A 260917-nucleotide genomic window follows, 5' to 3' on the forward strand; every position below is an offset into this window, starting at 1 on the left:
ATAGTAAAGATGAACATAAAATTTAAAATTAATGTCTGAAGCACTAGACCATTTAAAATTAAACGAAATATAATTAAATTTGCTTTAAGGTTTTTCCATTCGTGATGAGACTACAAGGGAATATTTTGCAACGGAAGACTGAAGCTAAAGAAAAAAAGGACAAAGAGTTGTAAGATGCTGGGTTTACTAAGAAACGAGGTTTTGGTTGAAGGAAAAAAAAACCAAAAGAAAACTTGAAGCTCATTCGAAGTCACTCTGTAAAATTGAAAGCAGCCAATTCTTCAACTCTGAGGGAGTAGGGTAACTTTTTTTACGGAGAGGGAAAATTGGGAGTACTTGGCCTGTAGCCTAAATTTGGGAATCCATATATGCCTTCATGACCAAAACAGATATTGATCCAAATAAATTTTCCAAACGGAATTTTAGCAATTCTTCCAGTCGCGGATTATTCCAAGCCTTAAAATATCGAGGGATAATATGAGTTATCTCGTGCCAAAGTTCATTAATAATCAAACACTTCAAAACCAAAGCGGAAAAATTATTGAAATTAAAGATTTTTTAATAGATTAAGAATGTTTTATATTCTTTATTATTATTATTATTATTATTATTGTTATTATTATTATTATTATAATAATGGTGATGTTTTACTTTGGTAATAATTTTATATAAATAATACAAAAGTAATACGAAATATTTTAATGAAAATTTTATTAATATGGTAAACTAAATTCAAATTAGTTAATCAACTATACTCGAAATGAATTTTAACTGAAACAGCTAAAGAGGTTGGCATTTATCATTAATAAACATACGTGTAATTTCATTATCTGATTCAGTGGTTTTCAGACTGTGTACCTAGATGGCTCCAGTGGCTCCGCGGAAACATTTAAATAAATATATAAAAAGGTTAAAAACCCAAATAACCAACAATCTAGCCTATTCTGCTTCTTATTGGTGTTGTTTTGATTAATAAATAGATAATTCTGCAGTTTTGTTTAAAAATATATATAAATATTATTATTATTATTATTATTATTATTATTATTATTATTATTATTATTATTATTATTATTATTATTATTATTATTATTATTATTATTATTATTATTATTATTATTATTATTATTATTATTATTATTATTATTATTATTATTATTATTATTATTATTATTATTATTATTATTATTATTATTATTATTATTATTATTATTATTATTATTATTATTATTATTATTATTATTATTATAAATAATAATTTATTTATTTTTATAAATAAAGAAATCATATATTTGAAATCTGAGGTGTTTTGGTTTTCAAAAACTGGTTTGTCAAACGCTGGGTGCTTTGCCCATTGACCCCCAAGATATTCATAAATTGATAATTCTGCAGATTTGTTGATAAATATTTAAAGGTTAAAGGTAATCATTAGTGTAGGGAGGTGTTGGCTCGCGTGGAATTCAGGGCTTGCCACCACCCTCCTATGCATTGTAACCCGGCCACCTGAACTAATGGCTTTAAAAGTCGCTCGATAACTTAGGCCTAAGGTGGTGCCAAGGGTATTAGCCTAGCTGATTATTATTATTAATAATTTATTTTTTTATAAATAAAGAAGTCACATATTTGAAATCTGAGGTGTTTCGGTTTTCATAAATTGGTTTTCCAAACGCTGGGTGCTTTGCTGACTGACCCCCCGGATATTAATAAATTGATAATTCTGCAGATTTGTTGATAAATATTTATGAATATTATTATTATAAATAATAATTTATTTTTTATAAATAAAGAAATCACATATTTGAAATCTGAGGTGTTTTGGTTTTCATAAATTGGTTTTCCAAACGCTGGGTGCTTAGCCAACTGACCCCAGGATATTATTTAATTCCTAAAATTTCAAGGATTTAGTTAGTGATAGCAAGGGGTTCCGTGAAAAATGAAGGTTAAAATCTTCATTCTGATCAATAGATGGTCTAAGTCCTCTTCCGTTTTTTAAAGGCGCAATTTTCTAATAAGAGCATCCACTGAAAAATAATATCTCGGTGGTTGAGGTACTTAATTAAATTTTTAAGTGGGAAAATATTTTTATGAAAATATTATTTTCTTACAACCTCTTTCAAGTTCTTACTTTATATTAATGGCAGACATAAAATTTCACATAATTCTAACCTAATCATATTTATCACAGATCACTTAATTTAGCGGACTTTATTTCCGTCGAAGGTAGCAATGACTTCGAGAATACATAAAATATTTTATTCTGTGCCTATTTTGGAATTTTTAAAAAATATTTGACCAAAGCTCACTAAATAAGGAACGAAATTTCTGTATTTATAATGTTTTATTATATTACGTAGTATAATAATAATGGTTAACTTTTAACTACCTTTTAAAAGAAAAAAAATTAAAATAACAAAAAATTATTGATTAATTATACTCTTATTAATATAGAAAACTAACTTATAAATATAAGTAACTTATATGCTAATCAACTAATTATTTTATAAAAACACTGAAGAAGAAACGATTTCTACTGCAGACGCCTGTAAAAGTCCTCCTCACGCTGAGCACTGGTGTTAAAGGATAAGCTAATTTAAAGGGTTGCGGTTACTATCGCCATCTATACGAGGAATCCGGCAGTACAGCGTCAATCTCCGAAATTCTAAAATATAACAGCCTAGGTCATTGGAACCGCATGCCAAGCGCTAGGATCTTTCAATAATATTAAGATCATCCGAAACACGTATTTTAGCTATTTATAAAGCGTTTAACTTATGACCTAGGATAATAGTATTTTTCAAATAGGTGTGTCAGTTTCATATCTTCCGCGTGTTAATATTTTACTTTTACTGAGAGCCATTTGAAAAATTACCACAAATTTTGAATGGACTTCAAAAAGGTAATAGGCCTAATAAGAGCACTTTGCTTCGTCGTTATAGTGGGCAACGTCACACGCCATGATCTGGTTCGGGCTCACCTCATACCTTAAGGGAACCTTCTTTTTGGGCTGGCCTCGGGCTCACCTCATACATTTAGGGAAACTTCTATTGGGGCTTGCCTCGGGCTCACCTCATACCTTTAGGGAAACTTCTATTGGGACTTGCCTCGGGCTCACCTTATACCTTTAGGGAAACTTCTATTGGGGCTAAGCTCGAGATCACCTCATACCTTTAGAGAAACTCCTATTGGGGCTTGGCTCGGGCTCACGTCATACCTTTAGCGAAACTTCTATTGGGGCTGGGCTCGAGTTCATCTCATACCTTTAGGGAAACTTCTATTGGGGCTTGGCTCGGGCTCACCTCATACCTTTAGAGAAATTTCTATTGGGGCTTGGCTTGGGCTAACCTCATACCTTTAGGGAAACTTCTATTGGGGCTTGGCGTGGGCTCACCTCATACCTTTAAGGAAACTTCTATTTTGGCTTGGCTCGGGCTCACCTCATACCTTTAGAGAAATTTCTATTGGGGCTTGGCTTGGGCTCACCTCATACCTTTAGGGAAACTTCTATTGGGGCTTGGCGCGGGCTCACCTCATACCTTTAGGGAAACTTCTATTGGGGCTTGCCTCGGGCTCACCTCATACCTTTAGGGAAACTTCTATTGGCGCTTGCCTCGGGCTCACCTCATACCTTTAAGGAAACTTCTATTGGGGCTTGGCTCGGGCTCACCTCATACCTTTAGCGAAACTTCTATTGGGGCTTGGCTCGGGTTCATCTCATACCTTTAGGGAAACTTCTATTGGGGCTTGGCTCGGGCTCAAGTCATACCTTTAGAGAAACTTCTATTGGGGTTTGGCTTGGGCTCACCTCAAACCTTTAGGGAAACTTCTATTGGGGCTTGGCGCGGGCTCACCTCATACCTTAAGGGAAACTTCTATTGGGGCTAGGCTCGGGCTCACCCATACCTTTAGAGAAACTTCTATTGGGGCTTGGCTTGGGCTCACCTCATACCTTTAGGGAAACTTTTATTGGGGCTTGGCTCGGGCTCACCTCATACCTTTAAGGAAACTTCTATTGGGGCTTGGCTCGGACTCACCTCATACCTTTAGAGAAACTTCTATTGGGGCTTGGCTTGGGCTCACCTCATATCTTTAGGGAAACGTCTATTGGGGCTAAGCTCGAGCTCACCTCATACCTTTAGAGAAACTTCTATTGGGGCTTGGCTCGGGCTCACCTCATACCTTTAGGGAAACTTTTATTGGGGCTTGCCTCGGGCTCACCTCATACCTTTAGGGAAACTTCTATTGGGGCTTGCCTCGGGCTCACCTCATACCTTTAAGGAAACTTCTGTTGGGGCTTGGCTCGGGCTCACCTCATACCTTTAGCGAAACTTCTATTGGGGCTTGGCTCGGGTTCATCTCATACCTTTAGGGAAACTTCTATTGGGGCTTGGCTCGGGCTCACCTCATACCTTAAGGGAAACTTCTATTGGGGCTTGGCTCGGGCTCACCTCATACCTTTAGGGAGACTTCTATTGGAGCTTGGCTCGGACTCACCTCATATCTTTAGGGAAACTTCTATTGGGGCTTGGCTCGGGCTCACCTCATACTTTTAACGAAACTTCTTTTTTGGCTTGCCTCGGGCACACCTCATACTTTTAAGTTTAATTTTTTTGCGCTTGGCTCGGGCTCACCTTCACAAACAAAATTTTGGGGATTCGTAATAGACTCAGCTAAAGAAAAAATTATTTAAAAGCGGCTCTTCTCACTCTCTAAATTGATTACATTTCTAAGACGCTCTCAGTTCAGATTTGAATGTTTTCGTATTTTTCGAGTGTCTGGTCTCGGGCTCATGTCTTTGGTAATATATTTTAAGGCTCATCTATAACTAAATAATTTCAAATTGTACTAGTCTCACCCTTGGTTTCACTATAATAGGTAGTTCACCAGAACACAATGGGCAATCTTTCTACTCATTTATCACCACACAATTGGGAACAATTTTGTCTCATACACCGAAAATATTTAATTCTATGAATAAATTTCGGTAGGGAGCCAAAGAATAGGCTCGTATCAGTGGCCGAAATATCTAACTAAACTCGGAATGCTCATAAAATAAGGAAAACTGAGCTTAGACTCTGATTCTGCTCAGCAAATTTAGAGGCTCTTATATAAGAAAAATATTTCTTGGTCTCAGCTTTGGAACAATAGCTTTTACCAATTTTTGGTAGACTCACCTCAAGCTCATTGTTTAAGGAAAAATAAGAGCATCTCGTCTCGGGCTCAAATTCACATTTTGGCTCTAATTTGAGGCGAGTCCATGCAGCTATGAAAGTGAGCGCGTGCAAAGCGTCGTGTCGTGGTGTAGGACTGGCGCAATAATTTGTTCTGTCAGTCACCACACACAGCTATCAGTAATTTATTCGACTTAGTGACTCACTTACGGAATTTTATATCTCTTCAAATAGTCCTTTTAAGAATTCATAAAGGTAGCTTTGATCCCCTTCCGTCGTTTTATGGAAAAGAAGTTTTTCTGATACATTTTTAAGACATATCGTAAAAATACAGACGGCGTTGGGTTCTGGGATGATCACTACCCGAATAAGGTTATAAATATGGTACCATCCAAAATGTAAGGCCAAGTAGCACGCCCCAGGGTATAAACAGTTGGCCAAACAACTATTTTTATTAATATTTCACGAAGATCTTAAGCAGGTTTGGTTGTTAATCATTCACGCCATAAGACCGTAACAAACTGTTCTTTCGCGATGGAGAATTTTTTAAAGATTCCAATGTTTTCATCAGCCCTAACATTTGAAAAAACTGAATTCGTTCAGGTTTTAATGTTACATTTTTTATCAGTGACCTAAGAATTTTCGTCCTACATGTAAATCAATATGTTAATTTACTTTAAAAGTTTTCGTCGTTCCAATTTTGCCGAATGAGCTAGGAATGGTTTTGCCTTCAATGCAAAATAAAGTTTAATATTAAGATTGGTATTTTCAGTGTTTTTAGAGATTTTTTTAACGCCTTCGATTAATTCCAACTCTCTATTTCACTGTAATACGTAAACGTAGTAAAACATTCATAAGGACTACAAAGCTAATAAATTTATGTAATCTATATTATGGAAAAAAACGGTCAACCATCTCTCTAAAAGCTACTAATTTTTCATATTTAACTTTAGTTTTTTCCCTACCCCCCCCCCGAAATAAATCCTAGGTGCGAAACTGCATCAATGTTCCCTAAATTTGTCTTTTGGTCGTCAAAAGGACCTTCTAGGATGACGCTGTTCGGAACTACAGCCCGAAACCACAGCCGTTGTTCACCATTTTGGAAAATGGCCGAAACCTATAAAAAGTTTTATTTTTATTAAATTTAAAAAGTTAATTAGGAGTTTAGTTGTGAGGTGCTTTCGCATTTAAAGTCTTAGGTGCAAAGACAATCGCATTATTTTGTTGTAGCATTCCCTTTAATCTTTAATACATATCAAAATCGAATTGCGTATCCTTAATTGGAACAAGTAACCATAATCTATGGCTACAAGAATCTGAAGTGGAGGCAGTTACTTATGATACGTTTTTGAGTGCAAAACGTAATTTTACGATAATTACCTATGGCTACAAGAATCTGAAATGGAGGCAGTTACTTATGATACGTTTTTGAGTGCAAAACGTAATTTTACGATAATTACCTATGGCTACAAGAATCTGAAATGGAGGCAGTTACTTATGATACGTTTTTGAGTGCAAAACGTAATTTTACGATAATTACCTATGGCTACAAGAATCTGAAATGGAGGCAGTTACTAATGATACGTTTTTGAGTGCAAAACGTAATTTTACGATAATTACCTATGGCTACAAGAATCTGAAATGGAGGCAGTTACTTATGATACGTTTTTGAGTGCAAAACGTAATTTTACGATAATTACCTATGGCTACCAGAATCTGAAATGGAGGCAGTTACTAATGATACGTTTTTGAGTGCAAAACGTAATTTTACGATAATTACCTATGGCTACAAGAATCTGAAATGGAGGCAGTTACTTATGATACGTTTTTGAGTGCAAAACGTAATTTTACGATAATTACCTATGGCTACAGAGAATCTGAAATGGATGCAGCTACTAATGATACGTTTTTGAGTGCAAAACGTAATTTTACGATAATTACCTATGGCTACAAGAATCTGAAATGGAGGCAGCTACTAATGATACGTTTTTGAGTGCAAAACGTAATTTTACGATAATTACCTATGGCTACAGAGAATCTGAAATGGATGCAGCTACTAATGATACGTTTTTGAGTGCAAAACGTAATTTTACGATAATTACCTATGGCTACAAGAATCTGAAATGGAGGCAGTTACTAATGATACGTTTTTGAGTGCAAAACGTAATTTTACGATAATTACCTATGGCTACAGAGAATCTGAAATGGATGCAGCTACTAATGATACGTTTTTGAGTGCAAAACGTAATTTTACGATAATTACCTATGGCTACAAGAATCTGAAATGGAGGCAGTTACTTATGATACGTTTTTGAGTGCAAAACGTAATTTTACGATAATTACCTATGGCTACAAGAATCTGAAATGGAGGCAGTTACTTATGATACGTTTTTGAGTGCAAAACGTAATTTTACGATAATTACCTATGGCTACAAGAATCTGAAATGGATGCAGCTACTAATGATACGTTTTTGAGTGCAAAACGTAATTTTACGATAATTACCTATGGCTACAAGAATCTGAAATGGAGGCAGTTACTTATGATACGTTTTTGAGTGCAAAACGTAATTTTACGATAATTACCTATGGCTACAAGAATCGGAAATGGAGGCAGTTACTTATGATACGTTTTTGAGTGCAAAACGTAATTTTACGATAATTACCTATGGCTACAAGAATCTGAAATGGAGGCAGTTACTTATGATACGTTTTTGAGTGCAAAACGTAATTTTACGATAATTACCTATGGCTACAAGAATCTGAAATGGAGGCAGTTACTTATGATACGTTTTTGAGTGCAAAACGTAATTTTACGATAATTACCTATGGCTACAAGAATCTGAAATGGAGGCAGTTACTAATGATACGTTTTTGAGTGCAAAACGTAATTTTACGATAATTACCTATGGCTACAAGAATCTGAAATGGAGGCAGTTACTAATGATACGTTTTTGAGTGCAAAACGTAATTTTACGATAATTACCTATGGCTACAAGAATCTGAAATGGAGGCAGTTACTTATGATACGTTTTTGAGTGCAAAACGTAATTTTACGATAATTACCTATGGCTACAAGAATCTGAAATGGAGGCAGTCACTAATGATACGTTTTTGAGTGCAAAACGTAATTTTACGATAATTACCTATGGCTACAGAGAATCTGAAATGGATGCAGCTACTAATGATACGTTTTTGAGTGCAAAACGTAATTTTACGATAATTACCTATGGCTACAAGAATCTGAAATGGAGGCAGCTACTAATGATACGTTTTTGAGTGCAAAACGTAATTTTACGATAATTACCTATGGCTACAGAGAATCTGAAATGGATGCAGCTACTAATGATACGTTTTTGAGTGCAAAACGTAATTTTACGATAATTACCTATGGCTACAAGAATCTGAAATGGAGGCAGTTACTAATGATACGTTTTTGAGTGCAAAACGTAATTTTACGATAATTACCTATGGCTACAGAGAATCTGAAATGGATGCAGCTACTAATGATACGTTTTTGAGTGCAAAACGTAATTTTACGATAATTACCTATGGCTACAAGAATCTGAAATGGAGGCAGTTACTTATGATACGTTTTTGAGTGCAAAACGTAATTTTACGATAATTACCTATGGCTACAAGAATCTGAAATGGAGGCAGTTACTTATGATACGTTTTTGAGTGCAAAACGTAATTTTACGATAATTACCTATGGCTACAAGAATCTGAAATGGATGCAGCTACTAATGATACGTTTTTGAGTGCAAAACGTAATTTTACGATAATTACCTATGGCTACAAGAATCTGAAATGGAGGCAGTTACTTATGATACGTTTTTGAGTGCAAAACGTAATTTTACGATAATTACCTATGGCTACAAGAATCGGAAATGGAGGCAGTTACTTATGATACGTTTTTGAGTGCAAAACGTAATTTTACGATAATTACCTATGGCTACAAGAATCTGAAATGGAGGCAGTTACTTATGATACGTTTTTGAGTGCAAAACGTAATTTTACGATAATTACCTATGGCTACAAGAATCTGAAATGGAGGCAGTTACTTATGATACGTTTTTGAGTGCAAAACGTAATTTTACGATAATTACCTATGGCTACAAGAATCTGAAATGGAGGCAGTTACTAATGATACGTTTTTGAGTGCAAAACGTAATTTTACGATAATTACCTATGGCTACAAGAATCTGAAATGGAGGCAGTTACTAATGATACGTTTTTGAGTGCAAAACGTAATTTTACGATAATTACCTATGGCTACAAGAATCTGAAATGGAGGCAGTTACTTATGATACGTTTTTGAGTGCAAAACGTAATTTTACGATAATTACCTATGGCTACAAGAATCTGAAATGGAGGCAGTCACTAATGATACGTTTTTGAGTGCAAAACGTAATTTTACGATAATTACCTATGGCTACAAGAATCTGAAATGGAGGCAGTTACTAATGATACGTTTTTGAGTGCAAAACGTAATTTTACGATAATTACCTATGGCTACAAGAATCTGAAATGGAGGAAGTTACTTATGATACGTTTTTGAGTGCAAAACGTAATTTTACGATAATTACCTATGGCTACCAGAATCTGAAATGGAGGCAGTTACTAATGATACGTTTTTGAGTGCAAAACGTAATTTTACGATAATTACCTATGGCTACAAGAATCTGAAATGGAGGCAGTTACTTATGATACGTTTTTGAGTGCAAAACGTAATTTTACGATAATTACCTATGGCTACAGAGAATCTGAAATGGATGCAGCTACTAATGATACGTTTTTGAGTGCAAAACGTAATTTTACGATAATTACCTATGGCTACAAGAATCTGAAATGGAGGCAGCTACTAATGATACGTTTTTGAGTGCAAAACGTAATTTTACGATAATTACCTATGGCTACAGAGAATCTGAAATGGATGCAGCTACTAATGATACGTTTTTGAGTGCAAAACGTAATTTTACGATAATTACCTATGGCTACAAGAATCTGAAATGGAGGCAGTTACTAATGATACGTTTTTGAGTGCAAAACGTAATTTTACGATAATTACCTATGGCTACAGAGAATCTGAAATGGATGCAGCTACTAATGATACGTTTTTGAGTGCAAAACGTAATTTTACGATAATTACCTATGGCTACAAGAATCTGAAATGGAGGCAGTTACTTATGATACGTTTTTGAGTGCAAAACGTAATTTTACGATAATTACCTATGGCTACAAGAATCTGAAATGGAGGCAGTTACTTATGATACGTTTTTGAGTGCAAAACGTAATTTTACGATAATTACCTATGGCTACAAGAATCTGAAATGGATGCAGCTACTAATGATACGTTTTTGAGTGCAAAACGTAATTTTACGATAATTACCTATGGCTACAAGAATCTGAAATGGAGGCAGTTACTTATGATACGTTTTTGAGTGCAAAACGTAATTTTACGATAATTACCTATGGCTACAAGAATCGGAAATGGAGGCAGTTACTTATGATACGTTTTTGAGTGCAAAACGTAATTTTACGATAATTACCTATGGCTACAAGAATCTGAAATGGAGGCAGTTACTTATGATACGTTTTTGAGTGCAAAACGTAATTTTACGATAATTACCTATGGCTACAAGAATCTGAAATGGAGGCAGTTACTTATGATACGTTTTTGAGTGCAAAACGTAATTTTACGATAATTACCTATGGCTACAAGAATCTGAAATGGAGGCAGTTACTAATGATACGTTTTTGAGTGCAAAACGTAATTTTACGATAATTACCTATGGCTACAAGAATCTGAAATGGAGGCAGTTACTAATGATACGTTTTTGAGTGCAAAACGTAATTTTACGATAATTACCTATGGCTACAAGAATCTGAAATGGAGGCAGTTACTTATGATACGTTTTTGAGTGCAAAACGTAATTTTACGATAATTACCTATGGCTACAAGAATCTGAAATGGAGGCAGTCACTAATGATACGTTTTTGAGTGCAAAACGTAATTTTACGATAATTACCTATGGCTACAAGAATCTGAAATGGAGGCAGTTACTAATGATACGTTTTTGAGTGCAAAACGTAATTTTACGATAATTACCTATGGCTACAAGAATCTGAAATTGAGGCAGTTACTTATGATACGTTTTTGAGTGCAAAACGTAATTTTACGATAATTACCTATGGCTACAAGAATCTGAAATGGAGGCAGTTACTTATGATACGTTTTTGAGTGCAAAACGTAATTTTACGATAATTACCTATGGCTACAAGAATCTGAAATGGAGGCAGTTACTTATGATACGTTTTTGAGTGCAAAACGTAATTTTACGATAATTACCTATGGCTACAAGAATCTGAAATGGAGGCAGTTACTAATGATACGTTTTTGAGTGCAAAACGTAATTTTACGATAATTACCTATGGCTACAAGAATCTGAAATGGAGGCAGTTACTTATGATACGTTTTTGAGTGCAAAACGTAATTTTACGATAATTACCTATGGCTACAAGAATCTGAAATGGAGGCATTTACTAATGATACGTTTTTGAGTGCAAAACGTAATTTTACGATAATTACCTATGGCTACAAGAATCTGAAATGGAGGCAGTTACTAATGATACGTTTTTGAGTGCAAAACGTAATTTTACGATAATTACCTATGGCTACAAGAATCTGAAATGGAGGCAGTTACTTATGATACGTTTTTGAGTGCAAAACGTAATTTTACGATAATTACCTATGGCTACAAGAATCTGAAATGGAGGCAGTCACTAATGATACGTTTTTGAGTGCAAAACGTAATTTTACGATAATTACCTATGGCTACAAGAATCTGAAATGGAGGCAGTTACTAATGATACGTTTTTGAGTGCAAAACGTAATTTTACGATAATTACCTATGGCTACAAGAATCTGAAATTGAGGCAGTTACTTATGATACGTTTTTGAGTGCAAAACGTAATTTTGCGATAATTACCTATGGCTACAAGAATCTGAAATGGAGGCAGTTACTTATGATACGTTTTTGAGTGCAAAACGTAATTTTACGATAATTACCTATGGCTTCAAGAATCTGAAATGGAGGCAGTTACTTATGATACGTTTTTGAGTGCAAAACGTAATTTTACGATAATTACCTATGGCTACAAGAATCTGAAATGGAGGCAGTTACTTATGATACGTTTTTGAGTGCAAAACGTAATTTTACGATAATTACCTATGGCTACAAGAATCTGAAATGGAGGCATTTACTAATGATACGTTTTTGAGTGCAAAACGTAATTTTACGATAATTACCTATGGCTACAAGAATCTGAAATGGAGGCAGTTACTAATGATACGTTTTTGAGTGCAAAACGTAATTTTACGATAATTACCTATGGCTACAAGAATCTGAAATGGAGGCAGTTACTTATGATACGTTTTTGAGTGCAAAACGTAATTTTACGATAATTACCTATGGCTACAAGAATCTGAAATGGAGGCAGTCACTAATGATACGTTTTTGAGTGCAAAACGTAATTTTACGATAATTACCTATGGCTACAAGAATCTGAAATGGAGGCAGTTACTAATGATACGTTTTTGAGTGCAAAACGTAATTTTACGATAATTACCTATGGCTACAAGAATCTGAAATTGAGGCAGTTACTTATGATACGTTTTTGAGTGCAAAACGTAATTTTACGATAATTACCTATGGCTACAAGAATCTGAAATGGAGGCAGTTACTTATGATACGTTTTTGAGTGCAAAACGTAATTTTACGATAATTACCTATGGCTTCAAGAATCTGAAATGGAGGCAGTTACTTATGATACGTTTTTGAGTGCAAAACGTAATTTTACGATAATTACCTATGGCTACAAGAATCTGAAATTGAGGCAGTTACTTATGATACGTTTTTGAGTGCAAAACGTAATTTTACGATAATTACCTATGGCTACAAGAATCTGAAATGGAGGCAGTTACTTATGATACGTTTTTGAGTGCAAAACGTAATTTTACGATAATTACCTATGGCTACAAGAATCTGAAATGGAGGCAGTTACTTATGATACGTTTTTGAGTGCAAAACGTAATTTTACGATAATTACCTATGGCTACAAGAATCTGAAATGGAGGCAGTTACTAATGATACGTTTTTGAGTGCAAAACGTAATTTTACGATAATTACCTATGGCTACAAGAATCTGAAATGGAGGCAGTTACTTATGATACGTTTTTGAGTGCAAAACGTAATTTTACGATAATTACCTATGGCTACAAGAATCTGAAATGGAGGCATTTACTAATGATACGTTTTTGAGTGCAAAACGTAATTTTACGATAATTACCTATGGCTACAAGAATCTGAAATTGAGGCAGTCACTAATGATACGTTTTTGAGTGCAAAACGTAATTTTACGATAATTACCTATGGCTACAAGAATCTGAAATGGAGGCAGTTACTTATGATACGTTTTTGAGTGCAAAACGTAATTTTACGATAATTACCTATGGCTACAAGAATCTGAAATGGAGGCAGTTACTTATGATACGTTTTTGAGTGCAAAACGTAATTTTACGATAATTACCTATGGCTACAAGAATCTGAAATGGAGGCAGTTACTAATGATACGTTTTTGAGTGCAAAACGTAATTTTACGATAATTACCTATGGCTACAAGAATCTGAAATGGAGGCAGTTACTTATGATACGTTTTTGAGTGCAAAACGTAATTTTACGATAATTACCTATGGCTACAAGAATCTGAAATGGAGGCATTTACTAATGATACGTTTTTGAGTGCAAAACGTAATTTTACGATAATTACCTATGGCTACAAGAATCTGAAATGGAGGCAGTTACTAATGATACGTTTTTGAGTGCAAAACGTAATTTTACGATAATTACCTATGGCTACAAGAATCTGAAATGGAGGCAGTTACTTATGATACGTTTTTGAGTGCAAAACGTAATTTTACGATAATTACCTATGGCTACAAGAATCTGAAATGGAGGCAGTCACTAATGATACGTTTTTGAGTGCAAAACGTAATTTTACGATAATTACCTATGGCTACAAGAATCTGAAATGGAGGCAGTTACTAATGATACGTTTTTGAGTGCAAAACGTAATTTTACGATAATTACCTATGGCTACAAGAATCTGAAATTGAGGCAGTTACTTATGATACGTTTTTGAGTGCAAAACGTAATTTTACGATAATTACCTATGGCTACAAGAATCTGAAATGGAGGCAGTTACTTATGATACGTTTTTGAGTGCAAAACGTAATTTTACGATAATTACCTATGGCTTCAAGAATCTGAAATGGAGGCAGTTACTTATGATACGTTTTTGAGTGCAAAACGTAATTTTACGATAATTACCTATGGCTACAAGAATCTGAAATGGAGGCAGTTACTTATGATACGTTTTTGAGTGCAAAACGTAATTTTACGATAATTACCTATGGCTACAAGAATCTGAAATGGAGGCATTTACTAATGATACGTTTTTGAGTGCAAAACGTAATTTTACGATAATTACCTATGGCTACAAGAATCTGAAATGGAGGCAGTTACTAATGATACGTTTTTGAGTGCAAAACGTAATTTTACGATAATTACCTATGGCTACAAGAATCTGAAATGGAGGCAGTTACTTATGATACGTTTTTGAGTGCAAAACGTAATTTTACGATAATTACCTATGGCTACAAGAATCTGAAATGGAGGCAGTCACTAATGATACGTTTTTGAGTGCAAAACGTAATTTTACGATAATTACCTATGGCTACAAGAATCTGAAATGGAGGCAGTTACTAATGATACGTTTTTGAGTGCAAAACGTAATTTTACGATAATTACCTATGGCTACAAGAATCTGAAATTGAGGCAGTTACTTATGATACGTTTTTGAGTGCAAAACGTAATTTTACGATAATTACCTATGGCTACAAGAATCTGAAATGGAGGCAGTTACTTATGATACGTTTTTGAGTGCAAAACGTAATTTTACGATAATTACCTATGGCTTCAAGAATCTGAAATGGAGGCAGTTACTTATGATACGTTTTTGAGTGCAAAACGTAATTTTACGATAATTACCTATGGCTACAAGAATCTGAAATTGAGGCAGTTACTTATGATACGTTTTTGAGTGCAAAACGTAATTTTACGATAATTACCTATGGCTACAAGAATCTGAAATGGAGGCAGTTACTTATGATACGTTTTTGAGTGCAAAACGTAATTTTACGATAATTACCTATGGCTACAAGAATCTGAAATGGAGGCAGTTACTTATGATACGTTTTTGAGTGCAAAACGTAATTTTACGATAATTACCTATGGCTACAAGAATCTGAAATGGAGGCAGTTACTAATGATACGTTTTTGAGTGCAAAACGTAATTTTACGATAATTACCTATGGCTACAAGAATCTGAAATGGAGGCAGTTACTTATGATACGTTTTTGAGTGCAAAACGTAATTTTACGATAATTACCTATGGCTACAAGAATCTGAAATGGAGGCATTTACTAATGATACGTTTTTGAGTGCAAAACGTAATTTTACGATAATTACCTATGGCTACAAGAATCTGAAATGGAGGCAGTTACTAATGATACGTTTTTGAGTGCAAAACGTAATTTTACGATAATTACCCATGGCTACAAGAATCTGAAATGGAGGCAGTTACTTATGATACGTTTTTGAGTGCAAAACGTAATTTTACGATAATTACCTATGGCTACAAGAATCTGAAATTGAGGCAGTCACTAATGATACGTTTTTGAGTGCAAAACGTAATTTTACGATAATTACCTATGGCTACAAGAATCTGAAATGGAGGCAGTTACTAATGATACGTTTTTGAGTGCAAAACGTAATTTTACGATAATTACCTATGGCTACAAGAATCTGAAATTGAGGCAGTTACTTATGATACGTTTTTGAGTGCAAAACGTAATTTTACGATAATTACCTATGGCTACAAGAATCTGAAATGGAGGCAGTTACTTATGATACGTTTTTGAGTGCAAAACGTAATTTTACGATAATTACCTATGGCTTCAAGAATCTGAAATGGAGGCAGTTACTTATGATACGTTTTTGAGTGCAAAACGTAATTTTACGATAATTACCTATGGCTACAAGAATCTGAAATTGAGGCAGTTACTTATGATACGTTTTTGAGTGCAAAACGTAATTTTACGATAATTACCTATGGCTACAAGAATCTGAAATGGAGGCAGTTACTTATGATACGTTTTTGAGTGCAAAACGTAATTTTACGATAATTACCTATGGCTACAAGAATCTGAAATGGAGGCAGTTACTTATGATACGTTTTTGAGTGCAAAACGTAATTTTACGATAATTACCTATGGCTACAAGAATCTGAAATGGAGGCAGTTACTTATGATACGTTTTTGAGTGCAAAACGTTATTTTACGATAATTACCTATGGCTACAAGAATCTGAAATGGAGGCAGTTACTTATGATACGTTTTTGAGTGCAAAACGTAATTTTACGATAATTACCTATGGCTACAAGAATCTGAAATGGAGGCAGTTACTTATGATACGTTTTTGAGTGCAAAACGTAATTTTACGATAATTACCTATGGCTACAAGAATCTGAAATGGAGGCAGTTACTAATGATACGTTTTTGAGTGCAAAACGTAATTTTACGATAATTACCTATGGCTTCAAGAATCTGAAATGGAGGCAGTTACTAATGATACGTTTTTGAGTGCAAAACGTAATTTTACGATAATTACCTATAGCTACAAGAATCTGAAATGGAGGCAGTTACTTATGATACGTTTTTGAGTGCAAAACGTAATTTTACGATAATTACCTATGGCTACAAGAATCTGAAATGGAGGCAGTCACTAATGATACGTTTTTGAGTGCAAAACGTAATTTTACGATAATTACCTATGGCTACAAGAATCTGAAATGGAGGCAGTTACTAATGATACGTTTTTGAGTGCAAAACGTAATTTTACGATAATTACCTATGGCTACAAGAATCTGAAATGGAGGCAGTTACTTATGATACGTTTTTGAGTGCAAAACGTAATTTTACGATAATTACCTATGGCTTCAAGAATCTGAAATGGAGGCAGTTACTTATGATACGTTTTTGAGTGCAAAACGTAATTTTACGATAATTACCTATGGCTACAAGAATCTGAAATGGAGGCAGTTACTTATGATACGTTTTTGAGTGCAAAACGTAATTTTACGATAATTACCTATGGCTACAAGAATCTGAAATGGAGGCAGTTACTAATGATACGTTTTTGAGTGCAAAACGTAATTTTACGATAATTACCTATGGCTACAAGAATCTGAAATGGAGGCAGTTACTTATGATACGTTTTTGAGTGCAAAACGTAATTTTACGATAATTACCTATGGCTACAAGAATCTGAAATGGAGGCAGTTACTTATGATACGTTTTTGAGTGCAAAACGTAATTTTACGATAATTACCTATGGCTACAAGAATCTGAAATGGAGGCAGTTACTTATGATACGTTTTTGAGTGCAAAACGTAATTTTACGATAATTACCTATGGCTACAAGAATCTGAAATGGAGGCAGTTACTTATGATACGTTTTTGAGTGCAAAACGTAATTTTACGATAATTACCTATGGCTACAAGAATCTGAAATGCGAAACATAATTTTACGATACGCTCCAGAAATGGAAATCGACAATCATTACAATATCTTTTAACCGAGAGGGTTTTACAGTATGTTTAATATAATTTTTACCTACAGAATCCTTGGTTAGACAAAGCTAAACGTAATTTCTATAGGTGGCCGTCATTTTCGGATATGTTGGTTTGTGTAAATTCACATAGATTTAGTTTATTTTTAGGATGCTGGTAAATAAACTTAAAAATTTAGTAGAAAGGAATTAGGGCTTTTCAAATGTTAAGGGTGATGAGAAACATTAAAATTCCGAAAAGTTTGCCAGAAACGTCCAGAAGGGATTTTTACGATTCAGGTCAATATATTTCTTCTCTAGAGCATACGAGATTTTTTCGAATATGGGACCCCTCGTCCAGAAAGGTCCCTATGGACGACCCTTATGAGACACTTTTGGGGACACCAAAGTGACAACAGAACCTTACCTCATAGACTAACAATTGTAATTCGTCGTTGCAAGATGTAGAAGGAAAATTAGTAATCCTGTTCCCCAGTAATAACCGGTATATGTTGAGCTTGAGCTATTAAGTACCTAAATATGCCAATAAACATAAAGAATGGCAAAAGTTGCGATTCGGACCAAATAGATAAAATAACCTGAATTCCCAACGAAGGACCGGTTTCGCCTTATTTGGGGATCATCGGTACCGGTCTATCATTTGAAATTCTGGCTATTTTATTTAATTTTTAATTCGTTTTTGACTCGAAGATCTATTTGGTCCCATTTTTTTAGTTTTTTAATTTATTTTTTTACGCAGTCCATAGGTGGTTCTTATTAACTTAAAGCAAGTGTCGGCTCAACGAGAAGTAACTTTTTTTCAATAGATGTCGCTAGCTTCGAAATGAAAACAAGATGCTTAAGCTACATTTTGACCCAAAGGCGGGACATAAAAGTACCCCTCGCGTTGATTGGCTCGTTTGTAAATTTTACGATAATTTACATTATAGTTATTTTTAACAACATATTTTATATTGGATATATAATTTAGGTTAAAGTCCACTAAATAGAGTATAAGTTGTCAAAATATAATACTCTACAATGGTTCTCTGACGACGTTATCGTTTCGCTATTTTGAATTTTAACTTCCTTTTCTATTAATAGATGGCACCACGATCTCCAGTAAAGTCGTTAGATAGATATATTCATTGCCATATACAGGGTGTTACGGATAAGAGTACCGAAACTTTCTATATGCATTCTATGGGTCTATATGAGTAAAAAATGTCCAATAAACATGGGTCCTAAAGTGCTTCGTTTTAGAGATATGGGCTCCCAAAAAACTACCCCAAAATCCGGGCACAGCCTTAAATCTGGCAAACAATATTCGTCCTTGAACCAAATTGTTTTCATTTCATGAATAGCAAGTGGCAAAAGTTCATTAATGTACTTTTAGAAGTAAAATGAGTTTGAAGACAAATACGAGCCATTTTAATTTATTGATGCAATTTTAATTATTAAATTTAAAGATACAAATTTCTTGTACTTTTCTTAGCCGTATAGACTCAAACGCCAGTCGATCTGACACTAGTCTTTTAGGAATCTACTGGTGGTTGAATCTTTGATCTTCTAAAGCATTTTTCTTGTGCTCGTCCGTGCAATAAGCGTTCCTGGACCAATGTGCCATATTAGCAACAATATTAGACAATTTTAAAACCATTCCTTAAGAATTTTTATGACATTTGTATCATTAGATTAGATAATTAAAATCGTATCAATAAATGAAAATGGCTTGTATTTGTCTTCAAACTTATTTTACTTCTAAAAGGACATTAATGAACTTTTGCCACTTGTTATTAAAGTTTCTATCCCCACGGATAAAAAACAATTGATAGTTTAATGAAAACAATTTGGTTCAAGGAAGAATATTGTTTGCCAGATTTAGGGCTGTGCCCGGCTTTTTGGGGTAGTTTTTTGGGAGACCATATCTCTAAAACTAAGCACTTTAGGACCCATGTTTATTAGACATTTTTCACTCATATAGACCCATAAAATGCATATAAAAAGTTTCGGTACTCTTATCCGTAACACCCTGTATAACAAGGGCCTTATCGTAGTACAGGTGGCAATGATAGAGCCGGCTGTTGCTTTAAGCTTTCAATAAAGGACTATTGCGGGTGAAAGTCCACAAAATAGGTTAAAAATAAGACGGAAAAGTGGTGCATTTAACTAATTAGAAAATGTCTCAGAAAGGCAAATGATAAGGGGAAAATTCTCAAAATTATTTGAAACAATTTAACCTTAAACGTTTCCGAATTGGAAGTAACGAAGAACTTGATGAAAAAGCGACTCCGTTCTAATATGTACGTAAGAAAAAGCTTGGTTTTACATAAAGATATCTCCTGAGAATTCCAAATATTCCTTTTGCCTAAAAGAAAAAAAACTAAAGATACGCGTTACTTTTTCCTTTATCTGAAAATACATTTTTATCCCTCTAGAATTCAAGATGAAGTTGGAAAGCGGCGAAACTGGATTTTAAATGGTTTTCATCCCTTTGTTTTTTTATCGTCTTACGGTGGAAGATATATTTTTTCAATAAAAGATAAAGATGTAAAAATAGACTCCCAGATTTACTTAAGTGCGAGAAGATAGCGTAATATAATACTAATAATGCAATTAAACTTAACTTTCTTATCATCTAAGCTGTAAAAAAGCATGAAGGTAATAAATAAATAAAGTAATAAAATTGTTTTCAAATGGCTGTTATTTTAATTTTCTTACGGGTTATCGATAAGGTTATTACTTTATTTATTTCACTAATAAATGTTTTATAAAACGTAAAACTAAAATAAGGCTAACCAACAATTTTTTACTTCAAAAGCACTTAAAAGTGCTTCTAAATATTTACTGGAAATTCATAAATAAAAAATAAAGTTATTTATCAGGATCTGATATCTAATCGACAATGTTTTTGTCTTAGTCAAATGAAATAGGATAAATCAATTATTGAGCCTACGAACGTGCTCAATTACTTTAAAGTTCCAAAAACAGCGGAAGACTTGGTTTTGGTAATATAATTGTACCAACCGATTCTTTCTTGTTTAATGCCTATCTCTTTTAAGTTCGTAAGAAACTTTTGGAAAACCCGTCATAAGGCTCAGAGCAGAGAGTCATCTCTCGTGAATCAGAAGAGAAAATGAAACCAACGCGTCGTCAACAATGTAGGCTTTAGTTGGGAGACCTTATTTGCGACCGAAAACTATCGCTACGCCCCCTTGTGTTCGCCATTGAAACCTAGAGAGGTAACGGCTATAGCTATTAGTTTTTCCTCGTCGTTATTCGTAATTTCGTAAATTTGACTTTATAAATAATTATACTTGCATTTTAGTATAATTTTTGCATCGCTTGCTTATATTTTGGTAAGTTTATTTAAGAAAAAACGTTATGACTTTTTAATATGTATGTAGCAGCCGCTAGATCACGGATAAGCTATTACCGTTACGCCATCTATAGACTCGTTTCGGTCTTGAATAATAACGAAGTCAACGATTTCAGTCTGTAATAGGTTGTAGTAGCTCTTGTACGTTCTCAGTAAACTTAAATCCGTTCTTCACCAAACAAAATCTTCCGTCAATAAGAATAAGAAGCAACAAACCGTGGACTAACAAGAAATGAAGAAAGCGGCCTGGGGCTATGAGGGACTGAGAAACCAATTTTAAGGGGCTTTGTCTCAATAAATTACCATTCAAATTAATCTTCCTCTCGCGTCGCATCAACTCTGCTCCGAGCGCGAGCGAAGCAGCCCCCTTTCCAATAATCTCCTTGAAAAATGATTCGAAGCGGCGAGAAAACAAAATTGCAATGCCTGCAGTATGGTTTCGGGGCCGTCCGCCCAAGGAATTCCATTTATCCAGAGTTTATGGCAGTGTTACGGAACGGCCGAGTCTCACTGATCAACGCCCTCTAGCGGAAAAATCAATAATGATAATAATTTTGCTCGCCTCGAAAATTGCTACAAAGCATGACGGGCTCGAGACAAATGTTCGAGGTACGCGCCCAGCGGTAACTAGAAATAGTCAATTAAGAAAAGAATAGAGCCAAAAAAATTCGACAGGCGTCGCTTTCATTTCGCGTCAACTTTTTTGCGCGCACGAGGGAAGACGCGAAACGCGTTCGGACTCTTGACAGGAAACGCGCGCGCGCCCTGGCGTTGGCGGGATTTGAAAAGACTTCGAAATCGCCTTTAAGATGACACATGAATTATTTATTAAGCCAAAACTGAGGACTCCTTTTTATTTTAACGGTGTAGCCTGTTGCGCGTTCTAAAAATGTGCCAGTCAGAAATAGTACGGAGCGTTAAGGCTTAAGAGTCGCTGCCTGACGTCTATTGGGAATTCTATCGTCTAGGCTGCGTACGAATTTATATCGTTTAGGCTGCGTCCGATTTACGGTCCGATTATGCTAATGAAGAAATTTATGCCGGGATGCCTCCGGCCTATTAAAATTAATCGTTTAAAATTATACGTAAGAAAGGGCCAAGTTTTAAAGTTTATAACAACAATTCTGAGGATATTTTATGGATGAAACCGTAACGGATAATGCGAGAGTTTTGCTTTTAGCGTCCCAACCGTGATCAATTTTAATTTTAGGATTAACGGTTTTGAGTACAGGGTGTTTGATTTTTCTGACCTTTTACACTGCACCGTGTAGAGGTAAGGGGGGGAAATTCTTACACCTCTTACGTTGTAGACTGAATTCGTTAAGTTTGAAAAAACGTTAAGTCTGTAGATTTATTGTTGTAGTTTCAAAGAGGCACTGAAGCATAATATTCAATTTTAATGCGTAGATAAAAACGTTAAATAAGCGCTCCAATAAACCCTTTCGCGATCACTATATACATAAGTAACATAATATCAATAAGTATGACAAATATGAAAAATTATCACCGAACAGATTTTTAGAGAAATTGCGCAATCGACGTTTAGTTCTCTGCACAGAGCCCCCTAGTGTCTAAATATTCCTAAATCGAAATAAACTACTGCCAAGGTCGATAAGCTGCTACTCGTTTCTAGTGCAGGTCCAAGTGATTCAGTGTAGAATAAAGATTCAGTCAGGAAATTAGCTATAAGTGTCGTACTACTGGTTATTTTGTTACTTATGCTACAGACGAAATATTTTCGCTTGGTTTCTTAACAGATTATCCTGGATAGTCAAGAAGGCAATTACCACCCATACCAAGTCAATTAGGTTCAATATTCACTTTATAGACGCAAATTTGTCCTTCAAGGAATATAACCCTAGATGGTCACGCCATGAGTGAGAATTGGCAGAAGCTTGACCTTCCCTACTAGGGCTATACTCCCTTTAAGTGCCCATTTGTCAATAGGACAAAAATGCAATTACGGCCAGAATCGACGCAAAAATCACTATTAGGCTTAAAGTTTAGTTTCCACAAGCGAGCGTAATAATGTATGAGTTTTTTCCCTTTAAAAACCAGTGCCCTATTTCTAGCACTGGTGTAAGTCTACGTGGCAAGAACCATTTGAGGGGTCAGGTTGCGGAGGGGTTAGCCCATTCGCCTCGCAGCAAAGATAATATAGAACTCGTCGCCTAGATTTGGTCAATAACGTTTATCCACTTCCTGCTGGAACTCCGAAAAATTTTGCTCCATAGTTACTATGATAACCAACTATACAGGGTGTTTCAAAAGGTTATGCAAAATATTTAACGCGTTGTAGGGGGTGAGTTGATAAATATGCCTGTTTTTCCCCATTTTCCTACGATGAATTAAAAGAGCGCCAGAGAGCTTCAAACAAATCGAGGTGGCTAGCGTAAAAAAGTAAATTTAAACAGTATTTAAAGTCCTTGCTGCCTGGTTTTACGCTTGTTGCGGCCTACTTCCAGGGGCTAGTAGGTCACACTTTGAAGCTCTCTGGCGCTCTTTTAACTCATCGTAGGAAAATGAAAAAAAAAAAACCAAACAAACAGGCCTTAAAATTTTTGCGTAACTTTTTGAAACACCCTGTAGATAGCGTCCTAAAGCAACAGATTGAGGTTAATTTTTCATAGGTCTTTTCAAAATCGTCAATTGGATAGTACGGAGTTCTATAATATATTTCTCGCAGCAAGAGGAACCGGGTACTGGGGAAAATCTTGTAACTAACTAATTTTGCGTCGTGTTTGCCAGTTCTCTCTCCACTTGCAAAAGGGACTTTCCACCCAAGATCTTCGATTTCGTATTAATATTTCATTTCGAATAAAAGTACCGATTACCAGCTGTAATTTTTACACGTTGCCGTACTTAAACTCTTCAAAGGCTTATTTGAAAAATAGTATAAGAAAGGCAATTGCAAACCGCAATCTAAAATTATAAAGGAGGAGTTTTAGTAATAAATTCGAATGATCAATTCCACTCCGATAATGAGACAAAAGGAGCTGATTGTGATTGAGACGCGCAACGAAGTCAAGCATCTTACGCTGTCTACTTTCGTTCCTTTAGTAGCAAAAATGCCGAATAACAACCTATAACAGCGTACGTCCCACAGTGCCTTAGTTGATAGCGAACGACAAACACGAGCTACCTTCGGGCGAAGCGGAAATGCACGGGCATCCGGAAGCAAAGGTTAAGGCCTGACACGTTTACTCAAGCGCGACCTCCCATCGGGTACCAAGGAAAGAGGACACCGATCGAAAGACAAGGTAACAGCGAAAGTCCCAGTTTACCAACTACAATAACCTTTCCCGAAAACCGGTGCATAGTTACGGCGTGTTAAAATTAAGGCATTAGAGCAAATCGGACGCGAAAGTGAGTTGGTGGTGAAGAGGGGGACGAGAAGGGGGCGGCGAGAGATGAGTTGGGACCATCGACGATAGATGTCGACACGTACGGGGTACGTGAACGAGAGAGAGAGAGAATCGAGGGAAAGCGCGCTAGCAGCTGCGAGTTTTAAACCTCAAAAGAGGCATCAGAGAGGAAGGGAGGTTTCGGCGGCACCGCTCTCGTGTTCCGATAAACGTGGCTTAAGCCAACCTAAGCCGACTACCTCTTAAAACCGGTAAAAACGAGGTTTAAAACAACCTATCATCGACCTAAACCGCGTACAACATTTGGCAGCCAATCGTAAAACGCAGCCTTCGGACATTTCTCAAACAAAGTAATCGCGTGGGCGATGGCCCGATTGAGATTCCTTACGCGTCCCTACACCTTGGAAACGACGCGGTAATTGAGACACTTTTAAATCGTTCTAATAATGGGAATGGGCTGTCCTTTCAAATGCGCCGGACCGACACCCAACACCCAAGCCGTGGGACCCTTGTCTCTGGCGGTGGAACGCAACGGAGAGGCTAAAAGCAAAAGTTGCCCCGCGAGAAGTTTCCTAAATCGAGACCTGTCCAACCGTTCATCGGGAAGCCCCACGACTCAGCACCAGCAGCAGCAGCGATCCGGAGCGGCGCCGGAGAAGAGTCGAGGGCTGCTCTCCCGCAGATCGGACCATCAGAGCGGTTCCGAGTCCCCCGCGATGACTAGCGAGCAGCGTCGGCATTCGGCGGCTTCGTCGGCCCTCGCGCCTTCTCCGCCAGACCCCGGAGGACAATCCAAGGGACGAATCTCGCCGACGGGCCCGACCCAAGAGAGGCCCGAGACGCCCGAAACGGAGAGACTCAACCTGAGGGGCTTAAGCCAGGCCATCAGATCTTTGCTATTTCCATCGGTAAGTTTCGTTAGTTTCTCTCTGTGTTTATCTCTCTAGCTCGAGCTCTCTCTCGAGAAAGTTGTCCGAAACTTTCACGTCTCTAGATCCATCCCCAAAGTTTCTCCCGGATAGATTAATCTTGTTTAGAGGAGTATAGGGTGACGGTTTTATTTTTATTGACTTTATTTGGAGTAGCGATTTAAGACTGAATTTACTTTGGAAAATAACAATTTTTTGGTTTGGAATTTAACGTAAAAGCATTTGTAACATAACCACTCATAAGTATGCCATAAAAGAATTTGTAACATAATCCCCATAAGTATGCCATAAAAGCATTTGTAACATAATCCCCATAAGTATGCCATAAAAGCATATGTAACATAATCACTAATAAGTATGCCATAAAAGCATTTGTAACATAATCCCCATAAGTATGCCATAAAAGCATATGTAACATAATCACTAATAAGTATGCTATAAAAGCATTTGTAACATAATCCCCATAAGTATGCCATAAAAGCATATGTAACATAATCACTCATAAGTATGCCATAAAAGCATTTGTAACATAATCCCTCATAAGTATGCCATAAAAGCATATGTAATATAATCAGTCATAAGTATGCCATAAAAGCATTTGTAACATAATCACTCATAAGTATGCCATAAAAGCATATGTAACATAATCACTCATAAGTATGCCATAAAAGCATTTTCTTTAATGAAACCTTGTTTACGGGATAAGATGCTAATCACGTCATTTCCGACTATGTGACGAAAAACACGTCATCAGCTTTAGCGCTGGGAAAAGAAAATTAGTTAAGTATTTCTCGCGCGTTTCTAACTTTAACAATCCATAGTTTAGCTCGTGACACGCGATCACGTGATTTTGTTGCCATGGTAACCTTTTCAATAACGCAATGATTATAAGAATTTTTGCATTTGTGGGTCCACTTATTGTATGTTCCGTGTGAAACAAAGTCTCATTGAAGTTTTTTATACGGAAATGTTGTACAGAGGCATACTTATGAGTAATTACGTTACATTTGGTAAAAGTGAGGGGCTGAACACTTCCCTGAAATCTGTACACGCGCGAGAAACTAAGTACAACCTTTGGTAAAACCATAAGACTATAATATTGTTCCATAAGTTTGTCACTTTGGGGAATATTTTACTGAGAGCGAGGCACTGTCAAAGGCTACGTGTGACGCGTTAGTAAGCGGACGCAAAACAGCGAAGAAGCCCGTAATGCAATCTGTCTTGTGAATAGCTCTAAGTAAAAATGTTGCATGTGAAGAATAGGAAGTGTCACACTTATGTAACAATACTTTTATGGTAAAACTAAATCTGTATTCAGCTTCGTTATCACTTTAGTGCAGTCAAAGGTTTTTATTCTTGAAATCCGGGATCAATTATTATCTCAAATGTATAGTTAATTAGTTAGTTAAGCTTGTTCTATAGGAAACCTTTTGGAAAGCTATCGTTCTGATTTGAATTATAAAAAAACAAATTTGTATGAAATATTTTCATATCTCTTACCAATGGCACAAATTTCTATAGAACCATATAGATTATTCTATTATAATTCTATAAAAAAGGGATAGACTTTCGTACAGATTTGTTAAAGACAATGACGCAATTAACTAAAATTCTATAGAAAAATATAGTTATTCTATTACGGTTCTATAATAAAAAATATACACTTTCGTTCGATTTGTAATGGCTATAAGTAATGGCGTGTTCTCAAATTCTATAAAAAAAATACAGATTATTTATATTTTTGCAAAAGGAAATTTAACAAAACGAATAAGTATTTTCGAAGCAAGCTAAAATATTTGGAACGCATTTCTTAGAACAAGAAGTAGTTAGGCTTACGAAATGCCCTTTAAAAGTATAATATTGTGGACATTTCCTCTAGGCGTACTTTGGCGATACTACACCTTGTTCGAAAGTCGTTTATTTGGGGGATTCAAGTACGCGTAACCTTTTTGTTTTCGAACCGGAAATCGTGAAAAAGCGAACTCGAAGGAAAAATACCGTACCTGAAATTCCTGCATGTCTGACACAAACAGTTACCCTGGATTTATTTATAGGCAAAGGATTGTCAGAAAATGTGGGCCCACTTTGCAGACATTGAATTCGCTGTTTGTGCCCCATTTCTATACCTTTACCAAACCCACTAGAACTCTTCGGTTTTTCCTTCCATAAAAACTTGTTTAGGTTAACGGTAATAGTTAGTGTAGGGAGCTGTTGGCTCGCGTGGCATACAGGGCTGACCACCACCCTCCTATGCATTGTAAGCCGGCCACCTGAATTAATGGCTTTAAAAGTCGCTTGATGACTTAGGCCTAAGGTGGTGCCTTGGGTATTAGCCTAGCTGATTATATTTACCTTATGAAATAAAAAGTTCTGTTACTTTGAAAAATTTATCTTCGTATTAAATAAAATCCCACAAGGATAGATTTAAATTTATTTATACTCTTGTTTTCAAATTGGAAGACAGACTTTTATAATATTTACCCTTGTTTAAAAGGGCATTTAGAGTATTTACTCTTGTTTTAAAAGGCCATTAGAATATTTCGTTTTGTTTAAAATGGCATTTAGAATATTATTCTTGTTGTAAAATTGGAAGACAGATATTTAGAACATTTACACTTGTTTTAAATCCCAATTTAGAATATTTACTTTGGTGTAAAAAGACATTTGTACACTCACTAAAGTAAGGCTTTATCTTGTTTAATAAAGTAAGACACACATTAAGTATATTTGCTCTTGTTTGAAAAAGTAAAACAGGCAATTAGGATATTTACTAAAAATAAATATAAGTACACTTACTTTTATTACAAGGAATTTAGTACACTTGTTACAATAAATTTAGTACACTTGTTACAGTAAATTTAGTACACTTGTTACCGTAAATTTAGTACACTTGTTACCATAAATTTAGTACACTTGTTAGAATAAATTTAGTACACTTTTTACAAGGAATTTGGTACACTTATTCTTATTACAAGGAATTTAGTACACTTACTCTTATTACAAGGAATTTAGTACACTTACTCTTATTACAAGGAATTTAGTACACTTACTCTTGTATAAAGAAATTTAGTAAACTTCCTCTTATTTAAAGAAATTTAGTAGACTTACTCTTATTACAAGGAATTTAGTACACTTACTCTTATATAAAGAAATTTAGTACACCTACTCTTATTAAAAAGGCATTTAGTATATTTTCTTTTGTTTAAATGCATTTAGTATATTTTCTTTTGTTTAAATGCATTTAGTATATTTTCTTTTGTTTAAATGCATTTAGTATATTTTCTTTTGTTTAAAAACCTTTATTATACATGTACCCTTTTTTGAAAACATTTAGTATATTTACTCTTGTTTATAAGACATTTAGTATATTTACTCTTGTTTATAAGACATTTAGTATATTTACTCTTGTTTATAAGACATTTAGTATATTTACCCTTTTTTTTAAACATTTAGTAAATTATCTCTTGTTTAAAAGACATTTAGTATATTTACCCTTTTTTTTAAACATTTAGTAAATTATCTCTTGTTTAAAAGACATTTAGTATAGTTACCCTTTTTTAAAGAAATTTAGGGCACATACTCTTGTTAAAAAATAGTATATTTACTTTTGTTTAAAATATTCAGAGATAAAATAATTTAGGAAAAACCAATCTAACAAAGTTTATTTAATGCAGTTGCTAATTGCTATAACGTACAATTTATCCCAACGATAAGGCTAGAACAATCCCACAGCATCGTTTGCTAGAAAAAATTTTGGCTAAATTAAAAAGAGTGGCTTTTAAAACGAAGAGGACTGCTTATAATCGCAATTTAATAGGGATTTGGCGATCGCCCGCGTATATCGCCAAGTAGACTTTCAAAGACAAGAACAGAACCGAAAGAAAAAATCTGAGTAAATCTTGTTAGGCGGCAAAACTGTAGGGTAGAAGATCCTAAGGCGGGGCGGGGTGGGCAGGGGGTAGCGGGGATTGCAGACGAAAAAATCTGCCTGGCGGAAAAGAGCCTATCTAGGGGCGATCTCTTCAGTTCAAACCGTAAACCCTTAAGAAGAAGAAGAACTTTCGCGTTACTACGGTTTCCCAATTCCCGGATGGAATCCTTCGGGTTAGGAGCGTTTGATCCAAGATTGCGACGTACTAGGGGTTCGCGTCACCCCCTTTCGACCCCCTGTTCCCCCGTTCATCACGTACAAAAAAGGGCCCCCAAAAAATTCTTAAGTCTACAAAACTGTATCGATGAATTCCCCGTATTCCGAAGAGGGTATACTGCTATGTAACTATACGCCCTTCTAGATTGCCTTCTTCCCTCTTCTCCGCTACCACCCTCTGGCGGTAAAGAATAAAAATCCCGGACAGAAGAAGAAAGTTTGAGGAAATCCGTCGATTTAGCACGCTGGTAGGGGCCATACTCCACCCCTTCGCGCTATAGCTTGATTTTTTTTTACGCCGCGTTTTTGATGGAGGGGGGGGGGGGATTTATTAACCGCAAAACAACAATCGAAATAAAGGTGGTTCCACGAGTTTTTAGAAAGTATCAAAATGATATATAAGGTACGGTATTTCACAGACTGCTATAGTCGAAAGTGCTTCAAATGCCATTATCGAAATTGATATTCGAGTTCTGGCCATTTCAGACTTCTGAGTGTTTTTATTTTTATTTTAAAGACTGGCTGAAATCATAAGTAAAGTGATAGTTATAAGCAGGAAACTAAACGGTTTTGGTTTATGACAGGCGTTTCAGGAATGATTTGCTAAATCGCCACAAGGGGGCACGTGCACACTGCGAAACGTATGTTTGAACGCACATTTGTTTTTTTGGGAAATTGTGTGTCCATCTGGGCTATGCCCTATTTTTACCTAATATTGCGTTAGTAAAATTACTGTCAAGTTAGTTTAGTGGCGATAGATACGAACTACAACTCTTCTAAGTCTCAAGTTTTTCAAATAATTACTTCTAAAATCGAAATAAACGTTCAATTTTGTGTTTGAATTCAATAAATTATCATTATTTGTCCAAAACAAAAGCGCATCAAATTTTCAAATAGATCCTTCAAATAGACTATACGCATAAGATTCTTCAAATATGCTGTAGGCATAAGATCCTTCAAATAGGCTGTAGGCATAAGATCCTTCAAATAGGCTGCAGGCATAATATCCTTCAAAAAGACTGCTGGCATAAAGTACGCATAAGATCCTTCAAATAGGCTGCAGGCATAAGATCCTTCAAAAAGACTGCAGGCATAAAGTACGTATAAGATTCTTCAAATAGGCTGTAGGCATAAGAACCTTCAAATAGGCTGCAGGCATAAGATCCTTCAAATAGGATGCAGGCATAAGATCCTTCTTATAGAATGCAGACATATAGTACGCATAAGATCCTTCAAATATACTGTAGACTCGGGCACTCTTACCTGACATTTTCAAAGACCAGTAAGCACTAGAGCCGAGTTCGCAGTCCTTATCCATGTTATGATTTATGGTCATTGGCGAAACAGACAATCAATTATGAAACTGATTTGGGGGTGGCGGAGTGGTTAGCCTTTTAGCCTCGCAAGCAAAGGAACCGGGTTCGATCCAAGCTTTTAGCACTTGATGAAAACTCGGAGTTACTACTTCCGCGTTGAGTTTACCTGTGAGCTTATCGGGAAGTTCGGTTTCGCATTTCCATAAAAACTTGTCGAGGTTAATGGTGATATTAAGTTTAGGGAACTGTTAGCTCACGTGGCATGAGCCCCTGCAGTACAAATAAACCTAGAAATTAATGAATTACTATTTCCCTGTAAAGCCTATCGCAAGTATTTAGCTTAATATCTATTTTAAAAATTGCAGACTTTTTGAGTCGGCGATTGGTCGTCGACTGAAAACGGACTTCTCGACCATGAACCCACTCAAATACGCGGCAGGAGAAAGGCTGGTCACCGACCTCCTACGCAGTATATAACCCGGTCACCTGAATTAGCGGCATTAATAGTGGCCAGATGACTTGGGCCCTAAGGCGAGGTGCTAGGTGGTGCCTTGGGAATTAGCTTAGCTGGTTATGGAAATAAGCGTCTGTAAATTTGGAAAGTGTCTTACTTACCTTTTTATTTTACTTATGGTAAAATGTAAACTAATTTGAAAAAGTTCAATGCTTCGACGAAAATGTATATACATATTCAATTAGCGTAAACGCTAATCTTTCTCCGTAGAATCGAAAATTTAATAGGAGCCACGAGCTTAAGAATTCAAAGGGCTTAAAAATTTCATCTGAAAGTTGAAGGTGGAACTTTGAAGAACATAAGCCACTTGCAAAGCTGTGCCATCTTCTCAGATAAAATATACACTTCAAAAGAATGAATAGTAGAATAAATTAAGATCTAGTTCTAATTAGAAAGTAACCAAGGCCCGGGCTAGGGTGGAGCTAATAATAATAATAATAATAATCAGCTAGGCTAATACTCAAGGCACCACCTTAGGCCCAAGTCATCTAGCGACTTTTAATGCCTTAAACAGGTGGCCGGGTTACAATGCTTAGAAAGGGCACCTGCATCCGGGCGCCAACCAAATGAAAAGGCCTAAACATTCTGAATATCCTCTTTAGGGATGGTAAAATTTTAAATTCTGGCTGTTTTAATAAATTACTTGTGGGAACCCTCTAGAATTACTGTCACTCTGGAAGACAATTAAATTAGGACGACCCTGGAATTAAGCAGATTACGCTCGGACCACCTACATCCAACGGGACTTGTAACGCTACACTAAAAATCGTCGCCACCTTTCGACCGAGGCACCCTCATTTTACCGTTAATGTAAAATTTTGGGGTACCTTTTAAATATTTTTATTCGTAATAATTCATATAATATTTCATATTTTAACTAAATATTGTATATCCTTATTTGTTTTAATTCGTAAAATATACAATGTTTTAACTAAAGATTTCATAAGAATCTTGAACACTGTTATTTGTTTTAATTCGTAAAATATTTAATCTTTTAACTAAATATAAAATAAAAATAATAATAATCAGCTAATCATAAGAATCTTGAACACTGTTATTCGTTATAATTCGTAAAACAGTTTAACTTCATATTAATTTAAGAAGCACATTATAAGTTTATAGAAACTGATAACAGTTGAAACGAGAGTAATTTCATTATCTAAGAACATTATGTTAATGGTCTTAGGTTTATACTTTTCCTACACTGTTTTAATCCATTAAGCGTTACCACGGCTTAGTTTCGCTGTAGCGTCTAATTTTATTTCGGTTTCTAGACCCAAGAAAACTTCAGGAAAAACTGCTAAGATAACGAGCTCGATGTAATTAGAGGTTTTTCATAAAAGCTCTTTAAAAAGCTTAGGAGGGGGTCTTCACTGGGTTCTCGGTGATTTCCTATCGAAAAATAATCTTAGCAAAGCTCTCTAATTACGCTTACTTAATGAGATTTGTCATTCAAGCAAAAAAAAACACACAAATTAAGAGTTGTATACGTCTAAAGAATAAGGCAATTTTCCTAGTCTGAAAACAATTAGATTGCTTTTGTTTCGCTAAGGATATATTAATTTCGAAGTTATTGGCTGTCCCTAAATATTAAAGGAGCTTTGTAACAAAATGGATAATGATAATAGGCTTAACGTCTATGGAAATTTCCATAAATTAATAGGTAAAGCATTGAATTGACCTTTTATTGGGTTTAAAGAGCAACTTTACTCATTTATCACACTGTAAATTTACGCTTAACTTGTTTCCACGTAAAATAGAATATAATAGTATATTAACTTTGTCACACAATATTAAATATTAAAAATCAAAAATTGTCAGAAAAATACAAAAAGTATTTGTCATCACACGTTAAACTATAAAAATAAGAAAAAAAAATAAACTAAAATGCAATTTGGCGTGTTAAAATACTTGAACTTCGTGTTATACTTAATTATGTTCAATATATTTGGTGTACTAGGACTTGGATTGGGAACTACAATTAAGTGTCCAACACTACATGAACTAGAGACATTTATGTCTTGATACCATTTACAAATTTGTTTGTAAAAATACTAATTCATGTTTTATTGTTTTATCATTGTTGGTTGTTGTTTTATCGACACCAATGGAAAACAGTCAGAAATAAAAAATTGTGGAATTAATGAAGATATTTGACTGTTAGTTTCGCCAAAGATTTTATCAAAGTTCTCGAGATAGTTTTTGACCAAACGAAGTAAACATCCGGCAAAGAAACAATGTCGGGGTGGTAGCAAGGGTCAAAGGTCATAGCTAGATTAATATAAATAATGTGAACCCACAAAATTGGATAATCACATGACACGAAACCACTTGGCGATTATTGTTAAAAAAATTTAAACCACCCACAGATGAGTTTATCAATTAAGCAGTCAAAATCTAAGCTGATCGTCTACAAAACTTATCGGAAATATGCCACTGAATAATAATAAATAATAATAATCAGCTATAAGGCTAATACCCACGGCCTAAGTCATCGTGCGACTTTTGAAGCCTTTAATTCAGGTGGCCGGGTTACAACGCGTAGGAGGGTGGTGGCAAGCCATGCATGCCACGCGATCGAGCCAACAGCTCCCTACACTAACTATTACCGTTAACCTTAATAAGTTTTTATGGAAGGGGAAACGAAGAGCTCGGGGGAAAACCCCTTAGAATTACCACTTGTCGAGAAAATCAAACAGCTTAGATTAGTAAACTAAAAAATTTGCATAATTTAAAATTACATAAAACGTCTTTTGCAAATAATATATATTTCAAATAAAACGAAGTGTTTAGTGCACATTCTTGGTTAGGTCAATATATATTTGGTGTTTGCTCGTAGCGTCATAAACGCACTAACCAAATTAAATCCCGCCTTGAAACGTGGCCGCCATGACATTATTCTACGTCACAGATCACGAGGTCAAACACCACACAATCCTACTAAATAATCAAGTGAACGCGTTACCATGGCAACGAATATAAGCCACACCCATGACTGAGCTACGAATAGCTATATGAAATGAACATAAAATCGGGGATACTAACCCTACGTATTAAAACTAGTAATCATAAAAATTAATAAGTTGGCAAGCCAAAATATACCTCTCTTCGGAAGAGTTTTTAATTTTCATTGCAGCGTAACTGTATCCGTGGTTCTGCGGTAGGACGCTCACCTGTCGTTCAAGAGGGCTCGGATTCGAATCCCAGGCGATTAAAATTATACTACACCCAATGACAAACAGAGGGCGCTTTTGGAAAAACCTTTTCCCTGATTCTAAGAAACTGGGTACGCAGTGATTACGCTTTGCCCCGAAAATGCGAACGCGTTCGCAGGCCTGACAGACAGACGCACAGACAGACCCACAGACCGACAGACAGACACGGTGGTTGTATAACCTCTCCGAGGGTACAAAGTCCCCTCGGAGAGGTAAAAACCACTGAAGTATTTTAAATAAAATGCATAATTTTTATGATTTCTTTAAGAAATGAAGCCCGGTATTTCAAGAAATCTATACACATTTTTGATTAATGCTTTAACCACAACACTTCCGATAAAGTTTTTCTAGAGATTAATAAAAATGACGTGGACCAAATTCGAGGAAAATAAGCTTCTGCTCTTTGCGAAGGGATGGCTGGCTAATGAAAGTGTTGACGTAATATATACACCCCAAAAATATTCTTCTTCCCTCTATGTGGGCATGGATTCTGCGAGTGACAGGTTTGACGGTGACATCCTCGCTCCCGCGATAAATGGCCTCCGATCAACGATAGATGGCGCTGTTCCCCCGTTTTACCATCAAACGCTCATTAATCTTTTAAGCTAAATTTTGCAAATTTCCTTCATCCTCTCGGCGTGAAGTATCTATAAAAATAAACATCCTTTAAATTTTTGGTACGAAAACTTCCCCCAACTTCTAAAACCATCAAACGGACCGCCAAATTAATAAATGGCCCTCACGGTGTCATTAATTTTAGGTTTATTAATCGCTTTCAGTTAATTGGAATTTATTTGACCGATAAAATTAACATATCATTAATATTTATGAGTTGTATAACGATTTTCACTAAACTTTTTCTGTTTCATTTAATTTATCGCTAGACCTCTTATATTACTGAGTTAGTATCCGTCTGTCTCTTGTAATTTACATCTAGGCCACTAGGTGACGCTGATTCAATAAAAAAGTTTACTTTCATTTAACAAAAAGGCTACTTTCATTTAAATATATATTTCAACATCGTATTATTTTGGAAATTTCCGCCCATATTCCTATCGCGCAGCTTTCGGTGCCCCTTTTGAGAATGAAGGGCCCATGACTTGGCTAGATTTTAAATAAGTAGATATAAATGCGATATCGCACTCATTTACCGGTTAAATTTTTAAACAAACCATTGAATACGGTGCCAAAGCGATATCTCACTGATTGTGGCCATTATATTTTGAAAAATACTCTATTCACGTTGGTTACCTTGGCTTTATACTAAAAATTGAATTTCTGACATGTTATATAGAAAATTCAAATTAAAAGGACAACATAATTTATTACTGTAACTTACAAGGAAAATAGCTGAGGTGTTTATTGCCGATTTTGTTCAAAGTCGGGTGTAATTTTGACTTATATGAGATATGACATTTCCAAAAGGAGACGTTGCACTACCCATTCGATTTGCCATAAAAACCGAAAATGTTTTTGACCACTTAAAACAAAAATTAGATTTTGTCCTTATTTTACCCAAAAATGTTCCAATTTATCCAAACTTGATGAAATTTACCTAAATGTGGTCCAATTACCCGTTTCGTGATTTTAAAATTAAAAAAAAAAATCCCTGTGAAACCTAGAAAATCCCATGCTTTTTTAAATGGAGATTTTTGGTTTTAAGTGGTCAAAAACATTTTCGCTTGCCATGGCAAAACGAATAGGTAGAGCAACGTCTTCTTTTGGGAAATTTCATATCTCATATAGGTCTACATTACGCCCGACTTTGAACAAAATCGGCAATAAACACCTCGGGTACTCTCCTTGTTAGTGTCAAGAAAACATACAGCCTACTTATAAACAACCACGATAACAGTGTTGCCGGTCGATAGTTGATTTGAAACAAAATCTGTAGAATTAAGTATGGATTGAGTCATAGGTAGAAGAGGTTTTTTCCCCGGCAAAGGCCGTTATTAGTTTGTCTAGAAAACAGCTGAGAGCGGTCCAAGATAAATACAGCAATATATAAGCGGAAGGTAGCCTTCCTCGACTATATTATGGGGCATATGGAAAATAAAACTATCTCCCGCGCTTTCTAAACTATCTACAAGCATTCGCCGATAAAATAAAGGAAATAAGAGGGCCATAGTGGTATGATTTATGTTTCACCATGGGTGAAGAATATGTTCTGAAATATTAGTAAGAAATAGGAAAACACTGCGCGTGTTATTCGTATGATGTCCCTGCTATTATGAACTGTCACGTACAAAACTCTTCTAGGACAAGAACTAGGGCTGTGCGAGTAGTGGATTTAGGCAATCGAGTAGGTTATCGAGTATCAAATATTTTTTCATCGAGTATTCGAGTCGAGTAATATTGAAATCGAGTCGGGTAATCGAGTACTTGATTCAGGGGAAACTTTCTCTTATTCGAGTCGAGTAACTAAAAAAACCTCGAGTAATATTTTTAACGAGTCGGGTTATCGAGTACTTGATTAGGAGCTGGTTTTATTCAAGTAATTATGAAATTAAATTTAAATGGAGTATAAAGTAACTTTCAATGCTGAAAAATATTCCTTTCATTTAAATGAACCACAGCTTCCACAACTTTGTAGGTACGTTTTGCCCCCCAAAAAGTTGTAAAAACCCCTCTTTGAACTTTGAAGCAACGAGGATAGAAAAAACCAATACTCGACGACTTTAGAGAACAGCTTATTCGAGTAATCGGGCACCCGAATATGCAATTATTTTTGGTACCCGGTAATCGACGAGTATTCTCCAATTTCTTATTCGAGGTCGAGTTCGAGTACTCGACCTCAAAAAAGGCCGAGTACTCGATGATGTTCGAGTACTCGCACAGCCTTAACAAGAACCCTATAAAATAACATGGATCATTTTTGGGCAACTATATTCTTAAGTTAGAAGTTTCATTTAAATCAAGGAATACCTCTGCGTATTGTTCCATACCAGAGTGACTGAGAAAAATCATATCACCTCGGGTAGGAATCGAACCTACGACCTTTGGGTTACCGTCCCTACGCCACTACCATTGGACTACCGAGGCCACGAATAAACAAGCCTCGGACATCCAATTTAAGAATGACTCGATCTGGTTCACATTATTGACGGGATACATTTAACCTGCGTAATTATAAAAAATAAATTATCAATATTCTTAAGTATTATCTATTGAACCATTTAGAAATGTATATAGAGTACTCTTGAGGCTATAATGCTCCATATGGAAAATAGTTTTTTACTTTATAGGTATTTGGATAATTCTAAAAACTAAATCTATAGAGTAACTATGAAATACCTTTGGCATGGGCAATTCTTAATTAATATATTCTTTAAAATATTTAAGGCATTATTTATAGAAATCCTTTATCTGCTAAGGATTCTCTTTAAATAATCCTCTATAAATGTTTATCAAAAAGTATTATTCATAGACGATTCTATATAAAGGATGCTTTATAAATGGTTTTCTATAAAATGGTAAAATTTTGTCTATAAAGAATACCGTATAAAGTATAATCTACAAAGGGTTTCTATTAAGGATTATCTTTAAAGAATGAGTTTCTAAAATGTATTATCTGTAGAGGAATCTCTACAATATGAATTATTATCTGTAAAGGATCCTTTAGAGGGTCCATTATAAATGATTTACTATACTCTTCTCCGTAAAGATTCTCTATACTGTTCTCCATAAAGATTCTCTATACTGTTCTCCATAAAGATTCTCTATACTGTTCTCCATAAAGATTCTCTATACTGTTCTCCATAAAGATTCTCTATAAAGTGTTCTCCATAAAGATTCTCTATAAAGTGTTCTCCATAAAGGATTCTCTATAAAGTGTTCTCCATAAAGGATTCTCTATAAAGTGTTCTCCATAAATGATCCTCTATAAAGATTCTCTATAAAATGTTCTCCATAAAGTATTATCTATAAAGTGTTCTCCATAAATGATCCTCAATAAAAGATTCTCTATAAATGATTATCTATTAAAACAATTCTCTATAAATGATTCTCTATTAAAACAATTCTCTATAAATGGTTCTCTATTAAAACAATTATCTATAAATGATTATCTATTAAAACAATTATCTATAAATGATTCTCTATTAAAACAATTCTCTATAAATGATTCTCTATTAAAACCATTCTCCATTAAATCAATTCTCTATTTAAACAATTCTCTAGAAATGATTCTCTATTAAAACCATTCTCCATTAAATCAATTCTCTATTAAAACCATTCTCCATTAAATCAATTCTCTATTAAAACCATTCTCCATTAAATCAATTCTCTATTAAAACAATTCTCTATAAATGATTCTCTATAAATGATTCTCTATAAAATAAACTATGAAATAAAAGATTTTCTTTAAATGACACTATATAAAGTATTCTTTAGAAGTTCCATAGAAAATATTTCCTAGTTGAATTATATGAGTGTTCGCGTAACCCAATGCCAGGTCGGTATAAAAGTGGAGACAGTACGTGCAAATCTAGATCGAGGAGTCCTCCCTCAGGATATTCGAGTAAGGATAACCGAAAAGACAAACAATTTGAATAGACTAGGATACTGTTATTTTTTCCTGTATAGAAGATTCTGATTTCCTACAACCGGGTTGAATAGTCTACGGATAAAAGTCAGCTTTAACCTTCCAGGGAAAAGAATTGATAAATTCCGAATGATTTCAAAAACTCGGAAACTCCACCAGGTGGAAGGAGATTGGCCCAAATCGAGATTAGAAGTTTGGAAGCGTGAGCAGGCTGCTCGCGAGACTCTGGGATTTACCCCAATCTCACCGAAAGCAGTTTGCCATAGTCGAGAAAGGGAAATGAAAAAATATATATATAAAGAAGTGCTTGAATTTGAGGAAATGCAAAAAGTCCAAGAATACCGTGCGTGACCTACTCGCCTTATTTGTAGTTTATTCGTGAGATTGGGAATATATAATCTCTTTCTCTATTTTATTTTCAATTGACACACAAGCAATTCATTAGGTTTTGATATTTTTAGATGTAAACCAAACTAAAATTTCGTGCTGACTGAAGCAACGTTGAAGAGCCCTTTGTGAAAATCTTAAATTACAGTTGATTTACAATTGGGCAGATGCATATTCGACTTTGATGTATTTGATTACAATGCGTAAAATTCATCTTTATTCCGATTTGATCAAATTTATTGAACCCAAATAGAATTGATTCCAGGTGGATAAAATCAGAATTTGACGCGTCTTGATTCCAGTTGGATAAAATCAGAATTGGATGCGTCTTGATTCCAGTTGGATAAAATCAGAATTGGACGCCTCTTGATTCCAGTTGGATCCAATCAGAAGACCAGAATTGGATGCGTCTTGATTCTACCACGAAGTGTCGTACTTCTGCCACGAAGTGTCAAACTTTCACCATGGCATTACCAATATAGTAGACCGAAATTGACATGTCATTAAAATAAAGATATAAACATTTTGAATAATGTAAATTTCTAATTTATCGTAATGTTACATCTTAAACCATTTCAATAGAATGTGCTTGGTAAAAAAAGGCCCAGCATTTCAATCGACGTACGAGCGATGTCTACAAAAAGAGGCGTGCAAGCCTACTTATTATTCAAGCAGACACCATCGTGTATCTGTTCTTTATTCCATCCGGCCTCCATCCCCCAAAAAACATCACCATCCAAAGTAAACAGACACAAGGAAAAATAACCGTTTGTGGAAATTTCAGTCGGGATGGAAAATTCAATCCAGAAGAGCCCATCGCGGCAACTGCGCGCGTTGGCTGACCTCTTTTCCGGTGAGAGTTTTAATGTGAAAAGGGAAATTGGTTGGAAGCTTGTAATGGGAGATATATTTCTGTTTGGGCTTTTCGGAATAAAGTGGCAGAGCGATCGAAATCTGGGAGCTTTCATTGGCAAAACTTGTTTATCATCTTTGCACCTTTATAGGTTGTTCGGGATGGGATGCGTGGAATACAAATACCTTACATCGTCTAATACCTTTATTGCATTTTTGCCGAAAGGAAACCGGAAAAGGCCGAGTGTTTACGCACGGCCAAGATCGTGATTCAAATGGGGAATACGCGATCTTTCTCGCCCTTCAGGTATTCTGAGAAACGTATTTTCGCGATAAGGTATAAATTGAATAGAATATATTTTGGGTATAATTCGATTAAGTAGAAAAGTTATATAGGTATAATTTAATTATTGGCAAACTTTCACCAAATTAAATAGAAAAGTATTCCACCCGATTTAAATATTCAATTAAAAATAGAGTATGACCCAAATTGTACATTTAGATGTTAAATTGATAAGTTAAAAGATGATAATTAACTTCATTTTATCTACAATAAACAAATACCTCTCGTCATAAGTTAATCATTACGTTTCAAATAAGTGTGTCACTACCTTATCTTCGCCGTGGTAAACTTTAACTGAGAACGACCTCTGGTGTATTTCAGACTAGGTCATTAAGTCAAATACGGTAGCTTTGCCTCATCGACATTAAGTTGGCTGAATCAGCTAGGCACAACATTAGTCCCAAGTTTAATGCCATTAATTCAGGTGGCCGGGTTACAATGCGTAGGAGGTTGGTGGAAACACCTTCATGCCACTCGAGCCAACAGCTTTCTACACTTACTATTGCAGTTAACCTCTACAAATTGTTATGGAAAAGGGGAAACCAAAGAACTTGGCAGAAAATTATGGGGGAGAGAACTTACAACCTCAACGCCGAAGGAGTCATTTCAAGTTTTTACCCAGTGCCCCACAAGCTGGGATCGAACCCGGCTCTTTTCGTTGCAAGGTGAAAGTGCTAACCAGTGGCATAGACAAGAGGAGGGTTTCCGTGTCCAAAATACCCCTTGGGCGTAGCTTTCGTTGTACTAAAATTTAAACCCCCTCTCGACCCCTCCCAGGTACTTCACATAGTTTGAACCCCTCCCTACGCTACTGGTGCTAACCTCTCAGACAACCCACTTATTTGACGGCATTTCTACGTCACTCCAAACATAGTTACCAGTATTTTTCGACTAACGTACACTCTTATGAGAAGGTAATAATAGACTTATGGTCAAACCTTGTAGAATTGGTTCGTACGAATCCAGTGTGGAATTATGCACATTTCGAGCAATCTTCGGGAAAGATCAGTAAAGAATAACCCCTTTTCCGGAGCTCGCTTAAAGGATCGTTATCAGTCGTCCATCACAACTCTGGCTCTCCAATCATAGTCTCCCCGAAATATCGAGCTGCAAAACATCGTTGGGAGCCCCGCGGAAAAGACCCCAAACAAGTACGCACGGAGAGAGAGCAGGGAAATAAAGATAGTCATTTGAAGAACTTTCGGGGGATTGTTTCCCAGTTCAAAAACGATAAAGGGTTTCGGCGCGGATCACGGCCAGACCCATAAAGAGAGAACGCTAGCTTCTACACCGAGACCCCCCCCCCCCCCCGAGAAATATCAGTTGGCCTTTTCAGCTTTAACCCTCCAAATTTAGTAGAGTGAGAAGCTATCGAAATGGTGACACGTAGTCGCCGTTGTAGTTTCATCAAGGAGGATTAAGGGAAGGGGAGTTGTATTGAGGCTCCTCTTATGGCTGCATCCGTAGTCAGCGAGCGTGAGACGCCCAGTGGGTGGGAGTGGGAGGAAAACGTATGTAAAATACCGGCTCGCGTTCCTGTTTTGAGCGCCCTCTAGTTTAAAACAATTGTTGAAGGTTATTTCGGTTTTTATTTTTAGAATTTTGCTGCTTCGGTGTTTCGTCGTGAATACGCTAAAAATGTATGTCGACTAGATTTACTTAGTAAATAAAATTCGAATTTTTTTATCACGCGAAGATTAATATCATATAACTAAAGTAAGAGCATTTTCCATATAAAAAAATATTTTGAGTTTTTCAAATTGTTTAGTAATTTACGGCATTAGAAAAACAAACACCAAAGCAGCCGAATTCTCAAAATAAAAACCGAAATAACTTTCAACAGTTTTTTTTAACTAGAGGGCGCTCAAAACAGGAACGCGAGCCGGTATTTTACATACATTTTCCTCCCGCTCCCACCCACTGGTCGTCTCACGCTCTCTGACTACGGATGCAGCCATAAGAGGCGCCTCAATACAACTCCCCTTCCCTTAATCCTCCTTGGTTTCATCACGCTCCATCGTCGAAGTTATGTGGGAACAAACAAATATTACCAAGCCTGATTTCGACTAGAGGTTATAAGATACCACACAAGTAATAATAATTATTATTATCATAATAATAATTATGTAAAGAAAAATTGGTAACACGCGCGACACATGGATATGAAAGGAAAAAGTGTTATGAGTCAAACCTTATAGACGATCTATTATCTTCAAAGATTGTGAAGGTCGAAAATGGCAAACTTGCTCTAGGATTTGTGGTTTTTAATGGATGGATAGCGTAGTGGTAGGTAGAAGTGTAAATACACATTGTAAATAACATTTTTTAAGTGGATTTGTATGTAAATTTTATCATTTTTAAATAAATTCCTATCTGATAGATTTAAAATAATAATAATAATAATAATAATAATAATAATAATAATACTAATTATTAAAAGAACAAGTTGGCTAGCCAAAATATACCTCTCCTCGGAAGAATTGTCCCTAGTGGTATTAATTTCTCGAGATAACCCTTAAAGATATATCTCCGCAATTTAGAGTTATTTGTTAAAAATATTAACCCATTTCTATCCCGACCGGTATAAAATTTTAATTATAATTAAAATAATTGAGACGAAACGACCAATTTTAATTTATTCAGAATATCATAAGTTAAGTAGTTACAACAGTAAGTTAGACGCACTATAACAATGCACAATTGAATTAAACCCTTTTACAGAACAAGTTTATCAGTTAAATATAATACGAAGCAAATTTTAATGAAAGAAATATCTACAGAGGCTTTTTGGAATTACTCGCTTACGAAATACTTGCCGCATCTTTAACGCTCATTTTATTTCAACACTCGCCCTTGATGAAGATACCGTAGATATCTGGTAGTGGACGACTCGTTCACTTCCTGTTGACGTTGTGACGCATACCACTTTGTCCCCTCGGAGAGGTAAAAATTGGTAACATGAATATGAAATTATAAGGTGTTATGAGTCAACCCTGATAAACGCTCTATTTTCGTAAAAGATTGTAAAGGTTGAAAATGACAAACTTAATCTAGTATTGGATGATTTTTAATGGATGTATCGCGTAGTGGTAGGTAGAAGTGTAAATACTTAATGTAAATATAATTTTTTTAAAGTTAATTTGTATGTACATTTTATCATTTTTAAATCAGATAGGTTTAAGAAAAAAATAATTATAATAAGTATGACAATTATTCAAAATTATTACGAAAATACGAGCGTGCAGGACTGCGGTGCGAACAGCCCCCAAGTATATCGGCTCCTCAAAAGATTCTGGGGAAAATAGTACCTAGGCAAAGAATAGCCTTTAATACTTCTCGCAGACGTGCCTTAGGTATCTTAGTTACGACACTGTTGAGAGTATTTGCGCCATTAAGGTTTAGTTCCAGACAGAGATCCCTTTTGTCTAAATATTCCCAAGGATAAATATACTAATACCAAAAGTGACATAATTACCAAAAGTGTGACAATCGTACCTATTTCTGAATGAATGTTACGAGCGAAATACAAGTCGGGAGGGGAGAAGGGAAAGTATGCCTTGGGGAGGGAAGGAAGTTAAAACCCACAAATAACGCCTCGTAATGAGGAACGGAGGAACTAAGTAGCACTGGTCAAAGTTAGTGTATTTTTTTATTTTTCGTCGTTCTGTGGAGATGCTATCGCCATCTACCTACGATGTAATACCATAGACTAAAAAAAGATCCAGAAAGACGACAATAAATAGTCTTTTATGTGGTCGATCTCGAGTCGAGCATTCATTAAACCTTTGGCATACGAAAGTACAGGGATTGTCACACTTTTGGTAATTATGTCACTTTTGCTAATACAAAGGATAACAATATACTACTCAGTTTGGTTGCAGGTCCAAGTAGGATCTGGGCGATAGTGTTAGTGCCGAAAAATAGAAAATGTCATACTTATTGCGAATATGTCACTTATGGCTTCAGCCACACGACATTTCAAAATTAACAACTTACTAGTGAAATCAAAAAAGGTGGTTAACTAGCCATCTTCAAGTATGTTATTTGTTTTATCAGGCACGTTCGATCTGCTTTGAATAAATGAACATTGAAATCGTATTTCAATAGATTGATGTAATTATGGTATTTAATCGTTTTGGCCCTTGTATAAACATAGCAACAGTGACATAGCCGTGGCTTTGACAAATGATTAGTCTGTATTCCTTGAGCAAGATTCGAAATCTGCTTCGAAGGATCATCAAATCATATCTCAGCATCTAAATCCCTCTTCGAAGTCAGCTCAGCTTTAGTCGATTCTGAGTTAAACTTAATCTTTCATAGAGCTGATTATGATTAAAGGGGAACGGTCAAGCTTTAACCAGTTAAATAGCAATATAGCACATTAAAAACTAAAATTTATAGCGAAAACCACACCAAAAAATATTAAGTGGTTAATTTTTAATAAAATAAAGAAATTTCGAGAAATCGAAAAGCGCGCGTCTGCCACGACACCTGGTGAGAAGCCGGTGAGACACTCCCGGATCCATTAAAGTTGATAAAAAACAGCGCGCGCTGCTGTAGATGCGATAGATTTTTTTAATTTTCACGCGCGGCGCTTTCCAGTTATAAGAGACCTAAACCTAAATTGAGCGATTACAAAAGTTACGCTATTTCGCAAATCGCTCATACGGGGTTAGGGGCGCTGGCGGCAGCCCCTAAGATGGCGGCGAAAATTAAAACCCAAACACTTGGCGTTATTTTGCGTTTCAACTTTTTGGGCCAAAAGCTATTTTTTCAAGACAAAAAAAGGTACGTGTTAGTATATTGAACGTCTTGTTGATCTTTTGATACGGAAATAATGCAATATTTGGAAAAACCTGGCCGTTCCCCTTTAAGTAATTTAAATATAAAGAACTATTTAATGAACTTATAAAACATAAGCTTAAACCAAAATAGTCTCAATTGACTATGTTAACATAATAATTTTCCCTTAGTATGAAAAAATACATTTTTGCTCAAATTTTTTAAATTAACGTCTATAATATTTCAGAAACTTATTTCTTTGAATACTTGAAAATATATATTTGTTTATCATCACGCCGTTGACCATAACTCTTATTAACCTTTTAAGTTTTATTTATAGTTTCAAAATATTTAATCATACCGTCGTTACTTTAAAATAATAAAATTAATTAAAAATAGGACCTTTTATGGTAAAACACTTATGTTTATACGTTAATAATTAATATTATAATTATTAACAACTGAAAGAATATTTCGTATTTTTAAGTATTAAATGAAGTGCATTTATTCTTTTTATTAAAATTGATAAGTGATTTAGATGTAGTAATAGAATCTAGTAATCTAAGCTATATAAATTAAGGGGGAAGACTACATTGGCCAGTGTCTACTTTCGCGCTATTTCAAGCTGAACTCTTTTAATTTTGTATTTTAACTTATAAAATTATTATTTCAGTGTAAAACAGCCTCTTGTTTAGTTACTTAAATAATTTTGACAATTTTAAATTTAAAAGTAATTAAGTTATTACGTTTCAATTCGGACCCCCGAAGCTAAGCAAGCTGGGCAAGCGCCCAAACTACCCTTTAGTTAGGAGCTTATATCTCGTTAACTATTAATATTAGAATTATCAAAATTATTTTAAGCACTAGAAGAAGGTTCAGCCTAATAAGAAAAATATAATTCAATTATGTAATCGCTAAAACAGAAACGTTCAGCTTGAACGAAAAAGAGGCTTTTACTGTATTCTTCCCCCTTAACATTTACCACCAGTATTACCCAGCAGAATTACCCAGACTATAGAGGAAAAATGAATAAATTAATCTGCTGGGAGATATTTACTTATTTATGAACCATATTTAAATGATCAAATAGTTTTCGTAAGTCACTATATAATGTATTTCGCGTCACACGATGCATACAGTTTTAGAAAGTTAGTATATTATCAGAAGTTCATAATAAACCCCTTCTCAACTTCTGATATTATGTATTTCGGTCTGCAATGTTTTGCTTTCGAATCGTATTGTGAATAAGGTACATACATTGTTTTAAACGAATAACAATATTATTAGTGAGAAAGACATTTATTTAAATAAGATAAACTACCTACTTCTGGTAGTAATAATACGAGTAATAATTAGCTAAATTCTGGGTATATTATTAATATCAGTATCCTTATAACTATAAATTTGACACTTCCTATTGCTTTAATACCAATTTTCGTAGCGAATCTTATTTCGACAATGACATTCTCAAACAGCTCCAATTTGTACTAGCAACTGATTTGAGCGGTATATTACCCTTCTTGGTATTAGTAGTGTATTTCGCCGTGGACATATTTATACGCTAGGGGATTCTGTTATAGTTTTTTACTAAGCAGACGATAAATCACAAAGCGTTTGAATATCAGAAGAAAATCCCGCAGTTATTTGCTTATGTAAACTGAAAAGACTAATTGTCATACTTATTCGTACTATGTTACTTATGTTTATATCCCAGGCAACCAATGAATTTTTTACATTTCGCGGTGGAAGTTGGTAAGAACGTTAAAACCCCTTTTCACTGCACTTCTTGTTTACAAAATATAAACTTTTTATTCGTGAAGCGGTGTAACACTATCGGTATTTGATTCTCGAAGTAGAACGCTTTTAACTACAATAAAGCGTATTCGAGGGCGGGGGAATAGTGAAGTCTGCGTCGCGTAATGACGCCCCTCTTTATCTATACTCTGGAGTGTCATAAAAATATAGAAAGCGAAAAAAAAACACGCTAGAAGGTAATTTCGTAAAAGCGATACAATTTTGATGAAAGTCTATCTCGAGCCTATATTCCTTTTGCCGTTTACGGCAAAATCGATGCACTCCAAAATCTGATAACACAAAAATATAAAACGCTAGAGTTTGGCGACTCTACAACGCTGAATTGCTTTCGTAAATCCATAATAACACCATTTCATTCTTTACAATATTTTTGGCTTAAGGAACTCATTTAATAGTAATCGGAATTTGATATGATTTTGAGATATTTAATTACTTTGAAATTTATCAGAAACGTAATTCATTATCTAATTATCAGATAATCCAATTTATTATTAAATTATCTCAAATTTATTTTTATTCAGACAACGTTATTTATTATTAAATTATCAGAAATCAATTTTTAATCAGAAAACGCTTTTATTATTAAATTATCAGAAAACAATTTTTTATTCAGAAAACGTTAAGTATTATTAAATTATCAGAAATCTATTTTTAATTGAGAAAATTTTATTTATTATTAAATTTTCAGAAAAAGGAATTTTTTATTAAATGATCATAAATAATTTTTAAACGTTATTTATTATTATAAAAAATGTAATTATATCTGGAAAATTTTATTTATTATCCATTTATGGGAAAAAATTATTCGGAGAACGTTATTTATTATCCAATTATACAAAAACCAAATTTAGAAACCAATTATCAAAAAAGGGTAATTTATAATCAGCAAATTCAGCATTATAAGAAACATAATTTAATTTAATTTAATTATTCACTCGAAGATCTATTTGGTCCGAGTTTCGCGTTTTGGTTTGCTCGAAGACCTATCGGTACGAGCTATTAGTAAGTTTTTAAATTTCTTCAAATTTGTTTAGGGTTTAGCTTTATTATCCCTTTTCATTATGGACTTATCTACTTATTCGCCAATTTTATCATCCTTTACAATGCAGTCCATAGGTGGTTCCTTTTAACTTAACATTATAAGAAACATAATTTATTATAAAATTATCAAAAACATAACTTATTATAAAATTATCAAAAACATAACTTATTATAAAATTATCAAAAACATAACTTATTATAAAATTATCAAAAACATAACTTATTATAAAATTATCAAAATCGTAACTTATAATAATATTATCAAAAATAGTGTTGTAAGTCGGAAAATTTTCCGAAATAAATTAAAAATGATTTCATTTCATTATTAGTCTAGTACATTGTTTGCAAATTTAAATAAAGCGGATTTTCGCCTAATTTTTTCGAATCTGAAACTAAAATTAAACATCTAAACTAGTTTAAGCGGATTAACAATGTAACACTATTAATGTTTTGTAGTATGTTTACTAATATTAGACATTTTATATCGATAAAAAGTTAAAATAATTAAAAATCCTTAAAAAGTAATTTTTGTTTCAATTTTTATTTTTCCGATTTGCGGAAAATTTTCTGGAAATTTTTTCGCATTTTATTTTTCTGGAAATTTAACAACACTAATCAAAAACGAAAATTATTATAAAATTTTCAAAAACATAACTTAATAAATTACCAAAAACATAACTTAATAAATTACCAAAAACATAACTTAATAAATTACCAAAAACATAACTTAATAAATTACCAAAAACATAACTTATTATAAAATTATCAAAAACCTAACTTATTATAAAATTACCAAAAACATAACTTATTATAAAATTATGAAAAACATAACTTAATAAATTACCAAAAACATAACTTATTATAAAATTATGAAAAACATAACTTAATAAATTACCAAAAACATCTCTTTTTATAAAATTATCAAAAACATAACTTATTAGGCAACTATCCGAAAAAAATAATTTATTATCCAATTATTTCAATAAATTTACGTAATTAACCGTACAAATATTATACAAATTTAATATTCCCACAAATCGAAATACAATAAGTTAAAACTGATATATTAAAGAGATCCAATCGCAAAAAATCAGACTAAGAACTCAAGTAATATCAGATACTCATTTACATAAAAAAAACCTCGCTACGAATAAAACCATTAAGTTGGAAGGAAAAAAATAAAAAAGGAACTAGAAATTTGCATATCGTAATAAGCGGCCAGAAAAAAAAGCATTTATGTCCCCTCTTCAGATGGAGAAAAAAATATCTTTCGTTACATAATATTCATTTGGTAGATCCAACATCTCAATGAAAGTACCGACCGTCCATCCCTCAACGAAAGGGCTGCGAGAAAAACGTTGGAATGGTAATGTCTTGTCAGACATAAGGCTTTGTAAGATCCTGGACTTAAATTCCAGGCGTGGCGTCTGACAACGGATGAAACGTTTACGCCAATGATTCCTCTTGCCCGTCTCTCTCGAGAACTAACTTTTCTTTTGCCGGTTCGTCAATTTCATAAATATTTAAATAGGGTTTCCCATTTTATATAAATAAATATATATGTATATATATATATATTCACTGTGTACACTGACGGGTTTATATACGCTTCATTTTGTAACGAAACTTTACTTGAGGTTTTACCATTTATTTTCTTATTTAGTACGGCGCATCTTAGATGGCGCCGGAATGATACTTTGATCAATAAAGTATTTATTTCTACTCCAATTCAATAAGTCCGATATCTCATTGGCTCCCTGTAGCTTACGTCTTTGCAAGCCATTGAAGCACGCCCCGGTGCCATGTTTCCTCCCCCCCCCCTTTCGTGGCCATGGTAAAACTAGAACATGATGCCCGTCGATCGTCTCAGCATAGTCTTTATCCCTAAAGGCAGTGTTTTACTGGTTTTGTCTATTTTCCCGTTGTTCTGATGTACATGAAAACGACTGTACACACGGACATCATTTGCCGGGTTTTATCGCCGCGAGCGCTGCCGGTAAACGAGAAAACGGAATAAAAATTGTTGAAATATCTCTACTTCATTTTCGTGGCTTTTTAAAGAACTTTGAGCTCGACCAATCAGGAGCGAATTTGAAAATCTTTAAAAGTAGGCTTACGAATTTTTGCGTCTATCACGTGACGGCATAATGCTCGCTGGAACTAACATTGGGAATGAAATTTCTACGAAATTAACATTGGGAATGAATTAAATTACAATTAGATTAAATTTATGTTAAATTATAATTAGATTAAATGTATATTAAATTACAATTAGATTAAATGTATATTAAATTATAATTATATTAAATGTTTATTAAATTACAATTAGATTAAATTTATATTAAATTATAATTACACTAAATGTATATTAAATTATAATTAGATTAAATATATATTAAACTATAATTAGATTAAATGAATATTAAATTATAATTAGATTAAATGTATATTAAACTATAATTAGATTAAATGAATATTAAATTATAATTAGATTAAATTAATATAAAATCTTAATTAGATTAAATGTATATTAAATTATAATTAAATTAAAATAATATAAAATTTTATTAAGATTAAATTAATATTAAATTAAAATTAGAATATATTAATATTAAATTAAAATTAGATTAAATTAAAATTAGGAATTAAATTTATACTAAATTAAAATTAGGAATTAAATTTATACCAAATTAAAATTAGGAATTAAATTTATACTCAATTAAAATTAGGAATTAAATTTATACAAAATTAAAATTAGGAATTAAATTTATACTCAATTAAAATTAGGAATTAAATTTATACTAAATTAAAATTAGTAATTAAATTTATACTAAATTAAAATTAGGAATTAAATTTATACTAAATTAAAATTAGGAATTAAATTTATACTAAATTAAAATAAGATTAAATTAAATTAAAATAAGATTAAATTAAATTAAAATAAGATTAAATTAAATTAAAATACGATTAAATTAAATCAAAATTGGATTAAATTAAATTAAAATTAGATTAATATAAAATTAGGAATTAAATTTATACTAAATTAAAATAAGATTAAATTAAATTAATTTTAAATTAAAATTAGGTTAAATTAAATGAAAATTAAAAATAAGATTAAGTTAAATTAATTTTAAATTAAAATTAGGTTAAATTAAATGAAAATTAAAAATAAGATTAAATTAAATTAATTTTAAATTAAAATTAGGTTAAATTAAATGAAAATTCAAATTAAGTTTAATTAAATTATTTAAAATTAAAATTAAGTTTAATTAAATTAATTAAAATTAAAATTAGGTTAAATCAAATTAATTTTACATTAAAATTAGGTTTAATTAAATTAATATTAAATTAGATTAAATTAATATGAAATTAATGAAATTTGGTTAAAGCAATATTTAATTAATAAATTTAGATTAAAATAATATTTAATTAATGAAATAAATGAAATTAATATTTAAATAATGAATTTAGATTAAATTAATATTTAAATAAGGAATTTAGATTAAATTAATATTTAAATAATGAAATTAAATTAAATTAACATTTAAATAATGAAATTATATTAAATTAATATTTAAATAATGAAATTAGATTAAATTAATATTTAAATAATGAAATTAGATTAAATTAATATTTAAATAATGAAATTAGATTAAATTAATATTTAAATAATGAAATTAGATCAAATTAATAATAAATTATTATTACTGCGCTTTCTGTTCGACTTCCTGAATATAGATAGCGACTGAAGCGCAGGACTGTATTTGACCTTTTGAGCACTTGTTTTGCTGTATGTTTGGGACGAGATTCCTGAAGCGTATACCTTTTCCTTGATTTTAGCGCCATGTTCTTCTCGTTAGTTTAGAGCAAACAAAGGTTTGGCGCTCGTTCTTTCATTTTCTAAAGAATGTAAGGAATTTTACCGTTTTTTTTCCGTTTGTTTGTCAGGTAGTAAATATTTCTGTTCCAATCATGTTTTTTTTACCGACAGAAATCATTCACAGAACAGTATAAACTTCATCTTGAATCCATATTTGCCGACATATTTCCCAATAAATTTCGAGTTTTTTTAGTTTTACATGAGTTTAGTGTAGGCTAGAATAAAACTCTATGGTCCCCTCCGTAGCGTTACAAGGTCCAAAAACTTAAATTATTAGGGCTGGCGAGTATTCGAACATCATCGAGTACTCGGCCTTTTTGAGGACTGTTACAGACAAATTAAAAAGTCATAACAACGTTTTATTTTAAACTTATAAAAATTATATTAAAATGCAAGTAACATTATTTATAAAGTCAAACTTACGAATAACGACGAGGAAAAACTAATAGTGTCTGCTTTAGCAGCCACCTATCTAGATTTCAATGGTGAACCAAAGGGGGCGTAGCGATAGTTTTCGGTCGCGGATAAAATTTTCCACTCAATTTCGTAAATATTTTAATGGTATAGAACTTGGGCTATATTTTTCGAAAAAAACATTTTTGACAGTGGGTGGTTTTTTCGCTAGTTTAATTTCCGTTTGGGCTGCGGTACGTCACTATACCTGGTAACTCTGCCTCAGACGTGTTACATGGTGACCAGATAGTCTACCAATTTCCCGTTGGGACTCATTTATTGTTATAAAATATTTTAATAAATATTAAATAAAAATAATCAATTTTGGCACCCTGATTTTTACAAATATGCGGTCATTCTACACTGAGATAAAAAATCCCTGTTCGAATTACATGAAAGTGTTGGAAGCAATTGATGCCAAGACGTTTCTGTAAATATAACAGCTTATTCCGTATTAAAATATTACAAGTATTTTTATGTGAATTTAACATGATGAAATAGCTGTAAATAACACAGTAATAAAGTCTGTCAAATCAACATGAATAACAGTCTGGAGTACGTGAACCTTATACGTAATTTTATTGGCATATTAAAGTTGGTTTTACACATCCGTCGGTAGAAAATACTTTTTACATCTCAGTAAATTCAATAAGTAGCAAATAATTAATTCAACAAACAATATTGTAGAAAATACACTAACACGTTGGGTCAAATTTACAAATATTAAACTGAATTTTTGACTTGGTAGCTAGGGAAAAAACAGCTAATATGCAGGGCCGATCTCACATTTTCCAATAAAATATAATTAAGAGGTGATCCGAAAAGACAATTCGATAAAATCCGGGGCTAAAAGGGTAAAATCTCTCAGAGAGACCCAATAATGCACAGCTAGTTCTTTGGTTTTTAAGAATTAGGCTATGTTTAATCCGTTTGGTTAGAAGTTTTACAAGTTTCACGCGTAAGGTTGATTTGTAGTACATAGCTTAGGTAGCCTACGTAAAGAGACTATATTCCAAAATATAGCACGTTAATAATTTACACGTTTAAGAAATTACTGATACACAGCTATTTCACTAGTAAAAATGATTTTGTTTAAAAAATTACAATAAAATCCGAAGATTTTTGAACAAAAATTTATATGTTTTACGAGGCAACTGGGTTTTCAGGTTTGCCAGATAGATACAAATATAATTGTGAGCTTCTCTGGTTCAAGAGAAATAGGGCCAAGCCTTTTGCCTCTCTATAATCCAAAGTAAATAATCACGTAAGTAGTATTTTACGGAATTGTTTATTGCTGTAAATCAATTCGGCAAACGACTAAATATTAAAACGTTCGCTCTTTTCCGAAAGAAACGCTCGCCTAGGTTGTAAAAAATACCTCACGGTTTTTATATTGATTCATTTTTCTTATTTATTTCGTTCAATTTGTATAACGTTTTAATTAATATTTAATTAAAACCATTTGAGGCCGATAATGGATGGCTATAACCACAAAACATCACGACTCTATCATTAATAGATTTCAAAATATAAAGTCAAAGTTTAGTGAATCCCTGCCTTGGGCAGTGCACCCAAAAATATAATTTTGGACAATGTCGGATTCGAAAACATTTCCATTTCACTTCTTGGTCTGTAGGGTGAAGGATTATCAAAGAAATTACCATGCATTATGCATAATGCAATTTACGTGGTTCAGGTGCCATAAACTAAGTAGATTAAGGGTGGTCATACGCCCCCAAAGCATTAAAACAATAAATAAAACTGTTTAAAACATTTGTGTGCTGAAATAACCAGTTTTTCAAAAAATATTGGCTCTCCGATGAATTATACGTTTGAAGTTTGTAAATTGGAATTAATGGATTCCAGTATACAGTGTCAGATATGCTAAGTGTTTTTAAAGAACTTCAATGTTAATCTTACTGAAGCTAGCCATTTAAGTACATATCTGTTACTCAAGTTAACTTTACATAATGAACTGTTAATTTTACACTCTCGATGTGTGTAATAAATGCAGCTGCAAATATTCCTGAACATTTTTACAATGTCCTTCTGTACATTTTACAAGACCAACCCATTTTTATAGAATACAGGCCATTTATGTTCTTATGTTCCTGTATAAAATAAAGGATACGTGTAATTTGTACCGGATCATTCTGTACGAGTTGTACACACACGTTTCATGTAAATATCTTCTGTTAAATTAAAGGATAACAGTAATTATCACAGGAATAATCTGTGCAAGTCATATACAGACGGTTCCTGTAAAACTATCTTGTTAAAACTAGGGTTTTTTCTCTCAGCGTAGATATAAGTTTCAAAAAAAATTAACGTGCGACAGTTATGGGACTGACTCAGTGGCGTAGACAAGAGGAGGGTTTCCGCGTCTAACCCCCCCTTAAGTGTAGCTTTGGCTGTACTAAAATCTAACCCCCTTCCCTACCCCTCTCAGGTATTTTACATAGTTTGAATCCCTCCCTTGAAGGATTTCTGGCTACGCCACTGGACTGACTTATTTATTGTTTTCTACGGATGTCACATAGTTCGCCAGGTAATCTCGTGTGAAACTATTAATCGGGGCACGGCGTGGTTATAAGGTAGTTTTAACCATAGCTGCGCACAGTGACCTCGGGCTCAGTCTCACCAAACGTTTTGTTTGACCTTACAAGGAGACATCCCGAAGTGTAACCCACCGATTTTGTTCAAACTCGGGGGATTGGTAGACCTTCATGCATCATGAAAAATCCTAAAGGGAATTTATTCAATGGGCAACCGTTTTGCCATGGCAACGAAAAATGTTTTTGACAACACAAAATATTACATTTTCCCATTGATCAAAAGTTGATCAATTTTGATGTTTTTTTTGTCAGTTTTTAACTATTTTTTCTATTTTTGGCAATTTCGAAATTTTGAAATTTGTTCAAATTTTTCACAGGAATCAGTCAGAATCCCATGTTATTTACAATTGGAAAATTTCCAATTGTTGTTGTCAAAAACATTTTTCGTTGCCATGGCAAAACGGTTGCCCATTGAATAATTTCCCTTTTGGATTTTTCAAGTTACACGAAGGTCTACCAATCCCCCGGTGGGTTACACTTCGGGAAGTCTCCTTGTTAGTCTAGTCTCGGCCTCACAATAGTTTCCCCAAAAACACAAGAGCTCGTCTCGAACTCACAAAAATTATATATCTTCTTTTTAAATCGGATGTTTTTCTTTCCTATCCACTATCAATTTCAATCCAATCCAATTTCACTTCGGTTAGGCCTAGCTACTAGCTCTAGGAGTAGGAGCCAAGGATAGGCTACCTTATACACGCGGGTGACGCAGCCCAGTATGATACAAAAGTCAAACGAAATAGCCAGGCCACCAGGCCTGATACTCTCTTCACCACAGCAATCTTCGAAAATTCTAGAAGGTAGTTTACTTGGGACCAATGAGAAAACGACTGGGTTAAATCACGTTATCCGAAATAGCCAATTACTTAAATTCCGTATTAACCCAGTAGGTGAGAGATCTCTTCAAGGGCGACACGGCCAACTGTGATCACACGCTGTTCGCGCTTTAGCTATAGCTTTAGTAAAATGGTCTCATCTCGACACATAAAAAACGCTATATTAAAATGGTCTCATCTCGAGCACACAAAAAACGCTTCATTAAAATGGTCTCATCTCGAGCACACAAAAAAACGCTTTATTAAAATGGTCTCCTCTCGAGCACACAAAAAACTCTTTATTAAAATGGTCTCATCTCGAGCACACAAAAAACGCTTTATTAAAATGGTCTCCTCTCGAGCACACAAAAAACGCTTCATTAAAATGGTCTCATCTCGAGCACACAAAAAACGCTTCATTAAAATGGTCTCATCTCGAGCACACAAAAAACGCTTCATTAAAATGGTCTCATCTCGAGCACACAAAAAACGCTTCATTAAATTGGTCTCATCTCGAGCACACAAAAAACGCTTCATTAAAATGGTCTCATCTCGAGCACACAAAAAACGCTTTATTAAAATGGTCTCATCTCGAGCACACAAAAAACGCTTTATTAAAATGGTTTCATCTCGAGCACACAAAAAACGCTTCATTAAAATGGTCTCATCTCGAGCACACAAAAAACGCTTCATTAAAATGGTCTCATCTCAAGCACACAAAAAACGCTTTATTAAAATGGTCTCATCTCGAGCACACAAAAAACGCTTCATTAAAATGGTCTCATCTCGAGCACACAAAAAACGCTTCATTAAAATGGTCTCATCTCGAGCACACAAAAAACGCTTTATTAAAATGGTCTCATCTCGAGCACACAAAAAAACGCTTTATTAAAATGGTCTCATCTCGAGCACACAAAAAACGCTATATTAAAATGTTCTCATCTCGAGCACACAAAAAACGCTTCATTAAAATGGTCTCATCTCGAGCACACAAAAAACGCTTTATTAAAATGGTCTCTACTCGAGCACACAAAAAACGCTTTATTAAAATGGTCTCATCTCGAGCACACAAAAAAACGCTTTATTAAAATGGTCACATCTCGAGCACACAAAAAACGCTATATTAAAATGTTCTCATCTCGAGCACACAAAAAACGCTTCATTAAAATGGTCTCATCTCGAGCACACAAAAAACGCTTTATTAAAATGGTCTCTACTCGAGCACACAAAAAACGCTATATTAAAATGGTCTCATCTCGAGCACACAAAAAACGCTTCATTAAAATTGTCTCATCTCGAGCACACAAAAAAAACGCTTTATTAAAATGTTCTCATCTCGAGCACACAAAAAACGCTTCATTAAAATGGTCTCATCTCGAGCACACACAAAAACGCTTTATTAAAATGGTCTCATCTCGAGCACACAAAAAACGCTATATTAAAATGGTCTCATCTCGAGCACACAAAAAACGCTTCATTAAAATGTTCTCATGTCGAGCACACAAAAAACGCTTAATTAAAATGGTCTCATCTCGAGCACACAAAAAACGCTTCATTAAAATGGTCTCATCTCGAGCACACAAAAAACGCTTCATTAAAATTGTCTCATCTCGAGCACACAAAAAACGCTTTATTAAAATGGTCTCATCTCGAGCACTCAAAAAACGCTTCATTAAAATGGTCTCATCTCGAGCACACAAAAAACGCTTTATTAAAATGGTCTCATCTCGAGCACACAAAAAACGCTTTATTAAAATGGTCTCATCTCGAGCACTCAAAAAACGCTTTATTAAAATGGTCTCATCTCGAGCACAAAAAAAACGCTTTATTAAAATGGTCTCATCTCGAGCACACAAAAAACGCTTCATTAAAATGGTCTCATCTCGAGCACACAAAAAACGCTATATTAAAATGGTCTCATCTCGAGCACACAAAAAACGCTTCATTAAAATGTTCTCATCTCGAGCACACAAAAAACGCTTCATTAAAATGGTCTCATCTCGAGCACACAAAAAAACGCTTCATTAAAATGGTCTCATCTCGAGCACAGAAAAAACGCTTTATTAAAATGGTCTCATCTCGAGCACACAAAATTGCGCTTTATTAAAATGGTCTCATCTCGACCACACAAAAATATGCTTTATTAAAATGGTCTCATCTCGACCACACAAAAATATGCTTTATTAAAATGGTCTCATCTCGAGCACACAAAAATACGCTATTAAGAATGGCCGGTTTTCCTATGGCTAAAATTAATACAGCCAAGCGCAGGAGAATCAATAGTCCGGTCGCTAAAAAATTTTAAGACTTTATTTTAAGCGATTTTCATGCCCAAGATTCAGTATTGTGGATGCCTAGCCGAATTATTCTTACTGTCAACAATTATTGTCTCCAGTACTACAATTAATATTAATGTAACAGCGTTGGTGTACAGTACAGAGATACCCATACGGATTTGTTGCTACTGTCAACTTCAACGAGAAACGTATTAGAATACCGTTATTTAACGAAAGTTAGTCGACTGTAGATAAGAAGCTTCGTACTGTTATGAGTTAGTGTACCATTTTTGACATGGAAGGCCAACTAATCAGCTCGTAGCCAGTTTCCCGGAAAAATGCAAAAATAAAATTTTGTCCGTCTTCGAGCTAACGTTGATTTTCGCACTTTACTCAAGAAATAATAAACCATTTCGTATGGGAACTTTATTTAAATCTCATTATTTATACGTAATTAAGTATTTTTAAGTAACAATTATCATTTTCGTAATTCATTTAATTGCAATTTAATAGTAGTTAACATTTAACCGTTAAGCCTTTGCTTCGTAGGGAAAATTAGCCTGTAGAACCCGAAAAAGAAAAAGGCTGAAATGCAAAACAGTACTAACTTTTAAGGGTTGGAAATTTTCCCCGCATTTCAACGCTGTTTAGGCTTTTTTAAACCATACTATGTCATATTATATGTCTTCTGTGTGATGTTGACTTAAACAACGTCGAATTTATTCGAAGTATTGGCGCCTGACGGCGCCGCGCACTCACTTCGCTCGAGCGCTGGGGGCGCGCCGCACCTCCCCAACTCCATACTAAAAAAAGCTATGGGCCATCTATAACGCAATCTAGAGGACAGCACCAAGCCTGACGCATCAAGTATCGTCAACCCGATATAAATCCAACTAACTTAATAATATAAATAACCTAACCTTACCTAACCTATTTTCCCCGCCAAAACCCCTTAAATGCGTTGAAATACGGCGAAAATACCTAAAATAAAAAAATAAGTTAGTTTTGCAGTACCACATTTTTCTTTTTCGTCATCAGCCCCACGTTATCCAAAACGCATTAAAATCTAGGAATTTAAAGAATCGTCCTAGGGAAAATTCACTGAAAAAGGCCAATGTTGGTTTTTTATTTGAAAGCTCGGCAGAGTTGGAAAACTCTTGATACATGATTGAGATAAAAGTAAACGATTAGAACCTCTTCCCAAATCACGCTATGCTACGCATAAACACTATCTAATCAAAGGTCTGTTTTTGATTGAAAGTTTTACTAATATTAGCATATTTCACTTGCTTACTAGAACCAGTTATACACCTATTATCTTGTTATCTAAGTCTTAATGACAAATTAAACCTCAATTTGACATAACCAATTATCATCTTTATTTCCCAATGTTAAGTAAAATATTTAAAATAATATTCACTATATTAAATTACATTCAATAATATTAAAATGTCTGTACAAAATATTTTTAAAAATAAAACCTATTTATTTTCTAACTTATGGATTTTATTTTCAATTATAAATTTTAGGGCAAAATTGCACTACAGCGGCCTCATGTAATTTCGTGTTTTTTTTTTGGTGGAGAATGTAGCACTTGACGCGTAGATTACGAAACTAATTTTTTTTGGGGCCGCAAATGATAATTAAATTAATTAACTTAATGTTAAAAATGTAATAATTTTAGGGAATTACCGTGTTTTTGTATTTTTGGGTGGCGGAGAATGTAGCAGTTGACGCGTAGATTACGAAACTAATTTTTTTTGGGCCGCAAATGATAATTAAATTAATTAACTTAATGTTAAAAATGTACTAATTTTAGGGAATTACCGTGGTTTTGTATTTTTGGGTGGCGGAGAATGTAGCACTTGACGCGTAGATTACGAAACAATTTTTTTGGGCCGCAAATGATAATTAAATTAACTTAATGTTAAAAATGTACTAATTGTAGGAAATTACCGTGTTTTTGTATTTTTGGGTGGCGGAGAGTGTAGCACTTGACGCGTTGATTACGAAACTTTTGTTTTTGGGTCGAAAATGATAATTAAATTAACTAACTTAATGTTAAAAAGTTAGTAGAGTGGAAACCTAAACAAACAGTAACAAGCCGTGGTGTAGGCGACAACCCGACGAAGATAATTACTTCCAAAACACGTAAAAGACGTTACTAAACTCCCCGTATTGGCGCCTGACGGCGCCGCGCACTCGCTTCGCTCAAGCGCTGGGGGCGCGCAGCGCCTCCCCAACCCCATACTAAAAAAAGCGATGGGCCATCTATAACGCGACCTAGAGGACAGTACCAAGCCTTACGCATCAAGTATATAGTGGCCCAATAATAGAAAACACCGAGAAAATGAACAAAAACTGTAAAATATTTGATAAAGTACGGGAATATCACTTTGTGGCCCAAAAATACAAAACACCGAGAAAATGAACAAAAACTGTAACTGATTTTATACAAAAAGGGAATATCACGTGGAATTCATTAGGACACCGAAACTGTGTTGCCGGCGAACACACGACGGAAATAAGTACAACAAAACACGTGCAAATGCCCAAAAATTAGAAATTTAAAATTACATTAAAATATTAAATAATCATTTGCGGCCAAAATAAAAATTACCCTCGGCATCTACGTGACAAGGTCTATCAGGCGCAACCAAAATTAATATAAAATTCAATGAAAATGAGAAATTTTTAAAATTAAAAAAATTAAGTTAAACAATTAAATAATCATTTGCGGCCAAAATAAAAATTACCCTCGACATCTACGTGACAATGTCTATCAGGCGCAACCAAAATTAATATAAAATTCAATGAAAATGAGAAATTCTTTAAATTAAAAAAATTAAATTAAACAATTAAATACTCATTTGCGGCCAAAATAAAAAATACCCTCGACATCTACGTGACAAGGTCTATCAGGCGCAACCAAAATTAATATCAAATTCGATGAGGCCGCTGTACTACACTTCACCCAATTTTAGTCAAAATTTGCCCTGTGATGCAGAGCAAAGGGACAGCTATTATATAAAAATGCTTTTATCAAAGCAGTTGGAAGGTTGATTTAAGGGGTAGTTCGGATCTATGAAGGCACAGATATTGGAAATGTTTTAGATTAAAGAGTTATTTTTTGGAATTATTTTAAAAAGCAAAATATATTTCTAAAATAATTTCCATAAATTTTCCCTCACCTTTTATATATTTTAAAACCATTTCCTTAAATTTGAGCCTTGAAACTGTAACAGTAAACTGAGAAAATTTTAAATTGTAAAGGATTACGTGTAAAATTACAGCATTTAAATTGCTGAAACTCATTATAGAAACTAAACTAGTAAAGAAGTCATCAATAAAAGAGATTTGCAATCAATTTAATCAAGAAAGTTATTAAAGTTAACATGCCGTACATTGTAAACCCAAAGTTACCACTGAATGACTTATTTCAATTTGACTAAGTCTTTCTTGAAAGTCCCTTTAACAATTCAAACAGGCTACTGCAGTGTAACTGCACACATTTCATCAGGCCTTTCTAGAAAGAAATGTGGTCATTTTAATGTCACTCTATTGCCAATTTTTTTTACTACTACTTGACTTGGATCTTCAGTTTTTCATGATGTATGCCAAATTTAAATACTGTTGCATAGTTCTACTTTAAACCAGAAGTTTATAATAATAAGTGCAGACTTGGATAGATAGAATTTAGTACATGTCTGTTTTAGAAATTCATTATGAGAATTAGCTTACATAGAAAGTTGCAAACTCCTTTAACCGTTTAATTTCTTATGTATTTAAACAAAATTTTTATTTAACATATAAAACAGCATATTAATTAAGGTTATAATATTTTGCAAGTAGTCGTTTAGTTGGAAACACAAAACTGCAGAATCCAATTAGGACAGCATAGCAGACGTCTATACAGGGCTTCCACATTTTATATCTAAAATTTTCCTCTTGCGATAATTTCATTTTCACGTTTTCGACCTAGTAATTCCCATTTTTTATCCCTCGCTCTTAATACTAATTTATATACATATTCAGATTAATTCTTAAAATTACTGAAAATTTAAGGTTTTATTTATTACAAAATTACTTACATTTGAATAATTTTGCAAAAACATATCCTCAAAAGTTGCTTTGGATATTTAGATTGTGACTTTCATTACTTTTATAATGACCCTTTATTAAATTTCCATCGCTTTTCCCGTTTTCCCTTTTAAATTGCATTTTTCCCTTTCAGCGTTTTTAAAGGTTGAAAAATTCTGGAAAAAGGAAAAATTCCCCGCATATGGAAGCACTGCGTCTATAGCATTGAAAATCAATGCCAGAAATAAGCGTTTCAAAAATATAGTGCCTTATCAAGCAAAATAACTCGTAGTATGTCTTTTCTTTCGAATTTTTTATCCCACAGCCTTATTTTATATCCATGGCGGCCGATTTTAAAATTAATTTTAAATATTTCCATTAGAATATAAATAATTCTGAACTAAACACGCGTACTCCTTTACAATTTAAAATTTTCTCAGTTTACTGTTACAGTTTCAAGGCTCAAATTTAAGGAAATGGTTTTAAAATATATAAAAGGTGAGGGAAATTTTATGGAAATTATTTTAGAAATATATTTTGCTTTTAAAAATAATTCCAAAAAATAACTCTTTAATCTAAAACATTTCCAATATCTGTGCCTTCATAGATCCGAACTACCCCTTAAATCAACCTTCCAACTGCTTTGATAAAATCATTTTTTATTTAATATTAAAATGGTCTCATCTCAAGAACACAAAAATACGCTTTATTAAAATGGTCTCATCTCAAAAATACGCTTTATTATAAAGGTCTGATCTCTAGCACACAAAAATACGCTTTATTAAAATGGTCTCATCTCAAAAATACGCTCTATTATAAAGGTCTGATTTCGAGCACACAAAAATACGCTTAATTAAAATGGTCTCATCTCGAGCACACAAAAATACGCTTTATTAAAATGGTCTCATCTCAAAAATACGCTTTATTATAAAGGTCTGATTTCGAGCACACAAAAATACGCTTCATTAAAATGGTCTCATCTCGAGCACACAAAAATACGCTTTATTAAAATGGTCTCATCTCAAAAATACGCTTTATTATAAAGGTCTGATCTCGAGAACACAAAATACGCTTTATTAAAATGGTCTCATCTCGAGCACACAAAAATAGGCTCTATTATAAATGAAATGAAAATCTTTATTTATAGTGTACAGCAACAGTACTAAATGTACCAACAAGGCAATACACTGGATTGAATAATGTACAAAAACATGTGGTTATAGCAATAACAGTTTGGCAGAGTGAATTTAAACAAGTTTGAGAATTGATGAGTATTTACAAGAGAATATGTCGATTTGGCTATCGTACTTATTGCATGTCTTTTGCATGCGTAAAATGGGGGAAATAGGTTTGGATTTATGAAATGTTATTTTTTGACAGGTGCTATGGTTGGGTACATGAAAATATAAATATTGAGTTAGTGCAATTATATTTGATCTTTTAATTTGCTTCCATAGGAAAATAATTTCGCGTTTATCTAAGTATAACTCAATTGTTTCCAAGCTTAAGTGGTTCAGTAGATTTGTATAAATGTAATGTTTGTTGTTTAAGAAGTAGGTGTGGGCAAGTTCTATGAACTTTCGTTGCACACCCTCAATTTTGTAGAAAAGGTAGTGAGCACAACCGCCCCATGACAGTGAGTCATAAGTCAGTTTAGTGCGCACTAGGCTCAGATATAAGTTTCGAAAGGTCTCATCTCGGGCTCAAATTATAAAATATCGTTAAAATAAAAATACGACAAAAAGTATGACTTATACCGATTCGTCAAATAGACACTATGACTTATTCGGTTTCGCCAAAAATAATATGACGTATGCTGATTCACCCAAAAGACATTATAACTTTTTCGGATTTGTCAAAAAGACATTAGGACTTATTCGGATTCGTTAAAATGTTATTAGGACTTATTCAGTTTCGGCAAAAAGACATTAAGGCTTATTCGGATTCGTCAAAGAGACATTATGACTTTTTCGGATTCGTCAAAGAGATATTATGACTTATTCGGATTCGTCAAAGAGATATTATGACTTATTCGGATTCGTCAGAGAGACATTATGACTTCTTCGGGTTCATCAATGAGACATTATGACTTATTCGGATTCGTCAAAGAGACATTATGACTTATTCAGATTCGTCAAAGAGACATTATGACTTATTCGGATTCGTCAAAGAGACATTATGACTTATTCAGATTCGTCAAAGAGACATTATCACTTATTCAGATTCGTCAAAGAGACATTATGACTTATTCGGATTCGTCAGAAAGACATTATGACTTATTCGGATTCGTCAAAGAGACATTATGACTTATTCGGATTCGTCAGAAAGACATTATGACTTATTCGGATTCGTCAAAGAGACATTATGACTTATTCGGATTCGTCAGAGAGACATTATGACTTTTTCGGATTCGTCAAAGAGACATTATGACTTATTTATATTATCTGTTTTCAATATTACAGGACGTAGGAAGATACTATTTATTGAAATATAATTATTTAGCGCCCTGAAAATTCATCTACTCTTCAGATTATGGCATTTAAATAACATTTTTTAATCTCTGGAGAGTTGTATTAAAGCGAAATAACGACTTAAACCTATTATGAGCTATACACATTATGGTTGATATAAGGGCAAATAAGTCGTAATTAAATGAAAGTGAATGTTTAACGGAGTGAATATTCGTTCACTACATTTAATTTCATTGGGCGCAGAAAATGAGTTTTCAGAAGAGAAAGAGAATAATGATATTGTATCTCTCGAGGGCGGAAAAGAAGTCTCAATGAGCAGGCCAGATTTCTCTATTCAAAGATTGTATTTCGGCCATAATGGGCGTTGCGGGCCTCTGTTTATAGTCCAGAACAGTCTAATTACCCTTCCCTGAAATCCTCCTCCTCCTACTTTCCTTAATATTTTGTCCAAGAGAAAAGACATTAACAGAAAATGGACCGGGACCTCAAGGCAGCCGCGCAACTTTTACAAAGTTTCCTTCTAAAATATTTTGCAAATTCGCGTGGTTAAACCTCTGCTTAATGTGTTTGTTTCGGAATATAGTATTTATGTCTCGCAAAATGTCAGCCAGATATCAACTCCATCTGGAGTGGTTTCACAAAAATTCGTTAAACTTACATTAACTCACACCAGAAGTTTATAAATATCTCTCGCGAGAGAAGTATGAAACTTTTATTCCAACCGATTCTCAGAAAACAGTTCATAATTACGATAACCAAGTACACGAATTATTGCGTAAGTTTAAAAAAAATTATTAACATAATATTAAAACGACCATCAGGCCCGATGATGGCATTAACACTGCCGAAACTGGTCGTTTTAATATTATGTTAATAAATTTTATTAAACTTACGCAATAATTCGTGTACTTGTACTTCTTGGTTATTTAACAGCGTAAGGCTGGAACCACACCAAATGTTAATTATGGTCATAATTACGATACATTAGATATCAGATAATACGCCCAGATTTTATCAGACCAGTTGATATGGGTCAAAATGCAAACCAGTTTAAACCCGATACTAATCTGAATTCATCGTAAGCAGATAGAAGTCGAGCAGATTTCAGATGCCCGACAGTTCACGATTTTACATACCCCTCGATTATATTCGAAAGTTTAATTATTGTTTATTTTAATTTTCTTTCCTGAAAATAGGAGGTGGTTTCTTTTCACCTGTTCTCGGACTAAAAGTGTACTCCATTTACCCTAAAACGTTTTATTCGCCTGCTCCGGCCCATAAACTATTCGCTTGTTCCATAGTATTAGGGCTACTCTTTTTACTCATTCTGAAAAGGAGTTTTAAGGGAGTAAATTGTATTTTGTAATTTATCTGCTGAGAATGCCACAGGCAGCCATTTTGTATAAACGTTTTTACTCCGACTCCAACTATTCGCCACCACAGAATCGGAGTAAAATGACGTCTTACCCTACTCCGAAATCCCGGAACAAGCGAAAAGAAAACACCCATTAGAAGCCGAGAAAGTGAAGGTTAATGAATTCTGATTAGTTTTAATGAGACTAAATCAAATAAATACTGAATAGTTTACAACAGTTCAATTATGCCACCGTCGGCTACGATACATGCTTGAGCTCGTTCAACGACGGAGTTCATAGTGTTGCTCAACATTTCAAATCAAAGTTTTTTGAACTAATAACAACATTCTAATATGAACCAAATACGTAAACGGTTCTCAATATATTTTTAGAATGACCTTGAATACATGGTTCAAGGTCATTCAATTTTACACTAGTAAATGTCCCCCTGCACGATGAATGTTCCACAGGAATTATTTTTAGTTTTTAGTGGACACCTTGTATTGAAATTTTATAATAACATAAAACTTTTACAAAATAATCAATCTCTGAAAAAATGTCGAAAAAATTCAATATTCAAAGATATGTGACCGTTAATTATCACCCTAAAATTGCAAATTGTATTTATGTTAATTAACGTTGGTTAGCTGTTTTATTAATATTTAAAAAAAATACTAAGTCGCACTATAAGTCGCACTAAGACTTGGCCCTCTAACCTCTATTCATCACGCTTAAAAATAAATAAGAAAATTGAAAAAAAAAACAACTATATCTGATCAGATAAATTATAATTGATGAGTTCAGATCAGTTATTTGAGATTATGAATGCAATTCAAATTGAAATAAGATTGCTGGGTGATTGGAATATAAAATATTAACCTGATCTGACTGAAAACCTCCAGTTATCTGAATATTTCGACCTGAATTACCTGATCAAGTGCAAGTTGGAAGCACAACCACGGCAGGCTATAGGAAGCTGGGATCGAAACCGGCTCCTTTTGCTGCGAGGCAAAACGCTAGCCACACATCAGGAAAATATTATTTATTAATTAGTACATAGTCCAATGCAGTGTAATTTTAACATTTAATCGTGTACACATTCTTGGTTTGGCGGCGCTCATAATGAAATCCGAGCCAAGCAATATCGATAGATTCATACTTCCATAAGAAATAGAAGTACATTAAGAACTAATGAAATCAAAATTTACAACCTGATCACAAGAAAAGGTAAAGGTTTTCCAAGCTAATGAAATCAAAATTTACATCCTGAAAACTAACGAGGAGACTACCCGAGGTGATAATCACCGATTTTGTTGAAAGTAAATGGGTGTGTAGAACTTATGGTAATATGAAATTTAACCAAGGGAAAAGTTGCAATGGGCATTAGTTTTGCCATGGCAACCGAAAATGTTTTTAACAACACAGTATGTATATTTTCCAATTGAAAATAACATGGGAATCTGAGCACTTCTAAGGGTCCCCATTTAAAAAAAATGATAATAATTCTAATTAAAATGGTTAATTTTGATCAAATTCAAACAACTTAATTCCATTTTATTAATTTCGATAAAATTCATTTATTATCATCGATTCGGCGATTAGTTAGCAAATACAACTTTTTTATCTTCACATTTCGCTTTTCTCCATTTTTACCGATTCTGATCAATTTTTACATATTTTGACCAAATTGACTAAAATTTATCAAAATATCATAAAATTAATTTAATTTGTCAATTCTGATTTATTTTTTTGGTTTTGAAATTTTTCACAGGGGGGGAGGGACCGTTAGAAGTGCTCAGATTCCCATGTTATTTTCAATGGGAAAATATACATACTGTGTTGTCAAAAACATTTTCGGTTGCCATGGCAAAACTAATGCCAATTGCAACTTTTCCCTTGGTTAAATTTCATGTTAACATAAGGTCTACATACCCACCTAGTTTCAACCAAATCGGTGATTATCACCTCGGGTAGTCTCCTCGTAAGAGCAACAAACACAAGGAGAACGCAGTGCTGTGTTCAAATTTCCTTTGACGAGCCTTTACGCTGCACGTTTTACGGAAAGGGGGGAAGACAATTTCCGGATTTTCCCCTTCCGACTGCAGCAGGCGCTAAAGCGTCTAACCAATGAAAAATGTACGCGAGAAAATCCACGACTTTCGACGGGTTGCGTTCTCCTTGTGTGGGGTGCTGTGTTTGTTGCTCCTAACAGAGAAGAAGGTGAAGACATTTCCCCTACCCGTCTAAATGCTGTTAAAATCCACATTAGTAAATTTACCAAAATAGTAAAGCCTATGGATTTCCCGTAAACACCTTGCAGCGTATTAAATTTCAAAGAAACAGACTGGAAGAATCATTGTTTAATTAAGCCCACAAACATCCCCCAGCCCTCTAGCGGAGAGCGAAGGAAACTATTAAGATAAAAGCTTCAGGATTTGAACTCGGCAGTAGAGACACGAACACGGCCATTAGCGACTGAAAGTAAAGATCGGCCCAAATTTTCGTAAGCCGAAGAAGGCTCCGAAATCAGAGACAGCGCCAGCCGTAGCTTTTAATGGAAATAGGCAATTATCGGCACCGTAATTTCGAATAATAACCACAGAGGGAGCCACCGTCTGCCGATAGTAAAATGGCCACTCCGCGTTACGCGAGACCCATTCCGATTTGAACGCACCCTATAATTTCGACGATGGAATCCACCCCCTCATTGTTAAGACCGTTTGATCTATAGCTGTTGATAATGATGGGGGACCGGGGGGGGGGACGAACGCGGGGGGATAGTAGGCTGATTAACGCTGGCCAAATGGCTTGGGCCGTTTGTTTCCCTTATTAACATCCAGGGGGCGCCAATTTTCAATGGAAACGTTCCGGGTGCTCCAATATTAGTGTTTAAAACCATCGAACGGAATGACGTGGAAAATATCTCGGATCTTCGCGAAAGTTTAAGGGATTCGGGGAATTCTCACTTTGGAGAGATGAGCGTTGATGTTCCGCCTTAAGATGGAATGCGTCGTCGCCAATTGGAAATACGCCCGATGGTGAATGGACGCACCCAATATCTCCCCACCTCGATGAAATTTGAATTAAAGCTAGCCTTTACAAATATATAATGAGCCCACCGTTTCGCCGAACTATTCAAAAATACCTAACGATATTTTGAGCTTCTATTCGAGAAATATTTTAACAAAAGCGTTGCTTAAGATGGTGGAGTCGTTGCCTTCCAGATTTAAAGTGGAGTGGAAGCGTTTCAAGTTTCCTAAGTTGTTTTACAAAATAACATAAGGTAGACTATTAATTCGAATTTAACATCTTGATATTGAATATAGCAGTAACGTTACGCCGTAATAGCCATAATTTTGAATATATTGACACTCTGTCACACTATAGGTACCTTTATATTTAATATATCAGTACTAACGCTGGAACTGAACATATTAGTTAATAATAATTATAACCACCTTAGGCACAAGTCAATGACTTTAATGACTTTAAATTGGATGGTCTGGTTAAAATGCGGCGCAGGGCCGGTGGTGGCAAGCCCTTCATTCCACGAGAGCCAACAGCTCCCAACATTCACTGCCGGTCTGCAGCTACTTTTATATTGGACATATCAGTACTGTTACCCATTAGCACCCTTGATATTGGACATATCAGTACTGTTGGTTTAATTTTAGCTCACTTGATATTGGACATATCAGTACTGATTCCTTTTAGCTCACTTGATATAGGACATATCAGTACTGATTCCTTTTAGCTCACTTGATATTGGACATATCAGTACTGATTCCTTTTAGCTTCGTTGATATTGGACATATCAGTACTGTAACCTTTTAGTACCCTCCATATTGGACATATCAGTACGGTTTCCTTTTAGCATCCTGTATATTTGATATAACAGTACTGTTACATTTTAGTACCCTACATATTGGACATATCAGTATTGTTTCTTTTTAGCACCCTCCATATTTGACCTATCAGTACTGTTTCCTTTTAGCATCCTGGATCTGGGACATATCAGTATTGTTTCCTTTTAGCTTCCTTGATATTGAACATATCAGTACTGTTACCCTGTAGTTCCTTTGATATTGGAATATCAGTAGTGTTTCTTTTTAGCACCGTCCATATTGGACCTATCAGTACTGTTTCCTTTTAGATCCCTTGAAATTGGACATATCAGTATTGTTGCCATTACGCTAATGTTACGCTGTTGCTTCCTTGATGTTGAATATATCAGTACTGTTACCCTTTAGCTACTTTGATATTAAATATATCAGTACTATCTCTGTAGCTACTCTGATATTGAACATTTAAGTACTGTTACTATGTTGCTTCCTTGATATTGATTATATAAAACTTGTACTGTCACACTGCAGATACCTTGATATTGAATATATCAGTACCGTAAAGCTGTAGCTTCCTTGATATTGACTATATCAGTGCGGTTTCTCTTTGGCTACCTTAATATTTAATACATCAGTACTGTGACATTGTAGTTACTTTGATATCAAATATATTAATGCCATCTTACTGACTGTGTTTTTCCTTTTGATTGTAAATTTTACATTCGACATTTTCATCTTTTAAATAAATAAAGTATTTTTTTGGTATTTTTAGAAACTTAAACATTTATTTCAATATCAAGTAATCTAAGCCTTGTGAAAAAATCTAATATCAAATGGAAATTTGAGAAGAAGCCCAAAAATTTTCAATTCGATAAATCACAAACCGGGTAAGCGAATGAAACCAAAAACTACGTTTAAGTTGAAAATTCAAGCGTGAAAGAAACCTAAAACTAACGTCGTAAGTTAAAGAGGTTGAAAAACGAACAAAAATCTTAGAACTAGATGATCATCCTATCTAAATGAAAGTAGCCAGGGTTAAATAAAAAGCGTAAAATAAGGAAGTACACATCGGTTCGCTTTTTCCATTATTTCGTTTTAATTTAGTGGGAAACTAATTTAATTCACGTCCGAAACCGGAGAGGTTTTACCCGCAACGAAATAGCGGAGAAAAAACAGCCTCAAAACAATTTCGAAATGAAAAGAGTTCTTCGCTGGAAAGAAATCAAGCCACATTATTCAACAAGCCTAGAAAGGAACGTACGGCAAAGGCTTCCTACTTAATGGAAAAGGAGCACGTGTTTTTGGAAAACAAGACCTTTTACCCATTAAGATAGTCGTACGCGGAGCTCCTGATATAAGCCTCGAATTAAAAGAAAATTGGTTAAAGAGAATTTCGGTTAAATTTATACAGGGTGTCATCAAGCGACTTTTAAAGCCATTAATTCAGGTGGCCGGGTTACAATTCGTAGGAGTTGTAGAGGGTGAGTTGAGAAGTATGCCTGTTTTTTCCCCATTTTCCTACGATGAGTTAAAAGAGTGCCAAAGTGTGCAACAAGCGCAAAACCAAGCAGCAGGGACTTTAAATACTGTTAAAGTTTACTTTTTTACGCTGGCTACCTCGATTTGTTGACCAAGTCCTATTTTACCTATCACAGGAACCCAAACCTTAATGTTCGCGTTTCCTTACTGCTTGGTTTTGCGCTCGTTGCAGCCTACTTCCAGGGGCTAGTAGGCCACACTTTGAAGCTCTTTGGCGCTCTTTTAACTTATCGTAGGAAAATGGGACAAAAACAGGCATACTTCTCAACTCACCCCCTGCAACTCCCTAAAATTTTTGCATAACCTTTTGAAACACCCTGTATACGTGTACGTTTTAAGAGAACTGAATTCTGCTTACGTTATTTAAATGACTAGGCTTGTATTGACCGATTTCTCTCCTATCCCAAAATCTCTCATCTTCCGCGTATCCGTAAAAAAAGGTTGGAAGAAGATGCTTAGGATGAAGAGGATGAAGAGGAGAGGGATGATAGGAGGCAGGAAGATGTAAAACTGGAAAACACGGAAAAATCCGATTCGCCCTATCCCCCCTTCGCAACAGTCGCGGTGAGTTTTAAGGGGAACCCAAAGAAATAAAAAATAAGTGACACAGTTTCGCTACAATAAATGGGAAGAGAAATTCTGAAATCTGGGAAACGTACGGCGTATACGAGGTCGGAGCAATCGGAAGGAAGTTTCAAGTCCATCGGTCTCGTTTCCTTCGCCGTAAATAGATGGCGCTGCACGCGATTGAGAAACGAGAGAGAGAGAGTGGCCTCTAATAGATACGACCATTTCGCCATTAAACTAACGATTCCTTTTTAACCACCGCTACCCGTTCGCGTCAAGGCCGGATTGCAACTTCGTATTTCTTCCATTCTCTCGGCAGTATTTGCTCGGTTAAGAAGTTGCGAATGCCTTCGTTCAATGTCGTCCTAGTACTTAGAGGAAGAAAGATGCAGGCCATTATTCTGGGGAAAACCTTTTTATGGGTGCCGCTTTTGCTGCAACGTACGGTGTCATAAATTTTAATTAATCTATAAAATATTAAACAACGTTGATAACTGACTTTCGTACCGAGTTGATTTTTTGGTACCACGCTTCTAAATGGTGATAAGTGTTATTTGGCGGCTCTATTAAAATGTCGCGAGGTAATTACTATGTTACTAAGTGTAATTAAATTTATCGATATCATAGTGGCCTTTGGGGTTTCCGAGAGCTATTTGTCGAAGATCATTAGGGAATTTGAATATACCGCATCATCGATTATTAGTAAAAGGGATGAATCATTAATTTAAGGGATTACTTATTTTTCAAACAAAGGTTATTTTTAGTTAGGCACTGTTAAAGGGGTAGTTTTCAATATCCATAACTTGCCTGTGTATAAGGATTTGTTTTAAAAGTTATCAGGCTGGAAAGTTTAAAGAATTTTAAGGATGGAAGTTTTTAAAAGTTATCAGGCTGGAAAGTTTAAAGAATTTTAAGGATGGAAATTTTTAAAAGCGATCAAGCTGGAACATTAGCAGGATGGTTTTTTTTAAATTTAGCAGTCTGAAAATATATTTTTAAAATGATCAGGCTGGAAATGTTGAAAGATTAGCATTCTGGAAACTTTTAAAAATTATTAGGCTGGAAAATTTTATAATAATTCTGGAAATATTATACGATTAGCAGGCTGTATTTTTTTAATTATCAGGTTGGAAAATTTATAATATTAATCAGGTTGAAAAATTTTGAATTTTTATCAGATTGGAAAATTTATAATATTTATCAGGTTGAAAAAATTTTAATTTTTATCAGATTGGAAAATTTATAATATTTATCAGGTTGAAATTTTTTTAATATTTATCAATTTGGAAAATTGTAATAATTATCAAGCTGAGAAATTTTATATATAATCAAGCTGGAAAATTTCCAATATTATCCAGCTGGAAAATTTTCAATGTTATGAAGCTGGAAAATTTTATATATTAACAAGCTGGGGAAATTTCAAATACTATCCAGCTGGAAAATTTTAAATATTATCAAGCTGGGAAATTTTAAATTTTATCAAGCTGGAAAATTTTAAATATTATCAAGCTGGGAAATTTTAAATTTTATCAAGCTGGAAAATTTTAAATACTATCAAGCTGGGAAATTTTACATTTTATCAAGCTGGAAAATTTTAAATATTATCCAGCTGGAAAATTTTAAATACTATTGTTGATATTTTTTTATCTAAAAGTAAATAAGCCGCGCGTACAATTGAAAAGAATCTAAAAATATAAAATTGTAAAATATTAAAATCGAATTTATAAGTAAAAATTGTAAAAGATAAAAATCGGTATCGCAAAAAACATTATAATTTGTGTATATAAATCGTAGTCCGGTTATGAATATGTATCTTTTTTCTTGAGTTCCGCCATGTAACGTTTTATAATTGTAAATAAATATTTGTTGATTTTATACTCCTGCTGTCGTCCCTTCAAGTGACTAGAATAGTGTATTAATTAAGTGAGTAAGTTAGCCCACAGTGACCTGTCTTTACGGAGGTGTTTCAGTCCGCCTCTACTACGTTAAACCCTTGCAAGCTCTCCCATCCTACGAGTTTTTATTCGACAACTATCAAGCTGGGAAATTTTAAATTTTATCAAGCTGGAAAATGTTAAATTTTATCAAGCTGGAAAATTTCAAATATTATCCAGCCCGAAAATTTTAAATATCATCAAACTGGAAAATTTTAAATATCATTCCGCTGGGAAATTTTAAATTTTATCAAGCTGGAAAATTTTAAATACTATTAAGCTGGGAATTTTAAATATTATCAAGCTGGAAAATTTTTCGAAAATAATCAGAGTCGAAATTTTTTAAACCTAACCATTAAGTAAAGTAACTCGTAAACATACGTTAAGGAAACTTCTAGCCTAAAATGTACTTTTTGAAAGTACAAAGAAAATTAAGTGGCGAACAACGTCAATCTTCGTAAGCGATCCCTGACTCATTTTCAAAATGGCTCTCGCGAGAAACTTCCCATTTTTTGACTAAAAACTTTGATACATGTTACCCGAAACATGGACTAATTAATGTATACACAGGGACGGTCCGCATAGGAAATTTAGCGGCTAGCGATTGCTAAATGTGCCCTCGAGCGGCGATTGTGCGAACTAACGACAAACTGAGTCAAGGGGGATGGAAACGGGAGGAAAGGTTTAAGGGTACAAAAAAAAGCAGTCGCCTTGCCGGCGATGTTGTAAGCTCCACGTGCGTTTGGTAAATGAATTCATTTATATTAACAATTAAATTGATTGATATTAATTTTTCGGCCCATACATTCGAGACGTTATTCTCAATTTGTCCAGACAAAAAGAAGATTAAAAAAGTGGATTTAAGTGATTCCGATAATGGTAAATCAAAGATTTTTTTGGACAAGGCTTAGAAAAAGATGAACAGGAAAAGTATAAAGAAATCTTTCGTGTGTTCTTTATGACAATACTTCGAATCACTTTTACACGAAGGGTAAACACACAGCTTTTTACTCATAATTAATTTGTAAAACTACTTAAATAAATTAAAGCTCTTAAATCATACACCTTATTCAAATGAACGAAAAAAACCGTTTGTTTTTCAAATCATAAGCAGACGCCAACATCGATAGACTCCAAGACTTGCAGATAGAGGGCAGCATCGTTTTTCCGTTTGATGACGTTTTGACTCGGCTAACTTTGCTTAAGGGTGGAGGAAAAGAGGGAACAGCATTAACAAGACTTAGTCGCCGATTTTATGAGAGAGTGGCGTTGTGCGGACCGTCCCTGTGTATACATTAATTAGTCCATGCCCGAAATCATCGTCAAAAGCTACGACCGGTGGTACTTTGGGGGTTACGATAAAAGGGTTCTTTTTCGCCCTAAGCTTTCCCTGGTTAGAATCCTTCCCCGCAAAAAGCTCCCTCAAGGTTTAAAAACTTTAATAGACTCGCGCGGAAATATGAATGGGCTTAAAATAATGCCGCTGATAAAAACAAAGATCTTTTGTTCTATCTTAACCAACCGCCTCTGGACCCTCTCAGAGGAAGAAATATACCCCTTTTTCGGGGCTTTCATTCGGCCCCCATCATTCATCCCCTTCCTCGCTCGTCCGCCATTACCTACGTCCCTCTGCGGGGAGTCTAGACTGGGGCCTTTGAATGGAGGATACAGATAATGGAGGTTTGAGGTGGAATTTAAAAGAGCACTTTTGGAGAATCGATTATAAAAACGGTCTTTTTTGAGGTAAATATTAAAAAGCAAGTATTCATTATAGGGTGTGTGATTTATGTGTTATAGCTTTTCTTACCAATGAAATTTAAAATTATACGTTTTGTAATCATACGCTATATAATTTATATTTTTTTAATAATTATGCGTTATATAATTTATAAACTTTTAATAATTATGCGTTACATAATTTATACACTTTTAATAATTATGCGTTATATAATTTATATACTTTTTGTAATTATACGTTACATAATTTATAAACATTTTGTAATTATACGTTATATAATTTATAAACTTTTTGTAATTATACGTTATATAATTTATAAACTTTTTGTAATTATACGTTATATAATTTATAAACTTTTTGTAATTATACGTTATGTAATTTATAAAATTTTAATAATTATGCGTTATATAATTTATAAACTTTTAATAATTATGCGGTATATAATTTATAAACTTTTAATTATTATGCGGTGTATAATTTATAAACTTTTAATAATTATGCGGTATATAATTTATAAACTTTTAATAATTATGCGGTATATAATTTATAAACTTTTTGTAATTATACGTTATATAATTCATAACCTTTTTGTAATTATACGTTATATAATTTATAATTAAACAGGAATAGTGACCTTATTTTCCAAAGATAATAATGGAATTTTTATGATTAGAGAGATAATCCATGGTCATCATGGCTGAATTATCGCACTGGGGAGTGGGGAATGGTTGGACAACGTCATCAGCGTGTGCTCCAATCACGTCGTAAGACGTAAGTTTAAGGGAACCAATGAGAAAGCGATATCATTTTGTTTTGTTTCGGGAGGAAAAACTTACTCCTTGAGCTAAAAATGGTCTGAAACAGTCATTCTGCCAAAGTCAAAATAAATAAATTCTTGATAAAAGTATGAGAGCCAAAGCACGTATTATCAATTCAGGCTAATTACAAAAGTAATCAATCATAAAAGCCCATTAATTTTACTTAAAAAAAACCCTTACAACGAACGCATCAAGAAAATTTCTAAGAAAAGTCGTTAAGAAAGGCTTAACTTTAATCCCGAAAAGCAAGTTAAACCTTTAAAAGGATAGTTTTGGCGTCTGAAATCGGAAATGGGAGATATTGACTTACCGAATTTACTACTATTCGAAAACATTATTCGTAATTTTTTCCCCAGATGAAACGCTTAAGAGCCATTAGTGCCGACGGACTCGCGAATTACGTGAAAAACACAGCAAAAAAGCGTAAAACAGCCTGAATGATTCGACGAGCTTAAGCGTTTTGAAGTATTTAGAAAAGTTGCATTTCCCGCGCGACCTGACACCATCGATACAGAGACAATATTATAAGACATAGGCATTTTCTTTACTATCAAGTGTCCCACCGAGACGACGAGAAACGCGACTGAAAGCTAAACTAGTTTTTCTGGGGAAAATGGAATATTATTTTCATATATTTTCTAGCTGGTATTATATTCCCATTTATTTTTTCTGTGTTTTTTCTCTCTTTGTGGCTGCGTAGACTGGAATGCTGGTCGCAGCTGTGCGTCAACTGGTTAAATCCGTCGGTGATCCGCTATGGCAAGATTTAGTGTAAGTAACTCACTCCCAACACGCCCTCTCCCCTTTTTTATCCTTTATCCTACAATTTTATCCGTTACCGAATGTACTACATTATACCCAACGTAGTTTGAACGATGATTTAGGACTACTTTTAAAAGCGTTGGCATTCATTGATTTTTTAATCAAATCAAACAATTTTTTGTTTTATTTCTTATTTATATCGTATTTTGAATTTATTGATTTTAAGTTCTGTCTTGTGCCATAAGAGAAACATTTTTCATTTCTAAACATCTATTGGATTATTTTATAGAAACATCCATTAATTAATGGTTCATTTTTAATCTACTTGATGGATATTTTGCTTCTACTGGCTATACTATTTAAAATTAAATACAATCTTAATTAAATTTAAATATTAATTTAATTTGGTTAGATTTGCTTTGTATTTTAGTTATATTTTGTAATTTTTATTTATTCCTTGAAATACATTAAGCTTTTAAATTTAATGATTTTTTAAATCATATAACATGATTTATACCAAGTGGATTCAAATTAGTCAACTCTTGCGTTTAAAGGTCTAAAGAGAAATTGCAAAGTACAAAGTACAAAGTACCATAATTCTTACAAATAAACTAAATTAATGAAATGACGGCCGTAAAATAATTTGTGCTTTACATCTTTCAGTGTTGCAAAAATGAAACTTTTTGTCAATAAGGTAGATAATGGTAAATATCGGTATTTTGTTAAATATTGGTAAATTTTGACTTAAAAATGAAGTGAAATGGTAAATAATGGTAAATTACTGTAATTCTATAAATAATGAGTAATAACGATAAACATTGCTAAATAATGGTAAATATAACTGTAAAATATTGGTAAATAATTATAAATATAATAATCAGCTAGGCTAATACCCAAGGCACCACCTTAGGCCTAAGTCATCAAGTGACTTTTGAAGCCATTAATTCAGGTTGCCGGGTTATATAACTGTGAATATTGGTAAATAATGGCTAATAACGATAAACATTGGTAAATAATGGTAAATGTAACTGTAAATATTGGTAAAGAGCATTAAATAATGATAAATAAAGATAAGCATTAGAAAATATTGTTAAATAACAGAAAGTACTGGTAAATATCATTAAATAATGGTAAAAAAACTCTAACTAATGTTAAATAACTGTAAATATTGGTAAAAAATGGTAAATTACTGTAAATATTGGCAAATAATGGTAAATAACTGCAAATTATTTTGGTAAATATTGGGAAAATAACTGTAAATATTGGTAAATAATGGTAAATAACTGTAAATATTGGTAAATAATGATAAATAGCTGTAAATATTGGTGAATAATGGTAAATAACGGTAAATATTGGTAAATAATGGTAAATAACTGTAAATATTGGTAAATAATGGTAAATAACTGTAATTATTGGTAAATAATGGTAAATAACTGTAATTATTGGTAAATAACTGTAATTATTTTGGTAAATAATGGTATATAACTTTAATTATTTTGGTCAATAATGGTAAATAACTGTAAATATTGGCAAATAATGGTAAATAACTGTAAATATTGGTAAATAATGGTAAATAACTGTAAATATTGGTAAATAACTGTAAATATTGGTAAATAATGAGAAATAGCTGTAAATATTGGTAAATAATGGTAAATAACTGTAAATATTGGTAAATAATGGTAAATAACTGTAAATATTGGTAAATAATGGTAAATAACTGTAATTATTGGTAAATAATGGTAAATAACTGTAATTATTTTGGTAAATAATGGTAAATAACCGTAATTATTTTGGTAAATAATGGTAAAAAACTGTAAATATTGGTAGATAATAGTTATAGCAGAAACAATTCTACTGCGCGTAGCTATCTATTATCGTAAACATTCAAAACAACGAAAGAACCGTGAATTCCTTACACAAACCTCGACGGACTTGTTTTAAAAACCAAAAGTGGAGATTGTTCTCTCGGTTCTCTTTTTCCCTAAATGGAAGAGATATAAAAATAACGCGGGGGAATTCAGTTGCTCTCTTCCGCCAATTTTTCGTCCCTTCTTATGAAAGACAACGCGAGGAGAAGCTCAAAACTGGCGGGGAGAAATTGCAATTTTATTAACAAATTGCCCAAAGGCAAAATATAGTCCAGCACTTGTCTTAATTGTCAAAACCAGACATTTGGCGAGAAAACAATAACAATAATATTTAATATTATTTTAATTTAATTAATTTATATTATATTATTTAAATTTAATTAATTTATACTATATTTTTTAAATTTATTTAATTTATATTAAATTATTTAAATTTAATTAATTTATATTATATTTTTTAAATTTAACTAATTTATATTATATGATTTAAATTTAATTAATTTATATTATATTTTTTAAATTTAATTAATTTATATTATATGATTTAAATTTAATTAATTTATATTATATGATTTAAATTTAATTAATTTATATTATATAAATATTATATTATATTATATTTTATTATATTGTACAATGTGGGGTGGCGGAGTGGTTAGCACTTTCGCCTCGCAGCGAGAGGAGCCGGGTTCGATCCCAACTTGTGGCACTGGGTGAGAACTCGGAACCACTCCTTCCGCGTTGAGTTTGCAAGTTCTCTCGCCATTGGTTAAAGGGGTTTTCCCTCGAGATCTTCGGTTTCCCCTTCCATAAAAACGAGTTGTTGGCTCGCGTGGCTTGCCACCACCCTCCTACGCATTGCAACCCGGCCACCTGAGTTAAAGGCTTTACAAGTCGCTCGATGACTTAGGCCATAGGTTGTGCCTTGGGTATTAGCCTAGCTGATTATTATTATTTTTTTTATTATATTATATTATTTAATTGTAATTTAATATTAATATAATTATTTAATTGTAATTTAATATTAATATAATTATTAATTGTAATTTAATATTAATATAATTATTAATTGTAATTTAATATTAATATAATTATTAATTGTAATTTAATATTAATATAATTATTAATTGTAATTTAATATTAATATAATTATTAATTGTAATTTAATATTAATATAATTATTAATTGTAATTTAATATTAATATAATTATTAATTGTAATTTAATATTAATATAATTATTAATTGTAATTTAATATTAATATAATTATTAATTGTAATTTAATATTAATATAATTATTAATTGTAATTTAATATTAATATTATTCTTAATTTTAATTTCATATTAATATCATAGAGGGCTCCATATTCTTACAAGGACAATTACCTTGAATCCCGGCGTCGAATTAAAAACGGGGACCGTATGTAGGTCTTTCCGCTCTCATTGCCAGCACGTTCTCTCCCCCGCAGACGCAGTGTGAACAACCCGGAGCTCCTCAAGCACGCTTCATCGACTCTGAGTCTCTGCTTCCCAGACGTCTTCGACGAGAGCCTTCGCACCGACCCCGAAGAGGAGATGCTGGCCATCCTCTTCGAAGCCGCCGCCAAAGTTACAGGCGAGAGAAACAAACGAAAAAGAACCGTTATTTCTCCAGTTTCACCGACTCCACTTTTACACTTTTCCTCCTGTTTCTTCTACCCGTACCCGAGTTTTTTTTTCTCGTTTCATCCTCGTTTTCAAACGTTACTTCTAACTTTGTTTCCTCTGTCGTTTTTTCCCGCTCCTCCGCTAGTTTTCGGATAACTCCTTAGGGATGCTTACGCTAGCAGTTTTCATATTTTGCCCCCACTAACTTAGAAAAGAAATACGAGATGCCTGGTAACATTATAGCTAGCTACCCATTTGGAGATTCTCAAAAAGGGGTTAAGCGGCGTTTTCAAAGTTAAGGCGAAATCATAAATAAGGTTCAGCTCGGTTTTCAGTCGGCTTAGGAGTGAAAAAATTAGCTTCCTTTGAAAAATCAAGGTTTAACTATCCGCGGCGTCAAAATATTTTTACACTTTTCTTAATTAAATATGACAGGGATTAAACCTTAACAAAAACGTTTACTAGGTTTAATTGTGTATGGTGTACGTGTAGTACCATAAGTTAATAATTGTGGTTTTCATAAGTGTGCCAGTTCCCAATTTTTCGCGTGTTACATTTTATTAAGAACTATATTTTAGATTAAGGCATTAAATATAATAGGTAGTGTTTACCTCGTCGTCCTAATGACGTAGTGCATCGAGTCGTGCTGTGGCTTATGATTAACTGGGACCCTTATGGGGACTAATTATACATTGCTGATAGTATTTGTTTCACACAAAATGTACCTTTTTTATAAATGTTCTCAAAAATTTAAAACTATAGGGGTTTGGGTTAATTTTTAGTAATTTAGTTATGAAAGGTAGTATGCACTACTTACATAGGATTATAGTTTCTACCAACAGGTTCAACAGTAGCTAAGAGTGATTGGTGCTAATTCGGCTGTCTCATGACTAAACATTTTAACCAACACGATCGTAATTTTGAGATATTTTACTTTTTCAAAACCTAAGTTATAAGATTTTAACGTGGTTTTTTAAGTCATAAATAGTTAAATATTTACGACTTTTACCTGCAACATTTACAGTATTTTTGTACATGCCTTAGTAATACTGATTCGTAAAAATCTAATTTTTAAAAAATTTGTTGGTTATGAGGTTTTGCCATGGGGCAGCCGAATTACGTCAACAAACAGGTTGTAGGCTTGTAGCGTGATTTTTTATTTAGTTCGTACACCCGTTAAGAGGTACTCTATATATTATTTGGATTACTAAAAGGGAATAAAATCTCAACCCATTCTTTATGGAAGAGTCCTAACAATTTGAGCAAGAATTCACGAACTAGCGCTAATATTTGAACTGTTAGTGTTCCACAACAAAAACCCGCGATTCTATTTCCTTTAACTTTATTTCACCAAAAACATTTTTAACCAATTTCTCAATGAGCTACGCGTGAAATACTTTAATAGTCGTTTAAATTAAAAAATCCATTTTATCATTTTCCCCAAAGAAAATCGAAATAATGAAGCGATACCAAACGGCTGGTTGGTTAAAGAAATGAGAAAAACAGATAAATATCTCTGAGCCACCGAATAATACGGTGCCTTGGAATTCATTACTGTCAACAGCAAAATAAATAGTCCTTTTTCCAAAATAAAAGTGCTGACTTGTAATCGACCGCTCAAAGGTGATAAAAAAAGACCATTACGAAGTTTGAATTAAAAGTAACACCATTTATTGGGTTTGCCTTTCTAAAATGTGAGACTTTAGAAAATAGTTCTACGGGATCGAAGCTTTCAATGAAGGAGGAAACTAGATTAGAGTTAAGTTTAAAAAAAAAGAAAAAAAGATGGCGCCACTGAAAAATGTTCCCTTCGCCTTTTCATTCTTCGCTTTTTCTTCTCTTTAAAATTGACGAGTTAATGAAGTGTCTGATCCGTTCAAAAACGCTTAATTTAAAACCATCCTATTATTGCAAGCCTTCCCAGAATTAAGTGAGAATATAGCAGCTGCTTGTTACTAACCCTTCTTAGTGCCCTCTAGCGCTAAAAAAAAAGAAAGATTTAAGAAAAACTCAATCGAGAAGATAATTTAAGGGTATTCCCGCATAAAAGTAGTAATTTAGCCGTTTCTTGCTTTTTACTTTAGAGTATATATCGAGATTAGAAAGTATTAGACTGATACCGGCATGATAGGCGGGGTATGGCTGGTTTTGTAAAAAAAAATATTTCGACAATTTATTTTAAGCTTTAAAATATAAATTGTGTTTTACTGACAAAGGTATTTAATTTATTTAAATCCAGGAACGACCAACAAAACATTTCTGGAAACGTTGGGTAGCTATCACACTAAGAACTGTTTGATGTGTTTCCGTAAAGCGCTGATGTTTTTGGGCAGCACTTTGACGGACTTCCTAAACAGCATGGAGAACCTGAGCGACGTGCTGAAAAAGTCCGAATATGGGAGTGCCGTTTCGGACGATCACTTCTTGCGCGTGGTGACGGGGAAAGACAACACGTTGACCATCACGTACGTGGCTCCCAAGCCTTACATGGGCCACGTCCTGGTCGGCATCATCCGCGGTTTGGGCCAAGAAATCTACAAGAGCGAGATCGCGGTGAGTTACGCGGGCGCTAATCACGATACTCCCTCCACCTTCGTCTACAAAGTGAACGCGATGAACGCCGAGCGGCGCCAGTCGCTTTCCTCCAAAGTTCGGACTTACGCCCAGCGATTGTCGAGGAAACCGGAAGAACTGGGCATTTCCGTGAACCTCATTTGCCGCGCTTTTCCGTTTCACTTCATTTGCGACCGTCAGCTGGTCTTCGCTCAGGTGGGCAAAGGCTTAACGCGAATATTCGGCAAGAGAATGAAAAGCGAAGGACGCCACCTAGCGACTTATTTCGAGATCGCCGAACCGACCGTTAACTTGGCCTTCGTCGATATCGCCGCCAGGGCCAACACTCCCTTTCTTCTAGTTATCAGAAGCGGAAATATGACGAAAGAGGACAAATTCGCGGTGAGTACAGCCGCTACGCGGCGCCACGATCGTTGACGCGGAAATCCAAACTCGCCGTTCGCCTCCTTTTTCCCTACCAATTTCCAACAACCTTCGTGTTTCCTCTAGTAGTTTTAATCCAAATTATTTCTCGCTTGGCGGAGCTCCGAGCGCTAAAGGGTAACGCGTCACGAGTTAAGGCTAGATTTTAGCAATACGTAGTTATCGCGAAATGTCAAAAACCTTAATCTAGAATGTACCAATGTATTAATCTCAAACTTATCTCTGACTTAGATTGTTTTAGGGAACGGTGCCCTACGGAACCTTTACTAATCTTAGATTTAGGATTTTAATCTTAAACTTATCTATGACTTAAATTGTTTTAGGGAATGGAACGGTGCCCTGCGGAACCTTTACTAAACTAAAATTTAGGATTATAATCCTAAACTTATCTATGACTTAAATTGTTTTAGGGAATGGAACGGTGCCCTGCGGAACCTTTACTAAACTAAAATTTAGGATTATAATCCTAAACTTATCTATGACTTAAATTGTTTTAGGGAATGGAACGGCGCCCCGCGGAACCCTTTCTAAACTAAAATTTAGGACTTTAATCTTAAACTTGTCTATGACTTAAATTGTTTTAGGGAATGGAACGGTGCCCTGCGGAACCTTTTCTAAACTAAAATTTAGGATTTTAATCTTAAACTTATCTATGACTTAAATTGTTTTAGGGAATGGAATGGCGCCCTGCGGAACCTTTTCTAAACTAAAATTTAGGATTTTAATCTTAAACTTATCTGTGACTTAAATTGTTTTAGGGAATGGAATGGCACCCTGCGGAACCTTTACTAAACTAAAATTTAGGATTTTAATCTTAAACTTATCTATGACTTAAATTGTTTTAGGGAATGGAATGGCGCCCTGCGGAACCTTTACTAAACTAAAATTTAGGAGATGCAAATAGGCCAGACGTAAGATACCATCGATTCGGGAAATACTGGCGTAAGACTGGCATTCGTGCGATTGATTTGGGGCGTATCGATAGCAACGCCTCCGAGCGATAAAGGCGACAAATGCTGTTGGTTCTTAAATATCGATTGTTCAAACAATTTGCATTTGAGAGTTTCAAATCTCCGGTCTCAAAACAGTTATACCTTCCGAATCATTTGAATTGAGGAGTGAAACCAAATTACCCATTTCTTAGAAAATTGGTTAGTAAAGCTACGTGGATTTCCATCAGAACTAGGTAGTTATAGTGGGGGGCTAAAGGTCGTTTCGTGGCCTAGCAGCTGTTTAAAAATACGTTATGTTTACCTTAGCGTCAGTTTTTAATCAAGTTCTAACACCCCTCCCGCCATCTTCTCATTCTCCGCCCGTATTCTAATTAAAACGCGATCCTCTCATTTTTCGAATGCCTAACCCTACTCATTCCATCGAAACTACTACAATCGCTACGCAACGCGGTATTAATCGTAACCAACAATGAAATCTTACGCAGCGGTTTTTTCAAATGTTTTAAATATTTGAATAAGCAAGTTCAGAGACCATAGAATAAAATACATTCAGAGATTCGATACGAACAATTAGTACAGAATAATTTTCATTATTTAGTGACAAAATATTGTTACATTAGGGTATTTGAGCTAAGTCGAAATGACTTGCGAGCCCTTTAAAAATTTGAAACATTGAGTTATACAAAAGTGAAGTAATCTTTAACAAAAACAATATATTAAAAAATTAAACTAATTCAGGTAAATATAATTAAAAAAGAGTTCGAGTGGGATCCAATTTAACAGCGGTATAAAAAAGGTTATATTTTTAAAATGAATTGTTTAAGCTTTTTTTAAAGAAGGTTCATTCTCTTTAAGGTCAATAATATGTAGGGGCTCGACAGGTAAACTACTTTTTATATGGTAAATAAATAAGTAAAATTAAAAAGTAAATAAGTAAAATAAATAAGTGAATAAATAAGTAAATAAAAAAATAAGTAAAATATAAATAAGTAAAATAAATAAATAAATAAGTAAAATAAATAAATAAATAAGTAAAATAAATAAATAAATAAGTAAAATAAATAAATAAATAAGTAAAATAAATAAATAAATAAGTAAAATAAATAAATAAATAAGTAAAATAAATAAATAAATAAGTAAAATAAATAAATAAATAAATAAGTAAAATAAATAAATAAATAAGTAAAATAAATAAATAAATAAGTAAAATAAATAAATAAATAAGTAAAATAAATAAATAAATAAGTAAAATAAATAAATAAGTAAGTAAGTAAGTAAGTAAGTAAAATAAATAAATATGTAACATAAATAAATAAGCAAGTAAGTAAGTAAGTAAGCAAAATTAATAAAAAAATAGATAAGTAACGGTAATAAATAGTGTAGGTAGCTGTTGGCTCGTGTGGCATGAAGGGCTTACCACCACCCTCCTACGCATTGTAACCCGACCACCTAAGGTGGTGCCTTGGGAATTAGGCTAGCTGATTATTACTATTATTTTTATTATTATTGTCTTGTAAGGGCAAAAAACGCCGCGATGGTAAATGCGTCGACCCAAATAACTTTTGTTGGGCCTAAACGAGATTTGTGCGTCGACGCGAAAACTTGTGTTAGCGGTGGTTTGGTTTCCACTAGCGCGAAACGGCGCGTCACACAACTTTCGGACGTACAAATGTTTTGACACTCGTAAAGCAAAATGCATTAGGCCATTTTTCCATTTTGAAAAATTGAAACCAGCAATAATGAACCAATCACGACCAAAAATATCGCTACGCCCCCTTTAGTTCGCCATTGAAACCTAGATAGGTAGTGGCTAAAGCATACGCTCCTAGTTTCTCCGCATCGTTATTCGTAAATTTTGACGTATCATTTTTATAAGTTTAAGAAAAAACGATCTTTTTGACTTTTTAATTTATCTGTACGCCACTTAGACTTGTTACAGTTTCTAATAAATAAATTAGTAAATTAAGTAAATAAGTTAAATAAATTAGTAAATTAGTAAAATAAATAAGTAAAATAAATAAGTAAATTAGTAAAATAAATAAGTAAATAAATAAAATAAATAAATAAATGAAACAAATAAATAAAATAAAATAAATAAATAAAGTAAAATAAATAAGTAAATAAAATAAAATAAATAAGTAAATAAAATAAAATAAATAAATAAATAAGTAGGCCTAAATAAAATAAATAAGTAAATAAAATAAAATAAATAAATAAATAAGTAGGCCTAAATAAAATAAATAAAATAAAATAAATAAATAAGTAAATAAAATAAAATAAATAAATAAGTAAATTATTAAAATAAACAAGTGCATAAAATAAATACATAAAAATATATAAACAAATAATGAAATAAATAAATTCTTGAATTCATTAAATAGAAAAATGGAAATCGCGAAAGATGGCGCTTTAAATATGGACCTGTCGAAATTTTAAAAAGGGTGGTCCAGTTAACAATCTGAGTATTTGATTAAATGGTAGCTTTGTGCTTGGATTCAATCTAAAGAACTGTCACGAGAGGGCAATGTGAAACATATGTCCATCCCCTTAACCGGTCTTGTTTATGTTCGTTCATCAGTGCGTGGTATAGTTTCCTCTTATATCGGATATGTTAAGCAAAGCTTTCTAAAAGTTCTACCGGAAACTTCAGAAAGCTTGGATAGTACTGTAAAGTTAAACGGACGAAACGTCGCCAATGTGTTAAGGAAGCCTTGGCTTTCCCGTTAAAACTTGGGGACCAGCGGGGTCAGATTTAATATAGTCTAGCAACGCGTAACTCAGCGTAGACTTTCAGTTTATCAGCATTCCTATAGGATGGAGCAGCTGAAAGCTATAAGAACCAAAAAAAGATTCCTTGATTAAAACGAAAGTGGTTCCACTTATATCGGCGAAATCACAGTTAAGAAAGTCGACATTTTTTAAAAGCCCCTTCAAGGAAGTTTAACAATGGTATATCCAGGATTTCATTTCGGGTTGGGTTTAAATTGCATACCCCCTCTTCGACCTATAAGCACCCTTGATCCATTTTGGGGAGGGAACTTGAACCCTTAAAGTCCCCCTTAAAGCAAGTGTCAGCTTGTCGAGAAGTAGCTCTTTTTTCAACAGATGTCACTAGCGTCGAAATCAAAACAAGATGCTTAAGCTACATTTTGACCCAAAATACGACACATAAAAGTACCCCTCGTGTTGATTGGCTCGATTGTAAATTTGACGGTAACTTAAATTATAGTAATTATAAACAATATATTTTATATTGAATATATAATTTAGGGTAAAGTCCACTAAATAAGTTGTCTAATTATAATAGTCTACACTGGTTCTCTGACGACGTTATCGTTTCGCTATTTTGAATTTTAGCTTCCTTTGCCATTAATAGATGGCACCACGATCTCCAGTAAAGTCGTTAGATAGATAGATTCATTGCCATCTGTAATAACAAGGGTCTTATCGTAAAACAGGTGGCAATGAGAGAGCCGACTGTTGCTTTAAATACACCCTTGAAATATAAAGAAGGACTTTAAATAATGAGTCAACGAATTGAACATTTTCCCTGCTTAGAGAACTGTTGATGGATTTTGGTTGTTTTAGCAAACTCACCAAAATTGAAAAACACTTTTTTCTTAAATTTTGGTTGTCAAAATCTTTTATAAAAAGTCTGTCTTAAGCCTAGTTCCCACTTAGCGAAAAAAAAAACAATTTTCGCGCTGAAAATTGACGCTCGCGAATAAAATTCGCGATTTTTTTCAAATTAGCCGCTAAAATCGCGTCTCCACGGTATCTAGCAAATGTTCTATTTTTTGACGTCCACAACTTGGCGATAAAAAGCTTCAGCCAATCAGAAAACGCGTTCCCTCGATCTCTTCCGCTCCCGTCCGTCACTTATTAAGCCTTGGTCTTTAGAAAAGCGGCTCAGTTAATTTAAAATATTTCCCTAACCCAAAAACGTCTATCTTTTGGGGACATATACTTATTGTATATTGCATAAACCAAGAAGACATTAAGTACAATTAAATTAATTTTATTGAAATTATCAACAGGAACATCCATTTGGTTCATTTTGAACTGATGTTTCATGTTAGGCCTAAAACATTACTAAAAAGCCGCACGAGTTGTTTTCAGCGTTTTTAAATTTTCGCGCTGAAGTGAGAACCGCTGCCCCAGCGACCGAAAAAACGCGTCTTTTTTCGTTGCGCGAAAATTTATTCGTCTCGAAAATTCGCCAAGTGGGAACTAGCCTTTAAAGAGAGTTTTATAATCTGAATCTTATCTGAAATAGCACATCATAAATTAAAATTTTTAGCTAAGAGCAACAAACACAGCACCCCACACAAGGAGAACGCAACCCGTCGAAAGTCGTGCATTCTCCTGTGTACAGTTTTTATTGGCTAGACGCTTTAGCGCCTGCTGCCGTCGGAAGGGGAAAATTCGGAAATTGTCTTCCCCTCCGCCCGTAAAACGTTCAGCGTAAAAACTCGTTTAATGAAATTTGTACACAACACTGCGTTAGCGTGTTTAATGGCTAGCTGCGTTCTCCTTGTGTTTGTTGCCCCAAGATTTTAGAAAGGCTTACGTGATGTCATGCTTTTTAAAGAAGTCACTTGAGCCTAAAATAAAATAAAAACATTTCTCTAAATGTTATTATTGTTTGCTAATAAGATAACGTAGTATTGTTTTAAAATCTATTATTTTGATTCAGGAAATCTAACTAATTATTTCTAGAAATCGAAATTATTATTTCTCGAAATTTAAATTATTATTTATGGAAATCTAAATTATTATTTCTGGTAATCTAGAAATCCACAAAAAAAAACATAACATTTTAGAAATTTCTAGAAATCCAAAGAAAAATAAATACAAATCTTAGAAATATTAGACATTTCGGAAATATTGTAAACAAATCGTATTAAATCTTAAAAACATTGAAAAATAATAAGAATAATTATTAAAGTTTAATTTTAATATTGGTGTAGTTACATTACTTCATAAATCCAAACAAAATAACAAAGTTAACTATTAGATAATGCCATAAAATTTTATAAAGAGCATACCAATATACCACTTTCACGTTATGGATTATTTTAATCTTTACTTCTAGTACCAAATAAAACTCGATCATTCGAATATTTATATATTTCGTTGGTGATATTTGACTCCTCCAACATGGAAATTCACTTTACACGGTCGAGTTTTTGACTTGTTTAACTGAAAACTTAAGTAGACTTTCGCTATCAAAATGCAAAATGAAAACCCGCCAAAGCCTCGTATTTTATAACCCCCTAAAGATCAGTTTGCGTGGACGATAAAACGGTGTTTGGTTACGGAGCGTAGAGTAAAACAATACCGAGAGCGAGAAAATATGACAACAAGGGCCTCTAAAAGGTTCCTTTAAAGTATAACCCTCTGACATTTCGGTCAATATCTAACCCCGGAAGATCAAACCACCTCGAACTAGACGGACTTTACCTAAAAACCAGGCTCGAGATCAACAGTCAACTAATCACGTCAAGGCAGTTCTGTCAGGGAAACATCTTTATCATATTTCATATGGAGCGAGATGAGTTCGCAGACATACTTTTTTTTCGTAGAAGCGTGTATTTATGGTTCGGTGTGGGAAGATAACAACTTGACCAACTTTTGCTGTCCGCGTTATCCGTAGTCTAGTCGCTATCTTTTGAAAGGGGCGAGTTACTGACAGGTAAGCGTGTCTTCGAAAGTTCGCGCACCCTCTCGATCAGGCGAAACAATCACCCAGGGCATCCAAAACAAAGAACCGGGTTAGACGCTATTTTTTCGCCTCGGTTTTCGCTTGGATATCAAAAGAATAAACAAACTTGATTATTTCCAAAAAGCTGTGTTTATGCTAATATTAGCGTATTATATGGATTTAGAAAAACCCCAAACACTTTTCTCCATTATCTTATTTATACAGCGAAGTTAAGACTTCTTTACGTAAAAGGGATTATTGTATTTTTTTTTTGAAAAGGATGAAACTTTTATCTAGAAATAACAAGATTCCTTTGAAGAAAAAGTAGCTTTTATCCCTGCTAATAAAAATCAAGACTCCTCCGAAATAAATGATGTGCTAATTCTCGAAAGACCATAGTGGGATTTAAGATGATAACTAAATTATGTAGCATGTTTTGCGACTGACAAATTATTAAAAGAAAAAGCCTCTACAGAAATAGGGGAAGATTGAATTTCCGCCTCCAAACTAGGTCGAAGTTGTAGTAGAAACATACCGTATAGGAAATAAATTATTATCTTTGATGTTTTTAAAGAAAATACGGTTGGTATAATTATTGATATTGGTTTCATTTAGATTGGGTAATTATACTTTAATTCTAAAAAATATTTTCGCAATTTAAATACATTTTATACATGTATATCGAATTGCTTAGTCAAATCTAAGCAAATTTGAAAAATCGAAATCGTCGGGTATCCCACTGTTCGCACATTATAGCAAAATGTCTATTTTCCTTAAGGGGGAAGAATACAGTAAAAGCCTCTTTTTCGTTCAAGCTGAACGTTTCTGTTTTAACAATTAAATAATTGAATTATATTTTTCTTATTAGGCTGAACCTTCCTCTAGTGCTTAAAATAATTTTGATAATTCTAGTATTAATAGTCAACGAGATATAAGGTCCTAACTAAAGGGTAGTTTGAGCGCTTGCCCAACTTGTTTAGCTCCGGGGGTCCGAATTAAATCGTAATAACTTAATTACTTTTAAATTTAAAATTGTCAAAATTATTTCAAAAAACCTAAGAGTATGCGTTAGTAGCCTTTCTATAAAATAAGCTACGCTTGCTGAACTTGTTCGTCACGAAATACGTAGAAGTTCAGTTCAGTTTATGCTTAAAAACAGGGTTCTTCGTCGAATTTACTCTTTGTCCTGGGCTTTTCATAGTAACACGTCATAGATACGTCACCCGTGACGCAGCAGAAACATGAAAACAAGAAAGCCAATGTTACTTTATAGAAAGGTCTATTAACAATCTTAAACCGGACATTAAACAATTAAACTCGTACAAACAGTTCCGTGTACTAAAACTACTTAATTTTAAATTGCGTACCTTTTTGGGTTGTGTGTTTTAATTTAATTTTGTTTATACACAAATTATGTTTTTTTAACTTTCTCAATTTCTAACGACTCACGAATATTTAGTTCGGTTCCAAGTTTGATCTTCGCAAATAATTTGACATTTTAAAAATCGTAATTACCAGTACATTATTTTGGGTGAGAATATATGGCTTTATCCAGATCAATATACACTCTTAAAAATATTGGGTTAAATGATTTTGATTATTTCATTTTTAATTACTTTTTGAGTCAAAAATAACCCAAATGTAATTGAAAATCTTGAAACGCAAAATTCGGGTTAAACAAAATTAGGTTGTTTTTAAGCTAATATAATAGCAACCCAAAATTGGGTCATACTATCAAATTTAAAGTTCCCACGCGCCAAAGACGATATGAGCATCGAAAATGTGTCCATCGAATTTGTAGTCTTTGGAAGACTGGAAATTAAAAAAATTGCGACATTCTTGCATCGTTTCCATGAGTGCTTGAAAGGATTCTTAATTTTTGATTCTAAAGGTATAGAATATTTTTAATTTTATTTACTATTTATTATGTTGTGTTGATATTTCAGCGGAAGAACGTAATGAGCTCCCTTGTTTAAATTTATTGCAAATTGCCAAGGCCCTACGATATTCTTTCCAGTGTGATCAAATTTATAAACCAAATTAATTGTTAATTTATAACCCAAAATTGAGTCATATATTAACCATATTTTGGGTAACTTATAAATTGACCCAAAATATCGTTATTAAAATAACCCATTGTGGGTGAAAACGAAAACCACCCAATATTTTTAAGAGTGTACACTCTTAAAAATATTGGGTTGTTTTTGACCCAAAATGGGTTGTTTTCTTACCCATTGTTGGGTCAGTATTTAACCAAACAAAATAATGGGTTGTTTTAGTTTTCACCCCAAAATGGTTATTTTGCTAACGCTATTTTGGGTTAAATTTATAAGTTACCCAAATATAGGTTGACCATTAGCCCAAAATATGGTTAATATATGACTAAATTTTGGATTATAATTTAGCAAATAATTGGGTGGTTTTTTTACCCATTGTTGGGTTGACCATTAGCCCAAAATATGGTTAATATATGACTAAATTTTGGATTATAATTTAGCAAATAATTGGGTGGTTTTTTTACCCATTGTTGGGTCAGTATTTAACCAAACAAAATATTGGGTTGTTTTAGTTTTCACCCCAAAATGGTTATTTTCCTAACGCTATTTTGGGTTAAATTTATAAGTTACCCAAAATATGGTTAATATATGACTCGATTTTGGGTTATAAATTAAGAATTAATTTGGTTTATAAATTTGATCACACTGGAAAAATATCGTAGGGCTTTGATAATTTGCAATAAATTTAAATAAGTGAGCTGATTACGTTCTTCCGCTGAAATATCATCACCATATAAAAAATAAATTTAAAATATTGGGAAAATTTAAATTATAAATAGTAAATTAAATTAAAAATATTGCATACCTTTAGAATCAAAAATTAAGAATCGTTTCAAGCACTCATGGAAACGATGTAAGAATGGCGCAAAAGTTTTAATTTCCAGTCTTCCAAAGACCACAAGTTCGATGGACACATTTTCGATGCCCATATAGTCTTTGGCGCGTGGGAACTTTAAGTTCGATAGTATGACCCAATTTTGGGTCGCTATTATATTATCTTAAAAACAACCTAATTTTGTTTAACCCAAATTTTGCGTTTCAAGATTTTCAACTACATTTGGGTTATTTTTGACTCAAAAAGTAGTTAAAAATTAAATAACCAAAATCATTTAACCCAACGTTTTTAAGAGTGTACACAAGTTTAAAACGTTTTTAACTTCTAAGTTAATTTAACTTGATTTAAAACCAATTTGTTTTTGGTTTAGAAACGTTTTCGAGTGACCTCAAAATAAGTAAACCAATTTTTTATAGGACCGTTCATCTTTTACATTCTCTTATTGAAAAATATCACGCCGAATTTCTTTTCCACATTTTGTGAAAAAAAACTTCCTTTGTGAGAGGAAAATTGACTTTTTATGGTTAGAACTTCCATTATAGGATAATTTCAGAAAATTCCCCCAATATTCCACGATAATAGAAGTTAAGCTAGCTCAGGTACAAATTGTAACGGGAACTTCGCTAGACTTTGAATAGCCCTGCCAAGTTGGTACTTAGATTAACTCACACCAGAAGTGTATAAATATATCTTACGGAGAAGTATCCATCATGTAAAAATGAAACTTTACTTCCAACCGATTTTATCACATTAGTTGATATTAGTCCAAATTAAAACCAATTAGTTTGAACCAGAAACGAATCTGAATTCATCTCAAACAGTTAGATCTACAGAAATTGAGCGGATTTAATTTGCCTCATTGTTATCGACTTTAATTATCTCAAGATTAAATTCAGTACGTAATTTTAATAACTGTTAATTTTCATTTGCTTTCCGCAAGATTATATATATACTAATCATATAAGTCAGATATCTGTTCAGCTAACTGAATCTGATGAGATCAATTCTAGCAGAACAGTACAGATTGGTTACCTAATGAGATAGTGAATCAGATTAAATTTGGAATCAGATTAAATTTGGAATCGGATTAAATTTGGAATCGGATTAAATTTGGAATTGGATTAAATTTGGAATCGGATTAAATTTGGAATCGGATTAAATTTGGAATCGGATTAAATTTGGAATCGGATTAAATTTGGAATCGGATTAAATTTGGAATCGGATTAAATTTGGAATCGGATTAAATTTGGAGTTCGATTGAATTTGGAATCGGATTGAATTTGGAATCGGATTCAATTTGGAATCAGATTAAATTTGGAATCAGATTTAATTTGGAATCGGATTTAATTTGGAATCGGATTAAATTTGGAATCGGATTAAATTTGTAATCGGATTAAATTTGGAATAGGATTAAATTTGGAATCCGATTGAATTTGGAATCGGATTCAATTTGGAATCGGATTACATTTGGAATCGGATTCAATTTGGAATCAGATTAAATTTGGAATCGGATTCAATTTGGAATCAGATTAAATTTGGAATCAGATTGAATTTGGAATCGGATTTAATTTGGAATCGGATTAAATTTGGAATAGGATTTAATTTGGAATCCGATTGAATTTGGAGCCGGATTCAATTTGGAATCAGATTAAATTTGGAATCAGATAAAATTTGGAATCAGATTATATTTGGAATCCGATTAAATTTGGAATCAGATTAAATTTGGAATATGATTAAATTTGGAATCCGATTGAATTTGGAATCCGATTGAATTTGGAGTCGGATTCAATTTGGAATCAGATTAAATCTGGAATCCGATTGAATTTGGAATCCGATTGAATTTGGAGTCGGATTCAATTTGGAATCAGATTAAATTTGGAATCGGATTAAATTTGGAATCGGATTCAATTTGGAATCGGATTACATTTGGAATCGGATTCAATTTGGAATCAGATTAAATTTGGAATCAGATTGAATTTGGAATCAGATTAAATTTGGAATCAGATTGAATTTGGAATCGGATTTAATTTGGAATCGGATTAAATTTGGAATAGGATTAAATTTGTAATCCGATTGAATTTGGAATCAGATTAAATTTGGAAACAGATTAAATTTGGAATCAGATTAAATCTGGAATCAGATTAAATTTGGAATCGGATTAAATTTGGAATCGGATTAAATTTGGAATCAAATTAAATTTGGAATCAGATTGCTGTCTGAGGGAAATATAAAAGATTAATCTGATCTGAATATCTAACTACCTTCAGATATCTGAAAATCATGACATGAATGCCGTTGGAAGCACAGCCACCGTAGGCATAGTAGCCCGAATTTGAATTTGTGTTTAAAGAAATTTGAGGCACAACTTTCGCGAGATTTTATTTAAAAACTCGATAAATTAAAACTTCAAATATTTAAGTGGAAAAAGTGATTTTTTATAAGATGTGGTGCTATTCAATCTACTTTCTATAAAATAAATTCAAATTAAGTTAAATTTAGTTGTAAAGCGTTACATCCTGTGTTTGGGAATCTCTATTTGCAATGCCTCCGGTACCACCAAAACGACCCGAGATGATTGCTAGACACTTATAGTGCTGTAATTCAAAGTAAACTTAATAATAACAATCAGCTAGGCTAATTCCCAAGCCAACACCTTAGGCCCAAGTCATCTAGCGACTTTTAATGCCTTTAAGCAAGTGACCGGGTTACAATGCTTAGGAGGGTGGTGGCAAGCCCTTCATGCCACGCGAGTCAACAGCTCCCATCACTAACTATTACCATGCCACGCGAGCTAACTAACTACACGGTTGAGATTAACACTAATAAAGGTTTATGGAAACCCCTTTTAACCAGTGGGGATAAAACTTGCAGACTCAACGTGCAAGGATTGTTTTTGAGTTTACACCCAGTGCCACAAGCTGGGATCGGACCCGGTTACTCTTGCTGCGATGCTGAAGTGCTAACCACCCGGCCACCCGCGGCGCCACCTCACTTTCGATCTCCACAGCCGTATGATCATTAACAGGCGAATAATGACTATTTAACTAGTTTACTAGCACAGTTAAAAAGTTGCTTAAATGGTTTCAATCTAATAAAAACCTTTAAATATACTTGTGCTTTTTAAAATAGTGCGAGGATTAATAAATTATATACTAACTTTCTAAAACTTTATATATCGGAAAATATTACTGACAAATAATTATCCTTACGCAGTTTAGTTCCTACATTTGACAACTGTAGTCGTAGCAGCACCGCTAGTAATTGTTAAACTACTATCTAGTGTATGCTTTCGCGGTTTGGCAGGAAACTCAAGCCCATTGGAAACTGCGTCGAGCCTGGGGAGTTACATGTTTCTTTTTTACATCCAAGATGGGTATTTTATAGTAGGTTTTATACTAGGATGTATTTAAATCCGTGGTGTATTTAGATGCAGTTATTACTACAATAAACCCATAACACCAAAATTTTAAACATGTAGTCTAAGTCTTATTCGGAAATTATATTGAACATTTCCAATCATTCAGTGTAAAACTACAACATTCGTACTCTAGAGAAAAACAATTATGTTAATTATCCTCAAATCAACTTGAAAGTTCCAGAATATGGTCGAAAATCAGTTCCAGAACCCCAAAATCAGCGTAAAAATCCAAAAATCAACACGAAAATTGTACTCTTAAATTTTAAAATCACTTTCCAATTTCTGAAACTCAAAATCCCGAAGCGTATTTGAGCCCGAAATATTTTCGATCTTAATAGAGTACGCCTCTCTCGTTCATCCAATTATTTACTTCTGATACGACGGATCGACCACGTAAGACACTGAGGATGTCTAGACGTTCCTGTTGGTAACGTCAGCAGCTTAATCTCGCTAATAGCGGTGGCTCAACCCATAAAACTCACAGCCGACGCCGAAGCATTAGGGCTCTGTAGAAGGTGTCCATTGAAACACATAACGTTGGAGCAGGGCCATTTCGAAAGCGCAATGCGAGCGCAGACTTGACAAATAGCGTCGTTCGCGGAGAACGGCGAAATAGTGGAATCGGACATAGAGTGAAACCAAGAAGGTATTAAGGGAACAGAGAATATGTGAGCGCAACTATAGCCTCCGTTTTCATAATCGCGGAAAGTGTATCTCCCTTCGCAATCGTATCGGAGTTAATTCCCCTTTACCGCGAAAAAGTAGGCAACGGTTAGCCGAGGAAAGACGGAGGGGGCGTGGTTTATCTTGCGGGAATCACGTGGTGAACAGAATGCTGCCTTTTATATTCTCCTTTCATCGAATACGTTCTTGGTGAAAACTATTGAATACGGAAAACGGGGAACGTACAGAGGCATTCAATCGCCTATACATACAAAGGCCTACATTTTTCTCTTTTTATATAACTTCTTTTGGCGGCACGTGTAGCGGTGGAAAGAGCCCTAAAAGGGGCGCTAAAGAGCCGCGTGCCAAGACTCAAAATGGGCCAATAATCTCTCACCCCAATTCGCCCTTTCGCGGGCTGAGGAACCCTCGTTTTTCATTCATTGTTCGCAACAAACATATTGTCGATCCATCGCCAGAAATCGACTAGAGCTATCTCCCCGTTGTAACAATACGAAACCCCAAAACTACGAATTCGTCAGCCGTGCGCAGAAATATTACTAAAATCTACTGACCTCGAAATTGAAACGCTGAAATTTTATAGATTATCCGTTTTCTATTGCTTTTGTATAACAAATTATTGGTTCTGATAATGCGCTACCTTAGGTTCCAAACCAGGTAACTCTACTTACGTGAATTTGTGTTTGGTTGTTTTTTAAAGAGCATTTCAACCTTCGTTTAAGCCAATCATTTTTAAAAGAGCATTTCAACCTTCGTTTAAACCAATCATTTTTAAAAGAGCATTTCAACCTTCATTTAAACCAATCATATTTAAAAGAGCATTTCAACCTTCGTTTAAACCAATCATATTTAAAAGAGCATTTCAACCTTCGTTTATACCAATCATATTTAAAAGAGCATTTCAACCTTCCTTTAAACCAATCATATTTCAAAGAGAATTTCAACCTTCGTTTAAACCAATCATATTTCAAAGATAATTTCAACCTTCGTTTAAACCAATCATATTTAAAAGAGCATTTCAACCTTCCTTTAAACCAATCATATTTCAAAGAGAATTTCAACCTTCGTTTAAACCAATCATATTTAAAAGAGCATTTCAACCTTCCTTTAAACCAATCATATTTCAAAGAGAATTTCAACCTTCATTTAAACCAATCATATTTCAAAGAGAATTTCAACCTTCGTTTAAACCAATCATATTTAAAAGAGAATTTCAACCTTCGTTTAAACCAATCATTTTTAAAAGAGCATTTCAACCTTCGTTTAAACCAATCATATTTCAAAGAGAATTTCAATCTTCGTTTAAACCAATCATTTTTAAAAGAGCATTTCAACCTTCGTTTAAACCAATCATATTTCAAAGAGAATTTCAATCTTCGTTTAAACCAATCATTTTTAAAAGAGCATTTCAACCTTCGTTTAAACCAATCATATTTCAAAGATAATTTCAACCTTCGTTTAAACCAATCATATTTAAAAGAGCATTTCAACCTTCCTTTAAACCAATCATATTTCAAAGAGAATTTCAACCTTCGTTTAAACCAATCATATTTAAAAGAGCATTTCAACCTTCCTTTAAACCAATCATATTTCAAAGAGAATTTCAACCTTCATTTAAACCAATCATATTTCAAAGAGAATTTCATCCTTCGTTTAAACCAATCATATTTAAAAGAGAATTTCAACCTTCGTTTAAACCAATCATTTTTAAAAGAGCATTTCAACCTTCGTTTAAACCAATCATATTTCAAAGAGAATTTCAATCTTCGTTTAAACCAATCATGTAAATTAGGCTTATCATGGAATTAAAACTTTTTTGCCTCGGTAATTTTCCGCAAAATTTTCCGTCTTACAGCTCTATCTAAAAACATTAAATCAGCCCGGAATCTCATTGGTTCCTAAATCTGACGTATTCCAACGCGATTGAAGCATCCACCGGTGACGTTTTTCCTTCCCCCCTTTAGCCAGGAGCAACAAATACAAGGAGAACGCAGCTAGCCTTTAAACACGCTAACGCAGTGTTGTGTACAAATTTCATTGGACGAGCCTTTACGCTGCACGTTTTACGGAAAGGGGGGAAGACAGTTTCCGAATTTTTCCCTTCCGACGCACAGTGGGGTATTTAGGTCTAAAAGTTGGCCAAAATTATTTAAGTCGTTTTTTAATTAAAAAATGCATTGAATATGTATTTAATGAACTCATTTGGTAATAAAACTAGTATCGTTAAAAAAACACAATTATGATTTTTTGTTTGAAAAAAAACCCAATTTATATTCGTTTGGAAATATCCGCAATGTAGAGTTACATATGATAAAGTAGAAATTCAGCATAATTATTAGATATTCCGGGTGCTGTGCGGCCCCTTGGACCAGCCTTAGGCTTCACCGCAATGCTCACGTGTTTTTCTGTGTTCGAGCGATACGGTATACTCGCAGGGGCAAACGAGCTGCACTGCCTGACTCTCGAAAAATAGAGTCAAAATAACTGTTTGGCAGTGCTAGAGAAAAATATTAAAATAAATCAAAAGCGCAAAAAAACCCAGTCAATTATCATTTAGCTGCAAACTAGAAGCCCTACTTATCATATTGGTAAAACAAAATAAGATTGGAAGCCTTTGGAAGTTTAACATTTTCAAGTGGATATTCGTGAAATATAGCAAACAAAAACAAACAAAACAAAACCTAATTTGCACTAACATAAGTGCACATTGAAAAGTTCTAGAAACCCCAAAAATACATGAAAATTAAGTTTTTAACTTGTTCGACATCTTCCACAATGAAACAGTTGAAAAATATTTGTTGAAGTGAAAAACCCAAAAACCAAGGTTGAAAGCTTTTTTTTGAAATCCGAGAAGTACAAGTTTTAAAATCTTGCTTCATGAAATTTCGTCTGCTACTAGCAGACTAAAGTTCGTATTTGAAAAAAGATAACTGTGTCAAGTGGTAGTCTCGTATATCAACTACTTAAGGGAAAAACAACTATTTGATTTGGACAATTTTTAATATTTTGAATTTTGACCAGAAATTTTGACGAAATACTCCAGTGTGCGACGCCAGCAGGCACTAAAGCGTTTAACCAATGAAAAATGTACAAAAGAAAATGAACGACTTTTGACGGGTTGCGATCTCCTTAAGTGGGTGCTGTGTTTGTTGCTCCTAGCGTTTAGTGCCGGTCAGAAATTCGGTCATCATGGCTACGGATCCTCTCAACATAGTTATTATCTCCAAGTATAAATTAATTAATTCTTGATGTTACGGTATTAGAATAATTTATTCTAATGTTAGTTTCAAGATAGTATTTGAAGGAGGAATCTTTAGATTTCAACTTTTCCACGACTTCGATGTATGGAGATTATAAACAGGAAATGGTTTAACGCGTTCTATTGATTGAGTTTTCAACGCGTGTAGCAACAGTGTACGAAGTATCTCGAATGTCACTCGCAGAGGCGTTGAGTTTCGACTATATTCGATTCGGGTCTTGTTGCGGGACTCCTTAAACTAACCCTGGGCCATTTGAGCCCGGGCTTCAGCCAAATGGGGGAGCCTAAGAAATCTGCGCAACCTTTTCGGGTCTGGCCATTTCGCCACCTGCCTTTATTTTTTCATAATTTCCATGTACCTCAAAATTGGGTAGGTTAGGTTAGGTCGCGATTTGCTTTGAATGGCACTAACAAGGACACATCCCGAAGTGTAACCCATCGATTTTGTTCAAACTCGGGGAATTGGTAGACCTTCATGTAACTTGAAAAATCCTAAAGGGAATTTATTCAATGGGCAACCGTTTTGCCATGGCAACCAAAAATGTTTTTGGCAACAACAATTGGAAATTTTCCCATTGAAAATAACATGGGATTCTGACCGATTCCTAGGATCCCCCTGTGAAATATTTGAACAAATTTAAAAATAGAAAAAATAGATAAAAATTGACAAAAAACATCAAAATTGGTCAACATTTGATCAATTTAAGGTCAAAATCCCATGTTATTTTCAATGGGAAAATTTTATATTTTGTGTTGTCAAAAACATTTTTCGTTGCCATGGCAAAACGGTTGCCCATTGAATAAATTCCCTTTAGGATTTTTCATGATACATGAAGGTCTACCAATCCCCCGAGTTTGAACAAAATCGGTGGGTTACACTTCAGGATGTCTAATTGTAAGTACGGTAATACTAAGGGGGATGTCACTAACAAGGAGATGACCGAGGGTGATTTTCACCGATTTTGTTTAAATTCGGGGGATAAGTATACCTTTATGTAACTTCAAATTTCCCAAAGGGAAACGTTTAGACAGGCTTTAGTTTTGCCATGGCAACCAAAATTGTTTTGGATTACTTAAAATATACTTTTTCCTATGGAAATTAACATAGAGAAATCGCTGAAAAATTTCATTATGTTTAAAAAAATGTACAATCGGAAAAATTCAGGTTAATTTGGGTAAGTTTACTTGCATTTACCTAATTTACACATTTTACTAATGTTTACCGAAATGTACAAGCATATACCCATTTTTACCCATTTTAAATAATATAACCCAAATTTACTTGTATTTACCCAATTTGCTTATTTTTTTTCGAAATTTACTTGTTTGTAGCCAATTTGCTTATTTTTTGCCTAATTTTCAATTTTTTTAATATAATTTATTTTCGTAACATTTGAAAAATTTTCAAACCAATAAATCTGTGATTTCTCTATGTTAATTTACATAGATAAATGTAGGTTTTAAGTGATCCAAAACATTCTTTGTTGTCATGGCAAAACTAAAGCCCGTCGAATTTTTTACCCCTAATTTTAAGAAAATCGGTGGAAATCACTTCGTGTTGTCTCCTTGTAAGTACAATGTTAGTTAGCTTTTGAGAATGGATTTCCTTGAAAGGGGATTCGAGTGGCCAGTCACCAACAGTAAAAATAACTCTCTAAAGACAAAACCTTTTTCGTCCATTTTCCGGTCCCATTTTTCCAATTTTAATAAGTTTTATCAGCAGTTCTGTTATCAACTATTTTCTGGAAAGGTTATATGCATTCGTGATTTAGAGGCGGTGAAATCAAGGATCCTATATGTTAGAAGGATATGAGGCGAGGGACGAAAAATGGCAGCGCCGTCGGTGGGTCATGCGCGATAGAGAATCCGTCTTTAGATTCCGTCAAGGACAAAACATGGAGGAAGCACCGCCAAAATTGGTCCTTGAGGGAACAGAAACAAGACGTCCCCCGTTTAGAGGCTCTCTTAATATCGACGGCGCTGCCGGCGTTTTGAAAACACGTGCTGGCCGGAGGGCTACCTATCCTTCTAACATATAGGATCCTTGGTGAAATTAACTGGCGGCTAAATGGGACTTTCTCGAGGGCGAAGTGAAAAGTCAGGCTATGGGATTACTTTCCGGAAAATGAAATGCGGCTAAATTGGACTTTCTCGGCGGCGAAGTGAAAAGTGGGGCTAAGGGCCTTCTTCCCGGCCAAATGAAATGCGGCTAAATTGGACTTTCTCGGCGGCGAAGTGAAAAGTGGGGCTAAGGGCCTTCTTCCCGACCAAATTAAATGCGGCTAAATTGGACTTTCTCGGCGGCGAAGTGAAAAGTGGGTCTAAGGGCATTCTTCCCGGCCAAATGAAATGCGGCTAAATTGGACTTTCTCGGCGGCGAAGTGAAAAGTGGGGTTAAGGGCCTTCTTCCCGGCCAAATGAAATGCGGCTAAATTGGACTTTCTCGGCGGCGAAGTGAAAAGTGGGGCTAAGGGCCTTCTTCCCGGCCAAATGAAATGCGGCTAAATGGGACTTTTACTGCGGCGTTATAATGTAAGGAAGTCCAAAAAGACTACCTGTTGGCTAAATGAAATCTGTGTAGCACACTTTTTTGTGTTTAGAATAGACTGTTTGCCATCATAGTAAAATCAAGGCATTAAAAGTCACTAGATGACTTGGGGGAAAAACGCACCCAAAGGGTTAGGGGGTGTGGTTTTTCTTCCGGGACTCACAACGCAAACATATTCTACATTCATCTGATTGAATTGTTGCTGAAATATATCAACTACGTTAAAGAGTATTTGCTAATTCCCTTCAATTGAGGGTTAGTTGGCATACAGATCATAAAGTTACCGTTACATTTATTTTACGTCAGGTAATTAGTTTTTAAAAAGTCTACAATTTATTGAAACCTTTTTAAAAATTAATGACAACATAATTAGTTCGGTGGCGGGGTGGTTAGCGCTTTCGCCTCTCAGCAAGGAGCCCGGTTCGATCCCAGCTTGTGATTGAAAACTCGGAACAACTCCTTCTGCTTTGAGTTTGCAAGTGCTCTTCCCGCTGGTTTAAGGGGTTTTCTCCCGAGCTCTTCGGTTTCCCCTTCCATAAAAACTTGAAGAGGTTAGCGGTAATAGTTAGTGTAGGGAGCTGTTGGCTCGCGTGGCATGCAGGACTTGCCACCACTCTCCTACGCGTTGTAACCCGGCCACCTGAATTAATGGTTTTAAAGGTCGCTTGATGACTTAAGCCTAAGGTAGTGCCTAGGGTATTATGATTATGTTCATAAAATCTATAGGAAATTGTTGTTTGATTAAGCAATTTCAAAATTAAAAATTCAGATCTGATAAGATAAACAGGTTTTATCTGCTACATAATCTGTATAAAATAAAACTTTTAGAAGCAGACGACGATATTCCTTAACAATTAGAAATGGGAATAACCCAACCATCTCAAATTATCATAAACTTGATCAAATTAAATCACAAAATAACCGAAAACTTCACGTTTTTACACACAGAAAAAAAGTGATATTTTTTATCTCCGAGGAACCGTTCCCAATTTCCAGGACGCAAAAAAATGTCCAAATCAATATCTCCTAACGGTGCAGATTCGGGCGTAGGACAGAAGCATGAAGGCGATGTAAATTTCGTCTGACTATTTACCATATCATTCAATTTTCTCTATATAGGAAAAAGCTCCAATTCTCATTCAATTTACAAATTACATTCTTAAAAAAGAAACCTACCGGGAATATTATTGTAATTTTAATACATTCAAAAAAGTTAGAGCTCGAAGCTAAAGACACTTTTAAACATAATTGAAAACCAGAGAAAATACGTTTCGAGGAGCTACTGAAATATACAGTGCAGACGGAAGCAAGGTGGCCATAAGTGTAATATAGTCCGGCGCTAAAGTCTTCAACTACATTTGGCTATAGAAAGTACCATAGTAATACTAGTTAACTTTAATTAATTTCATATTAGTTTAATTTGATTAACTTCATATTAGTTTAATTTGATTAACTTCATATTAGTTTAATTTGATTAACTTCATATTAGTTTAATTTGATTAACTTCATATTAGTTTAATTTGATTAACTTCATATTAGTTTAATTTGATTAACTTCATATTAGTTTAATTTGATTAACTTCATATTAGTTTAATTTGATTAACTTCATATTAGTTTAATTTGATTAACTTCATATTAGTTTAATTTGATTAACTTCATATTAGTTTAATTTGATTAACTTCATATTAGTTTAATTTGATTAACTTCATATTAAAATAATTTAAACAGCTTCAGTGCTTCGCAATAGATTTATTTAATTAATTTCATATTAGTTTAACTAGTTTCATATTAGTTTAATTAGGTTCATATTAGTTTCATTAGTTTCATATTAGTTTAATTTAATTAGCTTCATAATAGTTTAATTTAATTAATGTCATATTAGATCACTTTAATTAATTTCATATTAGTTTAATTGAATTAATTTAATATTAGTTTAATTGAATTACTTTCACATTAGTTTAATTGAATTAATTTCATACTAGTTTAATTGAATTAATTTCATATTAGTTTAAATGAATTAATTTCATATTAGTTTAATTGAATTAAATTCATATTAGAATAATTAGTTTGATATTAGTTTAATTAGTTTGATATTAGTTTAATTAGTTTCATATTAGTTTAATTAGTTTCATATTAGTTTAATTAGTTTAATTAGTTTCATATTAATTTAATTAGTTTCCTATTAGTTTAATTAATTTCATATTAGTTCAATTAGTTTCATAATAGTTTAATTAGTTTCATATTAGTTTAATTAGAGTCATATTATTTTAATATATAGTTAGCTTCATATTTGTTCAATTTAATTAATTTCATACTAGTTCAATTTAATTAATTTCATACTAGTTCAATTTAATTAATTTCATTCTAGTTCAATTTAATTAATTTCATACTAGTTCAATTTAATTAATTTCATACTAGTTCAATTTGATTAATTTCATACTAGTTCAATTTGATTAATTTCATACTAGTTCAATTTGATTAATTTCATACTAGTTCAATTTAATTAATTTCATACTAGTTCAATTAATTAATTTCATACTAGTTCAATTTAATTAATTTCATACTAGTTCAATTTAATTAATTTCATACTAGTTCAATTTAATTAATTTCATACTAGTTCAATTTAATTAATTTCATACTAGTTCAATTTAATTAATTTCATACTAGTTCAATTTAATTAATTTCATACTAGTTCAATTTGATTAATTTCATACTAGTTCAATTTGATTAATTCCATACTAGTTCAATTTAATTAATTTCATACTAGTTCAATTAATTAATTTCATACTAGTTCAATTTAATTAATTTCATACTAGTTCAATTTAATGGTGTCAAGCAAAACAAAATTAATGTAAGTTTTCCATTTATCAGAGTATAATTGTGGCGCCATCTATGAAGACCCAGACTAAAAACGGTTTCCTTAAATAACCGCGAGATAAAAACAGAAGCCTCTGAAAAATTTAAAGTCAGAAAGAAAGCTTTTACCATAAAAAATAGTCCTTTTTATAATTTCAGGAAATGAAGGAAATGAAAACGTTTTAAGAAGTAGCGGGAAAGTAAGTTTAACTCATTCCCTATTCTAAAGAGAATACGCTGAAAATACGTAACCTCACGTCCCGGCTGTTAAATAAATTTAAAAGTTGTAAAATTTACATATTCTTCACACACTTGTAAAAGTTCAGATGGGGAAAATGAAACTGTACTAATATTAGAAACTCTTAGAATTGAGTCATAGCGGTCTGCTATTCAGCATTTTCTTTGAAAGGCACCACGAAAGGTCGTCGAGATTTTAAGCATTAACAGGTGAAGAACAATATCAATATAAATATTGGTTAAGGTGGGATGGTGGAGTGGTCAACACTTTCACCTCACAGCCAGGTTCGATCCCGCGAGAAATAGTATGTGTAGAGAGCTGTTGACTTGCGTGGCATGAGTTAAGGGCATGAACCCAGCCACCTGAATTAGATGCATTAAAAGTCGCTAGATGCCTTGGGCCTATAGTGGTGCCAAGGGTATTAGCCTAGCTGATTATTCTTATTTTCATTTAGCTTGGTTCAATCAACAATTTTTCATGAAAATTATTCAATTTAATTTTAATTACTCTTAATACTTAAAACACTTCATCCACTACTAGTCAATTTACATTAATAGATATATTTAACATTATTATTATAATTTAGTTTGGTCCAATTAAAAAATGTTTAAGAAAAATATTCGTTTGATATATTTCTGGGTAGGTTACGGTCATACAATCATGGCATGTTTTCTCCATTCTCACTTGTATTGGTCAACAAAACTTGGCTTGTGTGAATACGTGGTTAGTAATGTAATTTCAAAGAAAATTTAATTAGAAGTTGTAATTAAATTTTAGCTTATTCTAACGTGGTTTAGAAATAAATTACATCAAAAACTTACAATACGAAGTACACCAATTAAAAATATTTTCCAAAATAAAACCAATCCATAAGTAACAGAATGAAACCCGGAAAAACGGCGGCGTTGAGTTAAAGGGGTTTTCCCCTAGCTTGTTGAAGTTAACGGAAATAGTGAGTTTAGGGAGCTGTTGGCTCGTGTAGCATGAAGGACTTTCCACCACCCTTCTACGCATTGTAATCCGGCCACCTGAATTAATGGCATTAAAAATCGCTCGAGGACTTCGGCCTAAGGTGGTGCCTAGCTGAGACCAGTAATCTGAAACAGTGGCGTACCCACAAATTACTTAAAAAGGGGTGACTTGTGTAAGGCTCCGATAAAAATAATTAAAAAATATAGCACAAGCTAGGATGGATTGGAGGTAGTTACGTTAAAAAAGGTCATAGTGCCTGTTAACAGACGATATTTCGGTTCAGCTTCTATTTCCACTAAAGTCTAAAAATAAATAGTTTTTCTATGATTCACCTCAAAGTTAAAATAACAAGAACAAACATAGACGAAAGATTTGAACATCATTCAATTCTAAAGTCGCGACATTTGACCTTATCACCTTTAAAGTCACCCTGACAAGAACAAAGCGTATAGAAAGCGACCTCTATATTAAATAAAAAAATCCTTTTAAAAATAAGATATTGTCTGCCAAAACCGAAGGTTGGCTGAAAATCGTAAAGACACCATTGAAAGCGATTAACCCCGAGACGAGACAAACCTTTCAAGGAGAGATTTTATAGGGATCAATCCGCTTCATAGAAGGCGCCACCGTAACAAACCGGAAATCCTAAAACATTAAGCGGAGAGGCGTGGGTGACGAACTACGGAAGACAATCTAGCCGCGTACATTCCCCTTTTCTTTAAGCTTCCATCGACAAGAGTATCGGAGCTATATCAATCTTTATAGACCCTTTTAGAACGTCAAATACAGGAGGCGACCATTAACAGAAATTTCCCGCCTCGAGAGTGCTTATAAGTCTGCTGTGGCGACGTTCGTAAGCGAACAAAATGGCGGCGTGTGAAAGTAGCCGATGTTTGAGCAAAACAGACACACCGTAAATGCGCCTTTAAGTGTACAAGTGCAAAGCCCCTTAAGGCGCCGTTATTTTCAAAGGAAATTGAAAATAAAAAAGGGATTTCTTTATTTTGAGGCGATGGCGGAGGGGGGGGGGGGGGCGAGATAAGAGAATGAAGCAAAGTACCTTTTCTCACTATTTGTTCAGACGCCAATCGATTCCCGCCTTTTGAGTTTTTTTTCCTGAACCCCCGCCTCCCGTACAAATATATAGCTCTACCTTAGTTTCAAAACCAAATAAATCGACTTACGAGTAACTGCTATTTTGGCGTTTTTTCGAACGGAAATTTCCACCTTTAAGCGTTTGTAGATGGCCGTGTGAGGACGACTACCAATCCCCCAACGGGTGGTCGGTATACTTCCGCCACGGGTGTCCCCACCCCTGTCCCCACGTATCCCCCCGTTGGCGTGGCCGTTACACATATCTCGCCCTGATTAATCAGGTGGACGAGCGGACTGAATTTGTCCCACAATCCCGAATAATAATAAAAAATCCACCTTTATTTCTATACCCCGAACGTATTTATTTATAATTAGGTAGAGTTACTTTGTTGAGATTATTTTTAATATTGCAACTCACGGTCTGTCAATATGCACCTCCCCTTAAGAGTCAATCAAAACGGCCCGGTATCTGATTGGTTCCCCAAAACCAACGTCTTTCATCGTTAAATGGTCTCACTATAAACAAATAAATGCTTGTTAACAACAAAAATATTAAAGTCAGGCCCAACCAGAGGGGGGGGGGGGGGGAGAAGCCAGTAAAAATTACCGGGCCCGTGGAGCCTCGGGGCCCGATTTGGAACAAATGAGGTGTACTTTTCCCCTTAAATGTATATCTATCTTAAATAGTTACAGTTTTAATAGGGCCCGAAATTAATATTTTTCTGGGGCCCGGATCCGCTCTCGGTGGCCCGGATTACAGTTACTAATCAATAGACGCTAGCAATAACTCTAATAAAGCAACAGTCGGCTCTGTCATTGCCACCTGTATTATGATAAGGCCCTTGTTATTACTGGAGATCGTGGTGCCATCTATTAATAGAAAAGGAAGTTAAAATTCCAAATAGCGAAACGATAACGTCGTCAGAGAACCATTGTAGACTATTATAATTAGACAACTTATTATATATCCAATATAAAATATATTGTAAAAAATTACTATAATTTAAGTTATTGTCAAATTTACAAACGAGCCAATCAACGCGAGGGGTACTTTTATGTCCCGCCTTTTAGGTCAAAATGTAGCTTAAGCATCTTGTTTTGATTTCGATGCCAGCGAGAGATACTTCTCGTCGACACTTGCTTTAATGTCTTATTCAACTTGTTAAAAAGTTCCACGCGCGTCTTGATATGTTAGTATAAAATGCATCGAGCAATTTTGCGCGAGCTCCTTTAAATAATAAAAATTTACGCTAAATTATCAAGGAGCGCGTGGAACTTTTTAACAAGTTGAATAAGACATAAATAATTTATGCTAGCGCCTCTTTAAAGAATATTGGCCAATACAATTTTTTATGTGAAACAAATTAAGCCTGTACTAGAAAGAGTGTAGGCGAAACTTTTAAAGGTGTAGACTTAACTTGATCGTGCACAACCTACACTGCTACAACGTTTACTAGGGGTGACTTAGCCTCTCTATTACCTTTCATCCTAAATTTTCTTTTCGGAGATACCTGGTTTCGCAACTAAGGCGGCGATAAAGGAGTGTGTGGAGAACCTCCGCTTTGTTCGGCCGCAATCAAATGGACTTAAAAGCGCGCGAGGAACTCAACACTTTCTTCTTTCGGGGCAATGGGGTGGGAGAGGGTTCGAGATTGAATTGTACAGGGGCCAATCTCCCCCAAATCGCTACCCTATCAATTGGGAGTTTCGAACACAAAGCAATTGACTTTGTTTGGCGCCAAAACGTGGTTGCCGCCATTGCCAATATTGCTCCATCACTACAGTGATGGCGTAGGATAGAGGTCGGGGATGGTTAACTTATATTCAATAGATAACGCTCTCAAAATTATTAGAAAAATGTTTTGATCAAGTAATTTATATTTCAGTATTATCCGATTAATATTTTGATAAATTTGTAAAATTAGTTGGAAAAACGACGTTCTTTTCGATAAAAAGCTCAAATTTTACGAATAATACATGTTTTTTAATCATTTTCCGAAATATTAACCGGTAAATTTCTTTGTTTACATTTTTTCCCCGAAAAAAATCAATTTAAACATGGATAATGATTAACCGTCCCCAATGTAAGCCCGGTGTTGTAGGGGGGCGATAATAAAATCAAAATTTAAACCCAAAAACGGACCAGATTTAGTATTTTTTTAAATTGAAAATTTTATAGATTAATTTAAATTGATCATAAACAGACAAATAGAAGAGATTTTAGTAAGTTTAAAGTTTATAAAGAAAATAAAGGACCGTAGTTTAATATGTGCTCTATTAAGCCGTTCCTACCATTAATTCATAAATTTCAATCTTCAAACAAGCGTAAAGTTTGGGGGAGGGGGAAATTACATAAGCTGCCCCCAAGCAAATTGTTTGGTAGGGGGATTGCCCACTTGTCCCCCCTTCCGGTTCCTACGCCCCTGCCCCACTATGTCCATCATTCTCCATCACCTGGTAGTTATTGTATTTGGTTATTAAAAAATATCCTCCCCATGTTTTATTACAATCATCCAAGACGCATTCTCTAGACTGTTGTCTCTCTTTAAGGAATGAAGGGCCAAAACTTTGTCAGATTTTAAATGTGGAGGGCAAACCCGTACTCATTTATCGGTTACGTTTTTAAACAAACAGTTGTATACAGCGAAGTAACGATGTATCAATGATTATGGCAATATTCCATTTATTATGTTGTTATATTTCGAAAAATACTCTCTACATGTACATCACCTTAGCTATATACAAAAAATATATGTTTAAGCTAGCGATTTTCTAATTGTTAATAGGGACTTGGCAGCATGAAGTTTATAATAAGACGTACATTTACTTCCAATTGAAAAAGAAAGATAACCAGCGTGGGGGCCTTAACCAAAGGTACGACGTGACGTCATGCTGCCAAGTCCCTATTTTAAATGTTTATCATGAAAATATTAAAGGAAATAGAACCTCCAACACGTTCTTTATGGCAGACCCCATCAACATCCTCTATTCCCTTCACAATAAGCGATTATCAGCGCCGCAGGTGTGGAAAGCCATGGGAGGCAGCGGACAGTATTGGAACCCTCGGAGGGCGACAGAAATACCAGAGGTTATATTCCCTTTAATGTGGAAACAAAATATACTATTTACAAACAATTATGGTTGGCTCAAAATGTATTTGCGAAACATAGATCGATTCAGATATTGCTTACAGGGAAGCAAACATTTCGAGCGAAGCCATTAGAGGATGCAATGCTTCTATAAGTTCTATTTATAGTAGATGGTGCCAACTTAATCGTTTTAATGAGAAGATTGTAAAATATGAACCCATTAATTTCCTATTTTAAGTGATGTTCTATGTAAAAATACTGTAAACTGTACTTTATTGGACATTTAACACTGTTGGCGCCATCTGGTGAGATTTCAGGTATTTAAAAATCATCTCTAATGGTGTTACCCCTATACACGGACATTCTCCCTTGGCACATGTGGATTGGTCTAAACTGGGGTCAAAATAAAATCTATCCCTTTTAACATCTTGTTCACTATAAATGTCAATTGGCACGCTTCGTTGGAGCTTTGGCAACCGCGTTAGCGCAAACGGGTGTTTGCAAATAAATGACTGAAATAATGACACATCCTCTGAGTTGGCATGCCTGGTAATGTATTGATTGAGAGAGAATGAACGCTGATGAGCGGCTGCACCACGTTGACGAAGCGATTAGGATAGTTGATGTCTCTTGTACGTACGAGGTTATCGAATTTAGACACATGTCGTTGGTCATTATTAGCGTAAGTCCAAATATAGAAAATTACAGGAGGGTGAACCTAACTTGGACGCGTCGTTTGGTTTAATCAACAGTGAAATATGACCCCCAAAGTTGTGGAAAATTTGCAAAAATGGGGAGTAAAATCTTGATATACTTTAATGATATTCAAATTAGAAACTCACACAGTGAAATGTTTGACATAGTAAATATTATTCTCTTGGAATATAATTTAACATTTAAATACAGCTTAAAAGCAAGCGAGATATGTTGCTACGAAGACAGAATTTTAAAATTGGATCAAGTACTTGGTTTATTTATAGATAAACTTCAGTACCGGGAACTCTATCTGAAACCATTGATCCACCATTGAGTTGGGAATATTGATCTAGAGGTCCAATCAAAACGTCGGATTTCAGTATTTCGCGAAACAAGTTTTTAAATAAGAATACTGCCGTCTGCTCCCAAATGACGAGAAAACGTTATCATTCTACCCGTGGCGCCGTCTATCTCTCAATGGTTCGTTCAAATAAGACGCGTTTTCCGGCAAAAATATTTTTTTTTTCAAAAATAATGGATGGCGTCACGGGTCATATGATAACGTTTTCTCGTCATTTTAGAGGAGACGGCACATTCGTAATTTTCAAAAACTTGTTTCGCGGGGAGCAGATTTGATTGGATCTCTAGATTAATATTCCCAACTCAATGTTATCCACCCAGAACTCGTAAGTTATTTTTAAAAATTCTATGCGGAACGAAATGGGAAAGGTTAACAGATTTCTTCAGGCAAAGCTCACCACGATTTTTCACGTTTAAAACAAGGCATTAACGTTCAGTTATTAGTCTCTGACACAAACGACCCAATTACCAGTATTTATTTGACAGTATCCCCGCACCTAAAAGATTCTAATTCAAAACTATACACTTAGCGTGTCTACGTGCCATTGCGAACCTCAAATTGAAACGAGACCAGAATTTCAGTGACCGAATGACCGATTCAAATTAGTCACGTATGCCCGAGACAAGCGAGCCGAAGAATGGTGGCGCTAAATAGCCGAAGTCGAAACAAATCGGCATGGCCGGCTCAAGCTTCGGCGCCTTGAGGAACCTTGACAATAAGTCGCCTTCGCCGTTTCTAATAACAATATCGATCTCGGTCCACCGATGCGGATTGCGGCCTCAAAGCTCCGAGAGCACGTTCCAGCTGTCAATCAAGCGGAGGCACGTTTGTCAGTTACAAAATTTTCTTCGCTAATCTTTTTCGGCCTTTTCCCTTTACGGGTCACCGAACACTCGCGGGAATTCGACAGAACCAACTGGGGCGGACCAAAAAAACACGCCACATTTTCAAACTCGCCCCGCCATCCCCCGCTAAAATGGCAGGCAGACTTCAACGATTCTGTCATCGGACATCCCGACCGTCAAAAGCTATATATATTTTTTCTATTTCACCGAAATAAACCCCTAACCCTCCCGACGTTACTGTCTTTAGTTCTATCCTCGTTGTTTTTTACTCGTTAAACACGTAGCTGCACTTTGCTCTCTAAATTCTGTAAAGCTATTTTAGCATACGTTGGGGAAACGCGCATTTTACGAAATTGATTTGAGCCATACTAACATTTTATGGGATGGTCGACCATTAGAGTCGTTTCCTTTAAGCCATCATTTCCATCCGCACCTTTATCCCCCCTCCCCCCCCCCGAACTACAACACTGAAACGATAAACAAAAAATATATTAAAAAATTGCTCCACTCTACGCTATATGCGATTCAATAAAATTTACATATTACACTAGGGGGTGATTTAATTGAAGTGCCTATTAAATGGATGTGTAGATAAATGTCGGGCCCTGGGGCAAACTATGTCATCTGATTGAAATTTCACAAAGGGTTGGCCCAGGCTGGGCCCCTAAGAAGAACGCTTGTGGGTCCCGTAAATATGTTTTGGACAATCTGCGGTCATCAAGGTCGTGATTCCCCCCACATTAGTGGGGAGATTAAAAAGTTCACCAACGTGTAGTTTAATAACGTTGGAAGATTCCAGTTTAAAGGAACCAATGAAATATCCGGATGATTAAATATTTTTACGGGGAAGGAGTTTACTATTTGAGCATGAGTTGGTTCACCCTAAGTAGAAATAAATACTTGACTTGATGTAACGTGCACACTTTTCATTCAAAATTAAACAATTCGCTTACAGCAGCTGCAAACTCAACATTTAAGCAGACCCACCCTTATAAAAATGTTTCAAGAAATCTTAAGAAAGTTTTTAACGGTAATTTTTGGAATTTTACCTTGGGAAGTATGGGGAAAATTGGCCCCTTTTCCCAAGAACGTTCGTTTTTAAGAGTTTCTTAAAGGCCTAGGTTTTTTTCTGCCTGTCCCCCTTTAAATTAACTTACAAGGAGACGACCCGAGGTGTTACACACCGATTGTGTTCAAACTCGGGGGATTGGTAGACCTTCATGTAACTTGAAAAATCCTAAAGGGAATTTATTCAATGGGCAACGGTTTTGCCATGGCGACAAATACCCTGCTGGTAGGCCAACCGCTGAACATGTTGGCCTAATTTAAAGGGGGACAGGCAGAAGAAAACCTAGGCCTTTAAGAAATGTTTAAAATAAATTCTTAAGGAACGCTAAAGTGGTGGTTTCTTTTCGCCTGTTCTTGGACTAAAAGGGTACTCTTTTTACCCTAAAACGTTTCATTCGCCTGTTCCGGGGATGATAATTACTCTGCCCCATAAACTATTCGCTTGTTCCGGAGTATTAGTGCTACTCTTTTTACTCCTTCTGAAAAGGAGGTGTAAAGACAGTAAATCGGATTTTGTCGTCTACTAGCTAGAATTTATCTGCTTAAAAGGCCACAGGTAGCCGTTTTGGAAAAACATTTTTACTCCGACTCAAACTATTCGCCACCACAGAATAGGAGGAAAATGACGTCTTAGCGTTGCTCTTCTTACCCTACTCCGAAATCGCGGAACAAGCGAAAAGAAACCAGCTACTGTGATTTTCTAAAACATATATTACAATTCTCAAAACAAATTCTAAAGAATTTTAGACAAAAATTAATGATTATAATTTTGTGTTTCTTTTTGCGGAATGTTAAAATATTTGACAATTTATTTCAATTTGACATTTTTTAATCATGTATATTTTAGTTTTATTTTAAATATTTCAACTCAATCAACTGGTAATTGATATTTTATCAAATGTTTTTGTGTTAATTTTTGAATATATAAAATCAATATGTTTTTTTATTAGTTATATAACAAGATCTGGTTATATTTGCGCAGGTCATTTTTCCCTATATCTCGAAAAATTTCATTTTGAGCCACCACCTCTTAAATATGTCCTTGAATTTCGAAAAAATATAGACTATTCCCAATTTAACTTCCTTTTATTTATGCTAAGAGTTCTTAAGACTACTATTACAAGTAAAACCCAATTTTTCTTTTAAAATCCCTTCATTTTTCTTACGTTTTCCACAGAAAAATTTTCCCAATATTTCCCTAAAAGCTATCTCTCAAAATTTCCATTCGATTTTCTTCAGAATTCTTAAGAAATATTTTCCCAATATATTGCAAAGCAATTTCTCTAAACTTCCCTTTAACTTTCCAAAGAGTTCTTATTTAATATTTCCAAACGTTCAAACCCCCAAAGACTATTTAGAGCTCCCTAGGATTTTCTTAAGATTTCTTGAGATATTTTTGTAAGGTGGTACGACCGAACCCGGTAAAGTTAATAGTTAGGTTAAGTGAGCACCAGGAACACGTGTACGGGAACTTGTAGAAAATACAGTCTGTACACAGCAAAGGCACGTTTAGACATTTTCTGGCTCTGGCTTAACGTTCTTATAAAATATAGCACGTTAATATTGCACTTGACACCCCACTAACAAGGAGAGTACCCGAGGTGTTTGCCGATTTGGTTCAAAGTCGGGCGTAATAAAGACCTATATATGAGGTATGAAATTTGCCAACAGGAGACGTTGCACTACCCATTCGATTTGCCATCGCAATCAAAAATGGTTTTGACCACTTTAAACAAAAATAAGATTACATCTTTATTTTACCCAAAAATGTTCCAATTTACTCAAACTTGATGAAATTTACCAAAATGTGGTCCACCCATTTCGTGATTTTCAAATTTTTAAAAAATTTCGTAGGTGAAACCGAGAAAATCCATGCTTTTTTAAATGGAGATTTTTTGTTCTAAGTGGTCAAAAACATTTTCGGTTGCCATGGCAAATTGAATGGGTAGTGCAACGTCTCCTTTTGGGAAATTTCATATCTCATATAGGTCTACAGTACTACAAATTCGGAAATAAACACAAGGAGAACGCAGCTAGCCTTTAAACACGCTAAGGCAGTGTTGTGTAGAAATTTCCATGGACGAGCCTTGCTTTGAACGTTTTACGGAAAGGGGGAAGACAATTTCCGAACTCTCCCCTTCCGACGGCAGCAGGCGCTAACCAATGAAAAATGTACACAAGAAAATGCACGACTTTTAACGGGTTGCGTTCTCCTGGTGTGGGCAGTGCTGTGTTTGTTGCTCCTAGCTTAGAGCAATTTACATTTATAAACGGCCAATATTATCAGTACCAGCATATGTAACATAATCACTCATAAGTATGCCATAAAAGCATTTTCGTTAATGAAACCTTGTTCACGGGATATGACGTAAATTACGTCACTTACAACTCCGTGACGAAATACGCGTCATCAACTTTACTGACGGGAAACGGAAGTTAGTGAGAATTCCTCGCGCGTTTCTGGTTTTGCCCATGTCAAGTTTAGCTCGTGCCTCGCGATCACATGATTTCATTTCCATGGTAACCTCTTCAATAGCGCAAGGATTATAAGCATTTTTGCACTTTTGGGTCCGCTCAATGTATGTTCCGCGTGAAACAAGGTCTCATTGAATTTTTTTCAATGGAAATGTTATACAGAGGCATACTTATGAGTAATTATGTTACATATGGTACCAGTAATAAATAATTGGCGTGAATACGGCAATATCGGAGCTATAATGGCATCCTTGTAAAAGATAAGCCACTAAGAAAAGCTTAGCGTTAAGCCTTTGTATCTTCATTAGGTGCCGAAACTAGTACCCGAGCGGTTTTATCGTCGTGTTAGCGCTCTGTGCGCGGCGTCGGAGGAATAATTAAGGGGCATAATTTAATTGCAGCTCCGGATTTTCTTTCCAACCGGAAAGAAGAAGGCTGTAAAACCGGTCAGGAAGAATCTCTTCAAATTTTTAATTATCTTTCCTAATTCCTCACTGAAGAGTGGCCTCGAATGCGGGCTTAATTAGATTAACGGTTTCGGCTTGTCTTTGGGGGGGGGGGGGGTTAATGAAGTACCCCCTTGAGATAGTATTAATATATAGATTCCACTTTTTAACGACCTTTTTCCTTCGAAGAAGAATTTGTAGGGTAATTCTATGTCTAGGAATTAAATGAGATTAAAAGGAATTTAGAAAGCTCTTCTAACAAATAGATTCTGTGGTCCGATTTTTTAATTTGAAATTTTACGGAAAATTTAAACTTTTTTATTAAGAAAATTTTAAATGCTTCTAATATTTCACTTTAAACGGAATTTGCTAGTCAAAAGAGGGATTTACGAGATGTATGGTGTTTTGGATTATTCTTAGCCACCTTTTTAATCAGAAGGCTTATCAGTTTTAGCATCTCATGAAAATGTATAAATCCTAAAACACACATACGTAAAAATAGAACGGAAAGCCAAACTGAAACGTAAACCCAAAAAAATAAGTAAAATTGGGATGGACTTGTGACGGAAAAGAGAGTTGAACGATATTCAACTTTTTGCGCCGCAAACTATTGTACGTTATCAACCAGCCAATAGGCATTCGGTCTTATACACCGTCACTCTCCGTGATAAAATATGGCCGAATCAAAGAAAGCTCTGAATAGAAAAGAATTGGAACACTTTAGGGAAAAATTAAGGAACTAACCTTTCCTTATTGACAAAAAATCCTAATTATAAGGATACAATATTAAAAAAAAAACACATTTGGCAAGCCATTGGATCCACTTTTAACATAGGAAGTAAGCTTAAAGACTGCTAAATGTTTTTTGGACGCCATTCCTAAATAATTTATTCTGGTTTAAGATGGCGCACCAGTGGCCGAAAAAAAACAAAATACGTTTTCAAAAGTGTGTCAAAACTGGAAACGTAAGCAGAAACGCAATTTAATTAAATTTTGAGTTTACTTTTCAGTTTGGTTTTCCGTTCGATTTTTACGTATGTGTGTTCTAGGCTTAAGAGTGAACGTGTACGGAATTTCGTGTTTAGACATTAGTACATCAATTAAACTTCGTGTTCTCTGCTTTACCAAAATTCACTTATTTTCATAAAGAGAGTATTCAAGGTTTTTTAAGGTTGGGGTTGCAATTAATCATTTCAATTTAGATAGAGCCACGTAGCGGCAAACGCGAGACGTTCGTTTAACATAGGGTTCGGCGAAAATTATCCGAATAAAAACTTATTTGTTGCGTATTAAATTGTACAATAGTCGCGAATAATATCCATGAATTAACAATTAATCGAATTTCTTATGATTAATTGAAATTTATGTTTCCCCGAGCTCTAATTTCACACCCTGGTATATTGTGATTGGAGTTTGCCCAAAGTTTATGCAATGAGTTAAAATAGAGGTTAAGCAGGACGCCCTAGAAGTTTTAACGACAACGACGGGAGTATCTAGACGTTCGAACTCGTGAAATTAAATTCTTTACAATCGGTAGAGCATGCTTTCACTTTGACTGCTAAAGAAAGCATGTTTTAACACATTTTAGAAATATTAATTAAAACCGGATACATTACGAAAATAAAAACGTGATTTACCGTTACTTAAACGTAGTGTTGTTAATTTTCCGGAAAAATAATGTACAGAAAAATTTATAGAAAATTTTCCGCAAATCGGAGAAATAAAAAAATTAAACATAAAGTATACTTTTTCAAGTGTTTTTAATTTTATATCTTTCTATCGATATAAAATGTCTAATATCAGTAAACATACTACAAAACATTAATAGTGTTACAGTTAAAACCAGTCTAGAGGTTTAGTTTTACTTTTAGATTCGAAAAAATGAGGCGAACATCATCGAGTACTCGGCCTTTTTTGAGGTCGAGTACTCGAACTCGACCTCAAATAAGTAATTGGAGAATACTCGTCGATTACCAAGTACCAAAAAATTGCATATTCAGGTACCCGATTACTCGAATAAGCTGCTCTCTAAACTCGTCGAGTATTTGTGTTTTCTATCCTCGTTGGTTTAAAGTTCAAAGAGGGGGTTTTGCAACTTTTTGGGGGGGCAATAAACGTTACCTACAAAGTTGTGGAATCTGTGGTTCATTCAAATTAAAGGAATATTTTCAGAATTAAAAGTTACTTTAAACTCCTTTTAAATTTAATTTCATAATAAAACCAGCTCCTAATCAAGTACTCGATAACCCGACTCGTTAAAAATATTTCTCGGGGTTTTTTTTAGTTACTCGACTCGAATAAGAGAAAGTTTCCCTTTAATCAAGTACTCGATTACTCGACTCGACTTCAATATTACTCGACTCGAATGCTCGAATCTGTTCCATTGCGCCGAATTCCATTCGACCGAACCCAATCCCATTCGACCGAAAAAAACACACTTTGGCGGATTTAGGATTCGGTTTTATCCGTTTCAGCATCTGTCAGAACAGCATGCAGTGTTACCTAACCTAACCTAACCTAACCTAAAGGAGTAGAAAGAAAAACTATTTTTATTTGCGGTCGCTCAATTGTGAATATTGCGTCGGTCGTTTAGAAAAATACAAAACCCGCCTTCGGGGTAATTTCATCAAAAACATTGGCGCAATTCGGTCTAATGGGAATTCGGTTGAATGGGATTCGGCGCAATGGGAAGATACCGAATGCTCGATGAAAATAAATTTGATACTCGATAACCGACTCGATTGTCTAAAACGACTAATCGCACAGCGCTAGAAAAAAGGCCTCGGTCATTTTTCGGAAATTTTCCCGACTTACAACACTACAAAAACGTGCCTTATGAATGTCTGAGAGCATTGTCTAAAGACAAAGATTTGCTTTCGTGTACCCTACTTTACTTTAAATGTGTATCCGTTTTCAATTATAATATACGAGGCTTATGAGCATTTCAGTTTAAACGAGTATTTACGATTTCTAAAACGGACGTTGCTAGAAAAGCAACAACCTAATTATCTCTCGATTTGTTCAGCAGGAAAATTGTAATATTTAGTATTTTTATTTAAGTTGTAAAAGATTCCGACTCCGAAGAATAACCGAGAAAAGATAACCGTGGATAATGATCACGTGACTCTCGACGTTGTCGTTCAAGCTCCTAGAGCGCTCTGCTTAACCTCTCTATTGTTCAGCACTAGGCTGAGGAACGCCCGCAAGAAAGGTGTTGTGTTAAAACAGTAGTTCCTACATAGAGCCTTGCGCCGCCGATCTAACGCCGTCGCCGCCGATATTTTGTCTGGCGCTTAGCCACCGCCTTGGCAGAGTCATTTACTTTTCGGCGCGCCGCCAACGCCGCCACCGCCGAAAGATTTTATCCCGCCGCCGAATTGTTTTTGAGTTTTATTTTATTTTATTTTAATTTATTTTTTTTCCTTCAAAAACATTTTGTATTTTTTTCCCAATTTTCAAAAGGGGGGAGAAACTTATACCTCTTCGCACCGCCGACGCCGAAAACATTCAACGCCGCCGGGTGATTTTCGCCAAAAAGTGAATCAACAGCGCTCCTAGTGTCAAAAACATAAAAATTCGCTGACCCACCATCCTTACTTTTCCCCCTTTTCGAGTATTGCGCCGATAGCCCAAAAGGCCAAATTTCTAAAACATTTTGACAACCAAACTTCAAGAAACTTCTATAACGTCGCGTTTGCAAATGTTTGCGAACTGCTAAAACTGTCTTTCAAAATCAATAAGTAAAGGCCAAAATTCTAATTCGCCCTTTAAAAAGTCAAATCAAGCTTCCTTCACTCTTACAGTAACATTTCGCCAAGCTACTTAGCTACAGGTAACTCCGAAAATATGGCTGAAACAAATCCTAGAAAATGATTAGCCAGATCTGCTATCGCGAGTTGTGGCTCTTTAAACTCTCTATTATGGGTGACAGCTACTAATATCACAAAGAAAAATATTCAGGGTTGTTCAAAATGCTTGGTTTTCAAAATGCAAAATGCAATATACTTTCTCCATAATTCAAAATCCAAAATGTAAAATGCAAAATACTTTCTCCATAATTCAAAATCCAAAATGTAAAATGCAAAATACTTTCTCCATAATTCAAAATCCAAAATGTAAAATGCAAAATACTTTCTCCATTATTCAAAATCCAAAATGTAAAATACAAAATACTTTCTCCATATTTCAAAATGCAAAATACTTTCTCCATATTTCAAAATGCAAAATACTTTCTCCATAACTCAAAATGCAAAATACTTTCTCCATAACTCAAAATGCAAAATACTTTCTCGATAACTCGAAATGCAAAATACTTTCTCGATAACTCGAAATGCAAAATACTTTCTCCATAACTCGAAATGCAAAATACTTTCTCCATAACTCGAAATGCAAAATACTTTCTCCATAACTCAAAATGCAAAATACTTTCTCCATAACTCAAAATGCAAAATACTTTCTCGATAACTCGAAATGCAAAATACTTTCTCCATAACTCGAAATGCAAAATACTTTCTCCATAACTCGAAATGCAAAATGCTTTCTCCATAACTCGAAATGCAAAATACTTTCTCCATAACTCAAAATGCAAAATACTTTCTCGATAACTCGAAATGCAAAATACTTTCTCCATAACTCAAAATGCAAAATACTTTCTCGATAACTCGAAATGCAAAATACAAAATGCATTTTGAAAATGGTTTTTCAAAATGCATTCTGTTTACTTTTAATTATTTATATTTTAACTATTAATAATTAATTAATTAATTGTTATTATTAATTAGTAATTATTAATAATAACGTAGAGATTTCAAAAGCATCCTCTCAGCCAGCGTGGGAAATAAAGCGGTGGCACTGTAAGAATGTTCGTCTGCTTCTGAGTCAGTGAGTCACTGAGTATCGCCATCTATGATTACTTGGAATTAAATAGCAGACGAATATTCTCTACAAGAGCTGTGATGATGGTACCAGAGTAAAACACAAAACGCAAAATCTTAGAAACTCAAAATGTAAAATTTTAAATGCAAAACAGTTTCCTAGAAACTCAAAATGCAAAATAGATTCCTAGAAACTCAAAATGCCAAATAAATTCCTAGAAACTCAAAATGCAAAATTGTTTCCTAGAAACTCCAAATGCCAAATAGTTTCCTAGAAACTCAAAATGCAAAATGCAAAATAGTTTCCTATAGACTCAAAATGCAAAATGTAAAATGCAAATTAGTTTCCTAGAAACTCAAAATGCACAATATAATTTCCTAGAAACTCAAAAAGGAAAATGTAAAATGCAAAATAGTTTCCTAGAAACTCAAAAAGAAAAATGTAAAATGCAAAATAGTTTCCTAGAAACTCAAAAAGCAAAATGTAAAATGCAAAATATTTTCCTAGAAACTCAAAAAGCAAAATGTAAAATGCAAAATAGTTTCCTAGAAACTCAAAATGCAAAATGTAAAATGAAAAATAGTTTTTCAAACTCAAAACGAATTTTAAACCACCCAAAAAATTATCAACTTAATTTCAGTTCTGTCTAATCTTCAAACTAAACACTTACCTTAAAAGTATGAATAAATATTTTAATTACAAGCAAATAATTAATGGTAGATGCTGATCAGAAAGATTAATTACAAAGAAGGCTATATCAGAGATAAATTAACAAGACCGCATTAATTAAAATACCAAGGCATCGAATTAACGAAAAAAACATGGTCGTTACCTCTTTCCTGTTAAAAATCGTGAAAATGGTCCATTTTGGAGAACATTTTAATAATAAAGTGGCAGTGAGGCGTAAATGACGACGGAACGGGGCCATCGCTGTTTGACAGAAATTCTCTCGGCTCGTTGATAAAGGACCCTCGATTAACCCCGGTCCTCTTTTATTAAATCCAGTAAAGAATACGCCCGTATCGCCGCTAATAAGAAAGCTCTCGACGGCCGACGCCAAAACCAGCACACGCTCTTTTCAAAGTTTTTCGAGACTCCGCGTCTAAAACTTTGGCCCATTATTCGCCGGGCCTTCTAAATTCTCCGCATTCTTGACACCGAAGGAAAGTTCAGTATTCCTGCAGGCTCAAGAATACGCTGCTCTTTCCGTTTTAATTTTAATCCCGCATAAGCGACATGGGAAATTACAGATGATCTCCAAAAATATTCCAGCCTTACGAAACAAGTGTTATATTTTTTGAAAGTTAGAAGCGCGCCTTAAAAATATGTCTGTGGCCGAGAATATTATATTCTAACGAATTTAATAATAATAATAATAATAATCAGCTGGGCTAATACCCAAGGCACCACCTTAGGCCTAAGTCATCAATGGGAGCGAATATTTTGACAATATAACGCACCACGGTTCAACATGTACCGTTAATGATGTAAATTTTAAAAACCATATTTTAAAGGGAAACATCTGACTGAAAATCCACTGGCTCCTCCCTCTCATAACCTCGTTATAGCAAATGTTAACAATCATATACTGGCTTTTTTGTGTTTAATTTCTGGAGCTCGCTCGAGAAAGTTGTAAAATTCAAATATCTTTGAGGACCTTGTGGTTCGCATCGAGAGAATTTGATCTCAGCTCGTGGCACTGGGTGAAAACTCGGTACCACTCCTTCAGCGTTGAGTCCTTGCTCGTTAGAGATGTTTTCAACCGAACCTTTGGGATTCCCCTTTACATAAACACTTGCTGAGGTTAACGGTAATAGTAAGTTTATGGAGCTGAAGGGCTTGCCACCACCCTCCTACGCATTGTAACCCGGCTAACGGTAATTGTCTTAGCAACTCATTAGTTATTATTATTATTCTCATTATTAATAGCTCAGGGTTACTACAATATTTTCAGATTCAAAATATCCGTTTACCTTGACCATTTTTATAGATTTTAAAGGGGAACGGCCAAGCTTTTCCAAATATGGCCTTATTTCCGTATCAAAAGATTAAAAAACGTTCAATATACTAACAAGTACCTTTTTTGGTCTTGAAAAAATAGTTTTTGGCCTAAAAAGTCGAAACGAAAAATAACGCCAGCTGTTTGGGTTTGAATTTTCGCCGCCATCTTAGGGGCTGCCGCCAGCGCCCCTAACTCCGTATGTGCGATTTGCGAACCATCCTAACTTTTAAAATCCCGCAATTTAGGCTTAGGTCTCTTATAACTGGAACGCGCCGCACGTGCAAATCAAATTTTTTGAGTCTTCAGCAGCGCGTGCTTTTAGGTTCTGTCTCGCCGACTTCTCACCAGGTGTCGCGGCGGACGCGCGCTTTTCGATTTCCCGAAATTTCTTTATTTTATTAAAAATTAACCACTCAATATTTTTGGATGCGGCTTTCGCCATAAATTTTAGTTTTTAATGGGCTATGGGGCTATCTAACTGGTTAAAGCTTGAACGTTTCCCTTCAACTCACAATTTTCAGGCCAAAATTAGACAATTTTAAAGAATATATTTAACTTGCTTCAGAATTTAATGACTTTATTTCAACTTCTGTTTTAGTATTATGTTCTAAGTAAAATCATTTTGTGGCAACATTGAAATTACAACGATTAAAAGTTATCAGTACGTTAAAGGAACTAAATAATAATAATCACAGAATCAATAGTAAAATTACCTTAGTAATAATTTCCAGATAAATTGAAATCTCTGGCTTTATACAAATTTTTAAAATTCCCTGAGTTTTCCCTGTTTTTAGAAAGCTATAACGTAAAGTATTTCACTCAACTTTGTTTGGTTTTTCCCAAAAAGGAAGTCGGTGCGAGCCCGCGAAGATACATGTGTCAAGTAAATAACATACACTTTTGGTTTAAATTTAGCTAGTTTTCCCAAAAGCGCGTGATACGTACAGATGAGTTTTCAAAAGCCTTTTAAATCTGGGAACAATGGTTTTGTTAGGCGAAGTTTTGGATCTAAGATTATTTTTCTACCCAAATTTTATCTATTAACATTTTACTAACAAGGAGACTACCCGAGGTGGTTATCACCGATTTTGTTTTTTTTTGGGTTGCCATAGGAAAACTAAAGCCCATTGCAATTTTTTCCTTTGGCAATTTTCATACTACCATAAGGTCTACCTAACCCCCGAGTTTCAACAAAATCGGTGATAACCACCTCGGGTAGTCTCCTTGTAAGTATCTTATCAAGGGAATAAATATTGGAAAATATTAATAATAATCAGACTTATTAATAATTAACAACAATTAACTTTTGTACTAGTCATAGTGTAAGTATTCCTCTTTAGTTTTGTTCTTTGTTATTAATTCCAAATGCAATTAATATTAGGCCATATAACAATTACATTTTAAAATACTGTTACCCCTTTCCTGGATGGAGATTTACAACAATTAAATCTTTAATTTAATTTATTTCATTATTTATTTCAAATTATATTTAGCAAAATGAGTATACATATTCACTTCCTTTTAAACAGCTGTTCATTTAGAAGGTTTGAGGTTTTGAAAATACCGCTTCATGTAAGGTAAAAATAGCGGGTAAATACATTTGATAATAAAGAATTTCAAGTATAATATTTCTTGTAAAACGTTATGAAATTACGGCATTACTTTCAGCATGTTACAGAAAAGCGTTGAGTAGCTCTCGACGTAACGCTGCAAACGATATGCAATGGTTCAGATACCGCTGCAGGTCCGATTACTCTTACTGAATTTTTAAAAAGACCTATTCACGTGTTAATGACGTCAATTAATCACGCGAGTTCCATTTTTTCATTTCCCAAAGACTTTATAGTTTTGCCTATTAATCCATGCTCTGCAAAAAAACATCGAATTTTCTTTCTACGTCACAAGATGTCTTGTGGTCGCTACCACCGCTCTTTTCCTCCTGTTCCTCTCTCGGTAGCTTGTGACGTGTTTTATCCCACCCAAAAAGTTCCTTCCCCCCTTAAACCCGGAGACAGATGCGTATTCGTAAGCCAACCTCATAATGTTCTAAGCATTCTCAACAAACCTCACTTTAAACGGGCTTTTATAGGGTCTGGGGCTAAAAGGACAGATGATCTACTGCGTCGAGTCGGACATGCTGCTGTTCCTGGGCTCGCCGGTGGTGGATGGGCTGAAGGCGATGACCGGAAGGGGCCTCTACATCTCCGACATCCCGATCCATGACGCCACTCGAGACATCATCCTGATGGAGGAGCAGTCGAGGGCTCAGGACGGACTGAAACGGAGGATGGATAAACTCAAGAACAGCATCCAAGAAGCTAATTTAGCGGTCGAGGAGGAGCGCAAGAAGAACGTTGACCTCCTCGAGCTGATTTTCCCTCCTCACGTTGCTAGGAAGTTGTGGCTAGGTACGCCCATAATACTACTTACTCCCGCGTAACCTTACACCGAAAATAAATCAAGCTAAAAGTAGTGCTTCTAACCGATTTCCAGATATCAGCAATTTTTTTATCATAATTCAGATATTAGATTACCCGAATTTAGCTTAAGATATTATCAGATCAGTTGGTGTGGGTCAAAATGCAAATCAGACCGAAACTGGCCAGAAATCGGCGAAAACCGTCAGATGCTTTTGGAACCCCAAGATTATTTATCTACTAAGGCAGGAATCCATACTTCTACTAGGAATGCTTATCGCTTCAGATTTTCGTCTCGATGTGGCTGACGGTTTCTTTGACGTCACTATGTTAACTTAACAAACAACAACGTGAGAGGGGAGCGCGCGGAAAGGTGATTTCTTTCTCTCGTAGGCGGGGCCAAAGCCGTCAGAGTGATCTTACCATACGCGATACGGCTGGATAAGCATTCCAAGTAGTAATGGTATAAGTAGGAAAAGCATTCCAAGTAGAGGTATGGATTTCAGACTAATGGTATAAGTCAGATAACTGTTCGGCTAACTGAATTTAGCATGATTAATTATAAAGGAACAGTTCAGATCGATTACTTGGGATAATGAATCAGATACAATTTTATATCAGGTTGTTGGGTGCGAAAGTATAACAGATCAAACTGATCTGACTCGCTGCTTATCTTAAGATATCTGAAATTTGCAACATGAATAACCTAAACAGTTGACCGTTGGAAGCACTAGTTGAAAGTCTGGGATTGACCACCTATTTAACTTTCCACTGACATGTTTTTAAATGGTAACACGTGACCCAAAGAGCCAATAAAATTTCTCGAAACTCCCGCCCTTTTCTTAAAAACATTGTGCACCTCCAGAGGGTTCTGGTATAAGACATTTCAGATCAAACAATCTTTGATTCCACTTTGATTAGTTTCAATTAAAATTTGATTTATTTTAGCAGTTGAAAGAATAGGTAACTAAGAACCAAATTTCACCGCTAGTGGCGTAACAGAGCTAAAGCGGATGGCGCCTAGTGGTTTTATTGGTAGTCTTGACGACGTGTGTGTTTAAGAGGACCTTTAGCTCGGTTACGGCCATAGTAGCTCCTTCTATTATAACTTTCTAACTTCGTAAGAAATTGATAACATTTAGGAATCCAATTTAGCTTTTTTAAAAGCTTTAATCAAAGCGAACTACTTTTTACCGCGGCGGTGTACGTGTTTTGGTAAAATCCCTGTAAACCGGTATGGGTGGTGGAAGTCCTTACTGCCGTTTTACTTTCGCTTATATCACTCCGTCTATAAAGTCCACTTTTTCGTTTCTTTCGGTGGACAGGTCAACAAGTCGAGGCGGAACAATACGATGACGTCACGATGTTGTTCTCGGACATCGTGGGCTTCACGGCTATCTGCTCGACCTCGACGCCCCTCATGGTTATTAACATGTTGAACACTCTGTATACGCAGTTCGATCTGTACTGCGGGGAACTCGACGTCTACAAGGTCAGTATTTTTCATTCTTTATAACTAGGAAAAGTTTCGTGAATCTATCGTTAATAGTACTTTTGCAAGCAAAGATTACGAAGAAACTAAAATTATTTGTAAATTTTATCTTTCAGAATATTAAAATTTAGAAAACTCAATAGGTTGAATAGTTTTCTATAAATATCCAAACTTCTATTTCAGAAACTAACAATAAAACTGGTCTTTCTATAAAATACGGGAGGTCACGTGTAAATGTTTTCTCTTCGTCACTAGCTATAGTTATTGAAGACAGAGAGCGCGAGCTCGAGTCGATAAAGGTTTTGGAATTCGAAGTCCACGTGCGAAACGCGCGTGCCAATAAAGTACTAAAAAGCTTAAGCTCGTGACGCGGAGAAAAACATTTTATACTTTTAATTTTTTTATTGTTTTGATTTATGAAAACACCTATGTAGACGAAGATAAACATAATGAAACTTTATTAGCTTATCCCTAAATCACCATTGCTTTGTCATCTGTACTCTCATACCGATATACATATCCTTCTATCAAAATTATTTATATTGAAGACCCATATTCAGTCTCTCATCGGATAATAAAGGCTCTATTTAAGTATGATTAATGTCATTTAGTTTACTTACTTCGGTCTTCCCTCCTTTCCATGGAGACATTTAGAGAACTAATTAAATTTTATACCATTCATAGAACTTTACGTTACATAATTCTAAAGTTTAGGGTTATTATTTTAAAATACAACGCATCAACAGGTGTTATCAGACCAATTTACTTCTTTTAGATATACCTATACCGATAAAATAAAATTCGCTTGAGCCATGTACATTCGGTGGCTCCCTATGGATTTTACAATGCAATTCGGATGAAAAATAATGCCGGGTTTAAATTTAATTGTTTCCATCTAGAAACCGTTATTATTTTTTAATTTATAATTTCTCTAATTGACATTTCCTTTATAATATTAAATGTTTTCGCCTTTATAATATTAAATGTTTTCGCCTTTAAAATATTAAATGTTTTCTCCTTTATAATATTAAATGTTTTCGCCTTTATAATATTAAATGTTTTCGCCTTTATAATTTTAAATGTTTTCGCCTTTATAATATTAAATGTTTTAGCCTTTATAATATTAAATGTTTTCGCCTTTATAATATTAAATGTTTTCCTTTATAATATTAAATGATTTCGCCTTTATAATATTAAATGTTTTCCTTTATAATATTAAATGTTTCCGCCTTTATAATATTAAATGTTTTCACCTTTATCATATTAAATGTTTTCGCCTTTATAATATTAAATGTTTTCGCCTTTATAATATTAAATGTTTTCGCCTTTACAATATTAAATGTTTTCCTTTATAATATTAAATGATTTCGCCTTTATAATATTAAATGATTTCACCTTTATAATATTAAATGTTTTCGCCTTTATAATATTAAATGTTTTCGCCTTTATAATATTAAATGTTTTCGCCTTTACAATATTAAATGTTTTCCTTTATAATATTAAATGATTTCGCCTTTATAATATAAAATGATTTCACCTTTATAATATTAAATGTTTTCGCCTTTATAATATTAAATGTTTTCGCTTTATAATATTAAATGTTTTCGCCTTTACAATATTAAATGTTTTCGCCTTTATAATATTAAATGTTTTCGCCTTTACAATATTAAATGTTTTCGCCTTTATAATATTAAATGTTTTCGCCTTTACAATATTAAATGTTTTCCTTTATAATATTAAATGATTTCGCCTTTATAATATTAAATGTTTTCGCTTTATAATATTAAATGTTTTCGCCTTTACAATATTAAATGTTTCCGCCTTTATAATATTAAATGTTTTCACCTTTATAATATTAAATGTTTTCGCCTTTATAATATTAAATGTTTTCGCCTTTATAATATTAAATGTTTTCGCCTTTACAATATTAAATCTTTTCCTTTATAATATTAAATGATTTCGCCTTTATAATATTAAATGATTTCACCTTTATAATATTAAATGTTTTCGCCTTTATAATATTAAATGTTTTCGCCTTTATAATATTAAATGTTTTCACCTTTACAATATTAAATGTTTTCCTTTATAATATTAAATGATTTCGCCTTTATAATATTAAATGATTTCACCTTTATAATATTAAATGTTTTCGCCTTTATAATATTAAATGTTTTCGCTTTATAATATTAAATGTTTTCGCCTTTACAATATTAAATGTTTTCGCCTTTATAATATTAAATGTTTTCGCCTTTACAATATTAAATGTTTTCGCCTTTATAATATTAAATGTTTTCGCCTTTACAATATTAAATGTTTTCCTTTATAATATTAAATGATTTCGCCTTTATAATATTAAATGTTTTCGCCTTTATAATATTAAATGTTTTCGCCTTTATAATATTAAATGTTTTCGCCTTTATAATATTAAATGTTTTCGCCTTTACAATATTAAATGTTTTCCTTTATAATATTAAATGATTTCGCCTTTATAATATTAAATGTTTTCGCTTTATAATATTAAATGTTTTCGCCTTTACAATATTAAATGTTTCCGCCTTTATAATATTAAATGTTTTCACCTTTATAATATTAAATGTTTTCGCCTTTATAATATTAAATGTTTTCGCCTTTACAATATTAAATGTTTTCCTTTATAATATTAAATGATTTCGCCTTTATAATATTAAATGATTTCACCTTTATAATATTAAATGTTTTCGCCTTTATAATATTAAATGTTTTCGCCTTTACAATATTAAATGTTTTCCTTTATAATATTAAATGATTTCGCCTTTATAATATTAAATGATTTCACCTTTATAATATTAAATGTTTTCGCCTTTATAATATTAAATGTTTTCGCTTTATAATATTAAATGTTTTCGCCTTTACAATATTAAATGTTTTCGCCTTTATAATATTAAATGTTTTCGCCTTTACAATATTAAATGTTTTCGCCTTTATAATATTAAATGTTTTCGCCTTTACAATATTAAATGTTTTCCTTTATAATATTAAATGATTTCGCCTTTATAATATTAAATGTTTTCGCCTTTATAATATTAAATGTTTTCGCCTTTATAATATTAAATGTTTTCGCCTTTATAATATTAAATGTTTTCGCCTTTACAATATTAAATGTTTTCCTTTATAATATTAAATGATTTCGCCTTTATAATATTAAATGTTTTCGCTTTATAATATTAAATGTTTTCGCCTTTACAATATTAAATGTTTCCGCCTTTATAATATTAAATGTTTTCACCTTTATAATATTAAATGTTTTCGCCTTTATAATATTAAATGTTTTCGCCTTTACAATATTAAATGTTTTCCTTTATAATATTAAATGATTTCGCCTTTATAATATTAAATGATTTCACCTTTATAATATTAAATGTTTTCGCCTTTATAATATTAAATGTTTTCGCTTTATAATATTAAATGTTTTCGCCTTTACAATATTAAATGTTTTCCTTTATAATATTAAATGATTTCGCCTTTATAATATTAAATGATTTCACCTTTATAATATTAAATGTTTTCGCCTTTATAATATTAAATGTTTTCGCTTTATAATATTAAATGTTTTCGCCTTTACAATATTAAATGTTTTCGCCTTTATAATATTAAATGTTTTCGCCTTTACAATATTAAATGTTTTCGCCTTTATAATATTAAATGTTTTCGCCTTTACAATATTAAATGTTTTCCTTTATAATATTAAATGATTTCGCCTTTATAATATTAAATGTTTTCGCCTTTATAATATTAAATGTTTTCGCCTTTATAATATTAAATGTTTTCGCCTTTATAATATTAAATGTTTTCGCCTTTACAATATTAAATGTTTTCCTTTATAATATTAAATGATTTCGCCTTTATAATATTAAATGTTTTCGCTTTATAATATTAAATGTTTTCGCCTTTACAATATTAAATGTTTCCGCCTTTATAATATTAAATGTTTTCACCTTTATAATATTAAATGTTTTCGCCTTTATAATATTAAATGTTTTCGCCTTTACAATATTAAATGTTTTCCTTTATAATATTAAATGATTTCGCCTTTATAATATTAAATGATTTCACCTTTATAATATTAAATGTTTTCGCCTTTATAATATTAAATGTTTTCGCCTTTATAATATTAAATGTTTTCGCCTTTACAATATTAAATGTTTTCCTTTATAATATTAAATGATTTCGCCTTTATAATATTAAATGATTTCACCTTTATAATATTAAATGTTTTCGCCTTTATAATATTAAATGTTTTCGCTTTATAATATTAAATGTTTTCGCCTTTATAATATTAAATGTTTTCGCCTTTACAATATTAAATGTTTTCGCCTTTATAATATTAAATGTTTTCGCCTTTACAATATTAAATGTTTTCCTTTATAATATTAAATGATTTCGCCTTTATAATATTAAATGTTTTCGCTTTATAATATTAAATGTTTTCGCCTTTACAATATTAAATGTTTCCGCCTTTATAATATTAAATGTTTTCACCTTTATAATATTAAATGTTTTCGCCTTTATAATATTAAATGTTTTCGCCTTTATAATATTAAATGTTTTCGCCTTTACAATATTAAATGTTTTCCTTTATAATATTAAATGATTTCGCCTTTATAATATTAAATGATTTCACCTTTATAATATTAAATGTTTTCGCCTTTATAATATTAAATGTTTTCGCCTTTATAATATTAAATGTTTTCGCCTTTACAATATTAAATGTTTTCCTTTATAATATTAAATGATTTCGCCTTTATAATATTAAATGATTTCACCTTTATAATATTAAATGTTTTCGCCTTTATAATATTAAATGTTTTCGCTTTATAATATTAAATGTTTTCGCCTTTACAATATTAAATGTTTTCCTTTATAATATTAAATGTTTTCGACTTTATAATATTAAATGTTTTCCTTAATAATATTAAATTATATTACATCAAATATTAACGATATATGTAAATTAAAAACTATACCGTATATTTACAAAAAATATTAAATATTCCAATAAGCCAATATCATATATTTACACAGAACTTTTAAATATTCAATATTAAAAGTCAATAGGAAAACACTCGTGAACTATTTATTAAAAAAAAACTTGTATTTGGAAAAACTGATGTTTAGAACGTCCCATCCGCAGCCCCGAATCGTCATCCACCGCGGGTTCAGGATCGATGCATAAAACGGAGGGAAATCCAGCGATTAAATATTTTATGCAGGATGGACAATTTGTTGTTTCGCGAGGCGCAAAAACCCCTTATCGAGCGAGCCAGTTAATCCCAGCAACGGAAGATAAGCAGAGAGTTGCAAGTTGGGCTATTTTCTCGCCCGATTGGGCTCCTTTTTAAAGCACTACGCGGGAAAAAATGGCTTGGGCGGGAGGCGGATTTTTGGGCTTGTTTTCATGGTTTCAACCGTTTCCACGAAATAGCGGCGGCGCAGCGCTCTAGGGGGTAATTCTATCAAAGAATGGTTAAAATGAGGGGAATGTTGAATGGAAAACGCTGTCTCTTTAGTGCCATAAACCCTAATAAGTAACAATCCATTGACCACTTAAGGGGAAAACCGTTCCTTGGAAAAATATGGAGTATTGAGTCCAAATATTATAAGTCTACAATATTAAAATATTAAAAAACTTATGGGGTTGTTATTATTTATATACGGTGATTATTTGAACAAACTTCGCGCTACTAGATAAAATTTGTCTATAAATTATGGGCGAGAAGTTGGGCTCTATTTTGAAAAACATTTTCAATGGTGGGCGGTTTTTTGGGCTTGTTTTATTTCCTTTTGGGCTGCAGGACGTAAATTTTATCTGGCAACTCTGGGGGAGCCTAAAGGATCTGTGCAGGCGGAGTGAGCAATGAGAGGCCACGACGGCCAAAGTAACAAATCCCTCGGGGGCAGACTAATCCTTTGAGGCTAAGAAATATTTCTCTTTCCAGCGCGGTCTCCCAAACCACGGGGTTCTTTCGGGATATGACTGGGTATAATAAACGGTTGTCATTACGAGGGAAAACACGGCGACAAAGAATAGTTGAACACTATTCGTCACTCGCTGGATCTCTTTAAATACAGTTCAGGATTGAATTGAGATTTGGCCACCCGAATTAAAGGCTTCAAAAGTCGCTTGATGACTTAGGCCTAAGGTGGTGCCTTGGTATTAGCCTAGCTGATTATTATTACTATTATTAGACTCTTAACCAGGACCAGCACTGAAAAATAAATAAATAAATAAATAATCAGCTAGGTTAAAGCCCAAGTCAGCTAGCGACTTATAATGACTCTAATTCTAAGTGGCCGGGTTACAATGCGTAGGAGGATGGTGGCAAGCCCTTCATGCTACACGAGCCAACAGCTCCCTACATCTACTATTACCGTTAAGTTCCCGGGTGCTCTTGTTGCGAGTTGAAAGTGTTCACCACTCCACCACCCCAGATTTTCTAATATTTATATTAATTTTGTTCTTATCCTGGCAATGAAATTAGAGCATTAATTTAAAATTTCAAATTTCAAAACCCCACAAATCTGCGATATTTCATTTGCCCAGACAGATTTCCCCAACAAATAGTAAATACGTCATCGACGCCTTTCATCAAGCCATTGCCAGTGACTTTGGGTATTTATGTGTGGATTTTAAACCAACTACATCAGTTGAACACAGACTACGAACCAGACTTATACCAGGAGAAGAAGTTGCTATTTTTGTTCCAAAATGACAATAATTCGCAATCATAATGAGTTTTTAAAATCGTGAGAAGTTTCTCCCCAATTTTTTTCAAAACTCTGGGACTAAGGAGACCTTCATGTACCTTGAAAGCTTCGAAATTGAAAAGTTTCAATGGCCATTCGTTTTTCCATGGCAACCAAAAATGTTTTTAACAACTCAAGTTTAAACCTTATCTACGTTACTACGTAAAAAAGCATGGGGAAATCAGGGTAAAAATTAAAATTTGGCCAAAACAATTGGCTAAAATTGATAAAAATGTTTAAAATCAATAAAAGTTCGGTAAAATCGTAGGGGTTTTCAATCCGTGATTTTGCCATGCTATTTTACGTAGAGAAAGTTTAAACTTGAGTTGTGAAAACATTTTTGGTTGCCATTTCAAAACGAATGACCATTGAAACTTTTCCCTTTGGAACTTTCAAGGTACATGAAGGTCCAGGGCCGGATTAAGACTTTATGGGGCCCTAGGCCCAAGTTAATTTTGGTGCCCCCTTTCAATAGCGAGCTAGGCGCTTCCTCAATTTATAATTGAGAAATGGAAGGAAAATTCATTTAGCTGCCAGATTTAGTATGTCGTCAGGGGCTAGACGGCAGTTCGTCAGAGAATGTGACAATCAAACGTTTTTGGTTCATAGGGGTGGACGCATTTACTAAAATTTATCCGTAAAATATTTTGTGAAAAGCAAATGATTAAAGTTTTGTACTTTTATGTTTTCCGAACCCTCTTGGTGCCCCTTGTAGGCTTTTGTGCCCTAGGCCCAGGCCTATTCGGCCTATTGGTTAATCCGGCCCTGTGAAGGTCTACTTAACCGCCGAGTTTGAAAAAAATCGGGGAGAAACCCCTCTGGATGTCTCCTTGTTAGTTTGAGGGGGCTCTTACAGTTGTTCCCAGTCCCCCCTCATTACTTTAACAGTAAGCTACTTCCGACGCGATTGAAGAATACGCCGGTGACGTCTTTTCCTCCTCCTCCCCCTTTCCAGACGGGAGTAAGTTCGATCATGATGTCCCTCTGACATTCTCAAAGTAGTCCTTCTCCCTAAGTCGAAATAAAAGCATTCTTCATTTAATTATAAAACCAAGTGTATAATTCACTTGCCCTTCCCATCATTGATTATTGTTCCCCATCTGGACCCCCCATTTATCAACTGATCTCTTAGCTCTGCAAAAAGCTCAAAAACAATTTTCCAAACTCGATACTAAATTCCAAAAGCACCATGCCCCTTCTCGTTTAAAATCCCTTTCTATACAGCCCATCCATATTCGTCACAAAATTAATAATTTATGTCTACTCCACAAATTTTTCTATAACGGCCTCGATAGTACCTTTAATGATTTCCTTTCCTTAAATGTGGGGTCCACGACGCGTGGTAATTCCCTTAAGCTAACTAAACCAAGAGCAAAAACTGCATTTCGTCATAATTATTTTTCCCATAGTGTAATTAATCATTGGAACTCTCTCCCAACGCAAATCGTTACGGAAAAACACTATTCTAAATTTAAAACTCTAGTAGAAATTTTTTTTAATTCCGATATTTAATCTTATCTCCCTTATCTTATTATACGTCTTAATCTCTATCTCCCTTATCTTATTATACGTCTTAATCTCTATCTCCCTTACTTATTTTACATCTTGTTCTGTTTTTGTACTTGTTACTGTCCTTGCCCCATTTTGTATTGTATTACATTGTGCTTTGTACCATTTCACCTGTTCGAGATTGGAAGCTTGCATATAAGCCTATTACGGCTTTGTAGGCACAACATGTGCCAATAAATAAATAAAATAAATAATATAGGTCCATTCCGAAAGACAGTGGGTGAAAATACCCCCTCTCTTGTGAAGAATCGCTTCCTCTACGCCATAGCGACCTCCCACTCTCCCAAGCCTTATGGAAGACGACGTTATGGCGTTGAGGTTTTAGGGGTACGTATGAGATACCGCGCTTTTTTATTTTTTAGGGGTTAGGACCGTTAGGGTTACTGTAAGCAAAGCTGAAAATCGTCTCAAATATAAATATTTAACACACAATTACGATTAATTAATAGTACAATTCAAAGACATAAAAATAATATTTTAATTTTTAATATTAACATAACTTAGGGATAATTTAAATCCAAGTAGTTTTGAGGATCCTTTAGATCAAATAAAAATATCGTTTTAATTACTATTTGAAGCCTATTTTCAAAAATCTCTATTCCTAATTCACGATATTTTTATCGTAATAATATCGTTATTATCGTAATACTATCGTTTTATCGTAATAATATCGTTATTATCGTAATACTATCGTTTTATCGTAATAATATCGTTATTATCGTAATACTATCGTTTTATCGTAATAATATCGTTTTTATAGTAATAATATCGGTTTTTATCTCAGTTATTATTTGAAAAATTTCATTTTAATTACTATCTGAAGCCTATTTTCAAAAATCTTTATTCCTAATTCACGACATTTTTATGGTAAAAATATATTATCATTTTTTGTTTTACAGTAATTTTTAAAAAATTTCGTTTAACGGTATAAAGCTGGTTTCACACTCGACGGAAAATGAGCAGCGTAAAGTTGAACGTTAGCGGTATATCGAATGGGAATCAATTTTCAGCTCGGCGTTTATTATCGTCTTAGCGGCATATTTTCCGTCGAGTGTTTGTTTGGCAGAAACTCTATAGTCAGTTGCAGGCTAAGAAAGACAAAATATATAGTACAGCCGGCGCAAGGATACCTCAGACCATTTCTGGACAGTCGACCGCGCAAAATTTGAATTTGACCACTTTACGGTCAATTTAAAATTTCGTGATTTTCATCGTCTTTTCGCGCCATCTAGGAAACGAAATTGGAATCTATTTTTTAATTTCATGTTGTCACGAGTTTAATTACTGAATACAGCCGAATTATTTTGCTAAAGAAGGTTCGATAATGGAAGCTCCAAATATTTTAAATAGCCCAAGAAGTTACTATAAAAAGCACGATAAAGGTTTATTGTTAGCAAGTAAAGAGAAAAACATAATTTTAAACGTCTTTAGCTCATTAAGACAACGTTGCCCCCAAGAAAGCATGGTAGCTATTTTAAAAGAAACTGCCAATTTAACTGGTAAGACGTAGAAATAAATTTACAAAATTAAATAATTAAACATACTATTTTAAATTTAAGAATGATAGGAATCCTTGGATAGAGTAATTTCACTCCGTAGCTTTGACCATGGTCTCCATTTTGGTCGCGATTTTTTATCTATAGGAAAAAGCGTGGGTGACGTGCCGTGACGTCACTCCGCCATTACTCTATAGGAATGCCTTATCTTTTAAATTTGCTCGCCACCACAATTATGAAATTAAAAAATAGAGATTCCAATTTTGGTCTCTAGATGGCGCTGAAAGACGAGGAAAAGAGCAAAATTTGAATTTGACCGTAAAATGGCCAAATTCAAATTTCGCGCGGTGGGATGACCGGAAACGATCTGAGTGATCCTTGCGCAGATTGTACTATATATTTTGTCTTTCTTAGCCTGCAACTCACTATAGAATCATCTCTACATTATCATTCTACCTAACTATAAATAAATACATTCTTGGTAATATATGAAATGTAGGATCACCGAACAGGAGGTTGACGGATTATGCGGAGTTTGACTTTGAGTTTCAGACAGTTCAATCGCTTCCGGACTGAAGACTAATTTTAACTTAATAAAGATAATACTTTAAGACATGGAAATACCTTCTCTATCTCCAAGACATCTCAATTTTAAACACTGATTCTATTGGAGTTGAGGGTTGTCTCTGGAGATATCGAGTAAATAGTTTTATTATCTGGTCTCTGGTGAAATACTTTTGGGGTCAAGGACGCATTAGGTCACGAATACGTAGTTGGAGTTAGTAACTGATTAATGTCACATTACCATCTAATGAAGGTAATTCCAACTTTACATTGGGATCAATCGCCGAGTAATTAGATCAAGACCTAATGACAATACCAAAAGCGACATAGGAGACAAACGTGTGTCAACTCTACCATTGCGCCCTTTAAAATATTTACTGAGAGCTAGTCTCACAATAACAACATAGCCTATTAGTTGGAATAGTACTAGAAATTATTTACTGAGAGCTAGTCTAACAATAGACTAGATATCCAACTAGTGGGAATAGTACTAGAAATTATTTACTGAGAGCTAGTCTAACAATAAACTACATAGCCTATTATAGTTGGAATAGTACTAGAAATTATTTACTGAGAGCTAGTCTAAAAATTGACTACATAGCCAACTAGTTGGATTATAGTTCTATCAAATATATACTGAGAGCTAGTGCAACAATAGACTACATAGCCTACTAGTTGGAAAAGTACTAGCAAATATTTACTGAGAGCTAGTCTAACCAGCGCCGGCCCTAGCCCATGGTTAAGGTAGAGCGTGATTGTGCAAATTAATTTTCTCCGCGGCGGCTCCGCCGTCTGCCACGCCGCCCCGCGCCTCTCAAAGGGAATTTTGGCGCCCCTTTCCACCTGGCGCCTAGAGCGACCGCTCCGCTTGCTCTACCCTAGGGCCGCCGCTGAGTCTAACAATATACTACATAGCCAACTAGTTAGGATAGTGCTATAAATTAATTACTGAGAGCTAGTCCAACAATAGACTACATAGCCTACTAGTTAGGATAGTGCTATAAATTAATTACTGAGAGCTAGTCCAATAATAGACTACATAGCCAACTAGTTAGGATAGTGCTATAAATTAATTACTGAGAGCTAGTCCAACAATAGACTACATAGCCAACTAGTTAGGATAGTGCTATAAATTAATTACTGAGAGCTAGTCCAACAATAGACTACATAGCCTACTAGTTAGGATAGTGCTATAAATTAATTACTGAGAGCTAGTCCAATAATAGACTACATAGCCAACTAGTTAGGATAGTGCTATAAATTAATTACTGAGAGCTAGTCCAACAATAGACTACATAGCCTACTAGTTAGGATAGTGCTATAAATTAATTACTGAGAGCTAGTCCAACAATATACTACATAGCCAACTAGTTAGGATAGTGCTATAAATTAATTACTGAGAGCTAGTCCAACAATAGACTACATAGCCTACTAGTTAGGATAGTGCTATAAATTAATTACTGAGAGCTAGTCCAATAATAGACTACATAGCCAACTAGTTAGGATAGTGCTATAAATTAATTACTGAGAGCTAGTCCAACAATAGACTACATAGCCTACTAGTTAGGATAGTGCTATAAATTAATTACTGAGAGCTAGTCCAATAATAGACTACATAGCCAACTGGTTAGGATAGTGCTATAAATTAATTACTGAGAGCTAGTCCAACAATAGACTACATAGCCTACTAGTTAGGATAGTGCTATAAATTAATTACTGAGAGCTAGTCCAACAATAGACTACATAGCCTACTAGTTAGGATAGTGCTATAAATTAATTACTGAGAGCTAGTCCAATAATAGACTACATAGCCAACTAGTTAGGATAGTGCTATAAATTAATTACTGAGAGCTAGTCCAACAATAGACTACATAGCCTACTAGTTAGGATAGTGCTATAAATTAATTACTGAGAGCTAGTCCAACAATATACTACATAGCCAACTAGTTAGGATAGTGCTATAAATTAATTACTGAGAGCTAGTCCAACAATAGACTACATAGCCTACTAGTTAGGATAGTGCTATAAATTAATTACTGAGAGCTAGTCCAATAATAGACTACATAGCCAACTAGTTAGGATAGTGCTATAAATTAATTACTGAGAGCTAGTCCAACAATAGACTACATAGCCTACTAGTTAGGATAGTGCTATAAATTAATTACTGAGAGCTAGTCCAATAATAGACTACATAGCCTACTAGTTAGGATAGTGCTATAAATTAATTACTGAGAGCTAGTCCAACAATAAACTACATAGCCTACTAGTTAGGATAGTGCTATAAATTAATTACTGAGAGCTAGTCCAATAATAGACTACATAGCCAACTAGTTAGGATAGTGCTATAAATTAATTACTGAGAGCTAGTCCAACAATAGACTACATAGCCTACTAGTTTGAATAGTACTAGCAACTTTATATTTATATGTCTACTCACCCGTAGACATACGTTCTAAAACGCCTCACTTGGCGGCGCTGAAGTGGAGGATATTTAAAATTTTGTTGACATATTTTCAACCCCCTCTCTCACTCCTTCTTTTAACTTCGGGACAAGCCCTCATGAAACATTTGACCGTACTGACACACTTTTGGGTCTTATGTCGCTTTTGACAATACCCAGTGTTTAAAAATGGGGTAGATTACGACCACCAAATAGGTATAGGGGAACGCGTAGCAATCTCTTTTAACGTGTACTCAATCGATAAGCCTCAAGTACACTTTGAAATGGGTGGCTGCAATTGAGGACCTCAATGCGGATTGATCGATCACGAAACAATTACATTTCCGGAGCCGTTTGGTCTGGAAAAACCAGCTTTAAACAGAAAAATGCCGATATTTCGAACTAACAGGATTATCTGAAACCCAAGCACCCGATTTCATTTTAATCACCACCCTAAATGAAAAGAGAAAACAAATTTTCGTTAACTAATGACTGGTATAATTTTAATGGGCTAACGATGCTGTTTATCTCCTGATTGAAATTTTAATGACGTCATTAATTAAGGCAGTGGTGTGCAAATATTCCATCTTTAGTCAATGACTCCCTAACGATTCTGTTTATCTCTAAATTTTAAGGATAAAATTAGCAGGGTTGTTCAAAATGCCAAATACTTTCTCCATAACTCCAAATGCAAAATACTTTTTCCATAACTCCAAATGCAAAATACTTTCTCCATAACTCCAAATGCAAAATACTTTCTCCATAACTCCAAATGCAAAATACTTTTTCCATAACTCCAAATGCAAAATACTTTTTCCATAACTCCAAATGCAAAATACTTTTTCCATAACTCCAAATGCAAAATACTTTTTCCATAACTCCAAATGCAAAATACTTTTTCCATAACTCCAAATGCAAAATACTTTTTCCATAACTCCAAATGCAAAATACTTTTTCCATAACTCCAAATGCAAAATACTTTTTCCATAACTCCAAATGCAAAATACTTTTTCCATAACTCCAAATGCAAAATACTTTTTCCATAACTCCAAATGCAAAATACTTTTTCCATAACTCCAAATGCAAAATACTTTTTCCATAACTCCAAATGCAAAATACTTTTTCCATAACTCCAAATGCAAAATACTTTTTCCATAACTCCAAATGCAAAATACTTTCTCCATAAGTCCAAATTCAAAATACTTTCTCCATAAGTCCAAATTCAAAATACTTTCTCCATAACTCAAAATGCAAAATACTTTCTCCATAACTCAAAATGCAAAATACTTTCTCCATAACTCAAAATGCAAAATACTTTTTCCATAACTCCAAATGCAAAATACTTTCTCCATAACTCCAAATGCAAAATACTTTCTCCATAACTCCAAATGCAAAATACTTTTTCCATAACTCCAAATGCAAAATACTTTTTCCATAACTCCAAATGCAAAATACTTTTTCCATAACTCCAAATGCAAAATACTTTTTCCATAACTCCAAATGCAAAATACTTTTTCCATAACTCCAAATGCAAAATACTTTTTCCATAACTCCAAATGCAAAATACTTTTTCCATAACTCCAAATGCAAAATACTTTTTCCATAACTCCAAATGCAAAATACTTTTTCCATAACTCCAAATGCAAAATACTTTTTCCATAACTCCAAATGCAAAATACTTTTTCCATAACTCCAAATGCAAAATACTTTTTCCATAACTCCAAATGCAAAATACTTTTTCCATAACTCCAAATGCAAAATACTTTCTCCATAAGTCCAAATTCAAAATACTTTCTCCATAAGTCCAAATTCAAAATACTTTCTCCATAACTCAAAATGCAAAATACTTTCTCCATAACTCAAAATGCAAAATACTTTCTCCATAACTCAAAATGCAAAATACTTTTTCCATAACTCCAAATGCAAAATACTTTCTCCATAACTCAAAATGCAAAATACTTTCTCCATAACTCCAAATGCAAAATACTTTTTCCATAACTCCAAATGCAAAATACTTTTTCCATAACTCCAAATGCAAAATACTTTTTCCATAACTCCAAATGCAAAATACTTTTTCCATAACTCCAAATGCAAAATACTTTTTCCATAACTCCAAATGCAAAATACTTTTTCCATAACTCCAAATGCAAAATACTTTTTCCATAACTCCAAATGCAAAATACTTTTTCCATAACTCCAAATGCAAAATACTTTTTCCATAACTCCAAATGCAAAATACTTTTTCCATAACTCCAAATGCAAAATACTTTCTCCATAAGTCCAAATTCAAAATACTTTCTCCATAAGTCCAAATTCAAAATACTTTCTCCATAACTCAAAATGCAAAATACTTTCTCCATAACTCAAAATGCAAAATACTTTTTCCATAACTCCAAATGCAAAATACTTTCTCCATAACTCAAAATGCAAAATACTTTCTCCATAACTCCAAATGCAAAATACTTTTTCCATAACTCCAAATGCAAAATACTTTTTCCATAACTCCAAATGCAAAATACTTTCTCCATAAGTCCAAATTCAAAATACTTTCTCCATAAGTCCAAATTCAAAATACTTTCTCCATAAGTCCAAATTCAAAATACTTTCTCCATAACTCAAAATGCAAAATACTTTCTCCATAACTCCAAATGCAAAATACTTTCTCCATAACTCCAAATGCAAAATACTTTTTCCATAACTCCAAATGCAAAATACTTTTTCCATAACTCCAAATGCAAAATACTTTTTCCATAACTCCAAATGCAAAATACTTTTTCCATATCTCCAAATGCAAAATACTTTTTCCATAACTCCAAATGCAAAATACTTTTTCCATAACTCCAAATGCAAAATACTTTTTCCATAACTCCAAATGCAAAATACTTTTTCCATAACTCCAAATGCAAAATACTTTTTCCATAACTCCAAATGCAAAATACTTTTTCCATAACTCCAAATGCAAAATACTTTTTCCATAACTCCAAATGCAAAATACTTTTTCCATAACTCCAAATGCAAAATACTTTCTCCATAAGTCCAAATTCAAAATACTTTCTCCATAAGTCCAAATTCAAAATACTTTCTCCATAACTCAAAATGCAAAATACTTTCTCCATAACTCAAAATGCAAAATACTTTTTCCATAACTCCAAATGCAAAATACTTTCTCCATAACTCAAAATGCAAAATACTTTCTCCATAACTCCAAATGCAAAATACTTTTTCCATAACTCCAAATGCAAAATACTTTTTCCATAACTCCAAATGCAAAATACTTTCTCCATAAGTCCAAATTCAAAATACTTTCTCCATAAGTCCAAATTCAAAATACTTTCTCCATAAGTCCAAATTCAAAATACTTTCTCCATAACTCAAAATGCAAAATACTTTCTCCATAACTCCAAATGCAAAATACTTTCTCCATAACTCCAAATGCAAAATACTTTTTCCATAACTCCAAATGCAAAATACTTTTTCCATAACTCCAAATGCAAAATACTTTTTCCATAACTCCAAATGCAAAATACTTTTTCCATAACTCCAAATGCAAAATACTTTTTCCATAACTCCAAATGCAAAATACTTTTTCCATAACTCCAAATGCAAAATACTTTTTCCATAACTCCAAATGCAAAATACTTTTTCCATAACTCCAAATGCAAAATACTTTTTCCATAACTCCAAATGCAAAATACTTTTTCCATAACTCCAAATGCAAAATACTTTTTCCATAACTCCAAATGCAAAATACTTTTTCCATAACTCCAAATGCAAAATACTTTTTCCATAACTCCAAATGCAAAATACTTTTTCCATAACTCCAAATGCAAAATACTTTTTCCATAACTCCAAATGCAAAATACTTTTTCCATAACTCCAAATGCAAAATACTTTTTCCATAACTCCAAATGCAAAATACTTTTTCCATAACTCCAAATGCAAAATACTTTTTCCATAACTCCAAATGCAAAATACTTTTTCCATAACTCCAAATGCAAAATACTTTCTCCATAAGTCCAAATTCAAAATACTTTCTCCATAAGTCCAAATTCAAAATACTTTCTCCATAACTCAAAATGCAAAATACTTTCTCCATAACTCAAAATGCAAAATACTTTTTCCATAACTCCAAATGCAAAATACTTTCTCCATAACTCAAAATGCAAAATACTTTCTCCATAACTCCAAATGCAAAATACTTTTTCCATAACTCCAAATGCAAAATACTTTTTCCATAACTCCAAATGCAAAATACTTTCTCCATAAGTCCAAATTCAAAATACTTTCTCCATAAGTCCAAATTCAAAATACTTTCTCCATAAGTCCAAATTCAAAATACTTTCTCCATAACTCAAAATGCAAAATACTTTCTCCATAACTCCAAATGCAAAATACTTTCTCCATAACTCCAAATGCAAAATACTTTTTCCATAACTCCAAATGCAAAATACTTTTTCCATAACTCCAAATGCAAAATACTTTTTCCATAACTCCAAATGCAAAATACTTTTTCCATAACTCCAAATGCAAAATACTTTTTCCATAACTCCAAATGCAAAATACTTTTTCCATAACTCCAAATGCAAAATACTTTTTCCATAACTCCAAATGCAAAATACTTTTTCCATAACTCCAAATGCAAAATACTTTTTCCATAACTCCAAATGCAAAATACTTTTTCCATAACTCCAAATGCAAAATACTTTTTCCATAACTCCAAATGCAAAATACTTTTTCCATAACTCCAAATGCAAAATACTTTTTCCATAACTCCAAATGCAAAATACTTTCTCCATAAGTCCAAATTCAAAATACTTTCTCCATAAGTCCAAATTCAAAATACTTTCTCCATAACTCAAAATGCAAAATACTTTCTCCATAACTCAAAATGCAAAATACTTTCTCCATAACTCCAAATGCAAAATACTTTTTCCATAACTCCAAATGCAAAATACTTTTTCCATAACTCCAAATGCAAAATACTTTTTCCATAACTCCAAATGCAAAATACTTTTTCCATAACTCCAAATGCAAAATACTTTTTCCATAACTCCAAATGCAAAATACTTTTTCCATAACTCCAAATGCAAAATACTTTTTCCATAACTCCAAATGCAAAATACTTTTTCCATAACTCCAAATGCAAAATACTTTTTCCATAACTCCAAATGCAAAATACTTTTTCCATAACTCCAAATGCAAAATACTTTTTCCATAACTCCAAATGCAAAATACTTTTTCCATAACTCCAAATGCAAAATACTTTTTCCATAACTCCAAATGCAAAATACTTTTTCCATAACTCCAAATGCAAAATACTTTCTCCATAAGTCCAAATTCAAAATACTTTCTCCATAAGTCCAAATTCAAAATACTTTCTCCATAACTCAAAATGCAAAATACTTTCTCCATAACTCAAAATGCAAAATACTTTCTCCATAACTCAAAATGCAAAATACTTTTTCCATAACTCCAAATGCAAAATACTTTCTCCATAACTCAAAATGCAAAATACTTTCTCCATAACTCCAAATGCAAAATACTTTTTCCATAACTCCAAATGCAAAATACTTTCTCCATAAGTCCAAATTCAAAATACTTTCTCCATAAGTCCAAATTCAAAATACTTTCTCCATAACTCAAAATGCAAAATACTTTCTCCATAACTCAAAATGCAAAATACTTTCTCCATAACTCAAAATGCAAAATACTTTCTCCATAACTCAAAATGCAAAATACTTTCTCCATAACTCCAAATGCAAAATACTTTTTCCATAACTCCAAATGCAAAATACTTTCTCCATAAGTCCAAATTCAAAATACTTTCTCCATAAGTCCAAATTCAAAATACTTTCTCCATAACTCAAAATGCAAAATACTTTCTCCATAACTCAAAATGCAAAATACTTTCTCCATAACTCAAAATGCAAAATACTTTCTCCAAAACTCAAAATGTAAAATGCAAAATACTTTCTCCAAAACTCAAAACGCAAAATGTAAAATGCAAAATACTTTCTCCATAACTCCAAAGGCGAAATACTTTCTTCATAACTCAAAATGCAAAATACTTTCTGCATAACTCAAAATGCCAAATGTAAAATGCAAAATACTTTCTCCATAATTCAAAATCCAAAATGTAAAATGCAAAATACTTTCTCCATAAGTCCAAATTCAAAATACTTTCTCCATAACTCAAAATGCAAAATACTTTCTCCATAACTCAAAATGCAAAATGTAAAATGCAAAATACTTTCTCCATAACTCAAAATGCAAAATGTAAAATGCAAAATACTTTCTCCAGAACTAAAATGCAACATGTAAAATGCAAAATGTAAAATGCAAAATACTTTCTCCATAACTCAAAACGCAAAATGTAAAATGCAAAATACTTTCTCTATAACTCAAAATGCAAAATATAAAATGCAAAATACTTTATCCATAACTCAAAATGAAAAATTTAAAATACAAAATACTTTCTCTAAAACTCAAAATGCAAAATGTAAAATGCAAAATACTTTATCCATAGCTCAAAATGCCAAATTTAAAATACAAAATTCATTTAAAAAATTGGTTTTTATTAAATCAAAATTTAAAATTTAAAATGTTTTTTGCAGCTAAAACTAAACATACATAATGCATATTGAAAATGTTTTTACAAATGTACAGTTAGTTTGTAATTACTAATTTATTATTATTATTAGTTAGTAATTAAAAATAATTACCTAGAGATTTCAAATAAAGCGATGGCACTGTATGAATGTTCGTCTGCTTCTGAGTAAGTAACTGAATATAGCCATCTAAGATTACTCGGAATAAAATAGCAGACGAACTTTATCTACAAGAGCTGCGATTATGGTACCAGAGTCAGGGCCGGATTAACCAATAGGCCGAATAGGCCTGGGCCTAGGGCACCAAGCCTACAAGGGGCACCAAGAGTGTTCGAAAAAAATAAAAGTATAAATCTTTAATCATTTGCTTTTCACAAAATATTTTCCGGAGTAATTTTAGTAAATGCGTCCACCCCTATGAACCAAAAACGATTGATTGTCACATTCTCTGACGGACTACCGTCTAGCCCCTGACGACGTACAAAATCTGTCAGCAAAATGAATTTTCCTTCCATTTCTCAATTTATATAAATTGAGGAAGCGCCTAGCTCGCTTCGCTCGCTATTGAAAGGGGGCACCAAAATTAACTTGGGCCTAGGGCCCCATAAAGTCTTAATCCGGCCCTGACCAGAGTAAAAACATTTTGAAAAACGTTTTTCCTCATATCAAACCCTAAAAATGTAAATAGTTTGCTAGAAACACAAAATGCAAAACACTTTTTCTAACTCAAAATGCATTTTTAACAACCCTGATAATTAGCTAAGGCACGAATATTCCATCTTTAGTCAAAGACTCTCTTGGAACTATACTAAAATATTCGAAATTAAGAAATTAAACCATTTAACATATTCACTCCTTTTTTGCTTTCAAAATTTTGAAAAGAAACCTTTATGAGGCGAATGATGCTGGCTGAAAAAAAATTTAATTCACATTTTCATATGATAAAAAAATAGTTAAATATTTGCACAAAAATACTACTAATTCCGTGCCATTTTGAACTACTTTCCGCGTAGAGTTTGCAAGTTCTCTCCCCACAGGTTTAAGGGGTTTTCCCCCGAGATCTTCGGTTTCCCCTTCCATAAAAACTTGCTGAGGGTAACGTTAATAGTGAGTGTATAGAGCTGTTGACTCGCGTGGCATGAAGGGCTTGCCACCATCCTCCTACGCATTGTAAACCGGCCACCTGTTTAAAGGCATTATAGCTTGGGCCTAAGGTTGTATTAGCCTAGCTGATTATTATTATTAAGGCTGCAACTGAGTCTAACTTAGAATCACGTGTAAATCGATGGGTAAAACCATAGGTTTATTATTATATTTAGCTAAAGTGTGTTAGGTTAAATTAAGTTACAATATCAATACTACAGTCTTTTGGTGATTAATAACTTTGGCTTGATAGTGGATTTTTGACCAATGGAAATGTGGAACCGTTGCTACGTTTAGTAACAAGTGTCTAGGCGTTGGGTTTTAAGAGGCACTTATCGTTCTGGGTATGACGTCAGTATTACGTCACTCCTAGGGCCGAGATGAGGGCCCGGTTGAAATAGATCCTAGAAGCCTGCTTATTAGGGAACCAGTCAGAAGGGCCCGCAATTACCTAATCAGGGTCCTGGTTTAAACTACGTCGAATGCAAGACGTCATGCGTATTTTCACAATCATTGACTGTTAATCATCTCGACTCTAAAACACGCCCGTCTTGATAAGAATTATCAATTCCACCGTCAGTGGCGTAGCCTGGGGGAAAAGAGAGCACGACCCCTCTCAACAATTAGTGGTATATACAAAAGGTGATTCTGAAATATAATATCGACAAATACATGTATAAATGATTTTTTCGGCGCGTGCTCTTGATATAATAGTAGGTTGTTGCTCGTGCAATTTCGCTCGTGTGGAAATTGAAAAAACTAGAGCGCTCTCAAATACTTTAACCTAGGAGCCACCTAGGAGCAACAAACACAAGGAGAACGCAGCTAGCCTTTAAACACGCTAACGAGCCTTTTCGCTGAACGTTTTACGGAAAGAGGGAAAAAAATTTCTGAATTTTCCCCTTCCGACGGCAGCAGGCGCTAAAGTGTTTAGCCAATGAAAAACGTACACAAGAAAATCCATGACTTTTGGAGCAACAAACACAGCAACCCACACAAGGAGAACTCAACCCAATTTTTTTTAACATAATGTATTTTTTTAATATTTAAAAATATTGCAGTGATTTCTTCATGTTAATTTTTATAGGGAAAAGTAGATTTTAAGTAATCCAAAACATTTTTGGTTGCCATGACAAAACTAAAGCACGTTAAATTTTTTCTTTTTGGGAAATTTTAAGTTACATAAAGGTATACTTATCCCCCGAATTTAAACAAAATTGGTGAAAATCACCCCGGGTCGTCTCCTTGTTAGTTACATCTTGGAGAAAAAAACACAGCACCCACACAAGGGGAACGCAACCCGTTAAAAGTCACGCAATTTCTTGCGTACATTTTTCATTGACTAGACGCTTTAGCGCCTGCTGCCGTCGGAAGGGGAAAATTCTGAAATTGTCTTCCCCCCGCCCGTAAAACGTTCAGTGTATAAAGGCTCGTCCAAGGAAATTTGTACATAACACTGCGTTAGCGTGTTTAAAGGATAGCTGCATTCTCCTTGTGTTTGTTGCTCCAAGATTTTAGAAAGGCTTACGTGATGTCATGCTTTTTAAAGAAGTCACTTCAGCCTAAATTAAAAAACGTTTCTCTAAATGTTATTATTGTTTGCTAATAAGATTACGTAGTATTGTTTTAAAATCTATTATTTTGATTCAGGAAATCTAACTAATTATTTCTGGAAATCTAAATTATTATTTCTGGAACTCGAGGTCATAATTTCTGGAAATCAAAATCATAATTTATCGAAATCTATATCATAATTTTTCGAAATCTATATCATAATTTCTCGAAATCTATATCATAATTTCTCGAAATCTATATCATAATTTCTCGAAATCTATATTATAATTTCTCGAAATCTAAATAATTATTTCTACCTGTTGATTGTTTTTTAATATTTTCGATTGTGTGTGCCCCACCCCGTCGAACCAAAATCCTGGCTACGCTACTGGCCACCATAGTCTTCCTCAGTGTACTAATGAACATACTTATGGACTATAATTAATTAATGGCAATATAATGAAATTGAACGTACTTATGGAGTGTAATAAATGATGAAATTGATTATTTCCAGATCGAGACGATAGGTGACGCTTACTGCGTGGCCGGTGGTCTACACCGGAAGAGCGCGACGCACGCCCAGCAGACCTGCTGGATGGCTTTGAAAATGATCCGGCAAGCTCAAAGAGTGTATTCCCACGACGGCAAAGCTCTCGAGGTCAGTTAGCACCTCGCTTCTTCAAAGTTTCTTTCTTCGGTCCTCAGGGTCTTGTTCGAAACGCCTCTTCCCCGGTCCATTATCTAACAAGCCCCCCAAACAAACGCACCGTCAAACTGCGAGACTAACTTGGTTTTTAAGCGACAACCATGGCGGACGGGGAATTCTCTATCCCGGGAAGCGAATCCCCGCGTGGCCGACCACTTGAGTCGCTTGTTAAAAGTCCTTTCGACACTCTTCCCTATGTAGAGTTAGGCCAGGCGCCCACTGCTCTTCGTAACGTCTCCGTCCTAGCTTTCACAAGCCTTTGCTTCGTAACGTAGATAATGCCTTGTGGAAGGCAGGACGGATACGAAACGGAGAGACAGTGGGCGCCTAGCCTTACCTAATTGGAGACAGTATTCCCTCTTTGCAAACTTTGCAAACGCAACAAGCCGTTCAGTCAGCTACTATATCCAACGTATACAGTCCCGAATAAGGACGAGTTGATTCGATAGCGGTTTTCGATTAGTTGATTTAAATTAATAAATGGACTTGTATTGATAGAGGTCGGGGATGGTTAACTTTTAGTCAATAGATAAAGCTCTCAAAATTATTCGTAAAACGTTTTGATCAAGTAATTTATATTTCTGTATTATCCGATTAATTTTTTGATAAATTTGTAAAATTAATCGAAAAAACGTCGTTTTTTCGATAAAAAGCTAAAATTTTACGAATAATACATGCTTTTTTAATCATTTTCCGAAATATTAACCGGTAAATTTCTTTGGTTACATTTTTTTCCCGAAAAAAATCAATTTAATCATGGATAATGATTACCCGTCCCCGACCTCTATGTATTGAATTTTAACTGCAAATTAACGAAATGACCGTGATACCAGAAGTAAATATAATAAGAATTTGGAGTGGTTAGCATCTTCGCCTCGCAGCGAGAGGAGCCGGATTCGATCCCAGATTGTGGTACTGGGTGAAAACTCGGAACAACTCCTTTAGCGTTGAGTATGCAAGTTATCTCCCCACTGGGTAAAGGGGATTTCCCTCGAGTTCTTCGGCTTCCCTTTTCCATAAAACCTGTTGAGGTTAACGGCAATAATAAGGGTAGGGAGCTGTTGGCTCGCGTGGCATGAAGGGCTTTCCACCACCTTCCTACGCAATTGAACCCGGCCACCGGTAATTGCCTTCAAAAGTCACTAGTTGACGTAGGCCTGTGTGGCTCCTTGGGTATTAGCTTAGCTGATTATTATTATTATATAGATTTGACCGAGTTAAGTGTCATATCCTCTTAAAGCGATCATGGAATAAGTTGGGTTTTGATTCTTTGAAATGAACCAAATGTATCTGATATAATTCCTAACCCGAGTTTAAAGAAAAAAGATAAAAATTACGTTTGGAGAAAATCTAATTTAAAGTTTTAAAACATTTACGAAGATATAGTCAACCCCATTTTGATTACACTATTATCACCAACTCGAGGGGCCAACCTCTTAAGTAAAGATTGTACACGAGATTTGTGATTGCCATAAATGTCCTTCTATTTCTAAAGACCCCTTTCGGTTCCGAGTTATTTTATTATTTCAAAAATGATCTCGGTTTAATTTTTACGGAACCGATTACCAAAGATTTCCCCGATTTCTACAATTTTTTTTTATTTCAAATTATTTGGTTTTCTAAAATAATATTTGATTTTTTAAAATAGTCATTAAAGATTTCCATTTTTTATGGGTTTTTTCTAATATTATTTTCGGTTATTTTTGATTTTCTAATATTATTTTCGATTATTTTTGATTTTCTAATATTATTTTCGATTAGTTTTTATTTTCTAATATTATTTTTGATTATTTTTGATTTTCTAATATTATTTTCGATTATTTCTGATTTTCTAAGATAATTTTAGTTTATTTTTGATTTAGTATGATAATTTTTGTTAATTTTTGATTTTGTATGATAATTTACGATTAGTTTTAATTTTTTATTTTCTAAGATAACTTTCGACTATTTTAGATTTGGTATGATAATTGTCGATTATTCTTTATTTTTTAATATTATTTTTGATTATTTTGGATTTTATAATATTATTTTCGATTATTTATTATTTTGTATGATAATTTTCGATTTTTTTTATTTTAAAATATTACTGTCGAATTTTTTTTTCTAAGATCATTTTCGATTATTTTTTAATTTCTAAATTTATTTCAATTTATTTTTTATGGACTAAGATTAATTTCGATTACTTTTGATTTTCTAAAACCATTTTCGAGTATTTTTATTTTCTAAAATTATTTTCAAGTATTTTTGATTTTCTAAAATCATTTGGCATTACTTTTGATTTTCTAAGATTATTTTGGATTATTTTGATTGTCTAAGATTATTTTAGATTATTTTATTTTAAGAAATCGAGTTCTCGATTTTATCCTAAATATAATAGTGATCAATAATAATCAGCTAGGCTAATACCCAAGGCACCACCTTAGGCAAGAGATTTCTCTAGTATTAATAATAAAGCGAATTTTTGAAACGATCTAGCCTAAATACATAAAGTAAATGTTCTTAATTGCGCTACGATGTTTTGAATCACAAATTAGGAGATATTTAATTATAGCACGCTAGCTTTGGTTTAATTAGTCTCACCTGAATAGGAAACTTTGGTTTATTTGAAGCAAATAGTTTTAAATAAATAAGAAAATGTAAATTTTATAACGTTTGAAATACGTAACCCCGACTTGAAAATAAACTTTCTTAGACTAATTCCCGTTTCATAAACTCGTCTTCTGGAGCTGGAATAAATTTACGGATATTAAAATGCTGAAAATGTGTAGAAAAGATCGAAAAATATAAACGACCAATTAAATTAGTAGTAAATAACTTGGAGCCAATTGAAGAGGCCATTGGCCAAGATCTCAGCTTGGACAGTGTTGTACTATTTAAAATGGTAGCAGACGTAGTTAAACCAAGAATGTGTACGAGTTAGTTTAGAATACATGACCGCAGCAGGCCAAAAATAGACCAATGGGAGAATCTAATTCTCCCATTGGTCTATTTTTGGCCTACCAGCGCCTGTAGAAGTGTTCCACCCGCAGCACTCTGGTGTACTAGGAGAAGTACCGAGGCTAGACCACGGCTGAGGCTTCCACCCTGTAGTGACTGTTTTCGTGACCCCAAGAAGATATTCTCCGCCTAAACGAATATATTCTTGGTAAAACTGAACGAGGTGAATAGCAACGATTGTTTAATCGTCTTAATTATGCAAACGTCCAAATTCGGTCTGTCGCTCTCTTTACTTTGGAAAATCACCGAGAATTTATACAATTTAAATGCGGGATCCAATTGGGAATGTAATAGCGAATTCGCGCGCCCTCTACGAGGATCGAATTAAATTAAAAATTTATTTGGTCTCGTTCACATTGGAGAATGCCATTTTGTTTTATTTTTCAGATGAGAATCGGGCTTCACACGGGCAACGTGCTGGCGGGGGTGGTGGGCGTGGCCATGCCCAGGTACTGCCTCTTCGGCAACAACGTCACCATCGCCAACAAATTCGAGTCTGGCAGCGAACCCCTCAGAGTCAACGTCAGCCCGACCACGCACAAGTAAGTATAACCCCTAAGTCTATAATATTGTTATACACTTATGGTATAACATATTGTAAAAGGTGATCGTTTTCCGATTAGAATCTTAAAACCTTAACAATTTCGAGCGTGTTAATGTTATATTTTTTAGAGTAATTCAACAAAATTACGGAAAATATCTATTGTGAATTTTAAAACCGTTTTAAGTCTCTAAAATAGGAAAATAATTAAAAATAGAGACCAATTTAAATAAAAACATAATTAATTGAAGTAAATTATCTTAAAAACTTAAGAATCGAAATCCGGATCTAATTTAGTTATTAGTTATCCAAAAACTGTCTTAGTTTTTAATTATGGAAAAATCTTACCTAGTTTATAATTATTGAAAAATCTTACCTAGTTTATAATTATTGAAAAATCTGACCTAGTTTTTAATTATTGAAAAATCTGACCTAGTTTTTAATTATTGAAAAATCTGGCCTAGTTTTTAATTATTGAAAAATCTGACCCAGTTTTTAATTATTGAAAAATCTGGATAAAAAAATAATTATTGCAATATCTGACCTAGTTTTTGATTATTGTAATAACTGAAGAAAAAAAAATTATTGCAAAATCAGACCTAGTTTTTAAATGTAGTAAAATCTGACCTAGATTTTAATTATCCTATAAACTAAACTAGTTTTTACTTATTCAATAAACTGTACTAGTTTTTAATGGTTCCAAAACCTGTCTTCATTTTTAATTATTCCAAAACCCGACTTAGTTTTTAATTATTCCAAAAGCTTAAGTTATTTTTAGTTATTTCAAAATTTAATAAAGCTTTGGATTATCCCTAAACGGACCTGGTTTTAATTATTCTAAAAATGTGACTTCGTTTTTAATTACTCTAAACACTGATCCTTGATACGCATATGCTTTAATCATTTTGTAAAATTCCCTGAAACAGAAGTTCAAAAATATTTAAAATTGAGGAGCAAATCTCATGTTTAGGGTGGCTTAGCGATGTCGAAGAAAAATAGGGACCCTTAGCTTTAAAAAATATTCCCTCTGTATGATATGCTAGCTGCGAAAAAATGTCAATAACTCTCTGAATAGTTTCAAAGATAAAGTAAAACCCAGAACGTATTTAGGTTACTAAGAACATACGAGTCTGCCGTCTAGGTCCGGTAATATGACCTTCTACAGAAACTCCTTACTCAAACGGAAACCATCCATTACGTAATCGTATCGTGCCATCTAGTATTCGTCTTAAGAAAGTTTTCCTTCATCTTTGAGAAAACGTGTGTAATTAGTAGGCTTGTACGTTCTCAGTAACCTAAATAAATTCTTATTGAAAGATAATATCTACTCTGATCCAAAGTACTAACTTCGATTCGATATTTTAAAGGAAATAGTCGCTAGATTGCTAAATGAATAGTTCTTCTGGTTTTAATGTTGCTATTACATCACAGTCTCTTACTTTAACAAGTCTACGAGCGCGAGCTACAGTCGCCAGAGGAATATAGCTTTTTCTAGCGCGCGTGCCAAGAATACACTAATAAAGCTGGGTCTTGTGACGTACGAGCAGCATTTAAACAAATTGGGCAAGACCATTTTTGATTTTATAAAATCAACTATTGCATAGGGAACACGCTAGCTACAAAATACTCTATAATTTATAATAAAAAGTACTGCTACTTCATGGAATTTAAAAAAATGATTTTATTAAAATAAAATAATTTTATTATTTTTATTTTATTTATTTTATTTATTTTATTTATTTTATTTATTTTATTTATTTTATTTTAATAAAATCATTTTTTTAAATTCGATGAAGTGGCAGTACTTTTTATTAAAAATCATTACAACAAATTGAAATAGAACCATGGAACAAAATTTTAAAATTCAAGACTCTATAATGATTTGGTTTATTTTGGTACAAATCTTTATCTAACTACCCCAATGGAGTTTCGGACAATTTTTATTTACCCAAAGCCAGGCTAATAATACCAACTACAGATAAGGCTAAAGTAAGAATCACCCTGTATCAGTAGAAATCCCAATCCATTCCGTAAATTTTCTTTTCGGTCAAGTTAAAACTCGTTCCGAGCGCTTCGACTTTATTTTTAATCCCGGATTCCCCTCAGACGAAATGCCCTTCCCGAACCTAATATAATACGTCTATCAGGTTCTCGCTTCGGAGCTCGCGGGGGCCCGCCGCTGAGAAGGCCCGGGGCCCTATTTCATTTCCTAATCCGGAGGAAATCTCGGCTGATGACTCTTTTCCAGCCGAAATCGAGTTACGGTTCGCGGAAGGAGTTCTATCGGCCTGTACGACAAAATATAGAATTCTTATAAATCGGAAAATATAGATCGGAGCTCTCTACTAATAGTCTGGCGCCTCCGACCGCCCCAAGATTTACAAGGAAAAGCGTCTCTCTTGGCTGGGATTCACCGAACCCGAAATCGATACGCGTGGGGTACTTCTGTACGGATGGGCTTGTTACATTTTCGGAGGTTAATACGAGGAATTATCCCTCGAAAAGTTCACCTAGTACCCGTTGTAGCGTTTCAACTCCCAAAATCCCCGTACACGCGTACAAGGCTGGACATAACGCACTAGTCACGGCGTTTGGCTACTAAAATAAATGCTCTGAATACTAAAATTAATCGAAACCTGGGGGTTTACTAGTCAATTTGACTTAGTGTTGTTAATTTTTGTGGAAAAATAAAATAGAGAAAATTTTCCTGAAAATATTCCGAAAAAATGAATCATAAATAACTTTTTTAAGGTTTTTAATGTTTTAAACTTTTTATCGATATAAAATGTCTAATAACAGTAAACATACTACAAAAAACTAGTCGAGAGGTTTAGTTTTACGTTTAGATTTGAAAAAATGAGGCGAAAATGCCGCTTTATTTAAATTTGTAAACAATATATTAGACTAATCATGGAATGAGAACTTTTTTTTAATTTTTTTCGGAAAAATACGGAAAATTTTCCGACTTACAACACTAATTTGACTACTGAAAAATTTACCTAAATATTCATAAATAATGACGTATATGACGTATCATAAATTGATCTTTCATCAATCCCATTTTATTTGAAAAAATCACATCATGTAACTCAAGTTATAATGAACTCCTATTTTAATTCTGACGGGTAAGGCAAATTGTTGGCTGAGTGGTTAGCACTTTTACTTCGCAGCAAGAGGAGCCGGGTTCGAGCCCAGCTTGTGGCACTGGGTAACAACTCGGATCAACTCCTTCTGCGTTGAGTTTGCAAGTTCTTTCCCTACTGGTTTAAGGGGTTTTCAACCGAGATCTTGGATTGAGGTTAACGGTAATAGTAATTCTAGGCAGCTGTTTACTCGCGTGGCGTGGAGGACTTGCCACCACCTTCTTGCGCATTGTAACCCGGTCACCTGAATTAATGGTTTTAAAAGTCACTTGGAGCCTAGCTGATTATTATTCTTGTTTTTATACCCCCATTTTTACCCTCACTAGTCAGTGACTATTAAACTAAATTAAGGTAGGAGGCTCACTAGTCAGGCTGACTACAAAAAATTATCCTTATGTAGTTCTTAGTTCTGGTATTAAGATTTGGGGCTGTAGTTAAAAATTATGGGTACAAAATTTGTCTAATTAAATCTGTAGGTTTAAATATCCTACTCAATAGGAATTTTATGAAATGTACTTTTTAAAAGCTTAATCCTTTTCATACTTTGGTTGGAAATTAGTGGAAACGTCTTAAAAACAAGAATACTAAAGCCCTCAGTTTTTAGAAAGATGAGATGTAACAACGTAAAAAGACCGATACACATTTAATAAAGGATGATGATCCTTTGACGGAAGTAAAGCCATTAGATGTCGATTTTTAAATACCCGAAGTCTTAACAGATGGCGTTAACAGTCTGAAACATAGAAATTATCTAAAAACCTCCCAAAATATTAATTATTATTTTGTATGCCGAGTTATCTCAGAGTTGAGTTTTTTCCATAAAATAACGTCTTTAGAAGTTGTTTTTGCAATAAATCAGTATTTATATCCCTCCTCTTAAATACTTTACTCTGGTGCCATCTAGTATAATAAAACCCTATCAGCTCCATTTAAAAAATACGGCAGATATCTAGTGCCCTTGCGTAGGCTTTGAATATTTCCATCAATCGGACTTCATACACTATGTCGAAGTCATCTACCTTAAACGACATCTATTGAGAAATCGAGGTACTTAAATTGCCAATTGCTTTAAAACGAAAACTTTTAACTCAAAAGTATAATACTTCCATCCAAAAAACCGTTAAATGTGCCACTTGAAAATATCGTAATTAGATAATTAGTGAATGCTCGAGGCTTTTCGGGTCGGCTGAATTTACATCTGAAGCGCTCTCGAAAAGGCTCGTCTACGAGTCTATAGGTCGGGGAAATGCAACTGCACAATTGATAGAAACACAAACGAAAAGTCCTTTTTGGGTTTTGGAATAAGAGAATCCAGCGACAGCTCTCAACATTCAAATAATGGAATGAGAATATATAAAGGATTTCGCGGGGAAACTTTTGGGAAACTTTCGGTGGCCGGAAAAGCTTTAAATTTGAATCGAGCCGCGCAATTTAAATCCGCCAAAAGCTTACGTAGAGAGCGACTTCAGCGGCCAAGCGGCAAATCTAGTCAGCTTAGAGTTTATATCTATTTCAAATTCACGGCACTATCCATTCTCCTCTATGTCACGTATAAGTCCAACGGCCAACGATTGACGCCTCGATATGCCGATACTGCTTCTCGGGCCTCGGCTAACCCTAGGACGCCCCCAGGCGGCTAACGTCGGAAGCGGATTTGAGGCCAACGAGATTTTGATTGAAGCGTTTAGAAGCTCCCGGTGAGTTAACTGAACTATGAACAACGAACTAGCGCCACTTCCTTAGCAGCGACGAACGAGGGATACTGGTTTCCGCCCATTTTGGACGTTGGGTGGCGTGACTAACGGAACCTTCATTTACATAAATGAACAATTGTCTTCGGACATATTTACGGGTCGAGTTCTACCCCGTTTTCGACCTCACTCGAATAAAATTGACTGTCTTGAAAGATGGCCGTGGTGATATGATACGAGTGTGACCTAGAAAAAGAAGCCAACGCGAGGTATTGACCCCGCCCCGGCCACTACACCCCCTTCTACGACTTGATTAATGAATGTTCTCCTTCATCGAGAGGAAACTGTTCAGAGATAATGTTCTTAGACTTTAAACTACAGCTAAAAAAAGTGTTTTAAAATGTCTTACAGAGAACGGTTCATATAATCTTACATTTTTGCGAATATCGTGAGTTTAAAATGTAATTTTTCTCGACTAGACTAGTATGGTTCTTGCAGAAGTTTATAACCAATTTTGTACGAGATAAGTATCTGTCCGTTATCAGAATCGAGGTACTTTTCAATGTACGTGGAATTCAAGTCAAACCGCGGATGAGTATACCGTATCACGGCTTTAAAATATTCCGCTGTATTATCATATTTGCCCTGACTAATAGTTTTAGAAAAATACTCGGTGTACAAATCTGTAGCTTTGACTTTATTAAAGTGATTACAGAATTAGCATTACCAAAAGATGTACTCATTTTCATATCATTGTAATCAGTGTACATGCCTGTAATCGGTGGACGATCCTGTAGCTTCGACTGTATTAGGAAGCTGGTTACAGAATTAGCGTAACCAAAGGCTTACTAAACTTCAATATGCCTGTAATCGGTGCACAAGTCTATAGCTTTGACTGTATTAATGTGATTACGTAGCTGATTACAGATTTAGCATTACTTACCACCTGTCATCGGTGGACAGTTATTTAGGAAGTCGTTAGTCCCTCAAGTTTTCCTTCGAAAACGTATTTTGAAAAATCAAGCGAATAAAATAAGCAGTATGGGGATAACAAATACTTATCGCGCAAGAGATTATACACCTCTGATAGCAGGTATAGTTAAAAATCTGACCTGCACACGTATTAGTTACTGCCGAGATATTCTATCCTCGGTTAAAACTGATCTACTCCGCAACGGCCATTTTACATAAATTTAATATTTTAGCAATTCCGGAGAAATTAGGAAGAGGGGTCTTTTTCTGTTTCCGCTTGAAAGCGTGTATTTGGAGGCGACTGAGAAGCGTTTACGGGAATCGATTAGATCTCTAAGTTTGGCGGATAACTTAATACGAAGAGGAGACGGTAGGGAGCGTCAAATACGTTAACGCGCGGGCTTCCATTGTTGGAAATGGCAGAGGAGGAATGGCTTCGTGATAAGAACTTGCAAACAATCGCAATGACCAACCTCGAGCAAATTGAATTAAGCCTTGGCTAAACATTAAAAGGTGGAGATCGACGTCAAATATATACCATAGGAGCTCGCAAACAAAGGGAGGGGGGCGTGTAGTTTACAGTAGGCCGAAAGGAGGGAAGTGGGGGTAAAGTCTGTATGGCTAATTACTGATTAGGGGTACCGGTCTAAGTCCTTAAGTGATCGATCTATTATTCAGTGACTCCTCGAAGTGACCAGCCGCTTGATTGATTAAAGGGAACTTGGTAGGAGCAATCAAGTAAATGGGGCCGCTGAATTCGACGCCAATATCTGGAGAACAGCTTCTCTCTAATGACACCGGAACATTGCCGTTTCAATTAATACTTACGCCATGATAAGACGCCATCAATTTGCTTTTAACATCGAAGAGCCGCTTCTTATTACGATAAATTTTAATTTGGAAAAGAGCATTTCGCAGCCAACATGAAACGTAATACAGGAAATGTAGGTCCGGTTAGCACGAACTGCTGAACACTTAGAGTTTGGCTGTACATGGAATACGTAATTACGGAATATGACCAGATTAGGCGAAGATTTCGATGACTACGCGGAGTATGGCAAGATTAGGATGAATACTCTGAAATTACGAGAAGATAAGAATGAATAATCTGTGATAACGTGAAGATAAGAATGAATAATCTGTGATAACGTGAAGATTAGGATGAGTACTCGGAAATTTTACGCGAAGATTAGGATGAATACTCTGTGATAACTTGAAGATTAGAATGGATACTCTGATATTACGTGAAGACTAAGATTGCACTCTGAGATTACGCGAAGATTAGGATGATTACTCTGAGATTAAGCGAAGATTAGGATGATTACTCTGAGATTAAGCGAAGATTATGATGAGTACTCTGAGATTAAGTGAAGATTAGGATTTGTACTCTGAGATTAAGCGAAGATTAGGATGTTTACTCTGAGATTACCCGAAGATTAGAATGAGTAATCTGAGATTACCGGAAGATTAGAATAAGTAATCTGAGATTACCCGAAGATTAGAATAAGTAATCTGAGATTACGCGAAGTTTAGGATGAGTACTCTTAGATTATGTGAAGATTAGGATGATTACTCTGAGATTACCCGAAGATTATAATGAGTACTCTGAGATTACGTGAAGATTATAATGAGTACTCTGTGATAACGTGAAGATTAGGGTGAGTACTCTGTGATAACGAGAAGATTAGGATGAGTACTCTGTGATAACGAGAAGATTATAATGAGTACTCTGTGATAACGAGAAGATTAGAATGAATAATCTGTGATAACGTGAAGATTAGGATGAGTAGTCCGTGATAACGCGAAGATTAGGATGAGTACTTCGTGATAATGTGAAGATTAAGATGAGTACTTGGTGATAACGTGAAGATTAGGATGAGTACTCCGTGATAACGCGAAGATTAGGATGAGTACTCCGTGATAATGTGAAAAGAATACCCGGAATAAATAAAGTATACGTGGATTACGTAGAGATTACGAGGCAACTTATCCATTTTGGGAAGCGAGTACAAATGCAATTACCATTTTATCATATTCTGAAAATAAAATATGGCAAATTTGCTGAGTAGGTACAAATGCTCAAATTAAAGGTAAAACGGGTATCCGAAAAATCATATTAGGCCAAAAGAGTTTCCACTACCCCTTGTAAATTAGTTTATCCCTGAACACCGGTGCCTCGCGTGTGGAACACTTCTACAGGGGCCAGTAGGTCAAAAATAGACCTCGCAATCCTTTCACCGGGGCAATTAGAAGTGAGAGTTAAAGCAACGAAATACCCATTAACGCCACATTAGAGCGAATTGGAATTAAACAATAAGAAAAGATATCTTTTAACAGAATCAATTACAAATTAACGAGATAATTAGTAGCGATAAAAATTCGACTTTATAAATGGTCCAAACAAAGCGAATTCTCAAACAACGAGGAACACGATGTACTTTAAGGTTTTAGTTCGTAAGAATCGCAATTTAGAATAAACTTACGAGTGGGGGAGACTGATTTGGCCATTAAGCGCAGCCGGTACGCTTAACCAAGGCTTAACAACATTGGCAAATTACTCGAAAGCGGATCATATTTCACACAGCGGCTCGACTTTTAGAGGGTTTCCTCGAATAACGACTGTTGTCGGGCGAGATTCGTCGGTTAATAGCGCGACTGTTGTCGCGAAAATAACTCGTTAGGAAGATGGCGACTAAACATTTCGCCGCCAAGTGAGTTTTGTTTCCTTTCTCCGCCGATAGACGTCGCTTATTTTATGGATATGGGAGGTGTCTCTCTCAGCCATCTTCTCTTCGTTTAAGTGGCTACGCGACCCTATAAGAGCGATACCGAGACTGATATAGAAAGGATCGTCTCCGCTTAGCCGACAGTGTCCCAGAGAACGCGGACGTGGGTAAAGTTCGCTCAAAGTTCGCCTAAAGAGAATGCCAGCTGATGGGGAGTTGAACTACAAATTGGATTTGTCCTATACGGGGGAAAGAAAGTGTGGACTTGTGGATATACTTTGGCAGGATCGACGGGGCACATTATCCGCGGGCTCTCGGTTGCGCCTCCGAAGTAATTTGTACGCATATAGCGCCCCCTGTCTCCCAGAATCTCGATGTACTGAGGATGAAGTACAGAGCGCACTTTCGTCCTCCCATCTCCCGCTTCGATATTACGTTGGCAACATTCGTAACTTAATCTTGCCAACCCGGAAGAAAAAGGACCAATACTTTGACAGCAAAAAGAATCAGGACGGTTTCGGATATAATGGGATGTATAAATTATAACTGTACTCGGTTTTGCAACCTTGGTAAGGGTCGAAATAATCTAATATATAGCTAAAATCGATTTTAAATATGACGCGGTTGACTTTTTCTTACCGGAATTGAGATTTCATCTTTAATTCGTTTTTGACTCGAAATTTGGTTTATTTCATTTTGCCTTTTCTCATTATGGACTTTGGATTTTTAATGGTATTAAGAATGTATTTATTTATACCTAAGGATAATGTTTATGATTATGTTTATGTTTCTCTCAATCCACCCGTTGGTCCCCCCCAGTACGCTCCTCAGCTTAAAATAAAACGAATAGTCCCGGTATTTCATTGGCTGCTTAAAATTTACGTCACCTAACGCGATGGAAATCAAACGCCGGTGACGTTTTGTCTTTCCCCCCGCGCGACACCGGGGAAAGGCGTTCAACGTGCCCGGCGATTGTCGCAACACAATCATTCTTCCTAAATATAAATAAATACATACTTGATGGTATATTAAGAGTCTAAAATATATTTAAAAAAAACACTCTTTAGGGTTAATATATACATCCAAAGGGTTTTTTCTTGTCCCAAATTTAAAACTTTAAAATGTGTATAAACGGTGTTATATTACACCGTAAATAGAGTATTGTGGAGCTCCCTTAAGGCAATAGTTTAACACACTAAAGGGAGTAGTTTAACACACTAAAGGGAGTAGTTTAACACACTAAAGGGAGTAGTTTAACACACTAAAGGGAGTAGTTTAACACACTAAAGGGAGTAGTTTAACACACTAAAGGGAGTAGTTTAACACACTAAAGGGAGTAGTTTAACACACTAAAGGGAGTAGTTTAACACACTAAAGGGAGTAGTTTAACACACTAAAGGGAGTAGTTTAACACACTAAAGGGAGTAGTTTAACACACTAAAGGGAGTAGTTTAACACACTAAAGGGAGTAGTTTAACACACTAAAGGGAGTAGTTTAACACACTAAAGGGAGTAGTTTAACACACTAAAGGGAGTAGTTTAACACACTAAAGGGAGTAGTTTAACACACTAAAGGGAGTAGTTTAACACACTAAAGGGAGTAGTTTAACACACTAAAGGGAGTAGTTTAACACACTAAAGGGAGTAGTTTAACACACTAAAGGGAGTAGTTTAACACACTAAAGGGAGTAGTTTAACACACTAAAGGGAGTAGTTTAACACACTAAAGGGAGTAGTTTAACACAATAAAGGGAGTAGTTTAACACACTAAAGGGAGTAGTTTAACACACTAAAGGGAGTAGTTTAACACACTAAAGGGAGTATTTTAACACTTAAAAGGGAGTATTTTAACACTTAAAAGGGAGTAGATTTTCACTTTAAAGGGAGTAGTTTAAGACTTTAAAGGGAGTAGTTTAACACACTAAAGGGAGTAGTTTAAAACACTAAAGGGAGTAGTTTAACACACTAAAGGGAGTAGTTTAACACACTAAAGGGAGTAGTTTAACACAATAAAGGGAGTAGTTTAACACAATAAAGGGAGTAGTTTAACACACTAAAGGGAGTAGTTTAACACAATAAAGGGAGTAGTTTAACACACTAAAGGGAGTAGTTTAACACACTAAAGGGAGTATTTTAACACTTAAAAGGGAGTATTTTAACGCAATAAAGGGAGTAGTTTAACACACTAAAGGGAGTAGTTTAAGACTTTAAAGGGAATAGTTTAACACACTAAAGGGAGTAGTTTAACACACTAAAGGGAGTAGTTTAACACAATAAAGGGAGTAGTTTAACACACTAAAGGGAGTAGTTTAACACAATAAAGGGAGTAGTTTAACACACTAAAGGGAGTAGTTTAACACACTAAAGGGAGTATTTTAACACTTAAAAGGGAGTATTTTAACACTTAAAAGGGAGTATTTTAACACTTAAAAGGGAGTAGATTTTCACTTTAAAGGGAGTAGTTTAAGACTTTAAAGGGAGTAGTTTAACACACTAAAGGGAGTAGTTTAACACACTAAAGGGAGTAGTTTAACACACTAAAGGGAGTAGTTTAACACAATAAAGGGAGTATTTTAACACTTAAAAGGGAGTATTTTAACACTTAAAAGGGAGTAGTTTAACACTTTAAAGGGAGTAGATTAACACTTTAAAGGGAGTAGTTTAACATTTTAAAGGGAGTAGCTAAAAACCCTGAAGGGAGTAGTTTTAAACCACAAACAGTGTAATAAAGGAACCAAAACGGAAGACAAAAGCCCCCAAACAGTGTAAATAAACACCCTAAAAGGAAAAATGTTAATTAATGTGTAGAGTAACATCCTTTATAAACCTGTGAATGTGTTAAATATGAGACCAGAAAAACCCTTATATGTTTGAAAATAAACCATTTTTTAAAAAGTGTACCTTTTCACGTGTTTTCGATATTACGATAGTATACAGTGCGTTCCATGAAAGATTTAAGGCCTCATATCTTATAAACAAAGCCTTTCTGGAACTAAGTTTATCCCAATTTTCATGAAGAACACGACTCTGAATTTCTGAAAATGGAAGTGACACTTTTTTATGTACTCCGATTACAAAATGACTACCAAAGGATTACTGATCGATTTCCGGGATTACAAAACAATTACAGAGCGATTATAGATCACTAAACGATCACTAATCGATTGCTGGGATTACAAAATGATTAGTAAACGATCACTAATCGATTGCTGGGATTACAAAATGATTAGTAAACGATCACAAATCGATTGCTGGGATTACAAAATGATTAGTAAACGATCACTAATCGATTTCGGGGATTACAAAATGATTAGTAAACGATTACTCATCGATTTCGGCGATTACAAAATGACTACCAAAAGATTACTCATCGATTTCGGCGATTACAAAATGATAAGTAAACGATCACTAATCGATTGCTGGGATTACAAAATGATTAGTAAACGATCACTGATCGATTGCTGGGATTACGAAATGATTAGTAAACGATCACTGATCGATTGCTGGGATTACAAAATGATTAGTAAACGATTACTCATCGATTTTGGGGATTACAAAATGATAAGTAAACGATTACTCATCGATTTCGGCGATTACAAAATGATAAGTAAACGATCACTAATCGATTGCTGGGATTACAAAATGATTAGTAAACGATCACTGATTGATTGCTGGGATTACAAAATGATTAGTAAACGATCACTGATCGATTGCTGGGATTACAAAATGATTAGTAAACGATTACTCATCGATTGCTGGGATTACAAAATGATTAGTAAACGATCACTAATCGATTTCGGGGATTACAAAATGATTAGTAAACGATCAGTGATCGATTGCTGGGATTACAAAATGATTAGTAAACGATCACTAATCGATTTCGGGGATTACAAAATGATTAGTAAACGATCACTAATCGATTGCTGGGATTACAAAATGATTAGTAAACGATTACTCATCGATTGCTGGGATTACAAAATGATTAGTAAACGATCACTAATCGGTTTCGGGGATTACAAAATGATTAGTAAACGATCACTAATCGATTTCGGGGATTACAAAATGATTAGTAAACGATCACTAATCGATTGCTGGGATTAAAAAATGATTAGAAAACGATTACTGATCGATTGCTGGGATTACAAAATGATTAGTAAACGATCACTGATCGATTGCTGGGATTACAAAATGATTAGTAAACGATTACTCATCGATTGCTGGGATTACAAAATGATTAGTAAACGATTACTCATCGATTGCTGGGATTACAAAATGATTAGTAAACGATCACTAATCGATTTCGGGGATTACAAAATGATTAGTAAACGATCACTAATCGATTGCTGGGATTAAAAAATGATTAGAAAACGATTACTGATCGATTGCTGGGATTACAAAATGATTAGTAAACGATCACTGATCGATTGCTGGGATTACAAAATGATTAGTAAACGATTACTCATCGATTGCTGGGATTACAAAATGATTAGTAAACGATTACTCATCGATTGCTGGGATTACAAAATGATTAGTAAACGATCACTAATCGATTTCGGGGATTAAAAAATGATTAGTAAACGATCACTAATCGATTGCTGGGATTAAAAAATGATTAGTAAACGATTACTCATCGATTGCTGGGATTACAAAATGATTAGTAAACGATCACTAATCGATTGCTGGGATTACAAAATGATTAGTTAACGATCACTGATCGATTGCTGGGATTACAAAATGATTAGTAAACGATCACTAATCGATTTCGGGGATTACAAAATGATTAGTAAACGATCACTGATCGATTGCTGGGATTACAAAATGATTAGTAAACGATTACTCATCGATTGCTGGGATTACAAAATGATTAGTAAACGATCACTAATCGATTTCGGGGATTAAAAAATGATTAGTAAACGATCACTAATCGATTGCTGGGATTACAAAATGATTAGTAAACGATTACTCATCGATTGCTGGGATTACAAAATGATTAGTAAACGATCACTAATCGATTGCTGGGATTACAAAATGATTAGTTAACGATCACTGATCGATTGCTGGGATTACAAAATGATTAGTAAACTATCACTAATCGATTTCGGGGATTACAAAATGATTAGTAAACGATCACTAATCGATTGCTGGGATTACAAAATGATTAGTAAACGATCACTGATCGATTGCTGGGATTACAAAATGATTAGTAAACGATTACTCATCGATTTCGGCGATTACAAAATGATAAGTAAACGATCACTAATCGATTGCTGGGATTACAAAATGATTAGTACACGATTACTCATCGATTGCTGGGATTACAAAATGATTAGTAAACGATTACTCATCGATTGCTGGGATTACAAAATGATTAGTAAACGATCACTAATCGATTTCGGGGATTACAAAATGATTAGTAAACGATCACTGATTGATTGCTGGGATTACAAAATGATTAGTACACGATTACTCATCGATTGCTGGGATTACAAAATGATTAGTAAACGATCACTAATCGATTGCTGGGATTACAAAATGATTAGTAAACGATCACTAATCGATTTCGGGGATTACAAAATGATTAGTAAACGATCACTGATCGATTGCTGGGATTACAAAATGATTAGTAAACGATTACTCATCGATTTTGGGGATTACAAAATGATAAGTAAACGATTACTCATCGATTTCGGGGATTACAAAATAATTAGTACACGATCACTAATCGATTTCGGGGATTACAAAATGTTTAGTAAACGATCACTAATCGATTTCGGGGATTACAAAATGATTAGTAAACGATCACTGATCGATTTCGGGGATTACAAAATGATTAGTAAACGATTACTCATCGATTTCGGGGATTACAAAATGTTTAGTAAACGATCACTAATCGATTTCGGGGATTACAAAATGATTAGTAAACGATCACTGATCGATTTCGGGGATTACAAAATGATTAGTAAACGATTACTGATCGATTTCGGGGATTACAAAATGATTAGTAAACGATCACTAATCAATTTCGGGGATTACAAAATGATTAGTAAACGATCACTAATCGATTTCGGGGATTACAAAATGATTAGTAAACGATCACTAATCGATTGCTGGGATTAAAAAATGATTAGAAAACGATTACTGATCGATTTCGGGGATTACAAAATGATTAGTAAACGATCACTAATCGATTGCTGGGATTACAAAATAGTAACAGAGCGATTACTGATCGATTGCTGGGATTACAAAATAATTACAGAGCGATTACAGATCGATTATCGAAATTTCAAAATAATTACAAGTCTATTAATTATCGATTATAGAGATTACAAAATGATTACAGAGTGGTTACGGGTTGATTACAGAATGACTACGAAAAGACTAGATGTGGGGGTGATTACTGTTATCAATTTGTCTAGACAGAGATTACTTCAAGTAGTCAGCTCCCAAGAACAATTAAATGCCTCTAAATATAAATAAGATTGTCAGTACCAAAATTAAACTTTTAATATCTTCAAACTTATTTTACGCTTCGTGAGTTCGTCTTAAAATTCATCCATTTAATACCCATTAAATTACTCTTTCTAAGTTCCGATTCCTAAAACTTCCCAAATCTTGAAGACACAAGAACATCCCCAATTCTTAGAATCGAGGGAGGGGGAGAGTGGTGGTGAAGGTGCGGGGTCAGAGGTCGTAGCTAGTCGGGCCATTAGGCACGGAGCCGGTAACGACCCCCCGAATCAGTCAAGAGGGCGGCTTTTAACATGGCGTCTATAGGATGAGAAAGGTCAAAAAAGGAAGGTAGTTTGGAACTAATGAGCCTGTACATTGCGAAGAAAAACGTACTTCGAGAAAAAGTTATTAGACTCAACGTGGAGGCGATATGGCGTCTAAGGGCAGCCCTGATAAAAAGGTCCCTTCTTTTGGTTCCCAAGGGTGCCCCCCCCCTCACTCTGTTCCTTTGAGTGTAAAATCGGCGCCATGGATTTTTCTTTCTCAAAATTGATTTAAATTGCTGACTTTTCGAGTAACAATAGGAGTAGGTAGAGCCGAGGGGCCGACCACTTTGTTACAGGGTGTCCTAATAATAGTGATTAAAAAATTTATCATGATTTAATCATTTTTAATCTTTGTACAGTCCAAGCTACAGATTTAATCTTAATCTTAATCTAATCATGATTTAATCATACGAGGGTGTCATAATAATTATGATTAAAAACTTAATCATTATTTAATAATTTTTCATTTTTGTACAGCCAAAGGTACAGATTTAATCATACGAGGGTGTCATAATAATCATGATTTTATCATTTTTAATCTTTGTACAGTCCAAGCTACAGATTCAATTTTAATCTTAATATAATCATGATTTAATCATACGAGGGTGTTCTAATAATCATGATTAAATTTTGTTTCCGCCGCCGAATCTGTTTTTTTTTTCTTTCAAAAACATTTTGGAATTTTTTAAAGACGGGGAGCTTCATGCCGCCGCCGAAATAAATCAACGCCGCCGAGAGTTTTTGAAATATTGGAGGGCCTGCCGCCGCCGAATGTTTTTCACCAACGCCGCTGCCGAGAGAAATGAAATCGGCGCTATGCTCTAGGAGTAGAGCATTACGATATAGGCGAGCGGCTTAATAACGACCCAATCGACTGGCTTTGATAGGGACCATAATAAAACATTTTTCTGTAGGAAACTAATTTAGGTGATGCAGTGACTCCACCTGAGTAGTAAGCCATGAACCTTTTAGAATTTATAGACGATATTTTGATAGGAATCGAATGTACATTGTTTTCGGAATATTGAAGGATTAAATAATTTTTTTTCTATAATTTATATATTTTTAAAATATTTCAATTGAGCGCTCTGTTGTAATAAGATTTTCGATCGGTCACTTTAAGGGTATTAGCACTTTAAATAAAAATCAAATCAATTTTTTTTATTTAAATTGAATTTATATTTCACATTTTGATGAGCAAGTAACTGGTATATCCCAGTTTAATTGATGTATGCTTTACTTTTACCGATGAAATAATCTAAAATGAATGAAATTTAATTTAATTTAACTACTATTTAACAGTTTGGTTGGCTCAGATTTGCTTCAATTATGTTGGAATTGTATTAGAACTCATTTATCCTTATAAATATATTTCATTATGTTTTTAAAAAAATCATTTTATTTAAAATTACTTGATTTAAACAAGAATGTATTTATTTATTCTCAGGGAGAATGAATATGTCGAGATTATTTTTGGCGTTTCTCTAATTCCACCCGTTGGGCCCAACGGTATGCTCTCCCGCTTTAATAAAATCAAATAATACTGCAATCTCATTGGTTCTTAAAAATTACGTTTTTCGACGCGATTAACGCTGCTGCAAGGACGCAAAAAATAAGACCGCCTCCTTTTTCCCTCCCCCCCCCCTTAGCGTGACGGGGTTAGGGCCTCAACGTGTCCGTCGATAGTCTCGACATATTCATTCTCCCTGAGTATAAATAAATACATTCTTGATTTAAATCAATGATTTAAAAATCACTTGATTTAAATCAATGATTTAAAAAGCACTTGATTTAAATCAATGATTTAAAAAAGTTCTTTATTTAAATCATGATCAATAAAATACTTGATTGATATCATGATTTATAAAATGTTTGATTGATGTCATGATATAAAAAAAATTTTATTGATATCCTTTTAAATATATTTCATTATGTTTTTAAAAAATCATTTAATTTAAAATTACTTGATTTAAATCAATGATTTAAAAAATCACTTGATTTAAATCATGATTTATAAAATGTTTGATTGATGTCATGATATAAAAAAAATTTGATTGATATCATGATATAAAAAATATTTTATTGATTTAAAAAAATCTCAAATTTAAATCTTGATTAAAAAATACTATATTTAAATCTTGATTTAAAGAATACTATGTTTAAATTTATATTTAAATCAATATTAAAAAATACTATATTTAAATCTGGATTTAAAAAATACTATATTTAAATCTATATTTAAAAAATACTATATTTAAATCTACATTTAAAAATACTATATTTAAATCTACATTTAGAAAATACTATATTTAAATTTATATTTGAATCTTGATTTAAAAAATACTTTATTTAAATTTATATTTGAATCTTGATTTAAAAAATACTATATTTAAATTTATATTTGAATCTTGATTTAAAAAATACTATATTTAAATTTATATTTGAATCTTGATTTAAAAAATACTATATTTAAATTTAGATTTAAAGCCAATATAATTAACTCTTCCAACCTTATATGGCTGAAGTTCCCGTTCATTCGTAAGAAGTGTTTGAGGGAAAGGTTTCTTAAGGAGTGGTAGCTCGCGTGTCAATGACAATGCCCATCCTTATAGTCCTAGTCTTCAATTATCGGCATTTCAGCTCATTTATCTTTCTGTTTTTTGCAGGCTGCTGGTGAAAAGTGGCGGGTTCAGCTTCACGGAACGCTCTCCGTCTTGCCTGCCAGCGGGGTTCCCCAGCGAGATCAAAGGCACCTGTTACTTCGTCGATTCCTACAAACATCCTCTGGTCGAGCCATCGGCCGAACTAGACGAACACATTAAACATGGCATGACCGATTTGGTCGATTTAACGGCCAATAAATAAACACTTCGTTCCCTCGTTCTACTGCACGTCGTAAATATCACTCATTTCCCCAATACACGGATTTATCAACCTAACCGAGGCGTATAAAGTTCGGCTAAAACATGAAAATGACTTTGAACTTTATTTTACTACCGACGAAGATGGTCGCGCGATCCAGAAAGGTGATCGGCGTTAACCGCTTTAAAGACGAGAGTGTGATTACGAATAGAAAGTTTCGATACCCATAAATATTTATATCATAATGCGATAAGAATAATATGTTGAGTGTTATAGCTGTTGATCTAATGGAGCAACATTTCTGGATAGAAGTTAGGCAATTTCATAAGGTATAATATGTATATAATATTAAAAAAGGCATAAAAATAATCGCGAGTATGCGGATAGAATTTAAGGTCATTAAAAACAGAAATATAGAACAAAATTAACTCTAAAAACGATTAGTTATTTATACGCCATACAGGAAAAACAATACCTCTATATCTTATACATTTTATATTTTATGAGAATACGCTGACAGAATGTGGATGAGTTTAAAAAAATTAGTTCAGATATTGTGTTACATTTATAGATAAATCGGTAAGCTCACCCGTCTAGGATGTAGAGAAGTGTGTATAGGACCTATATTAGAAGCCAATTTAAGGAAACCAGGGTTTACGTAGAATTGGTTTGATATATAAAAAATACTAATTTATCGAAAGTATTCACTTTCAAAAACGGATAAAAAAAATCCCAGCACCAACAACGTGTACAATCCCGAAGATGCAAAACGTATAATTATCGTTGTGTAAATAATAACTCCGAACAGAATTATATATAAATAAATATATATATATAAAATATTCTTGACCTATGGTATCCTATAATTTTGTTATAAAATGATAAGAAAATAAAGACGATATTTAGAGGTTGTGGATTTATACGGTGCTCCTAAATATTATTTAATTTGCGATTAATAAACCATATAATATAATTTCACTAAGGTAGCTAATTTACCGCGTATTAGTGTGTATCGTTAAATTTGGAAAAAATTTACGACGGTGATAAAGCGAAAGTGAAGAGATTGAAGACGTAAATAAGCAATATATTAAATAACACAGTGCTCATTTTCAATTGTGGGTTATATACTTTACTAAAAAAAATAATGTTGTATTTCGTGTTTTATAAGTGTTTCTTTGGTATGATCAGTTGATCTTGAGAGTATACACACGCAAAAATGTGAAGTACGAAGTCCTGTAGATATGTTCATTGCACTAATAAAATAGACATTAAAATATTTGTGATTTTATTTCGGGATGTAATAAATAACATGGGAACACAGAATTAAGAAAACCCAAAATAAATAAATAGAATTAAATATTCAATATTTAAAAATATCAATTGATATTATACCAATAAAATTAAAATTAAAAAGATATATTCAATTATTTAAAAATATCAATTGATATTATACCAATAAAATTAAAATTAAAAAGATATATTCAATTATTTAAAAATATCAATTGATATTATACCAATAAAATTAAAATTAAAAATATTTATTCAGTTATTCAAAAACCTCAATTGATATTATACCAAGAATGTATTTATTTATATTCAGGGAGAATGAATATGTCGAGACTATCGACGGACACGTTGAGCCCCTAACCCCGTCACGCTAAGGGGGGGGGGATAAAAGGAGGCGGTCTTATTTTTTGCGTCCTCGCTGCAGCGTTAATCGCGTCGAAAAACGTAATTTTTAAGAACCAATGAGATTGCAGTATTATTTGATTTTATTAAAGCGGGGGAGCATACCGGGGGTCCCAACAGCTGGAATTGGCGAAACGCTAAAAATAATCTCGACATATTCATTCTCCCTGAGTATAAATAAATACATTCTTGATTATACCAATAAAATTAAAATTAAAAATATTTATTCAACCACTCCGCCACCCTACCATTTTTCAGTTATATATCATTTTTTGTTTTTAGGGGACACCCGGTATATCAAACATATACAGATATTTAAAAATTTATAAAATCATACATATTTCGGTTAAAGTGTTAATAGATTTCGTTTATGAATCTCCTGAAAAGGTATATCGAACTATTTATAGACATTTTATCTAAATATAAAGAAAATGTTCTACAACAGACGCAAGATCGCCACGGGGTGTGTGGGGAACCTTCCCCATTAACTTTTCTCAATTTGCAAAATTAAGTACTTGACATTTCTAGGGAGCATTTTTTTAAGGAAAAATTCAAACGAAGTTTACACTGTAAAATTATCTTAAAGTTGGCCAAAAATTACGGCTTTTCTGGCGACGAATTCGACCCTTTGATGCGCCCCTGGCTATTTTGCGAAACTCAAAGGCTAGATGAGGAACTTTGGAAGGAGGGTTTCCGTTTACGTAACACGCTAGTGGGACTAATACGTTGTCCGTACAACCATAAGTAACATAATAAACATCAGTATGACACTTCCTATTCACATACCGACGGACTGACAATTCACCACGAACTGCTCCTCGTATTTGGAGGATGCCCGCAAAATCGGTGACGGTCCACCGGCAGCCTTTTCGACGGACCAGCCTATTGAAAATTGAAATGCTTTATAAAGTGTAAATAACGCTTACTTTTGGAAAATAATGATGAATTATTGTATTGGAAGACAAAAATAACTATTATAAACACTGGCTCCATTTCAGAAGTTTTTTTTCCCCGAATTTCAATCCTAAACGCGTGTACGCTAGTATTTCTCGCCATCAAACAAACCGACTATTTTGCCAACGGAAAGAGTAGGAAGGGACGAGTTTCCTGTTCGAAAACTACCTATTTCGCAATCACTCCACAACAGACTATCATTAATGCAAACTGATTACTATATCTCATATCAGATATATTTCCGATAAATAACCAGATTTATCTGGCAACCTGTACCCTTTTTTATCTGACCTGTGACTATCGGGTTTTTTGCCATACTTCTGTATAATATGTTACTTATGGTACAACTAAATACGTTCTTGTTTAGACTAATTGACTTTCCCATTCCTTTGCTAAAGACCAAAATCTGGAAACCGAGTATTCCTTTTCTTGTGTATCGTATAGCGTCAACGAAGTATTCCAAATGGGAAAAGCCAATGGCGCGTTAATTTTTAATTGCTTAGAGGTAGAAAAGCTGGCCTGTCTTAACCATCTCCGCGCGCCCTGGATCTAACGTTTATCAGTCGGTCGCTTTTACCTGGTCGGGCGCTTTTATTAGCTACGGTTTCCTCCATTCAACGAGCCTCATCAATTCTTAACGTTTCTCCCGTTGGCCGCTTCTTCCAAACACGATAAAGAGCACCTTCACACCACCAGCGTAATGGAGTTCCAGAGTATCGGAGGACGGCTGGAATGACGAGACTTTTGCGTCTAGTCGGGCATGTAGAGACGCGAACTGAGGCTTATTTTTAGGAGACCCAAAAGACAACCTAGTCCATTAATTAGTTCGGATGAGTCTGAATCGCGTCATTGGTTCAAAAAGAGGCAGATTTACGTGACAAGGGATGACTCTTAATTATAATGGGCGCTGGCTCATTACCGCAGCTGCGACGGCTGTGACGCGGGTGGTGCCGATACTGTACCCGCGCACCTTTGTGACTGGTTCACACCCTTATGACTGAGAAATTGTCGATGGACATCTGTACTAATTATCACGTTTTCGTATTCTGGAGTGTACATGACAAAAATAATGAAGCGAAGTGGGGTGGCGGGGTGGTTAGCACTTTCGCCTCACAGCCTGAGGATCCGGGTTCGATCCCAGCTTGTGGCACTGGGTTGAAACTCGGAACTTGTCCTTCCACGTTGAGTTTGAAAGTTATCTCTCAACTGGTTGGAAAGGCTTTTCCCTAAGTTCATCGGTTTCCCATTTACAAAAAAAAGTTGAGGTTAACGGTAGCAGTGAGTGCAGGGAGCTGTTGGCAATTTAACCCGGCCACCGGTAATTGGCTTCGCAAGTCCTTAGTTTACGTACGCCTGTGTGGTTCATTATTATTTTCACCACTACCCTCGCTAGATGACTTGGGCCTAAGGTATTGCTTTGGTTATTAGCCTACCTGATTAGCCAACAGGTTTGACTTTTGAAGACCAAGATTTTAATTTTGAAGGCCAAGATCGCCATTTTCAAGGTTGAGATCTCTATTTGGATGGTCAAAATCTCATTTTACTCAAGATCACGACTTTGGGCATCCTTAATTTTCAAAAAAAATGGTCAAAACCCCTATAACTAAACTTAACCCTGTACACCGTTGTTTTCTAAATTTGTGTTTATATCTATTTTTTAATCTTCAAAACGTGAAACAAAATTGTAATACCCTGTGAATATAGCTCCTCTGATTTAAAAGGGAAAATATTAAAACATGTATTCAACACTTCTACAGGCGACAGTGGACCAAATATAAGCCTCGCGAAGCAATTCGAATTGAACAATAATAAAATATATCATCTAACAGATTAAACTACTTTTCAACTGTGAAGATACGACTTCATAACTGGCCAATCAAGACAAATTTTTCTTGATAACAGTGTTACAAGAAAGTCGTCAAGTATATGTAACCTTGGATTAATAATAGTAGTTCCTACTCCAAGATGTAACCACTCAGTGATGATGAAAAATTTGTACACTCAAACCTATAGGTTTTAGTGCACAAAATTTGTTAACCTATACATTTAAGTTACTAAACATGTTTATGTATTTAACAGTGTTGGCTTAAACATGTTTAGGTTTCAGATGTGTTTAAAAAAGCGTTGCATTTTGTCGTTTAGGAAAACGTTTAGATTCTAAACGTTGTTTTTTCTGTGTAATCCCAAAAAAGCCTTCCATCCACTGTTCTAAACTTCTCACTCAATTTCATTTAGTCAGGCATAATATCAGGACTTTCACACACGCTGGAAAGATAAGCTCTAGTTTGAAATAAATAATACAGATGTTTCAAAGGGTTATACAAAAATTTTAAGGAGTTGTAGCGTAGAAACGGGAACGTTAAGGTTTGGGTTCCTGTGATAGGTAAAAAAGGACTTAGTAAACCAATCGAGGTAACCAGCGTAAAAAAGTAAACTTAAACAGTATTTTAAGTCCCTGCTGCTTGGTTTTATACTTGTTGCAGCCTACTTCCTTGGGCTAGTAGGCCACACTTTGAAGCTCTCTGGCGCTCTTTTGACTCATCGCATGAAAATGGGGAAAAAAACAGGCATACTTCTCAACTCACCCCCTACAACTCCTTCAAATTTTTGCATCATCTTTTGAAACACCCTGTATAGAAAAACAAATCTAATGAATTTGTCAGATTCTTTAAAAAAAGAGCCGAACACCATAAAAAAAGCAATCCTTAAGAACCCGTTTAAAAAACCTCCGAAAACGTATTTACCAAAAGGACCCCAATAAAAAAAACTGTTGCGTTTTTTGTGTGTGAAAGCTAAATAATAACATTGGAAAGATTCTCGAAAGAAGAAGGGACACAATACGGAGTGGGCCAAGAACGATGGCAGGAAGTAGCGAGACGTGAAATGAAAAGGACGCTTCAGTATTTATGAGGCGGGGCCACTGAATACACGTCATCTCAGCCGTGTAATTAGTCCTTATCTAAACGTCACATTTTTTAACAATGAAGGGTGAACACCCCCCCCCCTTTTTCGGAGAGCGACCCTCCCCAGGAAAATCGATTGCCTGTATACCTTCTGGTCGAACAAATGAAGTGAACTAGTTTTTGATACAATGTCAGAAGCCGACCCAAAAAATAGACAAAATCATTAGTGTAAGCAGCCCCTAAGATTGACAACCACTTTCTTAAAAACAAACCGAAGAAGCAATTACTTTTAGAACAGAAACTAGAAAACACATCACTTATAAAATACGAGGGGCAAATTGCGGGGGCGTATCTAATATCGTCTCCTAGAAAAAATAGAATGTAATTCGAATCTATTGAAAACCGCGAGAAGGAATTATACTTCATTCCTAATAATATCATCCCTTTTCTAACAAAAAATTCATTACGGTAAAAGGCTAACCTGAGATTTTAAGGTTTTTTCGTTTGGGAGTTTATCATTTGATGGATGAAGGTTATGGAATTCATATCCGTGAAAGAGATTCATTTCAGTTTCACACTAGGGTCGTTTATCCTTTCACCTAGGAGCAACAAACACAAGGAAAACGTAGCTAGCCTTTAAACACGCTAACGCAGTGTTGTGTACAAATTTCATTGTACGAGCCTTTACGCGGAACGTTTTACCATGGACACTGTATCTCTAACCGGACGGGAAAAGCTATAGCGTCCACCATACAAAATCACCTGCCGCCGCCACCGTCTGCCTGTAAAGGGGGGGAAGTTCAAGAATTTTGAAAGTTGGGGCTGTCAAGGCCATATAAATCGTCATGTGGTTGACAAAACGTTCCGTTTGAAATGGGGATTTACATTCTTCCGAATGACCTTGACGGCCCTGCGAATCGAGTACTATTTCAACTAATACGAAGTAGGACGCAAACGGACAGTGATTGGGTACCTCTTTTAGGCTACTTTTCCCGTCCGGTTAGAGATACAGTGTCCATGGTTTTTTGGAAAGAGGGAAGACAATTTCCGAATTTTCCCCTTCCGACAGCAGCAGGCACTAAAGCGTCTAACCAATGAAAAATGTACGCGATAATATGCACATTTAAAAGCTTATAAATTGAAAACTGCCAGATCTAATGGATCAAAATTGTCGTGACACTCTAAACTGAGTGGGAGAGTTCGAAATTTGCAGTTTAAAGGGAATATAACCTCAGGTATTTGGTGTGGAACACCAACGTTTGCAAATCTGTCCGCTCTTGCCTTTGGCTTTAAAAATGTTTGGCGCCACTGTACAGGGTAATTTGAAAAATTGAAGGGGTCTTCCATAAAGATTGCTTTGTAGGTTATATTCCCTTTAATCTTAAATTTTTTCATTAGTTATTTATTTAAATTATTTGTAAATAATTCTTACGTTTATTTGTTGCTTATTTATTTCAATTGATTAACTTTCAAATAATAATTAACATAACAATGATAATGTAACATGTTTCAAGCTCCCTTAAATTCTAGACTTATTTTACGAAGTGTTCAAAAATACCTCCATTGGCTACTACGCATGCTTGCGCTCGTGTATTAGTTGCTTATTTATTTCAATTACTTATTTAGTTTCTTTTGTGTTTAAAACACTTAAACTAAAAAGTTAATAAAAATAATTGGTACGTCTTAAATCAATTAATTAACGTTTCTTTGGGAGTTTTATTGGTTTATTTACCTCGGGTAAAAGGTAATTTGACTTAAAAAACCTTGGCGAGCATTTTTCTAATTGGAAGCATTCTCCTAATCCTAAGGGTTCTCGAGATAAATTTTGAATGACCTTGAAGACCTGGTTCAAGGTCATTGAAATTTTCATTGCCATTTGTCCCCCTGCGCCATCTATGTAACCTGCAAATTTCAAATTCTTACTTAAAACACATTTAGATTAATTGGCTGTGTATCGTTTTTTAGTTAACACCCTGTATAGATGTTATCAGCATTATATTATATATCTCTTACGAGAGAACTATGCATTTAGCTATCCTGCTAATGGTATTGTACCTTCGAAGACTTTGGTTATCTTTACATTTTTATTTTTAAGCGAAGTAATAGTGTTGAAGTATTTGATTCAACACCAGCAAAGTTGATGAAAAGATGAGGCAGTATTTAAAATAAATTTAAGAGAACTAACGTTTAAAATGCAGTGCTTGTATATACAGGATTTTTTAATTTTATCGCCCCAGGCATTTTTCTCAAAAACTATATTACCTAGAAATGTGAATTTTTCAGGATGTAAACTATCGTGGAAGGTCGTTGTTATTTGTAAATTTCAGCAAAATCGTGAAATTTTTCACGGATTTAGAATTATTTTGTTTTGTGTTAAGCCTAAAGGCATCTCCTAATAGACTAAAGGAAATCGAATAAACGGTTTCTTTTAAAAATAAAATAAAAATGTATTTTAATGATTAGATTTTGCTTTTAACAAATATAATTTAATAAAAGCTATTATATTATTATGGAAACTTCTCTTATACACTTTTGATATTAGTTTTCCAAATGAGGGAAAAAGTATTAACATCAGAGTCATATATTGGATTCTACTTTTCATATTAAATCTATTAATGTAGCATTCGTCAAAGGAAGAATCTATGCAGTTTAGAAAAGAACTATACGAATTCCACGATTTCCGGAAAATAATAATAATAAGCTAGGCTAATACCCAAGGCACCACCATAGGCCTGAGTCATCAAGCGACTTTTAAAACCATTAATTCAGGTGACCGGGTTATAACGCGTAGGAGGGTGGTGGCAAGCCCTTCGTGCCACGCGAGCCAACAGCTCCCTACACTAACTTTTTACCTTTAACCTAAACAAGTTTTTATGGAAGGGGAAACCGAAGAGCTCGGAGGAAAACCCCTTAAACCAGTGGGGAGAGAACTTGCAAACTCAACGCGGAAGGAGTTGTTCCACATTCACTGCCAAGTTAAGAGTTTCAGACTTTAAAGATTTAATTGGTGTTAGACCCAACCATAAATTACGATTAATCAAAATTCACCTAACCTTTAGTCAACATCCAATTTCAATATCTCCATTTCTTGGATATAGGTCCAAGGGAAACTGATATTGACCGAGCCCTAATAAGAAAAATGCTGATAAATCCCCCATCTAGTATTATCCAAAAGAGAGGGGGATGTTCGAAAAAAATAACATCATTGCTAAAAAACATTTTTCCGCCGGTAGGATTTAGAATGAGAGGACTAGCCATATCGATTTACGATATTCTGCGCGTCTCATAAAAGAGAGAACAAGAGAACATTGGGGGCAAATTTCAATATATGGATTGTGTCATCCCCGAAATCCCGACTAGAATAGAGTTCCGTGACGACGCAGCTGACCCCCCGAAACCCCAAACGAAGAGGCAGATGAGGGGGTCTGTACTATGCAAATAAAAGGAAATGGTGTGTGACATTGTCTCAAATTCAGAAATAATTTCTGGAGTTTGCTTTTCAATTAACGCCACATTCAAACGTTGACAAAATGTCAACCCAACCATCGAAACGTTCCAACGAAATTAGCATCAAGATTGTCTGATTTCATTCATTTCATTTATAGGCCTAATAAATGTACAAAATGGTATAGCTGATGTAGTTAAAATTATCAGCAGAGTAAATTAAAATACTAATTTAAATTAGAGGTCGGGGGATGGTTAACTTTTATTCAATAGATAAAGCTCTCAAAATTATTCGAAAACTGTTTTGATCAAGTAATTTATATTTCTGTATTACCCGATTAATTTTTTGATAAATTTGTAAAATTAATCGGAAAAACGACGTTTTTTTTCGATAAAAAGCTCAAATTTTACGAATAATACATGTTTTTAATCATTTTCCGAAATATTAACCGGTAAATTTCTGTTTGCATTTTCCCCCGAAAAAATCAATTTAAACATGGATAATGATTAACCATCCACGACCTCTAATTTAAATTAATTAAGATTATATGAAACTTACACTTTTAAAACAAAAGATTTATTTTCAAACCTTTAAGGGTTTTTTCTTGTCCCATATTTAACACCTTCACCGGTTTAAAAAGAAAGTTATTCTACACCTTAAATAGCATTTTTCCTTTAAGGGTGTTTATTTACACTGTCTGGGGTACTTTTGTCCTTCGTTTATGCTTCCTTTACTACGCCGTTTCTGGTATAAAACTACTCCCCTCAGGATTCTTAGCTACTCCCTTTAAGGTATACAAGACTACTTCTTTTAGGGTACTAAACGACTCCCTTCAGGGTGTTACACTACTCCCTTCAGGGTTCGACAATACTCCCCTTAATGTGTTAAACTACTGCCTTAAGAGAACAACACCCTACCGGGTGTTAAATCACTCGGTTTATGGTGTAATATAACACCGATTATACACCTTTTCAGGTTTTAAATTTGGGACAAGAAAAAACCTTTAAAGGTGTATATATTAATATATTTTAGACCCTTAATATACCATTAAAAACCCTTTTTTTAGAGTGTAGGATTACATAACCAATGCATGCTATGTTCAACTCAAAAATGGTTTTAAATATCAATAAATATCAATTAAATTACAATTTAAATCAGATAAATCGACTTAAAAAATTAAAACCAACAAGCCTTGTCAATAATGTTATTTTAATTTCTTTCGATATGGAATTCCTTCAATTTATTTTAGCGTTTTTAATTCGAGAACAAATTTAACAAATGAACTTCTACATATTGTACTTCCTTAGACCGAACGTTCCTTATTTTTGCCTTTTAATTTTGGTTATATAATTAAAATAGGCTTAAAGAACGTTAAAGAAAAATATTTAAAATTAAAATATTAAAATTACTACTAGTGATGTTTTGCTTAAAACCCGTTATATTTTATTAATAAAATATTTTCCTATTGCTTAATAAATAGCAAAATTCATCTTGACATTGTGTAAAGAAATTACCAAAATAAAGTAAAATCTTAGCTTATAAAGAAATAAATTTCCATCTCGGCTAAGAAACGACACAACTAAATAAATAAAAATACTTCACTCGGTAAATTTAATAAAAAAAAACTAGAAATCCAATAAAACACCGTATATTAAGACACAGAATAAATCAGACCAATATCTTAAATGTCAAATAAGTAAATATTCTTATCCGAAAGGACTTTTACAGAAAATATATTTGCTCTCAATTCCAACATCGGCAATTTCACCCCTATTATTTGGACATTTTTTCCCAAACTTTTCCATTTTATTTTTTTGGGCGGGTCCAGCCCCCATGGACAAGAAGAAAACCGGTCGAAAAACCGCTAAGACCAGATTTCTTGGCCAAGAGTGAGAAAACGAAAAAAGGAATAAAAATCGGTTTGATTTCTCCATCAATATGGAACGAAAATGGAAAAAGAAATAAAGCCTCATCGCCCATTATTCTTTTAAAGGAAATCTTCGACTTCATCTCTATATCATCCAAGCACAAAAATCCGTTAAATTATTACCTGTCAGGTTAGCGCTCTCTCTCCAGACTAAAAAATAATAATACCTTGATATCTATCAGCCCTCTCACATTGTTATTGGGATTAAAGAATATTTTTACTTAGGATGTTGTCAGCGGGAAAATGATTAATAAGTCAAGAGTTCTCTTAACGGCGAAAGAGCGTTTATTCCCATTCGACCGAAATCCCATTCGACCGAATCCCATTCCACCGAAAGAATTTTAAAATGTAGCCCAATTGGCGGGGTGATTTGGTATTTTATTTATAAGGTATGTACTATCGAAGATCCATGTTTAGGTTAGGTTAGCTTAGGTTAGGTTAAGTTAGGTTAGGTTAGAGTTGGTTAAGTTTACTATTTCAGTTTTGGTTCAGTTACTTTAGTATCTTTCTTTTTATTAAGACGGAATAAATAATTATTATTGATGTATAAATACCCTCCTTTATTAGCTATCCGCTCCATTGCAAACGACTTCAGTAACTAAATTGAAAACATAGCAAAAGCCAATTTATATAGCAGCGTTCGGTCGAATGGGACACATAAAAGCGTTCGGTCGAATGGGACACATAAAAACCGCACGTTTCGGCGGAATTCGGTCGAATGGGACACCTCAAAAACCGCCTTCGGTCGAATGGGATTTCGGTCGAATGGGACTAAAGCGCGAAAGAGTGCTAACTAAAATATATTAATATTAATTTTTTCATATTATTTTTTATATGAATACTGATTTGGCGAGATTAACATTTAGATTGAGTACTGACTATGTTACTATTAGCAGGACAGATACGGTTTGACCCGGAACATTTTCCCATAAAGATGAAAATTGGTAGTTTTTGACCCCAAAAAAATATACTAAAAGTCCCCACCTCTAGAGCGAGAGCTTCCGACGCCATCTTGGAAAATGGCCGCCCAGCACGCCTGACGTCATAAATTTAATGAAAGTGTCCAAAAATGTTAAAAATTGATACATTATACATTTAGGGCTTTCTGAAAAGTATTGTATTTTTTTTTGGTGTAAAACCGTTACTTTTGCCGCCATCTTGGAAAATGGCAGCCAAAAAGGTTTTCCACGTAACTTTCCACTATATGTTTCAATATGATTGAAAATTGGTATATAGTTTCATTACGGCTATGTGAAGATAATTACAAAATCTTATGGATCTGCGACGGTTATTTCGTCCGCCATCTTGGAAAATGGCGGACTATATCATTCAATTTTGAAGGCCCAATTCAGTATTGTAGTCCACCATTTTCCAAGATGGCGGACGAAATAAGGGTATCAGATCCATAAGATTTTGTAATTATGTTCACACAGCCGTAATGAAACTATATACCAATTTTCAATCATATTGAAACATATAGTGGAAAGTTACGTGGAAAACCTTTTTGGCTGCCATTTTCTAAGATGGCGGTAAAAGTAACGGTTGTACACCAAAAAAAAAATTGTAATACTATTTCGAAAGCCCTAAAGGTATAATGTATCAATTTTTAACATTTTGGGACACTTTCATTAAATATATGACGTCCGGCGTGCTTGGCGGCCATTTTCCAAGATGGCGTCAGAAGCTCACGCTCTAAAGGGGGGAACTTTAAGTATATTTTTTTTGGGGTCAAAAACTACCAATGTACCAATTTTCATCTTTATGGGAAAATGTTCCGGGTCAAGCCCTTTTTTAGTCTATCTGTCCTGGGCTATAAAGGGAATTGCCAAGGGTCCGGATTCTAAAGGTCGGTCTCCATACCGTTATTTTATGGGAAAATAAATTGCTAATTTGGAGAGCTGTTAGAAGACTTTCCTAGGGCCTGTTCTTTCGAAGGACCCAGATTATATAGATCGGATTTCTTACAGTTATTTTAGAATGTAACATAATACATAAATCATAAGTAACATAATAACAATAAGTATGACACTTCCAATTGCTTTAATGCTAATTTTCTAACCGAACCTTTTTTCGGCACTGATACTCTCTTCAAGCTGTGACTTGGACTCGCGACTTACCGTTTTTAATGACTAATTTTTGATAAAAATTTAAGCCTAATATCGGAGAGCACGTTCTGGAGTCGCGAGGGGCTTTGGCTTTGTTTTGAAGCCCGCGTGCGAATCACTTGTGATAAAAAAACATGAGCTAGTGGCGCCATGAAAAACTTTTTTTAATTTTTATCATTTTAGCCTAATACTCCGCCTATCTATCGGAAACCAGAAATTTGGGCTTAGCGGAAGTCTCGCGTATTTTAGACACTAGAGGACTCTGTGCTGAGAAAACATCTTGATTACGCAATAACTATGAAAATCAGTTTGGTTGTTAATCTAGTTAATTGTCATACTTATTGTTATTATGTTACTTATGATAAATGTTATAAAAGGACTTTCTTTAATGGAAACTTCTTCATGGGAGATGACTTAAATTACGGCACTTCAAACTCCGTGACGAAATACACGTCATCAACTTTATAGAAGGAAAAGTTAGTGAAGTGGATTTTGAAAACGCGCAGATCTGCCTTGGACAATCCATAAATGTAGCTCGTTCCTCGTAAACACGAGAATTCGTTTCCATGGTAACCTTTTCAATAGCCCAAAGATTAAAAGAATTTCCCATTTTTTGGTCCACTTTTAGTATGTTCCGCGTGAAACAAGGCCTCTTTGAATTTTTTCCTTGGGAACATACAGAATCATACTTATGAGAAATTTTATGCTACATATGTTAATATTAATCATTTCATGATTTGATATTTGGTATTAAAAATGCGCGAAGTCGTTTGGAAATTGTTTCGAGTCCGAAATAATTTAAACCAAGTGACGTAGAAAGTATTTTGGGCGAAGGGTCGGACATTCAAAGAAATCCCGCACACTTTCCAAGAAATCCGACATGAAATTTGAGATCCAGCCTGGATTTCTTCAAAATCCAGACATTTTGAAGAAATCCCAAAATCAGACGGGAAATCGAAAAATTTCCAAATCCCGAAATCCGTCGAAAAATTCAGAAATCCAACGAGATATCCAGAAATCCGACGTCAAAACTTCCAGCGAAAAATCTTGAAATCCGACGAGAAATACTGAAATCCTGGACAAAAGTTAAGAAATCCGAAATCCAACAAGAAATCAAGAAATCCAGCGTGAAATCCCCGAGGTCACTAAATTAAAATAGCATTAAGGGTAGAGCTCGGCGAAACAGATAAATTAACCGCTAAAATTTCGATTAACCATAAAAATTACGATTAACTGTTTATTCGTGGATATTATCCAGACTAAAAAGCAATTTAACATGTAAAAATAATTGATTTTTTCAGATAATTTGTGGATAAATGTGTGTTTTGGATAAAAATAAATAAAGTGATTAATTCTTATCCAAACGCCGAGCTCTAATTAAGGGCACAGATACCGAGAGTACGAACTAGATCCATTCAATCGTTGGTAAAATGTAAATTCATTTGCAGAGCAGTGGCTGACAAAAAACTAAATATGCTATGATATTTAATTTTTTGTCAGACAGTTTTCCCCACGGCTCTGCAGATGGCATTGCGATAAATAATATTTGAAAAACAAGGCGGGGCTAAAGCGTACATCATTCGAAGTCGCTTGTTCTTATCACAACGTAAATACGGTCTTGACTTTTCTGACACTTCAGTCTTTTAATAAAAGTGAGAAAGCTATCAAAACCTGACCTCTTGTTAGACGAACTTTCTAACTACCCCAAAACTTGGACAGCAATCGAGGTCACACCCTACCGACCACGGACGAGGCCCTCGACCCTTCAGTCCCTAGGACTCACAGCCCAACAACAACAACCCAAGCGTTAAAAAATCAATACGAGCTCATAGCATCTACAAAAAAATAAGATAAGAGAAAAAGTCTTATAAAATGTCAATATGAAAAAATATATATAAAAATGAGGGGGAAGCGAATACGCAACTGATACGGCTGTCAAATTCGTCAATTCCGGTTGAAATATCTCTCCGAGAAGGGGGTTTGAAAGACTCGTGTCTTTCCGGTGAAGTTTAGCCGAGGGAGACAAGGTAAATGGGAAATGCCCGTAATATCTCCCCAAGACAGATTCGAAGCCGGAAATGAAAAGATATCTCCTTCCGTGGATCTCCGTCAAAGCTAGATCCCACTCTAGAGAGAAATAATGCCATTGTCTTCGATTTGGCGTGCCAAGCTAATGCGCCAAGCTGAGATCCAGACTACAGGCTTATTGTCCTCTCACCATCGTCCTCTCCCTCCTGGTACGCGCCAATATCGCTGGATACTTCTGCTTATCCTTTATGTTCAATTTGGGGATTTTCGTCTCAAATCCGTAAACCTACTCAGCTGAGTAAAGCGTTGATGACCAAAGACATTACTTCCCTGCCCCCCTCCTCCTAATCATTTTAGTCAGCTGGAAAATGAGGTGCAGTTGGTGAAATAAAGTGCAGTTGGCAAAAAGTTATATGAGGCCCAATTGGTGAAATGAGTTGCAGTTGGCAAAAAGTGATATGAGGCCTGATTGGTGTTATGAGGTGCAGTTGTTGAAATAAAGTGCAGTTGGCAAAAAGTGATATGAGGCCTGATTGGTGAAATGCGGTGCAGTTCGTGAAATAAAGTGCAATTCGCAAAATGAGGTCCATTTGGCGAAATATTTTACAGTAGACAAAATGATATGCAGTTAATAAAATGAGGTTCAGGTGGCGTAATAAGGTCCAGTTGGCGAAAGGAGATGCAGTTGGCCAAATGATATGCAGTTAGCAAAATGATTTTCAGTTGCCAAAATGAGGTTCAGTTAGCGAAATGATATACAGTTGACAAAATGAAATGCAATTAGCAAAATTATTTCCAGTTGGAAAAATGAGATCCAGTGGGCGAAATAAGGTCCAATTGGCAAAATGATATACAGTGGGCGAAATGAGGTGCAGTTGGCGAAATGAGGACCAGTTCAGAAAATGAGAACTAGTTGGCTAAAAGAGGTCCCTTCCAACTATGAGCAACAAACACAGCACTGCCCACACAAGGAGAACGCAACCCGTCAAAAGTCGTGGATTTTCTCGCGTACATTTTTCATTGGTTAGACGCTTTAGCGCCTGCTGCCGTCGGAAGGGGAAAATTCGGAAATTGTCTTCCCCCCGCCCGTAAAACGTTCAGAGTAAAGGCTCGTGACGCTCGTCCAATGAAATTCGTACACAACCCTTCGTTAGCGTGTTTAAACGCTAGCTGCGTTCTCCTTGTGTTTGTTGCTCCTAGCTTTCACAGGGATAATGGCTAGAGCTCGGGGATGGTTAACTTTTATTCAATAGATAAAGCTCTCAAAATTATTCGCAAAACGTTTTGATCAAGTAATTTATATTTCTGTATTATCCGATTAATTTTTTGATAAATATGTAAAATTAATCGGAAAAACGACGTTTTTTTCGATAAAAATCTCAAATTTTACGAATAATACATAGTTTTTAATCATTTTCCGAAATATTAACCGGTAAATTTCTTTGTTTACATTTTTTCCCCAAAAAAATCAATTTAATAATGGATAATGATTAACCGTCCCCGACCTCTATATCGCATAATAGATCAATTTTTAAATACCCGAAATCTTAATATACGGCGCTGTCAATTTGAGACGAGGTTTGAGACTATCCAAAAACAATAAAAATACATAAATTTTTTCATGTCCCTTTTTATTCCGAATATTTCCTGAATTGAACTTTCATCTAGAGTTTTTACGTATCATGGTCGAACTTGTTCTGGTTAGAAATTTGTACAAATTGAAACAAAAACTAGGGGTTCCAATTACTTAAGTTACCTTCCAAAAATTCCAGGCGCTGAAAATAACCTTCATCTGACTTTGGATTCCGTGGAATGGGCGATCATGAAAGGTTATATTGATATATCCATTTTTGAGAAAAACCCGTCGAATGACCTCGAATCATCGAGACGTCATGTGAGCGTGATGAACGAGCTTCGGAAAGAGTTCTACGAGAAGAGAAAACCTTTCCTTGATTTTTTTGGTCCCAACACACACACACACACACACACACACACACACACACACACACACACACACACACACACACACACACACACACACACACACACACCCACACACACACACACACACACACACACACACACACACACACACACAGACACACACACACACACACACACCGAGAGGAAACCCTTCTTTGGCATGAAAGGAGTTTCTATTATTGACGAGGAATTATAGAAATCCCCTTTGAGTCCCTATCTTCCGCTTACCACGGACGCGCTTGATGGATGAGATCCAAGAAGAACAGAGGCTCTTTTTCTCTTTGGGAGCATTGGGTGTGGGTGGAGATGTTAGCAGATCTTAAAAGACTAAAGTGTTTATGAAGTCTTTAACGCCACACGAAAGATTCCTTTTTTGTTCGGGCTTCGTTTTTCTCTGACAGGTAAACCTTGTCACTTATTAAGACAAATAAAAAATAAATGAAAATGTACTGTTTTTTTTTCCTTTTCAAATAATCTACACTATATATACTTTGGCGATGATATTTAAGCTCCTAAATAAGCTATGGGTATATCTAAGAAGTAACTTTATCCGCTAGTGGCGTGAGAGTGCTAGATGTCCTCTAAGCAGACGACGTGACGCGTGTTTTTTAACCTATGGCTCCGTCACGCCACTAGCGGCGGAATTACTACTTAGATTCGCATTTGTATGAACATTATTAATAATGAATTTTTTTTTCTGTTTTAACACCTTGCGTCTATTTTTACCTTGAAGATAGAATTGAATGACGTTTCCAGGGCCACCGAGTGCGGGCCCGCACCGTGGTAAAATAGCAAGTACGGTGCCTCAAGATTATACGTTAGTAATAAAGATAACTGTAAGGGCTCGTGAGAAACCTGCGGAAGAGTTCAAGCTCGTGCCCTCAGGCTGCACGGGCCCATGATACTTGTAGCGACTACGCCCCTCTTCAGACTGGCCTGGGTGCTCCTATAGCAAAATGGTGCTTACGTAAACATATTTTCTAGCTTATTCAAAGGGGCTTAAATAATGTAATGTATTCAAAATAGAATACTTAAGGCGGAAGTAAGTGGTTTTGTGTTTCTGGGAAAAATAAGAGATGGCGCTGAAACACGTCTCTTGCTGGTGTTGACAGAAAAATAGTTATATTTCAATTTCACGTGATTTAGTTAAACTCATTGTACTGTTAAAGTTAAAAAAACGTACTCGCTCTGAAATATTAGCTCGCGGAATAAAATGATACTTCACGCGTTACATTTCAATTTTACTAAGACCGTAGCGACTTCGTGCGTCAGGTAGGCCAATTATTCAAAAATACGGTTTTAATTGAATATACCGTTACTAATTAGAAGTGGGAAAGCTCCTTAGCGTTATTTCGCGCCATCTTAAGCATACTCGGAGTACAAATTTTCCTCGTTATAATAAAAAAACAATTAACCTGGGAGGCGGAAAATGTGGACGGCCTTGTGAGGATGACCGCCAATCCCCCAACGGCTGGTTGTCATACTTCCGCCACGGGTGTGCCGGCCCTACCCCAAGTATCCCCCCGTCAAACCCATCTCTCACCCCTGGTTAATAGCATAGCGATTAGTGGACTGATGTGGCCATCTACTCTAATAATTATAATGAATTAAAATTTATGGACTATGTAAGAAATCCCTAAATATTTCAAAATTCCACTCAGTTTGATAAATATAACATTATAATTGTGTCTAGCACTTTCGCATCCCAGCTTTTGGCCCTGGGTAAGACTAGGAACAACCACTTTCCCGTTGAGTTTGCAAGTTTTCCCCGAGCACTTCGGCTTCCCATTTGCTAGTTTGCAACAAAACTTGTTGATGTTAACGATAAGAGTGAGTGCAGTGAAGGTCTGGTCACCATCCTTCTACGCAATTTAACTCGGCCACCGGTAATTGGTTTCGCAAGTCCTTAGTATACTTACGCCTGTATGGTTCCTTATTTTTTCACCACCACCCTCCTACGCATTGTAAGCCGGCCACCTGATTTAAAGGCGTTCAAAATCGCTAAATGGCATGGGCCTTAGTGGTTCCTATCTGATTATTAATTATTAGTTTCTTCTACGCGTTCTTCATACTATTATACTTCAAATAGCTGATTTAAAGGAACTTTCTAAATTTGTTCTAAAGAACAAAGAACGAATCACTCCAAATATTCTCTATTGAATTGAAATTTCAATTTCTTCTTTTGAGTAGTAATTATTTCCGAGTACTCGAGTCGGAGAAGAAAAACCTAATTGGATTTTTCTCTTTTTCCTTTCGCCTCGTCTTCATTAGAGGAAAAATTCAATTTTTCTCATCTTTTACGATCATTACTTGAACAAGTCGGATGCTACAAAGAAATATCATATTGAAGAAATACTCTAAAATTCGTTAATTATAATGAGCTTAGAGGCCAATTTCAAAGTAACGAAGAACCAAAAAAAGCCAATTCATAATTCGCTACCCGAGGGCGAGAGTTCAGCAACTCAAGATATCTGACTACCGACAGAAATTTCAAATAATTATTCTCGAACATTTTTATTTCCGTTACTTTAACCATTTTTTTTAGTATATTTCAACAGGAATCCATACGCTCTACTTGGAATGCTTAACCTGCCGTATCGCGTATGGTAAGATCACTCTGACGGCTTTGGAGAAAAAATCCCATCTGCGCGCTCCCCTCTCACGTTGTTGTTTGTTTAGTTAACATAGTGACGTCAAAAAACTCTCAGCCACATCGAGATGAAAATCTGCCCCGATAAGCGTTCCAAGTAGAGGTATGGATTGCTGATTTCAAATATTAGACTATTATTGCAATTATTATAGATATAAAAACTCGTTATTTTCAAAATGCGGTTTTTCGACTTTCTTGACTTTTGTTCCCATCAAATTCACCCGAGACATGCTTTGTTGGCCAATACAGTTTTCGATTAAAGTTCGCAAAACACCTTACCGTTTTATACACACACTCCACGAAACATTTTCAAGATTTCACGCGTGGTTCTACTACAAAATAAGGTCATTTGAATTAACAAAGGTGTTATGTACGAATATTATTACATTGAAATATTTAGAGCCTCGGTCATAAAGAACGGAAATTATTTAAAAGTTGTACGACAAACACGTTTGTGTGGACAACACTTTGTCGAAAATATTTTATCCATTCACTCGTGTTTCCCAAGAAATGTTTTTCAAAAATGCTCTGAAAAAATGATGTCTAGTCCATTTGTGCAAATGCCAGTAATGGATGCGATTACCAACGTAGCTAAAAGGGCGTCAAGCCTTAAAAAAATATTTATATAGGTGGTTCCTTTTAACTTAAAAAAATATATTTTCCATAATTTTGACCTTCATCTAAAAATATATTTTCCATAAACTTGAACTTCATCTAAAAATATATTTTCCATAAACTTGAACTTCATCTAAAAATATATTTTCCATAAACTTGAACTTCATCTAAAAATATATTTTTCATAAACTTGACCTTCATCTAAAAATATATTTTTCATAAACTTGACCTTCATCTAAAAATATATTTTTCATAAACTTGACCTTCATCTAAAAAAATATTTTCCATTAACTTGAACTTCATCTAAAAAAATATATTTCATTAACTTGAACTTCATCTAAAAAAATATTTTCCATTAACTTGAACTTCATCTAAAAAAATATTTTCCATTAACTTGAACTTCATCTAAAAAAATATTTTCCATTAACTTGAACTTCATCTAAAAAAATATTTTCCATTAACTTGAACTTCATCTAAAAAAATATTTTCCATTAACTTGAACTTCATCTAAAAATATATTTTTCATAAAATATATAAAAATACGAAAAATTTTCCGACTTACAACACTAGATATTTACAAAGCGTTTGCAATTTATTAAAAAAAAGCAACGCTTCGATTTTGTACTCTAAATAAATAATTTTTGAATAAAAATAATTTTACCATTTTAACTTAAATTAAGCATATATATTTTTACTAAATAAAAGTAAATTAATATTATTAAAAACCATCCCAAAATGGAAAAATTCCTTCGATTTCAAAATACTTTCCGAAGCAAACAACACTGCCGAGCAAAATACGTGCTACATTAAACGCTCTAAGAAGGAAAATATGTTTAATAAATAAACAAGAATCCCTAGACAGTGATATTTTAACGCAATTATATTGAGAAATGCACACGGTATATTACGAAATTCGCCTGTAGATTTTATTTTAATTTAGAACCACTATACTATGCTCGAGAAAAACCGAAGAATCCGACAGAGGGCGGAAGTAGCCTTCCGCGGAAAGGGAATATCTCGTTCAGGCTGCGACTGCAGTAGGCGCTGTGTTTCGGAACTACGCTCCAAAGAGCGATTAATCACGGACCGGTTAGCGCGCCTGGACGGAATAAAACTTTATTTACGGCTTTTTGCGCAGCTCCGCGATACTAGAGGGCGTCGTATAATGAAACCGTGGCCAAACAAGCCCGGATTTATAAGTCACCAGTGGCTATTGCGAAGAGTAGATCTCGATTAACGCCGTCTTCTTCCCGTTCCTTTCAGAGCCATCTAGCGGCTTCCGCCCCAATGTTTGCTTAAACTGCGGATTTCATTCATTTTCGCCTTCGAACGCCATCTAGCGGTAGGCCAGAGAGGAAGGTTATCGGGGGACAGCGACTTCCGCTCGGAGCTGACCCATTCTTTATGCGCCCCCGAGATTTGACCTTCACGTAACCCCGGCGATAAGCGTTCTGCTCTTTAAGGCGCTCAGAAATGGCATCCTAGATTCGACGGACGCGCCGTTGACCCGATATAGCTTGAAATGGTCAAGATTAGACCAGACACCCGCTAGTGATAATTCGACATAAATCAACTTTATACCACTAACGTTTCCTGTATGTTAAATAGTTGAAAATGTTTAGACTATAAATAGCGTTGGGAGTGTCTCGAGACAGCCAAAAAGTGCGTCAACCTGGTATCTAGGAGCAACAAACACAACACCCCACAAAAAGAGAACGTAACCCGTCAAAAGTCGTGGATTTTCTTGTGTACGTTTTTCATTGGCTAGACGCTTTAGCGCCTGCTGCCGTCGGAAGGGGAATGTTCGGAAATTGTCTTCCCCCCCCCGCCCGTTAAACGTTCAGCGTAAAGGCTCGTGACGCTGGTCCAATGAAATTCGTACACAACCCTTCGTTAGCGTGTTTAAAGGCTAGCTGCGTTATCCTTGTGTTTGTTGCTCCTAGCTGGTATTAACTCTAAGATTTTCTTGCACGAATGATAAGAATTAAATAACTAAAGGCTTAATGCAGCTCCTATAATCGTGAGTAACGTAAGCCCATATCAGAAGTTCTTAATAAACCTATTTAAAATTGAAAATGTTAGGCTTAGTAGTTTAATCTTGTACTGCCTCGAAGGCATTTCCGTATTTCATAACAAACCCCTGCCATATCCATAATGGGTTGTTTCCGTGAAGTCAGAGGGTAATTTTCTACCCTTTCCATAAAAGCTTGTTGAGTTTAATGGTTGGTATGAAGGGCTTACCGCCACCCTCCTACGCATTGTAACCCAGACACCTGATTTAAAGGAATTAAAAGTCGATAGCTGACTTAGGCCAAAGGTGGTGCCTTGGGTGTTAGCCTAGCAGGTTTTTATTATTATTATTATTATCTTTTTCCAGAAATGTACACCGGGTGTTTTGATAATTCTGATCTAGTAGTAGTCTTACGTTAGTAGAAGTAATATTTCTGGGCCATTTTTAAGGTGACGCTTTTGGATACCTATAACTACCCTACAGACAAATTTTCCAAAAACAGTGGCGTTACTAACATTTTCGGGACAACTCTGCACAAATGTCCCTCTTCGTGCGTAGTTGCAAATTGGGTCGTACCGTTTTTTTTTTGCCTTAATAACATCGCGGAATTGACTTTAAATATAGTTAATTTAAATTAGCCTTTTTTCCGATGATTATTCTGGATATATATAATTCAAAACTGTATTGTTTCCGAGGTTCCGACATTCGTACAAATCCCGTACACTTTAGAGAAAAATAATTTTAAAAATCTTGAAATTAACTTGAAAATACCGATATATCGACGAAAATTGGTTCCAAATCAGCTTAAAAAACCAGAAAACAACCAGAAAATTGTACACTAAAATCCTAAAATCAGTTTCTGATTTCTGAAATCATTTTGAGATTCAAAATCCCGTACGCAAAATTTTAAAATGTCGGACACCTCGGTTGTTCTTATATTTAATTGAACCATTTTTACCTTTAAATATAAATAACTGTACCTCTTTCCGGGTTCGGGCGTACTGACAATGGCTTGTAAGTTCCAAAATCGGGTTCATCAAAAAAATTAGGTTTGGGTCATATAATATTTAAATTTAAAAACGGTTCATGTTCTCGTGTCGCTACCTTATTTCCCAAACCAGGTAAATCAATAAAATTAAGTTTGAGCATTTTCTTCTGTATGCGATACCCGCTTGGGCCTTCGGGCCCCATAATTGTGGGCTCGTGAATTTAGGCAGTTGATTTGTCAACTACCGCTAAGTAGACTAATCTTAACGATACTTTGATACATCGGGTAAAAAAATCTATATCGATCGGGATACTTGTTTGGACCTAGGCGGACCATTAATTTGGGCGCTCAATTTCTTTGCAGCTGCTGTAGCGACCAATAAAAACGATACATTGATAATTGCGGTATGAAAATCTCTCTCGTTCGTTATAAACGCTTGGGCCCCTCGGGTGCCCTTGAATTTAGGGTATTGATTACTCAACTACCCCTAAGGTAACAAATCTTAACGATACGTCGTTACATTGCGAATGAACACCGGCCTCGATCGTGACTCCCGTTTCGATCCTTTCAGGCCCATCAATTTGGGCATTAGATATCACTGAAGACTTTATGGCGATAAATTTATGGTACATCAATAGATCGGAAATAAAAAGTTTAATATGGGCTAAAGGGGTCCAGATATTTGGTATTTAAATATATTTTTATGTTAATGTGGAACTATTATCGTTAAAATGATGATAATCGACTATTTAAAAAATTATTAGACTCGAAATTAAAAAAAATAGTAGGATCGAAAATTTAAACAATTATCCGATAAGAAAATTTAAACAATTATCCGACTGAAAATGAAAAAATTATAAAATTAAATCTTTTGAAAAGTTAGGAAAAAAGTAAAAATTTCAGACTAAATATTTAAATTTCAGAATAAAAATTTAAATATTTTTCAGACTAAATATTTAAATATTTTTCAGACTAAATATTCAAATATTTTAAGACTAAATATTTAAGTAATTTTCAGACTAAATATTTTAATAATTATCAGACTACATTTTTTAATAATTTTCAGACTAAATATTTAAGTAATTTTCAATTTAATAATTTTCAGACTAAAAATTTAAATATTTTTCAGACTAAATATTCAAATATTTTAAGACTAAATATTTAAGTAATTTTCAGACTAAATATTTTAATAATTATCAGACTACATTTTTTAATAATTTTCAGACTAAATATTTAAGTAATTTTCAATTTAATAATTTTCAGACTAAAAATTTAAATAATTTTTAGACTAAAAATTTAAATAATGTTTAGACTAAATATAAGTAATTTTCAGACTAAATATTTGAATAATTTTTAGACTAAAAATTTAATAATTTTCAGAATAGAAATTTAAATAATTTTCAGACTAAAAAATTATATAGTTTTCAGACTAAAAATTTAAATAATTTTTAAACTAAAAATTTAAATAGTTTTCAGAATAAAAATTTAAATAATTATCACACTCTAAAATTTAAAAAAAAAAATTAGACATACGGACTGATACAAAATTTGGTAAAAAGTAGAATACCGTGATACATTCATAAATATTTTAGTTATTTGTTATTTCTCTGATAGAGATTACATTTTGGGCTCACAGATGGCGTAGGTATACATTCCCATTAAAATTACCTACACAATTTGCACTTAAATTACACGCCACTAAATTCGGATCAGACTAAACGGAAACACCCTGTACGCTAAGAATGTAAATATGAAAATATTATTCCCATAACAACCGATATCCAAATATCGGATAATGATTTAATTAAACAGAGAGGGCGTTGGTTACCTTCGTTAGAAGTAAACGTACATCCGGAAATATATAGGATTAGCGAAATGCCGTAAGCCAAGAATTAATGACGGAAAACGGAGGAACTAAAGACAATGAAACTAATAAGAAGAAGCGCATCGCCGCGGGCTTCATCTCGAAGTGCCGCCCACGATTCCCGAGCAACCCCAACTAATTGACTGATCATTAGAGCCTTATTCCGCCGCTAGATGACGCCGTAGACCTTCCATTATCCGTTTACTTCCCATACGGGGAAAGAGATGTTTCTTAATAATTTGGCTTAGACAAATTAGCTCTAATATTACGCTTTAATACATTCCGAAACAGGATGGAGTTGAATTGAAAACTGACATTATGCCAGTCATTGAAAACTAACAATATGCCAATCATTGAAAACTGAAGAATTCGGGGGGAAACCAGTGAGGAGACAACTTTCTAACTCAACGTGGAAGGAGTTGTTCCGAATTTTCACCCAGTGCCACAAGTCACGATGGAGACTGGAGGCCGCTAGTCACGATGGCGACTGGAGACCTGGAGAATGGAGGCCGCTAGTCACGATGGGGACTGGAGACCTGGAGACTGGAGGCCGCTAGTCACGATGGCGACTGGAGACCTGGAGACTGGAGGCCGCTAGTCACGATGGGGACTGGAGACCTGGAGACTGGAGGCCGCTAGTCACGATGGCGACTGGAGACCTGGAGACTGGAGGCCGCTAGTCACGATGGGGACTGGAGACCTGGAGACTGGAGGCCGCTAGTCACGATGGGGACTGGAGACCTGGAGACTGGAGGCCGCTAGTCACGATGGGGACTGGAGACCTGGAGACTGGAGGCCGCTAGTCACGATGGCGACTGGAGACCTGGAGACTGGAGGCCGCTAGTCACGATGGGGACTGGAGACCTGGAGACTGGAGGCCGCTAGTCACGATGGCGACTGGAGACCTGGAGACTGGAGGCCGCTAGTCACGATGGCGACTAGAGACCTGGAGACTGGAGGCCGCTAGTCACGATGGCGACTGGAGGCCGCTAGTCACGATGGCGACTGGAGGCCGCTAGTCACTATGGCGACTGGAGGCCGCTAGTCACGATGGGGACTGGAGATCTGGAGACTGGAGGCCACTAGTCACGATGGCGACTAGAGACCTGGAGACTGGAGGCCGCTAGTCACGATGGCGACTGGAGACCTGGAGACTGGAGGCCGCTAGTCACGATGGGGACTGGAGACCTGGAGACTGGAGGCCGCTAGTCACGATGGCGACTGGAGACCTGGAGACTGGAGGCCGCTAGTCACGATGGGGACTGGAGACCTGGAGACTGGAGGCCGCTAGTCACGATGGCGACTAGAGACCTGGAGACTGGAGGCCGCTAGTCACGATGGCGACTAGAGACCTGGAGACTGGAGGCCGCTAGTCACGATGGCGACTGGAGACCTGGAGACTGGAGGCCGCTAGTCACGATGGCGACTGGTGACCTGGAGACTGGAGGCCGCTAGTCACGATGGCGACTAGAGACCTGGAGACTGGAGGCCGCTAGTCACGATGGCGACTAGAGACCTGGAGACTGGAGGCCGCTAGTCACGATGGCGACTGGAGACCTGGAAACTGGAGGCCGCTAGTCACGATAGCGACTGCAGACCTGGAGACTGGAGGCCGCTAGTCACGATGGCGACTGGAGACCTGGAGACTGGAGGCCGCTAGTCACGATGGCGACTAGAGACCTGGAGACTGGAGGCCGCTAGTCACGATGGCGACTGGAGACCTGGAGACTGGAGGCCGCTAGTCACGATGGCGACTAGAGACCTGGAGACTGGAGGCCGCTAGTCACGATGGCGACTGGAGACCTGGAGACTGGAGGCCGCTAGTCACGATGGCGACTAGAGACCTGGAGACTGGAGGCCGCTAGTCACGATGGCGACTGGAGACCTGGAAACTGGAGGCCGCTAGTCACGATGGCGACTGGAGGCCGCTAGTCACGATGGCGACTGGAGGCCGCTAGTCACTATGGCGACTGGAGGCCGCTAGTCACGATGGGGACTGGAGATCTGGAGACTGGAGGCCACTAGTCACGATGGCGACTAGAGACCTGGAGACTGGAGGCCGCTAGTCACGATGGCGACTGGAGACCTGGAGACTGGAGGCCGCTAGTCACGATGGCGACTGGAGACCTGGAGACTGGAGGCCGCTAGTCACGATGGCGACTGGAGACCTGGAGACTGGAGGCCGCTAGTCACGATGGGGACTGGAGACCTGGAGACTGGAGGCCGCTAGTCACGATGGCGACTGGAGACCTGGAGACTGGAGGCCGCTAGTCACGATGGCGACTAGAGACCTGGAGACTGGAGGCCGCTAGTCACGATGGCGACTGGAGACCTGGAAACTGGAGGCCGCTAGTCACGATGGCGACTGGAGACCTGGAGACTGGAGGCCGCTAGTCACGATGGCGACTGGTGACCTGGAGACTGGAGGCCGCTAGTCACGATGGCGACTAGAGACCTGGAGACTGGAGGCCGCTAGTCACGATGGCGACTAGAGACCTGGAGACTGGAGGCCGCTAGTCACGATGGCGACTGGAGACCTGGAAACTGGAGGCCGCTAGTCACGATGGCGACTGGAGGCCGCTAGTCACGATGGCGACTGGAGGCCGCTAGTCACTATGGCGACTGGAGGCCGCTAGTCACGATGGGGACTGGAGATCTGGAGACTGGAGGCCACTAGTCACGATGGCGACTAGAGACCTGGAGACTGGAGGCCGCTAGTCACGATGGCGACTGGAGACCTGGAGACTGGAGGCCGCTAGTCACGATGGGGACTGGAGACCTGGAGACTGGAGGCCGCTAGTCACGATGGCGACTGGAGGCCGCTAGTCACGATGGCGACTGGAGGCCGCTAGTCACTATGGCGACTGGAGGCCGCTAGTCACGATGGGGACTGGAGATCTGGAGACTGGAGGCCACTAGTCACGATGGCGACTAGAGACCTGGAGACTGGAGGCCGCTAGTCACGATGGCGACTGGAGACCTGGAGACTGGAGGCCGCTAGTCACGATGGGGACTGGAAACCTGGAGACTGGAGGCCGCTAGTCACGATGGCGACTGGAGACCTGGAGACTGGAGGCCGCTAGTCACGATGGGGACTGGAGACCTGGAGACTGGAGGCCGCTAGTCACGATGGCGACTGGAGACCTGGAGACTGGAGGCCGCTAGTCACGATGGCGACTAGAGACCTGGAGACTGGAGGCCGCTAGTCACGATGGCGACTGGAGACCTGGAAACTGGAGGCCGCTAGTCACGATGGCGACTGGAGGCCGCTAGTCACGATGGCGACTGGAGGCCGCTAGTCACTATGGCGACTGGAGGCCGCTAGTCACGATGGAGACTGGAAGCCGCTAGTCACGATGGCGACTGGAGACCTGGAGACTGGAGGCCCAACCTTCCAGTAGTGACTGAAGACCAAAAGCGTTGCCAACCTATAATTTCAAGTCGACCCTGATTTCCAGAATTATTATTATTAGTGTAAGCAAGTTGACCTTTTCACACGGACCTAAATTAGCTAGTTGGTTAAGTTAACACTGTACCAAGAATGCATTAATTTATACTTAAGAAATTTCACTATGTTGAGATGATACGGGGGCATCATGGTCGAATTTTGCCTCAGCACCAGAAGGGGGAGGAAAAACGTCACCGTCATCCGCTTCAATCGCATCGTAAGACGTCTTTTTTAAACCAATGGGAAGAAACTTACTGCTAGCTAGGAACAACAATCACAAGGAGAACGCAGCTAGCCTTTAAACACGCTAACGCAGTGTTGTGTACCTAGGAGCAACAAACACAGCCCCCAACACAAGGAGAACGCAACCCGTCGAAAGTCGTGGATTTTCTTGTGTACAGTTTTCATTGGTTAGACGCTTTAGCGCCTGCTGCCGTCGGAAGGGGAGAGTTCGGAAATTGTCTTCCCCCTTTCCGTAAAACGTTCTGCGTAAAGGTTCGTCCAATGAAATTTGTACACAGCACTGCGTAGCGTGTTTAAAGGCTAGATGCGTTCTCCTTGGGTTTGTTGCTCCTAGGTTTTACAGGCGGGAGGGAAGACAATTTCCGAGCTTGCCCCCTCCGACGGCAGCAGGGGCTAAAGCGTCTAACCCATGAAAACTGTACACAAGAAAATGCACGACTTTTGACGGGTTGCGTTCTCCTTGTGTGGGCAGTGCTGTGTTTTGAATTCCTAAGTTTTACATTAATTATGGTTTAAAATGTGCTTTTTAAATGTCCGTTTCTACCAATATGATTATTTCCACCTCTTGTGATAATTTTAAGAATCAATCAATAGAGTAATATCGGCGTGACGTATGTTGACGTCACCCATGCTTTTTCCTATAGAAAAAAAACTGCCCTCAAAATGGCGGCCATCGCCCAAAGCTACAGAGCGATACTACTCTATAGTTCATTTAGGTAACTTTTCAGACCTAGGCGTAGCATATTTGAAGTCAGGTTGAATAATTTTTATATCTTTTATTCTGTTTGAATTTTTGAAATATAATTTTCAATTCAGTCCAAATACTTGATCACAATCAAGACTGGGTTTCTCATTCACTTCTGTTAACAAAACGTAAACCAAAATGGTCTAGATGTTTGAGCCTTTGTGGTTTTAAAATTCCTTCCTCCTTATAATAATAATAATTAGCTAGGACTAACCTAGAAATAACCTTTTAGGTTGATTCTTAACTCGCTAAATTTATTTTAGATAAACTAAAACTAATTTCGCGTTTTTTTACCCATAATTGCCCCTATTATCAAACGGGTTCAAATTATATATTTACGATAAATTTTGGACAAACGACTATATCCGGTGACGGCACTGTGAGCCTAGGAGTAACAAATACATGGAGAACGCAACTAGCCTTTAAACACCCAGGACAGTAGATACAGGGACGAGAAAGTGTATTTGGCGGCCTCTGTTGGAATATATCACCTAAAACGACCAAAACGCAAGGAGAGTTAGTTGTAAACAAAAAAATGGCGGTCACCTAATTTTAGCGGTTCTTGACGAGGCTTAAGTGTTCAAAACAAATGGTCTTTTTTTATTTACGCTCGTAGTTTTATTTTTAATTTAACATCAAATGGTAAAAACTAACTACAATAATACTGTCCATGGTGAACCACGTCTTAACAATGGCCGCGGTTTGTTTACATCTAACTCCCCGTGAATATGAAGACGTTTAAAATCGTTTTTTTCCTGCTTTCTCGTCCCTGTATCTACTGTCCTTGTAAACACGCTAACGGAGTGTTGTGTACAAATTTCATTGAACGAGTTTTTACGCTGAACGTTTTACGGGCGGGGGGAAGACAATTTCCAAACTTTCCCCTTCCGACGGCAGCATGCGCTAAAGCGTCTAACCAATGAAAAATGTACGCAAGAAAATGCACGACTTGTGATGGGTTGCGTTCTCCTCGTGTGGGGTGCTGTGTTTGTTGCTCCTAGCTGCTGGAGCATGAAGGGGATTGGGAGTATCGCTAATAATCGACTCATCATTGTCATTATCTCTAAGTTGAAATAAGTACATTTCTTGACTGGGATTATACCCAGAACGAAGGAAGCTGAACCAAGCTGAAAAAAGGGATAGTTAAAACAAGAGACGGTGTGAGTGGTAAATGGATTACGTTCCTTTTCCGAAAAGTACCAGCTAGTTGTACGAAGAGGATAAGGAACTACTAAAAGCTTTTTCGCCGATTTGAGTGTAAACGCCTTAAAACAAATCCGATTAGCCTGGGAGTTACACTCAACGTGATCCTACCGTTAGATAGGAAAAAAGGAATCCGTTTTTGCAGTGTCTAAAACAGGGTTACCATTATATTTTTAGATCATGTGACGACCATTTTCGAGGCACATGTTAGATTAGTGCTCGGAATTGTTTATTCATTATCCACAAATTGTCCGATTTATTTAAAAAACGTTGGTAAATAAAATATCATTTTAACTTATTTAATTATGTTTTTACGCAACCAAGCATTTATTTGAATAAAGGTGGCATTTATTTAAATAATTGTTTGTTTTATTTAAATAATAGGCTTATTCACTTTCGATTATTTAAACATTTTACAATTTGTATTCAACTATTGGTTATTTAAATAAATATTATTTAAATAATATCGCCGAGCTTATTTTATTCATGGATACAAATTAATCGAATGCCGAGCACTATGTTAGATTAGGGAAAAAAGTCGATTAAACTAACTTTTAGTTAAATCGTAAAAATATTAATTCAAATTATTTATCTTTCAAATGATCCCCATGTGTTTCCGTTTCAGGGGTTCCATCTCCATCCTTTTGACCAGGGTTCGAATGGAACGAGCCATACCGGTTATAACCTCCTGGTTAAAAAGGCTATAGCCACTTGAAATAATACAAGCTGTCCTTGAAAAGAAATGGCTACAATCCAAATTCCCCGTCTTTACCCTGTTTTTTCTGACCATCTTTGGAAATTTCCTTGACATTTTTAAGATCACAATCTAACAATTTTAAACATTTTATTTTAATTTTATCGGAAATTAATTAATTTAGTTCAATACCTTTAAACAATTTTCCCAGACTTCAAAAAAATATCCTGATTTTTCCCTGACCTTTTAGGTATATTTGTGAATTGCATGACTTTTAATTAATTTTCCTGACCTGTGGTAACACTGTAAAAGCATCTTTATGTTTTACTATAATCAGAAGTTAATGTACGTCAAATTATATTTTAGTATCAAAATTTATCCACCAATTTATGTTTCAACTGAAAAAAATCCTTTTTATTGCAACCTTGGAAATTCAATACATCATTATCATAGAACTATACACAGAACTATACATAATATCATGAATTTATTCATTTTACCTATGAATATAGAACCGCTCTAGATATGTTTCTATCTCTGTACTATAAGCTCCGCCCCTCTTACACCTGACGGATATACCATGGAGGAAGCACGTGACTGATACTGCCTTCAGTCAATAGGAGCATACATCTCCATAGAAGAGTAGACGAGTGTCTCAATCCCGATCCTGTACGCATCTCTGATTCGCTGTTTTTCTCGTCTGCTTCGTGGCGTTTTCTGTTTAACGAATATGCATTTTCGCGTTTATCGAGATTTTAATTTAATTTAATTTATCGACGATGGATAAAAATTATTGTTGCGGGTTTTGTTCTATAGAATTTAATCGCCTTTAACCAGTCATTTGAAAAGAGATCATACATCAATAATTTTTAACAGATTAGGAAGGAACAAAAATGTATTTATTTATACTCAGGGAGAATGAATATGGAATTGGAGAAACGCTAAAAATAATCTCGACATATTCATTCTCCCTGAATATAATTAAATACATTCTTGGAAGGACTAATAAAAATTATATATGTACATAAACATTTCTTAAAAATATAGCATTTTCCGCTATTAGCGGACTTCTTCAATTTCCAAATTTATATTGTAGCTAAATTTCTATTTCAGGGGTGACAATTTCTAGAAAATAAAGTCAATAAACTGTGACAGTGTAGGGAAGACTAAATTCATATTATATTTACAGATATTATGAAAATATAATATAATTTTAAATATATTGCATTTTCCACTATTAGCAACTTAGTCAATTTCAATCAAATTTAGGGAAGTTTAAAATTCAGGGTTGTACATTTTGTAAAATAGATGAGTAAACTGACAGTTAAAGACTAAAAAATTAAATTTTACAGATATTTTAACATCATTATTATATGACTTTGGTACTCCACGACTAGTGTAAAAGTTAGTTCTAGTAATTATATAGAAAAACAACGGTTTATCGTACACTATAAAATTATTTTTATTTTAAAAAGGTGCGTTTCATGTTTCATAGTTTTAAATATTACATCTACACTAGCCTATTAGTGTCTTCATCAATTTAAAACCTAAATTTAGCAAATATTTTTTAGAGTTGTAAATTTTATTGACATGAACTTAGTAAAGTCAAATATTAACACATTTGGTAAAGTTAGTAAACATCAGATTTGGTTGAGCCTTTGATACTAAAATTTCAAACCTAAATTTAGCAAATATTTTTTAGAGTTGTAAATTTTATTGACATGAACTTAGTAAAGTCAAAAATTATCACATTTGATACTATAATAAACAGAAAATAAAGTTGAATATGCATGAGAAAATTTTAATGGTGTTTAAGATATTAACACGTCAAGTTCTTATACATTCAACATAAAAATGTGTTTGTAATTTAAAGATAGTTTATATAACCACAAAAAGCAGACGACGCCACGAAACCAGACGAGAAAAACAGCGAATCAGAGATGTGTACAGGATCGGGATTGAGACACTCGTGAAGAGTAGGGGTTCAAAAATTAAGTGGCTCTGCCAAACGGCGGAGACACGAACTGAGTCTCAGCGGACGAATTTTCGTGAAAATAGGTTTTTCTCCCCAATGCTTTTCCTACGGGAATTTGTTTTCCGAACTGTGTTGCAGTTCTGAGACTTTTTAATAATTTTAGTGTTTGTACTCAACTATTAATTTTTCATATGATTGTTAGTAAGTTTCCAGGTTTGATTTAAGACTACTTTCATAATTTTCCCTTAATTATTTCACTCGTAATCTACTTTTCAAATCGACGAAAATTTTAAGGCGAGGAAATGAATTCCCCGCCTTTGGGACCTGTATTTGTGCTAGGCCTCGGTTTTAATTTTTGGAATTTAAAAACCATTGCGCTATAATTGAAAACGGCTGGTTCGTTACTCGTTTGCTTCTATAGTGGGGTTTTAACTGTGAAATGGAAGACCAAATGAGCTGATAATCCAAGTTTAATCTAATTTTCAATCTTTTCTTTGCTCTGCTTTAAAAAGCAGCTTCTTCATTCAAGCAATGAACAGCCCGGTTAATTCTGAACATAGTAAACACTTCTTTTACTGCCAATTTTGTTACAAAGAAAAAATAGGAAATAAGATAAAGTTCTTCATCTGTGAAAGACAAAGCATAAACCACATTTAATGCCCTAATATCCAATCCATTTCACAGTTAAAACCCCACTATAGGTGCAAACGAGTAAGGCGCTGTTCACAAATTACGTAACGTGGGAGGGGGGGTTTTGGCAAGCGTTACGAATTGTTACGTGGGGGGGAGGGAGGTTATTTTTAATATCGTAGAATAAAATTTTCATCACTTTCAGAAACAGTCGCAATTTTTAAAAACATAAGCATTTTCATTGGTTTACATAAATATACAGTTGTAATTTCAAATGTAAATTACAAACAACAAAATTTAGTACCTGATCTTATAGTACTTTATTACCAGCATATTAGTTGTTACGTACTATAATAATTTAAGGGGGGGGTCGATATTTGTTACGTAATTTAAGAAGAGGGGTCTTTCCATTAGTTACTCTTTGTTACGAGGGGGAGGGGGGAGTCCAAAAAGTGGTTTTTCTGCGTTACGTAATTTGTGAACAGCCCCTAACTAACCAGCCTTTTTTAATGATAGCGCAATGATTTTTAAATTCCAAACATAAAAACCGAGGCCTAGCACAAATACAGGTCCCAAAGGCGGGGAATTCATTTCCTCGCCTTAAAATTTTCATCGATTTGAAAAGTAGATTACGAGTGAAATAATTAAGGGAAAATTATGAAAGTAGTCTTAAATCAAACCTGGAAACTTACTAACAATCATATGAAAAATTAATAGTTGAGTACAAACACTAAAATTATTAAAAAGTCTCCGAATTTCAACACAGTTCGGAAAACAAATTCCCGTAGTAAAAGCATTGGGGAGAAAAACCAATTTTCACGAAAATTCGTCCGCTGAGACTCACAATGTCAGTTCGTGTCTCCGCCGTTCGGCAGAGTCACTTGATTTTGGAACCCCTCCTCTTCTATGGAGAAGTCCGTCATTTCCTCTAGCTTTTAATTGGCTAAACAATTTGACGTAGTAGCGGCATAGCTTCGTAAGCCCTGCCTTCCACCGGATCGGGATAGCACCATACAAGTTCTATATTCATGGGTAAAATGAATAAATTCATGATAATATTACCTTCATATCATTTTCAAAATAAATTGAAATTTCTGATTTTTTCCTGCTTTTTTAGCCTATTTTCAAATATCATGACTTTCCCTGATTTCCCTGACTTATACTTTACTTTTATTTAATTAATTTAATTAAAATGAAATTTTAATATAAAAGTGACTCTTCAGGTTAACAAAAAGGCCTTTTAATAAATGCGCTTCGACTTTTCCAACTTGTTTTTCAGATAGTGCAGTTCAGCTTATGGACGAATTCACTAGCTCTTTTAAGTGAGAGAGCTGGAGACGCATTGTAGAAGTGGGCTCGTTCAAATTCGCATCCTGGAAGAAAAAAATGCTTTAACCTTACAAATAAAACAAATATGAACACATTCCCTTTTTTGTTCAGTGACTCCCGCACGCACGTAGGGGAGGAAGGAAAAGAAAGCGGCATTTATTTAAGTTCCTATTACCGTGCAGAACTATTATAGTAAAATTAGTAAATTACTTTATAAGGTTTTCAAGATAAATTTAAGTTCAATTACTTCTGCTTGACTTTTCACAAATTCTTAAAAATTCCTGTTATTTCCCCGATTTATCTGACATGTGGCAACCGTTTTATTTCCCTGATATTCCTGGCCTGTGGCAACCCTATTATTTCCCTGATTTTCCTGACATGTGACAACCCTGTTATTTCCCCGATATTCCTGACATGTGGCAACCCTGTTATTTCCCTGATATTCCTGACATGTGTCAACCCTGTTATTTCCCTGATTTTCCCGGCCTGTGGCAACTTTGTTATTTCCCTGTCTTTCCTGATACATGGCAACCTTGTTATTTCCTCGATTTTCCTGACATGTGGCAACCCTGTTATTTCCCTGAATTTCTTGATATGTGGCAAACCTGTTATTTCTCTGATTTTCCTGACATGTTGCAACCCTGTTATTTCCCTGACTTTCCTGACATGTGGCAACCCAGTTATTTCCCTGTTTTTTGACATATGGCAACCCTGTTATTTCCCTGTTTTTGTACATAAGGCAATTCTGTTATTTCCCTAGTATTTTTGACTTATGGCAACCCTGTAAATTTAATAATTTCAATATACTCGGTACAGCATTCACGTTACAAGTAAGAACGACTAAGATTTAAAAATAAAAATCTGAAAGAGTTGGAAGAGTAGATGGGCCAAAAATGTAAAAAAGGCAATTGTTGGAAAACGGGGTAAGCAGGGATTGGGGGGGGGGCGTAAAGTAATGGCGCATAATGTGTCTGCCTTCAATCTCATTAATCACCATAGATGGCGTTCAAAACGGAACCGTTATGGTCAAGTTTTCCGAGAGTCTCGTGTAGAGGCAACGTGGTAGCAGAGCGCGCTTCGATTTTTCCAACGGGAACAGCGCCAAGATAAATGGTTAGTGGCCATCAGGTAAAGAGGAAACTTTTCGAGGGCTACCATCCCCCACCACCCCACCCGGAGAGAGATACGCTCCCTTCTGAATATTCTATATAATGGTTTGAAAGTGGCTTGATTCATAGGAGCCCTCCAAAATATTGTCGTCGCCACTCCCTGGGGACGGTAAACAAAAGATTTTCCAACGCGGTTCAACTCCCTCTGGCTACTACTCCACTATAATATTTTTCCTTCTCGCTGCTGGATCGCGAAAATGTTACAAAAAATAATCGCAAAAGCCACGGAAGCCTTCAAATATTTAAAAAAAAAAAAAAGCAATTTGTATTTTTTTACATGAGATGCGTTTTTTTATCACGTTACTGTTTTTGGGACTAACGTCGTAAGTTACCGGGTTTTTTTTTTACGATTCAGAGTGTATTCAGGGTTATTAGAGTAAAAATGGCAAAAAACTCCTTGTAAAAAAGTGCCGTTTTCCGGCATAGCAGCGCCATGTAATATTTCGAATTGGAATTAAAATCACACACCTGTTTCTCTCAGAGAAGACAGACAACATTTTTACTTAAATTATTAGTTTTATATTTTAGTGAGGTTTGAATTTTGTTTTAAATAGTAAATTTTGTTTTCAGTTAAGGGAAATTTTATTTAGGAAAGATAAATTATATTTAGGAAAGGAAATTGTATATGGAAAAGGGAAATTTTATTTAGAAAATGGAAATTTTATTTAGCAAAGGGAAATATTATTTGAAAAGGAAAGTTTTTGTAAGAAAGGGAAATAATATTTTTCAAAAGGGAAATTTTATTTAGCAAAGGGAAATTTTATTTGGAAAGGAAAATTTTTGAAATTAAGGGAAATAATATTTTTCAAAATGGAAATTTTATGTAAGAAAAGGAAAATATATTATTCAACAGGGAAATTTTATTCAAGAAAGGGAAATATTATTAAATAAAGGGACAATTTATTCAGGAAGGGAAAATATATTGAGGAAAGGAAAATTTATTCAAGAAAGGAAAAATGTATATTTAATTGAATGAAAAATTTAATTTATAAAAAAGGGAAATTTCCTTTCTGGAAGTAACATAAGATTTTATTTCAAAGTGAAATATTTTGTAATTTTTACACTTAAGCAAATTAAATTAACGGGGTTTTATTTAAATATAATTCTATGATATCACACATTTCTTAATTAAAATCATCCATATAATAAGATATTAAAAATTTTATAGTGTCGGCTGAAACACCTACCGTAAAAGACCTATTACTCAGCGATACCCCTGTAGACTTAGTACTTGAGTTTTCTGTGTTTCGAAGTTCTCTAGAGAGATTCTATATTTAAACCCAAGAATCCGACTGAGAGCTTAAGTAAATCACCGACTGTGTACACTATCCGTGGGTAAATAAAAGTATACTAGCAATTTCCCCCGGGCTTATTCAATTTCTCTGTTATTTTTACTTTTTTGTTGCTTATTACGGACTTCGTTGCTTTAAGGGACGGTTGAATAACCCATAAATAGAATAACGCATATATAATGATTACATATAATTGGTATATCTTATAATATGTTTCATTTTAGTTTTTGCAGGGGGGATCATATATTACGCGCTCAATATGTCCAATCAGGGGAACTGATACTCCGGGTGGACTGACAATGGGGGTAAAATTAAAGAGGACCCATTACGGGACAAGTACGATTTAAGCGCCATCCACACAATTAAAGATTTGAAATGACCGAATGTTGAGAGCAGGGAGGATAGATGGTGCTTATGGGTCCTCCTTAAATTTTACCCCCATTGTCAGCCCACCCGGAGTCTCGGATAACCCATAAATGGAACAATCTATTTATAATTATTCTACAGGATGTCCACTAAAAAACGATCCAGGGCGAATATCTCAGAGACCGTTTTCTCTAGGAATTTAATTTTTTTTCATGTTACGTAGCTCGTGCAGGGGGCCAAAGAATAATGATAACCTCTATGACCTTGAATCATGTCTTCATAGTCATTCAGAAACTATCTTGAGAACCGTAAGTGTTAGAAATTTAGTTTTATGCCTACAAAGTGTGAACATGATCGGATTCAACCAATAGTAAGTCGAGAATAATTTTACCAAAATCACAAAGGTCGTAAAAGGGAAAATTGCAAGACAGCGCTAATAACTCCAAAACAAGTCGTGCTACATTATCGAAATTTGCTAGACAATCGCATCATGATAGGAGATTTTAATATTTGGAAAATTGTATGACCTTGAACCATGTCTTCAAGGTCATACTAAAATTATCTCGGGAACCATTACGTTTAGAACAAATATTTCAATTAGAAAGTTGTTCTTCGTCACATTTTATGTATTGATAACTTGAAATAAGTTTGGAAATTATAATTTCTATTTGTGATTTTGGTAAATGTTTCTCGACTTACTATTGGTCGAATCCGATCATGTTTACACTTTGTAGGCATAAAACGTGACGAGGAACATTTTTCTAATTGGAACCACCATTCTAACACTTACGGTTCTCGAGATAGTTCTTGGATGACCTTGAAGACATGGTTCAAAAACAAGTCGGTTACCAAGCTGGTCTAATTAAACAAGATTTTTACTCCGAAAATGCTGTAGATGGCGCTACACTACATTAGGGGGATTTTAGCGCTTTTATTTAATAACGGCACGCGACACACGTTCGGTGGCACGTTTTAATTAAAAACTGGCCACCAAGTGTTATGTAATGCCATCTTTAGCAAATTCGCGGTAAAAAGAATCCTCATTACATGGAACGACTCATTGATATAATTTGGGTGTATTGGTGGCGTCATAAGTAACATAATAACAATAAGTATGACACTTCCTATTGTTTTGATGCTAATATCCTGACCAAACTTTATTCGAAACTGACATTCTGGGTCAAGCTCCGACTTGGACTCGCACTTTAACTTACAAGGAGAGTACCCGAGTAGTTTATTGCCGATTTTGTTCAAAGTCGGGCGTAATGTAGACCTATATGAGATATGAAATTTCCCAAAAGGAGACGTTGCACTACCGAAAATGTTTTTGATCACTTAAAAAAAGTTCATTTAAAAAAGCATGGGATTTTCTCGGTTTCACAGCTACGATTTTTTGTTTAATTTTAAAATCACGAAATGGGTAATTTGAACCACATTTTGTTAAATTTCATCAAGTTTGGGTAAATTGGAACATTTTTGGGGGAAAATTGTAACAATTTTTAGGTAAAATAAGGAAAAAAAATTATTTTTGGTTATAAGTGGTCAAAAATATTTTCGGTTACCATGGCAAATCGAATGGGTAGTGCAACGTCTCCTTTTGGGAAATTTCATATCTCATATAGGTCTACTTTACGCCCGACTTTGAACGAAATCGGCAATAAACACCCCGGGTACTCTCCTTGTTAGTAGAGTGTTATCGTCATTGCTAGTAGTATATTTATACCCTTGGGGGCTACCTAGCAAAAATCTCTAAAAAGCAGTACAGTGATAATTTTTCCTAATTGACATACTTATTGTTATTTGGTTACTTACGACGCCACCAATACACCCAAATTATAAGGTATCGTTTATATCGAACTAAAATAACCCACTCAACCCGAAGTAAACTAAAAACCAATAACAAATAACCGCGATAAACACTTGAAACTAAAACCAAAAAAAAAACTCATTAGTGGCCATTCCCAGAGACAATTCACAGACGGTTAAGCAGGGAAGCCTACTTTCTCCATCCTCTTGGAAAGCGCCGGCCAAATAAAACAGAGGGGAGTGAGCGGGGGGGATAGAAGCGCCCTACATATTGCTGGCGCCCAATGAGGCATTTTTTCCTCCTGGCCATCAGCGGGAATTGCTTGGAAATGATTTTTATTTGGGTCCGACGGATGAGTGCGTCCCCCCCTAATACGCACGGACAAACGGACGGTGTAGGCACAATCGAATCTTCACCTCCACCCACCCACCCTGCATATAGCCCTGGGCCAGATAGGGTTACCATATATTTCATTTAACGCCAAATTGGGCGGGTTAAGTTGTAGGTTCTTAGACAGAAAAAATATCATTTAAAATTAACCGTAAATTATAATGGACTGATGTAAAATATATTGATTTATTGATGCAAATTGTCAGAAAATTAATTAAAAATTAACGGTATGTTTTATTAAAATTACGCGTGATATATTGAGGCAAAATATATAGATTGTTAGAAAAATTAATCCAAAATTAACGGTAAATTTTAATAAAATTACGCCTGATATATTGATGCAAAATTTAGATTGTCAGGAAATTAATTAAAAATTAACGGTAAATTTTAATAAAATTACGCCTGATATATTGATGCAAAATATAGATTGTCAGGAAATTAATTAAAAATTAACGGTAAATTTTAATAAAATTATGCAATGATATATTGATGAAAAATATAGATTGTCAGGAAATAAATTAAAAATTAAAGGTAAATTTTAGTAAAATTACGCGTGATATATTGATGCAAAATATCTTCTAATTATCAGAAAAATAATTAAAATTTAACATTAAAGTCGATAAAATGACGAAAGGTAGACAGATTTATTGATGCGAAATATGACTTACTTGTCAGAAAATTATACCTAAAAATTAACATTAATTTCCATAAAATGATGTAAAATTTATTGATATATTGATACGAAAAATCGACTAATTTTGAGGAAAGAATAGAATAGAAATTTAAAGGGAATATAACCTCACGTTTTAGATATTTTTGGCGCTGTTTAGTGACTTCCCGCCGAAATTGTTTACATAAAAAAGCATAAAAAACATAAAAAACGACTTGAGGTTATATTCCCTTTAAAGATAAATATTAACAAAAAGGACGAAAGCTTTATAGATATATTAGTTCAAAATATGACCTAATTGTCATAAAATTATAATGAAATATTAACATTAAAATTTAAAAAAACGAAAGGTTGAGAAAATAAACTAATAACATAAGTCTATAATATTATTCAATAAGTTTGTCACTTCGGGGAATATTTTACTGAGAGCTAGTAACAGAGTGACGTCATCACAAGAAGAAAATCTCCCCCTAACGACGACGAAGCCCGTAATGCAGTCTGTCTTGTGTAGTGCTCGGAATTATTTATTCATTATCCACAAATTTTCCGATTTATTTAAAAAACGTTGGTAAAAAGAATATCATTTTAACTTATTTAATTATGTTTTTACGCAACCAAGCATTTATTTGAATAAAAGTGGTATTTATGTAAATACTTGTTTGTTTTATTTAAATAATAGGCTTATTCACTTTCGATTATTTAAATATTTCACAATTGTTATTCAACTATTGGTTATTTAAATAAATATTATTTAAATATCGCCGAGCTTATTTTATTCATGGGTAAAAATTAATCGAATGCCGAGCACTAGTCTTGTGAATAGCTCTCAGTAAAACTTTTGCATGTGAAGAATAGGAAGTGTCATACTTATGCTAATAACAAACATTAAATTTCAATAAAATAACTAAAGTTTGATATCAAATTTATAAAACAAAAAAACTGCGCTTAACAACAAAATTTGTCGATAACCATATTTAATTTAATTTAATTTTATATTAAATTCACGTACTTACTTTATTTGGCGGGATTTGAGGAAACATTTTGGACGGGAAATATTGGGAATAATATTTGGCAACATTGTGGCCATAGCGCCGGAGGAAATGAGTTAGAAAGCAAGAAAATAGACCATAAAAGAAAACAGGCGTTGGCTTTGATTAGAAACTATTACAATGACTTAGGTCCAGTCGGTTTGGGCCAGTTATCCGCGCTCTAAGCGCTGTCGGAAAAATAAATGAAGAAGACAACTCAGCGGAGCGAGTCCAGTCTGCGCTGACAGATAGAATTCATTACTCAAACCTAAGATTATAGCCCATGTCCAGTCTCATTCAACCCTGATAGCCAATCACGCGTAGCTTTTACTGACAATCCCTTTTCGACTTGAATGTCAGCTTAGCGTCAAAGCCTCGCAAAACGCCTTTATTTACTCCGGTTCAACGCCACCTACCAGCAAACTAAGAAAATTGGCCTAGTAGTAATAGTGTTGATGTAAACTTAATTTTCAAAAGTTGCACTTTATACTACTGAAGCTATTTCTACCGGAGCTTAAGAAAAAACCTAAAACCTATATATTGCTAAAAATTATGAAATTGTTGTTAAATTTATAACTAATTACGCCAATTACGGCTTAACTTTATTATTAATATATTATATCTTATATTAATTATGAGTTATTACATAGACGTATTTAGAGCATTATTCCCAAATTAGTTTATTTCTTATCGTAGTTTAAGGTGAAATGTAAGTATTACCCTGCTCAAAATAATGATATAATAATAATTTTATAACTTAGACCAATTATAGGTTAACTCGAGAATAGCTAAATTATAATGTACACCAATTATTGGTTATTACATCAGATATTTTTTCTTTCTTACTGAAGTTTAAAGTAAAACGTAGATATTATAATGCTTAAAATAATTAAATTGTTGCTAAATTAATCATTTAAAATTTACGCCAATTATAGGTTAACTCCAGAATAACTATATTATATCGTACAACAATTATGGATATTGTTCATGAATTGGTTTTTTTCTGGCCAAAGTTTAAGAGAAAACTGTTTAAAATAATGAAACTGTTAATAAATTTATATTTTACGAAAATTATGGGTCAAATTGAGAATAACTACATTACATTGTATAACAATTATGAAATATTCACAATTTTTTATTTCTAACCGGAGTTGGTGCGGATTCGTAAGCATTAATATGTTTAAAATAATTATATTACTGTCAATTTTATAACTTACGCCAAATATGGGCTACGAAATATACTAAAATGGATAATTATTCAGAAATTTGTTTAATTATTACCAAAGTTTAAAGTAAAAGTTAGCTATTATACTGCTTCAAATATTCAAATTGTTGCTAAATTTATAATTGAATTCAGGGTTAGCTCGAGAATAATGACATTATAGCGTATACCAATTATGGATTATTACATAGAAATACTTGAAACCATATTCATTATGTATTTACAACAAATATGGGTTATAAAGTATACTAAAATGGTGAATTATTCAGAAACTTGTTTTATTTCTTACTAGAGTTCAAAATAAAACTTAGCTATTATCCTCCTTAAAATGATGAAATTGTTGCTAAAGTTTATAGTTTAAGTTCAGTTATGGGGTAACTCAGAATAACTAAATTATATCGCACTCCAATTATGGGTTAACTCGTGTAGTTTAAAGCCATTTATGGGTTAACTGCCGAATAACTACCATATATCTTATACCAATTATGGGTTAACTCATGTAGTTTAAAGCCATTTATGGTTTAACTTCCGAATAACTACATTATGTCATATACCAATTATGGGTTAACCCGTGTAGTGTAAAACCATTTATGGGCTAACTCCCGAATAACTACATTATATCGTATACCAATTATGGATTAACTCTCGAATAACTACATTATATCGTATACCAATTATGGATTAACTCTCGAATAACTACATTATATCGTATACCAATTATGGATTAACTCTCGAATAACTACATTATATCGTATACCAATTATGGGTTAACTCGTGTAGTTTAAAGCCATGTATGGGTTAACTCCCGAATAACTACAGTATATCGTATACCAATTATGGGTTAACTCGTGTTATTTAAAGCCATTTATGGGTTAACTCATGTTATTTAAAGCCATTTATGGGTTAACTCATGTTATTTAAAGCCATTTATGGGTTAACTCCCAAATAACTACATTATATCGTATACCAATTATGGGTTACTAAATAAACGTACTTGCGAGCATTATTCAACTAAACTCCAACGTAACAATAGCGAATATACAGAATCAACATTGCGGGCCGCCAAGTTCTTATCTAAATCGTAACAGTCAAGAGCGCCACCTAATGACACGCAATAACAATTAAAGGCCCGCGGTCGGAGCGACTCCGAACGGGGTCGGTTCCTACCTTCCCAATACCATCAGTCCATACTTCGCCGTTCAAGAGAGACGATAACGGCTATGTATTCCTCGCAGCCGAAAGCGCAGAGGTCAAGATTAGGAAAAGGTGGGGAGGGGGTGTTGGACCCCCGCCAGAGGGCGCCGGCGTGGGAGGGTCGTAAAGGGTCCTGGCAAGAAGCAAAACCGAAGCGGAGTAGTTCGAATCGCGGCAGAAGGAATAATAATTAGATTCCGGGCGCTGGGCGGCCATTGCGAGATCTCGTTAGCTTTTACCTTTAGCATTAAAGTTGGCCACGGTCAACCCGGCGTAAGGCCAACGAGGCCCGAAGCTATTTAGAGTCGGCAGTCAAAGGGGGAGTTTAGCGCTTTCGTTTAGATCGACGATGGCAGACGAATATTTCGTCCAAGATTGGCCAAAAATTTCTCCGGGGATGTTTTCCTCGCGAGGTTCAAAGGCGGCATTCGCGAAAGCCTTCACTGGATGTCCTCCGCGCATTCTACAATTCTGATTAAAGTAGCCTTAAATTTAATTAAGACTGTTTACAGGGTATAGCTTTGATGAATTGAGGAGGCTCCGTCAAGATCAATTACGAAATTTTAATATAAAATACTGGAAAATGCATTTAAGTATAGTGTGGTAACGCTTGGACCAGGATCTAGTTGCCAATAAAATTACCGATCAAAGTCGCTTTCTATAATATGCCTACCAAAATAACTTCTAAAATCGCCGACCAAAAATTTACTTAAGAAATTGACGATCAAAAATGCTCTTAAAATTGCCGATCTAAAATTAACTTTCGAAATTGCCGATACCAATATTAACTTTTGAAATTGCCAACCAAAAATTAACATTTGGGAATTGCCCACCCAAAATTAACCTTTGAAATTTCCGACTTAAAATTAACTTTTGAAATTGCCGACCTAAAATTAACTTTTGAAATTGCCGACCCAAATATTAACTTTTGAAATTGCCGACCAAAAATTAACTTTGGGAATTGCCAACCCAAATTTAACTTTTGAAATTGCTGACCTAAAATTAACTTTTGAAATTGCCAACCCAAATATTAACTTTTGAAATTGCCTACCCAAATATTAACTTTTGAAATTGCCGACCAAAAATTAACATTTGGGAATTGCCAAACCAAAATTAACCTTTGAAATTGCCGACCTAAAATTAACTTTTGAAATTGCCGACCCAAATATTAACTTTTGAAATTGCCGACCCAAATATTAGCTTTTGAAATTGCCGACCAAAAATTAACTTTGGGAATTGCCAACCCAAATTTAACTATTGAAATTGCCGACCAAAAATTTGCTTTTGAAATTTCCGACCCAAAAATTAGCTTTTGAAAGGACCGATTGTTATCAGCAAGACCCAAAGTGTAACCTATATCAGGGTTATTACAGTGTATGTCATTTACCAAAGATACGCGTATATTAATGTCAATCTATTTGAAAACGAAGCATCAAAATGAAATTCATCACACTTCACTAAACCAAAAGCAAATAATAAAAGTATATAAAAATGGAAATTTAACCCGTTAAAACATTTTCGTAGTATAACATTTGGTAATATAAAGCAAAGCGATTCCAGGACATTCAATAACAATCAAAATAAGGAATATAGGCCCCTTGGAGAAAATAGTCAAAGACCCTCCAACAAAAGGTACCGGAAGCGAGGGTTTAATACCATTTTCGCCCCCCCCCCCGAGAAATCATCTTCGTATATTGGGGAGGAGGAAAAGGGGGGCGGCATCTAGCAACCACTAATGGAAATACGTAACCCAATAACAATCGTCTGCCAGAGAATATTCTGCCAATATCGAAAGCACCATTAATCACAGACTAGTTCGACCCCCCCCCCCGCTTCCACCCCCTCGCGCATCAGAGCGATCGACGCCCCACTATTTTCTTTACTTCCGTCTCTACGTTGACCACTTGGACCGGTGGCTGAAGAGAAAAGAGAGGCTAAGGAAAAAAATTCGAGCCTAATCGATGGATAATATAATGATCAACGCGAGATCGGCAATTGCCCCCCCCCCCCCCGAATTCCCCATTATTGGACACATTCACTAAGTGACGGCTCCTAATCCGTCATCTTTGATCAAGTCCCATAAGTCAAATCGACAAGCCTATATAGAGGTATATTAATAAGTAAGTAAGTATTAGAATGCATTATCTTGGTATTACGAATCGAAGAGATTAATCGGGAAAGGATGCTGATTTGTAGAATTGCATGTACGAAAGCTTATTCGCACAACCAGTGGCGTAGACAAAAGGGGGGGGGGTTTCCGTGTCCAAACCCCCCCTTGGGTCTACCTTTGACTGTACTAAATTTCCACCCCCTTCTCGACCCCCTCTTAACATTCACATACTTGGACCCCCCCTTGAGGAATTTCTGGCTACGCCACTGCACACAACCTTTATTGGATAATAGAGATTTCGATACTGCTTATGCTATTTTCTTAAAATAAGTCTTCGAAACGGTTTATTGACATAAATACTACCATCAATGTATTCTCTCCTCACTAGTTTAAGGGGTTTTCCCCCGAGCTCTTCGGTTTCCCCTTCCATAAAAACCTGTCGAGGTTAAAGGTAATAGTTAGTGTAGGGAGCTATTGGCTCGCGTGGCATGCAGGGCTTGCCACCACCCTCCTACGCGTTGTAACCCGGCCACCTGAATTAAAAGTTGCTCGATGAGTTAGGCCTAAGGTGATTAGCCTAGCTGATTATTATTATTATTATTATTATTATTCATATTCAACCTATGATACTGGCGCCATCGCGTTTAAAGGGCAACGCAAGTGGTCATGCAGGGGGGGAAATATGTTTTCTTCAACAAGCCGTAAGTAGGTTTTCCAAGGATGATTTTATACAGCGCGAAAGCCTTATTCTCCTTGATTTTCTTCGCTGAGTTAGCTCGCAATCAACGAACCCAAGAATTTAGGCCTAGCTGAATTTATTTATTATGGAGAAAAGAACTGGGTTAGTTTCCGAAAGTTGGACTTTGATATTTTCGATTTAACAATGTTTTGGAATAAAATTATTTGTGAATTGAATATTTTTAATAATGGAAGTTGAAACATTAGGCCTTGGACGCGGTAAATCTCTGCCGCTAGCCTCACATTGGATTAAGAAAATTCAACACCACACACACTCCTATATCCCGTCTCCCTTAACAATTTCCATATCATTAAACCCCGACAGAATATTTATCTTTTTTTATTACATTTATTTTGTAGAAGTTTAGGATCCGATTTGTCGGTAAGCACGGAGACTTCACTTTCCTCGGCCATTTTCGCGACTAAAGAATGCATGGATTTTGCGTAAAAACCGCGAGAGGCGCATTTATACAAAATAAATTCGGCAAATATGGTTCTGCTTTTTTTACAGAGGGAAAGGCTCTGGCAGATAGCGCATGCGCAGTCGTTCTTTTTATCTATAAGATAATTTACCCCCTGCATGGTCACTTGCGTTGCCCTTTAAAAAAGGCTGAGCTTTTCAACCCCGCCCACAGCTAGGAGCAACAAACACAAACACAGCACAAGGAGAACGCAAAACGTCGAAAGTCGTGGATTTTCTTGTCAACAATTTTCATTGGTTAGACGCTTTAGCTAAGTTAGAAGAAACCACCTATGGACTGTGAGAAGGATGATAAAATACGCGAAAAAGTAGATTAGTCCATAATTAAAAGGGATAATATAGCTAAATCCTAAACAAATTTTTAATGTTTAGGCTTAGTTTCTCCTTTAGATTTGACAGTCGCCAACCAGATTTCCCGCGCGGTACTGATGAGTTCCAAATAGAACGAAACCGGTCTACCGTTGGAATTTCTGGATATTTTAATAATTTTTAATTTAGATTATTACTCGAAGACCTATTGGTACGAGTTATTAGTAATTTTTTTTAATTTCTTCAAATTTGTTTAGGATTTAGCTATATTATCCCTTTTAATTATGGACTAATCTACTTTTTCGCGTATTTTATCATCCTAGACGCTTTAGCGCCTGCTGCCGTCGGAAAGGGGAGAGTTGGGAAATTGTCTTCCCCCTTTCCGTAAAACGTTCAGCGTAAAGGTTCGTCCAATGAAACTTGTACACAACACTGCGTTAGCGTGTTTAAAGGCTAGCTGTGTTCTCCTTGTGTATGTTGCTCCTAGCTTTAACCATGTAACAGAAAGTAACCAAATCATGTGACCACAGATCTTTTTCGGAACCACCTATTGATTGTTTTTAAATATTTTCGATTGTGTGTGCCCCACCCCGTCGAACCAAAATCCTGGCTACGCTACTGGATAATATAGTCTTTCTCAGTGTACTAATGAACATACTTATGGATAGTGTTCGGAATTCTTAATTCATTATCCACAAATTTTCCGATTTATTTAAAAAACGTTGGTAAAAAGAATATAATTTTAACTTATTTCATTATGTTTTTTTACGCAACCAAGCATTTATTTGAATAAAAGTGGTATTTATTTAAATAATTGTTTGTTTTATTTAAATAATAGGCTTATTCACTTTCGATTATTTAAAAATTTTACAATTTGTATTCAACTATTGGTTATTTTAATAAATATTATTTAAATATCGCCGAGCTTATTTTATTAATGGATAAAAATTAATCGAATGCCGAGCTCTTCTTATGGACTAAAATTAATTAATGACAATATTATGAAATTGAACGTATTTATGGAATGAAATAAATGATGTAATTGTTTCCAGATCGAGACGATCTCGTGACAGGGAGACAATTCGACCATGATACCCGATAAATCTCAACAAGGTCATTCTCCCAACAGTAGAAACAAATACAACATTGTTAGTAAGTAGCATCAAGTTTGGATTAATTAATGCATAGGGTGGAAACCTATGCTAATGGTGCTCTAGCGGCGAGAAAATGCAAAGCTATATCTGCGCAAGCGCGAAAAGCGAGGCACAAATATATTCAGAAAGTAGGGACACCTGGCGTTTATTTTTCGAACTAGTTTGGGCGTCCAATTTGAAAGTATAGATATATTAACGGGTGGCGTAATTTACGTAGAAAAAAAAAGTGTGCCCCATTTTTCGCGCATGCGCAGACCGAGGGGCAAGACAGTCTCAGATAATCTGTACACCGAGTTCGTGCATTTAGCACTTTTAAAGGTTCATATTTTCAAGAGTTCGCGAGTTCCATTTAGCATTGTCAAAGGTACGGCAGTGTAGAGTGTCTTATCCCTCGGCACGGACGTTATTTTCCCCCATTAGCACAGGATTTTCCGCCAGCGAACAGAATAATAATAATAATAATAATAATCCCTTTGCTTTAATTAATCCAAGCATCGAGCATCAGAAATATCTTAAAGGGGAACGGTCAAGCTTTAACCAGTTAGATAGCCCTATAGCCCATTAAAAACTAAAATTTATGGCGAAAACCGCATCAAAAAATATTGAGTGGTTAATTTTTAATAAAATAAAGAAATTTACGGAAATCGAAAAGCGCGCGTCTGCCGCGACACCTGGTGAGACGTCGGCGAGACAGAAAAACAACGTAAAAGCGCGCGCTGCTGAAGACGCAAAAAATATGTTTCGCACGCGCGGCGCGTTCCAGTTATAAGAGACTTAAGCCTAAATTGCGCGATTTTAAAAGTTAGGATAGTTCGCAAATCGCTCATACGGGGTTAGGGGCGCTGGCGGCAGCCCCTAAGATGGCGGCGAAAATTCAAACCCAAACACCTGGCGTTATTTTTCGTTTCAACTTTTTGGGCCAAAAGCTATTTTTCAAGACAAAAAGGTACGTGTTAGTATATTGAACGTCTTGTTAATCTTTTGATACGGAAATAAGGCCATATTTGGAAAAGCTTAGCCGTTCCCCTTTAAGTAATAACAAAATTTTCTAACATTTCCTCGCGCGTTTCTAACTTTAACACTCTTTTCACAAACAAAAACAATCGCTACGCCCCCTTTGGATCCAAATTGAAACCTAGATAGGTAGCGGCTAAAGCAGACGCTATTAGTTTTTCCTCATCCTTATTCGTAAATTTTACTTTATAAATAATGATAGTTGCATTTTAATATATTTTTTGAATCGATTGCTTAAATTTTGAAATTTAAGAAAAAACTTTCTTACGACTTTTTAATTTGTCTGTAGCAGACGATAGATCATTGGCGCAACCTCGGAAAAGCTAGACTGGTTTCGGTAACGTTGTTTCGTTTCCATAGTAACCTTTTCAACGGCGCAAGGATTATAAGAATTTTGTGCATTTTTGGGTCCACTTTTGGTATATTCCTTGTGAAATAAGGTCTCATTGAATTTTTTTCTATGGAAATGTTATACAGTGACATACTTATAGTTATGTTACATATGCTAATAAGCTAGGTCTCGTATTCGAAAATAACTATCAACATAATTCTTCATTTTCATAGCTTTTCAATAGGCATTAGTTGATCTTATAAAAAGTGATAGGTGGCAATAGCTACGACATCGTAACCTGACAGTTCCAAAGAATAGTAACCACTCAACGAGTTTTCTCAGTCGTTAGTCCCTAGCCACTATGTTCCGAAACGCCCAAAAAACGGCTAAAATTCCCCATAGAATATTTAAAAAAACTTTTTGCATATTATGAATCAGTGTAAAATCAGATTTCACCCACAGAAATTTCTATTCTCTGCGACCCCTGGCGGCGAAACTAGCCCCCCTGGCGGAATATCGCAACAACACTTATCACAATCTGTAGTTTGCCATCGGGCTAGTCATTTTTAAAATTTTCAGAATTTTTCCACTGCCCAATTTGTTGCCGCCACCGTAAGAAAAGTGAAAAACCCCATTTTCGTCCATGTTGGTAGAGGTTTTTCTCAAAAACCCGCGGGTACCTTTTCAAAAGTTTAACGACGTCTCCTAGTACAATACCCCAACATTACGTTGTAATTACTTTCACGCGTTGATCTCCGCGCATTTTAAAGAAAAATTCGTTTGAAATTTAAAAAGAATATTTCTAAAATAGCCCAAAAACCGCCAAAGTTTTGGGCTAGGTTTGGCTGAAAAAAAAATAAGTTAGTTTTTTGAAACAAAATGTTTCATTCGTGTACCTGGCTTTATTCAAATTTATTTTTCCATGTTACAATGTAAAGAGTAAGACTAACGCCTTATTTGCATATATATTCTTAATTATCGAGTTCCATTTCATCTTCTATTTCTAATAGAATATTATTCAATGTGTTTCTAGTGAAGTCTTCAAGGAATTGGTCCTCGTCAGAGATATCAGTTGATTCGTTTGAAGAAAATACATTGTTTGGAAATGGCGGTTCGTCGGGTTCTTTAAGTAATTCTAGCGCGGCTTTCGGAAGTTGAATGGCGCTTCGTTTTTCTAGCCACTTTTGTAATGAATAGTTGGAGACAATTGGATCAGAAGAGTCCATAGCTCTATTGAATATATCTGTTAAATTGTCAATTCTTGAACTTTTTCGAGCGTGTAACTCTCGATCCTTGCGATATAATTTGTTGGGCAGTGGAAAAATTCTGAAAATTTTAAAAATGACTAGCCCGATGGCAAACTACAGAGTGTGATAAGTGTTGTTGTGATATTCCGCCAGGGGGGCTAGTTTCGCCGCCAGGGGTTGCAGAGAATAGAAATTTCTGTGGGTGAAATCTGATTTTACACTGATTCATAATATGCAAAAAGTTTTTTTAAATATTCTATGGGGAATTTTAGCCGTTTTTTGGGCGTTTCGGAACATAGTGCTAGCGAAACACATTATTTAAAAAAAAATAGCGTTGGACGAATAATATGATATTTATGCTAGTATGCAATATATATTATAAAGATGTATCAATTTCTTTTCATTTTTTAACCAAAATATGTTTATTGAATAGTACATAATATGATATTATATAAATATCCATCTTATGCGTAATATTATTTTTTTTTAATCGTTAGACGCAGTAATGAATGTGCTAAAATTCAAGCCTTGATTCGGTTGGTGGGAAAATAGCAACCGTTGAAAACGGTTTACCCCCATTTCGCCCAAAATAGTTCTCCCAATTCCAATTTCTCCCAATCCCATTTCTCTCAATTCCCATTTCTCCCAATCCCATTTCCCCCAATCCTATTCGTCCCAATCCCATTTGTCCCAAAATAGTTATCCCAAATCCCATTTGTCCCAAAATTACACTTGGTATAAACATGAATCTAAGTTTTATTTTAATATGCAAGTACATCAAATTTTGCCCATATGAATATGGTAAACCTAACCTAACCTAATCTAATCTAACCTAACCTAACCTAACCTAACCTAACCTAACCTAACGCCAAGTCAATTCACATATGGGCCCCTTCCTATTTTATTAGACAATGTCGTCAAAAAATATAATGCCGTCAAAATGTTACGCTGTATTTTTTTCGACATATCGACTCGTACCGATGAGATCTAAAACCGCGCAATTACCATTTATTTGGAAAATAATGATTGGGAGAAAGGGGAATCCATATTTTTGGGAATATTGATCGTTGGGAGAAATGGGAATCAATTTTTTTGGGAAACTTGATCGTTGGGAAAAATGGGAATACATATTTTTGGGTTAAATGAACTCCGGTTCGGAGAAATGGAATTGGGACAAATGGGACACCATGTTTTTGGGAGAACTGATAACTTTGGGAGAAGGTGAAATTGGGTTAAATGGGAACATACCGTTGAAAACATTCTCGTTTAAATTTTATGTCTTACTTATCTTGCAATAATTTTATATACTTTTGGTATTACTAACATTGTAAGTTATTAAGGTTCCATCAAAAAGATGAGTACATAATTTGACTTAAATATATAAAGTATAAAAATTATTAGACTGAAATATTTAAAAGTATAAAAATTATTAGACTGAAATATTTAAAAGTATAAAAATTATTAGACTGAAATATTTAAAAGTATAAAAATTATTAGACTGAAATATTTAAAAGTATAAAAATTATTAGACTGAAATATTTAAAAGTATAAAAATTATTAGACTGAAATATTTAAAAGTATAAAAATTATTAGACTGAAATATTTAAAAGTATAAAAATTATTAGACTGAAATATTTAAAAGTATAAAAATTATTAGACTGAAATATTGAAAAATATAAAAATTATTAGACTGAGATATTTAAAAGTATAAAAATTATTAGATTTAAATATTTAAAAGTATAAACGTCATTAGACCAAAATATTTAAATCATAAAAATTATTATACATAAATACTTAAAAGTATAAACGTTATTTAACTTAAATACATAAAAGTATAAAAATTATTAGCTTTAAATATATAATAGTATAAAATTATTAGCTTTAAATATATAATAGTATAAAATTATTAGCTTTAAATATTTAAAAGTATAAAAAGTATTACCTTCAAATATTTAAAATTATAAAAATTATTACCTTTAAATACTTAAAATTTTCTAAATTATTAGCTTTAAATATTTAAAAGTATAAAAATTATTAGCTTTAAATATTTAAAAGTATAAAAATTATTACCTTTAAATATTTAAAAGTATAAAAATTATTACCTTTAAATATTTAAAAGTATAAAAATCATCCTTCGATTTTTATTTGACCTATTTTTGCTCTACCTCTCCACTGTAAAAGTATTCCACAAGCGCATACACCGGCGTCCAGGGAGAAGATAACGCGCATAATTTCCGTCTACTAGCGCCATCTACAAGGAACCACCGCATAAATATTCCTAAAGATAAAGCGACGCGAAGGAAAAATACATTTTTAAATACAACTTTTAAATTAAAGGAAAGGAAATGAGTATAAAAAAGGCTGCTATTCGTAGGAGGCCAGGACAAACCTATAAATATTAAAAAAGCATTTCTTAATCTCAATCCACCAATTGAGAAGCGTAAAAAATTTGAGGTGGCGGAAGGGGGCAAGAAGTGATGATCAATGCTAAAAGTTCGGAAGAGCCTAAATCAGCAAACACGTTAAATAGTCTCGCTGATTTTTTGCCCTTCTCTTTTGGGAAATAAGTTTTTTTAATCGCGAAATTTTTACCGCTGAACGTCAAAGATTAAAAAGGAAGGTGTGTAAAATTAGCTGACTATCAAGAAATGTTAAAAGCCTTTTTGGCAGTCCCCGCCGGAACCGAACAAAAAAGAATCAACGCCTTTTTTTATACGCTTCTTTGTTTTTGGAGTTAATGTACCAAATATTTAAAGCGAGTGACGGCGACTCTAGTGTAAAACCGAATGGCTTAATAAGCAACTTCTATTGCCTAAATGGTAAATGTGTATTAAATGTGTCATAGCTAGTGCTCGGCATTCGATTAATTTTTACCCATGAATAAAATAAGCTCGGCGATATTTAAATAATATTTATTTAAATAACCAATAAAAATTGTAAAATGTTTAAATAATTGAAAGTGAATAAGCCTATTATTTAAATAAAACAAACAATTATTTAAATAAATACAACTTTTATTCAAAAAAATGCTTGGTTGCGTAAAAAGATAATTAAATAAGTTAAAATGATGGTTGCGTAAAAACATAATTAAATAAGTTAAAATGATGGTTGCGTAAAAACCTAATTAAATAAGTTAAAATGATATTCTTTTACCAACGTTTTTTAAATAAATCGGAAAATTTGTGGATAATGAATAAACAATTCCGAGCACTAGTCATAGCAGACGAAATTTTGAAATTACTCTACCCCAGACCATCTATATCTAAGTAAAAGTTGGATGATGCGACATCTCTTAGCAGTTTCTATAAACTTTGAAGAAATTATTATTTAGCTATATTTGACGAATTATTATAAATAAGATCTTTGAGTGTTCTTATTAAATACATATTTAGTTACGATATTAAATATTTTTACAAATTATTTTAAATAAGAGCTTTGAAGGTTCTTATTTAATTAATATTTAATTAAAATATTAAATATTTTACGAATTATTTTAAATAAGATCTTTAAGGGTTCATATTAAATTCATATTTAAATAAAATATTATATTATATTATATATTTTACTAATTATTATAAATAAAATCTTTGAGGTTTCTTATTAAATACATATTTTATTATGATATTAAATATTTTACGAAATATTTTAAATAAGAGCTATGAAAGTTCTCATTAAAATCATATTTAAATAAAATATTGCATATTTTACTAATTATTATAAATAATTATATTTGAAAGACATCTTAAAAGTTTACATTAACGAACAAATGATGGCGCCACCAAAATGTATCTATTGTCGAAAGGTGACGAACTTTATTTACTGCACAGCCTTACAAGTCCTATTGAATTTAGTGGTCTGAGTATTACCACAAATCTAGATTCGTTCTGTACCATCGTTTCTAGAATCCGAAGAGCTAATAGTTCAGCAACGTATCTTGAGGTGGCGCCACGCGATGACTTACTAAACCAATTCTATCGCCTAAAAAGTATTTAATAATTAATTAAACTAATAAAATTTATTTAATTAATTAAACTAATAAACTTATTTAATAATTAATTAAATTAATAAAATTATTTAATAATTAATTAAACTAATAAACTTATTTAATAATTAATTAAACTAATAAACTTATTTAATAATTAATTAAACTAATAAAAATTAGTTAATAATTATTTAAACTAATAAACTTATTTAATAATTAATTAAACTAATAAACTTATTTAATAATTAATTAAACTAATAAACTTATTTAATAATTAATTAAACTAATAAACTTATTTAATAATTAATTAAACTAATAAAAATTATTTAATAATTAATTAAACTAATAAAAATTATTTAATAATTAATTAAACTAATAAACTTATTTAATAATTAATTAAACTAATAAAAATTATTAAATAATTAATTAAACTAATAAAAATTAATAAATAATTAATTTATATTAATTAATAATTAAATAAATAAATAATTAATTAATATTAATTAAACTAATAAAATTATTTAATAATTAATTAAACTAAAAAAATTATTTAATAATTAATTAAACTAATAAAATTATTTAATAATTAATTAAACTAAAAAAATTATTTAATAATTAATAAAACTAAAAAAAATATTTAATAATTAATTAAACTAATAAAAATTTATAATTAATTAATTAATATTAATTAATAATTAATTAAACTAATAAAAATTAATAATTAATTAACTAATATTAATTAATAATTAAATAAATAATTAATTAATATTAATTAATAAATAAATAAATAAATAAATAAATAAATAAATAAATAAATAATTAATATTAATAAATAAATAAATAAATAAATAAATAATTAATTAATATTAATTAATAAATAAATAAATAACTATTTAATCTTTATGATGTTTATCAATGGAAATTGTATAGTAGATTAAGTATTTACAATTATGTAATTAATCACAGGTAATTTCCTTGGGCATTAATCTGAGAAATCGTTGGAGCTGAAATATTTCGGGCCGCTGCAAGGACAGGGGCGATACTTTACGGGGTATTTTCGGTGTAATAAGGAATAGCAATCAAGGGGTTTCTTTTTTTTCGAGCCGTCATTTGCTTTAAAGGATTTTTTTAATAGGATTTGTTATTATGAACTATTACTATTATCATAATGATTTTTTGTCTTCGGATTTTTAATTCTAAATTTTACATTTTTCTAGTTTTTAGCCACATCCGCTCTGTTTCAAAAGAGGTGTAATTTATACAGGTCTTAATAAATCTTGAATCTTGAAAATTATCTATTCCATGAAAACAATAAATTATAAATAACTCATTTAAAGGGTAAGAGAATCATTTGAATTTTGGAAATAGAGTTTGATAATTCCAAATGATAATCACGAAGTACGGACGAGGTGGAACTACCTGAAACTCGGTCGAATTTATAAAATGTGATTTTGTGGCCCTTTAAGTATATCGATCAATTTTGATTACCATGCCGAAAAAACTTGTTCTTAGCTTCAAAGGTGGGATTTAAAACATTTTAAGGTGCTCTTTTGACACTGATTATTATTCGTGGCTTGCTCGGGGGTGTGGTTGGTGTTCGTTTCTATAGTAAAGCGTTTAGGTCGGCCATGACATTAAGACGCCTATGGTGGTCACGTGATTATTTCACCGGATCATGTGGCGTTTTGCCTCGCGATCTGTGACGTGAAATGAACCTCATTGTGGCAGTTTCAAGGTGGGGCATAGCTACGACGTCTACCTATGACGCTACGAGCAAATTCCCAATAGAGGTCAAATAATCGAAAGGTCCTTAACTCACAAGGGGAGTACCCGATGTGTTTATTGCCGATTTTGTTCAAAGTCGGGAGTAATGTAGACCTATACGAGACATGAAATTTGCCAAAAGGAGACGCTGCACTACCCATTCGATTTGCCATGGCAATCGAAAATGTTTTTGACCACTTAAAACAAAAACAAGTAACATTTTTGGGTAAAATAAGGAAAAAAATCTTATTTTTGTTTCAAGTGGTCAAAAACCTTTTCGCTTGCCATGGCAAATCCAATGGGTAGTGCAACGTCTCCTTTTGGGAAATTTCATATCTCATATAGGTCTACATTACACCCGACTTTGAACAAAATCGGCAATAAACACCTCGGGTACTCTCCTTGTTAGTCAATTGGAGATTCATCCGTTCTGTGTAATAAAAAAAGCGTTTAAAATCGAAGAATAATAATATAAAAGAACACTTTTCTAAAAGAACGATAAGAAATCGTTTCATAAATGGTCGGATAAAAGCGCATCTTATTCAAATATAAACTCTTTTCGCGAAAGGCTCAACGCTGTTAATAATCCATTTAATTTTTCCAAAGTTCGGTTAAGATTTCGTTCAGCCACGGTATCACGGAATATCGTGTAATAATTCTTTTCATCTCCAGGCGTAGAAAGAGCGCTACATTCACATCAACTAAATATACTTTAAATAAAGCCGAAGATCGCGACCTTTTTTCTTCATTTCTGTCCATATCTTAAAGAAGAGTAAGAGTGAATACGGCGATGAAACGGATCTAAAGAGCGACTTCAAACTCTTTTGAAGAAATCTAGCGAATCACTCCCACATTTTTTTCCCTTCGAATATTTCCGATTCTCTTTTATACAAAATTTTCCCAAAAATCAGAAAGAGGAACCGGGCGGGGGAGCGTATACCCTTAGACAAAACCTCATCTCAGTTCATCTCATGGAACTAACTTCCTTCTTTAGGAGCTGGGAATATTACATTTCGTCCCCCTTTTTTTCATCTGAAACTAAAATCGGCTCTTTTGTGGCCTCATTTTTATAAGAGAGATAGATTGGAAGGCGCCCGCGTTTATGGAGATTTCGTAAAGAGCGGACCGGTAATAGCTTCCTTATACGGAAACGGGGGAGTATCAGTCTCAAAGTCGCGCTAAACTTCCCGAGAGAAAAAACAAGTTGTCAAAAGACAAAATTATTTAGTTCGGTGCTAATTTCGTCAACTAAATGGTATAAAATTTTAATGTTAAATTATATTATAATATTTGAACATTTGAATATTAATTTATATTATAATTAGAGGTCGTCGATGGTTAACTTTTATTCAATAGATAAAGCTCTCAAAATTATTCTTAAAACGTTTTGATCAAGTAATTTATATTTCTGTATTGTCGGATTAATGTTTTAATAAATTTGTAAAATTAATCGGAAAAACGACGTTTTTTTCGATAAAAAGCTCAAATTTTACGAATAATACATGTTTTTTAATCATTTTACAAAATTTTAACCGGTAAATTTCTTTGTTTACATTTTTCCCCCGACCTCTAATTATAATTTTATAATATTTTAATGTTAATTTATATTATAATATTTGAACATTTGAATATTAATTTATATTATAATATTTGAACATTTGAATATTAATTTATATTACAATATTTGAATATTAATTTATATTACAATATTTGAATATTAATTTATATTACAATATTTGAATATTAATTTATATTACAATATTTGAATATTAATTTATATTACAATATTTGAATATTAATTTATATTACAATATTTGAATATTAATTTATATTACAATATTTGAATATTAATTTATATTACAATATTTGAATATTAATTTATATTACAATATTTGAATATTAATTTATATTACAATATTTAAATATTAATTTATATTACAATATTTGAATATTAATTTATATTACAATATTTGAATATTAATTTATATTACAATATTTGAATATTAATTTATATTACAATATTTGAATATTAATTTATATTACAATATTTGAATATTAATTTATATTACAATATTTGAATATTAATTTATATTACAATATTTGAATATTAATTTATATTACAATATTTGAATATTAATTTATATTACAATATTTGAATATTAATTTATATTACAATATTTGAATATTAATTTATATTACAATATTTGAATATTAATTTATATTACAATATTTGAATATTAATTTATATTACAATATTTGAATATTAATTTATATTACAATATTTGAATATTAATTTATATTACAATATTTGAATATTAATTTATATTACAATATTTGAATATTAATTTATATTACAATATTTGAATATTAATTTATATTACAATATTTGAATATTAATTTATATTACAATATTTGAATATTAATTTATATTACAATATTTGAATATTAATTTATATTACAATATTTGAATATTAATTTATATTACAATATTGGAATATTAATTTATATTACAATATTTGAATATTAATTTATATTACAATATTTGATTATTTTAAAATTAATTTATATTACAATATTTGAATATTTTAATATTAATTTATATTACAATATTTGAATATTTTAATATTAATTTATATTACAATATTTGAATATTTTAATATTAATTTATATTACAATATTTGAATATTTTAATATTAATTTATATTACAATATTTGAATATTTTAATATTAATTTATATTACAATATTTGAATATTAATTTATATTACAATATTTGAATATTAATTTATATTACAATATTTGAATATTAATTTATATTACAATATTTGAATATTAATTTATATTACAATATTTGAATATTAATTTATATTACAATATTTGAATATTAATTTATATTACAATATTTGAATATTAATTTATATTACAATATTTGAATATTAATTTATATTACAATATTTGAATATTAATTTATATTACAATATTTGAATATTAATTTATATTACAATATTTGAATATTAATTTATATTACAATATTTGAATATTAATTTATATTACAATATTTGAATATTAATTTATATTACAATATTGGAATATTAATTTATATTACAATATTTGAATATTAATTTATATTACAATATTTGATTATTTTAAAATTAATTTATATTACAATATTTGAATATTTTAATATTAATTTATATTACAATATTTGAATATTTTAATATTAATTTATATTACAATATTTGAATATTTTAATATTAATTTATATTACAATATTTGAATATTTTAATATTAATTTATATTACAATATTTGAATATTTTAATATTAATTTATATTACAATATTTGAATATTTTAATATTAATTTATATTACAATATTTGAATATTTTAATATTAATTTATATTACAATATTTGAATATTTTAATATTAATTTATATTACAATATTTGAATATTTTAATATTAATTTATATTACAATATTTGAATATTTTAATATTAATTTATATTACAATATTTGAATATTTTAATATTAATTTATATTACAATATTTGAATATTTTAATATTAATTTATATTACAATATTTGAATATTTTAAACCCTGGTAGCCAGTTTGTAGATATCCAAGGGCCGCTCTACTTTTGGCAACGGTGTCTTTAAACAGAGCATAACTTCGGCGCCATCAATGATGGCTCCGTACAAAGAAAATTACAGAATGGTAGGTGCGGTTTTCACCACTTTGGGTTTTAAAACGTGGAAAATGTTCCTGAAATTGTTAGAAGGGGAGAATATGCTCTTCTCCAAATCATTCGTTTGAAAGGAACGCGTCTTTTTTTCGTTTGAAATAAAAAGTTTAGCCTTTCTCTATTATGCGCTTTTCAACTCGGCTTCATTATTTTGGCTTCGTTAACTTTTACTATTCAACTGTTTAAAAAAAATGTAACGCGAGAAGGGGAAAATGAAAATGGACGGTCGGGTTTACTTTTTAACGTTCCGCTTAACAAACGAAAAAGCTTTCGTTAAGACTGTTTTTTTTAAAAGGTGATGAATAAATATCCATTCATTGCCGCTTATTTAAGCAATAAATACCAAAAAAGTCTAGATTTATTATTTTCTTCGAATTACGTTGGAGCGCCATCTTCCTGTAAATTTTTCGTGGTCGTTTCTGGATAACTAAACAAAAATTCCCCAACAACAGACTTTTTTAAATAATCACTGTACAAAAACGATATGATTACGATAAAAACGTTATTTTTACGATAAAAACGATATTTTAACGATAAAAACTATTTTTTACCATAAGATCGACATTTTTACGATAAAAACGATATTTTTCCGATAAAAACGACATTTTTACGATAAAAACGATATTTTAGGATAAAATCGATAATTTTTACGATCGTGAATTAGGAATAAACGAGGGAATAAAGTTTTTTGAAAATAGGGCCGCGTTCAGTGACGCTCAACGGAGGGGAAATTGTTAATTAACCGTTGATCTCCGTTTGCAATCGTGAAGGCACGTCTGTTGAACGCTTTTTTACGATTGTTGTAAATTTGATAAAATATTGTCTGTCGTGTCGTCTGCAACTAGCCTTCGCGCGTGCTGTGACGTCACGATTGCGTGTATCAACAAAATAACCGGCTCTTCCATTCGCTTATTTCATTGACTCTCCGTTTGCAAACGTGACGTCAATCCCGGAAGTGAAAAAAGTCGTACAGTAGCGAATGCGCATTCAACGGTTCAACCGTTTGCTGTTACTGAACGCGGCCTCGGTTTCAAACAGTTATTAAAACGATATTTTTATTTGATCTAAAGGATCCCCAAAACTACTTAGATTTTAATTATCTCTAAGTTATGTTAATCTGTTATTATTAAAATGTAAATATTATTTTCATGTCTTTAAACTGTACTATTAATAGCAGGAATTCATACCTCTACTACTTGGAATGCTTATGCTGCCGTATCGCGTATGGTAAGATCACTCTGACGGCTTTGGAGAAAAAAACCCATCTGCGCGCGCTCCCCTCTCACGTAGTCGTTTGTTAAGTTAACATAGTGACGTCAAAAAAACCGTCAGCCACATCGAGACGAAAATCGGCCGCGATAAGCATTCCAAGTAGAGGTATGGATTCTTGTTAATAGTAATTGTGTGTTAAATATTTTAATTTTAATTTTACTATTTACAAAATAACCTCTACGGTCCTTACCTCTAAAAAATCAAATCAACCCGGTATCTGATTGGTTCTCAAACACTGACGATTCCTCCCCCCCCCCCTCTCATGACGGGGGTAAATTAGAACATAGTCATTCTCCATAAGTATAAATAAATTCTTGTTAACTTATATAAATGTTAATTTTGATATTATTATAAATATAAATTTTTTTAAATATATTAAAAATAATAATATTTTGTGAAAATAAACTTGTGACCATCAGATGGCGACAGTACCGGATTTACTGAAGGTGGGGCCCTAGGCACTAACAATTGTAAGTAGGCAGATTTTGGTGGGGGCCTATGGAATTTTACTGATTTTTTCAGTGACATAATTTGGGCTATTTCAATCATTGAATATTCACTGTAAACCAGTGGTTTTTAAAACTAAAACTTCTTTCAAAAACTAAGAGACGTCTGCTTAGACGTCTGCTACAAATAAAACAGGGCAGATAATAAGATATTTGTTATTCTGTTTTTTTTTATTCATGTTCACAATTTTTTTGCCGTTAGTGGGTGCCTTCTGTTAGTGGCCTTTGCCTAGTAGGCCTAATCCTTAATCCGGCACTGGAATACGACCCGAGTTGAGCTCCACCCACCCAAATTCGATAAACAATACTTGTATGTTCTCAGTGGCCTCGATTCGTTCTTGCTATTTTTTTAACATTTTTCAAAATGGTCTGGAACTGAGGTATAAAACTTTACGCTGAAATATGGAAAATAAGGTACTATACAGAAGAAGAAAAAACAGATTTTATTATAGTTTGGAAAACTTTAAGAAAAATAGAAATTTTATAGGTATTCTCAAGAACGCATAGAAGTAGCTAAGAAGTACCATATAACTATCCCATGCTGCCATGATCTTATACTTCTCAGAATGGAATCGCCTTAAAATTATGTCTGTAGCAGCTAGTTGCAACAAACACAAGGAGAACGCAGCTAGCCTTTAAACACGTACATCTTTCATTGTACGAGCCTTTACGCTGAGCATTTTACGGAAAGGGGGAAGACAATTTCCGAATTTTCCCTTTCAGATGGCAGCAGGCGCTAAAGCGTCTAACCAATGACAAATGTACACAAGAAAATGCACGACCTTTGACGGGTTGCGTTCTCCTTGTGTGGGGTGCTGTGTTTGTTGCTCCTAGGTAGCAGTATTAACAAATTATACATTGTGGACTCAATTTTTCTCAACTATATGAAATAGATTTGGGTACATTTGTTCGAGTTTCATTCTTCCGAACGGTGGTACAAAAGTCCGAATGCCGGAAAACAGGATCGTATGTCCGAAAACGTATTTCATTTGCCCGAAAAATTTATCACAACTTTTGTTGGTTATTTAGTCGTTCAATTTATGTTAACTTTACTGGCGAATTTCATTTGTCCGAATAATCGTTTGTCCGTTTTTTCGATCATTAGGAATTGGTTGTTTTTTTTTTAAATATTGTTAATATAAGAAAATAGTAACATTAACGTGAACCGAACCTAACCTAACCTAAAATATCCACAACATTGATCGATATTAATACGAATAATATATAGATATAGCAGCAATTAAGAAAAAACAACTTGAACAAACAACGATATTTACACTGTAGTTTTTTATTTTTTTTTGCACTAAAAAAAATCCGGGCCAATAAAACAGCAATAAGAAATACTAATTTAGCGACAGAATTCGGACAAGTGATGCTACCGATTCGGACGAATGAAACAGACAAGTTGTCCAATTCGAACAATTGAAACATTTGTTATTTCGGCGGTTCGAACGAATGAAATTCGAACATTTGTTCCACCGTTCGGACGATTGAAATTCGAACCAATGTACCTACCCCTGAAATATAGGCACTAGAGGGCACCAGCCAATTCCCTATGTTTGCGAAGTATAACTTCATGGTACCAGTATTTAATATTTTCATAGTCCTTAGTTACTTCTATACGTTATTGGTATTCTCGGGACTTGGCGTGAGAGCCGCAGTATGACTAAAGCTCGCGTAAAACATATCATCTGAATCCATCCTTGAAGCTCAAATCATCACCGTAAAACAAACACTGTACATTTTAAACACTGGATAAAAGTTTGATAAAACAACAATTAGTTTTGACTTATGCGCGATCATAATTGCAAATTAAGCTTAATTAGTTGAAACGTGAAAATGGGCTGTGTGCACTGTGCAGTGGGAACCAGGACTCGGGGGCTTCTACCAAAATCTGGCCTTCACAGTCGACTCAAAACCTTTTTATTGATCCATAGCCTCAGAAGCGAAATGCCGTAAAAAAACTTCCTTTCAATGAATCTCACCTTTGAGGAAGCGACGTTAAAGCCGAGTTAAGCGTTAATAACGCTACCGAAAAAACTTGACATAAATCGTTGGAAAGTGCCAGCGTGATATAGCTAAGAGTGGAAGCGTTGGTTAAGGTGGAATAAGGGTTCGGGGTACAGTCGCGGTTAAGAACGAAGAGAAGATAGTGGTTTCTTTCGCTCCTTTAGGTACTCCGTCGATTCGAACGAGCTGACTTAGCATAGTCCTTGTTGAATTAATAGGATAAAGCTCCTACAATCTTTTATAATACCCCCATGTGTCTATTTTTCTTTCTAAGGGAGAAATTTGGACGGAGTCCGATCGATTTGATATCGCGGTTGCCGATCGTTTCATCCATGGATATAATAGTGGCGGTCAGTTAATCATGATCGATCATGTTGGGGCTAACGTTGGCGTGATCGAGGTTGGCTATACAGTAACTAATTCTAAGAACCAGTTGCGATCAGAAACTTTAATCTCGATTAATGGGTTTCGATCAGATAGATAAATAAATTAGCGGGTTTCGATAAAATAAAATAATCGATTAGCGGGTTTCAATCAAATAAAATAATCGATTAGCGGGTTTCGATCAAATAAAATAATCGATTAGCGGGTTTCAATCAAATAAAATAATCGATTAGCGGGTTTCGATCAAATAAAATAATCGATTAGCGGGTTTCGATCAAATCAAATAATCGATTAAAGAGCTTCGATAAAATAAAATAGTTGATTAAAGAGCTTCGATTAGATGCATTAATCGTTTAACGAGTTTAACTCTGATACAATAATCGAGAAGCGAGAAATTATATCAGCTAAAATAATCGATTATTGAGCGTCAATCACATTTATTAATCGATTAACGAGCTTCAATCAGATACATTCATCGAGTAACGAGCTTCGATCAAATACATTCATCTATTAAAGAGCTTCGATCAGATACATTAATCGATTAGCGAGAAATTCGAATAGATAAAATAATCGATTAGCGAGAAATTCAATTAGATAAAATAATCGATTAGCGAGAAAAAATCGAATAGGTAAAATAATCGATTAGCGAGAAAAAATTCGAATAGATCAAGCAATCGATTAGCAAAATTTGGAATAGATGAATCGAGGGATTAGCCAATTTCTTTCAAATAAAATAGTCGATCAATGCACCAAACTAATCGGTTACCATTTTATACCAAAAACGCGATTGATGTTGAAAATTTTACTGAATAAATTATTTTTCATATTGTGTTTTCTTTTCCGAAAATTATTGAAATTTTACAATAAATTTCTTACAAATTTCAAAATACTACGTCTGCTCGAGCAGTTGAATTGAAAGCGCAATATAATAAGGCCGAATACAGTTTATATGATATTTTAAGAATCTATTTCCAAACGTAAAACTAATCCTCTCATTGCCCTGGGTCAAAAATCCCCGAAAGCAATATTTCCTCGTAAGACTACTTAAGACTTTAAAAGCTCTGCTGGAAAACACTAGATCCTTCTTCTATAAATGGCTCTGTAATCGTGTTCTAAACTTCTAACCGCTTTATGCTTTGATACGACTATTTTAATCCAATATATAAAAAAGAGTGAATATATTTAAACTTAAATAAATTACTATGTCGAGTCTATTTTTAGCGTTGCTCCCAAATCCCTTCACGCTCGAGGTGTTAGCTTTTTCCCCCTTAAAAAAAACCAAATCAGCCTGGTTTCTCATTGGTTCCCTAAAAGTGACGTCTACTTACTGAACTCTGATCTAATGGAATCACAGATTTTTGTCATGGTGTATAAATATTTAAAAGTTAATTAATTACGGAAAACTCATGAGATTGTTATTCAATTAGAAATTTATTAAAAATAAATTTTAATATAAGTGCATCTTTATCCAATCGCCCGAAAAAGCATTTGGAAGATGGGCTTCTAATTCTCCCATTGGTCTATTTTTAGACTAGGAAATGTACCGAGGCTGGACCATGGCTGAGGCTTCCAATTCTCCCATTGGTCTATTTTTAGACTAGGAAATGTACCGAGGCTGGACCACGGCTGAGGCTTCCAATTCTCCCATTGGTCTATTTTTGGCCTACCAGCGCCTGTAGAAATGTTCCACCCGCAGTACTTTGGTGTACTAGGAGAAGCTTCCACCCTGTACTTATGCTAAAATGGCATCCAACGATCCCGATACTACGTTTCGGGTCTTATAATATTTCTGATCTGAAATATTTCAGGACATCAAATAAATAAATAACTCGATTCTTGGTATCACCACAAGTGTATAATATTATTACATAAGTGTGACACTGCCTATTCTTCACATGCAAAAGTTTTACTGGGAGCTATTCACAAGACAGACTGCATTACGTGCTTCGTCGCCGTTTTGCGTCCGCTCGCAAAGGCCAAGCGCTCACTGCTCTTCGTAACGTCTACGTCCTACCTTCCACAAGCCTTTGCTTCGTAACGGAGAAAATGCCTTGTGGAAGGCAGGACGGATACGGAACGGAGAGCCCGTAGGTGCCTAGCCTAACGCTTCACACGTAGCCTTTGATAACGCCTCGCTAGGGGGAGATTTTCCTCTTGTGATGACGTCACTCTGTTACTAACTCTCAGTAAAATATTCCCCAAAGTGACAAACTTATGGAACAATAATTAATAATAAGAATAAAATTCGAAATATATTTTGTGTTTCGTACCTATAATTAAGGGGACGAAATTTTAGCAATACCTCAGTTGATCCTATGTAATATAATAACTCTTAAGTGTGCCTCTGTATAAGATTTCCATAGAAACAATTGTATACAATAAGTGGAGCCAAAAGTGAAAAATTCTTAAAAGGTAACCATAGAAAAGAAATCACAGGCTGAGCTATAGAATGTAAAAGTTAGAAAGGCGCAGGTTTTCAAAATCCACTTCACTAAATTATGTTTTCCTTCTATAAAGTTGATGACGCGTTTATCGTCTCAGAGATGGAAGTGACTTAAATTATGTCCTATCCCGTGAACAAGGTTTCATTAAAGAAATTTATTTTTTGGCATACTTATGAGTGGTTTTTTTGGTAGGGTTCGTTGACATATTTCTATAAAATTTAAATAAAACATGCGCAAAATTTTTGTTAAGAATTAAATAATACTCAAATTCAAATAATATTTAGTTCAAGATGAGAATTAAGGGGGAAGACTACAGTGGCCATTGTCTACTTTCGCGCTATTTCAAGCTGAACTCTTTTAATTTTGTATTTTAACTTATAAAATTAATATTTAAGTGTAGAACAGCCTATTGGTTAGTGCTTAAAATAATTTTGACAATTTTAAATTTAAAAGTAATTAAGTTATGACGTTTTAATTCGGACCCCCGGAGCTAAACAAGTTGGGCAAGCGCCCAAACTACCCTTTAGTTAGGACTTTATATCTCGTTAACTATTAATATTAGAATTACCAAATTTTTTTCAAGCACTAGAGAAAGGTTCAGCCTAATAAGAAAAGTATAATTCAATTATGTAATTGTTAAAACAGAAACGTTCAGCTTAAACGAAAAAGAGGCTTTTACTGTATTCTTCCCCCTTAAGTAATGACGTACCACAAATATTTCGAAGCTACCTTCCCTAGTAAAAAGGTTAGCTTCCTTACGCAACACAGTGTTTTAAATTTTACAAATCTAATTTCTACATAAGTGGCGAAGCAAAACTGACAATACTTACGAAATAATTAAAAAATATTTTGCATATCCATTTTCTTGTTTTGGAATAAATTCCGTGTCAATATGCTTAAAAAATTACATTTCCACCCTAAAACTACTTGTATTCAGTGTTTAAGTTAACTTATGAACGGAAATTTTTTTTCCACGTATGATTGTCATTAAGGAATATAGGACACTACCAAAAATACCTTGCATTTCTTGGCCAGATCATACCGTATTCAAAAATGTAGTTATTTATATTTCGAAAAAATGACTCTACCGAGATTAATTTTAAGTGTTGCTCTAATCCACCTCACGCTCTAAAAAAAATAGTTCCCTCTAAACAATCAGGTATCTCATCGATCTGTCCCCGAAAAAACTATTATTATCTACGGTAGGGGCGCTGCTAGTTCCTCCCAATCAAAACGCCCATGGACCAAGAATCTAAGGGAACTCATTGTTCTGTCTTTTAAAAGCACGCGTTAATGCTGGGAATAGGAAAATAACGGCTAATTTTAGTTCAATGTGGACGAACTTGGCGTTGCTGAGGTCGATTTCCGGCGTAGTGTCGTTGAGAAGCTGGAGCGTTCACGTTTAATTTTGGCAAAATGGCGCCGTTCTTGTCGGTTAAATGATTAGGCTTAGTAAGTTTTAGACCTTTTATTTTTGAAATTGGTTTTTTAAAAGTTTTAAGTAATGGTAATTAAGTAAAAATAACCCGTAAGCCGCGTATGGCTGATTTTTTTTATCAAATTCACTGGAATCCATTTCATTTCTAAACTTAAAATTTTTTATGAACTAAGCCAGGAATCCACACCTCTATTGGGAATGCTTATCGCGGCAGATTTTCATCTCGATGTGGCTGACGGTTTTTTTTGACGTCACTATGTTAACTTAACAAACAACAAAGTGAGAGGGGAGTGCGCGCAGAGGGGATTTTTTATCTAGTAGGCGGGGCCAAAGCCGTCAGAGTCCGTCAGAGTGATCTTACCATACGCGATACAGCTGGATAAGCATTCCAAGTAGAGGTATGGATTCCTGATTTAGTCTAACGTAACTTTATCGCACGTACTGTCGCCTAAACCGCGACAAAGCTTCTCGATTCAATGTGGCTGGCGTACCTTAGTAAGCCTTCCGATTTAGGCCACGCCTACCATGTCAAAATATTCGAAACAGTGAGTCCAATTAGAATTCTAGGTCCATGCTAAGCCCGGATGATTCGATTTTATTATTAAAGGAAAAATTACACGCATGACGAAAAAATGCGCAGTATCATCAAGATTCACGCGTTTTAAATTGAAAAATCATTACTATTGACCGTTTTAATTTTCACGCGAATAACGTATTTTAGCGTCTATTAAAGGACCACGCCTTCGTTTGAATTTAACCGGTTTCAAGCGCTAGTTTCCAGAAAAGGATTGGTCTTATCTGGTACCACATGTTAAATTCGGTCCGAATTTTTCAAACGCTGGTGTGGCCCTTAAAGCTAAAATGTCTTTAGGAGTGGCAACTCCAGAAGTCAGAGAGGGTATGAAATTTTTCTGCGCGCCTGCGGTTATACTAGTAACGGCCGCCAGAGGCGCCAGTGTAACGGCTCACTAAATTCCTAACTTTTTTTCAAAATCAAAATCTCTAGTGTTGAAGTCGGAGAGGAGGGTCAGTCGAGGGTCCGGTGTCGTCCCTTGTGACCAAATTCCCATTCGACCGAATAATTTCATTTTTCCAGTTGAATTTAATTGTAAAATAGCCTTCCCATTCGATCAAATATTTTCGAGCCAAAAGTGTTAGAAAATTCAAAAGTCTCATTCAACTTAGTTTGGGTTAGATTATGTTAGGTTGAGTTAGTTTGGGTTAGTTTAGGTTGGGCTAGGTTAGGTTAGGTTGGGCTAGGTTAAGTTAGGTTAGGTTAGGTTGGGCTAGGTTAAGTTAGGTTAGGTTGGGCTAGGTTAAGTTAGGTCGGGTTAGGTTGGGTTAGGTCAGGTTAGGTTGGGTTAGGTCAGGTTAGGTTGGGTAAGGTTGGGTTAGGTTGGGTTAGGTTGGGTTAGGTTAGGTTTAGGGCCTCCGTAGACGGTAGTAAAATGAAATTTAATTTCGGTCGAATGGGACCAAAAATATATTTAATTAAAAATCGCACATTTAGACACCAAAAAAACGCATTCGGTCGAATGGGACCAAAGCGAGTGTCCAGGGGAAGACCTTTTCATTTTCTATACTTCAAATGAGATCGAAGCGAGTTATAAAGAATGTATATGTTTAATTCGGGATATTTTTTACCGTCTCAATAAAAGTCCCTGGATGATTTGGGACTAGGGTGGTGCCTTAGGTATAAGCCTAACTAATTATTATCATTATTATTATTATTATTATGGTCATTATCCCTAAGTACAAGAATCCATACCTCTACGTTGAATGCTTATCTTACCGTATCGCGTATAGTAAGATCACTCTGACGGCTTTAGCCCCGCCTACAAGAGAAAAACTCCCCTCTACGCGAGCTTCCCTTTCACGTGGTTGTTTGTTAATTTAACATAAAGACGTCAAAAAAAATAGTCAAAAAAAAAGCATTCCAAGTAGAGGTGTGGATTCCTGCTAAATATAATTAAACAGCTTCTTGGTATTACCTTCACAACAAAATAGAGAGCTTTTTGTTGAAACTTAACGTCAATTGTCTAGGCATAATCTGATAAACATATCCAGGTTCTGTATTGAAATTGAATCGATACACGCGATATTCTCTCAGTCCAATACCTCTATCGCAGATTCATCAAAATCCTAGTTATTATTATAATGACAAAGGGTTTGAAATTTGACGTCTTTTGGGTCTAGACGGAACATCAGATAGAAGGTATTCATTCAACGAGAGAGAGAGAGAGAGAGCATGCTTGGAATACGCGTTACCGTTAAGCGGGTTAATTATCCGGCGATTCCATCAACTAGACGGACGTTCCTCCTATAACGAGATCCAAATAGATCGACCACTCCCCTTTCTTCGACACGGAGGTTAAGTTAAAATACTTATACCCATAAGTAACAAAATAAACATAAGTAGGACACTTCCTATTCACCCGATGTAAATTTTTACCTCTCCGAGGAGGGGTTATACAACCAGCGTGTCCGTCTGTGTGTGTGTGTGTGTGTGTGTGGCCTGCGAACGCGTTCGCATTTTCGGGACAGAGGGTAATCACTGCGTACGCAGTCGAACAACCGTTTTAGCAGTTTAAAGGTTGGCAAAACCACCGTGTGACGGTAAGCGTTAACGGATTGACATGCGGTTGGGTTTGGTTTGGATGGTTTTTTTCGTCAACGCGCATCGTCACGATAGTTTTAATTCCGTTTGATTGGATATTTCGTTATTGTAATGTTTATGTGTAGGTTGTGAATGTTGAGTTCGTGTTGTGAAAGTTGTGGATGTGGAGTTTGTTGTGTTTGTGTTATGATGGTTGTGGATGTGGAGTTGGATGTGTTTGTGTTATGATGGCTGAGTTTGTATGGGCGTTTTCTCTCCAACTTTTTCTTAATGACTTTGGGACGGACCGAGTGCTGAGTGTAATGCTACCTCTCAACGTCCAATGGCAGGGTTTCCACCAGTTGTACACGGTATTCGTCTTAGTATCAATTTGCGATTTGTTGGCGCCGCCCGGGAATCGAACCCGGGTCTGCCTCGTGCAAGAGATGTACTCTAACCACTCAGCCACAAACGCTTGTTAATTTACGGTGTTTTTCTAAAAAACAGCTTTGGCGAATGTCCTTTACAAAGTTATAACGTTAGGTACTATAATTTATTCTACATCATTTTAAATATTTATAAATTAAATTAATCTTATATTTAATTTAATATTTATAAATTATATTAATCTTAAATTTAATTAAATATTTATAAATTATATTAATCTTATATTTAATTAAATATTTATAAATTATATTAATCTTATATTTAATTAAATATTTATAGATTATATTAATCTTATATTTAATTAAATATTTTAGTATTTTAACGTAAAATTTGATGGCGATCAGGAATTGAACTCGGGTCGCATTGTTATAATGCGGATAGTTCACCGGCGAGCCATTGACTTCCTTAGGGAAAATATTCAAGTAAAGGAACAATTATGATTATGAACTAAACGGATTAATACAATATCTGTATATATTGTTTATTGAATGATAATTATTCAAAACTCCCGCGGAAACTATATCAAAGTAATAATATAGCGCCACCGTGGAGAACTATCAATCAAACCGGTTAAAAAATATAATATCTTAAATTTTCGAACTTTAGTCAAATCTTGACGGGTCTAAAAAACGCCAAATAAACGTATATAAAGCCGTTGCCGTCAATAAAGAAGATTTAGTCTTTCTTAGTTCTTGGCTGTCAGACGAACTACTACAGGACGGGGTCCTGGTGTCGGTCAAAAGTTATGAGGTAACTTTGCGGTTTTAATTAGTATGTTCGGTCTTCGGTCAAGAAAAGAGTTAAATTGTGTTTCGCGTTTGGAACGTGAGTGAATGGACTTAAGTGTATGAACAGTGCGTGTTTAAGACTGAAAGTGTTAAAGTAATTGTGAACTAACTCAAGTCAGCTGTAAGATAAAATTGATTGTTTTTATTTTTTGAATTGGAATAACCTAGTTATACCCTTGAAATTATCAACTCAACCTGTGAGGCTAATTAAGTAGATTGGAAGTTAATTAAGACAGAGTTTATAGTTAGGTAGTTTGAATTAAGTAAAAATTACTCAGTATAATTTATGATATTTACTTAAGTGTAAGTGTGTTTTGGTTTGTTTTCCAATCGCGATGAACTAAGACAAATCTAGTCTTAGACACTTGAGTACCAGTTCTGTACAATTACGTAGAAGGGATATATATTGTTGGGTTATTGATGAAAGTTAAATCTAGAACGTTCCATAGACTGTTCTGAATAAAAATAAACATATATAATTTTGCATAATTCTGGTTGCCATTTTTTTTTCTAACCACTCGCCCACAACATTAAAGTTCTGGCGATCCCGAATCAAATAAATTTTCGATATAACGGCGACGGGAAATTATTCTCGTAAATTTATCGCGCGGCCTTAGGGAATATTCTTATAACAAAATTTCGATAAACTATCGTTTAATTCAAATCGGCCCGATTCCGTTAAAATTATAAACCAAAAAGCGAACGGTCGTTATAATACCCTCTGTAGATATTTATTTCATTAAAGTTTGCTTTGTATTATATTCAACTGATAAACTTGTACTGTAAAAAGGGTTTAATTCAATTGTGCATTGTTATAGTACGTCTAACTACTTAACTTATGATATTCTGAATAAATTAAAATTGGTCGTTTCGTCTCAATTATTTTAATTATAATTAAAATTTTATACCGGATGGGATAGAACCGGGATAACATTTTTAACAAATAACTCTAAATTGCGGAAATATATCTTTAAGGGCTATCTCGATAAATTAATACCACAAGGGACAATTCTTCCGAGGAGAGGTATATTTTGGCTTGCCAACTTGTTTTAATTGTAGTCCGTTTCGCCAATGATAACCTAAACCATTACCATATGTAACATAATTACTCATAAGTGTGCCTCTGTTTAACATCTCAGTATTAAAAATTTAAATGAGACCTTGTTTCACAGCCACAAAAGAAAATACGGACTAACATCACGTAAAGCTGGTTTTAACTTCCTTCCCTCCCCGCCAGAACTAGTTTTGATGACGTTAAAACCGTCATCGCCTGGGAAGTGACGTCCATTACGTAATATCCTTGCAACAATGTCTCATTTAGATAAAGTTCTTTCTGGCACACTTATGAGTAATTATATGTTAAACATGCCATTACAACCATAAGTAACATAATAAACATCAGTATGACACTACCTATTCACATACCGACGGACTGACAATTCACCACGAACTGCTCCTCGTATTTGGATTATGCTCGCCAAATCGCCGACGGTCCTGGCCGGCAGCCTTTCGAGGGGCCAGCCAAGGCCCATTGAAAATTAAAATGTTAAAATAACGCTTACTTTTGAAAAATAATGATGAATTATTGAATCGGAAGATAAAATAGCTATAATAAAAACTGGCTCTCTTTCAGAAGTTAGTATTTTTCGAATTTCAAACCTAAACTAACCAACTATTTTGCCAACGGAAAGAGTAGGGAGGGATGAGTTTCCCGTTCGGAAACTTCCTATCTCGCAATTACTCCACGACAGACTATCATTAACCGAATTCATTCCGTATCATACTTACTTTTATTATGTTACTTATGGTATACTTTATAATCCGTTTCCAAAGTATTTTTCCTAAGCCTAACGTTACTTTTACTCGCGTAAGGCTTAAGGAAATGTACCGAAAAACCTCGATATAAGATTGACCTTTACTCTAGACGTTTTATGACATTCCGAACGATCTTGGGATAAAAGGGCTCACGAAAATGGCTAAGTATGAAGCGCCATTATAGCCGCCAGCCCATTCTACTCTCTAATTGGAATCCGCTATTAAGAGGCTATCAAATGGAAATTTGGTCAAAGTTTGTTGTAAAGTAGGACTCACGACGATGGAAAATAAAGTAGTTGCAACTTCAACTCAAAATTTATAATAGTATTGAGTGAACTACGTACAACACCATGCTACCTATTGGGGCAACAAACACAAGGAGAACGCAGCTAGCCTTTAAACACGCTAACGCAGTGTTGTGTACAAATTTCATTGGACGAGCCTTTACGCTGCACGTTTTACGGAAAGGGGGAGGACAATTTCCTAATTTTCCCCTTCCGACGGCAGCAGGCGCTAAAGCGTCTAACCAATTAAAAATGTACGCGAGAAAATGCACGACTTTTGACGGGTTGCGTTCTCCTTGTGTGGGGTGCTGTGTTTATTGCTCCTAAATGATACGGTTATAGGTCGATTTAGAAAGTCTATAGGTGAAAATATCCCTTCCGTCTACCATAAGTAATTTAACATTTATAAGTATGACACTTCCTATTGTTTTAATGCTAATTTTTTAACGAACCTTTTTTCGAACCTGACACTCACGTTCAGGTATTATTATCGAACTTGCTAATGGCATAAGTGATATAATAAAATAAGAATGAAATTGCTATTGTTTTAATAATTATATTCATGAACATTTTTTCGATACTCTCGCCAAGCTCCGACTTGAACTTTTAATCAAACCGTTCTTGCGAATAGCATAACACAATAAAATAAGTATTACCGTGAATCTATTTAACTGGAATAGCCTAGGTCACCTCCAGCGACGCGTGGGGCGGAGCCAATTTATAGATCGATTTAATAATTTTAACGGGCAAAGACGAATTTAAGGGGGTAAAATTCATCCGAGGTAACGAGGTGATGGTGTTATTTGTTAGTAGATGGCGCTCTGATAGCAACATGACGTCATAAATTTGATTTTCGGTTTTGTCGAGATTTAAAATACAAAATTCTCTTCCCTGATTGGATAGTTTAAAATTGTATTATAGTGCCATCTATGGCGGAGAAAGTTAACTACTATTAAAATTAATTGTTAATTTAAATAAGAAAAATTATAAATTTTTAATAAAAATTTAAAGTACTATAATAATAATTTAGTAATTAATTAAAAACTTTTTAAAAAAGTTTATTTTTCATAAAATTTATAGTGTCATCTACCTCAAACATTATTAAATAGGAAGGTACCTTGGGTGGATTTCGCCCCCTTTTTGCATATTTCCCTGTAGGCAATATGTTAATGCATCTATAGTGACGTAATGGAAGTAGAACTGAGCTGTTATTTATAAAAGTCGCTTGATGACTTAGGCCTAAGGTGGTGCCTTGGGTATTAGCCTAGCTGATTAATATTATTATTATTAAGCAGTCGAAGCGTTAATTTAGTTCCCAAAATGGCGCGTTATGGTTATGTTTCATTTTTGCAGTATTTATCATTAATCCATAAATTAACTTATTTATTTTTTTAACATGATTATTAGAATAGTTATTATTGTATTAAAATTCTAACAGCATTTATTATGTAATAATAACATGGCAAACACTGACTCAGGTTTTCTTCCAACGTATCACCAAGGCTTATATTTTCAGAAATAGTTTGTATGTTGAAATTGTTAAAAACCTCACAGGCACTCGATAGAATTATTTTTATTATTATTTTAGAAACATTTATAACTGTAAACCTTATTTTTAACAAAATAACGCGAACCATCCGTGAGAAGTCAGTTCGCGGTAATTCTGGTCTCGTAAACTATCTTGCCCTAAAATGACATAATTTCCGAATTAATTCTTATGGCTTAGAAAGGTTAATAGGCTCCTTCCCACGTTGTCCCGGAATATACCATGGCTAATGATAGATATGAATATTCATGGGTTAAATAGCTTCATGGTATTACACTTGTTAAGGATTTATTGCTTATTTTCTTATCGAATCTTTTTTGGAACACTGAGACTCACGTTCAGCTCTGACTTCGACTTGTAACCGAACTATGTAGTCTATTATCGTTCTTGAAAGTAATATATTTCACGTTGGCCTATTTAAACACTAGAGGTCTCTTTGTGCTGTACTAAACCTCGATTGTGTAATAGCTCGGAAAATCAATTTGGTTGTAATTTTTGCAAATTGTCACACAATTGTTATTTACTTATGGTAGTAGTATACTTGGAAATTGACTAATTTTGATACAAGAGGGTTTTATGTGCTGTACTCAACCTTGATAATTTTCACTCTCTGTCTTTTGGAATTGACTTAATGACAAAGCCACCTGCATAAATTAATATTTTTTGGCCAGTTATATACACTATTTAAGTACAAGAGTTAAATTAATACGAGTTATGAGAAGTCCGAACGAAAATCAAGACTCAGCGGATAAATGGACTGCTGTCTAATTTAAAATGTAGATAGATATCGTGGGCAAAATGAACAACACGCGAAATTCTAGTAAGACTAGTAGTTTTGCCGCAACACTTTTAAAAGTTCACTCAATATCCTTTCGACTTTTAGAGTTCGGTTGTTTTAAGCCGTTAAAATTAAAGTTTTTCGCTTTCTAGAATACTAATGGGCTGACCGAAAGAGAGTTAATAACCTTTCGGACTCCCCCGCAGAACAAGAGAGTGACCATGTACAAATCCTTCTCCGAAAATGCAGCAGAACGAACGTTTTCCCAAGAACCAAACCAAACGAAACCCCACAAAAACAAGTAATTATCCTCTTAAAATCCTTTTCCACGTCCTCATCCTCTCGCGAAATATTTCCCCGATTTGAAATTAATGCCTCTGTAATTAAACCAGGGTTGGCACTTTTGTTGTTTTTATTTATAAAAATGAATTCAATCGATTTTTTTTATTTCAATCGGATTTTTTTTATTTCATTGATTTTTATACAATAAATCAGGGTTTTTTTTTGAAAACGCAGACTCATCGGGTTTTATTGGAATTTTTGGGTTTTATTAAAATTTAGGAAAAATACTATTTCAAATTTCCGTTAAATCGGCGGCGAGAATATAGAATTTCGCATATTTTCTGTTGAATTCCTAAAGGTTCCTACGCGTGTTATATTAATCCGTTTAAGAAATATCAATTGCGTAAATTTCAAAGTTATCTACAAATATTTAATGTAGATTATTATTTTTAAGCTTCTTTGTATTATTATGCTTCTAAACGATCATCAAATCGGGCGTTTATGTACGTCAACGTGGTAACCTCGGCATTACCCGTTCTATACTTACCCTGGACTCATCAAACAGAATATTTTAGGTATGCCACATTTGTAGTACTAAAAATCAATTATTCCAACTGTTTTGAAATCTTTTCTTTGTTAATTAATTACTTATAACTTTAAAATATAACGCAATAGACGGTATTTTCCAAAATTATATAACGTTCGCGGGTATATTTAGAAATTCAATTGTAAATAGGTCAAATTTGAAATTCCCACCGACGATATACAGAAAATTTGTGCTAGTATCTTTCCGCCAAAGGAACTAGATATTTTGCCTTTCTTAACCTGCAACTGACACTTGTGAGTATAACCGGCATTGAACGCTAATGTAGACGAACACTAATATTAATATTCATTTTCATTTGATTAAATAAAATGAACTATGGAAACATTTCTTGGTAGAAACAAGGCTGTGGTAATTTTATTCAACTTCCTTTTAATTAATTTATTTTTTGATTTTTGGGATGCAAGAGTGAAATAATTATACCTTCAAAATGGATTCCCATTTCCCCTTTCACCTTAGTAATTATTATTAAGCGAACTATATAAAAATGATGTGGCCAAAAGGCAAAATTTAGTTCGGCGCTTAAGTCACTATCTACATTCGCGAAACCGAACATTTTATTTTCATACTGTTAAAAGAATTTAATGAATTTAAGTAATTTTGGTAATTTAAACAATTTCATTTAGGTAATTTAAATAATTTCATTTCGGTAATTTAAGTAATTTCATTTGGCAATTTAAGTAATTTAATTTAGGTAATTTAAGTAACTTAGTTAAGGTAATTTAAGTAACTTAGTTAAGGTAATTTAAGTAACTTAGTTAAGGTAATTTAAGTAACTAAGTTACGGTAATTTAAGTAATTTAATTTAGATAATTTATGTCGTTTAATTTACGTAATTTAATTAAGATACTTTATGTCGTTTAATTTACGTAATTTAATTTAGATAATTTATGTAATTTAATTTAGATAATTTATGTAATTTAATTTAGATAATTTATGTAATTTAATTTAGATAATTTATGTCATTTAATTTAGATAATTTATGTAATTTAATTTAGATAATTTAATTTAGATAATTTAATTTAGATAATTTATGTAAATTAATTTACGTAATTTAATTTAGACAATTTATGTAATTTAATTTAGACAATTTATGTAATTTAATTTAGACAATTTATGTAATTTAATTTAGACAATTTATGTAATTTAATTTAGACAATTTATGTAATTTAATTTAGACAATTTATGTAATTTAATTTAGACAATTTATGTAATTTAATTTAGACAATTTATATAATTTAATTTAGACAATTTATGTAATTTAATATACGTAATTTATGTAATTTAATATACGTAATTTATGTAATTTAATATACGTAATTTAAGTAATTTCATTTCGGTAATTTAAGTAACTTAATTTAGGTAATTTCATTTCGGTAATTTAAGTAACTTAATTTAGGTAATTTAAGTAACTTAATTTCGGTATTTTAAATAAGTTAATTTAGGTAATTTAAGAATTTCAATTAGGCAATTTCAGTAATTTAAATAATTTATTTCAATTAGGCAATTTCAGTAATTTAAGAATTTCAATTAGGCAATTTCAGTAATTTAATTAATTTAATTTCGGTAATTTATGTAATTTAATTTCGGTAATTTATGTAATTTAATTTAAGTAATTTAATTCAGATAATTTAGGTAATTTAAGTATTTTAATTCAGATAATTTAGGTAATTTAAGTAATTTAATTCAGATAATTTAGGTAATTTAAGTAATTTAATTCGGATAATTTAGGTAATTTAAGTAATTTAATTCGGATAATTTAGGTAATTTAAGTAATTTAATTCAGATAATTTAGGTAATTTAAGTAATTTAATTCAGATAATTTAGGTAATTTAAGTAATTTAATTCAGATAATTTAGGTAATTTAAGTAATTTAATTCAGATAATTTAGGTAATTTAAGTAATTTAATTCAGATAATTTAGGTAATTTAAGTAATTTAATTCAGATAATTTAGGTAATTTAAGTAATTTAATTCAGATAATTTAGGTAATTTAAGTAATTTAATTCAGATAATTTAGGTAATTTAAGTAATTTAATTCAGATAATTTGGGTAATTTAAGTAATTTACTTCAGATAATTTAGGTAATTTAAGTAATTTAATTCAGATAATTTAGGTAATTTAAGTAATTTAATTCAGATAATTTAGGTAATTTAAGTAATTTAATTCAGATAATTTAGGTAATTTAAGTAATTTAATTCAGATAATTTGGGTAATTTAAGTAATTTAATTCAGATAATTTAGGTAATTTAAGTAATTTAATTCAGATAATTTAGGTACTTTAAGGAATTTAATTCAGATAATTTAGGTAATTTAATTCAGATAATTTAGGTAATTTAAGTAATTTAATTCAGATAATTTAGGTTATTTAAGTAATTTAATTAAGGTAATTCAAGTTAATTTAATTTAGGTAATTCAAGTTAATTTAATTCAATGGAATTCCAGTGAATTCAAGTTAATTCAAATTAATTTAAGTTAATTCAAATTAATTTAAGTTAATTCAAATTAATTTAAGTTAATTCAAATTAATTTAAGTTAATTCAAATTAATTTAAGTTAATTCAAATTAATTTAAGTTAATTCAAATTAATTTAAGTTAATTCAAATTAATTTAAGTTAATTCAAATTAATTTAAGTTAATTCAAATTAATTTAAGTTAATTCAAATTAATTTAAGTTAATTCAAATTAATTTAAGTTAATTCAAATTAATTTAAGTTAATTCAAATTAATTTAAGTTAATTCAAATTAATTTAAGTTAATTCAAATTAATTTAAGTCAATCTATTTTAATCTAATTTAATCTAATTTAATCTAATTTAATCTAATTTAATTTAATCTAATTTAATCTAATTTTATTTAATTTAATCTAATTTAATCTAATTTAAGTTAATTCAAATTAATTTAAGTCAATCTATTTTAATCTAATTTAATCTAATTTAATCTAATTTAATTTAATCTAATTTAATCTACTTTAATTTAATTTAATCTAATTTAATCTAATTTAATCTAATTTAATTTAATCTAATTTAATCTAATTTTATTTTATTTAATCTAATTTAATCTAATTTAAGTTAATTCAAATTAATTTAAGTCAATCTATTTTAATCTATTTTAATCTAATTTAATCTAATTTAATCTAATTTAAACTAATTGAATTTAATCTAATTTAATCTAATTTTATTTAATTTAATCTAATCTAATATAATCTAATTTAAACTAATTGAATTTAATCTAATTTAATCTAATTTTATTTAATTTAATCTAATCTAATATAATCTAATTTAATCTAATTTATTTAATATTTTATTATTGACCGTCCAGCCCCCTCACTAGATAGATGGCTCCATATACCTAGAATAGATAAAGACGAAGCGAAACGAAAAGCCTTTATATACTCTGTCTCTATTCCCTAGGAGCCAGTTTCCAAACTTCCAATGGTGTCAACCGAAACTTGTCCCTTTATCAGAGTATAATGGCGGCGTACTCTATGATGAGCCGTAGTAAAAATCTTAGTTTAAGTAAGTTTTGAAAATTAACGTTTTATAATTTCGCCCATAAAAGCCAGCTGCTTTAGTAATTTTTCAAAACTTAACTTCACAGACGTATTAAATCGAACATGTTTTTCTTATGTCTTTTTAAAAGAGAACCATTATGACCTGTTGTAAATTAGCGCTAATTTAAATTAACGACCATTTGCTGCTAATAGCAGTCCTCTGTCAATGATCCAAATGAAATTAAAGCCTTCATTAATAAAAATTTGTGTTGCAACGTTTATGCAGGTGCTAGTAACAACAAACCCTGGAAGCTATCTTCACCTTGAGCACCGAAGCGCGACGTAAGGAATACTATTACAGGCGCCTTTTATGGGCCAGATTCGGAATGGAAATTATATTTATGGCACTTATAACCATATTCACAAGTAACATACTATCCATAAGTATGGCACGAGCTACAGCGAAAAACGGAAACACGTCTCTCTCTCTCTCTCTTTTGGTAATTAGGAAAAATTGCTGATATTTTATTTTTGTGCCTATAATTACGAGTTGAAACAAGTTTAAGTGACCAATTTGAATTTCCAAGACGCCTTGGCTGCTGCGTAAAAAAGTCTGATGGCGGAGATTTGCCGGGCATCGTTACCTAGCAGTTACAAAGACTAGTAACAATTAGATAGTTTTCAGTCCATACCCACGTTATGATTTATATGGTCTATTATTAGAGAAATTAGGGTTATTTTACTTCGACCGTAGTTCATGAATTATGGGTTTTACCAGTTATGGGCCGTATCATTTATGGGTTATAAATTTTATTGGTTTACCTAATGTTTATATAACTGATAAATTATGAGTGGGCCATGTAAATTATGGGTTTTACAAGTTATGAGCCGTAGCATTTATGAATTAAAAAATTATTAGTGGGCCATGTAAATTATAGGTTTTACAAGTTATGATAGTAGCATTAATGAATTAAAAAATTTATAGGTTCACCTAATTTTGTACGTATCATATAGCCTACATAACTGGTACATTGCGTGTGGGCTATGCAAATTATGGTTTCACCAGTTATGAGCTATAGCGTTCATGAGTTACAAAATTTATGGTTCACCTAATGTTGTACGTGTCATATACATAACTGATACATTGCGTGTGGGCTATGCAAATTATGGGTTTTACCAGTTATGAGCCGTAACATTTACGGGTTCATCTAATGCTGTACGTGTCATATACATAACTAGTACATTGTGTTTGGGCTATGCAAATTGTGGTTTTTACCAGTTATGCGCCGTAAAATTTATGGGTTACAACATTTAATGGTTCACCTAATGTGGTACGTATCATTTATATAACTGGCACATTGCGTGTGGGTTATGCAAATTATGGGTTTTATCAGTTATGGGTCGTAGAGTTTATGGGTTATAAAATTTAATGGTTCACCTACTGTTGTACGTGTCATTTACATCACTTTTTGGGCTATGCAAATTATGGGTTTTACCAGTTATGCGCCGCAGAATTTATGGGTTATAACATTTAATGGTTCACCTAATGGGGTACGTGTCATTTATATAACCGGTACATTGCGTGTGGTCTATGCAAATTATTTGTTTTACCAATTATGGGCCGTACCATTTATGGGTTCATCTAATGTTGTAATAAATAAAATGTGACTAATATGGAATATAATATTAGGGAAATTATTCAAAGTTTCAATTACGGTTTGGTCAGTAGGGACGGTTTTTAGGGTATACAAGACGTAATTGGCGTTGACTGTTGACCGGCAGGGGTGTGGGTGGGGACACTTCGAACGAGTGCCAAAGTACTAATTGACTATAAAGGATGAGATCGGAGCGTATGTAGCGTTCCCTAGCGGCGGCAAAAAGAACGAAGATTTAGGAGCGAAAACCGTTTGTCCACTTGGAGCTTCCAAATGATGGAGACAGGGTGTGACACGGGGAAGAGCTCTTTTAATTGGTCGGATAATGAGGCACCGTTGTGACACGCCATTCGGGTCTTCCTTTTGCCTTTCCAATAAAAATGATAATTACATTATCGTGTTCCCAAAAAAACGGTTTTATGTTCGCAAAATTGTCAATGCGATCCGTATAATGTCCCGCGTTCCGGAAATTGAATTTCCAAGCGACTAATTTATACAATACGATATTGTTGGAAATTTACATATAACACGCCTTCGGGAATTACACGGAAAATATACACCCAAGAAATAGATTTTTAATTAAATGTTATCGCGAAAATGGTGTTGGTCTGCCTATTTTCCATAGGAATGTAATAAAGTTAGTTCGCGGTTTTCGTTAATTTCTCTATCTGTAAGAACAACAATTACACTAAATTTATCATTTTAGTTTGGCAAAATGGCAAGTTTTAAATACTTATTAATTTTGGTCCGGGACGTAGATGGCCCATGGTAGGGTCACCAGCCCAGAAAATTAGGTAAGGCCATGATATTGTGGCTACAGGAAAACACAAGACGACTCCAATTATTACTCACAGTGATTAAATTAATTCATCGTATATTTCCCCGGTTAAAAATTACAATATTATGCTTCATTATGAAGAGTAACAAATATATAAATTAAACAAGTGTCCCAATTTTAATTACACAATTAATTTTCGAGATTGGATAATAAAAAACAAATATATAATATAGAACATATAATTTATAACATATAATCTCAAGAAATATAATTCTAGTCGGGTCTAATATTTATTGGTTTTAAATAAACGTTTTAAAATCGTTGTCTTTGTCTTTTAAATTATTGTATTTAATTAGCACAAGCAGCTAGTATTAATTTAATTATCTCAAGAATGTATTTATTTATATTTAGTGCAAGAGTATCAATTTCGCTACTTATGACTGACTTCTCCAAACCCTCCGATAGAGGAATTGATTTAGGCTGAAAAATTGGCTTAGTAATTATATTATTTTAAGATGACACTTTTAGTTAGGTCTTTCTCGGTTTAAGACGCAATAAACCAGCTATGTAAACGAACGTCTAACTTTTCAAATGTTTCTTCCGATTTATTGCATTTATGTCACCACTAAAGCTACGACAAAAATGGATTTCCAGACCTATTTCCACCAATCTAATTTCATTGTGACGGCGGTATAATTTCCATGATAATTTCGGTGCCAAAACGAGTACAACATTAAAGCTAGTTTAAAATTGTTAGGGCCGGATAAAAATTCGTTTGCCAATACGTCCATGTAAAGCCAAAACAAATCTCCCTTGGTGACGAGCCTGATTCTGGGGGGCCTTTAAAAGTGAGGGGTCAAAGGCAGAATTTGACCTCAATAAGAGGTAAAAATACTTCCGATTCTAAAAACTGAACCATTCCATAAGTAATTCACAAAATCACCAAATCCTAAGAAAAGGTCAAACTTTTACCATAAATCTATAATAACATTTAAAAGTGTGTCATTTAATTAACTTTTCCATGTTAAATTTTTACTGCTATTTCTAGAATCACAACGGAATTTAAGTTCAATATTTGATTTTTTGTGTGGTCCTTTTGGATGGTAAATTTAAATTGTAGCCAATTTATTGAGCTCTAATAAGGTGGATATCTATATAACAGTTACAATGATGCGCTATTGCTTGCCGAAATTAGTCTTGCATTGTCTGAAATTCCAATTATTATTAACCTTTGAGTTGCGAATTTTTCTTGCTAGGGCACTTATAATTTCAGGTATGACGTCAGATTAACGTCACTCAACACATCAGTAATTATTTATTTATAAGTACCGTATTTGTTTCCCTAAGAAAAATTAGTTTCGCTTTTTACACACAATCCTAAGGATTTGTGTGTATTAGTCTCACGTACAGTGTAGCCGTTGCCGCCGATGCCGCCGATGCCGCCGTGTCACGCATACCTCTTCAACGGTTATAACTAGAAGAGTCAATGATATCTCGTTCGAATGTACATGCATTGCCATTGATAGCCTTTCATAAAGTTTTCAAATCGGAGCCCAAGAAGTTGGGCATTTGCCCAATTTACTATTTTCGGTGATTTCGCTTTATGTGGTAGATATTTTCATTAAAATTAAGTCCGATAACGTTTACAAAACATTTATTGGATAGGTTAGGATTCTGTGGACCTACAACTTCGGTTATATCAGTAAATATTAAATTTAAGTATAGTTTTCAGGGTAATTTATGGGACCCCAATTTTCGTGTTTTTATATTTTCGCCTAAAAATCTACATACAGTTCCTTAATTTAAATCCGATTTTCATGAAAGTTATATTTTTGAATAGCTGTGGTTTACACTTAACCTAGAATTGCAAAAACGTTTCTTAAATTTAATTCTACGTAAGGTTTTTTGGGCAGCGTATACGGCCCCCCGCAATTTCCAACATTGTAAATCCGCGTGTTTATAGAGGTCTACGCCGCCGTTTCCCTCTGGCGTTTTTCAAGGCCGTTCAACGTATGACCAGAAGTAATAATTAAGTATGACACTGATCTACCTAGTCTTCGGAGTATGACCAGAAGTAATAAGTGTGACACTCAACGTAACAAATAAGTGTGATCAGAAGTAACAAATAAGTGTGATCAGAAGTAACAAATAAGTGTGATCAGAAGTAATCAGCTAGGCTAGGCTAATACCCAAGGCACCACCTTAGGCCTAAGTCGTCAAGCGACTTTTGAAGCCATTAATTCAGGTGGCCGGGTTCAGAAGTAACAAAAAGTGTGATCAGAAGGAACAAATAAATGTGATCAGAAGTATCAAATAAGTGTGATCATAAGTATCAAATAAGTGTGATCAGAAAAACAAATAAGTGTGATCAGAAGTAACAAATAAGTATGAAACTGATCGAACTAGTCTTGGTCGTATAACCAGAAGAAATAAGTGTGACACTCAACGGCTGAGTAGTAGTAACAAATAAGTGTGATCAGAAGTAAAAAATAAAAGTGACACTGATCGAAGGAATCTTCGATGCTTTCAAAGTATGACTAGAAGTAACAAATAAGTGTAAATTTGTATATATATGTGTGACCGTGGATATATTTTGGTTGTGATACCGGCGTTGCAGGTTGCTGTGAATAGCTCAAACAAACTTAACAAATTAGAAGGATTGTGTGTATTCTGACCGTCGTACGTCTGGTTTTATATGGTAATTATTTCGACTAATTGAGACGCTTATGGAATATTATTAAAAACTTATGCTTTCACTAACGGCGGGAAAATGATCTAAAGACTTTCGACGCGTTCCATCACGAATGATAAATTAAATCCGGGATGTAATAATAATAATAATAATAATAATAATAAACAGCTAGGCTAATACCCAAGGCCCAATACAAGTGATCAAGCGACTTTCAAAGCCATTAATTCAGGTGGCCGGGTTACAACGCTTTGGGCGGTCTATAGTAAACGGCGACCTTAACCTTCAATATGGTAAATCTTGACCTTCAAAATGGTAATCTCGACTTTAAAAATGGTAATCTTGACCTACAAAATGGTAATATCGACCTTCAAAATGGTAAATGTCGACTTACAAAATGGTAATATCCACTTTAAAAATGGTAATCTTGACCTTCAAAATGGTAATCTTGACCTTCAAAATGGTAATCTCCACTTTCAAAATGGTAATCTTGACCTTCAAAATGGTAATCTCCACTTTCAAAATGGTAATCTTGACCTT

At 34.1% G+C, this 260917-nt stretch overlaps 2 protein-coding genes across 2 annotated transcripts; both read left to right on the top strand.

Moving 5' to 3' along the window:
* Positions 1-24813: 24813 nt before the first annotated feature.
* LOC149944022 (uncharacterized) lies at positions 24814-81681 on the top strand. Its single transcript, XM_090176269.1, has 4 exons — positions 24814-25549; positions 77606-77676; positions 81004-81149; positions 81674-81681. Exons 1-4 carry the CDS (start codon positions 25088-25090, stop codon positions 81679-81681), a joined length of 687 nt encoding a protein of 228 aa, XP_090032395.1. The 5' UTR covers positions 24814-25087.
* Positions 81682-83449: 1768 nt separating this feature from the next.
* On the top strand, positions 83450-173978 carry Gycalpha99B (guanylate cyclase 1 soluble subunit alpha 2). The gene is made up of 6 exons (XM_090175501.1): positions 83450-84136; positions 126744-127062; positions 128397-128563; positions 151235-151378; positions 154811-154965; positions 172939-173978. The coding sequence occupies exons 1-6, from the start codon at positions 83480-83482 to the stop codon at positions 173135-173137; spliced, it is 1641 nt and encodes a 546-aa protein (XP_090031627.1). The 5' UTR covers positions 83450-83479; the 3' UTR covers positions 173138-173978.
* The last annotated feature ends 86939 nt before the right edge of the window (positions 173979-260917 follow it).

The sequence above is a fragment of the Leiobunum rupestre genome, chromosome 5 (assembly GCF_980474605.1).
Source record: "Leiobunum rupestre chromosome 5, qqLeiRupe1.1.hap1, whole genome shotgun sequence".
Taxonomy (NCBI): domain Eukaryota; kingdom Metazoa; phylum Arthropoda; class Arachnida; order Opiliones; family Sclerosomatidae; genus Leiobunum; species Leiobunum rupestre.

Bases quoted from the DNA above. Each gene is read 5' to 3' on its own strand.
- LOC149944022 (XM_090176269.1), top strand. From the start codon at position 25,088: ATGGGAATGGGCTGTCCTTTCAAATGCGCCGGACCGACACCCAACACC. The intron at 25,550-77,605 runs GTAAGTTTCGTT...GTGGCTGCGTAG, and splicing joins GATCTTTGCTATTTCCATCG to ACTGGAATGCTGGTCGCAGC. The intron at 77,677-81,003 runs GTAAGTAACTCA...TCTCCCCCGCAG, and splicing joins CCGCTATGGCAAGATTTAGT to ACGCAGTGTGAACAACCCGG.
- Gycalpha99B (XM_090175501.1), top strand. From the start codon at position 83,480: ATGTGTTTCCGTAAAGCGCTGATGTTTTTGGGCAGCACTTTGACGGAC. The intron at 127,063-128,396 runs GTACGCCCATAA...TTCGGTGGACAG, and splicing joins TGCTAGGAAGTTGTGGCTAG to GTCAACAAGTCGAGGCGGAA. The intron at 128,564-151,234 runs GTCAGTATTTTT...GATTATTTCCAG, and splicing joins GGGAACTCGACGTCTACAAG to ATCGAGACGATAGGTGACGC.